This window comes from Capra hircus, chromosome 8, assembly GCF_001704415.2.
Source record: "Capra hircus breed San Clemente chromosome 8, ASM170441v1, whole genome shotgun sequence".
Classification (NCBI taxonomy): domain Eukaryota; kingdom Metazoa; phylum Chordata; class Mammalia; order Artiodactyla; family Bovidae; genus Capra; species Capra hircus.
This window is the reverse complement of record NC_030815.1, coordinates 83,000,258-83,219,298: the sequence shown is the minus strand read 5'-3', so window position 1 is coordinate 83,219,298 and position 219,041 is coordinate 83,000,258. Positions and strand designations below refer to the sequence as shown.

At 40.0% G+C, this 219,041-nt stretch overlaps 2 protein-coding genes and 1 pseudogene across 8 annotated transcripts; all 3 read left to right on the top strand.

Annotated features, from left to right (window-relative positions):
* Positions 16,043 to 31,927, top strand: AAED1 (AhpC/TSA antioxidant enzyme domain containing 1). 2 transcript variants are annotated; one of them, XM_005684152.3, is made up of 6 exons: positions 16,043 to 16,313; positions 16,742 to 16,810; positions 17,701 to 17,754; positions 18,077 to 18,182; positions 23,749 to 23,790; positions 29,855 to 31,927. In XM_005684152.3, exons 1-6 carry the CDS (start codon positions 16,116 to 16,118, stop codon positions 29,980 to 29,982), a joined length of 597 nt encoding a protein of 198 aa, XP_005684209.1. In that variant the 5' UTR covers positions 16,043 to 16,115; the 3' UTR covers positions 29,983 to 31,927. The 2 variants fall into 2 exon arrangements, with proteins under 2 accessions (XP_005684209.1, XP_005684208.1); XM_005684151.3 differs by having other exon boundaries at positions 23,659 to 23,790.
* CDC14B (cell division cycle 14B) lies at positions 89,030 to 216,034 on the top strand. 6 transcript variants are annotated; one of them, XM_018052485.1, is made up of 15 exons: positions 89,030 to 89,642; positions 157,100 to 157,190; positions 157,713 to 157,788; positions 159,715 to 159,807; positions 171,877 to 171,953; positions 177,155 to 177,221; positions 179,994 to 180,056; positions 184,333 to 184,420; positions 184,702 to 184,932; positions 191,364 to 191,502; positions 191,948 to 192,107; positions 192,800 to 192,897; positions 202,330 to 202,446; positions 213,891 to 213,954; positions 214,945 to 216,034. In XM_018052485.1, exons 1-14 carry the CDS (start codon positions 89,483 to 89,485, stop codon positions 213,907 to 213,909), a joined length of 1,479 nt encoding a protein of 492 aa, XP_017907974.1. In that variant the 5' UTR covers positions 89,030 to 89,482; the 3' UTR covers positions 213,910 to 213,954; positions 214,945 to 216,034. The 6 variants fall into 6 exon arrangements, with proteins under 6 accessions (XP_017907974.1, XP_017907973.1, XP_017907975.1 ...); XM_018052484.1 differs by lacking the exons at positions 213,891 to 213,954; positions 214,945 to 216,034 and adding an exon at positions 207,215 to 210,883 and having other exon boundaries at positions 89,031 to 89,642; XM_018052486.1 differs by lacking the exons at positions 202,330 to 202,446; positions 213,891 to 213,954; positions 214,945 to 216,034 and adding exons at positions 197,287 to 197,431; positions 207,215 to 210,883 and having other exon boundaries at positions 89,373 to 89,642.
* On the top strand, positions 186,492 to 188,781 carry LOC108636575 (annotated as a pseudogene).

The following is a 219,041-nucleotide window of genomic DNA, read 5'->3' as shown; positions in this document are numbered from 1 at the left end:
TCCCGGAGTTCACCCAAACCCATGTCCATTGAGTCGATGATGCCATCCAACCATCTCATCCTCTGTCGTCCCCTTCTCCTCCTGCCCTCAATCTTTCCTAGCATCAGGGTCTTTTCAAATGAGTCAGCTCTTCACATCAGGTGGCCAAAGTATTGAGGTTTCAGCTTCAGCATCAGTCCTTCCAATGAGCACCCAGGGCTGATCTCCTTTAGGATGGACTGGTTGGTTCTCCTTGCAGTCCAAGGAACTCTCAAGAGACTTCTCCAACATCATAGTTCAAAAGCATCAATTCTTCTGCACTCAGCTTTCTTTATAATCCAACTCTCACATCCATACATGACCACTGGAAAAACCATAGCCTTGACTAGACAGACCTTTGTTGGCAAAGTAATGTCTCTGCTTTTTAATATGCTGTCTAGGTTGGTCATAACTTTGACTATGCCAAAGCCTTTGACTGTGTGGATCACAATAAATTGTGGGAAATTCTAAAAGAGATGGGAATACCAGACCACCTGACCTGCCTCTTAAGAAACCTATATGCAGGTCAGGAAGCAACAGTTAGAACTGGACATGAAAAAAAAAAAAAAAGAACTGGACATGGAACAACAGACTGGTTCCAAATAGGAAAAGGAGTACATCAAGGCTGTATATTGTCACCCTGCTTATTTAACTTATATGCAGAGTACATCATGAGAAATGCTGGACTGGAGGAAGCACAGGCTGCAATCAAGATTGCTGGAAGAAATATCAATAACCTCAGATATGCAGATAACATCACCCTCACAGCAGAAAGGGAAGAAGAACTAAAGAGCCTCTAGATGAAAGTGAAAGAGGAGAGTGAAAAAGTTGGCTTAAAGCTCAACATTCAGAAAACAAAGATCATGGCATCTGGTCCCACCACTTCATGGCAATTAGATAGGGAAACAGTGGCTGACTTTATTTTTCTGGGCTCCAAAATCACTGCAGATGGTGACTGCAGCTGCTGCTGCTAAGTCACTTCAGTCGTGTCTGACTCTGTGCAACCCCAGAGACGGCAGCCCACCAGGCTCCCCCATCCCTGGGATTCTCCAGGCAAGAACACTGGAGTGGATTGCCATTTCCTTCTCCAGTGCATGAAAATGAAAAGTGAAACTGAAGTCGCTCAGTTGTGTCCGACTCTTAGTGGCCCCATGGACTGCAGGGTGAATGCAGACATGAAATTAAAAGATGCTTACTCCTTGGAAGGAAAGTTATGACCAACCTAGACAGCATATGGAAAAGCAGAGACATTACTTTGTCAACAAGGTCTGTCTAGTCAAGGCTATGGTTTTTCCAGTGGTCATGTACGGATGAGAGAGTTGGACTATGAAGAAAGCTGAGTGCAGAAGAATTGATGCTTTTGAACTGTGGTGTTGGGGAAGACTCGTGAGAGTCCCTTGGACTGCAGGGAGAACCAACCAGTCCATCCTAAAGGAGATCAGTCCTGGGTGTTCACTGGAAGGACTGACTAATGCTGAAGCTGAAACTCCAATACTTTGGCCACCTGATGCGAAGAGCTGACTCATTTGAAAAGACCCTGATGCTGGGAAAGATTGAGGGCAGGAGGAGAAGGGGACAACAGAGGATGAGATGGTTGGATCGCATCACCAACTCAATGGACATGGGTTTGGGTGAACTCCGGGAGTTGGTGATGGACAGGGAGGCCTGGCGTGCTGCCATTCATGGGGTCACAAAGAGTCAGACACGACTGAGCGACTGAACTGAACTGACTAACTGATACCTACTATCACTATATATTAGTATGGAATATTTAACATAATTCTATTTAAGTAACTGAATACCCTGTGGTATCTTGCTAGATTCCTATTAAATTTGTCTGAAACCATCTACTTACTAAAGTATCAAGCATTTTTAGAAAAGAAGTGTTAAATGATTTCTATCTAGACCATGATAAAGTTGAAATCTTGCCATCTGTTAAATTCCCATACAAAGACAAACCACTGTTCACTCAGTTAATATTTCCAGAACATGTGACATTTTAATTTACACTTGTACCTTAGCACTTGAGGACAAAAGTGACAACTAAAATAGCAACATTGAAATGTAAAATCAGAATAAAATCATGCCCTATCACAATATTCTATCAAGGCAAAGCTGTAGTCTGTGGTTCTCTAAGAATAACTCAGACGCGAAATTCCTCCTCCTAATATTCTCCACCACACTCCCCAACCCCCCTAAAACACACCCTCACACATTCTCTTCAGATTCTAACAAAATAAATTTAATTGTGAGCTTATCAATTATAAGGTAGAAGTTTAATTTATCTTACCATTACAGAAACAGCAAAGATTTTTCATTAAAAGCTAGATTTAGAAACTTAATAAAAAGTACCAGATTTATACTTTTAATTCATTTTGTAATACTGTAATACTGGCACAGTAAGATTGTTCTGTAAAATATATGGGAAAATGTTCCAAAGTAACCTCTTTTTCTCCTTATTTTCCCAATTCAATAAGTTAATAAAATATCAAAGGAGGTATGGTTTAACATAACTACATTTATTTTTGAAAATTCAAAAGGAATTTTATGATCTTTCATCTGTATAATTAATTATGATGTTAAAGATTTTAGGCCTTAGGGAAGGCAACTGCACTTTTCCTGATTCTTCCATTACTGTGAATATATAAATACCAGGTTCCAATGTTTAAACAAATGGGAGTCTGCTTTGTTTCTGATATGGATTTAAACATATTATAACATATGCATTTAAAAATATTTTAATTACCTATTTAACTTTATTTTTTAACTACTTGGGAGTGGATAGCAATGTCATCACCTGTTCCAAAGAATGACTTTCATAGCCTTCTCTTTTGGTTTTCTGTACTTTTATCTTCTCAAGACCTGTTTGCACAAGAAACAAACTGTCTTCTGTTGTACTGCAATCCAAACACACCAAGTTTTAGCACTCATTGATCTCTCTTTGACATAGAGAAAATTTGAAAAAGTTTTCTTTAAAGTCTAAATTAACTTTGATTTGATTTTGCAAAAACTGCATTAATTAAATGTCATATAAAATAAGAACGTTATCATCTCTGAGCAATTCCAGGATAAGAAGCTGTAGCTTTTCAACTGCAGACTGAAAAATCCCTATCATTTAACCTGTAAGTTTCTTTGTGTTTGGTTCAAAGCATCAGTGGCTCTTACAGCTAGTTGATGGTCATCTGATACTCCATCCACTACCTTTATCCAGTTAAGTCCCTGTTTCTGCTTAAGTTTTTCCTCCTGTAGTGGACATAAAAGAGCTTTAAAAGAAGAATTGAAAAGACAGAAGGAAGACAAGACCTATGAAGAAATAAGTCAACAAAACTGCCTTCTCAAGCAATTTGGACAGTTCTTCTGAAGAGGGAAAGCTGAGCAGTGCATACCTGGTGGTAAATTCCCACCCTTTTGTCTTTGAGATGGAGGTAAATGGGGAAGATGAAAAAAAAATGAAGTTTTTGTTAGAGCACTCATTAACATAATGAGATTAGTAAAAAGGTTAGTGATTGCCAAAGGTTAGAGAGGCAGGAGGGAAGGATGAATGGGGGAGCACAGAGAAATTTAGGGTAGTGTATGATAATTTAGTATATGATACTATAATAGAGGATACATGTCATTATACATTTGTCAAAACCAATAGAATATACAACATCAAGAGTAGAATGGTAATATAAACTGTGAACTTTGGGTGATAGTGATGTGTTAATGCAGGGTCATCATTTTAACAAATATACATTCTGGTGCAGGATGTCAACACGAGAACTCACATACCTTCTGTTCAATTTTACTGTGAACCTAAAATTTCTCTTTTAAAAAAAGCCTATTTTTTAAGTTGATATTTATTTCCCATTCACAGAAAAGATAATAGAGTTTTGTTGAGCTTATTTTACTATATAATTATATCCCTTTCACTTGACATACAGCTATGTTCACTTTTTTTTTTCAATTTGTAGAATTATTTTTCCTTTGTGTTTTAATTATGAAAATATTTGCATGGTTACAAGTCAAAATTATTCTAAAAAAGAACATTAATAGAAATTTTGCTTTCCTCCTCATCTCTGCAATTCTTTTCCTCCCTCTTTAGACAGTTTTCTTAGTTTTGGTTTCTCCTTTCCTTGTTTCTTTTGAAAATACAAGCAAATGCATTTAAATATGGTCACACCCCCTTCTCTTTCTTACACAAAATTCAAATACTATAAAAGTGTTTTGCATCTTTCACTTTTTTTTACTTAATAATATATGATGGTGATCACTCCATATCTGTGGACAGAGATCTTCCTGCTCATTTTTACAGCTGCACAGTACTCCACCAGATGAATACAACAGGTTTGGGCTTTTCTTAAGTTTCCTGTAATAGAGTTTTGGGTTGTCATAACCTCTCTGTTATTAAAAACAATGCAGTGCTGCAATGAAAAACTTTGAAACATTTGACAGTTTAAAAAAAATCAAAGTTAGTCGTATTAAATGCAATAATAAGCTTATAGGAGAGTTCCAGCACCATGGTAATCATTCCTTGTTAGTAATTAGTAATAACCTACCCCCCACATTGGCTTCTTATTGAATATTGCTTTATTTGCCTAGATGTGAGCCTCCCACTGTCACTCAGATACATGCTAGCTTATCCAAGTGTTTACTGTGGAGTTGCAGTTCTCTTATAAGCCCCACATTCCTTGCCACAATGATAGGCCTATGCTTAGACACCTAATCCAAACTGGGTCCATCAAAGAACCTCAACTGGATGGCCTGGGTTTAGTAATTTGACTGAAACTGTGCCATTCAGAGCTCTACTGTGGCTTCTAAATTAGAGCTCTAGGAGGGGTATTTTCTGATCACCAATTCCAATGTGTGTGTTGTGGTGGAGGAGGGTGAGGGTTCTCTTCACACCTCCAAGCAATGCTCCAGATATCAGCCAAGTGTCCTAATAATTCAACTCAATTCTGACATTATCTACTGAGAGATGGTATCAGATTCCACAGGCTATAGGTTCAGGTCTACAAGACTATCCCCACCTTACTTCAGATGTCAGTCACAACTAGTAGGTTCCCAAGTTTTCCCCAACTTCTGTCCAACTTAGCTAAAAATCAAAGGTTCCCATGAGGACCCTCAGGTTTTTATTAACTTGTTAGTGTGTGCACAGTCACCCAATCATGTCTGACTCTTTGTGATCCTTTGGACTGTAGCCCACCAAGGGATTTTTCAGGCAAGAATACCAGAGTGGGTTGCCATTTCCTCATCCCAGGGATCTTCTCAACCTAGGGATCAAAGCTGTGATTAACTTGATAGAGCAGTTCACAGAACTCAGAGAAACATCTTACTTAGTAGATCACTGGTTTATTACAAAAGAATATAACTCAGAAACAACCAAATGGGTGATGGGGCAACATATGGGGAAAAGGCATGTACCTCTATGCTCTCTCTGAGTATACCACCTGCCACCAAACCTCTGCACATTCACCAGCCTGGAAGCTCTTGGAACCTCCTATTATTGGGATTTTTATGGAGGCTTCATCATGAAGGCACAATCAATCATTAACTCTGTTTTTAGGCCTTCTCTCTTCTCAAGAACATGGTAAGTGGGGCTGAAAATTCCAAGCTTCTAATCATATGGCTCAGCTTTTCTGGTGACCGCCCACCATCGGGGAGCTTTCCAGAGCTACTACATTAGACTAAAAGATGCTCCTATCACCCAGGAAATGACAAAGGGTTAGGAGTACCGTCAGGAACCAGGGTCAAAGACCAATATTAGAACAGAAATGCCTCAAGAGCTCTTATCACTTAGGAAATTACAAGGGTTTCAGGAGCTCTGTGCCAGGAACTGGGGGCGGAACCAATATATATTTTCCATTACCTCACAAGGGGGAATATGTGAGGGGAATGTGTGAGACATGGTTCCGGGAGTAGCCATGTTCTCAGGCATTGTATAATGGGAGAAGCTGAGCAAAGGAACCCGACCATATAGAGATGCAGAACTAGAGAAGAAGGAAGAAGTTCCTGGTGGTGTTATCTTCTGAGACAAGCCATATCTCTGCCTTTCCTGCCATTTTGTTACATGGAACAGGAAATTTCTTTTATTCTAAAAAATAAAAATGAAATTAGGCATTAAGATGTTACATTAACAAAAAGAATTGCCAACAAAAAAGCTCATACTAAAGTCAGAACCTACTTTAATTCTTAACTCTATCGTTTTCTCTCAGTTCATCTAGTTTTTCAAACAGAAAAGTTCACTGCACCTGGGACACAGTAGATGCTTGATAAGTGAATATTGATTGAACAGATGAATGAGTAAACAAAGGATGTGCTATTATTTTTCAGTGATTATTTTCTCAACAGTCTAAACGTATTAATTAATAGATTACAATTCAATCTGAAATTAGAATATGTTTCTTAAATCTAAGAGTTACTGAATTTCAAGTTGGTTCTCACACAACTGATAAAAGCACTGTTTCATCATCTGTTTACTAAAGAAGGATTCAGTGTCCTGGATTGGCAAGTTTTAAAGAAAGATGGAAAATACTCTCTTTGATTGGTATTTTTGTGTGGCTATGGAACATTTAAAATCTACCCATTGCAAATCAATGACTTTTATCTTCATGTTACTAAACAATGGTAGATACCACAAATTTATTTTATGAAACTACATTGTATGTAGAGCAAACTTGTTCCATTCATCAAGGGATGCTTGCTCTTACTCTTATTTACTAAAACTCAAAAAGAGGCATTCTGTTTGCATAGCCTAGATAAGTGACATATCTTGAGATCTTTCATCTCAAATACAAACTTACTGAATTAGGGTCCAATGAAGAGCAATAAGGGCGGCGGCCGAGAAGAGCTACCCTGCATCCTAGGCCAGGGGTGGCGGCCGGGAGGAGCAACCCCGCGTCCAAGGAGCAGTGGCTGCCCGGATGCAGGAGGGCCTAGAGGAGCTATTCCATGTTCAAGGTCAGGAGAGGTGGCAGTGAGGAGATACCCCTCGTCTAAGGTAAGGAGCAGCAGCTATGCTTTGCAGGAGCAGCCGTGAAGAGAAACCCCACTTCCTAAGTAGGAGAAACCAAAGTAAGATGATACGTGTGGCAACAGGGCTTCAGAGGGCAGACACACTGAAACCATAATCACAGAAAACTAGCCAATCTGATCACACTAGGACCACAGCCTTGTCTAACTCAATGAAACTAAGCCATGCCCGTGGGGCCACCCAAGACAGGCGGGTCATGGTGGAGAGGTCTGACAGAATGTGGTCCACTGGAGAAGGGAATGGCAAACCATTCAGTATTCTTGCCTTGAGAACCCCATGAACAGTATGAAAAGGCAAAATGATAGGATACTGAAAGAGAAACTCCCCAGGTCAGTATGTGCCCAAATGCTACTGGAGATCAGTGGAGAAATAACTCCAGAAAGAATGAAGGGATGGAGCCAAAGCAAAAATAATACCCAGCTGTGGATGGGACTGGTGATAAAAGCAAGGTCCGATGCTGTAAAGAGCAATATTGCATAGGAACCTGGAATGTCAGGTCCATGAATCAAGGCAAATTGGAAGTGGAAACAAGAGATGGCAAGAGTGAAAGTTGACATTCTAGGAAGCAGCAAACTAAAATGGACTGGAATGGGTGAATTTAAATCAGATGACCATTTTATTTACTACTGCAGGCAGGAATCCCTCAGAAGAAATGGAGTAGCCATCATGGTCAACAAAAGAGTCCAAATGCAGTATTTGGATGCAATCTCAAAAACGACAGAATGACCTCTCTTCGTTTCCAAGGCAAACCATTCAATATCACAGTAATCCAAGTCTATGCCCCAACAAGTAACACTGAAGAAGCTGAAGTTGAACGATTCTATGAAGACCCACAAGACCTTTGAGAACTAACACCCAAAAAAGATGTCCTTTTCATTATAGGGGACTGGAATGCAAAAGTAGGAAGTCAAGAAATACCTGGAGTAACAGGAAAATTTGGCCTTGAAATATGGAATGAAGCAGGGCAAAGACTAATAGAATTTTGCCAAGAAAATGCACTGGTCATAGCAAACACCCTCTTCCAACAACACAAGAGAAGACTCTACACATGGACATCACCAGATGGTCAACACCGAAACCAGATTGATTATATTCTTTGCATCCAAAGATGGAGAAGCTCTATACAGTCAGCAAAAACAAGACCAGGAGCTAACTGTGGCTCAGATCATGAACTCCTTATTACCAAATTTAGACTCAAATTGAAGAAAGTAGGGGAAACCACTAGACCATTCAGGTCTGACCTAAATCAAATCCCTTTTGATTATAAAGTGGAAGTGAGAAATAGATTTAAGGGACTAGATCTGATAGATAGAGTGCCTGATGAACTATGGACTAAGGTTCGTGACATTGTACAGGAGACAGGGATCAAGACCATCCCCACAGAAAAGAAATACAAAAAAGCAAAATGGCTGTCTGAGGAGGCCTTAAAATAGTTGTGAAAAGAAGAGAAGTGAAAAGCAAAGGAGAAAAGGAAAGATACAAGCATCTGAATGCAGAGTTCCAAAGAATAGCAAGGAGAGATAAGAAAGCCTTCCTCAGCGATCAATGCAAAGAAATTGAGGCAAACAACAGAATGGGAAAGACTAGAGATCTCTTCAAGAAAATTAGTGATACCAAGGGAACATTTCATGCAAAGATGGGCTCGATAAAGGACAGAAATGGTATGGACCTAACAGAAGCAGAAGATATTAAGAAGAGGTGGCAAGAATACACAGAACAACTGTACAAAAAAGATCTTCAAAACCCAGATAATCAGGATGGTGTGATCACTCACCTAGAGCCAGACATCCTGGAATGTGAAGTCAAGTGGGCCTTAGAAAGCATCACTACACACAAAGCTAGTGGAGGTGATGGTATTCCAGTTGAGCTATTTCAAATCCTGGAAGATGATGCTGTGAAAGTGCTGCACTCAATATGCCAGCAAATTTGGAAAACTCAGCAGTGGCCACAGGACTGGAAAAGGTCAGTTTTCATTCCAATCTCAAAGAAAGGCAATGCCAAAGAATGCTCAAACTACTGCACAATTGTACTCATCTCACATGCTAGTAAAGTAATGCTCAAAATTCTCCAAGCCAGGCTTCAGCAATACATGAACCGTGAACATCCAGATGTTCAAGCTGGTTTTAGAAAAGGCAGAGGAACCAGATATCAAATTGCCAACATCCGCTGGTTCATTGAAAAAGCAAGAGAGTTCCAGAAAAACATCTATTTCTGCTTTGTTGACTATGCCAAAGCCTTTGACTGTGTGGATCACAATAAACTGTGGAAAATTCTTCAAGAGATGGGAATACCAGACCACCTGACTTGCCTCTTGAGAAACCTATGTGCAGGTCAGGAAGCAACAGTTAGAACTGGACATGGAACAACAGACTGGTTCCAAATAGGAAAAGGAGTATGTCAAGGCTGTATATTGTCACCCTGCTTATTTAACTTATATGCAGAATACATCATGAGAAACGCTAGGCACAAGCACAAGCGGAATCAAGACTGCTGGGAGAAATATCAATAACCTCAGATATGCCCATGACACCACCCTTATGGCAAAAAGTGGAGAGGAACTAAAAAGCCTCTTGATAAAAGCGAAAGAGGAGAGTGAAAAAGTTGGCTTAAAGCTCAACATTCAGAAAATGAAGATCATGGCATCCGGTCCCATCACTTCATGGGAAATAGATGGGGAAACAGTAGAAACAGTGTCAGACTTTATTTTGGGGGGCTCCAAAATCACTGCAGATGGTGATTGCAGCCATGAAATTAAATGACACTCCTTGGAAGGAAAGTTATGGTCAACCTAGATAGCATATTAAAAAGCAGAGACATTACTTTGCCAGCAAAGGTCCATCTAGTCAAGGCTATGGTTTTTCCTGTGGTCACGTACGGATGTGAGAGTTGGACTGTGAAGAAAGCTGAGCACCGAAGAATTGATGCTTTTGAACTGTGGTGTTGGAGAAGACTTTGAGAGTCCCTTGGACTGCAAGGAGATCCCGCCAGTCCATTCTGAAGGAGATCAGCTCTGGGTGTTCTTTTGAAGGACTGATGCTAAAGCTGAAACTCCAGTACTTTGGCCACCTCATGCAAAGAGTTGACTCATTGGAAAAGACCCTGATGCTGGGAGGGATTTGGGGCAGGAGGAGAAGGGGACAACAGAGGATGAGATGGCTGGATGGCATCACCGTCTCTATGGACATGAGTTTGGGTGAACTCTGGGAGATGGTGATGGACAGGGAGGCCTGGCGTGCTGCAATGAATGGGTCGCAAAGAGTGGGACATGCCTGAGCGGTTGAACTAAACTGAACTGAAGGCCAAGTCAGGAGACAATTGCCATTGAAAAGATAGTTTGTTACTCACAGTTCCCCAGAGGAGAAAGGAGGCCATGCCACATAAGGCCACACAGGATCCATTAGTCAGTCAGGAGGCAGAGGGAGTGAGAGGAAAACATGGGCAACAGTCTTTATTGTGGTCTTCATGGGAAAGAATGGGAGAGGCAGGGTAAATAGGCCTAGGATTAAGCAGCTTAGGTAATTTTAGTGAGCTCCAGTGGGTAGGGGCTGCTCCTGGTTGTCTGATAACTGGCCCTGGAATGATTAGTGTAAAGGAACAGTGGCCTAGTATGAGAGCCCAATAAAAGACTGGTTGAGGGGTATAGACTCTGAATTCTTTAGTGTGCATCTTAAAGCTGTGCCTGCTAGCAAGCCCTTTGCTGTCTCTAGGAACTGGCTACCTGGCAGTCCCTCCAGGGCCAGCAAGGCCCCAGATGACAAACCATCAGAAATACACGGTTATTACCACCCCCTACTGACAAGATGTGTTTACTGCAGAGGAGAAATGCTTTATTACCATAGATCAAGCAATGCTGCTGCTGCTGCTAAGTCACTTCAGTCGTGTCCAACTCTGTGCGACCCCATAGACGGCAGCCCACCAGGCTCCCCTGTCCCTGAGATTCTCCAGGCAAAAACACTGCAGTGGGTTGCCATTTCCTTCTCCAATGCATGAAAGTGAAAAGTGAAACTGAAGTTGCTCAGTCGCATCCGACTCCTAGCAACCTCATGGACTGCAGCCTACCAGGCTCCTTTGTCCATGGGATTTTCCAGGCAAGAGATCAAGCAATGAAGGGGGGATTCATAGCTGAGATGCATTTATTACTAACCAGCAAATCTACTCAGATTATTGATCATCCTGTTTATAGATTTTCAACCAGTTGAGTTCAGCTCTGTTTATTTTTTTATTTCAGTTTTTTGAAATAACCAGTCATAGTCTTTTGCCAGAGATTGGTCCAGAGCAGCGTACGTCTAAGCTGTGTTGACCTGAAACAAATAGGCTGCCAGGCTTTTCTCCAAAAAAGATGGGTTTATTCTGAAGCAACAGGGAATTGCAGTTGTAGGTCTGCAACCATGGTGAGCCACATGCAAGTTCACCCACCACAAGGAAAGATGCACATTTTCATAGAGGGAAAAGGAAGTTGGGAGGCCACAGTGAGCAGAGTCCATAGCTTTTCATTGGCCAAGTCCTTGCCAGGAAAGGAATCTTTCTTAAAACTGTTGAGCTCAGCTATCACTGCAGGGTGTGAGAGCTCCCCCTTCTGGTTTCCCAACTCTATTTAACTCAAGTTTCTGTTTAATAAAATTTTTAATAGCAAATTTAGGTAAGCTAAACTAAAAGGAAAAGTTTGCTAGAGCTTCTGGGGATGAAAATGTTCTACGTCTCTTCATCGCATCTGAACTAGAAAATGCAGCTCTACTGCTACTGGGATCCAGCTTGTGACTACACAGGAGGCCAGCTTAAGGCAATACCAGAACAAAGGAGGGTAGAACTAAGAGAAGAGCTGAGGGAGGAATACCACTCCTAGAACCTACCTGGGGCTTCCCTGATAGCTCAGCTGGTAAAGAATCAACCTGCAATGCAGGAGACCCCATCTGATTCCTGGGTTGGGAAGATCCCCTGGAGGAGGGCATGGCAACCATCTCCAGTATTCTTGCTTGGAGAATTCCATGGACAGAGGAGGCTGACGGGCTGCAGTCCATCAGGTCACAAAGAGTCAGACATGACTGAGCGAGTAAGCACAGCACACAATCTGACTTGTCTCTGAATTTCCTGTTATGGTAGATAATAAATATCCTTATGATGCAAAACCATTTGAGCCAAGGTTTTCTGTCACTTGAAACCAAAAGTACAATAACTGATTCAAGTTCTCACTATATTTTATTCATACTTCTGCTATAGTATTTATTGCTTTTCATCACAACTATTTATTCTGAATTTATCTTCATAACTAGACTATTGTCTCCTTGCCTTGAGCTTGTCTTAGTTAACTTAATCTTTCTAGATAGCAGATAAAAGCTATTATATATAAAATAAACAATAAAATCCTACCGTATAGCACAGGAAACTGTATTCAATATCCTATAATAAAACATAATGAAAAATAATGTGAAAAAGAATATATATACATGGGTGTGTATATATATATATATATATATCTGCATAACTGAATCACTTTGCTGTACATCAGGAACTAGCACCACACTATAAATCAACTATATTTCAATAAAAAAAGAAATGGACAAAAAAATAAATAATCATAACTGTAATACATGCTTTAAAAAAAAAAAGCATGCAGTGTACCAAATAACCAGCAATTAGGAGGTCAGGAAAACCTGATAAGTTGGAATATTTGATGAGCTAGAATATATGATGAACCAAGTGACATAGCCCCAAGTTCAACCAGGAAGTTTGGGGGAGTTTTGACCATCTATTGGAACACCAGTGTGAAGACTGTGGTTGGAGTTAGTTGTTACAGCATCTAAACCCAGGAAATCTGGGCATTCACTACCAGGTAGGGCTCATCTCTGGAATAATCTGAATGAAATAGAGCTGGTTGGGAGTTAGGTTGGTGGGTTTCTGTGGACTGGCACACTTGCAGTCAGATATGGCTGCTGAGCTCTGCCTTGCTTGTATCAAATGGTGGAAAATACCAGTTCTGTAAAGCACTCTGCCTACTTTGCTCCCGTTCATACTGGATCCGTGCTAGCTGCTGAAAACTCTCTAAGGCCACCATTTCTTGCACATTCCGCGCATTGACCAATCAGACAATATTCAGAGAGGCCTACAACGTGCCAGACTTCGTGCCAGTCTGTGAAGATATTACAGTGCTGCAAGAGGCAAGGAGCTTACTGTCTGATTCAAAGATTTCCAAACTTTCTTGGTTCACAGTAGTTTATTTGTTGGTGTCAGTAGTTTATTCACAGCACCCTTAGGCTGAAAGAAATTCCTATCAGTTCCTTTTACTTAGAAGTTAGATCCAAACAACTTCTGTCTGAACAACTTAGTAGCTATTTTAAGATACAACTATAAATTAAGGGGGCTTCCCAGGTGGCTCAGTGGTAAAGAATCTGCCTGCAGTGCAAGAGATGCAGAAGACATGGATTCCATCCCTGGTCTGGAAGATCCCCTGGAGGAGGAAATGGCAACCTACTCCAGTATTCTTGCCTGGAAAAACCCATGGACAGAGGAGCGTGGCGGGCTACAGTCCAAAGGGTTGCAAACAGTCGCAAAGAGTCGGATATGACTAACACACGCACTATAAGAAAAAGTAACATCTTTATTTCACCCAGGGCATGCCTACCTGTTGGACATTGCACAACTTCTCCAATCTTGGAATCAGATTGGACATCTCCAACCTCATTCCCTAAACACAGTGATTTTTGTGAGGTTCTAGTTTTTTATCACAATTGTTAGAAACTCAGCTTGGCAAAGATATGACATTATTTAAAATATAGTGAAAAGAAATGCAGTCTAATGGAAATCATGAACTACCTCCCCTCACAAGAAGGATGTCAAACAGATAACCTCTACTTCCCTCAAGTATTTAAAATATGCTGCAGTGCCCCTGAGAGTACATCTGTGGTACCCCAGCACTGGGAGATATGACCTAGAAATAGGTCTATGATTAGAACTGTCCAAACCCACAGCAGAGTTTCTCAAACTAGGAGCACTTAAATGTGTGTTCAGTAATGGATGTCTTTACACAACCGAAAGCCAGAGGATTCTGGATCAGCCTCTCCTGTACTTTGTGGCAGAGTGAATACTCTGTGCTAGATAAGGGTGATCCTGAAGGTCTTCCACTAAACAAACACCATAAACTTTGTTGTTGTTTAGTCACCAAGTTGTGTCCGACATTTTGTGACACCATAGACTGCAGCACACCAGGCTTCCCTGTCCCTCAGCACCTCCCGGCTGCCCAAATTCATGTCCATTGAATCGGTGATGCCGTCCAACCATCTCATTCTCTGTCATCCTCTACTTCTACCTTCAATTTTCCCCAGCATCAGGGTCTTTTCCAATGATTTGGCTCTTCGCATCAGGTGGCCAAAGTACTGGAGCTTTAGCATCAGTCCTTCCAATGATTATTCAGGGTTGATTTCCTTCAAGATTGACTCGTTTAATCTCCTTTCAGTCCAAAGGACTCTAAAGGATCATATTTTCTGAACCACAAATCCAGAAACAAGGTGGGTGAACTTTTAAAGACAAAGAACCTGAATGTTGTCTTGTTTTGCCCTGGAAGGCTTGGACACATTGTCACCATCTATGAGAAACCCCAGTACAAAACCAAACTCCAACTCCAGGACCAGATGAGTCTCAAAGAGGCTGCAAAAATTCCTAAATTCCCATATGCATGCTTGCCTGCAGCCTGCACCAGAAGAAAGTAAGGTGGGATAGAAACATGCTTAAAAGACTACCTGGTATGCATGTACTGTAGGACATGTACAAAACTGATGCAAAGCCATTTAAATCCATTTTTCTCATCCTTCTCAATCCATCATTTACATACATACATACATACATACATACATACATACATACACACACAGAGTCATCTCACTTAAGGATCCTAGTAAATAGCTTTAGCAAAACAAAAGTTTGAAGAAAGAAAATGGACTCCTGAGACAACCTAGCACATTTATAAATAGGTTTATTATACCAGCTATTAAAAAATATAATTGAGGGAATTTTCTCAAGTGATAGCAATGGTCTATATTTTTATGGAGCTGTGGCTCAGTGGTAAAGAATCTGCCTGCAGTGCAGCAGGAGACACAGGAGACTTGGGTTGGATCCTGGGTTCGGAAGATCCCATGGAGGAGGGAACAGCTACCCATTCCAGTACTCTTGCCTGAAAAATCCTATGGACAGAGGAGCCTGGCGAGTTACCATCCAGGGGGCTGCAAAAGAGGGACCAAGCATGCAACAATAAGTGGATAACGGGTAAATAATCAGACAAAACTCACCTAACTGTGGACAGATGCACTAATTTTAATAGAGTAAAATGTTAACCAACAGTAGAATCTAGGTGGTAGATATGGGAGTGTTCACTGTAAAATTCAACTTTCTGGGCATGTTTTTAAATTTCCATGATAAAATTTTGACAAATGTTTACATTTTAACTAAAAATAAAATTTAAATCCACACTTAAGATTTATACATTACAGTGTATGTTAACGATAGCTCCAAAAAAAAAAAAAAGCATGAGAACTGAGGAGGGAGTGGATTTAAACTCTCCTGAAAAGGTAACTAAAAGAAGCTAACTTCAGCCCAGATGGCTACGGAGGGCAGGGGCTTTCTTCATATATAAGTCCTTTCTCGCCTTTGGTATCTCGCTCTCCTCTTTTCTCTCTTCTCTCTCTTCCCCCCCTTCTCCCCGCTCCACGCCGTCTCTCCGTCTCCGTCTTTCTCCACCCTGTCTCCCTTGTCTCTGTCTCTTTCTCTCTCCGCCCCCGCGCTACCCCCCACCCCGCCTCCGTGTCTCTGTCTCTCTTCCTACCACGAGCGGCTGGGTCAGAAAACTCGAGAGTGGTTCTGTACCTTTCTGCAGCTTCGGAACCATCGGAGCCACGTCAAATGCAGACTCTCGAGGTCTTGCCTGAGAACCGCCGGGGGCACCGGGTGAGGCCCCGGAGCTCCGCGGCGAGCCTGGGCCCCGGCAGCTCCGCCCCGCGGAGAGCCCCGCCCCTTGCGCTCCGCTTGGCCGCGATCCAACCCACCCAGCCTCCCTCCCGCTCGGTCGCTATCCGAGGGCCCTCGGACGTAGGGCGGGATGGCAGACCCCTCCGAGGCCCCGGTCACGCGGCAGGTCAGCGGTCACGCCGCCCCAGCCCCAGTCCCAAGCGGCCCCGCGAGCTGGCAGCCCCTGGCCGCCGCCGTGGCCGAGCTGCCTGTGCTGGACGCCTCCGGGAGGCCTGTGCCGTTTGGTGAGCTGTTCCGAGAGCGCCGGGCTATCGTGGTCTTCGTGCGGGTGAGCACGGGCGACGGGACGATCCGGCGCAGGGACCTCACCTGCAGGCAGGGATGGAGGTTGTTTCTACGGCCTCCCCTGGGGGGAGTTACATCTGGCCTCTGGAAGGGTCCAGGACCGGAGAACGGAACCCGCCGGGCCTCACCCCTCCTCTAGTGGTCGTCCACTAAAAGTTTCTGGAAGGCGGACTCCGCTCTCACTTCCTTGAACGGGAAAGGAAAAGCAGCCCGCCAAGCCAAGGCCATTTTCTCAGCGAGCGAAGAGGCCTAACAGAGACTGCGTGGGGCCCAATTTCAGGGCACATTTGGGCACCCTTGACATCTCTAACAGTCTTGGGTGTAGCATTACGTCACGCATAAGTACTTGGTTATTTCTGACTCCGAGAGTTAGTTGCTAACTTGTCCTTTTTGCCTGTGTTGGGATTTCAGCATTTCCTGTGTTACATCTGCAAGGAATACGTAGAAGATCTGGCCAAAATCCCCAAGAGTTTCTTACAAGTAAGTTTCCCTAGAGTGAGCAGCAGCGTGCCCCGCTTCCGGGCGGCCTGGTGAAACTCACCTGCGGTTTATGAGGAGTGTGATGGCATGAGGTGCAGAATGCGCCGCCTCTCCAGCACAGATGCTCATAAACCCAGATTATCATCATCCCACACATCTCCCCAACACCTCCAAAAAGGGAAGAGACTCATTGGAAGTGTATTTCTGTCCTATTCATTACTGCCTGACTATAAAAGGACTAACCATAATAATGATTTTGATGTTACGTAATAACCTGCCTATTCTCAAATGTTGACTGATAATTATGAAAAACAGAAATGCTAGAAATATTTTCTTTTCTTTAGTTTTATAATACAGACACTCCAAATAGTTGTTCATTACAGGAAGTTACTAGTATAACTTAAAGATGAAAAATTTGTATCCTTAATGGAATTACAGTTCCACATTCTTGTGACAGCCACATACAGGTGTATTTCCTCAAGCATATAAAGGTTTGTCCCCAGGTTAGCTTTTTAGTGAAAGCATTGGTAGCTTCTGTAAAATTAAGATCTGTTTTCAGCAGACCTTGTCAATCAAGATGTGAAAGAATAAAATTGTCTGATTAAATAACCCTACTTTAATAGTGTTTATTCTAGTTTAATGTATGCCTTTTGGGAAAGTGTAGAGAATTACTGACTATTATTTTTAAATTCTTACTTAGCAAAAGAATCATCTGAATTAATTGCATATTTTAGCATAATTGCTTTGACACACAATTTGGCTGTTTATACCATTCTTCTGGAAGCCTATAGGTGGCATTAAAATGGAAGAAAAGAATTGGATTAGGGGAAGTTATAATTAGGGAAACATAATTTCTAATAATATGTACATGTCCTTTTTCTCTCCTAAAGGAAGCAAATGTCACTCTCATAGTGATTGGACAGTCATCCTACCATCATATTGAGGTAAATATATAGCCAATTGGGACCCTAACAGGCTAAATCTGTTTTAGATGTAAAAATTATATAATTACCTAAATCACTTAAGTGTTAGTCACTCAGTCATGTCCAACTCTTTGCAACCCCATGGACTGTAGCCTGCCATACTCCCCTGTCCATGGAATTCTCCAGGCAAGAATACTGGAATGGGAAGCCATTCCCCTCTTCAGGGGATCTTCCTGACCCAGGGATCGAACCTGGGTCTAAATTTGCTAAAATTTAGTCAGATTATCACTATTTTTCTCTCATTTGTCTTGATAAAAATTCCAACTATACTTTTTTTTTTCAGCCTTTCTGTAAACTAACTGGGTATTCTCATGAAATCTATGTTGATCCTGAGAGAGAAATTTATAAAAGATTGGGAATGAAAAGAGGTGAAGAAATTGCCTCCTCAGGTAAGACATGTCTCAAGTAGGAAATCCTGATAGTATATTTCACATTTCACATAAGTATATATATGCATAGGGGAACAAATGGTAAATTCATAAATCAACCTGCTCTTTATGATTCTAATAAGTGGTCCAGATTCATGATACTCTAAAAGATTCATTTCCTGGATGTAATGACATGGAAGGCTGTTGGTGAAGTTCTAAATGAATGAAAAAATGCAAGTTCAAAGCAGTGTTTTCAGTATGATTTCATTTTTGTGAAAATAAAAACTATTTTCATAAACATAAATATCTATATCTGTGATGAAGATTGTTTTAAAAGACATTGCAATGTTTACCCCAAGACATGGGAGTGAGAACAGTGGCTTATATATACATATATATATATATATATATATATATATATATATATATATATTTACAATGAGTATATTTTACTTTTGTATTTAAAAGAAAAATAATATTGCTTAAGTTAATATATTTTCATACCTCAACACCATGGCTTTGAACACTCTTATGTTCTTTAACTGATGAAATCTTAGTTTTCATCTAAAGCCCAACTCAAAGGGGGTCTCAATAGCTCTACCAGCAGAAGCAGTTGCTTCCCTCATTGTTTTTTAATAGCATCTTGTACTTTATTATATACTCTATGATCGAACTTAAGGTGATAAGTAGTATAGTTAGTTGAAAGGTTTGATGTTTTATTCATCTCTATATGGTTCACATTCCCTGCCCTTGCACAATTCTTTATAATTAAAAGTACAATAAGCTTTAGGTGAACTATTGATATGTGTTTTAGATAAAAGGAACTTGGCTTCTGAAATACCAAGCAAGAGAACTCAACTAGAACCCAGATCACTTACTCTGAACAAATGTTGAGAATGACACCCATGGTACCCACTGTGTTGGCTGTTCCCAGGACGACTGTGACAAAAGACGCAGTCCCTGCCCTCCCAATGCTCATAATCTACCCTGGGAGAAAGAAGCAAACAGTTAATTACATTACAGCTTAGGGCTTGTAAAAGAGGAGAGCATGTATTGGCAATACCTATAATACAGAATGGAGAAGGCAATGGCACCCCACTCCAGTACTCTTGCCTGGAAAATCTCATTTCACGGAGGAGCCTGGTAAGCTGCAGTCCATGGAGTCGCTAAGAGTCAGACACGACTGAGCGACTTCACTTTCACTTTTCACTTTCATGCATTGGAGAAGGAAATGGCAACCCACTCCAGTGTTCTTGCCTGGAGACTCCCAGGGACAGGGGACCCTGGTGGGCTGCTGTCTATGGGGTTGCACAGAGTCGGACACGACTGAAGCGACTTAGCAGATAATACAGAAATGCCTGTAATACCAGAAATGCACAGGGAGAGAAGAATCTGGGAGGGCTTCTTAGAAATGGTGTTGTCTAAGCTCACTCTTTAAGGAGTTAGCTGGGTGAAGTGAGGCTGGGAATGCTGCAGCTGACAGAAAGTAGCCCATCAGTATGAAAAATTTTGACTCTTGGAGAACTGCAAGAGTTCTCTATGTCTGGCCAGAGACTAGGAGCCAGTTGGGAATTGTGTGAGCCAAGGGACTGAGTCTGGGAACAAGCCAAGGAGTTTGGATTCGTTCTCAAGGCAGTGGGGGAGTCATAAAAGTGTTTGAGTGGAGAAGTCTTGTTGCCAGGTAAAGGAGCAATTGGAACGTGCCAAACAGGAGGTATCCATTGTAATTGGTGTTCTTGACAAGTTTGTAGTAATAGCCTAGAAAGAAATGACAGGGCATGAAATAGAGACACAGAGGGACAGATCACAGAGCTGCCACTTATGAAGCAGAGTTGACATGATCCCTTCCTTTACTAATGTTTTGAAAGAAAGCAACCTAAACTTTATTAAAACTAACGATGAGGTACCATAGATAGAGAATCTGTTCTTTTTTTCCTCCTCTCTTTTTAGTATAGGAAATTGCAACAGTACAGATTGTGAACCTTAATCTTTGGTAGACTGTTTTCCTGTGCTATATCAGAGCCTCAGCACATGTAAGGTCTGTTTATCATTTAGCTGCTTTTGATATAAACTGTGAGTTTTACTTTAGTAACACCTCATCATTCATTGCCTCAATAGAGAGAGAGAATTGCAAAGAAAACAGATGAATTTAAAGCAAAATACATGCTTATAATGATAAAGAAAGTATATTCAAATCATTTAAACTCCTTTGATCTGTGTCAAACAACTCTCTTTCCAAACAGAAAACACTAGGTTCTCATGAAATGATTTTTTAAAGTTCCCACCTGAAAAAGCACAGGTCTTAGAATCAGTCTCAGAATAATCCTACTTGAAAGCAACATTGAAAATAAAATATAATAATTTAAAATTAATGGGACAGGTTATAAAGACAAAGAATAAGAAAATAAAGCCACTAAATTCAAGGAGGTAATGGGTTTACCTGATATTTCATCTTGCCTTACTTGATAATAAGCCAGTTTATGGCATTGAATCTATAGTGATCGCTATAGACAGCAGGTAAGTGCATGCAGGAAACATGCTTCTTACAATACTTAATCTAACATTTCAAATTCAAATTCTGGTCTTGAGTCCAAGAACCAAAGTAAAGAGGAAAACATTGAAAAAAAAAAAAAACAGGAGTTTTACACATAACTAAATTCATACTGGCAAAATTAGATTGTGCTTTACAGCCAAGATTGTGAAATTCTAGGTTGTAGAATCTTCTTCAAATGAATTTTTTTAATTTCAGAAATATGAAATGACCCTTCTTTGGACATAAGGAGATAGTTTGGATTTATGAACATTTATTTTAGGTATAAAATCCTTGAAAACATAAACTTGAGTCCTTTACCCATGTCTCTAAGCTAGTGAGAATGTATCTGCTTCTTGGTAAGAGGAATGAATGTCCATCCTCTAATAAACACAAAAGAAATAGAAAAGTTGGAGAGATGAAGGAAATAATAGGTATCTGAAATCAGGCAGGTCAAAGGCAGCATAATCATTAAAAGAAAAAGCCCAAAGCACTAGTTGAAGCTGGACCACAGGGCTGAGGGGTTAGCTCTGTGCTGTGACTCCCACAGGAGAAGATAAATGGGACTGGTAACTGTGTACACTGGTTGACATGCACCTGGAGAGGCAGACCGCGGCAGGCAGGAAGACCTGGGCTGCAGTGTCTCACTGCTCGGTCACTCTCTGGCCTTAGAGTCGGTGGAGTCCAGATTTTTTTTTTTTTTAATAAAAGGCAGGGGTAGGAAAAAGATAAGTTATAAAACAAGTAGTTTCTTTACTCAAAGGTAGTGAAAGTATCAGTCACTGTGAGAAAGGAAATAGAAAAACTGACAAGTAAAAATGGAAAGGTAGCTATAGTTACTGTTGTTATAGCTAAACCTCAGAGTCTCAGTGGCATATAAAGAATGAAGTTAGTTCCTATTCATTCACATTTCAAGAAGGATATTTCTACTGGGTGCTTCTCCAGGCAGCAATTGAGGGACACAGTAGGAAAGACTCAGGCCTCTTCCATCATGTGGCTCTGCCATTGTCAATCCAAACTTCAAAGGATGTATTTAGGTTGGTGCAAAAGTAATTGATGTTTTAGACCATGAATTTTAAATTATAACTAGACTCAAATACATCTTTATTAATCAAAATAGGTATCAATACAATCAACACATTTTTGGCAACAAGCAATAAATTGGTTTATTCCTGTAGTGTAAAAATCCATTCTTTGGGATTCAACAAACTCTTGGAAAGCATTTTCTGCCTCCTGCTGGTTGTGGAAGCATTTTCCCCGCAAAAAGTTGTCGAGATGCTTGAAGAAGTGGTAGTCAGTTGGCAAGAGGTCAGGTGAATATGGCGAATGAGGCAAAACTACGTAGCCCAGTTCGTTCAACTTCTGAAGCATTGGTTGTGCTACGTGCGGGCATTATCATGGAGAAGAGCTGGGCCCTTTCTGTTGACCAATGCCAGGAGCAGGCATTTCAGTTTTTGGTGCATCTCATCAATTTGCCGAGCATACTTCTCAGATGTAATGGTTTCACCAGGATTCAGAACGCTGTAGTGATACAGTGACCATGACCTTTTTGTGGTGCAAGTTTGGCTTTGGGAAGTGCTTTGGAGCCTCTTCCCGGTCCAGCTACTGAGCTGGTCATCACCAGTTGTCATTGCGCACCACAATCCGATTGAGAAATGCTTCCTTGTTGTTGCATAGAATAAGAGAAGACAACACTTCAAAATGACATTTTTAAAAATTTCTGGTCAGCTCATGTGGCACCCACTCATTAAGCTTTATCACCTTTCCAGTTTGCTTCAAATGCCCAATGACTGTAGAACAGCCTATGTTGAGTTCTTTGGAAACTTCTCATGTAGTTGTAAGATCAGCTTTGATGATCTCAGTTGATCGTCGTCAGCTTCCGACGGCTGGTCACTATGTTCCTCATCTTCAAGGCTCTTGTCTCCTTTGTAAAACTTCTTGAACCACCACTGCACTGTACATTCATCAACAGTTCCTGGGCCAGTGCATCACTGAGTTGTTTCTACTGCTTTATGATTCATTTTAAACTCAAATGAGAAAATTGCTCAGATTTGGTTGTCTAACATCATTTCCATAGTCCAAAATAAATATGAAATAAATAGCAAGTAATAAGTCATTAGCAAAAAAAACATAAAATGAGAAATGTGCATTAAAATGATATATAACATAACCACATTTATTAAGAATGTATTCCAAAATCAAATGGCAAATTCCAACAATGCAAAAACTGCAGCTATATTTGCACCAACCTGATAGAAAAAACATGAATAAGCACCTCTGGAGAGGTTTTTAGGAGATGCCCGGGAAGTGGCACACATTATTTTACTCATTGGTTTGATTGTGGTCATAGAGCCATATCAAACCCCAGGAAGACTGGGAAATGTTTAGCTGTGGTCCCAGAAAGAGTAAACAAGTTTCGACCAGCATATAACAGTAGTCTGTGCCGCAATGTCTTTTGAAGAGGAATGTAGTTATCTATTACTAGATAAGAGACCAAACCAAATATAAATGGGGGATTAAAAAGGAAAGCGCTGCCAGTTTGAGAATTCTACAGCTGACATTTTTCAGTGGCAGAAAATGATCTGGGTCTGTCATCACTTCCTCTTTTAAAGTAGTAGTTCTCAACTGAGGACAATTTTGACCCCTCTCCCACCCAGGGGATATTTGCCACTGTCTGGAGACATTTTCAGTTGTCACAGCTTGGTAAATGGTGGTTGCTATGGCATGAAGTAAGTTCAGAGAGCATGGATGATGGTAATCACCCTACGTTACTCAGGACAAAGACTTATCTGGTCTAAACATCAGTAGTGAAAGGCTGAGAAACTGTTCTTCGAAGGAAGAGAAAAAGGCAAGTCAAAAGTAAGATAATACATAAGAGAGAGACTGTTTTCTAAAAATACTAACGTTATCTTAATGTCAAGTCAAATATAAAATGATAACATCTAAAGACAATTCCTAATATTTCAGGACAGAGCCCCCATGTAAAATCAAATATACTCTCAGGAAGCATTCGGAGCCTGTGGAGAGCAGTAACTGGCCCTCTTTTTGATTTTCAAGGAGACCCAGCTCAGCAAGGTGGAACACTCATTTTAGGTCCAGGTAAGCATCAAAGCTCAGCTTCAGCAGTGTGCTTTTTATGCTATCTGGAAGTCAAGAGGCCATCCACTTTCTTTATAAAGTAGCCGTCATGTAAAAGTATGCGCGGTAGCAGTCAGGATGCTGTGCTCTCACAGGGGACGTCGTTTGTCTTCAAACACTCCTGTATATTTTTGATGTCTGTTTACTGGATGTACTGTGGCCGCCATTCCATGCCTGAGTGATTCCAGGTATTCGGGATAGGGAAAATCAGTGGCGGTTTGGTGATTTGTATGTGGCTATAACACTCTTTAAAAATTTCAGTGGAGGTGAGCAGACGACCCACAAAATGCAGAACAATTATACCAAAGAAATTCTTGCACTGTTAAGAAAGTTCTAGAACCCACAACAGATTTCCTAACCTGGTGATCTGGCAAAGGGACTGAGAACCCCCAGAGAATTTAACTTTGGAGGCGAGTGGGATTTGATTACAGAAGTTACATAGGACTAGGGAAACAGACTCTTGGAGGGCACAAATAAGACCCTGTGCACACCAGGACCCAGGAGAAAAGAGCAGTGACCCCACAAGAGACTGACCCAGACTTGCCTGTGAGTGTCCAGAAGTCTCCGGTGGAGGCATGGGTTGGTGGTGGCCTGATGCAGGGTCAGGGGCACTGAGTACGGCAGTGCATCCACAGGACCTTTTGAAGGAGGTCGCCTGTATCTTCATTACCTCCACCATAGTTTGGCCTCAGGTCAAACAACAGGGAGGGAACACAGCCCCATCCATCAATATAAAATTGGATTAAAGATTTACTGAGCATGCCCCGCCCCTCAGAACAAGACCCAGTTTCCCCCACAGTCAGCCTCTCCCATCAGGAAGATTCCATAAGCTTCTTATCCTTGTCCTTCATAAGGCAGACAGAATGAAAACTACAATCATAGAAAACCAATCAAACTGATCACATGGACCACAGCCTTGTCTAACTCAATGAAACTATGAGCCATGCTTTGTAGAGCCACCCAAGATGGACGGGTCATGGTGGAGAGTTCTGACAAAATGTGGTCCACTGGCAAAGGGAATGGCAAACCACTTAAGTATTCTTGCCTTGAGAACCCCATGACAGTATGAAAAGGCAAAAAGATAGGACACTGAAAGATGAACTCCCCAGGTCAGTGGGTGCTCAGTATGCTACCGGAGAAGAGTAGAGAAATAACTCCAGAAAGAATGAAGAGACAGAGTAAAAGCTGTGGATGAGCCCGGCTGTGGAAGTGACTGGTGATGGAAATAAAGTCCGATGCTATAAAGAGCAGATGTGACTGGTGATGGAAATAAAGTCCGATGCTGTAAAGAGCAATACTGCTTAGGAACCTGGAATGTTAGGTCCATGAATCAAGGTAAATTAGAAGTGGTCAAGCAGGAGATGGCAAGAGTGAACATCTATATTTTAGGTGAACTAAAATGGACTGGAATGGGCAAATTTAATTCAGATGACCATTATATCTACTACTGTGGGCAAGAATCCCTTAGAGGTATGGATTTTTTCAGCATTATGTTTCCTATGTAAGTTATTACAAAATATTGGGTAGAGTTCCCTGTTCAATACAGTAGGTCCTTGTTGATTACCTATTATATATATAGTAGTGTATATATGTTAATTTCACACTCCTAATTTATTCCTCCCTCCATCTCTCCCCTTTGGCTACCATAAGTTGAAGTCTGTTTCTGTTCTGTAAATAAGTTCATTTGTATCATTTTTTTTTTAGATTCCGCATGTAAGTGATGTCATATGATATTTATCTTTCTTTGACTTAGTTCACATAGTATGATAATCCCTAGGTTCATCAATGTGGCTGCGGGTGGCGTTATTTCATTCCTTTTTATGGCTGAGATTCCATTGTGTATCTGTTTCCCTGTTGATGGACATTGGGTTGCTTCCATGTCCTGGCTATTGTAAATAGTGCTGCAGTGAACATTGGAGTGCATGTATCTTTTTAAATTATGGTTTTCTCCAGATTCATACCCAGGAGTGGGATTGCTGGATCATATGGTAGTTCTTAGGGTTTTTTTTTAAATTTTTTATTTATTTATTTTTGGCTGTGCTGGGTCTTTGTTGCTATGCAGGCTTTTCTCTAGTTGTGGTGAGTGGCAGCTACTCTCTAGTTGTGGTGCACACGCTTCTCATTCCAGGGGCTTTCTTGTTGCCTGCAGAGCACTGGCTCTGGGGCTTCAGTAGTTGTGGCTTTTGGGCTCTGGAGCAGAGGCGCAATAGTTGTGGCATGTGGGCTTAGTTGCTGCTCAGCATGTCGAATCTTCCTGGATCAGGGATTGAACCCATGTCTCCTGCACTGGCTGGCAGATTCTTTACCACTGGGCCACCAGGGAAGCCCTATATTTAGTTTTTTAAGGAACCTCCATACTGTTCTCCATCGGAGAAGGCAATGGCACCCCACTCCAGTACTCTTGCCTGGAAAATCTAATGGATGGAGGAGCCTGGAAGGCTGCAGTCCATGGGGTCGCTGAGGGTCGGACACGACTGAGTGACTTCACTTTCACTTTTCACTTCCATGCATTGGAGAAGGAAGTGGCAACCTACTCCAGTGTTCTTGCCTGGAGAATCCCAGGGACGGGGGAGCCTGGTGGACTGCCGTCTATGGGGTTGCACAGAGTCGGACACGACTGAAGCAACTTAGCAGCTTAGCAGCATACTGTTCTCCGTAGTGGTTGTACCAGTTTACATTCCCACTGACCCTGTAAGAAGGTTCCCTTTTCTCTACACCCTCTCCAGCATTTATTGTTGGTAGACTTTTTTATAATGGCCATTCGAACCAGTGTGAGGAGATACCTTATTATAGTTTTGATTTGCATTTCTCTGATAAGTAACAGTGTTAAACATCTTTTCATGTACTTTTTGGCCATCTGTATGACATCTTTTAGACTGACTAGTTTTCTGTGATTATGGTTTGTGTGTCTGCCCTCTGATGCCTCTTGCAACACCTACTGCCTTACTTGGGTTTCTCTTACCTTGGATGTGGGGTATCTCTCCAGCAAAGCACAGCCGCTGCACCTTACCTTGGATGAGGGGTATCTCCTCAAAGCCATCCTTCCTGACATTGAACGTGGAGTAGCTCCTCTCGGCCCTTCTGCTCCCGGGCAGCCACTGCTCCTTGGACATGGGGTTGCTCCTCCCGGCTACTGCCCCTGACCTCGGGCGTGGGGTAGCTCCTCTCGGCCACGCTTCTGTGTGGTCTGTCGCAGCCTTGTCTAACTCAATGAAACTAAGCTATGCCCGCGGGGCCACCCAAGATGGCCGGGTCATAGTGGAGAGGGCTGACAAAATGTGGTCAACTAGAGAAGGGAATAGTAAACCACTTCAGTATTCTTGCCTTGAGAACCCCATGAACAGTATGAAAAGGGAAAATGACAGGATACTGAAAGAGGAACTCCCCAGGTCAGTAGGTACCCAATATGCTACTGGAGATCAGTGGAGAAATAACTCCAGAAAGAATGAAGGGATGGAGCCAAAGCAAAAACAATACCCAGCTGTGGATGTGACCAGTGATAGAAGCAAGGTCCAATGCTGTAAAGAGCAGTATTGCATAGGAACCTGGAATGTTAGGTCCATGAATCAAGGCAAATTGGAAATAGTCAAACAGGAAATGGCAAGAGTGAACATCAATATTCCAGGAATCAGCGAACTAAAATGGACTGGAATGGGTGAATTTAACTCAGATGACCATTATATCTACTACTGTGGGCAGGAATCCCTTAGAAGAAATGGAGTAGCTATCATGGTCAACAAAAGAGTCCGAAATGCAGTATTTGGATGCAATCTCAAAAACGACAGAATGATCTCTCTTCGTTTCCAAGGCAAACCATTCCATATCATAGTAATCCAACTCTATGCCCCAACCAGTAATGCTGAAGAAGCTGAAGTTGAATGGTTCTATGAACACCTACAAGACCTTTGAGAACTAACACCCAAAAAAGATGTCCTTTTCATTATAGGGGACTGGAATGCAAAAGTAGGAAGTCAAGAAACACCTGGAGTAACTGGCAAATTTGGCATTGGAATATGGAATGAAGCAGGGCAAAGGCTAATAGAGTTTTTCCAAGAGAACGCACTGGTCATAACAAACACCCTCTTCCAACAACACAAGAGAAGACTCTACACATGGACATCGTCAGATGGTCAACACTGAAATCAGATTGATTATATTCTTTGCAGCCAAATATGGAGAAGCTCTATACAGTCAGCAAAAACAAGACTGGGAGCTGACTGTGGCTCAGATCATGAACTCCTTATTGCCAAATTCAGAATGAAATTGAAGAAAGCAGGGAAAACCACTAGACCATTCAGGTATGACCTAAATCAAATTCCTTATGATTATACAGTGGAAGTGAGAAATAGATTTAAGGGCCTAGATCTGATAGAGTGCCTCGTGAACTATGGTGACATTGTACAGGAAACAAGGATCAAGACCATCCCCACGGAAAAGAAATACAAAAAAGCAAAATGGCTGTCTGGGGAGGCCTTACAAATAGCTGTGAAAAGAAGAGAAGCAAAACGCAAAGGAGAAAAGGAAAGATGTACCCATTTGAATGCAGAGTTCCAAAGAATAGCAAGGAAAGATAAAAAAAAGCCTTCTTCAGCCATCAATGCAAAGAAATAGAGGAAATCAATAGAATGGGAATGACTAGAGATCTGAACTGAACTTATTTTATAAAAAGCCAATTTATGATATTAAATCCACAATGGTTAGTGTAGACAGCATATAGGTACAATGCAGAAAACAGGCCTCTTATTTAGTAATCTAATGTTGTTTTATGTTAAAATTCTGGTCTTCATTCCAACAATTAAAGTAAACAGGATCTAGACTATAAATTTCATTGAGTTAGACAAGGCTGTGGTCCTAGTGTGATTAGATTGACTAGATTTCTGTGAGTATGGTTTCAGTGTGTCTGCCCTCTGATGCCCTCTTGCAACACCTACCATCTTACTTGAGTTTCTCTTACCTTGGGTGTGGGGTATCTCTTCACGGCTGCTCCAGCAAAGCACAGCCACTGCTCCTTACCTTGGATGAGGAGTATCTCCTCCTGCTGCCGTTCCTGACCTTCAGGGTGGGATGGCTCCTCTAGGCCCTCCTGTGCCCGCACAGCCACCACTCCTTAGACGTGGGGTTGCCCCTCCCGGCCGCTGCCCCTAGCCTTGGGCGTGGGGTTGCTGCTCCCCGGTTGCTGCCCTGGCCTCTGGCGTGGGGTTGCTCCTTCCTGCTGCCGCCCTTGGCCTCTGACACAGGGTGGCTCCTCTCGGGTGCCACCCCTGGCCTCGGATGCGCGGTGGCTCCTCTTGGCCGTCGCCTCTGACCTCTGACACGGGTGGCTCCTCCTGGCTGCCGCCCCTGGCCTCAGACGCGGGGTAGCTCCTCTTGGCCGTTCCTGTGCCATCGCAGCCTGGCACTCTAGACTGCTGCCCCTGACCTCGGACGCGGGGTAGCTCTCAGCCGCGCTTAGTGCGCCAGCCCGCCGCTGCCGCCTGCGCTTAAATTACTACTATTTCATTTGAGCAGATAGAAGAATTGTATTATATAACTGATTGTCTTAATGCTCTTATTTTTCAGCCTCTTTTAGGCTATGGTTATAATATATGTAGGCTATTAAATTGGTAATTAGGAGTAAATTTTTTAAGGAAGTGATTTATTCTGTTATTACATTTAAGAAACATGATTTTCTGGTTTGATATCTACACTAGTTCCATATTCTTCCTGTCTGTTTGACAAGCTGTTTTATTTAATTACATTTAATGAAACCTAACAGAAGGTTATAATTTAAGTCTTTCCCTTTGCAGCAGGGAAAGTACATAAAGAATTAAGTACTAACCTTATTTAACCATAATTTTTGTCATGCTTTACTACCTTAATTAAAATTTATTGTGTCATTATATGGAGAATGCTATGTACTCCAGGTAAATAACTTTTTCATTTGGACTAATTAGAAGTTAAAATACTGCTCTGATTCTAGAAAGCAGTACATCTAATGAATAACCCTATATGTTAACCTTTACCTTTTATTCTTATTCTCTTCTAGGTAACAACATCCATTTTATACACCATGATAGGAATAGGTTGGATCATAAACCCATCAACTCTGTTTTACAGCTTGTAGGAGTTCAGCATGTGGACTTTACAAGCAGACCTTCAGTTATCCATGTGTGACATTACAGATTCTCTCAATTTCAAATGGACCTTGAGACATGACCTGAAACATGGGGATGTCATATCCTCATGCAGTGCCTATGTTGTTGACCCTCCCCAGCTTTTGAGGAGTTATAGAACCATAAAGAGGCTTTGTACCACTGTTTGAACATCATGCTGAGAGACGTCAGTTGTCCAAAATGTGATATCTGTAATTTTATAGCTTTTAAGGTTTTATTTTATATAGCAATTTTTGTAAAAAAAAAACAAAAAAAAACACCTAAATTTTACTTACACAAAGTAAAACTTTAAAAGCTATAAAATTATAAATACCAGTCTTTATTTTACCGTATGCTATATCTATTCAATGAAGATATTTTTGACCATTAAAATCATACATTTTTATAAAGAACATATAAGGAGAAAGGGAAGCAACCAAGAACATTTGATCCATTGAGAAAAGCAGGAACTCAACCTCTGTAAATAGCATAATCATATTTTTATAGGTATACATTTATATTTTTGTTTGCTTAAAAAGAAAGACAGGAAGTAAACACACCAGAGTATCACCAGTAGGTATCATTAGGTGGTAGGATTACAGGGTTTTTTTTTTCCTGTACTTTTTTATATTTCCCAACTATTCTGTTATGAACATGATTCATTTTTTGGCAAAGAAAAGATCTTGAAAAATTATATGAAGAATATGTTCCCACGTAGCAAGATCCACAAAGGTGCAGTTATACAGGCTGCAGGCCATACGTTTCTAATTCTTTACTCAAAGGAAACACAGCAGACCAAACCTACATATAGCCTACATTCACAGACTTTGGCCACACACCTAGTATCTATTTCACTAGGATTTTGTTTAGGGGGGCAGGGGTTACTAGTAAAAGGTGAAAAATATGTTTGCAATGTTTGATGTGTGTTTAAAATATAATCAGTATGCTTTTTGAAAGGAAATTTTAAGAATTGTTTAAACTGAAAAAATAAGAAATTTTATAATTTAAATGTGCACTATGATTTGGTTGTATATTCTCAAACAGCTTCTATTTCCCACCCCCAAGTTGCTTTTATTTAATGAACAATTGTCATCTTTCATTTTTCTAGAGTCTTAATATCTTTAGTGGGAAGTGTCCTAGGAATTCTGAAAAGTACAGCAAGATTAAAATATTGGTAATTATTAGCAAGTATAATACTGCTTTGAACTTAAAATACTTTTATAACAAGCATATAAAGGTCATACACAAAATATACTTTAAAGTGCCCAAAAATCTGAATCTATTTTCATGTGTATATAGACAGAAATCATGTTTTTAATCAACGGAAATGGGCTAGCTCATAAAAATTAAAATTAAAGTGTTTTGTTCTATTTTATTAAGTAAGGAAACATTGGTGGCCCACATACCTTTACTGACTTTAGACTTAAAACTGCTGAATCATAGCTGACACAAAATTTATATATTTACATTTATATTATAAAAGTGTACATATAAAAATGCCATATTTTTTAAAGATACATAAACGCTTCAGCGAGGAACAGTTACATAAATACAGTGCAAGAGTAAATTGCCTACCCAGACAAACACAGTGTGAGAGAAGCTGATGCTGAATAACAGTTTTTTAAAAAGCAAGCATGGCAGTTTATACTTACTGCCCACCATTAAGCAGACATTAGAAATGTTTGAAGTCTTGAAGAACTGGTCTGTAAGTCAACCTCTGGTGTCCTCACAACAGTGATTTTTTTTTTTCCAATGGGTCCTGTATGTTCTGATTTCTTCTATTTAGAAAGTTGGAAATCTTTAATGAATTTATTCAATGAATGATGTGGCAAAAAAAAAAAAGACTATCAGTTTCGAGGGTTTTAGCAAATTTATGATTGAAAACTAACCTTACATTGAAATTCTAAGACATTGAAGACATTGAAATTGGCCCCTAAGAAGAAAACTAAACAAAATAAATAATGAAAGCTCAAATGGGATAGAGATTTAATTTTAAATTCTATAACTTTGCTTTATAGTTTCCAAACTTATGATATAGCTCCTACTTTTAATTGGGTAAAAGTGAATTCTACATCAGAAAGAAATGAATTTTTGTTGTTATTCTTGTTGTTTAGTCACTAAGTTGTGTCCAACTCTTTTGCAACTCCATGGACTGTAGTCCATCAGGCTCCACTATCTACGGGATCTCCCTGGCGAGAATACTGACTGTTGTTCAGTGTCTAAGTTATGTCTAACTCTCCATGGACTGCAGCATGCCAGGCTTCCCTGTCCTTCACTCTCTCCTAGAGTTTGCTCAAACTCATGTCCATTAAGTCAATAATGCCATCCAACCATCTTATTCTCTGTTGCCCCCTTCTCATCCTGCCCTCAATCTTTCCCAGCATCAAGGTCTTTTCCAGTGAGTCAGCTCTTCCCAACAGGTGGCCAATGTATTAGAGTTTCAGCATCAATCCTTCCAATAAGTATTCAGGGTTGATTTCCTTTAGAGGGCTTCCCTGGTGGCTCAGATGGTAAAACATCTGCCTGCAATGTGGGAGACCTGAGTTAGATCCCTGGGTCGGAAAGATCCCCTGGAGAAGGAAATGGAAACCCACTCCAGTACTCTTGCCTGGAAAATTCCATGGACGGAGGACCATGGGAGGCTACAGTCCATGGGGTCACAAAGAGTCAGACATGACTGAGCAACTTCACTTTCTTTCTTTTCTTTCCTTTAAGATTGACTGGTTTGATCTCCTTTCTATCCAAGGGACTCTCAAGAGTCTTCTCCAGCACCACAGTTCAAAAGCATCAATTCTTTAGCACTCAGTCTTCTTTATGGTCCAACTCACATCTGTACATGACTACCGAAAAAACCATAGCTTTGACTAGACAGACTTTTGCTGGCAAAGTGATATCTCTGCTTTTTAATATGCTGTCTAGGTCTGTCATAGCTTTTCTTCCAAGAAGCATCTTTTAATTTATGGCAGCTGTCACTACAGTGATTTAGAGCCCAAGAAAATAAAATCTGCCACTGTTTCCATTATTTCCTATTCTATTTTCCGTGAAGTAATGGGACCAGATGCCACGATTTTTGTTTTTTGAGTGTTGAAATTTAAGCCAGCTTTTTCTTCTTTTTTTTTAAAATTTAAATTTATTTATTTTAATTGGAGGCTAATTACTTTACAATATTGTATTGGTTTTGCCATACATCAACATGAATCTTCCATGGGTGTATACATGTTCCCCATCCTGAACCCCCCTCCCACCTCCCTCCCCATACCATCCCTCTGGGTCATCCCAGTGCACCAGCCCCAAGCATCCTGTATCCTGCATCGAACCTGGACTGGCAATTAGTTTCTTAGATGATACTATACATGTTTCAATGCCTTTCTCCCAAATCATCCCACCCTCTCCCACAGAGTCCAAAAGACTGTTCTATACATCTGTGTCTCTTTTTAAGCCAGCTTTTTCATTCTCCTTTCTCACCTTCATCAAGAGGCTCTTTAGTGCCTCTTATCTTTCTACCTTAAGAGTGGTATCATCTGCATATTTAAGGTCATTGATATTTCTCCAAGCAATTTTTTTATATGTGTGTAGCATAATTTTATTAAAATATGAAAAGGGACAGAGAAAACTTCTGACACACACATCAGAAGGTGGACGGAGAGTGCCCCCCTCACTAGTGTTAGCAAGGGAGTTATATACTTTTTAATTAGTTATTACAATAAATCAAAAGAATGTCTTGAGGTTGTAAAGATCTTACTAGACCGTCTCCGATAATTTACATTTTAAGATAACAGGATTAGCCAAAAGGTTTTCAGGAAGGAGAAACTGTCCTCAAGCAGGATACATTGTTGTTATATAATCCTTCAGTTCAGTTCACTTGCTCAGTCGTGTCCGACTCTTTCCAACCCCATGAATCACAGCATGCCAGGCCTCCCTGTCCATCACCAACTCCCGGAGTTCACTCAAACTCATGTCCATCGAGTCGGTGATGCCATCCAGTCATCTCATTCTCTGTTGTCCCCTTTTCCTCCCCACAATCCTCCCAGCATCAAGGTCTTTTCCAATGAGTCAACTCTTCACATGAGGTGGCCAAAGTATCGGAGTTGCAGCCTCAGCATCAGTCCTTCCAATGAACACCCGGGACTGATCTCCTTTAGGATGGACTGGTTGGATCTCTTTGCAGTCCAAGGGACTCTCGAGAGTCTTCCCCAACACCACAGTTCAAAAGCATCAATTCTTCAGCGCTCAGCTCTCTTCACTGTCCAACTCTCACATCCATACATGACCACAGGAAAAACCATAGCCTTGACTAGACGGACCTTTGTTGGCAAAGTAATATCAATATATTATCTAGGTTGGTCATAACTTTCCTTCCAAGAAGTAAGCATCTTTTTTTTTTTTTTGTAGAGGATATTATTTTATTTTTTTTAATTTAAATTTATTTATTTTAATTTCATGGCTGCAATCACCATCTGCAGTGATTTTGGAGCCCAAAACAATAAAGTCTGACACTGTTTCCTCATCTATTTCCCATGAAGTGATGGGACCAGATGCCATGATCTAGTACAGAGTTTAAACTGAGTTGTTTGTTGTGTAATCATCAGTTCTGGGCTTAAAGAAAAAAAGTTCTATGTGACTAAGACTAAGGAATGTAGAAGGAAAAAAAGATGTTTGTCCTTTCCTCCTCCTTGAGAATTCCAGACCCCTATCTCTACTTCGAGAGCCTCAGACCCCTTCTCCTCAGGAACCCTGGACTTCTTATCAACCTGCCTAGGAATTGATTCTCTCATTCCCTCTTTTCTTTTAGGAGAATTATGTTGCCAAGGGAAAGGAGTGTCATTTTCATTCCATAACTACTTCCCGCTGTTGAGGGGCATGGTCCCTAAATTGCTGAGGCAACATATTCTCCTAACCCTCATGCTGAGGCTTTCTGATCCAGGGGCCCCAAGTAATCGGAGGAGGTTGTGGCGCTGGTAGGAGCCTGGACAGCCATTTGTAACTTAAAAGCTTTCAAACGGTTAGATACAAACCCAGTTACACAGTTGCAGATGCAGGAAGCAAACAGTAAAAACAGAACAATTAGAATTATGATTATAAGACAGTTTTCCACCATGAGGAGCTAGTTACTGTTTCCCAAGTGAGGTGACTGAGGCTTTAGGAGAATCCATAGCCTGAATCATCTTGTTCATGTGTTTAGTAAAGTGAATAACATTAGTACTCATATCTGGTATATATGTACAACATTTTGTATGAATAATGGCACAAGTTCCTTCTGGTGCAGCCATTAGAATATCTTAAGGCCAATCTGTTTTGTAAAACCACCTTCTAATTTAGTATTTGTTCAGTATTAAGGGCTGAAAGAGAAGGCAATGGCACCCCGCTCCAGTACTCTTGCCTGGAAAATCCCATAGACAGAGGAGCCTGGTAGGCTGCGGTCCATGGGGTCGCTACGAGTTGGACACAACTGAGCGACTTCACTTTCACTTTTTACTTTCATGCATTGGAGAAGGAAACGGTGACCCACTCCAGTGTTCTTGCCTGGAGAATCCCAGGGACGGGGGAGCCTGCTGGGCTGCCGTCTATGGGGTCGCACAGAGTCAGACACGACTGAAACAACTTAGCAGCAGTAGCAGCAGCAAGGGCTGAAAGTTAGAGCATCAACTGGTAGCATAATATATCATCTGTAGTTTCCATAGAGGGAACAAATATTGTAGCCAGATAATCATACCAGTGAAATACAGATCTTACCCAACAAGTTTTAAGGTGTGGCAGATTAGGAGGCTTCTCTGGAAGTTCTGAAAATATGAAGCTATGAGGAAAAGTTAGACCTAGGGTGCACATCTGCCTATCCAGCCAGGGGGAAACCACACCCATAGGTAAGAACCACATATCCAGTAGGTCCCATTTGGAGCAAACCAGCGTGACTGAGGGATCCACTCCCAATCAGTTCCTGGCCAGGCAAAAGGAGGACCTAAACTGGGATTGGAAAACACAGGAATGTATTTTATATGTCATGAGGCAAAAATCCCACTTGTTTCCAATCATAATAAAGTTGTCAGCTAACTACTGGTGATGGCTCTATTTTTTCCCAGCCTATAGGAGCATTAAATAGTAGGCATCCCTTTTTAGGAGTTAGCTGAATGACCTCATCCCATATTTGATAAACATCAGGTAGAAAAACACCAGATCTAGACCCATTTACCTTCTTATATGCAGCAAAGTAGTCATTAAACCATGTTAAAACATAATCAAAATTAAAAGTTACATTATGTCCTTAGTTACACCAGTCCATCTTAGGATCGTCAGATGTCATCAGACCGAGAAGAGGCATCACATATGATTGTTGTTGGTGAAAGTATTCTCAGAGTTGAAGAAAGTCCTTTCCTTGAAGTGGAGAAATCCACCAAGAGAAGTCTTCAGTTGATGCGGAGGGGAATGCTCCGCAGACCCAGCAATTAGACCGATTGTGGAATGGGCAGGAAGGTGCTGCCTTGAGGGTCAAATGGCAGGCTCAGGACTTTTGGAGTCAGCAGAAGCAAGCCCACCCATATTCTCAGGCCCATCTCAGTTCCTGGCTCAAACAGCGGCCTGTTTGACGCAAAGCCTGGGTCAGGGGTTAATCTCCTGGTAATGTCTGTTGAAAAGCTAAAAACGGAGTCACATAGTTAATTTTAAGGCTTCAGGATCTATGACAATTTCTATGCACAGAAACAGTCTGTCATAGAGACAGTCCCTTCTACTTAGGAGCAGTTTGAGCCCTCATTAAAGCTATGGATAAAACTTTAAACCAACTGCCTTGTGTTTCCTGAGTTAGCTTACGCAGATGTTTCTTAATAATGTCATTACCTTTTTTCTACCTTTCCTGAAAGTTGGGGTCTCCAGGAACAGTGTAAGTGATATTCTATTCCTAGAGCTTTCAACACCCCTTGAGTTACAGCAGCTTTAAAGGTGCAGCGTTGTTGCTCTGTCCCAAAGAAAGGCACTGCCAAAGAATGCTCAAACTACTGCACAATTTTACTCATCTCACACGATAGTAAAGTAATGCTAAAAATTCTCCAAGCCTGGCTTCAAAAATGCATGAACTGTGAACTTCCAGAAGTTCAAGCTGGATTTAGAAAAGACAGAGGAACCAGAGATCAAATTGCCAGCATCCGCTGGATCATGGAAAAAGCAAGAGAGTTCCAGAAAAACATATATTTCTGCTTTACTGACTATACCAAAGCCTTTGACTGTGTGGATCACCACAAACTGTGGAAAATTCTTCAAGAGATGGGAATAGCAGACCACCTGACCTGCCTCTTGAGAAATCTGTATGTAGGTCAGGAAACAACAGTTAAAACTGGACATGGAACAACAGACTGGTTCCAAATAGGAAAAGGAGTACATCAAGGCTGTATATTGTCACCCTGCTTATTCAACTTATATGCAGAGTACATCATGAGAAACGCTGGGCTGGAAGAAGCACAAGCTGGAATCAAGATTGCTGGGAGAAATATCAATAATCTCAGATATGCAAATGAAATCACCCTTATGGCAGAAAGTGAGGAATCAAAGAGCCTCTTGATGAAAGTTCAGTTCAGTTCAGTTCAGTCGCTCAGTCGTGTCCAACTCTTTGCAACCCCATGAACCACAGCACACCAGGCCTCCCTGTCCACCACCAACTCCTGGAGCCCACCCAAACCCATGTCCATTGAGTTGGTGTTGCCAACCAACCATCTCATCCTCTGTTGGCCCCCTCTCTTCCTGCCCTCAATCTTTCCTAGCATCAGGGTCTTCTCAAATGAGTCAGCTTTTCACATCAGGTGGCCAAGTATTGGAGTTTCAGCTTCAACATCAGTCCTACCAATGAACACCCAGGATTGATTTCCTTTAGGATGGACTGGTTGGATCTTCTTGCAGTCCAAGGGACTCTCAAGAGTCTTCTCCAACACCACAGTTCAAAAGCATCAATTCTTTGACACTCAGCTTTCTTTATAGTCCAACTCTCACATCCATACATGACCACTGGAAAAACCATAGCCTTGACTAGATGGACCTTTGTTGACAAAGTAATGTCTCTGCTTTTTAATATGCTGTCTATCTTGGTCATAACTTTCCTTCTAAGGAGTAAGCGTCTTTTAATTTCATGGCTGCAAAGTGAAAGAGGAGAGTGAAAAAGTTGGCTTAGAGCCCACCACTCAGAAAACTAAGGTCATGGCATCCAGTCCCGTCACTTCATGGCAAATAGATGGGGAAACAGTGACAGACTTTATTTTTTTGGGCTCCAAAATCACTGCAGGTGGTGATTGCAGACATGAAATTAAAAGATACTTAACTCCTTGGAGTTATGACCAAAAGTTATGACCAATCTAGACAGCATTTTAAAAAGCAGAGACATTCTTTTGCCAACAAAGGTCCATCTAGTCAAGGCTATGGATTTTCCAGAAATCATGTATGGATGTGAGAGTTGGAGTATAAAGAAAGCTGAGCGCCAAAGAATTGATGAGTTTGAACTGTGGTGTTGGAGAAGACTCTTGAGAGTCCCTTGGACTGCAAGGAGATCCAACCAGTCCATCCTAAAGGAAATCAGTCCTGAATATTCATTGGAAGGACTGATGTTGGAGCTGAAACTCCAGTACTTTGGCCACCTGATGCGAAGATCTGACTCATTTGAATTTCAAGACCCTGATGCTGGGAAAGATTGAAGGCAGGAGGAGAAGGGGCCAACAGAGGATGAGATGGTTGCATGGCATCACCAACTCAATGGACATGAATTTGAGTAAACTCCAGGAGTTGGTGATGGACAGGGAGGCCTGGTGTGCTGCAGTCCATGGGGTCGCAGAGAGTCGGACACATCTGAGCGACTGAACTGACTGTTACTCTGAACTTTAGAGTTTAAGATCCCACTTACATCGTGAGAAGTCAGTACAGTAAGATTTTGCCTGTTCATTAACCTCCAGCTTTAGTGAATACCGCTTTTGATGTGAAAATAGGTGAGGGTCATTGAGCTTGATAAAGATAGAAACAGCATTTTGTGTTCAACCCACAGTTTTTCCATCAGTCCACACTCTAGGATTTACAGTTTGTTCCATTAAAAAGAGCTGGTTCCATATTCATGAAAACAGAGGCCTGGACCTTGTTCAGTATATCCATCCCCAGAGGGGTGAGGGAGACTCTGGCATGATTAGAAACTCGTGAGAAAACAGCACAAGAGTCCCAGTTGCCACTTAAAGGATGACTGACATAATAATGTTTGGCTCATCAGACAGTCCCATTACAGTAGTGGATCAGGAGGAAGGAAGGCCAGGGGCTTCAGTGAGCACAGAGAAAGTTGCCCCAGTGTCCAAAAGAAATCGGCTGATTGACCCCCACACACACACAGTTATTAATACCCAGGGTTCCTCGGTGTAATTAGGACGGGAGCTTAAGTGGGGATCCCCCGGCACCTTCAGTCCAGATTGTCTTGAGAGTCCGACCCCTGGGGCCTACACCTTGGAGGGCAGTCTCTTCCCCAGTATGGTCCTTTGCAGACCGGACCTGGAGCCGGGGACAGACAGCTAAAATGCCTGAGGGCAATCCCGCTTGAGACGCCCCTCCTTTCCACAGTAATAACAAGTCCATCCCTTTTCACCTGGGTTCCTCTGGGCATTTTTTCCTCAGGCTGTTTCATAGCAGAGCTAACTGCCATGGTTGGGGCTTCAGTCTGTTGCCTGGTTCTTTTTTGCTTCTTATTTTCCTCTTCATATTCTTTACCATAATATATCATCTGAGCCAGCTGTAACAGTTTTTCTAAAGATTGATTTGGTCCAAATGCCTGTTTTTTTAAAAAAGTTAACGGCAGGTATCTGGAGCTGAGTGAGTGAGAAATCTATCGTTTAAGATCATTCCTCCTTCTGCACTTTCAAGATTGACGTCAGTAAAGTTGTGGAGCGCCTCCCATAGTCTAGACTAGGAGTTTATCAGGAGTTTCCTTCTCTCCCTGTTCTATGTCAGCATAGTTTAAAGTCTTAGCATGTGCTCGCTTGAGTCCTTCATGAATACATCTGACAAAGTGGCTCTGTTATAGGAACTGCTTGACTCCTAGTAGGAAGGAGGGCTATTTCATGTTCCCTCTTTCCCCTTGTCTCACGTTCAAGCCATTCATCTCCAAAAGTAGTCGCTTCCCCCAAAACTAGAGTCAAGAGTCAGCGTCTGTCCCAAGACATACATTACATCTCTCCAAGTAAGCTCATAAAGTAAATTTAGTCCCGTAAAGGCTTCTATGTACTTTTTGGATCCTCTCAATAATCTCGACTGCAATTGGTACTGTTTGAATTTCAATTGAGACAGAGGCAACCCCTCCTGGAAGGGTGCCCTGACTCTCAACCTGTTCAGTTGGGAGTCCTGGATACAGCGGCAAGGTAAGAGAACAGGAGGCAGCTGAAGATTTCACACCCAAATCTGCACCCTTAGGACACAAGTCCGGCATGTCTCACAGAGAGATAAAGAGCAACACATATGGGACTTCTACCCATTTCTCTTGTTTCCTACAGAACCGGTCTAGTTGTAAAACAGTAATAATTGAGATCCTTCAGCAGGTCAGCATTCCCTGTCTTCCAAAGGATACTGTGGCCATTCGGTATCACAGAAGATCAGGCATGTCTCTTTAAATTCTGGGGATCAAACTTGTCCCAGCTTTTTAAAAAAATACATTTTAAAGGAGTGGTTCTGGAATGGCTAGCTCCCATCTGTAAGAGAAAAGAAGCGGCATCCACAGCCATGGCTTTCTTCCACCAGAAGCGTCCTTCCCTGCTCTAGATGGGAGTATATACAAGACTCTCCACTGAAGCTTTCCTTCCCTGGTCAGACTTAGTCTGTCCCATACCAATGCAGGTGTCTTACTTGTCCCTCCTGGTTCTACCACCGAGGTGGGGTGGAGATGATGGCATCCCAGACTCTTAGTTCCACCCCACCAAGACCTTTGTTTGATTTGCCCTTTTCTCTGATGCCACCCAGAGTGTAACAGAGTAGCTTTCCTGGAATGTTTCCCAAGCTAGTACTACTAGGGAAAGCATCCATCTTACATGTGCCCATGCCCATTTCCGAGTACAGTCCTGCCCTCAATAGAAGCAGTGACTCATTGCCACATCGGTATAGCAAAAGAGGTGGTGAAGGATTGGCTAGTGAGGGGAAAGTGATTTTTTTGTCTTCGAGCTACTAGAATCAATCTTTCCAGTTTCCACAGAAGAATACCTAAGGAGTTGAGACAAAAGCCAGCAGAGAGCCTCCTATGGTCCACTAAAAGCTAGTGCTACCAAAGGAAGAAAAGCCCACTGTATTTCCAATCTTAATAGATCCTGCGATTCCCAATCTGTGTCCTCAAAAACCTCATGGTCACCATCAGCGCTTCTATCAATATAGACAGGAGGCACAGCCATGATGGAAGACTCACTTTCAGATCCCTGGCCCCTGGGGCAGGCAGCCAAGCCAGTAACCTCTAGCCTGAGAGACGTTCTAGAGCTAGAGTTCCACCTCGTTCCATACATGCTCCTAGCTCCTTTCTGGCAGGGATTGCCTAGTCTAGCAAGGCTAAGTGCTTCCATCAGTTCAGTTCAGTCGCTCAGTCGTGTCCAACTGTTTGCAACCCCATGGACCGCAGCATGCCAGGCCTCCCTGTCCGCCACCAACTCCCAGAGTTTACTCAAACTCATGTCCATTAAGTCGGTGATGCCATCCAACCATCTCATCCTCTGTTGGCCCCTTCTCCTCCTGCCTTCAATCTTTCCCAGCATCAAGGTCTTTTCAAATGATTCATTTCTTTGCATCAGGTGACCAAAGTATTGGAGTTTCAGCTTCAACATCAGTCCTTCCAGTGAACACCCAGGACTGATTTCCTTCAGGATGAACTGGTTGGATCTTCTTGCAGTCCAAGGGACTCTCAAGAGACTTCTCCAACATTGCAGTTCAAAAGCATCAATTCTTTGGCACTCAGCTTTCTTTGTAGTCCAACTCTAACATCCATACATGATTACTGGAAAAACCATAGTCTTGACTAGATGGACCTTTGTTGGCAAAGTAATGTCTCTGCTTTTGAATATGCTGTCTAGGTTGATCATAACTTTCCTTCCAAGGAGTAAGCATCTTTTAATTTCATGGCTGCAATCACCATCTGCAGTGATTTTGGAGCCCCCCAAAATAAAGTCAGCCATTGTTTCCACTGTTTCCCCATCTATTTGCCATGAAGTGATGGGACTGGATGCCATGATCTTAGTTTTCTGAATGTTGAGCTTTAAGCCAACGGTTTCACCCTCTTCTTTCACTTTCATCAAGAGTTCTTCTTCACTTTCTGCCGTAAGGGTGGTGTCATCTGCGTATCTGAGATTATTGATATTTCTCCTGGCAATATTGATTACAGCTTGTGCTTCATCCAGTCCAGCATTTCTCATGATGTACTCTGCATATAAGTTACATAAGCAGGGTGACAATATGCAGCCTTGATGTACTCCTTTTCCTATTTGGAACCAGTCTGTTGTTCCATGTCCAGTTCTAACTGTTGCTTTCTCACCTGCATACAGATTTCTCAAGAGGCAGGTCAGGTGGTCTGGTATTCCCATCTCTTTAATTTCCCTGTCTCCCATTTCCCTATCTCCTGTGAATTTTCCACAGTTTATTGTGATCCACACAGTCAAAGGCTTTGGCATAGTCAATAAAGCAGAAATAGATGTTTTTCTGGAATTCTCTTGCTTTTTCGATGATTGCCAGGGCCCAGCCCCGGTGGATCCAGGGAATTCGAAGTGAGGACAGCGTTGGCGAGGAAAGACTTATTTATTTATTAATATAAGATTAGATTAGGAAGAAATAGTGTAGTAGGAAAATTAAGTGGAAAAAGAAGGCTGAATAACTTGGTTTACGTGGAAAGCCAATAAAGTTCCAGACAAGGAGCTTGCACCATCTACGTTAGGCCACTGGCATCCTCTTGAATATCGGGGGGTGCCCCACCTTGGGCTCCCCCTCGCGTGGATCTTAAAAGCCGGGACAAGTAAGTATACATGGTGAGCCTCCACGCCCTAGATGGGAATTCAGCCAGAAATTAGAGAGGAGACATGGGGGAAACCAGTCCAGTGACTGGCCCCATCCTCTATTGTTCAGAAGGCCTTTTATACTTTTGATAAAACATGGAGATCAATGGATAACACAAAATTATGCAGCGTTAGCAGCCCAGACTCTTATCAAAAACCAGGCTTTTCTCTCTGCATATCTAATTGTATACACAAGTCTTAGGTGATTTACATCATCTTCTGGCCAAAAAGGGCCAATTAACATTTTACAGCCTTTTTTTCTGATAAGGGTTTGTTAACTAGAGGACTTATTTGTGTTGATCTTCCCAAAGTCTGGTGCCATTCTCAGAAAGCACTAAATAAAGTTACATGCTTACATAGCAAAAATACAGCAATTTATAACAATTAAAAGGAGGACAGTGATTTATAACAAAAGAAAAGTAATTAACTCAAAAGTCTAGTGTTGGTAACATCAAAACTACTGTATATCTTTTTCCATATCCCGTTTACATTGATTAACATCCTCCCAGGTGCCTAAAAGATAAAGAATATAGAGATCTGGCAGAGATCATTCAGTCAACAGTGAAAACCCGTCACCAATATGATTTTTAGCTCTTTAGACAAGGCTCTGTATCTTTAAGATGCTTTTAAGCTTTGTGCCTCTCGCAGTTGAGGGCTGTAAGCAATTCACAAGCTGTAAGAGGTCCAGGGGAACCTGTTAGGCAAGCTAGAGAGCTATCAGAGGGGTTTAACTGAAACATCCCTTTCAAATGCAGAAGACTAAAGCCGTGATTTGACTTTTTCCAGAGAATATCAGGAGAGTGGAAAAGCAGGCCGATTCTTATTTTTTGGGGAGTGGATGCTCAGGAAATTCCAGGGGGAACCCCTGAAGCTTATTCACGTCCTTGCATTTTGTCAGGCTTCCTTCCTCATGACCTTCTCATGGGCAGGATTCCTCATGCTGGCTCCTGGCAGATGATCCAGGAGATGTTGGAGATTTGATCTCTGGTTCCTCTGTCTTTTCTAAAACCAGCTTGAACATCTGGACTTCCACGGTTCACATGCTATTGAAGCCTGGCTTGGAGAATTTTGAGCATTACTTTGCTAGCGTGTGAGATGAGTGCAATTGTGCGGTAGTTTGAGCATTCTTTGGCATTGCCTTACTTTGGGATTGGAATGAAAACTGACTTTTTCCAGTCCTGTGGCCACTGCTGAGTTTTCCAAATTTGCTGGCATATTGAGTGCACTTTCACAGCATCATCTTTTAGGATTTGAAAGAGCTCAACTGGAATTCCATCACCTCCAATAGCTTTGTTTGTAGTGATGCTTCCTAAGTCCCACTTGACTTCACATCCCAGGATGTCTGGCTCTAGCTGAGTGATCACACCATTTTGATTATCTGGGTCGTGAAGATCTTTTTTGGACAGTTCTTCTGTGTATTCTTGCCACCTCTTCTTAATATCTTCTGCTTCTGTTAGGTCCATACCATTTCTGTCCTTTATTGAACACATCTTTGCATGAAATGTTCCCTTGGTATCTCTAATTTTCTTGAAGAGATCTCTAGTCTTTCTCATTCTATTGTTTTCTTCTATTTCTTTGCATTGATCACTGAGGAAGGCTTTCTTATCTCTCCTTGCTATTCTTTGGAACTGTGCATTCAAATGGGTATATCCTCCCTTTTCTCCTTTTCTTTTCACTTCTCTTATTTCACAGCAATTTGAAAGGCCTCCTCAGACAGTCATTTTGCTTTTTTGCATTTCTGTTTCTTGGGGATGCTCTTGATCCCTGTTTCCTGTACAATGTCACAAACCTCCAAACATGGGGTCTAAGTAAACGTACACAATAACAGCCTGGATCACAAGTCCTTTGAAAGTCTATGATCTGACAGATTAGGTTAATAGTTTTTATTCCCCACGCAGTTATGAAGTGGTCAAAGAGACCAGGAAAAGCTGACCAAGAAAGGAAAGTTCAGTCCACATCCTTCGCCCATTTCTGGCTGCTCCCCTTGCAAGGATGTTGGGTGTCTCTTGGCATTGACAGGTTGGTTAAAAACCCAATAAAGCTCCCCTTTTGGAGGCTGCCTTCAGTCGTTATGAGGCTCCATGAAACCGCAGAGCAGGGCTCAGTGCTCACTTTGCACAGGTTGTGTCATTCATTCACACAAGCACACGAAAGAGTTAGTAAAGTAAAGCAGAAAATGTGAGTACTGAGAAAGCAGAGAGGCTAGAGCTCTGAGTGTTCTTACCTTGGCTTGAAGATCGCGGACGAGACCTCAAGATGATAGCTTACCATGAACAGTGTCTGATTCTTCATCTCCGAAGAAGAAGATTTAGCTTCGGGACCAGGGACCAGGCTTGATCACTCAAGAGCTTTTGTGTAGCAGAGTTTTATTAAAGTGAAAAAGGGACAGAGAAAGCTTCTGACATAGACATCAGAAGGGGGACGGAGTGTACCCCTCCAAGCAATTTTGATTCTAGCTTGTGATTCATCCAGCCAGGCATTTCTCATGGTTGTATATAATTTCTCTGCATATAATTAAATAAGCCTTGAAGTACTCCTTTCCCAGTTTTGAACTAGTCTGTTGTTCCATGTCTGGTTCTAACTGTTGCTTCTTGACCTGCAGATAAATTGATCTGGTATCCCCATCTTTTTAAAGAATTTTCCACAGTTTGTTGTGATCCACACAGCCAAGGCTTTAGTAAAATCAATTAGGCAGAAATAGATGTTTTTCTGAAAATCCCTTTTTTTTATGATCCAACTGCCTTTTCTAAATCCAGCTTGTACATCTATAAGTTCTTGGTTCACATACTGCTGAAGCCTAGCTTGAAGGATTTTGAGCATTATCTTGCTAGTATGTGAAATGAGCAAGATTGTATGGTAGTTTGAACATTCTTTGGCATTACTTTTCTTTGGGATTGGAATTAAAACCAATAGTTTCTAGTCCTGTGTCCACTGCTGAGTTTTCCAAATTTGCTGACATATTAACTGCAACACTTTAACAGCATCATCTTTTAGGATTTGAAATATCTCAGCTAGAATTCCATCACTTCCACTAACTTTGTTTGTAACAATGTTTCCTAAGGCCCATTTGACTTCACACTACAGGATGTCTGGCTCTAGATGAGTGATCACACCATCTGCTTGGGTCATTAAGGCCTTTTTTGTACAGTTCTTCTGTGTATTCTTGCTACCTCTTCTTAATATCTTCTGCTTCTGTTAGGTCTATACCATTTCTGTCCTTTTTTGTACCCATCTTTGCACGAAATGTTCCCTTGGTATCTCCAATTTTCTTGAAGAGATTTCTAGTTTTATTTCTTTGCTTTGTTCAGTTAAGAAGGCTTTCTTATCTCTCCTGCTATTCTCTGGAATTCTGCATTCAGTTGGGTATATATTTCTTTTTCTCCTTTGCCTTTCACTTCTCTTCTTTACTGAGCTATATGTAATGCCTCTTCAGACAACTACTTTAAAACTACAATCTCACAACTTCCAGAACAAAAACCACAATCACAGAAAGTTAACCATAATGATCATATTGATCACAGCCTTATCTAACTCAGGGAAGCTACAAGCCATGCCAAGATGGATGGGTCATGATGAAGAGTTCTGACAGAATTTGGCCCGCTGGGGAAGGGAATGGCAAATCACTCCAATATTCTTGCCTTGATAACTCCCTAAACAGGATGAAAAGGTAAAAAGGACACCAGAAAATGAGCGCTCCATGTTGGTAGGTGTCCAATTTGCTACTGGGAAAGAGCAGAGAAATAGTTCCAGAAAGAATGGATCAAAACAGAAATGATGTTCAGTTGTGAATGAGTCTGGTGGTGAAAGTAAAGTCTGATGTTATAAAGAACAATATTGCATAGGAACCTGGAATGTCAGGCCCATGAATCACGGTAAATTGGGCATGGTCAAGCAGGAGATGGCAAGAGTGAACAGTGACATTTTAGGAATCAGTGAAGTATAAAGGATGGGAACGGGTGAATTTAATTCAGATGATCATTGTCTACTACTGTAGGCAAGAATCCCTTAGAAGAAATGGAGTAGCCCTCATAGTCAATAAGAGTCCAAAATGCAGTACCTGAGTGCAATCTCAAAAATGACAGAATGACTTTGTTTCCTTTCCAATGTAAACCATTCAACATCATAGCAATCTCAAGTCTAGGACTCAACCACTAATGCTGAAGAAGCTGGAGTTGAATGGTTCTATGAAGACCTACATCACTCCATGGGAAATAGATGGAGAAACAGTGGAAACAGTGTCAGACTTTATTTTGGGGGGCTCCAAAATCACTGCAGATGGTGATTGCAGCCATACTGCTTGGAAGAAAAGTTATGAGCAACCTAGATAGCATATTCAAAAGCAGAGACATTACTTTGCTGACTAAGGTCCGTCTAGTCAAGGCTATGGTTTTTCCAGTAGTCATGTATGGATGTGAGAGTTGGACTGTGAAGAAAGCTGAGCACCGAAGAATTGATGTTTTTGGACTGTGGTGTCAGAGAAGACTCTTGAGAGTACCTTGGACTGCAAGAAGATCCAACCAGTCCATTCTGAAGGAGATCAACCCTGGGATTTCTTTGGAAGGAATGATGCTAAAGCTGAAACTCCAGTACTTTGGCCACCTCATGCGAAGAGTTGACTCATTGGAGAAGACTTTGATGCTGGGAGGGATTGGGGGCAGGAGGAGAAGGGGACGACCGAGGATGAGATGGCTGGATGGCATCACTGACTCAATGGACGCAACTCTGAGTGAACTCCAGGAGTTGGTGATGGACAGGGAGGCCTGGTGTGCTGGGATTCATGGGGTCGCAAAGAGTCGGACATGACTGAGCGACTGAACTGAACTGAACTGATGAAGACCTACATGATCTTCTAGAACTAACACCAAAAAATGATGTCCTCTTCATTATAGGGGATTGGCATGCAAAAGTAGGAAGTCAAGAGATACCCGGAGTAACAGGCAAGTCTGGCCTTAGAGTACAAAATGAAACAGGGCAAAGGCTCATAGAGTTTTGCCGAGAAAATACACTGGTCATAGCATATACCCTCTTCCAATAACATAAGAGGCATCTCTGTACATGGGCAACACCAGATGGTCAATACTGAAATCAGATTGATTATATTCTTTGTGGCCAAAGATGGAGAAGCTCTTATAGTCAGCAAAAACAAGATCTAGAGCTGACTGTGGCTCAGGTCATGAACTTGTTATTCCACAATTCAAACTTCAATTGAAGAAGTAGGGAAAACCATGAAAATCCCATGGATCGCGGAGCCTGGTGGGCTACCATCCATGGGGTCGGACACAAAGAGTCGGACACATCTGAGCAGCTTCACTTTCATTTTCAGGGAAAACCAATAGGCCCTTCAGGTATGACCCAAATCAGACCCCTTATGATTATACAGTGGAGGTGACGAGTAGATTCAAGGGGTTAGATCTGGTAGACAGAGTGCCTGAAGGACTATAGACAGAGGTTCATAACACTGTATGGAAGCAGTAACCAAAACCATCCCAAAGTGCTATATAGCAGGTCCTTATTAGTTATCTATTTTACATATACATGCATGCCAAGTCACTTCAATGTCACTTCAGTCATGCCCAACTCTTTGCAACCCTATGGACTGTATCCCACCAGGCTTTTCTGTCCATGGGATTCTCCAGGTAAGAATACTAGAGTCGGTTGCCTCTTCTTCCTCCAGGGGATCTTTCTCAGGGATCAAATCTGTGTCTTACATCTCCTGCATTGGCAGGTGGGTTCTTTACACCAGTGCCACTTGGCAAGCCCCATTTTACGTATAGTAGTGTGTATATGTCAATCTCAATCTCCCAATTTATCCCTGTCCCCAAAGTATTTGTTTTTAATATGAAAAAATTAACTTGAAAATACCTTCATTTAGAAAAATTTGTCCTGAGTTTACCAGGTACCTCAGTACCTATAAAGATAGAATATTCTCAGATTGAAATGTGGACTACAGAGAAGAATCAAATGAAGAGGCCTACAATTCTAAGTCATTTCACGATAAAATTCAACTTTAGATAAGGTTTCAAAGAATTTTATGTAAGAATTAAAAATAATAAAACCATATTAAAAATAGTTTTCAGCAATATATCAATGACATGGTATTAGAGACAGATTCAGCTTACAAACAGACTAAAGTATATAAATATGGGCTAAGCATAATTATTCTGCTTATTCCCCCCCTCCTATTTTTATTTGGCCATGTGGCTAGTGAGATCTTAGCCTCCTGAACAGGGATTGAACCCAGGCCCTTGGTAGCAAAAGCACAGCATAGTAATCACTGGACAACCAAGGAATTCCCTTTTTAAAGTTCAAATAGTCAGTATAAAAAGGTTGTAAATGTTTAGAAAAAATTTAATAGTTTTTGAGTGGACTATTATAGGTCCCTTCACGTTGAAACAATTGTCAGTATTTCAAGAAATTATATAATCTTGCCCAGTACTTTGACCACCTCATGCGAAGAGTTGACTCATTGGAAAAGACTCTGATGCTGGGAGGGATTGGGGGCAGGAGGAGAAGGGGATGATAGAGGATGAGGTGGCTGGATGATATCACCGACTCGATGGACATGAGTTTGAATGAAATCCAAGAGTTGGTGATGGACAAGGAGGCCTGGCATGCTGCAATTCATGGGGTCGCAAAGGGTCGGACATGACTGAGTGACTGAACTGAACTGAATTATTTTTGTGGATTTTTTTCCCTCTCAAATGTTTGAGTTTGCACTATAAGTTAGTTACATGGTCACTGTATTGATCATCATTGATGGATGAAGCAATAAAATTAATAAAACAATAAGAATGAAGTATCATTTATTATTATAGCAGTAATGAAGAATAGTTGGCACTTCCCTGGCAACCCAGGGGTTAAGACTCCACAGTTCCAATGGAGGGGGTGAGGATTTAGTCCCTGGTCTGGGAAGTAGGGTCCTACATGCAACACAGTGCAGCCAAAAATTTTTTAAAAAAAGAATGCAGAATAGTTGAACAATAGACATAATAAGCTTGATTTAATTAACAGATAAGAATTTTTAAAAAACACTCATCTAGATGTCCATTGACAGAAGAATGGATAAAGAAATCGTGGAATATTACTCAACCACAGATAGGAAGGAATTTTAGTCAGTTCTACTGAGATGGATGAGCCTAGAGCCTGTTATACAGAGTGACATAAGTCAGAAAGAGAAAAACAAATATTATATAATAACTTGTGTATATGGAATCTAGAAAAATGGTACTGATTAACCTATTTGCAGGGCAGCAATGGATTCATAGACATAGCGAACAAACTTATGGACAGGGGGTAGGTAGGAAGGAGAGGATGGGATGAAAGGAGAGAGTAGCAAGGAAATATATACACTAACATATGTAAAATAGATATCCAGTGGGAATTTGCTGTATGACTCAGGGAAATCAAACTGGATCTCTGTGACAACCTAGAAGTATGGGATGGGGTGGGAGAAAGGCTCAAGAAGAAGGGGACATAAGTATACTTATGGCTGATCCATGTTATTGTATGGCAGAAACCAATACAACATTATAACGTCATTATCCTCCAATCAAAATAACAAAACACCATCATTCTCAAGAACACATAAAACATTGACCATACATTATCCCTTAAAGTAAATCTCAATAAATTTCAAAGACTCAGTTTCGTATAGACCATGTTCTGTTACCACACTGCAACTAAAGTAGAAATCAACGACAACAACAACAAACCCTCCATAGACATTTTTAAGTTTATAAAACACTGATTCATGGGACAAAATAGAAATTGTGAAGGATGTTAAGAGTAATAACAATACTCTGAATAATAACAATATTCTAAATAATAACAATACTCATGGAATTCTTCAAAAATAGTCTATTGTAAATTTATACCCATACTATACTCATAAGAGGAAAGAAAAAAGGGCTGAAAATGAATGGACCAAGGATTCAACTTTAAGTTACAAAAGCGGCAAGTTAGGGAATTCCCTGGTGGTCCAGTGGCTAGGACTACATGCTTTCACAGCCAAGGGTGCAGGTACCGTCCTTGACTGGGCAACTAGGAGCCCATAAGCTGCATGGCGAGGTCAAAACCCAAAAAACAAAACAATCATAAAAAGGCAGCAAACTAAACCTGAATAATAAAAGAAAGGACATAAGGAAAGTTACACTGGCCTTTGATTATGTAAATAGAGACAAAGAAATAATAGGGAGGTACAACAGGCTAAAATCTGGTATTAGGTAGAGAAATCTGTGGCAAAACTGATGAAGAAAAAAAGACTAAGCACAAATATTAGTAGCAAAAGCAGGGTCCTAACTACACACATAGCAGAGATTAAAATATGAGAACACTCTGAATAACTTTATGCCCATACATTGGAAAATTTAAAGGAAAGAAATATATTTTACCTAAAAAGTAACTTTTCAAAAGTCTTAGAAGAAATAGAACACCTGCGTAGCCTTATAACCATTTAAAAATTGAACTAAGAGTTTTGCTCTTACAAGTAAAACCCCAGATGAAGAAGTAAATTCTACCAAATTTTCAAGAAAAAGATACTTCATCTCTTCTTTTTATTGAAGTATAGGTAAATCACAATCTTGTGATGTTGTGTTAATTATTTCTGTACAACAAAGCAACTCAATTACAGGTATTTCCAATCTTATAGAAACTTTTGAGAAAAGAAAAATGAGACTAATTTTACCCTGGCTCCCAGGTGGCACACTGGAAAAGAATCTGCGTGCCAGTGCAGGGGATGCAGGTTCAAACCCTGGGTTACGAAGAGCCTCTGGAGTAAGAAATGGCAGCCCACTCCAGTATTCCTGCCTGGAGAATTCCATGAACAGAGGAGCCTGGCAGGCTACAGTCCATGGGGTGGCAAAGAGTCAGACGAGACTGAGCAGCTGAGTGTGCATGCATTTCAATCAGACGAGGACAATAAAAGATAGGAAAATTATAGTTTGGACTCTCCCATGAACAATTGCAAAATTCCTAAAATGAATATTGGCAAGCAGAATCAAGCAATATATAAAATATTTAATTACCACAATAGAGTTTATTCCAGAAATGCAAATTTGGTTTCACAGTAGCAATTAATAACTCCATCACAGTATCACATTTAAGAAAAACATATATATAGCTATTTTAAAAAAAAAAGCACATGATAAAATTTAGCATCTGTTCATATTAGAAAAGAAAACCTTAAGAAATCTAGGAATAACAGGGAATTTCCTAAATTTTATAAATTCTATTTGTCAAAAACCTATGACAAATATAGCCATAACTCTTCCCCTTAAACAAAGGAATATGACACTGTTCATTTTTATTGCTAACATTTGACATTATACCAAATTTCCAGCTACTTCAAAACCACAACGAAAATAACAAAATGTATAAGAATTAGAAAAGAAGAAAAACTCTCACTTGTCACATGTGCCGTAATTGTCTACATAGAAAACCAGAAAGAACCTAGAGATAAATTCTTAAAAATGGTAAGATACGTTGCTGAATAGATGTCAATGTTCAAAATTTAGATGCATTTCTACTTATCCTTAATAAGAAGAAAACTAATTGTATAATCATTTATGGGAATTCCCGTACAGTCCAGTGGTTGGGACGCTGTGGTTTCACTGCCAAGGGCCTGGGTTCAAATACTGGTCAGAGAACTAAGATCCTGAAAGCTGTGCAGTGCAGCCAAAACAATAAATATATAAATAAACATATAAATAATTTATAAGAGCAATAAAACTTATAAGGGACCCAGAAATAAATCCAACATGTTAAACCTGAGAAAACTATATTACTTTATTAAAGAAATATTTAAAGGACCTGATAAGTATAAAGATACAACATATTCACAAAGAAGAATTCTTATCCTAAAAATGTTAGGTGTTCCCAAATTGATCTACAGATGCCTACCAGGCCTTGCAGAATTTTTCATGGAATTTGATATGCTGGTTCCAAAATTTACGTAGAGAGCAAAAAGAAAAGCTAAGTCATTCCTAAAGAACAATAGGCAAGAACTGTGTTATTCTAGAAGATATAAAAATTCAGAATATAGCCATAACAGTTTAAGATGGTATGGAATTAGCAAGATGTATATACACATATGGAATAGATTAGAAAACTTATATATGTTCACAGACACTTGACACATGACCAAGTCTTGCTGCTAATAACTGGAGAAAAGATAGAGAATTAATAAATAAATGGTACAGGGATATTTGATTCCATAGGACAAGATTAATACATTAGCGCCATATTTGTATGTATGCTTAGTCACCCAGTCATGTCCAGCTCTTTGTGACCCTATGGACTACAGGCTCCTTTGTCGATGGGATTTTCCAGGAAAGAATATTGGAGTGGGTTGCGATTTCCTCCTCCGGGGGATATTCCCGACCCAGGGCTCAAACCTCTGTCTCCTGTGTCTTCTGCATTGCAGGCAGATTCTTTATACGCTGAATTGGGGATCGGTTTGTCAAATCACTATTATTTTCAACCAAATCTAATTCTCTTTAATGGATTCCTCAGTTCAGTTCAGTCACTCAGTTGTGTCCGACTTTTTGTGAAGCCATGAATTGTAGCACGCCAGGCCTCCCTGTCCATCACCATCTCCCGGAGTTCACCCAAACTCATGTCCATCGAGTCGGTGATGCCATCCAGCCATCTCATCCTCTGTCGTCCCCTTCTCCTCCTGCCCCAAATCCCTCCCAGGATCAGAGTCTTTTCCAATGAGTCAACTCTTCGCATGAGGTGGCCAAAGTACTGGAGTTTCAGCTTTAGCATCAGTTCTTCCAAAGAACACCCAGGACTGATCTCCTTTAGAATGGACTGGTTGGATCTCCTTGCAGTCCAAGGGACTCTCAAGAGTCTTCCCCAACACCACAGTTCAAAAGCATCAATTCTTCAGCGCTCAGCTTTCTTCACAGTCCAACTCTCACATCCATACATGACCACTGGAAAAACCATAGCCTTGACTAGATGGACCTTTGTTGGCAAAGTAATGTCTCTGCTTTTGAATATACTATCTAGGTTGCTCATAACTTTCCTTCCAAGGAGTAAGCGTCTTTTCATTTCATGTCTGCAATCACCATCTGCAGTGATTTTGGAGCCCCCCAAAAAATAAAGTCTGACACTCTTTCTACTGTTTCCCCATCTAATTCCCGTGAAGTGATGGGACCAGATGCCATGATCTTCGTTTTCTGAATGTTGAGCTTGAAGCCAACTTTTTCACTCTCCTCTTTCACTTTCATCAAGAGGGTTTTTAGTTCCTCTTCACTTTCTGCTGTAAGGGTGGTGTCATCTGCATATCTGACATTACTGATGTTTCTCCTGGCAATCTTGATTCCAGCTTGTGCTTCTTCCAGCCCAGCGTTTCTCATGATGTATTCTGCATAGAAGTTAAATAAGCAGGGTGACAAAATGGATTCCTAATTCACACCAAACACACAAGCTTCACAGGAAATAAAGACTTAAATGTGAAAACCAAAATGTTTTTATTATTATTTTCTACAGAGGAATGTCTTTTTGAAATTAGAGAAGGAAATTCTTAAATAAGATTTTAAAGAAAACAAAAATCATAAACGAAGATTGAGACATCAATCAAATCAACATCTTCTAGTCAATGAGTAGCAAAAAACGAGAAAATAAATTGGGAAAAGATATACACAACATATGTAGCAACAAAAATGATTAAGAAAATTAGAGATACCAAGGGAAAATTTCATGCAAAGACGGGCTCGATAAAGGACGGAAACGGTATGGACCTAACAGAAGCAGAAGATATTAAGAACAGGTGGCAAGAATACACCGAAGAACTGTCTAAAAAAGATCTTCACGACCCAGATAATCACGATGGTGTGATCACTCATATAGAGCCAGACATCCGGGAATGCGAAGTCAAGTGGGCCTTAGAAAGCATCACTATGAACAAAGCTAGTGGAGGTGATGGAATTCCAGTTGAGCTGTTTCAAATCCTGAAAGATGATGCTGTGAAAGTGCTGCACTCAATATGCCAGCAAATTTGGAAAAGTCAACAGTGGCCACAGGACTGGAAAATGTCCGTTTTCATTCCAATCCCAAAGAAAGGCAATGCCAAAGAATGCTCAAACTACTGCACAATTGCACTCATCTCACATGCTAGTAAAGTAATGCTCAACATTCTCCAAGCCAGGCCTCAGCAATACGTGAACCGTGAACTTCTTGATGTTCAAGCTGGTTTTAGAAAAGGCAGAGGGACCAGAGATCAAATTTCCAACATCCGCTGGATCATGGAAAAAGCAAGAGAGTTCCAGAAAAGCATCTACTTCTGCTTTATTGACTATGCCAAAGCCTTTGACTCTGTGGATCACAATAAACTGTGGAAAATTCTGAGAGAGATGGGAATACCAGACCACCTGACCTGCCTCTTCAGAAACCTGTATGCAGGCCAGGAAGCAACAGTTAGAACTGGACATGGAACAACAGACTGGTTCCAAATAGGAAAAGGAGTGTGTCCAGGCTGTATATTGTCACCCTGCTTATTTAACTTCTAAGCAGAGTACATCATGAGGAACGGTGGACTGGAAGAAACACAAGCTGGAATCAAGATTGCCAGCAGAAATCTCAATAACCTCAGATATGCAGATGACACCACCGTTATGGCAGAATGTGAAGAACTAAAGAACCTCTTGATGAAAGTGAAAAGAGAGGGTGAAAAAGTTGGCTTAAAGCTCAACATTCAGAAAACGAAGATCATGGCATCCGGTCCCATCACTTCATGGGAAATAGATGGGGAAACAGTGGAAACAGTGTCAGACTTTATTTTGGGGGGCTCCAAAATCACTGCAGATGGTGACTGCAGCCATGAAATTAAAAGACGCTTACTCCTTGGAAGAAAAGTGATGAGCACCTAGATAGTATATTCAAAAACAGAGACATTACCTTGCCGACTAAGGTCCATCTAGTCGAGGCTATGGTTTTTCCTGTGGTCATGTATGGATGTGACAGTTGGACTGTGAAGAAGGCTGAGCACCGGAGAATTGATGCTTTTGAACTGTGGTGTTGGAGAAGACTCTTGAGAGTCCCTTGGACTGCAAGGAGATCCAACCAGTCCATTCTGAAGGAGATCAACCCTGGGATTTCTTTGGAAGGAATGATACTAAAGCTGAAACTCCAGTACTTTGGCTACCTCATGCGAAGAGTTGACTCATTGGAAAAGACTCTGATGCTGGGAGGGATTGGGGGGCAGGAGAAGAAGGGGACGACAGAGGATGAGATGGCTGGATGGCATCACTGACTCTATGGACGCAAGTCTGAGTGAATTCCGGGAGTTGGTGATGGACAGGGAAGCCTGGTGTGCTGCGATTCATGGCGTCACAAAGGGTTGGACACGACTGAACGACTGAACCGAACTGAACTGATCAAGAATACATTAAGGGACTTCCCTTCTGGTCCAGTGGCTAAGACTCCACACTCCCAATGCAGGGGGCCCGGATTTAATCCCTGGTCAGGAAACTAGATCCCACATGCCTCAACTGAGAGTACACAGGCTGCAACAGAAAAAGACCTCACATCCAACAACTAAAAAAAGATCCCGTGTGCCACAATTAAGATCTGGTGCAGCCAAATAAAATTAAAAATATATATCCGAACTTCTACAAATCAGTTTTTTTTTAAGTTAAACAATATAATAGGATAAATAGTAATCAATCACTTCAAAGTTAGAAGGCATAGTGCACAAGATTACTCTCCCTTCTGACACCAGCTGCCATTTCAAGGGGGGATCCCAAAACCATATATTCAGGTTCGATAATTTGTTTAAAGGACTCATGTTCCGGGTGGGTGGGGAGAGGCTCAAGAAGGACGGGATATATGTATACATATAGCTGATTCATGTTGCTGTACAGCAGAGAAAACACATTATAAAGCAATTATACTCCAATTAAAGATAAAAAGGACTCACAGAATTCACTGAAAGCTGCTATACTCACAATTACAGTTTATCACAGGGAAAGGAGTAAAATCTTCAGACCTTAAAAATCTTTAAAAGATTTTAATGAGCCAAGGGAAAAAAGGACATAGGGCCAAGTCTAGGAAAGTACCAAGTGCAGAGCTTCTAGTTGCCTTCTCACCATCGGGACTGTTTCTTTCCTGGCATCGATGGTGATCAAAGGCATGGGGTACTGCCAACCAGGGAAACTCATCCAAGCCAGTATCCAGAGTGTTTACTGGAGCTTCATGGTTAACACCCCAGGCAGCTGGCCTCGGTCTCCAGAAGTTAAGCTGATACCACATGACTAAAAACATCTACCATAAATTGTATTTTAAAAATTGAACAAATATTCCTTATCAGATCAGTTCAGTCACTCAGTCATGTCCAACCCTTTGCGATGCCATGAATTGCAGCACGCCAGGCTTCCCTGTCCATCACCAACTCCCGGAGTTCACTCAGACTCACATCCATCAAGTCAGTGATGCCATCCAGCCATCTCATCCTCTGTTGTCCCCTTCTTCTCCTGCCCTCAGTCCCTCCCAGCATCAAAGTCTTTTCCAATGAGTCAACTCTTTGCATGAGGTGGCCAAAGTACTGGAGTTTCAGCTTTAGTATCATTCCTTCCAAAGAAATCCCAGGGTTGATCTCCTTCAGAATGGACTGGTTGGATCTCCTTGCAATGGTCATCTGAGTTAAATTCATCCATTCCAGTCCATTTTAGTTCGCTGATTCCTAGAACGTCGACGTTCACTCTTGCCATCTCCTGTTTGACCACTTCCAATTTGCCTTGATTCATGGACCTGACATTCCAGGTTCCTATGCAATATTGCTCTTTACAGCATTGGACCTTGCTTCTATCACCAGTCACATCCACAGCTGGGTAGTGTTTTTGCTTTGGCTCCATCCCTTCATTCTTTCTGGAGTTATTTCTCCACTGATCTCCATAGCATATTGGGCACCTACTGACCTGGGGAGTTCCTCTTTCAGTATCCTACCATTTTGCCTTTTCATACTGTTTATGGGGTTCTCAAGGCAAGAATACTGAAGTGATTTTCCATTCCCTTCTCCAGTGGACCACATTCTGTCAGACCTCTCCACCATGACCCACCCGTCTTGGGTTGCCCCGTGGGCATGGCTTAGTTTCATTGAGTTAGACAAGGCTGTGGTCCTAGTGTGATTAGAATGACTAGTTTTCTTTGAGTATGGTTTCAGTGTGTCTGCCCTCTGATGCCCTCTTGCAACACCTACCATCTTACTTGGGTTTCTCTTACCTTGGGCGTGGGGTATCTCTTCACAGCTGCTCCAGCAAAGCACAGCCGCTGCTCCTTACCTTGGATGAGGGGTATCTCCTGCTGCCCTTCCTGACCTTCAACGTGGGATGGCTCCTCTAGGCCCTGTAACACTGTATAAATTAGAGCTGTGCAATGTGTTACTTTAATACATATATATAATATGATTGCAGCTGTAACAAAATCTATCACATTCCATTATTACAGTACAACATGTGTGTGCTTAGTTGCTCAGTTGTGTCTGACACTTTGCAACCCCATGGGTTGTAGTCCAGCAGATTTCCCTGTCCATGGGGATTCTCCAGACAAGAATACTGGAGTAGGTTGCCATGCCTTCCTCCAGGGGATCTTCCCAACACAGGAATCAAACCCAGGCAGATTCCTTACTGTTTGAGCCAAGAAGGAAGCCCATGAATACTGGAGTAGGTAGCCTGTCCCTTTCCCAGGGGATCTGCCCAACCTGGAATCAAACTGGAGTCTCCTGCATTGCAGGTGGATTCTTTACCAGCTAAGTTACTGCAACACTGTTACGTTAATATAGGAGAAGGCAATGGCACCCCACTCCAGTACTCTTTCCTGGAAAATCCCATGGATGGAGGAGCCTGGAAGGCTGCAGTCCATGGGGTCGCTGAGGGTCAGACACTACTGAGCGACTTCCCTTTCACTTTTCACTTTCATGCATTGGAGAAGGAAATGGCAACCCACTCCAGTGTTCTTGCCTGGAGAATCCCAGGGACGGGGGAGCCTGGTGGGCTGCCATCTATGGGATCGCACAGAGTTGGACACGACTGAAGTGACTTAGCAGCAGCAGCAGTATGTATTATAATATATGAATTATTTACTATGGCTTATTTACTGCTTGCTGCAAGTTTGTACATTTAAACATGAGTCTTATCCCCTCACCTCTCATGCTGTGGTAACTACCATTTTGCTCTATGTTTGTTTTATAACGAGTTTGACCATTTTCAGTTCAGTGGCTCAGTCATATCTGACTCTGAGACCTCATGGACTGCAGCACACCAGGCCTCCCTGTCCATCATCAACTCCCAGAATTTACTCAAACTCATGTCCATTGAATTGGTGATGCCATCCTAACATCTCGTCCTCTGTCCTCCCTTTCTCCTCCCACCTTTAATCTTTCCCAGCATCAGGGTCTTTTCCAGTGAGTCAGCTCTTCCCATCAGGTGGCCAAAGTATTGGAGTTTCACCTTCAACATCAGTCCTTCCAATGAATATCCAGGACTGATATCCTTTAGGATGGACTAGTTAGATCTCCCTGAAGTCCAAAGGACTCTCAAGAGTCTTCTCCAACACCACAGCTCAAAAGCATGAATTCTTTGGCACTCAGCTTTCTTTATAGTCCGACTCTAACATCCATACATGACTACTGGAAAAAACATAGCCTTGACTAATGGACCTTTGTTGGCAAAGTAATGTCTCTGCTTTTTAATATGCTGTCTAGGTTGGTTATAACTTTTCTCCCAAGGAGTAAATGTCTTTTAATTTCGTGGCTGCAGTCACTATCTGCAGTGACTTTGGAGCCCCCAAAAAAGTAGAGTCTGGCACTGTTTCCACTGTTTCTCCATTTATTTGCCATGAAGTGATGGGACCGGATGCCATGATCTTTGTTTTCTGAATGCTGAGCTTTAAGCCAACTTTTTCACTCTCCACTTTCACTTTCATCAAGAGGCTCTTTAGTTTTTCTTCACTTTCCGCCATAAGGGTGGTGTCATCTGCATGTCTGAGATTATTGATATTTCTCCTGGAAATCTTGATTCCAGCTTGTGCTTCCTCCAGCCCATCGTTTCTCATGATGTATTCTGCATATAAATTAAATAAGCAGGGTGACAATATACAGCCTTGATGTACTCCTTTCCCAATTTGGAACCAGTCCATTGTTCCATGTCCAGTTCTAACTGTTGCTTCCTGACCTGCATACAGATTTCTCAGGAGGCAAGTTGGGTGGTCTGGTATTCCCATCTCTTGAAGAATCTTCCACAGTTTGTTGTGATCCACACAGTCAAAGACTTTGGCATAGTCAATAAGCAGAAATAGATGTTTTTCTGGAACTCTCTTGCTTTTTCCATGATCCAGAGGATGTTGGCAATTTGATTTCTGTTTCCTTTGCCTTTTCTAAACCCAGCTTGGACATCTGGAAGTTCATGGTTCATACTGTTGAAGCCTGGCTTGGAGAATTTTGGGCATTACTTTACTAGCATGTGAGATGAGTGCAATAGTGAGGTAGTTTGAGCATTCTTTGGCATTGCCTTTCTTTGGGATTGGAATGAAAACGGACGTTTTCCAGTCCTGTGGCCACTGCTGACTTTTCCAAATTTGTTGGCATATTGAGTGCAGCACTTTCACAGCATCATCTTTTAGAATTTGAAAGAGCTCAACTGGAATTCCATCACCTCCACTAGCTTTGTTCATAGCGATGCTTCCTAAGGCCCACTTGACTTCACATTCTAGAATGTCTTGCTCTAGGTTAGTGATCACACCATCGTGGTTATCTGGGTTGTGAAGATTTTTTTTTGTACAGTTGTTCTATGTATTCTTGCCACCTCTTAATATCTTCTGCTTCTGTTACGTCCATACCATTGCTGTACGTGTCTGACTCTTTGTGACCCCGTGGACTGTAGCCCACCAGGCTCCTCCATCCATGGGATTCTCCAGGCAAGAATACCAGAGTGGGTTGCCATTTCTTTCTCCAGGGGATCTTCCCAACCCAGGGATCGAACCCGGGTCTTCCACATTGCAGGCAGACGCTTTAACCTCTGAGCCACCAGGAAAGCATCTCTAATTTTCTTAGAGATCTCTAGTCTTTCCCATTCTATTGTTTTCCTCTATTTCTTTGCACTGTTTACTGAGGAAGCCTTTTTTTCTCTCTCCTTGCTATTTTTTGGCACTCTGCATTCAAATGGGTACATCTTACCTTTTCTCCTTTGCTTTTTACTTCTCTTCTTTTCACGGCTATTTGTAAGCCCTCCTCAGACAGCCATTTTGCTTTTTTGCAATTCTTTTTCCTGGGGATGATCTTGATCCCTGTCTCCTGTACAATGTCACGAACTTCTGTCCATAGTTCATCAGGCACTCTGTCTATCAGATCTAGTCCTTTAAATCTATTTCTCACTTCCACTGTATAATCGTTAAGGATTTGATTTAGGTCATACCTGAATGGTCTAGTGGTTTTCCCTACTTTCTTCAATTTAAGCCTGAATTTGGCAACAAGGAGTTCATGATCTGAGCCACAGTCTGCTCCTGGTCTTGTTTTTGATGGCTATATAAAGCTTTTCCATCTTTGGCTGCAAAGAATATAATCAATCTGATTTTGATGTTGACCATCTGGTGATGTCCATGTGTAGAGTCTTCTCTTGTGTTGTTGGAAGAGGGTGTTTGCTATGTCCAGTGCATTTTCTTGGCAAAACTCTATTAGCCTTTGCCCTGCTTCATTCTGTACTCCAAGGCCAAATTTTCCTGTTACTCCAGGTATTTCTTGACTTCCTAGTTTTGCATTCCAGTCCCCTATGATGAAAAGGACAACATTTTGGGGTGTTAGTTATAGAAGATTTTGTGGGTTTTCATAGACCCATTCAACTTCAGCTTCTTCAGCAATACTGGTTGGGGCATAGATGGATTACTGTGATATTGAATGGCTTGCCTTGGAAACAAACAGAGATCATTCTGTCGTTTTTGAGATTGCATCCAAGTACCGCATTTTGGACTCTTTTGCCCCTCAGATCAAGACCCAGTTTCCCCCTCAGTCAATCTATTTTAGATTCCACATATAAGTGATATCATACAGTACTTGTCCTTGTTTGTCTGACTTATGTCACTTAACACAGTGTCCTCAAGGTTCATTAATGTTGTCACAGATGGCAAGATAAGCCCCTGCTTGTAGTTCAATAATATTCCATTGTGTCTATATGTATGTGTGTGTGTATGCCCATGTGTGTATTTCACATTTTTTAATCTATTCATCTGTTGTTGGGCACTTCAGTTGCTTCCTTAGCTTAGCTATTGTGAATAATGCTGCATATATCTGTTCAAAATCCTGATTTCAGCTTCTTTGAGTATACACCCAGAAGTGGAATTTCTGCATTGCATGGTAGATCTAGTCCCAATTTGTTGTTTTCCATAATGATTGGACAATTGTTAATCATATCATTAGTCTATCTGGTATGACCTAAGCCCTGGCAAACAAAAACACTCCTGTCAGATATTCCAAGGGCTTAGAGATTATCTGTAAGAAATGGAGCAAAGGCCAGACCTCTTTTGGGGAAAGACACAAAATCATAGGAGAAAAAAAAATCTCATAAAAGGCTAATAAACATGTGAAAGAATGTTGAACCTCACTAGTAACTAAAGACATGCAGATTAAAAATACAATGATATACTATTTTATACTCTGGAATTTGGTAAAAAATAAAAAGTATGACAATACGGGTGTTGGGAATATAGATTCATGAGTACTCTCATACACTGACAGTAAAAGCATAAGTTGGGGAAACTATTTGTAGGATAACTTGGTAATACCTAGTTATAAAAAATATATATAAATACAGCCCTAGAGTCAGTCTTATATAAACCAGATGAAATGCCCAAGAATGTCTACAGCAGCACTGTTTGTTCACAGCTATAAGCTGGAGCTTCCCTGGTGGCTCAGTCAGTGAAGAATCTGCCTGCAATTTAGGAGAACCAGGTTCAACCCCTAGGTTGGTAAGATCCCCTGGAAAAGGAAACGGCAACCCACGCTAGTACTCTTGCCTGGAAAATCCCATGGATGGAGGAGCCTGGTAGGCTACAGTCCATGGAGTCACAAAGAGTCTGACATAACTGAGTGACTCCACTTTCACAAGCTTGGGACATCCTAATGTCCATCACCAGGAATACAGATGAATTGTATAGGGTTCCCTGGTGGCTCAGATGGTAAAGAATCCGCCTGCAATGCAGAAGACCCAGGTTCAGTCCCTGGGTCAGAAAGACACCCTGGAGAAGGGAATGGCTACCCACTCCACTATTCTTGCCTGGAGAATTCCATGGACAGAGGAGCCTGGTGGGCTACCATCCATGGGGTCACCAAGAGTCGGACACAACTGAGCAACTAACACACACACACAGAGGTTTTAAATAGTATATATTGCCTAAGAATGCCTAAATGTATTGCAGTTTTAAAGAAATGTAAAACAATGATAAATAGAATAATGAAAATATTTTAGGGGATGAAGGTGGAGGTGATTAGAGTGGCTATGGGAGACTATGGCTGAGTTGGAAACATTTCATTCTTAAGTGGTGTAGTAGGCACATGGGTATCTGTAGTGTCATTCTTAATATCTTTTGTATTCTTAAATGGTGTGTAGTACTTTTGAAAATTAAATGTATAGGTGTACACACAGATATATATATATATATATATCATTGTTGTTGTTCAGCTGATAAGTTGGGTCTGACTCTTTTTAGCCCTCATGGACTGCAACACACCAGGCTTCCCTGTCCTTCACAATCTCCAGGAGTTTTCTCAAACTCATGTCTCTTGAGTCAGTTTTGCCATCCAACCATCTCATCCTCTGTTGCCCCATTTTCCTCCTGTCCTCAATCTTTCCCAGCATCCAGGTCTTTTCCAATGAGTTGGCTCTTTGCATCAGGTGGCTAAAATATTGGTGTTTCAGCTTCAGCATCATTCCTTCCAATGAATACTAAGGACTGATTTCCTTTAGGATTGACTGGTATGATCTCCTTGCTATCCAAGGGACTCTCCAGAGTCTTCCCCAGGACCACAATTCAAAAGCATCAGTTCTTTGGTGCTCAGGGGTCTCCTGCATTGCAGGCAGATTCTTTACCATCTGAGCCACCAGGGAAGCCCAGCCTTCTGTGTATATATATATATATATGCATACATATGTATATATGATATATATGCATAAATATATATGATAATATATATTCTCATATATATATATACCATAGTCTATTATGTAGATATATTCATTGCTTTGTGCCTTACATTATTACCCAATAACTGCCTTTACACCGTAAGCATTGAAAGAGAAGTCAGTCATCAATTTTATACTTATATATGGAAAGTGGAAAAATAATTTGTACACCTTTAGAACATATAGCTCTACTTTCAGTTCTTACTTAATAACACAGAGGTGTCTTTCTTATTTGGGATCTATGCTGCATTTCTGCCTTGTCGGTGATGTAGACTGATAATCAAGAAAAAGATGTTTTTGAGTTCTTATTATGTGTTATGTATTATGAAAGACTAAAGGGACAGATAAAGCAGAATTTCTGCCTTTAAGCATTCAGAATATATCTAGGCAGAGCAGGGAGAATATCAGGGTAACAAAAAAAAAATAGGATAATTTGAGGTAGTCATGTCCAACTCTTTGAGACCCCGTGGACTGTAGCCCACCAGGCTCCTATGTCTATGGGATTTCCCAGGCAAGAATATTGGAGTGGGTTGCCATTTTCTTCTCCAGGAATCCTCCTGACCCAAGGATCAAACCCTGGTCTTCAGCATCGCAAGCATATTCTTTACCATCTGAGCTACAAAGGAAGCCAGTAGAGTAGTAAAATAAATAATTACTGTGCAGGGGCAGTAAACCATTTAGTGTTTTGAAGAAGGTCTTGCAGTGGAATGCAGGAGATTAAAGTGCTTGAAGAAGGTTTGCACATGAATTTTTAAAAACAGCTCATAAGGACCGTAAGTGTAATTAGCCTTATTCATCATGAAGCGTTTGATCAAAGCTCTTTTGGAAGTAAAGCTTGTTTCTAGAAAATTATTTCAAATATTATGCCACTCTTCTTATAATGCCATTTTTAAAAATAGGTTGCACTCAGAATATTTTAAAGATTTCTTTAGAAATAATTCCAGCTCTGTTATTTAACTTCACTCTGAGAGCAGCCTGTAATCACTGACATTTCCAGACTTTGACTCCCAAGGACTTAAAATGCCATATGTGAATGTATTTACTGATTTGATGTAAACAAAAAATAGCTTCATATTTCCAAGCAACGTGCCTACATCTCTTATAACATTCATTTTTCTTGCCGCCTAAACCAGTGTGCTTTCCTCTCCATTTTATGAAACTAAAAGCTCAACTTTTGATGTACTGTGTTACTTATTTCTATATTGGCAAGTATAAAGGCCTCCTGTGAATTAATTCTGTCAAACAAGAGGAAAAGGGACTAATAGAAAATACTTTTAAAAATGTAGTAGAGACTTCCCTGGTGGCCCAGTGGTTAAGACTCCATGCTCCCAGGGCAGAAGGGCCCAAGTTTGATCCATGATGGGAGAACTAGATCCTGCATGTTGCAACTAAAAATCCCACATGCTATGGCACAGATCCTGCACCCGACGATGAAGATCCTGCATGCAGCAACTAACACTGGGGCAGCAAAAAAAACAAAAACAAAAATTGGAGGGAATTCCCTGGTGGTCCAGTGGTTAGAACTCTGCACTTTCATTGCTGAGGGCACAGGTTCAATCCCAGGTGGGGGAGGTAGGATCCTGCAAGCTGCATGCATCGGCTAAGAAACCCAAACAAACAACAACAAAAAATGACAAACATGAAAACCTCAGAACAAAACAAAAAAATGTATCAGAGATATTTTTCCAGGAAAACATACAGATAAGCACATCAAAAGATGGTCAACATCATTAATCATCAGGGAACAGCAAAACAAAACTACAATGAAATATCACCTCACACCTGTTAGAATAGCTAATAATAAAAAGACAAGAAAGAACAAATGTTGGTGAGGATATGGAAAAAAGAGAATCCTCGTGCACTGGTGGAGGGAAGGTAAATTGGTATAGCTGCTGTGAACAACACTATACTGATTCCTCAAAAAATTAAAAATAGAACTACCATAAGATCCAGCAAAATGAATGAAGGAATTCAAAAAGTACGAATTCCCAGTTATAAATAAAAAATCACGGGGGTGTAATGTGCAGTGTGGTGACTATAGTTAATAGTAACTGTACTGCATATTGGACATGGTCAAGCAGGAGTAAATTGGAGGTGGTAAGAATAAACATTGACATCTTAGGAAACAGTGAACTAAAATGGGCAGGAATAGGTGGATTTAATCCAGATGACCATCATATCTACTACTGTGGGCAAGAATCCCATACAAGAGTCTGAAATGCAGTACTTGGTTGCAATTTCAAAAACGTGGGAATGATCTCGGTTCATTTCAAAGACAAACCATTCAACATCACAGTTGCCTCTGCCACCAATGCTGAAGAAGCTGAAGCTTATCAGTTCTATGAAGACCTCCTAGAACCAATACCAAAAACAAGGTGTCATCTTCATGATAGGGGATGGGAATGCAAAAGTAGGAAGTCAAGAGATACCTGGAGAAACAAGCAAGTTTGGCCTTGGAGTACAAAATGAAGCAGGGCAAAGGCTAACAGAATTCTGCCAAAAGAATGCACTGGTCATAGCAGACACCCTTTTCAACAACACAAGAGACAACTCTACACGTGGACATCACCAAATGGTCAATACCAAAATCAAATTGATTACATTCTTTGTAGCCAAAGATGGAGAAGCTGTATACAGTCAGCAAAAACAAGACTTGAAGCCGAATGTGGCTCAGATCATCAGCTTCTCATGGCAAAATTCAGACTTAAACTAAAGAAAGTGGGGAAAACCACTAGGTCAGCCAGGCACGATTTGAATCAAATCTCCTTTGAGTATGCAGTGAAGGTGATGAATAGATTCAAGCAATCTAGTGAACAGAGTGCCTGAAGAACTATGGATGGAGGTCCATAATATTATAAGGAGGCAGCGAACAAAACCATCCCAAAGAAAAAGAAAAGGAAGGCGGCAAAGTGCTTATCTGAGGAGGCTTTACAAATAGCTAAGAAAGAAGAGAAGTGAAAAGCAAAGGAGAAAGGGAAAGGTACACCCAGCTAAACACAGAGTTCCAAAGAATAGCAAGGAGAGACAAGAAGAAGGCCTCTCCAATGAACAATGCATAAAAACAGAGGAAAAAAACAGAAGGGGAAAGACTAGAGATCTCTTCAGGAAAACTGAAAATATCAAGGGAACATTTTGCCCCAAAATGGGCACAGTAAAGGACAGAAACAGTAGAGATCTAGTAGAAGCAGAAGAAGTCAAAAAAAGATGGAATGAACACACAGAAGAACTATGCAAAAAAGATCCTAATGAACCAGACAAGCACGATGGTGTGATCAGTCATCGAGAGCCAGACACTCTGGAGTGTGCAGTCAAGTGGACCCGAGGAAACCCTGCTGCCAATAAAGCTAGTGGATATAATGGAATTCCAGTAGAGCTATTCAAAACCCTAAAAGATGATGCTATTAAAGTGCTGCACTCAACGTGTCCACAAATCTGGAAGACCCAGCAGTGGCTACAGAACTGGAAAAGGTCAATCCTCATCCCAATTCCCAAGAAGGGCAATACTAAAGAGTTTTCAAACCATTGAACAATTGCACTCATTTCCCATGCTAGTAAGGTCATGCTTAAAATCTTGCATGCTAGGCTTCAGTATTACACAAACCAAGAGCTTCTAGATGTCCAAGCTGGGTTTAGAAAAGGCAGAGGAACAAGAGATCAAATTGCCAACGTTCGCTGGATCGTAGAAAAAGCAAGGGAATTCCAGAAAAGCATCTACCTCTGTTTCATCAACTATACTAAAGCCTTCCACAGTCAAAGCTCTTAAAAAGATGGGAATACCATACCATCTTACCTATCTCCTGAGAAACCTGTATGTGGGTCAAGAAACAACAGTTAGAACTCTATATGGAATGACTGATTGGTTCAGGATTGAGAAAGGAGACAGGGTTGTCTGTTGTCACCTGGTTATTTAACTTTTATGCTGAGCACATCATGAGAAAGCCTGGACTGGATGAGTTACAAGCTGGAATCAAGATAGGCAGGAGAAACATCAATAACCTCAGAGAGGCAGATGATATCACTGCAATGGCAGAAAGCGAAGAGGAACTAAAGAGCCTTTTGATGAAGGTAAAGGAGGAGAGTGAAAGAGCCGGCTTAAAACTAAATATGAAAAAAACTAAGATCATGGTATATGGTCCTATTACTTCATGGCAAATAGAAAGTGAAAAGATGGAAGCAGTGACAGATTGTCTCTTCTTGGGCTCTACAATCACTATGGATGGTGAGAAGCAAAGATATCACTCTGCCGACAAAGGTCCGTATAGCCAAGGGTATGGTCTTCCCAGTGGTCATGTAAGGTTGTGAGAGTTGGACCGTAAAGAAGGCAGAGAGCCCACAGAATTGATGCCCTCAAACTGTGGTGCTAGAGAAGACTCCTGAGAGTCCCTTGGACAGTAACGAGATCAAACTGGTCAGTCTTAAAGGAAATCAACCCTAGATGCTCATTGGGAAGACTGATGCTGAAGCTGAAGCTCCAGTATTTTGGTCACCTGATATGAATAGCCCACTCACTGGAGAAGTCCCTGATGCTGGGAAAGATTGAAGGCAGAAGGAGAAGAAGATATCAGAGGATGAGATGATTGGATGGCATCACCAATGCAATGGACATGAACTTGGGCAAACTTCGGGAGTCAGTGAGGGACAGGGAGGCCTGGGGTACTGCAGTCCATGGGGTCGAAAAGAGTTGGACACGACCAGGTGACTGAACAACAACAACATTGCATATTTGAATACAGTTTTTCAAATTTGAATCTTGAAAGTTCTCGTCGAAGGAAAAAACTTTGAAACTATGTATTGTTACACAGTTCAGTTCAGTTGCCCAGTTGTGTCTGACTGTTTGCGACGCTATGGACTGCAGCACACCAGGCTTCCCTGTCCATCGCCAACTCCTGGAGCTTGCTCAAACTCGTGTCCATCAAGTCGGTGATGCCATCCAATGATCTCATCCTCTGTTGGCCCCTTCTCCTCCTGCCTTCAATCTTGCCCAGCATCAGGGTCTTTTCAAATGAGTCAGCTCTTCTCATCAGGTGGCCAAAGTATTGGAGTTTCAGCTTCAGCATCAGTCCTTCCAGTGAATATTCAGGACTGATTTCCTTTAGGATGGACTGGTTGGATCTCCTTGCAGTCCAAGGGACTCTCAATAATCTCCAACACCACAGTTCAAAAGCATCATTTCTTCGGCACTCAGCATTCTTTATAGTCCAACTCTCACATCCATACATGACTATTGGAAAAACCATAGCCTTGACTAGATGGACCTTTGTTGACAAAGTAATGTCTCTGCTTTTTAATATACTGTCTAGGTTGGTCATAACTTTTCTTCCAAGGAGCAAGTATCTTTTAATGTCATGTCTGCAGTCACCATCTGTAGTGATTTTGGAACCCAAAAAAATAAAGTCTGTCACTGTTTCCCCATCTATTTGTCATGAAGTGATGGGACCAGATGCCATGATCTTAGTTTTCTGAATGTTGAGTTTTAAGCCAACTTTTCCCCACAAAAGAAGCGCAATGCAGAAGACCCTGGTGTAATTCCTGGGTTAACCCATTGTAGAAAACAAGTGATAGTCCATGATCCATCTACATGCATACATACATATGTTAATACACCCATAAAAGGGAGAGAAAAGAAAACTCTGTTTTCCTATAGAATGCTGTTTTTTTTTAATTTATTGAAGTATAGTTGATTTACAATGTTAATTTCTGCTGTACTCAGTTGTAAACATATATATACATATATATATATTCTTTTTCATATTCTTTTCCATTCTGCTTCATTACAGGATACTGAATATAGTTTCCTGTGGTATATTTGTTGTCATTTAACCATTCTATATATACTAGTTTGCATCTGCTAATCCCAGCTCCCATCCTTCCCTCCTCCCCACCCCCACTTAGAAACCACAAGTCAGTTCTTCGTATCTGTCTTTCTGTTTCATAGATACGTTCATTTGTGTTATATTTTAGATTCCACATATAAATGATATCATACAGAGTTTGTCTTTTTCTTTCTGTCTTACTTCACTTAGTATGATAATCTCTATCCATGTTGCTACAAATGACATATTTCATTCTTTCTTGTGGCTGAGTAGCATTCCATTGTATATGTATACCGTATCTTCTTTATCCATTCATCTGTTGATGGACATTTTGGTGGTTTCCATATCTTGGCTATTGTAAATAATGCTGCAATAAACATTGGGGTGTGGGACTTCCCTGATGGTCCAGTGGTTAAGACGGCACCTCCACTGCAAGGGGCACAAGTGTGATCCCTGGTTGGGGAAATAGGATCCTGTATGCCACGGTATGGCCAGGAAAACCCCAAACAAACAAAAGAAACATTAGGCTACATGTATCTTTTCAAATTATAGTTTTGCCTGGGTATATGCCCATAGGATTGCCGAATCACATGACAACTCAAGTTGTAGTTTTTTGAGGAACCTCCACACTGAGTTCCATAAAATGGATGCACTAATTTACATTCCCACCAAAAGTGTAGGAGGGTTCCCTTTTCTCCACACCCTCTCCAACATTCATTATTTGTAGACATTAAAAAAATTCTTTTGGCCACACTATGTGGCATGTGAGGTCTTAGTTCCCTGGTTAGGGATGAAACCTGTCTTCCCTGTAGTGGAAGCAGGGAGTCTTAACCACTGGACCACTAGGGAAATCCCATATTATTTGTAGACTTTTTAATGATGGCCATTCTGACTGGTGTGGGGTGGTAACCTCACTGTAGCTTTGATTTGCATTTCTCTAATAATTAGCAATGATGAGTATCTTTTCACGTGCCAGTTGGCCATCTGTATGTCTTCTTTGGAGCAACGTCTAGAATTTGGAGAAATTTCTGTAATTTGGAGAAAGGTCTAGAATGTCAATTTATGAATGTAGAAGACAATTAGAAAATCACCAGTCTGCACTGTATAGTATAGTACAGTATAGTAGCAACTCATTTGGAGTCTTCACTGTGTACTAAGTCACTGGGTGGAAGTTTATAAAGTATCTCTTCACAAATCGTTTATTAGATACAAACAGAAAAATTGCATCTTTACAGTGGAAAATCTGACAGACAACTAACTGCTTAATGAATGAAAGTTTTCATGGATTACCTGGAATAGAGAAGGCCTAAGGAAATGGCAACCCATTCCAGTATTCTTGCCTGGAGAATCCCATGGGCAGAGGAGCCCTGGTGGGCTACAGTCCATGGGGTCACAAAGAGTCGGACACGCCTGAGCGACTTAACTTTCCCTGGTCGTGCAGTGGCAAAGAATCCACCTGCCAGTGCAGAAGATACAGGAGACGCGGGTTTGATCCTTGGGTAAGATCCCCTGGAGAAGGAAGTGGCAACCCACTCCAGTATTCTTGCTGGGAAATCCCATGGACAGAGGACCCTGGCAGGCTACAGGCCATGGAGTGGGAAAGAGCTGGAGATGACTGAACAACTGAGCATTCACGGAATGGGGTGGGGGAAACCAACATTCTGGATTTCCTAATCTGATATATCAAGGATGTACCATCACAGCAGAGAACTCCTGCAAAAATGTGCATCATGAAGCTAATCTTTAGGAAAAGGATTTCTTCCTGGGTCAGGGGGGAAAATGCTATAAAAGACAGTATTAGGACAATTGGTGAAGTTTGAAGAAGGACTAAATTTTTTATAATATTTGATATTATGGTTGTGTAAGAAAATGTCCCTGTTCTTGGGAGATACAGTCATTATGTCTGTAACTTATTCTCAGATAGTTCAGATATTATTTTCCCTAAACTAACTTTTCCATAGGTTTAAAACTTTCAAAACAAACAAAAAAAATTTTTAAACCCAAATCCTTATACTGTACACCTTAAACTTATACTGCGCTGTATGTCAATTATATCTTAATAAAACTTGAAGAAAAAAGACAAAAATTAAAGATGACTATTATGGAAGTGTATAGGACGGTTTAGAAAATAAACTCAGGAAGCTTTTCCCTACATTGGGCTAGGAGCTGTTAGAATATTTTAACTGATAGTAAATTATGATTAGATTTGCCATTGTAAAAGTTTACTAGAGGAACAGGGTATAACATAGCCCAGGACATGTCTGATTCCCAAACTCATCACTTGGAATCTATAAATACATTTGAGTGTTATTTGGGCAGTTACATTTCAGTCAGAAGCATTAGTTTAAAATAATTTTTAGTAATACATAAACTGAAAGAATTAATATATTAAATGTGAAAACATAATTGCTTTTTTTTTTCAATAAATATTGTTAAATAAAAATACACCTTAGCAAACAATTCCTAGAAACTGCCTGTATTATGGATCATTTCAGGCTTCTGTTTTTGTCTTTGGCATAGCCCCTACCTTTGGATAAAATGATTCACTACTCACTTGAATATCTTTAAATGGAAAGGAAATTAATGGAGAATCCAACTTAATCTACCCATTTATTTGTGCTCTGGTGTCATTGAAGAAGAAAAAAAATCATAAGTAGTGAAAACCACCATGTAAAGATTTAAAACTATAGATCTGTGCATTTTACTCTTTCTTGCCTTTCCTACTCCTCTAGGAAATAGTACGTGCAAGTGGAGAACCAAGATTGAGCTAGGATTTCCTCATAGATGGGGAATTTTGTAACAAAAAGACAGAAAATCCATTGTATTGGAATTGGTAGCTAGTTTTCTTTGAAAGCTGAAAAAATCTTTGTAGGGAATTTCCTCCTAGCAACAATACGAGATAAAGAATAATTTGCTGTTATCCTCCTACAACTGAAGAAGTGACTTGAAATTGATGCCGTTAATTTACTTCTAACTGTGTGGATAAGGGCAGAGTCAGACAAGGATGCCTTTCTTATCCTGCAACAATTGGAAAGAAAAATATTTGTTGTAAGGTGAAGGAAGCTGTGAAGAGATACCCCACGCCCAAGGTAAGAGAAACCCAGGTAAGATGGTAGGTGTTGCAAGAGGGCATCAGAGGGCAGACACACTGAAACCATACTCAAAGAAAACTAGTCAATCTAATCACACTAGGACCACAGCCTTGTCTAACTCAGTGAAACTAAGCCATGCCCCTGGGGCAACCCAAGACGGGCGGATTATGGTGGAGAGGTCTGACAGAATGTGGTCCACTGGAGAAGGGAATGGCAAACCACTTCAGTATTCTTGCCTTAAGAACCCCATGAACAGTATGAAAAGGCAAAATGATAGGATACTGAAAGAGGAACTCCCCAAGTCAGTAGGTGCCCAATATGCTACTGGAGATCAGTGGAGAAATAACTCCAGAAAGAATGAAGGGATGGAGCCAAAGCAAAAACAATTCCCAGCTGTGGATGTGACTGGTGATAGAAGCAAGGTCCGATGCTGTAAAGAGCAATATTGCATAGGAACCTGGAATGTCAGGTCCATGAATCAAGGCAAATTGGAAATAGTCAAACAAGAGATGGCAAGAGTGAACGTCGACATTCTAGGAATCAGCGAACTCAAACGGATGGGAATGGGTGAATTTAATTCAGATGATCATTGTATCTACTACTGAGGGCAGGAATCCCTCAGAAGAAATGGAGTAGCCATCATGGTCAACAAAAGAGTCCGAAATGCAGTAATTGGATGCAATCTCAAAAATGACAGAATGATCTCTGTTCGTCTTCAAGGCAAACCATTCAATATCACGGTAATCCAAGTCTATGCCCCAACCAGTAATGCTGAAGAAGCTGAAGTTGAATGGTTCTATGAAGACCTACAAGACCTTTGAGAACTAACACCCAAAAAAGATGTCCTTTTCATTATAGGGGACTGGAATGCAAAACTAGGAAGTCAAGAAACACCTGGAGTAACAGGCAAATTTGGCCTAGGAATGCAGAATGAAGCAGGGCAAAGACTAATAGAGTTTTGCCAAGAAATGCACTGGTCATAGCAAACACCCTCTTCCAACAACACAAGAGAAGACTCTACACATGGGCATCACCAGATGGTCAACACCGAAATCAGACTGATTATATTCTTTGCAGCCAAAGATGGAGAAGCTCTACACAGTCAACAAAAACAAGACCAGGAGCTGACTATGGCTCAGATCATGAACTCCTTAATACCAAATTCGGACTTAAATTGAAGAAAGTAGGGAAAACCGCTAGACCATTCAGGTATGACCTAAATCAAATCCCTTATGATTATACAGTGGAAGTGATAAATAGATTTAAGGGCCTAGATCTGATAGACAGAGTGCCTGATGAACTATGGACTGAGGTTCGTGACATTGTACAGGACACAGGGATAAGACCATCCCCATGGAAAAGAAATGCAAAAAAGCAGAATGGCTGTCTGGGGAGACCTTACAAGTAGCTGTGAAAAGAAGGGAAGCCAAAAGCCAAGGAGAAAAGGAAAGATATACCCATTTGAATGAAGAGTTCCAGAGAATAGCAAGAAGAGATAAGAAAGCCTTCCTCAGAGATCAATGGAAAGAAATAGAGGAAAAGAACAGAATGCGAAAGACTACAGATCTCTTCAAGAAAATTAGAGATACCAAGGGAAAATTTCATGCAAAGATGGGCTCGATAAAGGACAGAAGTGGTATGGACCTAACAGAAGGAGAAGATATTAAGAAGAGGTGGCAAGAATACACAGAAGAACTGTACAAAAAAGATCTTCACGACCCAGATAATCACAATTGTGCAATCACTCATCTAGAGCCAGACATCCTGGAATGTGAAGTCAAGTAGACCTTAGAAAGCATCAGTACGAACAAAGCTAGTGGAGGTGATGGAATTTCAGTTGAGCTATTTCAAATCCTGAAAGATGATGCTGTGAAAGTGCTGCACTCAATATGCCAGCAACCTTGGAAAACTCAGCAGTGGCCACAGGACTGGAAAAGGTCAGTTTTCATTCCAATCCCAAAGAAAGTCAATGCCAAAGAATGCTCACACTACAGCACAATTGCACTCATCTCACATGCTAGTAAAGTAATGCTCAAAATTCCCCAAGTCAGGCTTCAGCAATACGTGAACCGTGAACTTCCTGATGTTCAAGCTGGTTTTAGAAAAGGCAGAGGAACCAGAGATCAAATTGCCAACATCTGCTGGATCATGGGAAAAGCAAGAGAGTTCCAGAAAAACATCTATTTCTGCTTTATTGACTATGCCAAAGCTTTGACTGTGTGGATCACAATAAACTGTGGAAAACTCTGAGAGAGATGGGAATATCAGACCACCTGACCTGCCTCTTGAGAAATCTGTATGTAGGTCAGGAAGCAACAGTTAGAACTGGACATGGAACAACAGACTGGTTCCAAATAGGAAAAGGAGTACATCCAGGCTGTATATTGTCACCCTGCTTATTTAACTTCTATGCAGAGTACATCATGAGACAAGCTGGACTGGAAGAAACACAAGCTGGAATCAAGATTGCTGGGAGAAATATCAACCTCGGGTATGCAGATGACAGTACCCTTATGGCAGAAAGTGAAGAGGAACTAAAAAGCCTCTTGATGAAAGTGAAAATGGAAAGTGAAAAAGTTGGCTTAAAGCTCGACATTCAGAAAACGAAGATCATGGCATCTGGTCCCATCACTTCATGGGAAATAGATGGGGAAACAGTGGAAACAGTGTCAGACTTTATTTTTTTGGGCTCCAAAATCACTGCAGATGGTGACTGCAGCCATGAAATTAAAAGATGCTTACTCCTTGGAAGAAAAGTGATGAGCAACCTAGATAGTATATTCAAAAGCAGAGACATTACTTTGCTGATGTAGGCCCGTCTAGTCAAGGCTATGGTTTTTCCTGTAGTCATGTATGGATGTGAGAGTCGGACTGTGAAGAAGGCTGAGCACCGAAGAATTGATGCTTTTGAACTGTGGTGTTGGAGAAAACTCTTGAGAGTCCCTTGGACTGCAAGGAGACCCAACCAGTCCATTCTGAAGGAGATCAACCCTGGGTGTTCTTTGGAAGGAATGATGCTAAATTGAAACTTCAGTATTTTGGCCACCTCATGTGAAGAGCTGACTCATTGGAAAAGACTCTGATGCTGGGAGGGATTGGGGGCAGGGGGAGAAGGGGACGACAGAGGATGAGATGGTTGGATGGCATCACTGGCTCGGTTGATGTGAATCTGAGTGAACTCCGGGAGTTGATGATGGACAGGGAGGCCTGGTGTGCTGGGATTCATGGGGTCGCAAAGAGTCGGACACGACTGAGCGACTGAACTGAACTGAACTGAATTGAAGGAAGCTATCAGCTACTTCAGATTACCTGATTATCTCTCCTGATTACTATCCACACAAGCTCTGTCATACCACCACCAAGCCTCAGCGGGAGGAAGCCTGGTGGTCTTGGCCCAGCAGCTGGGGCCAAAGGCAGGGACAACTTGGGTCTGCAGCAAATTTTGCAGAGTCCAGCAGAGAACAGCCAAGTCCTACAGTGAAGAAAAGGACCAAAACTCCAGGAAGCAGAGACCATCCAGCTCAGTCAGGGTGAGAGAACAGAAGGAAAGTTTCAGAAACTGAGGCATGGTACCAACAGGTGTCAGAGACGATGGAGAGCAGCCAGAAGGGACAATGGAAGAGTGGGGGATGAATTGCAATGGCAAGGGGATGGTCAAGATAAAGGCCTGACACAGGGAACGATGCTCATCTTTGCATGAATGGTATTTTTAAAGGGCCCATGATTCTGTATCTTGTTTTGGGTGATTGTTATGACCTCAGGTGGCTTCAGCCTGCAGTGGCTTGAAGGGGGCTTCTGTTCACGGCCAGAGACTGAGGTCAGGTCATGGCAGTGAGAGCACCAAATCCTAGCCACTAGACCAGTGGTCAATGGCAAGGCCCTGGCTTGTTGGCTTTGCAGAAACAGTATTCCCACAAAGATGGAAAGCAGTAAAACAAGTAAAGGATTTATTAGGAGGAAAAAGAGATACATGTAGTGGATAGACACACAGGTGGGCTCAGAGAGAGTGGCACCCTCATGGTAGTTTGAATTACTTTTATGGGATGTTTCTTCCGGGTTTCCTTTGGCCAATCATTTTGACTTGCCTGGTTCAGAGTCCATATTTGGTATATCACGGGATCCTCCCATGTGTGCATACACATCTCTTAGCCAAGATGAATTCTACCTAAGAGGCATATGGGCAGAGCATCTCTTGACATCACTCTCCTTTGACCTCCAAGTGGCTGCAGTCCATGGGGTTGCAAAGTCGGACATGACTGAGCAATGAAGCACAGCACAGCACAGCACAGTCTTTCTGCATATGTGTGGTCGAGGAGGTCTCCTGACTTCAAGAATGAGAAATACGTGGTCTTATATCTTCTGCCTGGGCAAGGCTCAGCCTCCTCCCTCAGTTGTTCTGGCTATTTTCCTCTTGGAGTATCTACACTGGACGAGGGTGGGGTCAGGTGTACTACCTCCTGCCTCAATTACACAAGTGTATATAGTTTTAAAACTCACTGAACCAATACCTAAATCTTTGCTTTTATTGTATGTTGATGTTAAAGCTCAGAGAAGGCAATGGCACCCCACTCAAGTACTCTTGCCTGGAAAATCCCATGGATGGAGAAGCCTGGTAGGCTGCAGTCCCTGGGGTCGCTAAGAGTCGGGCACGACTGAGCGATTTCACTTTCACTTTTCACTTTCATGCACTGGAGAAGGAAATGGCAACCCACTCCAGTATTCTTGCCTGGAGAATCCCAGGGACAGAGGAGCCTAGTGGGTTGCCGTCTATGGGGTCGCACAGAGTCGGACATGACTGAAGCGACTTAGCAGCAGCAGCAGATGTTGAAGCGGAAACTCCAATACTTTGGCCACCTCATGCGAAGAGTTGACTCATTGGAAAAGACCCTAATGCTGGGAAGGATTGAGAGCAGGAGGAGAAGGGGACGACTGAGGATGGAATGGTTGGATGGCATCACCGACTTGATGAATATGGGTTTGGGTGGACTCCTGGAGTTGGTGATGGACAGGGAGGTCTGGCGTGCTGTGATTCATGGGGTCACAAAGAGACACGACTGAGCGACTGAACTGAACTGAATTATGCCTTGATTTTTTTTTAAGCCTATTGGAAATAAATACAGCAGGAAATTTCTGTAGTTGAAATCAAAATTTTACCGACCATACCCCCAGAGTTTACTCTCAACATAAGATTAATAAATCCTCACAAAGCCTCCTTTACAATTACAAAAATGAGATGATGAGAGACTGCATTGCCCAAAGATGGGGCTAAAATAGTTGCTTGGCCTTGGTATAAACAAGAGTCTCCCAGATGTAGTTGGTTTTCCTTTTTGGTCAGATTGTAATAGTTGTAATTTCTTTTGTACCAGTAGACCTCTGGGCCTTGTGAAAAGCCAGGAGAAGGAACTGAAATTAGTCTGGAAAATAATTTAAAATGCTATCTCCCTGGTGAACAAAAGAAGCTTGAGATGTATATATTTAATGAGAAAAAAGTTTGCATTTCTTACTATAAATAGAGGCTATACCTTTTAGCACCAATCATAGGATAAAAGAACAATGTGCTGTGTGCTAAGTCACTTCGGATGTGTCCAACTCTTTGTGACCCTATGGACTGTAGCTTTCCAGGCTCCTCTGTCCATGGGATTCTCCAGGGAAGCATACTGAAATGGGTTGTCATGCTCTCCTCCAGGGAATCGTCCCAATCCAGGAATCAAAACCTCATCTCATATGTCTTCTGCATTGATAGGTGGGTTCTTTACCATTAGCGCCAGCTGGGAAGCCCACAAGAACAACACATAAAGTCAATAAGTTTCCCTATCCATCAGCAAAGACCAAGCAGAAACTATGTAAGAGTAAAAAGGGCCCTTTCACAATTGCAGCAAAATCATGCAATGCCTCCTAGTAAACCTATGATGGTTTACTTACTGAAGGGCATCAAAAGACATAAGTAAATTGAAAGTTATACCTTTACCATTAATTAAAGAAATTCAATGCTGTGAATATATACATTTTCCTCAAATTAGTTTAGCCATTGAATGTGACCCCAAGAAAAATCAAAGTAAGAATTGAAAAATCTGTAGGAATATAAAGAAAAATTGACTTTGATTATAAAAATTTCAAACACAGGAAAAAGGTGGAAAGACAATGAAAAAACAAGCAACCATTACCTGGATTTGACAATTTTTATTACTTTGCCATGGTTGCTGCATAGATAGAAGGACAGGCAGATAGAAGGTGATATAAGGTACACACTCACAGAATCATTTAAATGGTTACACTCTGACACTTTATCCATAAGTTCTTTAGTATGTATCTTACTGGATATATTAGCTGGCTTGGGCTGCTATAACAAAAATACCACAGTCTGAGTGGTTTATACAACAGACGATTATTTCTATTATTTCAGAACATGAGAAGTCCAAGATCAGGTGAAGCAGGAGATAGATAGACCCCAGGCTGAGCAGCTGGAATCTGTCCCTTGTGGACAGATGCTCAAGGCAAAGATCATGGCAGGAGCAAGGAGGAGCTGAATCCTGCATGGACAAAAGATAAAGAGACCACATATTTCTCAGTCTTGAGGACAAGGAGATCTCCCTGACTACATATATGCAGAAAAACTCCTTGGGGGAGTTTTCAAAAATGGGGACGGTGCCTCCCCATAACAGGTGGCATCAACCTCCCCAAGGCTTCTATACTGGAATCCATGTTGGTAAAAAATGCACGTGCATGTTGGGGAGAACCCTAGGACAGGTCAGATATGAAAAAGAAATAAGATAATTGACCAAAGGTAAACAAAGATCAGGAAGAACTGCCCTGTCTAAGTCACTTGGATCACCTCTCTGGTGTACTCCTCCTCATTAGGGAGGACTCCCACAAACTCTCTTCTCGGGGTGTCTATCTCCACTCCCTTCTGTCTTAAGTGAAGAGTTTCTCTGTGTGCTCCCCACTTACTGTGCTCTGCCTCTCGTAATAAACTTTGTACCTGTTTGTACAGTTTTTGCCTCCTTGATAAATTCAGTTTTCAATGAGGGCAAGAGTGAGGACAACTTATCTTCCAGCCTCTATCCCCTGGTGGGCTAGGGGCTAGGATTCCTGGTTTTCACCCAGGCTACTAAGGTTCTGATGCAAAGAACTGACTCATTGGATGGGATTCACCTGATGCAAAGAACTGACTCATTGGAAAAGAGCCTGATGCTGGGAAAGATTGAAGGCAGGAGGAGAAGGGAACGACAGAGGTGGGATGCCATCACCGACTTGATGGACATGAATTTGAGCAAGCTCCAGGAGTTGGTGATGGGTAGGAAAGCCTAGCATGCTATAGTCCATGAGGTGGCAGAGTCGGACACGACTGAGTGACTGAACTGAACTGAAAGTGAAAGTGAAGTCGCTCAGTCATGTCTGACTCTTTGCGACCCCATGGACACCAGGCTCCTCCGTCCATGGGATTTTCTAGGCAAGAGTACTGGAGTGGATTGCCATTTCCTTCTCCAAGGAACTTCCCAACCCAGGGATTGAACCCAGGTCTCCCACATTGTAGACAGACACTTTACTGTCTGAGCCACCAGGGAAGTCAGGTTCAATTCTTGGGCAGGGAACTAAGATCTTGCTTCAAGCCACAGCTCACTGCTACCTCCTGGAGGTCAAAGGTGCTGCTGGAGTCGATTGCTGGTGATGGCTCTCTTCCTGGTTTGTTGACAACTATCTTCTAGATGTGTCCTCACTCTTTCCCTCTTCTTATAAGAGTGCTAATCACAACATGCAGGCCATACCCTCTTGACTTCATCTAAATCTAATAAGCTACCAAAGGCCTCACCTCCTAATACCATCAAATTGTTCAAAATACTAATTTTGGGGAGCTACAGTTCAGGTGTACCACCAGAATAAGATCATTATCCTATGTAGCCATATTATTATCATATCCCAAACTTATAACAGTATTTCCTTAATATCACATACTTCCCAGTCCATATATAAATGTCTCCAGCTGTCCTAAACATGTCATTTCTTGCTGGAGAGTATGTTGGTGTTGTTGTTCAGTCACTCAGTCATGTCTGCAACCCCATGGACTGCAGCACGCCAGGCTTCCATGTCCTTCACCAACTCCCGTAGCTTGCTCAAACTCGTGTCCATCAAGTTGGTGATGCCATCCAACCATCTCATTCTCTGTGATCCCCTTCTCCCTCTGCCTTCAATCTTTCCCAGCATCAGGGTCTTTTCCAATGAGTCAGGTCTTCGCATCAGGTGGCCAAGGTATTGGAGTTTCTGCTTCAGCATCAGTCCTTCCAATGAATAGTCAGGGTCGATTTCCTTTAGGATTGACTGGTTGGATCTCCTTGCAGTTCAAGGGACCCTCAAGAGTCTTCTCCAACTCCACAGTTCAAAAGCATCAATCCTTTGGCACTCAGCCTTCTTTATGTTCCAACTTTTACATCCATACATGACTACTGGAAAAATCATAGCTTTGACTAGACAGACTTTTATAGGCAATGTCATGTCTCTGCTTTTTAACACACTAAGCTTTTCTTCCAAGGAGCAAGTGGGTTTTAATTTCATGGCTGCAGTCACCATCCGCATTGATTCTGGAGCCCAAGAAAATATAATCTGTCACCGTTTCCATTGTTTCCCCATCGATAGGCCATGAAGTGACCGGACTGGGTGCCATGATCTTCGGTTTTTAAATGTTGAGTTTCAAGCTGGCTTTTTCCCTCTCCTCTTTCACCTTCATCAAGACACTCTTCTGTTCTTTGCTTTCTGCCATAAGGGTGATGTCATTTGCATATCTGAAGTTATTGATATTTCTCCTGGCAATCTTGATTCCAGCTTGTGATTTATCCAGCCCAGTATTTCGCATTATGTACTCTAGATATAAGATAACCAAACAGAGTGACAAAACATGGCTCTGACACACTCCTTTCCCAATTTTGAACTAGTGTGCTGTTCCATGTTCGGCTCTAACTGTTGCTTCTTGACCTGCATACAGGTTTCTCAGGAGGTAGGTAAGGTGGTCTGGTATTCCCATTTCTTTAAGAATTTTCCAGTTTGTTGTGATCCACACAGTCAAAGGCTTTGGCATAGTCAATAAACCAAAAGTAGATTTTTTTTCTGGAATTCTCTTGCTTTTTCGATGATCCAGTGGATGTTGGCAATTTGATCTCTGGTTCCTCTGCCTTTTTCACCACCCTGGCCTCTTTCTTAGCTTCTGAGCAGCAAGCAGCTGGACCCCAGTTTCAGTAACAATCCTGTCCTTATAGATAACCACCTTAACAGTCTGTATATTTAGATATAAATCACATCTACTGAAAGTTTCCTTTACATCAGATTCTGGCAACAGGATTGGGGGAGTAGGGGAGGCACCCGCCTGTCCAAAGGCCAACTCACCCCAATCTCTGACAATCAAGGGGCAAGAGATTTTATAAACAGAGGAAGGGGGCTACATGAAGAAACAGCACAGTCAGCTCTGACACTCAGCTCAGAATTGGTCATTGGTGCTCTGATCATATCATCCTGACTATCTTAGGTACAGTTCATCTTTTACTTCAGGGTTGGTTTGTTCCCCTTTCCTTGAGGTCAGTTCTTGGAATTGTAGCAATGTATGTCATGGTTCTAGTCTGGGCATCATGCAGTTAAATTCTTCCTTCCACCTGGTGGGGATTTCAGTATCTATAGGACAGTTCATAGGATTTGGTTCAGAATATTATCTTGAGAGTCCCTTGGACTGCAAGGAGATCAAACTAATCCATCCTAAAGGAAATCAACCCTGAATACTCATTGGAAGGACTGCTGCTGAAGCTGAAGCTCCAAAACTTTGGCCACCTGATGCAAAGAGCCAACTCATTGGAAAAGACCCTGATGCTGGGAAAGATTGAAGGCAAAAGGAGAAGGGGATGACAGAGGATGAGATGGTTACATAGCATCACCAACTCAATGGATATGAATTTGAGCAAACTCTGGGAGATAGTGAAGGACAGGGAAGCCTAGCATGCTGCCATCTCTGGGGTTGCAAGAGTCAGAAACGACTTAGCGACAGAACAACGACAATCTACATATACATACACACATATATATTTCTGTTTTGCATTTAAATAAAAAAATTATAATCATGTGTTCATGTATTATTTGGTCATATGTGCATGCGTGCTCATTTGATTTGGTCCTGTCCAACTCTTTTGAAAGTCCATGGACTGTAGCCTCCCAGGCTCCTTAGTCCATGGAATTCTCCAGGCAAGAATACTGGAATGAGTTGCCATGCTCTCCTCCAGGGGATCTTTCTGACCCAGGGATGGAACCTGCGTCTCCTTTGTCTCAACACTGCAGGCGTATTCTTTACCTACTGAGCCACCTGGGAAGTTCAGGTCATGTGCAATAAAACAAGAGAAAAAGAATAATCCCTTACTAAAAATTCTTGGAAGTAAAAAGCCACTATCATAAAATAAAACCTAGATTTAAAAAGCTAATAATGAGCATGTACTTTCATTCACCTTTGGTAGAAGCGTTTAGCCAGGGAGCTCATGAATGTACTGATCTTTAATAATTTTCCTTTTTTTTTCAAATTACTAAATTCTACTCTATTGACATATTGAATATCTGAGAGTACGTGAAAGGCATTTAAGCATGTTTTACAAGGTAAAGGTAATGTGAAAGAGTTTGGCATTTCTCACTCAGTTCCTTAAGCACAAGCCTCTTTGGCTTTGGGGTGATCAAGTCATACTTGATCATATGACTCAACCAGAATTCTCTTCATTCTCTATCCCACCTTCACTCCAACATTCCATTATTCCACTATTATTACTATTATTATTATTATTTGGTGGGAAGAAATGAACCCAAGTTACCTTCAAGATTATTGTTTTTAAAATCTATAACACTAGGGTCTGATCTGAGGTCCAAAACATCAATCAAAATTTACATTTACACAACTATAGTGCTTCCCTGGTGGCTCAGATGGTAAAGAATACCCCTGCAATGCGGGAGACCTGGGCTTGATCCCTGGGTTGGGAAGATGCCCTGGAGAAGGGAATGGCAACCCACGCCAGTATTCTTGCCTGGAGAATCCTCATGGAAAGAAAAGCCTGACAGGCTACAGTCTATGGGGTTGCAGAGTTGGACACGACTGAGCAACTCAGCACACACAGAGGTTATTCAATTTCAGAAACCCACCTACAAGGAAAGATTTCTTCAGACTCTGTTCTCAACCTGTGATGAATTGTGCTGGCCCCAAGAAAGAGACATGGATTTTCAAACCAAACTCATTGCAGAATGTGGATGAGGTAACTGCCTTGACCTGTCCAAATGAGGAAGTGCTCATCTAGAAAGCAAGAACCAAAGCATCAAATAGGGCATTTGTGTGAAGCCCTTAGTACTGTGTCCAGCATGTGGTGGTAGCTAAAAAAAACAACTATATATATATATATATATACATGTATATATACACACACACATACACAAATATATATAATTACATATCATTTTCTTCTTTCTTGTAATTCTAAGAGAATTTCAGTCTCAGGAACATGAAGGATTTCAGATTAACATTGAGATTACCAGAAGAAGCAATGAAATAAAACCAGTTCTCCTTAAATATGCTAATGAAGATTTGAACTAGAAGATTTGAGCTAGTGAAGATTTCCTAATGTATTTAGGAAAAATACATTCAAAACTATCTAAACCCTCTCTAAACCCTCTAAGTCTTTATGACAATTTGATCTTAAACAAATTATCTTCATATAGTTAAAGCTGTAGTTCACTGATTCTGAAATTTATATTATCATTTGAAACTTTAGCATTACATACATACCCACTAGTTTTTATTAATTTTAGGGTAATGAGTCACCTAAAATATATAAGAAAATGTTCCATATTCGTTTTCCTTTCAGTGTCAGTTCACCTAGTAGAAAGGACTATTTTAGAGAGCCCCTCCCTTCCCTTTTTAACTTTACACTGTGCTACCCATGATGTTGAGATCACAACCAGAAGCACTTGCGCTTGTTCTCTAAGCTGCCAGTTCAAGGAAAGACAATCGGAACCCTGGAAAATGTCTGGATTCTGGCCCCAAGCGCTGCCACTGCCACTTATGTGGGTCCCTAGGTCCTCACTGTGAAAGGATAGCCTTGCACCAAATATTGTCTAAGGTGCGTTCAGGCTCTAAAATTCTATGATCAATGGTCAATCTGCAAAACAAACTAGCCAACCAAAAAAGCAAGCTAAACTTTATTTCCTGTGGCCAAATTCTCAAGAGCCCAGAGTTCAGCTTATTGAACAGTGGCAAGAGTTAATTTGTTGAAGAGATGTGTTATACTCAAAACAAGTATCAAAGAGTAATAGCACTTTTCTGCAACTGTCTAAATACAACCTAAAAACAAAATATAAACTTTGATGTGTATACTTCACATGCTATGGTGTGCTCAGTTATTGAGTTGTGTCGAACTCTTTGTGACCCTATGGACTGCAGCCCGTCAGGCTCCTCTGTCCATAGGCATTCTCCAGGCAAGAATAGTGGAGTGGGTTCCCATGCCCTCCCCGTCCAGGTGATCTTCCCAACCCAGGGATCAAACCCAGGTCTCCCGCATTACAGGCAGCTTCTTTACGAACTGAGCCACCAGGGAAGCCCAAGAATACTGGAGTGGGTAGCCTATCCTTTCTCCAGAGAATCTTCCTGACCCAGAAATTGAACTGGGTTCTCCAGCATTGTAGGCGGATTCTTTACCAGCTGAGCTATCAGGGAAGCCTATGCTTCATATATGGAATACCTATTCCCCAAAACAGAAGATATTTCTACATAATTTCAAAGTGTCATCATATAATTTCTCTCTTAATGATGTTATACTTAACAAAACCATATAATATTAATGTTTGTAAAATGTGAAAATGCTTAACAGTATAGTTATTGATATTTTTAACTTTTTCTTTTACTGAAATCATATGTATTTTATTAGAGTTTCTAGACTGAACATTGCATTTGAAGGTGAGAGAAAACAAATTGATATAAGTGAACTTCTTGACGTCTTAATCTTAGCCTGACATTTAGATAAGTCACTCTCCAATAAACAGAATGTCAGAGAGTACTTGAATTTCTTTAATCTAAGGAGCCAACTGGACAACTCCCATGTATCCTCTATTCAAAACAAGACCTACTCAATGTTAACCAGATTTACTGTGATATTTGCTCAACTCACTATGTGTACAACTGAAACTAATAACGCATGTAAGAATTAAAGATTTTAAAATTAAAAAAATAAAAAAATAAATTAAAAAAAAAGTTATATGTCAATTATACCTCAATACTGTTGCCAAAATCTTGGCTCTTTGTGCACCAGTGCCAAACGGAAATGTGGAGACAGAGTTACGGAGGAGAAAGAAAGAATGGCTTTATTACTTTGCCAGGCAAAGGGGGAACACAGCAGGCTAGCACAAGGACTGTGCCCTGCTCCCTGGTGAGCAGAGAAAGGTTATATAGTCAGAAGGAGGATTCGATAAAGACCAAGGCAGTAACAGTCTTGTATTCTTTCTTCCGAAAAGTTTCAAGAGGGTGTGGCTGCTGACAAAATTACCATGTGTGCAGGGTCTTAGGTGGTCCAGCTTCCTAATCTTGATACGCCTCAGTTCAGTTCAGTCACTCAGTCGTGTCCGACTCTTTGTGACCCCCATGGACTGCAGCACTCCAGGCCTCCCTGTCCATCAACAACTCCCAGAGTTTACTCAAACTCATGTCCATCGAGTCAGTGATGCCATCCAACCATCTCATCCTCTGTCATCCCCTTCTCTTCCTGCCTTCAATCTTTCCCAGAACAAGGGTCTTTTCCAATGAGTCAGTTCTTTGCATCAGGTGGCCAAAGTATTAGAGTTTCAGCTTCAGCATCTGTCCTTCCAATGGATATTCAGGACTGATTTCCTTTAGGATGGATTGGTTGGATCTTCTTGCAGTCCAAGGGACTCTCAAGAGTCTTCTCCCAACACCACAGCTCAAAAGCATCAATTCTTCGGCACTCAGCTTTCTTTATAGTCCAACTCCCACATCCATACACGACTACTGGAAAAACCATAGCCTTGACTAGATGGACCTTTGTTGGCAAAGTAATGTCTCTGCTCTTTAATATGCTGTCTAGGTTGGTCATAATTTTTCTTCCAAGGAGTAAGCGTCTTTTTAATTTCATGGCTGCAGTCACCATCTGCAGTGATTTTGGAGCCCCCTAAAATAAAGTCTGTCACTGTTTCCACTGTTTCCCCATCGATTTGCCATGAAGTGATAAGCCTCTCTGGTAGTTTAATCTTGCTTCAGCTGGTTTCCTTGCTGGTCCTCTTTTCTTTAGTAACTGTTCTGCCATTTGGAACTGAGAGAAAGTCATGGAGGCTCGAGTCTTGCCTATAAGAAATGGAGGACAAAACGGCCTCCATGCCCAGGAGTCCCACAGGGCTCTGCTCGGCATCAAGACAATAAAACAAAAACCAAGACCTACTCTTGTAAAATGACAGGTAGTCTGAAAAACGGCAGCCTTTCTATCACTGAGCCTCAGTTCAGTGCGAAAGGCCTTCTCTTCTCGGTCAAAACAAAGGAAGTGGGATGGGTAGGTTTCTGCTTGCATAGGCTCTGTTTGCAACGTACTTCACAGCCTCCCAACTCTCTTGCTTCTTTGCTGCCCTTACAGACAACATGTAGACCATTTTAAATTTAAGACCTTCCCTGACTGATTTCCTTATGGGAAAAGGGGAGAATGAACATGATTACTAAGTTTCAGGTCTAAGTGGCAGACCTCTAGTTCCAGGCTGTTCAAAAGCCACAGTCACACAGACACAGCTTTTCCCAAACCCCATTTCTCCTTAATTAGTAGTGCTTTAGGCAAAGGCCTTAACAGTAGAAGTCAATGTCCCTCTGGGAGGTACTTCATGGAAATTTGCATTTCTGAGAGGCTTCCTGGGGAACTGACTCAAAGTCATCTTTTTTCTTCTAGAGGCTGGCAGCAATTGCAGTGTAAAACGTTAAAATACTGGTGAAAAATTAGGAATACCTTTCAAAATGTAGAATTTGGGGATATGAAATCTAAATACTGCCCTCCAGTCTTGTCAGTCTTTTCCATGCCATCATGGAAATTTAAAGGCCTTCCAAAATGACAGTTTTGGTTAAGTTCTAGAAAGACCAGGCATTATTTTAACCCAGTAGAAAAAAAAAGGAATATAATTTTACAGTTTGCCTGATAAAAGGTAAAGGATTAAATTCGTCACTTGCTTCAATACTTCTTTTACTTCAACATTCAACATAGTATTTTACCTAAGGACCTGTTGATACCTTAGGTTAAAAAAACAGTAACAAAACTTAGCACCTGGCATGCATAACTACTGAGTCAATTTGGATGCAGGATTCCGAGATGAAGGACTTCGAGGTGCAAACCATTACGGTAAATCGTTGTTTCCACGGTAGACTTTTTTTTGCCTCTTAATAGACCCTTTGCCTGGTCTATTTGAATTGTGGGCATAGGTCAGAATGAAATAAATAAAAAGAGCGTAGCTGATTTAATAGTTGCTAAGTTCTGAAATCAACTCTACATTAAGTCTATAATAACAGCAGACAGTTTAAGAAGTTCATACTCTTCCAAGCCAGTAGCCATGGCGAGAGCCCCTTTCACTCGGCAAAATTGCAGGGAAAACGAAGAAATACTTAAAATAATATATATGCCAAAGAACTGGAGTTAAGTTGTTCGGCTGGGTAAAGCTTCGGTGACTCTCTAGAGGGAGTTAGGAACGGGGGTCTAGGCACTCCGGTAACACAGAAGCAGCAGAAAAGTAGGGGAGGTTGCCAAGGGTCACGAGCACACTTTTATCTTTGATTGGCGGAACCACTCAGACTTTTCTTTATGGCGTCACCAACTACCTGCCGGTAGAAAAGCCCCGTCTACGTGACGTCACGCCCCGCTGACCAATGAAAGGGCTCAGTCTGCGGGCCCCGAGGAGGTTTGTGGGCCCTTTTTTGTGAATGAAGCTCCACGGAACAGCCCTCCTGGGGTCCCCAGGAGCCGCGGCCCGCTGTGCTCTGGCGCCTCTGCTGCAGCGTCAGTGGCCACGGTGGGCGCGCGCGGTTATCCCGAGCAGCTCCAGCCGCTGGCGGCAGCACCTTCGCCTCGGCCGCGCCAGCGGGCTGCGGGCACCTGGGGGCGGGCTGGGGGGCGCCGGCAGCGGCAGGAGGCGCTGTAGCGAGGGCTGCTGCGCGGGTCCCGCGGCGGCCGCAGGAGGGAGCGGGGCAGGCGCGGTGGGCCAGGCCCCTCCTCCGGCTCTCGCGCGGCCACATCCCGCCCGGCTCCGCCAGCGCCTGCCGTCGCCGCAGCGCCGCTCCGCGCCCGCCGCCCCGAGCGCCCGCGCGCGGGGTTGGCGGGGGCTTCGGCGGGCTAGTGGGCGCGCGAGGCCATGGTCGTGGTCCCCTGACGGGCCGCGGCCGCCTCCATGAAGCGGAAGAGCGACCGGCGGCCGAACTGGGCCGCCGCGCCCCCCTGCTCGCGGCGGTGCTCGTCGTCCTCTCCGGGAGTGAAGAAGAGCCGCAGCTCCACGTCGCAGGAACTGCACCACCTGGACCAGCAGGACGATCTGTACCTGGATATCACCGGTGAGCCGGCAAGCGAGAGCATGGCGGGGCGCCTGGGACACGCGGCGCCGGGCTCGGGGTCGGGGGGGGGGGTCCTAGCCCACCCACCTAGGGCAGCAGAGGCGTCTCCCAAGGCCCTACTGACACGCCTCCACGCCACCCCCTAAAAGCACTAGTCGGCCACACCCCCTTCAGGAGCCTGGCTCTGGGAGCGCCCCCCTACCCCGAGTTTCCATCTGCGTTTGTTGAGAGCTGTAACTTTATCTGTTTTGCATCCTCCTACCCCAGCAGGATGGCCCGAGGGTCACCTTTCTAAATTGCTGGCGTCTGTTCGGCGCCTCGGGATTTTCCTAAATTCGAGTTGATACCGCCTCCTGGGTTGCAAGCTCGGTTAGCCCTTAAGGAATCTGAACCTCCGAATCACTCCAAAGGATTCCCCGAGCGCGCTGAACGCGCCGGCACCGGAGCTGCATCGTTTATTTGGCGTTTGCCAAACCTCCGCTGCTCTGTGGGAAATCCCGTCTGGGGCGGCGTTCCTTGGCCGGGCGCAGAAGCCAGATCCTCGCCCTGGTTCTCATTGCACTCGTCCTCACCCCAGCGCGCGCACTAGCACACCCCAGACCTCGGGATAATTCCCCTGTCTTGCTTCTGGAAGGAATGTCACGTTGATGGCACTTGAACCGTTCAGTGTGATGAATGCCCAGAGTTGTCACTTCTGAGAAATTGCAGGTAGAAAAGCAGCCGTTTGATAGCTGCTTTATTATTAGTGCCTCTTCTACAATTCTTGAAGACTTTATAAATCCAATTTGGGAGCCGTAGGGTTTGCCAGGATTGACCCTGAAGCTTGTGGAAGGCGTGTAATGTGATGATCTATGTGGAAACGCTTTGTAAACACCCCAGCTTAATCTACATTTGAGAGAATTTTCAGTCCGCTTTCTGTGGCGTGGAGTGTGTACACCTCGGTGTGTAGGGTTCTTATTGATGTAAACTGTTTCCCGCTCATAGCCTTTGATAAACCAGGTGAGCTGGAGTGGTCAGAACATTAATTTAGAAAATGTTCAAACACAGAAATTTATTAGAAATGTTTTTAGATTGATGGGCAGTTGGAAACTAAGGTCCATTTCACAGAAAGTAGAGTGTAGAGCGGAAGGTTTCTACATTGAATAAGAGGCCCCTGGGGACTGGAGGAGGAGAGAGGAGGAGGAAGGGGTTGCAGTAAGTCCGTGTCTTCACTGGCACCTGCCCAGCTCCACCTTAGCGCCTGGCGCTGAAGGAGGTGAAGCCCTCTCGCTTAGGCTGTGCCCAGGTCCCACTGGTGTGCACTGCCGAGGAGATGGCCCGGGTGAAGGACACACACAGTCCTTGTGTCTTGTTATGTATACCTCTTCTAAGGACCTTTTTGAGTAGCATTTGGTTTTAGGACAAGTAACATTTACTTGGTACAGAATTCTTAATTCCAAAGGTAAACAGGAGTATTATATATAGAGAAAAGCCGGTCTCAGCAACCGGATGTCGAAACCTGGAGGCAGCTTACACTGCTAGTCCTTTGTGAATCCTTCTAGAAATAGACTGGCACGTTTACATGTATACATTCTCACCGTACCCAAGCACCGCAGCATACAGCACATTGTTTTGCGCATTGTTTTCAGTGTTTCTTAGCAAAAAGATTGTTCTGTATTAGTACGTGTAGAACTGCCTCATTTGGTTTTAATTACTGCTTAGACCAAAATAGATATGAAGTATAATACCATAAAGTAGGATATGTGGATTTAAATGTATACATATATACCTTTAAATGTCTATGTTTTAAAGGAAGTTTCTGTCAGCCAAGTCATTGGAGTAAATTTTCCTTCTTTATGGAGAAAAAAATGCAGTGTGGCTTGCTCTCCTGAGGTAGTGATCAGTGAATTAATGTCAGAAGATATCACCAAGCAGAATATTGAGGCAAGAACTGGTGCACCATATATAATCACAATACTCTTATTTAGATTACAAGCCCAGATAACGGAAGGGTCTAATCTCAACAAGATTAACCCAAGGGCTTAAGGAAATGAACTTCCCCTAGAATTCCTCCATGTATCCCTTAGTGACAGTCTTGTCTTCCTGGGAAAAATGATACTAAATCAGTTTGTTTGGATGTGATAAGTGAAGTAACTTAGGATGCAAAGTGGGGATTTGTTTTTATTGGGTTTGTAGGGAAGGCTTGAGACCTCATCCTCAGCAAATGGCAACCTGGTACCATCCTTCTCAATTTGTTTTTCCCTCAGTTTTCTGAAAATAGTATATGCACGTTTTTAAAGTCAAAACAGATGTATGAATATAATTAGTCTCCCTTTCTACTAATGTCTTCTTTCCCTTCAGTTTTCTACTCATATTTTAAGTTTCTGCAAATTGTGCCATACCAGCAAGAGTGGTTCTCTTTTGTGTGTGTGTGTTCCCCTCTCCTTCCCACAAGAGTGGTCTTTTTAATGATTGCATATTTTTGCATTGTAGGGCTTCCCTGGTGGCTCAGTAGTAAAGAATCCGCCTGCTAATGCAGGAGGAGATTTTAGTTTGACCCTTGGGTTGGAAAGATCTCCTGGAGAAGGAAATGGCAATCCACTCCAGTATTCTTGCTTGGGAAATCCCATGGACAGAGGAGCCTGGTGGGCTACAGTTCACAGGATCATAGAAGAGATGGACATGACTCGGCGGCTAAACAACAAATTGTTGCATTGTATGGCTTAATTGTCATTTATTTAATGCTAATAAATAAATGGTTATTTGGAGGTTTTCCAGTCCTTGCTGCACACAGATAGCATCAGTGTGCTTATCTACCTACATGTGTGACTGTGTCTATAAATGTGAAGTGGCCAAGCCAAATTTATACAGTTTTATCCATTTGTGAGTGAACTTTTAGGGCAATTATGAATAATGCTGCTACGAACATTCACATACAAGTTTCTGTGTGGACATTTGTTTTGAGTTCCTTCGGATATATACCTAGGAGTAGAATTTCTGGATCACATGGTAACTCCATGAACTGCCAGACTTTTTTTCCAAAGCAGCTGTACCACCAGCATTCTCATTAGCAATTATCAATTATTCCACATCTTCACCAATACTTGTTATAGGATTGTGAAGATTCTTTCCCAGTGGGGTTGGTTTGTAAACATTAATATACATTATTCTCCCCACTCTGCCTTTCAATATATTACCTTTTAATTTTTTAAAAACTTTGGTCCCTTGACATTTCTGTTACAATCTATTTTATCTGTAAGTTGAATTCCCATAGATCCCAGGGTATTTCACGTGTGTACATTTAACATGGGATGTTTAATTCCTGTTTTTGCTCCTCTGTCCTTTGTTATGTGGTCACTATTTGTCTGGCCCACCTCCGTGATAAACTGGGCACTACTCTTAGAAGGAGCAGATTGACCCAGGTTTTATTCCTAAGCAGACCCCATCAACCTCTCATTAGCCATTCACTCAGTTCTTGCCGTATGCAGTGGCATGAATTTTACCTGTTTTCCTGCTGCAGTATCAGTGAATCATGTGAAAGAAACTATATACATTAATGCTAAAGAGAAACTGAGTAAAGATAAGATCCTAATGAGTTATCAGTTAGGAAGCAGGAGGAAGAAGGGAAGTGAGAAGGGCTTTTAGTTGAATTTGGAGCTAGGTATCTGGATGAGAGAAATACCCAGGGAAAAAGTGTTGGATACAGTCAGGCTCTATTTTTTTCTTTTTTTTTTTTTGGCCACAAGGCTTGTGGGATCTTAGTTCCCCTACTTGAATTTCCTGGACCACCAGGAAATTCCCCACAGTCAGGTTTTTTATTTTCCTGTGAACCTCCTTGAGGCCAGAAATCTGAATCTTTTTGATTGCTATATATTCTTGTCCCTTAAATAGGACCCTCCATAAATGACATAGCACATTTCCTTTCCTCTTTAATATAGAAACAAAATTTAAAGACTATACATTACTGCATAATCTCTGTGTTTGATAATTTATAGGATTTAATAGTTGGTACACATCTTCAATTTATTTTACTTTAAAAATTTTTTCCAGACTAGTAGAGAAAATTGACGGTAATTACTGCCTTAAAAGATTTTCTTGGTTTGTCTTAAATTGAAGAAAAACTCTTTTTCAGTGTCTGCCATTATATTCTATTGTTTAAAGAGTATATTGTAACAGTAAATAATTTTATTGGAGAAGCTCTAATTGAGGTCAGGGTTGTTATTTAAAAGCATTAATTCATGGTGTATTGGATACTCATCAAATAAAATTGAACAGATACAGCATTGATCTTCCCCCCTTCTTTTTGGGATTTTAAAAATCATGCTAGATATCAGTAGACAGGGAAAATTTATTCATTAGTTCAAGAATTTATTGAATGCTTACTGTGTAAAATAATCATGCATATTCATTGTTTGCAGTGATAGAAGCATAGTTTTCTTAATAGAAAAGGAATGCTGTTAACCTGGGGCACTGATTAAAGAGGAAATAATTTTTCTTCAAGAGTTTCATGTACTAGGTTACTGAGTTTTAGTAACTGAAACTCATCAAAGTCTGTAATGTTCATTTTTCTTTTTATTCATGACATGTGTATACTTACTCTGTGCATAGTGTGAATTTATTTCCTTGATTTGTGTACTTGCTTATTTCTTCAGCATCTTTATTTCTGATGGTATCATGTTAGTCATCTGCTTTGAGTCTAATTCTCAGGCAACAATAAAAAGGCGGACACTTAACACAGTTTCAGTGTTGCTGCCACATAGAGTGTTTGGGCATAAAGATGAAGGGAAAGTAGAGTAACTGGGTTACAGAGATGGTATTAATGCTAGGAGCTGACAGTCGACACAGATTAACTGCTCTGTGCCTTAGAATGAGAATGGATTTCCCCAGATTTCATTAGGGTTGGAGAGAGCTAGAAGGAAACCATTTTGTGGATTTTTAGGATGGAAGGAAGGCACTGGTGCGTACCAGTGACATTTCTTGGATATTTCTGACGTAGTCTCGGGGGAACTCTGAATTGACTGGACTGGTGTTTTCTGGAAGATTTTTAAGAGATTATCTAGAAATTTCACAGTTGTCCATTTTTCCCTCTGAGGGATTCGAGATGTAATTTTAGCAAAATTGATGCAACTTCTTTTTGGGAAAGTCTTGATTACCTGCTTTTTATTTCCGACAGATAAAGCTGCTTCACAGTTATATGTAAATGATTTATTGAACATCTAGTTATTCCTCTGCTACTTTTTAGATGATGCAACATAAATAGTATTTGTAAAGTTGAATTTAGAGAGATGAATAATTATCTAGTAAACTTGGAAAAGTAAGCAAGCTAAGTACACAATTCAGGTCCTTCCAAGCTCATGCTATTAGGTTGGTATGAAAGTAATTGTGATTTTACATTGTTGAACTTTCCTGCTTGATATTGGAATATACTCTTAAAATGTGGTTATGTTATACATATTTTAATGTTATTTCTTGCTTTTTTTTTTTTTGCTAATGACTTCTTACTTGCTGTTTATTTTATACTATGGAAATCAAAAAGCAAATTTAAGTGATTTTCTTATTTGAGTTCAAAATGGATCATAAAGCAGTGGAAACAACTCACAACATGAACAGCGCATTTGGCCCAGGAACTGCTGATGAACGTACAGTGCAGGGGTGGTTCAAGACGTTTTGTCAAGGAGACAAAGCCTTGAAGATGAGAAGCGTGGTGGCTGGCCATTGGAAGTTGACAACGACCTGTTGAGAAGATCACTGGAACTGATCCTCTTACAGCTACAGGAGAAGTTGCTGAAAAACTCAAGCCATTCTATAGTCTTTGGGCATTTGAAGCAAATTGGAAAGGTGATAAAGCTCGATAAGTGGGTGCCTCAGGAGCTGACTGGAAATTTAAAAAAACTGTCATTTTGAAGTGTTGTCTGCTCCTATTCTATGCAACAACAGTAAACCATTTCTTGATTGGCTTGATGTGTGACAAAAAGTGGATTTCATAGACAACTGGCAACAACCAGCTTAGTAGCTGGACTGAGAAGAAGCTCCAAAGCACTTCCCAAAGCCAGGCTTGCACTGAAAAAGGTCATGGACACCGTTTGGTGGTCTGCTGCTGGTCTGATCCACTGTAGCTGTCTGAAACCATTACATCTGAGAAGTGTGCTCAGCAAATTGTTGAGATGCGCTGGCTAAAAACTGCAACACCTGCCGCCGATGTTGGTCACCAGAAAGGGTCCAATTCTCCACGACAGCGCCTGACCGCACACTGTACAACTGGCGCTTCCAAAGTTGAACAAATTGGGCTATGAAGTTTTGCCTCATCTGCCCTTCTCAACCTCTTGCCAATCAACTACCACATCTTCAAGCATTCTGACAACTTTTTGCAGGGAAAATGCTTCCACAACCAGCAGGAGGCAGAAAATGCTTTCCAAGAGTTCGTCAAATCCTGAAGCACAAATTTTTTACGCTACAGGAATGAACCAACTTATTTCTCGTTGGCAAAACCGTATTGATTGTCACGGTTCCTATTTTGTTTAACAAAGATGTGTTTGAGCCTATTTATAGTGATTTGAAATTTTTGGTCTGAAACCACAGTTGCTTTTTCACCAACCTAATACTTTGCAAGTTGGCTGTCATTATAGCCCTAATCTTCCAGATATTTCATTCCTTCAACCTGTAATAAATACCTACTCTGGCAGGCTTCCCCCATCCCTACCTGCACCCCCAACCCCCCCCCCCCACCCCTGCCTTAAGTGCTTAAAATAAGTTACTGCTGGAGATAGTCCCTGCTCTCATGGAGGTGATGTTTTCTGCCTTATTTGAAAAAATTAAACTTGGAGGGTTTGAAGGAGAACTAGCCTGTAGGGGAACCATAGTATGGTTGAAATCTCTGGGGAAGAAAAACTGATGGTAGAGTTTTTAAAGAGCTAATTCTAGTAGTTAGGCTCCGGGACACCAGGGAAAGCTGGTGTCTCTCCACTCAAGGACTGAACACAGCTAGATTGTTAATAACCTTTTGGAGCCTGAATTCTCTCCTCTGTTTAAAAAGTCTGCAGAGTTGTTGGGAGAATGAAATGAAAGGGACGCATGTTAAGTGCCTGGCCTGGTGCCTCCATGACAACCAGGGCTCCTAAAATGGTCTCTGATATATCAAGTGTGCCAGCAGTGGGCAAGGCAGGGGGTACAGCAGGCATGCTGAGACAGTCAGTCATGGTTGGGAGGGTTTCAGGCTCAGAATCAAACATTTCCCTCACATGTGTGCTTGCACAAAAGGTTCGGTGACTCAGAACAGTGAAAATGCAGTGTGTTCCTCGCCCTGCTTCTGAATGTGATCTTCAGGGCAGAAACGCTCCAGATGAGGCTGGCTCAGTATTTGTCAGAGCCGCGGAGGAGGCTTGGCGCCGAGTTGATAATCTTCTCTGCCTTGGGAAAAACGTTAACGGTTTCTCTTCAAAGATTTCTTGTAAGAGGAAGAATAAAACAAAACTCTTCTGAGGCTATTGTTATGTATTTTTATTATACTAAAGAGTTCATATATTGCTTACTATTAAATCGTAACTAAGCTTACGGGGGTGGAGCTGGGGGTGGGGGAGTTCTTCATAAAAAATGCAAAGATCTCATGGGAGAGCCTCAGGTAGAAGGTTATTTAAAGTTAATTATTTACTGATGAAGTACAAATTTTTCAGAGTGGCTAACTTAAATCTTGACTGTGCTCTAGTACCTTCATTTTAAAGAGTATTTCACAGATCCAAAAGCATTGATACTGGTGGTGTTCCTGGCAGACAGGGTGTTTGTTTTGGGTAAAACAAATTACCTTTCAAGAGGCCTCTCTGATGTTTAATGTGTGGCACAGAAACCTAATTTATTTGGAAGGGGTCGGAGTCAGAAAATAATATAAATAAGGTAAGAAATGATAGCTTTAAATCTACTTTTTTTTTTTGCTACACTGGGAAAAAACAATTTTAGTAGCCAGTATTTTGTTTCTCTTCCCATGCTAGCTACAGAATATTTTTGATCTTAGTAAGTCCTTTGAGGCCTTCACATTAAAATTACTTTTATAATTGTCTTTAAATAGAAAGGAAAACTTGGGTAGATTGGTTTATCTCTGTGTCAAAGCTGGTATTCACTTAGGTCAGACACATTTATGAGTGAGGTAAGTAGGTGCAGGGGTTGCTGAGGGTGAAAAGTGGAGAGATTGTATTGAAGACAAAAAGAGTGGTGCAGCAGGAGATAACCAATTTTCAAATACTGTTTCTTTACATTTTTTTATTTTTAGCCTCCAAGGTTGTTTAGTCTAATTTATTTAATTTCTCGAAGTGCTGACTAACATATTAGCCAGGGATTAACTTAGAAAACAATTTCCAAAGTGAAGTTGATTTTAACTTCTGATATACAAGGTTATTTAACTGGAATGTGTACATCTCATCTGGATTCTCAAGTTTATTTGAAAGTTTTAAGCCCTTCTCTCTCTCTCTCTCTCTTTTTTTCTATAGCTTTTCATGGATACTGCTCCAACAAAGGTATTCAGATCATTGACTATACTTTGCAGTTCTTTGATGATTTTAAAACTGTAGATTTAACCTGTTAGTTGTGACTCTTGGTTCTGTCCCTTCCTGTTTGCTTGTTTTAATTTTAGTCTTAGGTAGCAGTTTTAGTTTTTTTTTTTTTAACTGTAAAGTATCTTTCATATGTTTACAACTTAAGTTGAAATCTGTCTTTATATGAAAAGTTCTGTTGGTTTCTGTTACAGATAATGCTGGAAGTAGTTGCTGTGATATTTTGTTGGGTTAATTATGAGTGCTGTATTTTAGATGGTAGATGTTTTTGGTAATACTAAATTTTTATTTAAAATGAATCTTACTTTTGTAGGCATTTGCTGAAAGGATACTTAGAATGAGTTATTGTAACAGCTGTTCTTGATCCCCACTCCGCCCCCCCCCCCACCCCCCCGCAGGTTAGTTATTTCTTGGCATTTCTTTGCTTAGTGGCCAGGCATATATCTTACAGTGTTTGATAAGAGGGAAATCTCATGAAATGCCAACTTGAACTTTGGGAACAGGGGAGTTCTTTTATATCCTATTTTTAAAAAATATTCTGATTCTTTTTGATTTTCAACTACAGTTATTTACCAAAAGAACAAATCTGAATGGCCCATACATTATTTTCAGTTAAACATTTTCTGACTTTATTCTTTTCATCTTTTATTCAGCTCCTTTCTTAGTATCATTCATATTCTAGAGGAGCAGTTCTGTTAGAGTTCTTTATTCACCAGTCAGTTCAAAAATTTGGTCCGATTGTCTTTCAGTCTGAAAAGCTGAACAAGTTAGGCAGGGTGAATTTGTTCTAATTGCATGATATAGCATATTTATTTCATTTCTCAGATAGTTTACTTTTATACCAGTAAAATTTGGTTGACAATGTACTTTGCACAAAAGAAAAACATCTTGTTCCTGATGCTGATGATATTTGTTGTTCCTTCAAGTTCTAATTTGAAAGTAAAATTACTTTCTTGGCACTGCTATGCAATTTATGATATTGATCTTTTTATATCCAATCCATAATGCTGTAATATTACAGATTATGAATTCTGCAAAGTCCTTTATTTTAGGACCGTCTCAGCTGAATCATTCTCTGCATTTTGCTCATTTATCCTCATTTGTATTCGTATAAGCTGTGCTATGGAATTTATTTAACAAATATTTATTGAGCAACTGCTTTGAACAAGGCACTGGGCCAAGTATTACTGACGAAGGGAGGAGGGGATGTGAAGATTTAGTAACAACATGCTTGTTATCACTGAAAGATTGAGAAAGGAATATACTCTTAAGTCATTATCTCAATGAAGACAGGCAATGAAGGAATAAGTCATCATTAAGTAATTTTGCTCTTTAGATTTAAAGCGTTAGTTTTATAGAAACTTGTGATGGAAATGTCACTTGATAATTCCCACACAAAGTGAATTATTTTTTTCAGTATGTGGTGAAAATGATCTGTCTTATGGTGTCTTTCTCGTGCATGTTTTTAACCTTTAAAAGAAACGAGAAAAAGCTTCATTTTGGTATATAACTAGTCATTATATATATATATATAATATGAATATATGCATGTGGTTAACAATATACTGAAAACTATACTAAAACAGCTAAAGTGAAAGGTCTAGATTCTAATTAATTCTGTATCTCTAATTTGAATGTCAAAGTATCACATAGGACATAATTTAAAATGAGATACTTTGTTTTATTTTTAAGAATATCTTATTTATTGGTAAAGGAGGTAATAACAGAGCACCTTTTAAGTTGAATATTGCTTCTTAAGTTAGAGGCACTAAAGATGAAGATGGTTAAATATTTTAAGAACTAGATTTGGTGTGTGTGACTTAAACTGAAAAGCATTCTGATTTTCACGTTCTTTTATAGGTGCTGGGGAAGAATTGCTTTGACTCGAATGTGTAACAGAATTAACATTTTGATTTTACATTTTGAGAGCTGTTCTCAACTACTCTTAGAATTTTATATTGTACTATTGTCATTAGCTTTTTGGAAGCATCAAGTGAAACAAACATCTTAACATGCATTTATTTCCTTTTTGGCAATAAACTCAAAAAAGCTTAGAATTTAGCTAGCAAACACAACTGAGGTTGGGATTTTAACCCCACTATTATATTCTAATTTGAAACTACTGTTTTTTTTCCTCTGTTGTATTTTTCTTATCTTTCTTTTTTATTTTTTAAATTGTGAAAATAAGATAACGCATTTACAGACAACTTGGAAAATACAGAACAAAGTTACATATAGTTCTACTGTACATTATAATTGTTTGTTTTAGTAGATAAATTAAGATTTTTAATTGGAGTTTCAATATCAAACTCTGAGAAATGAATAGAATGAATGTACAAAGAAGTAGAATATAGTAGACCTGAAAAGCATTATGAACTAATTCAACATAATCAAGATTTATACAATTTTCACACAATAGTAGGATGCAAATTCAAGTTCCCATAGACGGTAAGCTTAGAGACACTGGAACATATCCAAAGACATAAAACCAGGTGCAGAAATTTCATCCTGTAAAGGTACTGAAATTATACAGAGAGTGTTTTCTTATTACTGTGGAATTATCTTAGAGATCAGTATTGAAAGATACTTGAAAATGACCCACATATTTTCAAGTGCAGTGTGACATTTACCAGAAGAGATCTATGGCTTAGCCATTGAAAGTCTCAATAAAGTTAGAAGACTGCAGAAACACAGAAAGTGATTGCAGAGAAGAGAGCATTTGAATGAGAAATTAGTATCAAAAATGAAAAGTTAATATCAAAGATATTTTTAAAACTCCTATGTATTTGGAAATTAAATGTCTGCTTTTAAAATGAGGGATATATCTAAGAAGCCATAACAAGGAAAAATTGGAAAATTGGAAAATAGAATAAAAATGAAAAGAGAATTTACCAGAATTTGTTGCATGCAGCTGAAGCTGATCAATGTAATTAAATACAATGTGGAGTCTTGAGTAATGTATGAAAACAAATAATGTACACTGGCATAAAATTTTGTGAGATTTGAGCAAAATCTGTACTTTAGTTAATAATGCTGTATTACATATTAATTTTGTTTTTTTTTTTACAGCATAATGTTTCTTTATATTCTCAGAACTGGATTAGAAGTTTCAAGGGTCATTCAATTTTTTTTTTTAAATCACTAAGACAGAAAACTTTCTACACTTCTAGTAGCAATACTAGATGCCAAAATACATGGAAATATATAAAAATTTTGAGTGAATATAAATTTTAAATATAGCATTCTATTTACACTGAGTCAAATAAGTGGAATCAAAATGTAATAAACTTTTTAGCTAGCAAAAATTCATACATTTAAAAAAATATATACATATTTTATATATTTACATACATAAAGAACATTAAAAAAAGAAACCAACAAATTGGAAAACATAAATTAAATGAAATGGGAGCACTGAATATGAAGTAGAAAAAAATGAAACTAACTAGATAAAAGATCATCATATAGTCTGGGTGTTTTAAAACATGGCTGCATCTTAGAAACACATCTGGAGCTTTGAAGAAAAACAGTACTGGGGCATTTGTATTTTTCAAAAAGTTCCAAGATAAGTCTAATTTGCATCTGGATTTTAAAAAGTAATTACAGGTTTTTCTATTAAATGATAGTTTTTGTGATACAGAATTCTATTATTTTTCTATTGACCAATCATAACAGTTATTTCATTAAGCAAAAATCACAATAGTAGAAGACATTTATCAGTTTTCACAATCAGTAGCTTCACAAAAAATAAAATCATTATAGTTGCAATAATAATGATCTTATTATAATAAGATCATTATAATTGCAAGCCATAATGGAAACATGATTAACCTAGCAGTATAAAATAGTCACATACAGTTTGGGGGATTAAGTAGAATGATGTTGTAAGTGGAAGTGCATACATGATATTTTCATCTGCCCAGCCAGTCTATGTCTTTTGGTTCCTGCATTTAATTCATTTACATTTAAGGTAATTATCAATATGTATAATCCCACTACCATTTTTTAAAATTGTTTTGGACTTATTTTGTGTAGGTCTTTTCCTTGCCTTGTATTTCCTGCATAGAGAAGTTCCTTTAGTATTTGTTGTAAAGCTGGATTTGCAGTGCTGAATTTAGTTAACTTTTGCTTGTCTGTAAAGCTTTTGATTTCTCCATCAGATCTGAACAAGTCTTGCTGAGTAGAATATTCTTGGTTGTAAGTTCTTCTCTTTCATCCCTTTAAATATATCATGCCATTCCCTTCTAGTTTGTAGAGTTTCTGTTGAGGTATCAGTCGATAACCTTATGGGAGTTCCCTTGTATGTTATTCGTCATTTTTCCCTTGTTGTTTTTAATATTTTATCTGCCTTTAATTTTTGTCAGTTTGATTTGTCAGTGTATGTCTTGGGTTGTTCCTCCTTGGGTTTATCCTGCCTGGAACTGTCTGTGCTTCCTGGACTTGATTATTTCCTTTCCCATGTTCGGAAAGTTTTCAGCTGCTATCTCTTCAGTATTTTCTCAGGTCCTTTTTCTTTCTCGTCTCCTTCTTAGGCCCCTGTAATGTGAATGTTGGTGTATTTAATGTTGTCTCAGATGTCTCTTAGGCTGTCTTCATTGTTTTCATTCTGTTTTCTATATTCCGTTCTGCAGCAGTGATTTCGACCATTCTGTCCTCCAGGTCATTTATCTGTGCTTCTGCCTCAATTATTCCGTTGTTGATTTCTTCTAGTGTATTATTCATCTGTTTGTTTGTTCTTTAGTTCTAGGTCTTGCACCTTCTCCGTTGTTTTCCCAAGGTCCTGAATCATCTTCACTATCATTATTCTATGTTCTCTTTCTGGAAGGTTGCCTATCTCCACTACATTTAGTTGTTTTTCTGGGGTTTTATTGTGTCCCTTCATCTGACACGTAACTTTTTGCTTTTTCATCCTGCTTAAGTTTCTGTAATGTGGTTTCTGTTCTAGCTGTGGGATTGTGGTTCTTCTTGCTTCTTCTGTCTGCCATCTGATGGAGGAGGCTAAGAGGGTTGTATCAGCTCCCTGATGGGAGGGACTGGCAGATAGAAAAACTGGGTCTTGCTCTGGTAAAACTTTAATCCAGTTGTCTGCTGATGGGTGGGGTTGTGCTCCCTCTCTGTTAGTTGTTTGGCCTGGGGTAGGGCTCTATGGTAGGGTTAGTGGGGACCTCCAAGAGGACTTATGACAAGGGGCCCCTTCCAGGACTGCTGCTGCCAGTGAGCCTGTGCCCACGGTGAGCCACTGCTCACTGATGCCTCCACAGGAGACCCTCCAGCACTAGCAGGTATGTCTGGTTCAGTCTCCTGTGGGGTCACTGCTCCACTCCCCTGGGTCTTGGTGCATGTAAGATTTTGTTGTGCCTTCCAAGAGTGGAATCTCTGTTTCCCCTAGTCCTGTGGAAGTCCTGTAATCAAATCCTGCTGGCCTTCAAAGTCAGATTCCCTGGGGATCTCCCTTCCCTTTGTTGTCCCCAGGCTGAGAAGCCTGATGTGGGGCTTAGAATGTTCACAGCAGTGAGAGAACTTCTTTGGTATTATTGTTCTCTAGTTTGTGGGTTACCTACCCAGCAGATATGGGATTTTATTTTATCATGATTGTGCCCCTCCTAACTGTCTTGTTGCAGCTTCTAATTTGTCTTTGGATGTGGGGTATCTTTTTTTGGTGAGTTCCAGTGCCCTCCTGTCAATGGTTGTTCAACAGCTAGTTGCAAATTTGGTGCTCTCGCAGCAGGAGATAAGCACACATCTTTCTTTTCTGCCATCTTGAACTGGAAATCTAACTCAAAGTCTAATTTTAAACTATTGTGACTAAAAAGGCTTGAAGTAAAAATCCACTTAGGATATGTTTGAGTGCATTTTATAGTTTCTTCCTTGCAATGGGTCCTGCAAGAGCTGTGATAGAGATTTCATACTTGACCCCGGATCTCTGGGAAGTGACTTCAGTACACAGAACTGGGTGATATCTATATCTATATATGAGTATCTCTCTATATCACCTGTATTGCATGGAGGACTTATCTGTGAATGTCATGGACACTCAAAAGACAGATGCCTCTGAAATATTAGGATACTTGGAAAAGAGGTATGAGCTGTGTTATAAAAGATTCTCTAACATTCCCATGCTGAACCCACAGGAACTGTTCTTGATCATAGTAACACACAGAAGTCTGCTTTCTCCTTCCTCCTAAGAGTACCATTGCGGCTACTATGGTGATATTTGTGTGTATATAGGATGATTGTTGGGACTGGAGATAGTTTCTGTTCCAGCATGGGGGAAATATCCTCTTCCTCCCTCCCCCTTGTGTCCTGCTCTTATTTGCCAATAGTAACAAATGTCAAGACACTGCAGTTAACTTGAATGAAATAACAACTTTGCTCCAAAATGGAAAAATACTTTATTTAATGAAATCTGTCTTACTCAAGAGGGCAGGAAAAGGGAGATAAACCTTAAAGTATTATTTAATAGGACCTACTCAGATTATTTTGAACAAATACATTTTTAGAGGCTAAGTTAATAGATTAAAAAAAAACCATTTCCAGGCTCAGTGCTAAAGGATTTTTTTAAAATGCTTTTGGGAATTTCTAAAATAAAAATGTTAAATATTCCAAAGGCTAAGCGATAAACTTGTATTTTAAAAAAATCCATGCTTTGGATTAAGGATTGTATTTTAAAATGATTTCAAAAAACAAATATTATTCTAATGTTAAGATTTATGAATAGGATTAATAAATTTTGTTGTTTTATGCTACAAGGTGAAAGTGAAAGTCACTCAGTCGTGTCTGACTCTTTGCAACCCCATGGACTCTACAGTCCATGAAATTCTCCAGGCCAGAATACTAGAGTGGGTAGCCTTTCCCTTCTCCAAGGCATCTTCCCAACCTAGGGATCGAACCCAGGTCTCCCTCATTGCAGGTGGATTCTTTACCAGCTGAGCCACAAGGGAAGTCCAAGAATACTGGAGTAGGTAGCCCTATCCCTTCTCCAGTGGATCTTCCTGACCCAGGAATCGAACTGCAGGCGGATTCTTTACCAACTGAGCTATCAGGGAAGCCCTTTTGCCTCAAAAGCAATTTTTAAATAATGCCAGTTTTTGGTGTACCTTTTACATAACCCATTTAACTTAGCCATATGTAGTACTGCTTTGTTGTTGTCATCAAAACATTCTACTAGTTATAAATAGGCATACATAAAACTGCAGTCAGTGTCTTGTTTCTTGTACCTGTACCCTGCAAACAGACTGAGTTAAGGATTCCAAGGCAAGTACTTTCTTTAGGAGATGGTCCCAGGCAGTTGTCAAAGTAGAGTGAATAGGTAAGTGAGAGGGTCAGGAGGTGCTTGTCAAGCAAGTTTCTATTGTGGTAGCTGAAGTTTCAGAGAAGGCAATGGCACCCCACTCCAGCACTCTTGCCTGAAAAATTCCATGGACGTAGGAGCCTGGTGGACCGCAGTCATGGGGTCGCTAAGAGTTGGACACGACTGAGCGACTTACACTTTTCACTTTCATGCATTGGAGAAGGAAATGGCAACCCACTCCAGTGTTCTTGCCTGGAGAATCCCAGGGACGGGGGAGCCTCATGGGCTGCCGTCTACGGGGTTGCACAGAGTTGGACATGACTGAAGCGACTTAGCAGCAGCAGCAGCAGCAGCAGCAGCAGCAGCAGCAGCAGCAGCAGCAGCAGCAGCAGCAGCAGCTGAAGTTTGACTCCACAGGAAATCTGGGAGCCACTATAGAACAAGTGAGGGTGGAGGGAGCTGAGATATTTGTACATTAGTAGAGCCTGGTGGGCTGCCATCTGTGGGGTCGCACGGGGTCACACAGAGCCGAACACGACTGAAGCGACTTAGCAGCAGCAGCAGCTCAGAGGGTGAGTGATCATTTTGAAGTGCTGTGAAAGCAGCCCACATGGGCCCTGCAGGTGGGAGAAGGTCCTGAAACAATGTTGGTATCATTAGATTCTGTGCTGAGAAGGGGAGAATAGGCGGGTGACCCCTGCAATTGGTTATGGTATAGTTAAATCTTTTCTGCGTGCCCTTAGTGCTACTAGTGTATTCTTAGCTACTTAGCCCTCAACCATTATCTGAGTTGAATGTGTTATTGTCCCTGTGCTTTGTCCTGGTGGGGCAATTTTGATTGCAAATGTTGAGAAAAGGCACAGTGTGTTTGTTAGAAAAACCCAATGCTGCTGCTGCTGCTGCTAAGTTGCTTCAGTCGTGTCCAACTCTGTGCGACCCCATAGACAGCAGCCCACCAGGCTCCCCCCATCCCTGGGATTTTCCAGGCAAGAACAGTGGACTGGATTGCCATTTCCTTCTCCAATGCATGAAAGTGAAGTGAAAGTGAAGTCGCTCAGTCATGCCCCCATGGACTTAGCGACCCCATGGACTGCAGCCTATCAGGCTTCTCCGTCCATGGGATTTTCCAGGCAAGAGTACTGGAGTGGGGTGCCATTGCCTTCTCCGGAAAGACCCAATAGGAGAGTACTAAGCTGTAAGATGCGAGCTTAAAGAAGCCTTTGCAAGGAATTGTGTAAGGAGACAAGATGTAAAGATTTGTGTGTAATTAAGGATAGTTGGAAGTTCTTTGATTTAATGAAAAGCTTAATAAAGAGCACCGTACCTTGGAGGTTTAACTCACAGCTGTGTGGTTAGCATCTAGAAACATTAGGACCAGAGACAGTCCTGACTTCAATGAATGTGCAGTGATTGGAAGGAGCTGAGCCATTGTCAGTGTAGAATGCCAGATCTGATCTCCCTGGACACTGCGGACTCTGTGCAAGTGCCATTTCCAGGAACTCGCCATCCTCAGCTAAATGGAGTTTGTGCCTATGAAGTCAGCTACCGTATGTCATTTATTTCTAGTAAAGCCAGGTAGCGAGTGTTAGGTACTCTTGTGAATGGTTCAAGATAAATAAAACGATTGATTTATTAATGATTGCTCAAGAGTTTAAAATCACTGTATAATGTGTGTACAAAGTGTTACACAGATACAAAGTAGGGGAAATTACAGTTTACCTTATGTATTGTAGGTAAGAGTTCTTTTCCTACTTTAGGATGCTTTTCACATATAAATAAAGCTTTGCATAGCTCATTTTCATTTTCTTTGGAAACAGTAATTCAGTCTGTTGAGGGGGGGGTTTGGGGTGGGGTGGGGGATGGGAATCTTGTTAAGAGTTGGAATTTAACAATGCTGAAGCTTTCGCAGAAGATCAAGATTCATTATTAAAAGGCTTAACTTTGGAGACATTAGAGATAGTTTTTCATCATTTTCCTGACTATCAGTGGGCAGCTTTTAGAACCTATTAAAAAAACTAGTGCTGTGGACCTTTCCTGCCCTGTGTAATCATGTTTCTTGTACTTGAGGTGCGTTCCTGATCCTGGGTTCCTGACACGTTTATCGTTGGTCCATGCAAGTCCCTTTGTTAGGCTTTCTGGTTTTGAAATATGGCCCACTAAACAGCACTCAGAATACTCTTCACCTAGAGTTGCCTGTTTTTCCTTTTTTTATTTTTTAGATAATACATGCACATGGTTCAAGTTTAAAAGCTACAAAAGTATAAACAGCAGAGAGTAAGATTCCCCCTCTCATCTGTCACGTAGTGGCTTATTTCCCCTCTTCAGGATCAGTTGACAAAGCTGACCTCCTCTACGACTTACCAGAGATTTTCTATGTATTTACAAATATATGTATGTTTGTGTGTGCAGATGTATGTATGTTTGTGTCCTCGCATGCAAATTATGGTTCATTAGTCCCACTGATTGTACCTTGCCTTTTTTTTTTTTTTTCTTTACTGCTCTTAGGTTGCTCAGTGAGCACAGACAGAATTGGAACAAAGCAAGCTGGAAGATCCTAGTTGATCATGCTTTCAAGCTGCTCTAAATTAAGATGTGATGATAAAAGCCTCTGAGTTGAGTCAGTATCTGCTTCATGCTAAGGCCCATGCTAAAACCTGTGTCTGTCCTCCACCTCCAAATAAAGTCTCTTAAGATACAGGTGCTCGTTTTTAAAAAGACATCACATAAAGAAAAGAAAGAGATCAGTGATTTTACTAGCATGAGTGGTCTCTATCAGTTAGTTTCGGCTTGGTTATACTGTAATAATAAGCTGCTTCTCAATCTCAGCTGTTTAAAGTGACAGTGAAAGTCGCTCAGTCATGTTGGGCTCTTTGTGACCATCGAATTCTCCAGGCCAGAGTACTGGAGTGGGTAGCCGTTCCCTTCTCCAGAGGATCTTCCTAATCCTGGAATTGAACCGAGGTCTCCTGCATTGTAGGCAGAGTCTTTACCAGCTGAGCCACGACCAAAGCCCCTAGTTTAAAAGAAAGATTTAATTCTTGTTTCTGTTTCACAGCCATGGTGGATTGGCAAGGGTTTCTGCTTATTGTAATTGTTTGGGAACCGAGGCTTATAAGCAGAACAGTCTCTAATACAGCTGGTCTCTGTGCCAGAGGGGAAAAGAATGCTGTGGAGTGTCTTGATCAACAATTAAATACCCATTTTCATTATAGTTCATTGGCTAGAATTAGCACGTGGTCCCACCCAACCACAGAGAGACAGGAATGTGCCTTTTAGGTGAACAACATTAATTACTACCACAGTTAGCCTATTAGATTGTTCAGTGTATATTTGTACCTCTGTAAAGAGATATATTTTCATATGAATAAGATAAACATGAAATAATTTTATCATTACTTTTTTCCACTTATGTTACAACAGAATCTTTCATTGTCCTAAAAATAAGTACGTGTCTAAATATGTCTTCCCTGATAGCTCGGTTGGTAAAGAATCCACCTGCAATGCAGGAGATCCCTGTTCAATTCCTGGGTTGGGAAGATCCCCTGGAGAAGGGAAAGGCTACCCACTCCAGTATTCTGGCCTGGAGAATTCCGTGGACTGTATAGCCCATGGGGTTGCAAGAGTCAGACAAGACTGAGTGACTTTTACTTTTGCTTTCAAATATGTCTTAGAGGACGTATATTATTTCAGTATATGGATATATAATTATGTATTTCTTTGTGGCTCCTCTACTGAGGAAAATGTACGTTAATTTTCATAAAATTGGTAGAAATATTTATAGGTTGTAAGCCATGGATTCCTATCATGGTTTCTAGGTTGTAAATATAGGCTCTATTTAAAATAACCCCTCTTCATCCCCTTTGTCCCTTCGTAAAGTACCTTTTCAAGTTTTTAAAACTTGGTTTATTTGTTTTTTTTTTTCGTATTATTTTTGGCCCCACTGCACATCTTGTGGGATCTCAGTTCTCTGACCAGGGATTGAATCTGGACCCATGGCAGGGAAAGCATGGAGTTCTAACCGGTATTGGTTAGGACTTGATATTATGGATAGTTAAATACTGTTGTCCCTCAGTATCCATTGGGGATAGGTTCCAGGAACCCCATGTATATTATTAGGAAATTATTATCTGTGATGACTTTAAAATGTGTTTTCTCTTTATCATTTGCCTTTTGATTATCTTAGAGTTGTGGTTGTGATGTGTCTTGCCTCGCAAAATCTGTAAGTGAACCGGCTAATCATTCCTCTTAATGATTTAAGAGGATTTTAAGTCATAACTTTATCTCAACAAAGTGATTAACGAATTGTTAGGTGTTTAATTCTCCCACCCTGGCCTGTATGCTGTTGTTCTTAAGCATTTTACTTACATGTATATTATAAGCCCCGTGTTGCATTGTTTTCACTTTTGTTAAAGCAATCAGCTTTTAAAGAGCAATTGAGAAGAGTCTTCTGTGTTTACCATGTGGTTACCACTGCTAGTGCTCTTCATTCCTTTGTGTAGAGCCAGAATTCCAAAAGGTATCATTTTCCTTCTGCCTGAAGGTTTTTTTTTCCAAACATTTCTTATAGTTCAGATCTCTTTTATCTTTTGAGTGTTTGAAAATGCCTTTACTTTTGAAAGGTTTTTGCTTAGTATGGGATTCAAGGCTGGCCTTTTTCTTTTTTCTTTATGCACTTTTAAAGACCTTGTTCTGTTGTCTTATCAGTTACATTGGTTCCTACAAGAAATCTGATATCCTTATCTTTGTTTCTCTGATGTAATGCATGCTTTTTCCTCTGGCTGCTTTTAAGATTTTCTCTTTATCATTGGTTTTGAGAATTTGATTATGGCATATTTTTCTTCACTTTGTGCTTAAGCCTCTTTGAATTTCTTGTATCTGTGGGTTTAAAGAGTTTATCAATTCAGGAAACTTTCAACTATTATTTCTTTAAATATTTTTTTCTGCCTGCTTCCCTTCCTTAATATACAATTACTTATATATTAGGCCTTTTAAAAAGTATATATTAGGCCATTTTAAGCTGCCCAAGAGCTCACTAATGGTTCAGTTTTTTTGGATTTTTTTTCCCCCTCTCACTTTCATTTGAATAGGTTTACTTCTGTACCTTAAAATTTACTATTATTTTCCTATTTTTTTATCAGCCATTAATCAAATCCAATGTAATTTTTATCTCATAGATTATAGTTTTCATTTTTAGAAAAGCTCAATTTAGACCTTTTTTTGTAGCCTCTGTCTACTTTTTTTTTTTACTTTATTTAAAAAATAAAAGCCTTTTGAGATATAATTCACGTACCATATAATCCAGTCATTTAAAGTGTACGTTTCAGTGGTTTATTTTTTGTAATACATTTTATGTAGTATTTAAATACTAAATATTTTTAAAATATTATTTTGGGGGATAATTAGTATATTTACAGAGTTGTATGACTATTCTCATAATCTAATTTTAGAACATTTTTGTTATTCAAGAAAGAAACCTTGTACCTAATAGCAATGACTTCCCATTCCTTTCACCTTCTTATTCCAGCCCTGGGTAACCACTAATCTACTTTCCGTCATTGTAGATTTTGGGTATTTCATAGAAACAGGATTATGCTATTAGTGATATGACTAGTTTCTTTTACTTAGCATGATTGTGAGGTTCATCCATCTTGTAGCATGTACCATACTTCATTTCTTTTTATGGCTGAAAAATATTCCACTGTATAACTAGATCACATTAAACGTGTGTGTGTGTGTATAAGCTTAGGTGGACATATATTTTCATCTACTTACTGAACATATAAACGCTGTTATGATAACTTTTAATTTTTTTTCTGCTAATTCTAACTTGTCCCTCAGTTCTAGGTCTATTTTGATTGATTAATTAGTCCCTTCATAGTGGGTCCTATTTTTCTGGTTCCTTGCATGCCTGGCAGTCTTTGATTGGATGCTAGATTTTGCTTTAGTGGCTGCTGGATATTTTTGTATTTTTATAAATCTTACTAAGTTTTGTTCAGGAATGCAGTAAAATTACTAATTTCATACTTTCAGTTCTTGCTTTTATGATTTATTAAGTGGGGCTGGATCAGTGCTCAGTTGAGAACGAATTATTCATTGTTGGGGCAAGACCTTCCTGAGTCTTACCCAGTGGCCTCTGCAACTTAGGAATTTTCACAAAATGACCTGGGAAAACAAGTACTCTCACAGCTTGTGTGAATGCCAGACACTGTTGGCTGTAATCCTTTCAGGTGGACTTCAGCAGTTTCCTAGCATGTGTGTTCTGTACTCTCAAATATTGGAGAGTTTTTACAGATCTCTGAGATTCCCTCAGATTTCCCAGGTAGCTCAGTAGTAAAGCTTGGGTTTGATCCTTAGGTTAGGAAGATCCCTGGAATAGGAAATGGCAACCTGCTCCAGTATTCCTGCTTGGAAAATTCCATGAACAGAGGAGCCTGGTGGGCTGCAGTCCATGGGGTCGCAGAGTCAGACGTGACTGGGCGCACACGCACGGGGTCCCCTCCTTGCAGCTCCCTTCTCTTTGGTACTCTGTGCTGTGAACTTTTGCTCCTTGGTTCCTTGGATTCAGTTTCATCACAGCTCCGTGTCTGTTGCCATAAACTGGGGGTAATTGTACGGTTGATTTTTTTTTTAATTTGCTGTGTCTTGGGGATTGCTGCCTTCTATTGCCTGAAATCCAGAGTCCTGAAAACCATTATTTAATGTATTTTGTCTGATTAAAAATTTTTTAAAGGAGGAATAGTAAATCAGGTCTCCGTTATTCTATCTTGGCTAGCAGTGGAAATCCTGTTTTCTTATATATTTTCTGTTTTTCATTTCATTTAAATATTTTCTCCATTTGAAATTTATTCTGCTCTGAGGTCATGGAATTGCTTCTATTTACTTTTTCAGGTGGCTACCTAATACTGTTTGTTTATTCAACATCCAATTTGATTTATCATCTTTGTCATGTGTTGAGTTCCTGTACGTGGCTGGGTTTATTTTAGAACTTTTGTTCTGTTGTATATATGTCTACTGGGTACTAGGAATAGTCTGTATTAGTAATGGAGTAATATCTGATAGTGCTAACTCTATCTTAGAACTCATTTTTTAAAAAACCAACTTTTTCTCCAGCTGTTCCTATTTGTTCTTGCATATCTTTCCATATGAATTTTAGGATCAACTTGCCTATTCCATAAACAAACAAAAAATCTTGCTGGTTACTTATATGAATTAACTTGGGCAAAAAAAAAATCTTTAGGATGATGGCTCTCCTGTCCACAAACGTGGTATAGCTTATTGTTTGCTCAAGTCTTAAGTAACTCATTAATGTGTTAAAATTTCATACTGTACAATGTCTTACACTTTTAACAAGTTATAACCCTTTTTTTCTTAGGTACTTTAATCTTTGTTGTTACTTTTATAAATGGTATTTTTTCTCTTCTGTTTATTTCACATATTAATAGTTTTCTGAGCAATTAGCTGAACTCTTTAGGAAGAATATTTTAATTTTACTTAGGCTTCACAGTGCCTACCAAAGGGTTTGGAAGGTAGAAATGGCTGGTCAATGTTTAGATGTTAGAATAAAGACTGAAGAGTTACTATAACTACATTAATACAACATTTACAATGTAGATGATTACCTCATGGCTTTGTTTTTAATTATTAAAGTTTAGAGATTTATCATTCTGATCTTGTTGGTATTTTATCTTAATTTAGCTCTTGTAAATAAGACTCTATTAATACCCTTGTTTAGCTACCTTTTTTGAACTATGTAGAGTAAGTTAGTATGGCTAATAGTGATTGTATTCAATGAATAGATTTCTTTATTTGATAGGTGAGTTAGGAATTTGCTTCTGAAGCAGAATGGCCTTTTAAAAACTTAGAGTTGTACATGGCTGTAAGAAATTAAAGCAAAGACACAAATAAATAGAAAGACTTTCCCTGTCTGTGAATTGGAAGACTTAATATTATTAAAATGTCCATACTGCCAAAAGCAATCCCTATCAAAGTGCCAATGGCATATTTGTAGAAATTGAAAAAACATCCTAAAATTCATATAGAAAGACAAAGCTTAGGCTTCACACTTTTGATTTCAAAACATATTGCAAAGCTATAGTAATCAAAATAATATGGTACTCAGCAATAAAAAAGGCAAATATTTTAAAAACTCACTGTACCAAGTGTTGAGGAGGATGCGGAGCATTTAGAACTCTCATATCCTGTCCTGAGGAGTGGGAAATGATGCAGCCATGATGGAAACCAGCTGGTCAGTTGCTTAAAAAGCTAAACATACATGTCCCAGTGATCCCACTGTTAGGTATTTACCAAAGAGAAAAGATAACATCTGTCCACACAAAGACTTCTACATGAATGTTCAAGGCAGCTTTCTTTGCAATAGGTAAAAATTAAAAACCAGTAAGTATCCATTAACAGGCAAATGGATTATCAAGTTGTTAAATATTCATACAATGGAATAATACTATTAAGCAATATAAAGGAAAGAACCATTGATAAGTACAGCAAACCATATGGACCTTGAAGTCACTAGGTGGAGTGAAACAACACTGATAAAAAGAAGCATTAAGATTCCATTTATATAAAATTCTAAAAATTCTCAAATTGTTTTAAGTGACAGAATATAAATAAGTGGTTGCCTAGGGATGGATGTGGAAGGGGGGATGGATTACAGAGGCACAAGAGGAAACTTTAGGTGGTAATGAAAATATCTATCTTGATTCATTGTGTATATGGATATCAAAGTTGATTTTAAATATGTGCAGTTTATTGTGCATAAAGTATATCTAAATAAAGGTATTTTAAACAGTAAAAAATAAAAATAAAAAACAAACAAAAAACAACAAACCAGTATTATACTGGCATAAAGACAGATACAGACCAATGGAACAGAGTAGAGCCCCAGAATAAACCATCATGTTTATGGTCAAATACTTTTAAACAAAGGTGCCAAGGTTGCACAATAGGGAAAGATAGTCTCTTCAACAATGGTGATGGGAAAACTGGGTATTCACATGCAGAAGAATAAAGCTGGACTCTGACCTTACATCATATACAAAAATGAGCTCAGAATTTCGGTAAGACCAAAAACTGTAAAACTCCTAAGAGAAAACATAAGGGACTGAAGTTGGCAGTGATTTCTTGGATATGCGCCAAAGCAGGGAACAAAAGCAAAAACAGGCAAATAGGACTACGTCAAACTTCTGCTTGTTAAAGGACAGAATCAATACAGTGAAAGACAACCTATGGAATGGGAAAAATATTTGCAAACTATGTATCTGGTAAATGAGTTAATATTAGGTGTTAAATATATAAATACTTATATAAATATATATATAGGAATATATAAATACTCCTACAACTCAACAGAAAATAAACAATCCAATTAAAAAATGGGCAAAAGTTGAATAGGCATTTCAAAGAAGATATACAAATAGCCAATAGATTGTACTGGGAAAAGATTTCAGAGTCTTTCCTCCTGTGCAATCTCCTTTACTCCCACACTGAACACTTCACTTCTGACATTTCTGGTTTTCCCCACGCCAAGCAATTCTGTGACACCAGCTGGGTGCTCTACAATTTAATTCTGATGGTATCTATCTGTTGCTAGTGTCAGAGCTCACAGTTTAAGTACTCAGTCCCACAAGACTACGCACCCCCTGCCAATCAAAAATTCATGTTGTTACCTCTGCTTTGACCAATCAGCTATTAATCAGAGGTTCTCACAATCCTGGCTCAGGTTTGATTAATTCAATTATAGAACTTAGGAAATCAGTTTACTTACTGTTTGCCAGTTTATTATAAAAAAGGATATAACATAGGATATAATTAAATATCCAGATGGAAGAGATGCCGAAGGGGCACAGAGCTTTCTCACCCACTCAGGGCCCACCACTCTCCCAGCACCTCTCTGTGTTTATGAACCTAGAAACTCTCAAAACTCATACTATTAGGATTTTTATCTAGGCTTCCTGACTTAGGTGTGATATCAACTTTATTTTCAGCCCCTCTCTCTTATATCGAATTTGGGTCAGGGCTGAAACCTCTCAGTTTGTAATATAGCTTGATCTTTCTGGAGACCATACCCCATCCTGGAGCCCACCAGGGTCACCTCTTTAGAACTAGAGACTCTCTTGATACCCTGGAAATTCTAAGGGATTTGGTATCCTGGTCTCAGGAACGTGGGTCAAAGACCAAATATTAGAATAAAGAACACTCCTAGTGTTCTTATCACTTAGGAAATCACAAGGTTTTAGGAACTCTGTGCCAAAAACTGGGGGCAGATAGGTATATATACATCTGCTGCTAATAATAATAATTTTTTAAAGATGTCACACAGCATATGAGAAAAATGCTCAGCACTATTACTAGGGAAATACAAATCAAAACCACAATAAGGTGTCTCATACATGTTGGGATGGCCACTAACCAAAACCAAAACAATTCCAACACGTGCTCAAAGTAACAAGTGTTGGCAAGGATGTGGAAAAACTGGAACCTTTGTGTATTGTTGATGGAAACGGAAAATGGTGCAGCTGCTATGGAAAAGGGTACAGGGGTTTCTTAAAAAATTAAAAATAGAACTTCTGTATGATTCAGCAGTCCCACTTCTGGGTATTTATCCAAAAGAATTAAAAACAGGCTCTTGAAGAGATAGTTGCACACACATGTTCACTGCAGCATTTTTCACAAAGCCAAGAGGTGGAATTGTCCATTGATAGATGAATATATAAAGAAAATGTCATAAATATGTAGAGCAACATGTATGTCTGTTGATGTATACAACATATATGTATGTATGAATACATATATGTATTCAGTCTAAAAAGAGCAACCCTGTTATATGCTATAATGTGGATGAACCTTGAAGAAATTATGCTAAGCGAAACAAGCCATTCACAAAAGATGAATAATGTATGATTCCAGTTATGTGGAATCTAAAGTAACCTATTGTTTGGAAATAGAAACTAAATGGTAATTGCCATTGTTGGGAGAAGTTGCTGTTCGATGGGTGTAGAGTTTCAGTTTTTCAAGATGAAAAGCTCTACAGATCTACTGCCCAAGGCATATATAGTTAACACTACTGTACACTTAAAAGTGGTTAAGATGGTAAATTTATACTGTTTTATGCTGTGATCAAAAGAGCACAAAAAGCATTTATCATTGTTGAAAACTCAGTTTCGCATCTGTTTCTATTTCATACTAATCTGAGCATAGTTATTTGTGTGGTATTTCTTCCTGGAATTTATTAGGCTCTTTGATACCAAGAATACAGATTTCAGAGAATGTTTTACCTGTATCTTAAGCAAGTAAGTGCATCTGACAATTATAAGGGCTGCTTTTAAGAATGGAACAGAATGTTTAAAATTAGAATTGTTTAGGAAAATTTAAGATGTATGATTAAATGTAAAGAGAATGCTTGCACATATCCACTCAATTTAAACAAAGACAATAAAATATACTTACTAGTTGTAAATTTGATCAGAATACTTAAGATTTTATGGTTGTTTTCAACAGGAAGATTTCACTCTTGTTTTCAGATAGTTGTTTTTCAATTATAACTAAATAATACTATAAAGTATAAAGCTGCTTCATAGTTATTAGGTAAATATCACTTTCTCGATAAAGTAGATTAAATATAATTCAGCATGAACATGGAAATTCCTGGATTTTTAATGAATTCTCCTAAAACTTAAAAAAAAAAACACGTAAAGAAGGCTAACTTGAAATTATTATATCAAACCTAGAAAGAGTTTTTTCCTTCTCAAATCAAGCATAAACAAATTTCTCTTAAAGTCTTTGGGGTTACTGCCTCAAAGAGCTAAATGTTGCTACTGAGAAAATCTGTGATTAAAAGTAGTGTGCTCCTTTGCTGGATAATGCTGTGTGGCTGGGTTAATAGAAGGCTTTCAGTGAACATCCCACTTTCTTTCTTCAGTTCAGTTCAGTTTAGTTCAGTCGCTCAGTCGTGTCCAACTCTTTGCGACCCCATGAACCGCAGCACGGCAGGCCGCCCTGTCCATCACCAACTCCCGGAGTTCACCCAAACTCATGTGCATCGAGTCGGTGATGCCATCCAGCCATCTCATCCTCTGTTGTCCCCTTCTCCTCCTGCCCTCAATCTTTCCCAGCATCAGGGTCTTTTCCAATGAGTGAACTCTTCGCATGAGGTGGCCAAAGTACTGGAGTTTCAGCCTCAGCATCAGTCCTTCCAATGAACACCCAGGACTGGTGTCGTTTAGGATGGACTGGTTGGATCTCCTTGAACTTTCTTTCTTAAGTTTCCACAAAGGTTTGCAGCTTCCAGCTCTCCTCCTGGATCCCTCAGGGTGTTTCTTCTGTGGTGTCATAGCTCCCCAAGGAAGCAAAGTTTTGAAAGGACTTGCGCCTGGAAAACTGCAAGTAAATCATCTTCTTTATATGATGACTTTTTTGGTGTTTTTTTGCCCCTCTTTTCAGGGAAAAAAGCTAAAATACTAATCTCGACAGATATATAAAGTAAGCAGTTTTTGGAAGTCACTTACTTGAACCATTTAATTATTTTTCCATAGGCTTACTTGAGGCCACATTTTTAGGGCAATTATTGTTATGTATGCAATGATTTGGGATACATTTGTTGAAAGTTTTGTTTTACCTTGTTGTCACAAGTAGCCTTGGTAAGTTACTTATTCTTCCTTGACACTGCCTTCAGTCTGTAAAATGAGAGTGATAATACCTTTATCGTAAGACTGTGGTGAAAAGTGAGATAATATGTGTAGTGCCTAGATTAGGTTGTACTCATAAATGAGAATTTCCTTTTCTTTGAACCTTGTCTGTCCTTCCATTTGTTACATTTGTTTGTTAAACAGGCATTTTCTGAGTGCCTGTTGTGTCCTAGGCACTGTGCTAGGTAGGGTGTGTTTCTGACCACAGGTGCTCTCATTCTTTTCAAGCAGCTGAGAAAATCAGAGTTGTGCTGTTAGCCTTGGGGCCAAAGGCCCTAAAAGCAGGAGCAAAGTCATAGCTCCCTTGCTTTTGTGTTGCTGACAGTGGAGTCCTTTGTCTCTTACTATCCACTTGTCAGAAGGTATAGATTAGAAATCAATGGATTTAATTCTGTGGTGTTTATCATAGTGACCATTAACCACATGTTAGCAGATATTGAACATTTCCATCACTGCAGAAAGTTTCATTGGGCTTTGATGTTCTTGGTAGTGTGAGTGAGTTGGATTATTAGTTTTTAGACCAGAGATATAAGAACTCCAGAATATCCTGCTATGCTTATTTTACTTAAAGCAAGTCTTAGTTAGAGGCTTATGACGTGATATTGAGTCATTTTTCTCCTTATTCTCAATCCAGAGTACTTTTTAAATAATCTGGCTGATAGAATATAAGAAATGGCAGATAATCTTTCTATTACAAGAAAGATTACAAGATTATCTCTTGTAATCTTTCTATTACAAGATCTTTAGTTCTATTACAAGATCTTTAGTTCTATTACAAGGCTTTAGTTCTGTGAATTTTCCTTCATGAAGATTTTAGGAACACTTTGTTGCCTGTTTCTTTTTATAAACTGAGGAAGGATAAAAATATTTAATATTTCAAAACTCCTTGCAAGAATAGCTATACTGTTTCTTCTGGTATGTTTTTAGTTTTGGTTTCTTTAAGTTGCAGTATAATTTACTATTCATGCATGGTCTGTAGTATATACTTAATAGATCAACATAGTTCTTAATTATATTCTATACAAAATAATTTATTCTGTAGTGTTTTCATGGATCTGTACCAGTCAAGATTCTCTTTGGCTACCTCAACCCCCGTCTCTTCTGCTTTTAGAAAGCAAAGTTTAGTTCGTTTTTAGTAAAATGCACAGATTTATGTATACAGTTTGAAGTTTTATAAGTTTATGCTCCTGTGAACCACTATTCCTTCTAGGCTCCTTTCCACTCAACTCCCTTTTATCTCAAGTAATCACTGTTCTGATTTCTATCAGGATAGACTACTATTAACTGTTCTTGAATTTTATATATCTGTAATCATACAGCATGACCTCTTGTGTCTGTTCTTTGCTTTGCATAAGCGTCTTAAAGATGCATCCATTTTATTTTGTGTATCAAGACTTCATTTGTTTGTTTTTGCTGAGTAATTTTCCATTGTATGAATGTACCACAGTCTGTTTATCCATTCTCCTGTTGAGTGACGTTCATGTTGTGTCCAGCTTTTGGTTATTATAAAACTGCTACATATATTTGTGTATAAGTCTTTTTGTAGATACATGTTATACTTTTTGTTGGATATGTTCTTAGGAATAGGATGACAGGGTAATAGGGAAAGTGTATGAAACTTCAAAGAAAGTAGGGAAAACCACTAGACCATTCAGGTATGACCTAAATAAAATCCCCCCTATACAGTGAAAGTGATGAATAGATTCAAGGGATTAGATCTGGTAGACAGAGTGCCTGAAGAACTATGGACAGAAGTTCATAACATTGTACAGGAGGCTGTGACCAAAACCATCCCAAAGAAAAAGAAAAGCAAGAAGGCATCGTGGTTGTCTGAAAAGGCTTTACAATAGCTGAGGAAAGAAAAGAAGTGAAAAGCAAGGGAGAAAGGGAAAGATAAGCCCAACTGAATGCAGAGTTCCAGAGAATAGCTAGGAGAGATAAAAAGGCTGTCTTCAATGAATAATACAAAGAAGCAGAGGAAAACAGTAGAAGGGGAAAGACTAGAGACCTAAAGAAAATTGGAGATTTCAAAGGAACATTTCATGCAAGGATGGGCACAATAAAGGACAGAAATGCTAAGAACCTAACAGAAGCAGAAGAGATTAAGAAGAGATTAAAAAGAGATGGCAAAAATACATGGAAGAACTATACAAAAAAGGTCTTAATTACCCAGATAACCATGATGGTGTGGTCACTCACCTAGAGCCAGGCATCCTGGAGTGTGAAGTCAAGTGGGCCTTAGGAAGCATCACAATGAACAAAACTCGTGGAGGTGATGGAATTCCAGCGGAGCTATTTCAAATCCTGAAAGGTGATGCTGTTAAAATGCTGCACTCGATATGTCAGCAAAACTGGAAAACTAGGCAGTAGCCACAGGACTGGAAAAGGTCAGTTTTCATTCCAATCCCAAAGAAGAATAATGCCAAAGAATGTTCAAACTACCGAACAGTTGTGCTCATTTCACATGCTAGTAAGGTTATGCTCAAAATCCTTCAAGCTAGGCTTCAGCAGTTATGTGAACGGAAAACTTCCAGATGTACAAACTGGGTTTAGAAAAGGCAAAAGAACCAGAGATCAAATTGCCAACATTTGTTGGACCTTAGAGAAAGCAAGGGAATTTCAGAAAAACATCTGCTTCTGTTTTATTGACTACCCTAAAGCATTTGACTGTGTGGATCACAACATACTGTGGAAAATTCTTAAAGAGATGGAAATACCAGACCACCTTACCTGTCTCCTGAGGAAAATGTATGCAGGTAAAGAAGCAACAGTTAGAACCTTACATGCACCAACTGACTGGTTCAAAATTGGGTAAGGAGTTCGACACGCCTGTATATTGTCACCCTGTTAATTTAACGTATGCTGAGTGCATCATGCGAAATGCTGGGCTGGAGCATTCACAAGCTGGAATCAAGTTTGCTGGGAAAAATGTCAACAACCTCAGATGTATGGATGATATCGCCCTAATGGCAGAAAGTGAAGAGTAACTAATGGGCCTCTTGATGAGGGTGAAAGAGGAGAGTGAAAAAGCTGGCTTAAAACTCAGCATTCAAAAAACTAAGATCATGGCATCCAGTCCCATCACTTCATGGTGAATAGAAGGGGAAAAAGTCAAAGCAATGACAGATTTTCTTTTCTTTGGCTTCAAAATCATTGCGGCTGGTGACTGCAGCCATGAAATTAAAAGACGCTTGCTCCTTGAAAGGAAAGCTATGACAAACTTAGCATGTTAAAAAGCAAAGCTATCACTTTACCAATAAAGATCCATATAGTCAAAGCTATGGTTTTTCCAGTAGTCATGTGTGGATGTGAAAGTTGGACCGTAAAGAAGGCTGAGCCTCGAAGAACTGACACTTTCAAATTGTGGTGCTGGAGAAAACTCTTGAGAGTCCCTTGGATGGCAAGGAGACCAAACCAGTCAATCCAAAGGAAATCAACCGTGCATATTCAGTGGAAGAACTGATGCTGAAGCTGAAGCTCCAATACTTTGGCCACCTGACATGAAGAATTGACTCATTGAAAGGGACCCTGATGCTGAGAAAAAATTGAGGGCAAGAGGAGAAGGGGGTGACACAGGATGAGATGATTGGATGGCATCACTGACTCAGGGGACATGAGTTTGAACAAATTCTGGTAGATAGTGAAGGACAGGGAAGCCACATGTGCTGCAATCCATGGGTCACAAAGAGTCAGACATGACTTAGGGACTGAAAAACAACAAATGTAACACAATTTTATATTCCCATTAGCAATATTTAAGTTTGAATTGTTCCACATCTTCAAAAATTGGTACTGTCATTCTAACTTTAGCCATTCTAGTGTGGATGAAGTGGTATTTCATTGTTGTTTTAATTTGCATTACCCTGAATGCCTTTTTTCATAAGATTATAGGCTATCCTTTTCCTGGTGGCTCAGATGGTAAAGAATCTGCCTGCAGTGCAGGAGACCTGGTTCAATCTCCGGGTCGGGAAGATCCCCTGGAGAAGGAAATGGCGACCCACTCCATTGTTCTTACCTGGAGAATTCCATGGACAGAGGAGCCTTGAGGGCTACAGTCCTTGGGGTTACAAAGAGTCGGACATGACTGATCGACTAACACTTGGCAGCACTCGTAAGCTGCTCCTGTAACTTCTTTCAAAAGTGTTTTTAAACCTTTTGTCTTGGTTTCTATTTTTAAAAATTTAATATGTACCTTTAGTCCTCTCTACACCATTTCGTTAAAAACTGCAGCAAAATTGGCATGGTAATTTAGAAAAAATCTCCTTGAGGAGTTTCTTTAGAGAGAAAATTACTTATTGATAGGACTGCTGCTGCTGCTGCTGCTGCTAAGTCGCTTCAGTCGTGTCCAACTCTTTGTGACCCCATAGATGGCAGCCCACCAGGCTCCCCCGTCCCTGAGATTCTCCAGGCAAGAACACTGGAGTGGGTTGCCATTTCCTTCTCCAGTGCATGAAAGTGAAAAATGAAAGTGAAGTTGCTCAGTCGTGTCTGACTCTTAACGACCCCATGGACTGTGGCCCATCAGGTTCCTCCATCCATGGGATTTTCCAGGCAAGAGTGCTGGAGTGGGGTTTGGTATGTCCTAAATATTGTTAGAAGGGCCTTGAAATATCACTGGAGATAAGGAATGAATATTGTGATTAAGAATTTGCTCCTGATTAAGGCAATTATATATTAAAATATTCATTAAAGTAATTTTTGATTTTCATTCATTGCCATGAAATTTGTAATGAGACCTACCATTTATTTATCTCTCCTTGCCCCCTTTGAAACGCTTTAAAATGGTAGATCAATTAGAATTTATCTTATCAAACGTCTTGGCTTTGAATCCTAGAAAAACATCTGTCTGCTGAAGTTGACTCCTTTACTTCTATGTGACTTTCTTTCTAGCTCACGTGTCTGATTTCCCTATGATCCAAGTGTTTTAGGACGTGTTCATGATGCCAGATCTCAACTCTTTGTATCATACTGATGGACACTGACCTGACACAGTTTGGTCATTCACAACTCTTAGGACTTTTTGATAGATAATAGTAACCGCAGAAAAACTTGAGATGGATGGGTACCAAGTTGCTACCGAGTTATAATGAGAACTAATCTCAGATAAAAATATTCTTCCATACAGCGAAGTCATTAAATATTCTTACTTAGCAAACAGGCATAAAACATGATGTACCCTGTCTTATAAGCTTGGTTGCTGTGTTTTTAGGTATTCAGATCACTCCTTTTATGAAATGTTCACTTGAAGCAGACAACGATAATATTCTCATTACAGGATTCTGTTAGGCACCAGTTAATCATATCTCACAATCAGTAGCTGGACAGAGAACAGTTTAGGCGTCTAGACTTGAGTCTCATACACTATCCCTGAATAAGAGTATCATTAGATTCTTATAATCTGTGTTTAAGATATTTTAGGCAATCTACATACATGAACAGCCACTAATTTTACCAGTGAGAACCCACTTCTAGCAACCATTGTTCTGATTAACAAGCTATTAGTTTCACCAATGAAAAAACATTTTCGGCATTTGATGTTTTAATTATAAGTTCTCCAGATGTATGAATAACAGAAAATCTGCAGTATCACCCCTGAATACGAGTTTCCGTCTTTAGTAATAGCTGTCCATCTATGGAGTGTGAATTTGTAATTAGAGCAACTGCATCTAGATCAACAGATTGGCCTCATGGGGTAGCTTAAACCAGCTTAAATCATGTGCATTTCAACCTTTTGAAAGTAAAATAGCATGCCATTTGAAAGTAAACTAACAACTCAGTTTTCATTATATAAAACAAGAAGAGAAGAATTCATCTGGTTAATGTACTCTACCTCCTAGTAAATTTAGTTAGTAAATACATTAAAAATCTTAAATAAAAGTAGTTAACTGAGAGTTACATAATAGTGACAAAGGAAACTAAGGTCTGAAATTCTAATTTTTGTTTTTTCGTCACATAACCAGAGGGCATGTGAAACAAAGGGGCTAGAGAGATTATTTTTCCCAGTGATTTAAATTTCAGGGCCTCTTGTTTTTAAAGAGAATGGCCCAAGAGCTGACACAGCCTTCTTACCATTGCCATGCCTCAGTTGTTACTCTTACAGTGAGTACTCAGTGTATTGAGAGTCAAGCACCATTGAATCTGGTAGCTTACCGGATTTGTGGTCTCTGATGGAGAAGGTTTAACTCCGGGACCAAAGACAGTCTCAGTCACTCAGAGCTTTGTGTAGGTTTTATTTAAAGTGAAAGTGACAGAAAAAGCTTCTGACATAGACATCAGAAGGGGGCAGGAGAGTACCCACCTCACTAGTTTAGGGCTTCCCTGGTGGCTGAGAGGTTAAAGCGTCTGCCTGGAATGCAGGCCTTAAATACCTCTCAACTGGCAGCTGAGAATAGATAAAAAAAAATACTTCAAGGCTGTGAGAATTTCACCCAAAACCTTTCCTGTAACATGCATCCTGGGATGACATCAGCACGAGATTAGCTAGGAGGAACAGGTTAACCCAGAGCTCAAGGCTGTGGAAATTTTACCCAGGCCTTTTCCCATAGCATTCATCCAAAGCTCAATAAAATGACATGTCCTTGAACAAGAGATACCGCTGCCTAAGAGGCTTACTATTCTAAGGCAAAAGAATGTGAAAAAGAAAGAATGTTTACCTCCTCCATAAAGGGGCCTTAGGCTTGAACTCCTTAACCACCTACCTAAGTTAACTCTGGCAGAGGAACCAGAGATCAAATTGTCAACATCCCGTGGATCATCAAAAAAGCAAGAGAGTTCAAGAAAAATACCTACTTCTGCTTTATTGACTATGCCAAAGCCTTTGACTGTATGGATCACAACAGACTGTGGGAAATTCTTAAAGAGATGAGAATACCAGACCACCTTACCTGCCTCTTGAGAAATCTGTATGCAGGTCAGGAAGCAACAGTTAGAACTGGACATGGAACAACAGTCTGATTCCAAATCGGGAAAGGAGTACATGAAGGCTGTATATTGTCACCCTGCTTATTTAACTTATATGCAGAGTACATCATGAGAAACGCTGGGCTGGATGAAGCACAAGCTGGAATCAAAATTGCCGGGAGAAATATCAATAACCTCAGATATGCAGATGACACCATCCTTATGGCAGAAAGTGAAGAAGAACTAAAGAACCTCTTGATGAAAGTGAAAAGGGAGAGTGAAAAAGTTGGCTTAAAACTCAGCATTCAGAAAACTAAGATCATGGCATCTGGTCCCATCAGTTAATGGCAAATAGATGGGGAAACAATGGAAACAGTGACAGACTTTATTTTAGGGGGCTCCAAAATCACTGCAGATGGTGACTGCAGCCATGAAATTTAAAAGACGTTTGCCGCTTGGAAGAAAAGCTATGACCAACTTAGGCAGCATGTTAAGAAGCAGAGACATAACTTTGCCAACAAAGATACGTCTAGTCAAGGCTATGGTTTTTCCAGTGGTCATGTATGGACATGAGAGTTGGACCATAAAGAAGACTGAGCGCTGAAGAATTGATGCTTTTGAACTGTGGTGTTGGAGAAGACTCTTGAGAGTCCCTTGGACTGCAAGGAGATCCAGCCAGTCCATCCTAAAGGAAATCAGTCCTGAATATTCATTGGAGGGACTGGTGCTGAAACTGAAGCTCCAATACTTTGGCCACCTGATGTGAAGACCTAACTCATTTGAAAAGACCCTGATGCTGGGAAAGACTGAAGGCAGGAGGAGAAGGAGACGACAGAGCATGAGATGGTTGGCTGGCATCTCCGACATGATAGACATGAGTTTGAATAAACTCTGGGAGTTGGTGATGGACAGGGAAGCTTGAGGTGCTGTGGTCCATGGGGTTGCAAAGAGTCAGACACGACTGAGCAACTGAATGGAATGGAGCTGAAGTTAACTCTCTCATTTCCCCCTTTTTCTTTTAGGAGAATATTGTTGCTCAGGGGAAAGGGGCAGAGAAATCTGTCAGTAACTGCTTCCTGTGGGTGAGGGGCACCCACCTTAAGTTGTTGAAGCAGTATATTCTCCTTACCCTTTTATTCGGGGTTTCTGATCCAAGGGCCCCAAGTCATAGCTAGAGGAGGCAGAAGTTGTAGGAGCGTGAACAATCATTTGTAGCTTAAAAAACCTCAAGCCCCTTAGATACAAAATTTGTTATACAATTACAGATAGAAGGAGCAAACAGCAAGAATAAGATGATTACAATTATTACAGTCAAGATATTTTTCTACCAAGGAGAACTTGTAAACCATGATTGTATCTGTGACCTGGGTGGAACATATAGGGAGTCCATTTTGAAGGGTGACCAAAATCTTTGTATCTCAATTACTTTGTCTTTGAAGTCATGGTATCCTTTAGAAAGAACAAACTAGACAAGTAGTTTAAAAGGCAGAGACCAAAAATCAGTAAAAGAATTATTGTAATCAGTGATCCAAGCAAGAGTAAGAATCAGGTTACATTTGGTAGTAACTTTGGTCCTGGTCTAGACAGAATCAACACTTTGGCTGGCCTGTTTAGTAGAATAGAGCCATGTGGCGTGTTCATATACATCTTGAATATGGGTTTAACAAACCCAGTTAGAAGTAGTTGAAAGACTGACAACCTAAACCTTAATAGACAAAATAAGTCTTACCATTGCTTTTTAGAAGAATGAGGCTGAACCCCTATGTAGACAGTTGTTTTAGGGAGACTTACAGCCAGGTAGCCGCTTGTCTAAGTTTGTCCAAGTAGGCTTTAACCTCTTATTGTGTTAGTTATATATAAGCCAAAGTAGCTGTCATCATTAACAATTTTAGCGTTTTTCTAGGTATTAGAAGATGCAAGAATTTGCGCTCAAGAAAATCTTTACCTGAAAATATCTAACTATCCGAAGGCCTGTTTTGTCCATTTTTTCAGAGCACAGGACGAGTGTCTAATTTCTGATTTTTGCCCTGAACTCCTTTCAGGGATGTTGAAGGTCAGCAGCTATAGTGTCCATGAGTTAATCTTTGTAGAGGCAGACAGCAAGTGCCATGCAGGGCCCCTTTATGGCCATGAGTTTGACCATGATTTGGGGCATTTCGTGACCATCTTGTCGCATGGGCTTCCTTGGTGGCTCAGAGGTTAAAGCGTCTGCCCGCGGTGCGGAAGACCTGGGTCTTGGGAGATCCCCTCTAGAAGGAAATGGCAACCCACTCCAGTACTCTTGCCTGGAGAATCCCATGGACGGAGGAGCCTGGTAGGCTACAGTCCACGGGGTCGCAAAGAGTCGGACACGGCTGAGCAACTTCACTTTCACTTGTCCCATGGTGCTCTGAAGGCTCATTCCCAGGTCTGTTGAAGATTTCACTGATAGGCCACTCAGGGTGCTGTTACTGGACTAGGTAGGCCCTGTGTGCAGCAAGGCTGTGGACCGCACCTGTCTCACTAGTCTCTTGGTCCAGGAAAATATTCCCTTTTGTTGCTTCTTCTCATATACAGTCACACCATTTTAATTATGGATTTTATAAGGAACTGTGTACCCTCATTATATCAGTGGCTCAGTCACACACTTGGTAATGTAAGGGACAACACTTCTTGAAACAGGCAATATAGAAAACAATATAGTTAGCAGTAATAGTAAAATCATAAGAAAGAACTTAAGAACTTCCCTTAGGTATAGCCCAGTGACATCTCCAGGTCATCTGACTTAGCTTGTTAAATGATTATAGCCTGCTGTTAATCTCCTGGTTGTAGACCCTGAAACATCTGATCTTTATTTAAAGACTGATTACTGAGATAAACTTTAGAAACAAACTCAGAGTGTCCTTTTTAATAACTTAATTAAACCTCTTAGCAATGTAACATAACCACAAGGAACTATCTCAGAAGTGAGTCTTAGTAAATACAGACCTTAATTAGCAAAACTGCAACTTAATATTCAGTGAAACATAATAGATGCCACAGGCCTGACATCAGTTGGGTGGGTTTTTCTTTTATAGCTCTCCAGTATACTTTGAGATTTCTGTATATGTCGAGAGACAGTCTTTTTTACCTTGATGAGGCTGTACAGAACCCAAATCTCCAATTTCTGGAGGGATAAGGTAAAGAGAAAAGAAAAATGGTTTTAATTTTACCCACAAGTGTAAATCACTAAATTGTTTTCAGGCATCAGTAACTTGAGGAGAAGAGCTTCTTTATATCTGAAAACAAAGGTTAGAAGCCAGTAATATGTCAGACAAAAAGTTATGAAAATTGTAATCATATTTAGCAGTCTGTTTAATCTCATGCAACTGATCCCTTTGTTCTGCCATCCCTGCCCAACAACTGAGGATGCCAGTGAAAACGATAGTCTCCAAGAAGCTCGTGAAGTTCTTTGCCAATGTCTATAATGATTGTCCAGCAAAGTGGGTGCCCCAATCACTGGAGATTGTAGAACATACGTTTTAACCAATTTTTTTTTTCTCCATTGTGAGATATTAACCCTGAAGCCAGAAAAGTCTTTATCTTATCAAATAAAAGTGAACTTTGTCAGGGAGCCAGGAAAAGCCAAGTTTCTGTCTTGGAACTCCCATAGCTCTGACTGTTTGGTTTACAAGCATTTGTTTATCCATTTTAAATTCCCTGATGAGAGGTTAATTTTTGTAAAAGAAGAATGAGCTTTGTCCATGTGCGCCACAGTCTGCCATCAAAATCCACATTCTAAGAAAACTTTGTTCTTTTAACAGGGAGAGAAAACCAAATTTCATTTACTGGTGCCAGCTTATATTCACTGTGAAACAATAGCTATTCACTTAGTCAAAGTACCAATAAAAGATTTCAAAGGCAGTTTGATGTCTTACGAAACTTGTATCATGCACAAAACTCTTACTTGTCACAAACCTTTTTACACTCATTTGTGCATTTAGAGAACAGCCACCTGTAAGTTTAGACTTACTTTCTTTTCCCTTAGTAGAATGTAATTCCATTTCTTATACCTTTTTGTTGAAAATATACATCCTGCTTTTCTTCAGCAACCATGAACAATACTTTATATAACATTTTGTAGATTGGGGCTTCCCTTGTGGCTCAGCTGGTAAAAAATCCACCTGCATTGTGAGAGTCCTGGGTTCGGAAGAGCCCTTAGAGAAGGGAAAGGCTACCCACTCCAGTATTCTGGCCTGGAGAATTCCATGAACTGTATAGTCCATGGGGTCACAAAGAGTCAGACACAACTGAGCAACTTTCACTTTCAAACATAAATCACCCCAAGCTATGCCACTTGTAAAAGTATCAATAAACAAACATTAATACCAGGTATCAATTCAATAATGAGTATTTCCCAGTTCACACAAGCCTGCAATTCATTTTAGTTTAATTTTCTTGAATTTAGAATTGTTTGATATGTAAGCACTTTTCTTTAAGCCAATTAAATAGAGCTCATTGACCAATTAGCCTTCATCAGTGTTGTCCAAGTATGGAGACACACTGAGACACAAATAAATCTGGACAGACAGAGGCCTTACAGTTTTCCACTTGAAATTTAAAATATCTCTTTGTCCTTTTTTTCCCCTTTGGCTTTAAGTTCTACCAGTTTGCTCATGGCTGGAGTCCCAGACAGAGTGGGCTGTGTATCTCAAGAACATGATAAGAGTTAACTTCAGGTTTTTTCCCAGGCATGTTTCTATTTCTCAGGCAGGGTTGGAGCTCCAAAAAAAGTATTTTAATAAGCCAGCTTTTTTTTTAATTGCACGTGTGAAAGAAAAAACCTAGTTTTACAATTTCAAAAAGATTTCATTTAAAGCATTTTCTCCAAAGTCTGAAGAATTTTGTGGTCATTCAGTGTCAAAAATGTCTTCTATCCTTTTTGTAGTCAGAGTTTAAATGACTGTGACTTTTAAATTTTAACCAAGTTTAAACCAAAGAGTATTCAAATTGCCTCTGATGACAGAGGCAGACTGTCTGATAAGATGTTCTCCCAGTAGGGTTTGTCTCTCCAGGCAGGTGAGGTCTTCTCTTCAAGCAAAGAAAGCCTGTATATAAGGGACTTTTTAGGCTCTGGGGATCAAACTTATCCCAAATTTTCCAAGATACAATTCAAAGGGGGTGGCTCTGGAAATATTAGCTCCCATCTGTAAGAGAGAAAAAAGTGGTGCCCAGTGCCATAGTTTTTTTCTACTGGCGGCGTCCCTCCTTGCTGTAGATGGGGATGGAGACAGGTCTTCCCCCTAAGCTTCCTTCCCTGGCCAAAGTTAACCTGTCTCTTACTGACACGGGTGTCTCCCTGCCATCCCTCCCTGTTCTACCACCGAGGCATGGTGGAGATGCACCAGGGGAGACCTAATGGCATCCCATACTGATGTACAGTTCCTCGCCATTAAAACCTTTGCCTGATTTCTGCTCCTCCTCTGATGCCACCCGAAGTGGTATGTGATAGCAAAAGCGGTGGTGAAGGGCTGGCCAGCAAGGAAAAAGTGATTTTTGTCCTTGAGCTATTAGGGCCAATCTTTCCAGTTCATTTCCACAGATTCTACAGAAAGAATGTCTGAGTTGAAACAAAAGCCGCCAGAGTGCCTCCTCTGGTCTGCTAACAGCCAGCATTACCAAAGGAAGAAAAGCCCACTGCACTTCCAATCTGACCAGATCCTAGGATTCCAGATCTGTGTCCTCAGAAGTTGCATAGCCACCAGCGGTGCTTCCATTCGTATAAACTGGAGGAACAGGTGTGACAGGGACTCACTTTCAGGTTATGGGCCCCAGAGGCAGGCAGCTGAGAGAGCAACCTCTAGCCTGAGAGGTGTTCCTGGAGTCAGAGCTCTTCCCAGCTCCCAAATGTGCTCCTGTCTGCAGTGCATGAAAAGAAAATGCAGGTGTAAATTTTGGCTTCTAGCAAGAATAGGTGTTTTGCGACTGTCAATCCAAATTTGAGGTCTAAGTAATAGTACACAGTAACAGAATGGGTTGCAAGTCCCTTGAAAGTCTGTGATTCAACAGATTAGGTTAGTAGTTTCAGTTCCCCAGGCAGTTACGAAATGGTCAAAGAGACCAGGAAAAGGTGAGCGAGAAAGGAAGTTTGGTCCATATGCTTTTGAGTTAGTAGAGACTCTACAGTAGAAGAGCAAGAGTCCCAACTCTGAGTATTCTTACCTGTCTTGAAGATCCTGGATGACCCCCAAGCTTACAGTGAACAGTGCTGCCAGATTCGTGGTCTCCGAAGGAGAAGATTTAACTCAGGGACCAAAGACAGTCTCAGTCACTCAGAGCTTTGTGTAGATTTTATTTAAAGTGAAAGTGGCAGAAAAAACTTCTGACATAGACATCAGAAGGAGAGTACCCACCTCAAGTGGGGCCTTATAATACTTCTCAACTATCTGCTCAGTTCAGTTCAGTCACTCAGCCATGTCTGACCCTTTTGACTCCAAGGACTGCAGCATCCCAGGCTTCCCTGTCCATCACCATCTCCTGGACCTTGCTCAAACAAATGTCCATCAAGTCGGTGATGCCATCCAACCATCTCATCCTCTGTCCTCCCGTTCTCCTCTTGCCTTCAGTCTTTCCCAGCATCAGGGTCTTTTCCAATGAGTCAGGTCTTCGCATCAGGTGGCCAAAGTATTGGAGCTTTAGAGTCAATCCTTCCAATGAATATTCAGGACTGATTTCCTTTAGGATTGACTGATTTGATTTCCTTGCAGTCCAAGGGACTCTCAAGAATCTTCTAAATACTGCAGTTCAAAAGCATCAATTCTCTGGTGCTCAGCCTTCTTTATGGTCCAACTTTCACATCCATACATGACTACTGGAAAAACCATAGCCTTGACTAGATGGACCTTTGTTGGTAAAATAATGTCTCTGCTTTTTAATATACTGTCTAGGTTGGTCATAGCTTTTCTTCCAAGGAGCAAGCGTCTTTTAATTTCATGGCTGCAATCACCATCTGCAGTGATTTTGGAGCCCAAGAAAATAAAGTGTCAGTGTTTCCACTGTTTCCCCATCTATTTGTCATGAAGTGATGGGACCAGATGCCATGATCTTAGTTTTCTGAATGTTGAGTTTTAAGCCAACTTTTTTACTCTCTTTCACTTTCTTCAAGAGGCTCTTTAGTTCCTCTTCACTTTCTGCCATAGGGTGGTGTGATCTGCGTATCTGAGGTTATTGATATTTCTCCCGGTAATTTTGATTCCAGCATGTGCTTCATCTAGCCCAGCATTTCTCATGATGTACTCTCTATATAAGTTAAATAAGCAAGGTGATCATAAACAGCCTTGGAGTACTCCTTTCCTGATTTGGAACCAGTCTGTTGTTCCATGTCCAATTCTAACTGTTGCTTCTTGACCTGCATACAGGTTTCTCAGGAGGCAGGTAAGGTGGTCTGGTATTTCCATCTGTTGAAGAATTTTCCACAGTTTGTTGTGATCCACATAGTCAAAGGCTTTGGCATAGTCAATAAAGCAGAAATAGGTGTTTTTCTGGAACTCTCTTGCTTTTTCTATGATCTAACCGATGTTGGCAATTTGATCTCTGGTTCTTTTGCCTTTTCTAAATCCAGCTTGAACATCTGGAAGTTCTCAGTTCATGTACTGTTGAAGCCTGACTTGGAGAATTTAAAGCATTACTTTGCTAGCATGTGAGATGAGTGTAATTGCGCAGTAGTTTGAACAGTCTTTGGCATTGCCTTTCTTTGGGATTGGAATCAAAACTGACCTTTTCCAGTCCTGTAGCCACTGCTGAATTTTCCAAATGTTTTGGCATATTGAGTGCAGCACTTTCACAGCATCTTCTTTTAGGATTTGAAATAACTCAACTGGAATTCCCTGATATCTCAGTTGGTAAAGAATCCACCTGCAATGCAGGAGACCCCGAGTCTATCCGTGAATCCAGAACATCTCCCTGGAGAAGGGATAGGCTACATGCTCCAGTATTCTTGGGCTTCCTTTGTGGCTCAGCTGGTAAAGAATCTGCTTGCAATTCAGGAGACCTGGGTTCGATCCCTGGGTTGAGAAGATTGCCTGGAGAAGGGAAGGGCTACCCACTCTAGTATTCTGGCCTGGAAAATTCCATAGATTGTATAGTCCATGGGGTCACAAAGAATTGAACATAAGTGAGCGACCTTCACTTTTCAACTGGAATTCCATCACCTCCACTAGCTTTGTTCATAGCAATGCTTCTTAAGACACTCTTGACTTCCCATTCCAGGATGTCTGGCTCTAGGTTAGTAATCACACCGTTATGGTTATCTGGGTCAGTAAGATCTTTTTTGTATAGTTCTTCTGTGTATTCTTGCCACCTCTTCTTAATATCTTCTGCCTCTGTTAGGTCCATACTGTTTCTGTCCTTTATTGTCGCCATCTTTGCATGAAATGTTCCCTTGGAATCTCTAATTTTCTTGAAGAGATCTCTAGTCTTTTTATCTGGAATAGATACCAAATGCCTCAAGGCTGTGAGAATTTCGCCTAGACCCTTTCCCATAACATCCTGGGATGACATTAGCACAAGATTAGCTAGAAGGAACAGGTTAATCCAGAGCTCAAGGCTGTGGAAGTTTTTACCCAGGCCTTCTTCCATAGCATTCACCCAAAGCTCAAAAGAAGACATGTCGTTGAACAAGAGAAACTGCTGCCTGTGAGGCCTACTAATCTAAGTAAGGCAAAAGAATGTGGAAAAGAAAGAATGTTTACCTACTCCTTCTTGGACACCTTGTCAACCTGCCTAAGTTAACTCTCTCTTGTCCAGGGATAAAGGATAGACCAAGATAAGGAAGCATGGTGAAAGGTAACTGCCTGGGGTTATTAACTCATCTTTCCATTTAAGAGTCAGTTCAGTTCAGTCTCTTTGCGACCCCATGAATTGCAGCACGCCAGGCCTCCCTGTCCATGACCAACTCCCAGAGTTCATTCAAACTCAACATCCATCGAGTCAGTGATGCCATCCAGCCATCTCATCCCTTCTCCTCTTGCCCCCAATTCCTCCCAGCATCAAAGTCTTTTCCAATGAGTCAACTCTTCACATGAAGTGGTCAAAGTATTGGAGCTTCAGCCTCAGCATCAGTCCTTGCAAAGAACACCCAGGACTGATCTCTTTTAGAATGGACTGGTTGGATCTCCTTGCAGTCAAGGGACTCTCAAGAGTCTTCTCCAACACCAGGGTTCAAAAGCATCAATTCTCCGGCGCTCAGCTTCTTCACAGTCCAACTCTCACATCCATACACGACCACTGGAAAAACCATAGCCTTGACTACATGGACCTTAGTCGGCAAAGTAATGTCTCTGCTTTTGAGTATGCTATCTAGGTTGGTCATAACTTTTCTTCCAAGAAGTAAGCGTCTTTTAATTTCATGGCTGCAGTCACCATCTGCAGTGATTTTGGAGCCCAAAAATATATGACACTGTTTCCACTGTTTCCCCACCTATTTCCCATGAAGTGATGGGACCAGATGCCATGATCTTCGTTTTCTGAATGTTGAGCTTTAAGCCAACTTTTTCACTCTCCTCTTTCACTTTCATCAAGAGGCTTTTTAGCTCCTTTTCACTGTCTGCCAGAAGGGTGGTATCATCTGCATATCTGAGGTTATTGATATTTCTCCCGGCAGTCTTGATTCCAGCTTGTGTTTCTTCCAGTCCAGCGTTTCTCATGATGTACTCTGCATACAAGTTAAATAGTCAGGGTGACAATATACAGCCTTGACGCACTCCTTTTCCTATTTGGAACCAGTCTGTTGTTCCATGTCCAGTTCTAACTGTTGCTTCCTGACCTGCATACAGATTTCTCAAGAGGCAGGTCAGGTGGTCTGGTATTCCCATCTCTCTCAGAATTTTCCACAGTTTATTGTGATCCACAGAGTCAAAGGCTTTGGCATAGTCAATAAAGCAGAAATAGATGTTTTTCTGGAACTCTCTTGCTTTTTCCATGATCCAGCGGATATTGGCAATTTGATCTCTGGTTCCTCTGCCTTTCCTAAAACCAGCTTGAACATCTGGAAGTTCATGGTTCACATATTGCTGAAGCCTGGCTTGGAGTATTTTGAGCATTACTTTACTAGCATGTGAGATGAGTGCAATTGTGCAGTAGTTTGAGCATTCTTTGGCATTGCCTTTCTTTGGGATTGGAATGAAAACTGACCTTTTCCAGTCCTGTGGCCACTGCTGAGTTTTTGGAATTTGCTGGCATACTGAGTGCAGCACTTTCACAGCATCATCTTTCAGGATTTGAAATAGCTCAACTGGAATTCCATCACCTCCACTAGCTTTGTTCATAGTGATACTTTCTAAGGCCCAGTTGAATTCACATTCCAGGATGTCTGGCTCTAGATGAGTGATCACACCATCATGATTATCCGGGTCGTGAAGTTCTTTTTTGTACAGTTCTGTGTATTCTTGCCACCTTTTCTTAATATCTTCTGCTTCTGTTAGGTCCATACCATTTCTGTCCTTTATTGAGCCCCTCTTTGCATGAAATGTTCCCTTGGTGTCTAATTTTCTTGAAGAGATCTCTAGTCTTTCCCATTCTGTTGTTTTCCTCTATTTCTTTGCATTGATTGCTGAAGAGGCTTTCTTATCTCTTCCTGCTATACTTTGGAACTCTGCATTCAGATGCTTATATCTTTCCTTTTCTCCTTTGCTTTTTGCTTCTCTTCTTTTCACAGCTATTTTTAAGGCCTCCTCAGACAGCCATTTTGCTTTTTTGCATTTCTTTTCCATGGGGATTGTCTTGATCCCTGTCTCCTAGGTTGTATTAGGTAAATATAATTAGGTTGTAACTAGTTTATGTGTTAGGTTGGTGCAAATGTAATTGCAGTTTTTGTGTTGAAATTTGCCATTTGATATTGAATACATTCTTAAATAAATGTGGTTATGTTATATCATTTTAATGTGCATTTTTTGCTTCATGTTTTTTTGTTAATGACTTAGTACATGCTGTTTATTTTAGACTATGAAAATGATGTTAGACAAAAAGCATATTCAAGCGATTCTCTTCTTTGACTTCAAAATGGGTTGTAAAGGAATGGAGATAGACAACTCGGAACGTTTGGCCCAGGAACTGCTAATGAACACAGTGCAGCAATGGTTCCAGAAGTTTTGCCAAGGAGATGAGAGTTTTAAAGATGAGGAGTACACAGTGTTCATCGCAGCACTGTTTATAGTACCCAGGACATGGAAGCAACCTAGATGTCCATCAGCAGATGAATGGATAAGAAAGCTGTGGTACATATACACAATGGAGTATTACTCAGCCATTAAAAAGAATACATTTGAACCAGTTCTAACGAGGTGGATGAAACTGGAGCCGATTATAGAGTGAAGTAAGCCAGAAAGAAAAACACCAATACAGTATACTAAGGCATATATATGGAATTTAGAAAGATGGTAACAATAACCCTGTATGCGAGACAGGAAAAGAGACACAGATGTATAGAACAGTCTTTTGGACTCTGTGGGAGAGGGTGGGATGATTTGGGAGAAAGGCATTGAAACATGTATGGTATCATCTAAGAAACTAATTGCCAGTTCAGGTTCGATGCATGATACAGGATGCTCGGGGCTGGTGCACTGGGATGACCCAGAGGGATGGTATGGGGAGGGAGGTGGGAGGGGTGTTCAGGATGAGGAACACGTGTACAGCCATGGCAGATTCATGTTGATGTATGGCAAAATCAATACAGTATTGTAAAGTAAAATAAAGTAAAATAAAATAAAGTACAAATCAAAATAAATAAATAAATAAAGATGAGCAGTACAGTGGCCAGCCATTGAAAGTTTACAGTGACCAATTGAGATCCATCATCAAGCTGATCCTCTTAAAACTACACGAGAAGTTTCCAAAGAACTCAACATTGGTAATTCTATGGTCTTTGGGCATTTGTAGCAAATTGGAAAGGTGAAAAGCTTAATAAGTGGGTGCCTCAGAAGCTGACTAGAAATCAAAAAAATGATCGTTTTGAAGTGTTGTCTTCTCTTCTTATCCACACAATGAACCATTTCTCGATTGTGACGTGCGATGAAAAGTGGATTTTATACAACAACTGGTGATGACCAACTCAGTGGATGGACCAACAAGAAGCTCCAAAGCTGTTTTCAAAGCCAAACTTGCACTAAAAAAGGTCTTGGGCACTGTTTGATGGTGTCTCATTCATGACAGCTTTCTGAATCCTGGAGAAACCATTGCATCTGAGAAGTATGCTCAACAAATTGGTGAGGTGCACCAAAAACTGTAACACCTGCAGCTGATATTCGTCAACAGAAAGGGCCTAGTTCTTTTCCACAACAACACCTGACTGCATGTTGTACAACCAATGCTTTACAAGTTGGCCAAATTGGGCTGCAAAGTTTCGTCTCATCCGCAATATTCACTTGCCCTCTCGTCAACCAATTACCACTTCTTCAAGCATCTCAACAATTTTTTGCAGGGAAAATGGTTCCACAACCAGCAGGAGGCAGAAAATGCTTTCCAAGAGCATTTCCAAAATGATTTCCAAGTTGAATCCCAAAGAACAGATTTTTTTTTAATATAAATTGATTTATTTTAATTGGAGGTTAATTACTTTACAATATTGTACTGTTTTGCCATACATCAACATGAGTCTGCCACAGGTATACACGTGTTCCCCATCCTGAACCCTGCTCTCTCCTCCCTCCCCGTACCATCCCTCTGGGTCGTCCCAGTGCACCAGCCCCAAGCATCCAGTATCATGCATCAAACCTGGACTGGCGATTCGTTTCATATATGATATTATACATGTTTCAATGCCTTTCTCCCAAATCATCCCACCCTCTCCCTCGCCCACAGAGTCCAAAAGACTGTTCTATACATCTGTGTCTCTTTTGCGGTCTCACATACAGGGTTGTCGTTACCATCTTTCTAAATTCCATATATATGCCTTGCTACTGCTACTGCTACTGCTAAGTCACTGCAGTTGTGTCCAACTCTGTGTGACCCCATAGACAGAAGCCTACCAGGCTCCCCCCTCCCTGGGATTCTAGTATACTGTATTGGTGTTTTTCTCTCTGGCTTACTTCACTCTGTATAATCGGCTCCAGTTTCATCCACCTCGTTAGAACTGATTCAAATGTATTCTTTTTAATGGCTGAGTAATATTCCATTGTGTATGTATACCACAGCTTTCTTATCCATTCATCTGCTGATGGACATCTAGGTTGCTTCCATGTCCTGGCTATTATAAACAGTGCTACGATGAACATTGGGGTACACGTGTCTCTTTCAATTCTGGTTTTCTCTGTGTGTATGCCCAGCAGTGGGATTGCTGGGTCATATGGCAGTTCTATTTCCAGGGTTTTTTTTAATATAAATTTATTTATTTTAATTGGAGGTTAATTACTTTACAATATTGTATTGGTTTTGCCATACATCAACATGAATCCACCACTGCTATAGGAATAAACCAACTTATTTCTCATTGGCAAAAATGGGTTAATTGTAATGATTCCTGTTTTGATTAATAAAGATATGTTTGAGCTTAGTTGTAATGATTTTAAATTCACCATCTGAAACCACAGTTATTTTTGTACCAACCTAATATATATGGGCAACATCTTCTTTATCCCTTTTTTCTGTTGATGGACATTTAGGTTGCTTCCATGTCTTGGCTATTGTAAATAGTGCTGCAGTGAACCCTGGGGTGCATGTATCTTTTCAAATTATGGGTATATGACTAGGAGTGGAATTGCTGGATCATATGGTAGTTCTATACTTAGTTTTTTAAGGAACCTGTATATTATTCTCCATAGTGGTTGTACCAATTAACATTCCCACCAACACTATAGGAGGGTTTCCTTTCTCTGCACCCTCTCCAGCATTTATTGTTTGTAGACTTTTTAATGATGGCGATTTTGACCAGTGTGAGGTGATACCTCATTGTGGTTTTGATTTGCATTTCTTTACTAATTCGTGATTTTGAGCATCTTTTCATGTGTCTCTTGGTCAGCTGTATGTTGTCTTTGGAAAAATGTCTATTTAGAGTTTCTGCCCACTTTTCTATTAGTTTGTTTGTTTTTATATTGAGCTGCATTTGCTGTTTGTATACTTTGGAGATTAATCCCTTGAAGTTGCTTTGTCTGCAAATATTTTCCTAAATTCTGTGGATTGTCTGTTTGCTTTGGTTTCCTTTGTTAGGCAAGAGCTTTTAAGTTTGATTAGGTCCCATTTGTTGTCTTTATTTTCATTACTCTAAGAGGCGGATTCAAAAAGATACTTGCTGCAATTTATGTCAGAGTCTTCTTTGTATATTTTCCTCCAAAAGTTTTCAGCCTTTTTTTTTCTTTTTTTAGTTTTCAGCCTTAACATTTACATTTTTAATCCATTTTGAGTTCATTTTTGTATATGGTGTTAGAGAATATTCTAATTTCTTTCTTTTACATGTAGTGCTCCCATCTTCCCACACCACTTATTGAAAGAGATGGTCTTTTCTCCATTGTATGTTCTTGCCTCATTTGTCACAGATTAGTTGACTGTAAGTGCATGGGTTTATCTCTGGGCTTTCTATCCTGTTCCAGTGATCTACTTTTTTATTTTGGTGCTGGTATCATACTGTTTTGATGACTGTAGCTTTATAGTATAGTCAAAAGTCAGGGAGCCTGATTCCTCTAGCTCCGTTTTTCTTTCTTAGGATTGCTTTGGTTATTAGGGTTTTTGTGTTTTCATATAAATTTTAAAAAAATTTGTTCCAGTTCTGTGAAAAATACTCTTGGTAATTTGATAGACATTGCATTGAATATATAGATTGCCTTGAGTATTATAGTCATTTGGACAACAGTGATTCCTCCAATCCAAGAGCATGGTATATCTTTCCATTTGTTTGTGTAGTCTTCTGTTTCTTTCATCACGGTCTTATAATTTTTCAGAGTACACATTTTTGCCTCCTTAGGTAGGTTTATTCTTAAGTATTTTAGTCTCTTTGATAGGATGGCAAAAGGGATTGTTTCCTTAATATTTCTTTCTGATCTTTCATTGTTAGCATTTAGAAATGCAAGAGATTATGTATTAATTTTATATCCTTTAATCTTATCCAGTTCATTGATAAAGTCTAGTAGCTTTCTGGTAGCATCTTCAGGATTTTTTTTTGTTAATTTGTATAATGTCATGTCATCTGCAAATAGTGGCAGTTTTACTTCTTTTCCAGTTTGAATTCTTTTACAGTAAATTCCCTACATATGAACTACAACAGCATGTTTATAAGTCCAGTTTGTTGGTAAGCCCAACGAAGTTAGCCTACATACCCAACTAATACAACTGGCTATATAGTACTGTACTGTAATAGGTTTATAATACTTTTCACACAGATAATATATAAAAAACAAAAAATAAAGAAAACATTTTTATTCTCACAGTAAAAAACCTTGAAAAGCACAGTAGTACAGTATAACAGTTAGCATACAGGGGCTGGCATTGAGTGAACAGGCAAGAAGAGTTACTGAGTGCAGGGGGGATGGAGAGTGGGAGATGGCAGAACTGAAGAATCAGCAGCAACAGGAGATACAGTTTCACTCACACTTGACATTAGTGGCACAGGTTCTGGTTCCTTGTTGGATTCAATTCTGTCTACCCTCTTGAAAAAAACGAATCCAATGATGTCTGTCTTTTCTCATCACAGATGACACGGTCGCACTGGATTGTATTTTGAATGGCTGCTGCGTCTTTCATGTACCATTCTGTGTTTATGTCCTGAGCCTCAAAAACTGACAGTACCTCCTCAAATAGAGAAAATCCCCTTGCATCATGAATCTCTTTGGTTCTTCAGTTACTACTTCTTCCTCTTGTCTCTCCATCCTTTCTCTGGGTTTCCAGTTCCACCATCAGTAAGCTCCTTGTGTTGTACAGAAAGGAGTTCCGTGTTACAAGAACAAGCAGTGTCTGCCATCTTTTCACCTTGCTCCACTCTCTCAATTATTTTCACTTTTGTTTCCATCATTATTGCTTGGCACTTCTCACAGTACCAATTACAAGCTGCTTTTATGCTTACTCCCAGATATCCTGGGCTTGAAGTAAAGATGCTGTGCTGCTGTGCTGTATACAGTACTGTACAGTATAAAGTACACAAAAGCACATCCACTTGTAGAGAATGCGTGCCAGTGACAATGCACGCCAGACGTGAACAAACTTACATGATTTGCATCTTTGAAAGCTCACAACTTTGAAGGTTTGTATGTAGCAGACTTAATGTATTTTTTCCCCCTCTGATGGCCATGGCTGGTAGTTCTAGAACTATATTGAGTAATGTGGCAAGAGTGGACATCCTTGTCTGTTCCTGCTCTTAGAGGAAATGCATTCAGATTTTCACCATTGAGTATGATGTTAGCTGTGGGTTTGTTGTATATGGCCTTATTATCATTGAGGTAGGTCCCTCTATGCTCACTTTATGGAGAGTTTTTCTCATAAATTAGGGTGTTGAATTTTTAGTAGAAGCTTTTTCTGTATCTGTTGAGATGATCATACAGTTTTTATACTTCAAGTTGTTAACATGGTGTATTGCACTGACTGATTTGCAGATATTGAAAAATCCTTGCATCCCTGGGATAAATCCCATTGGATCATGGTATATAAACCATTTATTCTATTGTTTGATCTGGTTTGTTAGTGTTTTGTTGAGAATTTTTGCACTTGTGTACAGCAGTGATATTGGGCTGTAATTTTCTCTGTTTTGTGTGGTGTCTTTGACTTGTTTTGGTCTCAGGGTAATGGTTTCAGGCCTCCTAAAATAAGTTTTGGAGTGTTCCTTCTTCAGCAATTTTGAAAAGTTTCAGAAGGATAGGTGTTAACTCTTCTCTAAATGTTTGATAAAATTTGCTTGTGGAGCCTTCTGGTCCTGGACTTTTGTTTGTTATAAGTTTTTTAACCAGTTTCAATTTCAGCACTTGTGATTGATCTGTTAGTATTTTCTATTTCTTTCTGGTTCAGTCTTGGAAGATTGTACCTAACTAAGAATGTGTCAATTTCCTTCTAGGTCAAATAATGTTTAGATTTATAGAAACATTACAAAGACAGTACAGGGTATTCCTGTATACTCTTCACCCAGTTTTAGTTTCCTTGAATATTATCATTGGAATTAATTTGCTCAGGTTGCCATAATAAGAAATATGCACTCATTGGCTTAAACAACAGAAAATTATTTTCTCACAGATCTAGAGGTTGGAATTCCAAGAGCAAGGTGCCAGCAAGATTCATTTCTGGTGCCTTCTTGCTGTGACCTCATGTGGCCTTATCTCCGTGCTGTACATTCCCGGTGTCTTTTCCTCTTCTTATAAGGGCACCAGTCCTATTGAATTAGGGCCCCACCCTTACAATCTCGTTTAACCTTAATTACCTCTTAAAGTCTTCCCTGGTGGCTCAGAGGTTAAAGTCTGCCTGCAATGCGGGAGACCTGGGTTCAATCCCTGGGTTGGGAAGATCCCCTGGAGAAGGAAATGGCAACCCACTCCAGTATTCTTGCCTGGAGAATCCCATGGACGGAGGAGCCTGGTGGGCTACAGTCCATGGGTCGCAAAGAGTCGGACACGCCTGAGCGACTTCACTTTCACTTTCACCTCTTTAAAAGGGCTTTCCCGGTGGCTCAGATGGTAAAGAATCTGAATGCAGTGCCAGTGACCTGGGTTTGATCCCAAGGTTGGGACGATTCCCTGGAGAAGGGAATGGCAACCCACTCCAGTATTCTTGCCTAGAGAATGCCATGGACAGTGGAGCCCACTGGGCTCCCCTCCATGGGGTTGCAAAGAGTCAGACAGGATTGAGTGACTAACCCCTCTTAAAAAGCCCTGTCTCTAAAGACAGGCATATTGAGGACTAGGACCTCAACACATGAATTTGAGGCAGGGAACACAATTTAGTCCATAACATCATGCTGTATTACTGTGGGGCATTAAGAAACCAATACTGGTTGATATGTTATTGATATACTATTACATATCTAAATTCAAAATTCTCCAAGCCAGGCTTCAGCAATATGTGAACCATGAACTTCCAGATGTTCAAGCTGGTTTTAGGAAAGGCAGAGGAACCAGAGATCAAATTGCCAACATCTGCTGGATCATCAAAAAAGCAAGACAGTTCCAGAAAAACATCTATTTATGCTTTATTGACTATGCCAAAGCAACTGACTCTGTGGATCACAATAACCTGTGGAAAATTCTGAGAGAGATGGGAATACCAGACCACCTGACCTGCCTTTTGAGAAACCAATATGCAGGTCAGGAAGCAACAGTTAGAACTGGACATGGAACAACAGACTGGTTCCAAAGAGGAAAAGGAGTACGTCAAGGCTGTATATTGTCACCCTGCTTATTTATCTTATATGCAGAGTACATCATGAGAAATGCTGGACTGGAAGAAACACAAGCTGGAATCAAGATTGCCGGGAGAAATATCAATAACCTCAGGTATGCAGATGACACCACCCTTATGGGAGAAAGTGAAGAGGAACTAAAAAGCCTCTTGATGAAAGTGAAATAGGGGAGTGAAAAAGTTGGCTTAAAGCTCAACATTCAGAAAACGAAGATCATGGCATCTGGTCCCATCACTTCATGGGAAATAGATGGGGAAACAGTGGAAACAGTGTCAGACTTTATTTTTGGGGCTCCAAAATCACTGCAGATGGTGACTGCAGCCATGAAATGAACAGACACTTACTCCTTGGAAGGAAAGTTATGACAAACCTAGATAGTATATTCAAAAGCAGAGACATTACTTTGCTGACTAAGGTCCGTCTAGTCAAGGCTATGGCTTTTCCAGTGGTCACGTATGGATCTGAGAGTTGGACTGTGAAGAAGCTGAGCACCGAAGAATTGATGCTTTTGAACTGTGGTGTTGGAGAAGACTCTTGAGAGTCTCTTGGACTACAAGGAGATCCAACCAGTCCATTCTGAAAGAGATCAGCCCTGGGATTTCTTTGGAAGGACTGATGCTAAAGCTGAAACTCCGGTACTTTGGCCACCTCACGTGAAGAGTTGACTCATTGGAAAAGACTCTGATGCTGGGAGGGATTGGGGGCAGGGGGAGAAGGGGACGACAGAGGATGAGATGGCTGGATGGCATCACCGACTTTCTGGACGTTTAGTTTGTGTTCAGTTTTTGGCTGTTACAAATAATGATTCTGTGAACCACCGTTTGTCCCTTTCTTGGTGAACATGTGTATACATGTGTGTATATATCCTTAGAAGTGGAATTTTGCCCCCCCCCGCCCCAAGTCAGAAGATGTGTGATGTTCACTCCTTATAAATACCAGTTTTCTAAAATGGTTGTATTCTGGGATTATCTTGATAGCTGCTGGTCAGAGGAGAGGTCTATAGAGGTTTTTGTACCATCAATTAAGTGAACTGACCCAGAAGTGATGTATTTCACCTCTGCTCATTTAATCTCAAAGGAGTAAAGACAAGCCTACCATGGCCTGGAATACAGGGAACCAGAACTATTATGTTCAGCTTTTTAATCCAGGTAGATGTGTGTGTGTGTGTGTGAATGTTTTAACAGAGGGAGACTTTTTTTAGGCACATGATTTTCTTCACATTTTTATTTAAGCAAATACCACAGATTTTAATATGAATTCTTATTGAGATTGTTACATAATTTGTGTTGAATTGTCTTTTAATTTCCTTTTGTTGCAAGTTATTTAGAAACAGGTTTTAAATATTTTCAGGTTGATAGATTTTTGCTTGTTTTATTATATTTTCATCAATAAACTTCAAATTTTCTTGAACTACAGTAATTGTATGATCTGTAAGTATGATCTTTGCTTTCCTGAATTTGTTTTGTTGTGATTTCCTTGTAACCTAGTAAGTGATGACTTCAGTGAATACCCTATTTTTTGTAAATTTTGTGCTCCCTGTTGAAAGTGATTCTCTTTATTTACTAGATCAAGCTTCTAATTCCTTATTTTATGTTTTGGAGGTGTGTTAGCCTATTATTATGACTTTACTAATTTTTCCTGTTTTCACTAGTTTTGTGTTATAGATTTAAAATGTTTAAGATGTGTGATGGTTGTAATCTCTTGGTAGATTATGTAATCATGAAGCATCTTTGTCTTTATTGCTTTTTGCTGTAAATTCTATGTCATCTGTTGTTGATATTGCTCTGCCTGCTCTTTTTCCTAGCAACTGTGTAATGTATCATTTTCTATCCTTAAAACACTTTCTGTATGGTTTTGTTTTAATTGTCTCTGTTAATATATAGGCTGAATTTGTATTTGTTTATGTATTTAGCTGAGTCAGGTATTAGTTGTGGCATGCAAGATCTTCACTGTGTCATGCGGGATCTTTTGTTGCAGCACATAGGTTCTCTAGTTGTGGTACAGGCCCAGTAGTTGCATTGCCGAGTGCTTTTACTTGCTGTGTGGCATGTAGGATCTTAGTTCTGCAACCAGGGATCCAACTTTTGTCCCCTGCATTGCAAGGTGGATTCTTAACCACTGGACCACCAGGGAAGTCTCTATGTTGAATTTTAAAAATTCAATTTGAAAAAATTTTAATAGGTGAATTTAAATATTTTGCATGTTGTATTCTTACTGATATGTTTGGAATTGTTTTGTTTTCCGATTGCCATGTTTCTTCTTGGTGTTTGATGCCTTGATCATGTTTTCTTAGTTTTATTCTTTCACTTGCTCCAGTGATTTGAAAGGTATGAAAACTTTGTAATTCTTCTGTTGGCTCCCTTTTTAAAAATTTATTTATAAAATATTTTAGAAATACAGGTGAATATGGAGACTTACATATTGTTGGGGGAGGATGTCTGGAGCATCTTTAGACAAGATTACTCTTCCCCATTTTGTTCTGGAGGAGTTGACTGAGGAACATAGGAGTTAAACAGAAAAAAAATTAAATGTAAACTTTATTACTGATAACATTATGGAGCTTGGTTTATACCTATGTACATTTATATCTGTAAGCTAGTGGAATTACTTACACAAATAGTCACTGGCATATTGGGCAGCCCCAGGGATAAATTCCAGATGATACATCTGCAAATTGGTGGAGCCTCCATCATCTTGAATCCTTGGGTTACTGTGCAGAATAGAGCCTCCTCCACTGCAGCATCTGGGCTGGTCATGCAGCACCAGCAAGAAATAACCTCTTTTGTAAATTAAATCATAAAGATGTAAGAGTTGTTTGTTGCCATACATTATTCTGACTAATAAAGTCAACTTATAAGGCATAGAGCAGACCAAAAACATACTCACTGTAGGTAGGTAAGAAAAAGAGGAGCAAGGTAGGATAATGAGGTTTCTTCTTTTGTGAATTTCTTAGTCCCAACCTCTGCCCATTTGTTTGATGGGAGTGTTAGCTTTTTGTCTTTGATTTATAGTTCTTTGTAAATTCTGAATACTAATCTTTTGTTGCTTTCGTGCACTGTACCTGTCTTCTTGGACTGTGAGTTACCTTTTTAAATTTTGTTTTTAGGGTCTTAAAAGCAGAAGCATTAAATCTTCATGTAATCAAATTTCTCAATCTTTTGCTTTATAGACTTTTTTTTTTGTTTTTATTTTTTTAAATCCATCTCTACCCCACTGTTTGAGTTACTTTTCTATATTTTCTTCTAGGACTTAAAAACTTTTCTTCTTATAGTTAGGCTTTTACAAAAAATTTTTACTTAGTATTTCTTTGGCTGCTCTGGGTCATAGCTGTGGTATGAGAACTCTTACTTGTGGCATGTGGAATATAGTTCCCAGACCAGGGATCTAACCTGAGCCCTCTGCATTGGGAGCACAGAGTCTTAGCCACTGGACCACCAGGGAAGTCCCTAGCCAGGCTTTTTTTTTTTTTCTTCTTCTTCTTCTTCTTCTTCTTTGGTGTGTGGTGGCCTGTCATGTGATAAAGATAGAATTTCCTCCCTCCTTCCACCCTAGACAATGTTACTCTTGTTGTTCAGTCTCTAGTCCAGTCAGTCTCTTGCAACCCCATGGACTGCAGCACGCCAGGCTACCCTGTCCTTCACTATATCCTGGAGTTTGCTCAAACTCATGTCCATTGAATCAATAATGCCATCCAACCATCTCATCCTCTGTTGGCCCCTTCTTCTCCTGCCCTCAATCTTTCCCGAGATCAGGGTCTTTTCCAATGAGTCAGCTCTTCTCATCAGGTGGCCAAAGTATTGGAACTTTGGCTTCAGCATTAGTCCTTCCAGTGAATTTTCAGGGTTGATCCTTTAGGATTGGCTGGTTTGATCTTCTTGCAGTCCAAGGGACTCTCAAAAGTCGTCTCAAGTTCTTTGATACTCAGCTTTCTTTATGATTCAACTCTCACATCTGTACATGACAACTGGAAAAAATCATAGTTTTGACTGTGGACCTTTGTCAGTAAAGTAGTATCCCTGCTTTTTAATATGCTGTCTAGGTTTGTCATAGCTTTTCTTCCAAGGCACAAGCATCTTTTAATTTTGTGGCTGCAGTCACAGTCTGCAGTGATTTTGAAGCCCAAGAAAATAAAACCTGTCATAGTTCCATTTTTTTCCCCATCTGTTTGCCATGATGTGATGGGACCGGAGGCCATGATCTGCATTTTTTGAATGTTGAGTTTAAAGCCAGCTTTTTCACTCTCCTCTTTCACTTTCATCAAGAGGCTCTTTAGTTCCTCTTCACTTTCTGGCCTTAGGATGTTATCATCTGCATATGTAAGGTTATTGATATTTCTCCTAGCATCCTGATTCCGGCTTGTGATTCATCTAGCATGATGTACTCTGCATTTTGTTGTTGTTGTTAAGTCGCTCAGTCGTGTCCAACACTTTGTGACCCAATGAACTGCAGCACACCTGGCTTCCCTGTCCTTCAGTATCTCTCAGAGTTGGCTCAAACTCATGTCCATCGAGTTGGTGATGCCATCCAACCATCTCATCCTCTGTTGCCCACTTCTCCTCCTCCCCTCAGTCTTTCTCAGCATCAGGGTCTTTTCCAATGAGTCAGGTCTTCGAATCAGGTGGCCAAAGTTTAGGAGCTTCAGCACCAATCCTTCCAATGAATATTCAGGGCTGAATTCCTTTAGATTGACTGATTTGATCTCCTTGCAGTCCAAGGGACTCTCAAGAGTTTTCTCCGGCACCACAATTCAAAACCATCAGTTCTTCAGCCATCAGCCTTCATTATGGTCCAACTTTTACATCCATACATGACTACTGGAAAAACCATAGCTTTGACTATACAGACCTTTGTCAGCAAAGTGATGTCTTTGGTTTTTAATACGTTGTTTAGGTTTGTCATAGCTATTCCAAGGAGCAAGCATCTTTTAATTTCATGGCTGTAGACATCTTCTGCATTGATTTTGGAGCCCAAGAAAATGAAATCTGACACTGTTTCCACATTTTCCTCATCTTTTCCAAGAAGTGTTAGGACTGGATGCCATGACATTAGTGTTTTGAATGTTGAGTTTTAAGCCAGCTTTTTCCACTCTCTTCTTTCATTTTCAAGAGGCTTTTCAGTTCCTCTTCACTTTCTGTCATTAAAGTGGTATCTGCATTTCTGAGGTTGTTGATATTTCTTCCAGTAATTTTGATTCCAGCTTTTGATTCATCCAGCCTGGCATTTTGCATGATGTTCTCTGCATATAAGTTAAATAAGCAGGGTGACAATATACAGCCTTGACATACTCCTTTCCCAATTTGGAACCAGTCCATTGTTCCATGTCCAGTTCTAACTGTTGCTTCTTGTCCTGCATACAGGTTTCTCAGGAGGCAGGTAAGGTGGTCTGGTATTCCCATCTCATTAAGAATATTCCACAGTTTGTTGTGATTCACACAGTCAAAGGCTTTAGCATAGTCAATAAAGCAGATATTTCTTTGGAACTCTCTTGCTTTTTCAGTGATCCAATGGATGTTGCCTGTTTGATCTCTGGTTCCTCTGCCTTTTCTAAATGCAGCTTGTACATATGGATGTTCTCGGTTCATGTACTGCTGAAGCCTAGCTTGCAGGATTTTGAGCATAATCTTGATGGCATGCGTGCAATTGTATGGTAATTTGAACATTCTTTGGTATTGCTTTTCTTTGGGATTGGAGTGAAAACTGACCTTTTCCAGTCCCCCTTTATGTTTGGCCACTGCTGAGTTTTCCAAATTTGCTGGCATAATGGATGCAACACTTTAACAGCATCATCTTTTAGGATTTGAAATATCTCAGCTAGAATTCCATCACCTTCAATAGCTTTGTTCATAGCAATGCTTCCTAAGGCCCACTTGACTTCACACTCCAGGATATCTTGCTTTAGGTGAGTGACCACACCATTGTGGTTATCTGGGTCATAAAGAGCTTTTTTGTAGAGTTCTGTGTATTCTGGCCACCTTTTCATAATCTCTTCTGCTTCTATGAGGAGATTGCCATTTTTGTCCTTTATTGTGCCTGTCTTTGCATGAACTGTTGGTATCTCCAGTTTCCTTGAGATCTCTAGTCTTTCCCATCCTATTGTTTTCCTCTATTTCTTTGTATTGTTCACCTAAAAAGGCTTTCTTATCTCTCCTTGCTATTCTCTGGAACTCTGCATTCAGTTGAGAATATCTTTCCCTTTCTCCTTTGCCTTTTGCTTCTCTTCTTTTCTCAGCTATTTGTAAGCCCTCCTCAGACAACCACTTTGCCTTTTTGTATTTCTTTTTCTTGGGAATAGTTTTGGTCACTACCCCCTGTACAGTGTTACGAACCTCCATCCATAGTTCTTCAGGCACTCTGTCTACCAGATCTAATCCCTTGAATCTGTTACATCACCTCCACTGTATAATCTTAAGGGATTTTATTTAGGTCATACCTAAATGGCCTAGTGGTTTTCCTTTCTTCAATTTGAGCCTGAATTTTGCTGATGATCTGAGGCATAGTCAGCTCCAGGTATTGTTTTTGCTGACTGTATAAAGCTTCTCCATCTTGAGCTGCAAAGACTGTATAATCTATCTGATTTCGGTACTGACTATCTGGTGATGTCCATAAGTAGAGTCTTTGCTGGTGTTATTGGAAGAGAGTGTTTGCTATGACCAGTGTGTTCTGTTGGCAAAACTGTTAGAATTTGCTCTGCTTTATTCTGTACTTCAAGATGAAACTTGCCTATTATTCCAGGTATCTCTTGACTTCCTAGTTTTGCATTCCAGTACCCTATGATGAAAAGGACATCTTTTCTTAGTGTTAGTTCTATGAGGTCTCCTAGGTCTTCATAGAGTTGTTCAGCTTCAGTTTCTTCAGCATTAGTGGTTGGGGCATAAACTCAGATTACTGTGATGTTGAATGGTTTGCATTGGAAATGAAATGAGATCATTCTGTCATTTTTGAGATTGCAAACAAGTACTGCATTTTGGACTTTTTTTTATTGACTATGAGGGCTACTTCATTTCTTCTAAGGGATTATTGCCCAGAGTAGTACATATAATGGTCATCTGAATTAAATTTGCCCATCGTCATCCATTTTAGTTCACTGATTCCTAAAATCTCAATGTTCACTCTTGCCATCTCCTGTATGACCACATTCAGTTTACCTTGATTCATGAATCTAACAGTATGTACAACCAATTGTGACTACAGCACGTGTTGAGCATTCTTACTTTTACCGTGGCTTCTCAGGTGGTACAGTGCTAAAGAATCTGCCTGCCAATGCAAGATACTTGGGTTTGATCCCTGGGTTGGGAAGATCCGCTGGAGTAGGAAATGGCAACCCACTCTAGTATTCTTGCCTGGAAAATTCCATGGACAGAGGAGACGGGCCACAGTCCATGGGGTCATAAAGAGTCAGACATGACTCAGTGACTGAGTGTACACACACTGTTACTATTGATCTTCAGTGCTACCTGTGTCATAAGTGAAGTTTCTATGTATATGGGGTCTGTTACTGAGCTCTGGAGAAGGCAATGGCACCCCACTCCAGTACTCTTGCCTGGAAAATCCTATGGATGGAGGAGCCTGGTAGGCTGCAGTCCATGCGGTTGCTGAGAGTTGGACACGACTGAGCGACTTCCCTTTCACTTTCACTGAATGAACTCTTATATATAATAGATAGAGATCTAGTATATGTGTCAATTCCACATGCCTAAATTATTGCAAGTTTTAATATTTGGTAGGGCGAAGGCCCCTTAGTGTTTGTTTTCTAATTGGTCTCAGTTCTTCTTGGCGCTATGGTCTTGTAGATTAATTTTAGGGTCAGCTTGTTAAATTTTGTGAAAAGTTCTTTGAGATTTTGATAAGAATGCATTTAGTTTGAATGAAATTACCATCTTTGTGACAGTGAATCTTCCCAATAAAAACCTGCTTTTATCTTTCCTATATTCATAAATGACTATGCACTTATATTTTTTATTAGTTATTACAAGTAGTACACAGAAAAACTTTTTCTAAAAACTCCTAATCATGTAAATCCAGAAAGTTTACAAACATTTATTTATTTATTCTAATAGTTTGTCTACAGATTCTTTTGTATCTTCTAGGCAGACAGTCCTGTATAAATAAGTACAGTTTTGTTTCTAAGTCTTCCCTCATTTCTTTTATCTTGGCATCAGTGAGCACTTCCAGTTATTACATTATTAAATAGGAGTCATGGCAGTAGAAATTTTCATATTGGTTTTCATTTTAGGGAGATAGAAGTTAAGGCATGAACTGCGGTATTTCCCCAAGGTATCTGGAAGATAATCTTGATCAGTTTAAAAATATTCTCTTTTAGTCCCATTGTATAAAGTATTAATTTGGAATGAGTTGATTTTAATTACTTCTTCTGTGAGTTTCTTCCCTAGTCTATTCATGATGTTGGACTTTTTAATGTTGAGCCACTGGTAAGATTAAATTTAATAGGCTATTGGCTATTTGTATTTCTTTTCTTGTTTGTAGCCTTTATAGAATTTTATTTTCTATTGGGTTTTTATATTGTTTTACAGATTTTATCATTGTGATGATTATTATATATTTTCTGCAAGTTTCTGGGGTTTTTTTTTTCTTTATACCTTGAGTTTTGTGTCATGCTTAAAAGTCCCATTTAAATTATAAAATTCGTTGGTATAATTTTTGTAGTTATCTGACAGCTTTTAAAAATTTACTTCATTTGATCTTTGTTTTATATAACATGTCAGATTGGTAACTTGTTTTCTTTTCATACTTATAGACATTTGTCCATTACTGAGTAAGGCCTTCTTTGTGACTGATTTTTCTCATATACTAGGTTTTCATGTTTCTATGTTGCTGTGCTAAAATCTTACTGTTTTAATTATTCTTGCTTTATGTTTAAGGCAAGTCTCTGAGGCAGGAGTTTAAAACTTTCAGGCTTCAGGCAAAAAGCCTGTGTTAAGATCCTGATTCTGCTACTTTACAAGTTTGTGACTTTGCTCAGGTTCGTTATTTTGCTTCTTTAGGTTAGGTTTCCTTTCCTGAAAAATACTGATAGTAGTCGTAGCATTTGCTTTATATTAATGAGCTTATTAATGTAATACCTGGCACTAAACTCTCAATAATTGTTAGTTGCCATTGTTTTATGAACATTTCTTCCTGTGCTCCTCTTGGTTACTCCTCATCTCAAGGAACAAGGGACTAACGATAGATGAGAGTGATGGCTAGTAGCCTTCTCTGAAGGACAGTCGCTGTTCAGGTGGAGCCTGTTCTTTGGCCTATTCTTTCTTATTCCCAGGAGATGTGAATTTTCCCTTCTGCTTGTCTGACAATGAGCTCACTGAGGGCAGACTTCACTACCCCATAGGGAAGACTTGCACTTCTCCAGTTCCTCTGCCAGGACTTGTGAAGTCAGTCTGGTTCCAGAGGGAAAACAGAATGAGTGGGAAGCTTATTGTGTTTAGAGTTCTTTTCATCATTTCTACTAAAAAGTAGATACTGTGTTATCATTGCCACCAGACTACTACATACATTTCTCAATTGGTTTAGAATATAACTCTCTCTGTTTTATGATTAACTGGGCTTCTCTGGTAGCTCAGACAGTAAAGGATCTGCCTGCAATGCAGGAGACCTGGGTTTGATCCCTGGATTGGGAGGATCTCCTGAATGAGGGCATGGCTACCCAGTCCAGTATTCTTGCCTGGAGAATTCCATGGACTGAGGAGCCTGGTGGGCTACGGTCCAAGGGGTCGCAAAGAATCAGACATGACTGAGCGACTGACACTTTTCATCCCAATAGCTAGTTGTTATGTAGGAAATTGTTGTTAATGTAACAAATACTTATTAAAAGAAGAGGTAGTAAACTAGAGACCCATAAGCTATATCAGAACTGTAGACAAATTTGGCACAAGGATGGATTTTGAATGTTCTTGTCAATATTTAAAAACCATGAGATTTAACATACTTCTACTGTATCTTTTCTGTCAAAGAAGCAGGAGTGGTAACTGTGTGACAGAGTGTAGGGCAAGAAAGTTTACCACTTCAGTACTTCAGTTTTGTTTTTGACTGCAAACACATTAAAGGGAGGACACATGGGTTTACAATAGGATAGTAAGTTTAATCATGAACTTTTAATCAAAATGTTTTAAAGAGACCTATTTTCCAGCTCCAGTTTTCTAATAAATAGCTCTCATCCCAGCACTCTGGCCTCTGTTGTAGTTTATCACAATATGACTCTAGGATAACGATTTGAGAATATCTTGTGCACAGGTAATTGGACATGAGAAAATCAGTGATTCTTCCTCACCCTTTAATATATAAAATATTTCCTTTGGGAACTGAATTTCAGGTTTGGACTTGGAGGGGAAAATCTCTCCCCGTTTCTGTGTAGCTCCTTCCAATTTTATTTGGGTTTGTTAAAAGAAACTGGATTTCAAGAGATGGTAGCACTAACCAGTTCTGTTGTTTAGAAGTGTGCAAAGGACATTTTCTAGATTGTCTTATACTGTGTTTACTAAATGCTTTGTGTCTTAATGAAGTCAGCTTTGGAAGAACACTTTTAGCCAGCAACTTTACTTTTCAAAAGCTTTATAATTTCGAATAGGTAATATGTGCTACAAAATTCAAAAGTTACAAAAATGAATAAATCTTTCTTACCATAACTTCCCTAATTACAGATAGTTTCCCCCTATAAAGACAAACACCAGGTTTTTTGTGTGTGTCCTTCCAGAGATATGTAAGATTTCATATATAATCATATATATGTGTTTTAAATATGTACCTATAAATCATTCAGCCTGTAAACACCTGTAAAGATGTCCATCTTGGCAATCTTGCCAGTGTTCAATTTTCATCCTTGGAAATTTCTGCCAAATTGCCTTTTGTTGCCCTTCAGGGAGGTTGTCACAGTTTGCATTCTTACCCACAGACTGTGAGAGTGCCGGTTTCCCCACCTCACCAACACAGTGCTTATCAAACTCCTTCCATTTTTGCCAGTCTGAAGGAAAAGTAGTACCATTATAGTTTAAGTTTTATTTTTATTATTTCTCCCTAAGATAAAATTGAAGTTGGGTGTGTTTTTGAAAATATTTTCTAGTTTATGTCGTGAATTTGTATTTATTGCCATGAAGACTATTTTTTAAATGTTTACCAGTTTAACAGATTCTCATAGCTTATAGATATTTTCATTTAGAAAGATATTCTTCATTAAAAAATAATTCAGTGTTTTGTTTTTTACACTTAAAAACATCTGGTCTGTCTGGAAGTTTAGAATAAGGTTAGGAGATAATGCAGGTTTACTTTTGAGGCAAAAAAATGTATATTTTGTGATATATAACGTGTATATTCTATTGAGATGACAAATAAAAGTGTAATTCTTGGGAAAGAGTAGTTACTGTATTGCTTGTTCGTCTTAAGGGAGAGTCATTGCAAACATTTTTCACGGATTATTAAAGTAACTCTTTTCTGTAGGAATCCTAGAATACAGAAGGAAGTAAAAATCCCCCATAATCCCACTGCCATATTATATATAACAAAATTAGGACCGTATTCATACTGCAACTTACTTTTGTTTTCACTGGAGACTAACATAGGTTTAGAAAATTCTTAAATTGTCGTTTAGCATCGCGTCAGAATTCCTGTTTTTCAACCATCCAAATACTTTTCTGAGGAGAAATCTAAGGCCTTTAAAGGAATGAATGACCCCTGCTTTAGGCGTACCTTTAAATTTTGAACCTTTAAAAGGCCCCTTTAAAAGGAGACACCAGCACTCAGGCGAGCCACTCAGCGAGTCTCCACCCCAGAGCTGAGGGAGCTCCAAGCCCGCGGGGTTTGTCGAGGCTCCAATGTCTCCGTGCGGCCTGGCTGTAGCGTCCCCTGGTGGCGGCAGCGAGGACGGCTGAGCACAAGGTTGGGGGTCAGATCGACTGCCAAGCCCTTCTCTTCCGAGAAATCCTTTTAATCGGTTTGGGAGCCGCTTTCTTAACCAGGCCCGCGTTTGCCTCTGTGACCTTCTGCTGCACCTCCGGACTTTGAGTAGAGACTTGCGGCGCTGGAGGGGTCTGCTCTGCAGATGACCGACCGCCGAGTGGCCCCGAGGCGGGGCGAAACTCAGCCCGGGCGGCTGGGGCTGATTTCCGCACCCGTCCCTCACCACCCCGTCTGGGGCGTTTGTGAAGTTTTGAACTTCCGGGGTTGGTTCTCTTGAGCTTTTGGTGGGGTGGCCGGCCGAGGGGCGTCGCTGTGCCGAGTGTTTGGGCGCGGCCCTTTAAACTTTTTTGCTGTTTAAACTTCGGGGGTGTGGTCGCGGCCCTCCTCTCCCCGGCCGCCCAGTACTTCCCTCTGCCCCGCCTTCCAGATGCTGTGGAGTCATGAGCCGGGAGGGTGCAGGGACCCCTTTGGTGGCCGAGGTGATCAGAGGTGAGTGCGGAGGGTGCGCCTCTGGGACACCCCCTATTTAGAGGGCATCGGGCAGTGCCCAGGGGTTGAGGAGCCCCCATTGCTGCTCAAGACGCGCCTTTAAACTTTGGAACCAGGGCCGAGGCTGTCTCATGGGCGTGGGTGGCCTCCCGGGACTCCTAGTGCTCAGACGTGGTCCTGCTTTGGGGGTGAATCCGCATTGACGTGTGCACTTGGGACCCTTGTGTCCTTACACCATGGCTCGTAGGCTCTCCACCTCGGAGCAAAATCCCTGGTCGCTGTGCATGGGGATCAAGGGTCATTTGTGGTTGAAAAGGAGTAAGCTCCGTCATCTGTTTGAGTGTTTGTGGTTGCTAGAAGTTTTAGTTGACGCATTCACAAGAAAAATATAGCAATTGGGTGCACTGAATTGTAGGCAAAAATTGCTTAAATTACTGTTTGGGAAAGGGATGCCAGCTGGCGTCTGTTCTTTCTTACTATTTTAAGAGTTGTACTTGATTTTGCCATAATTTGAATGTAAGTAGTCTGCTAGCACTACTGTTAGTATTACTACTACTAGTTTTTGCGGCATACTGCTTCCCCAAGGATTTTGGGGCAACTGTTTTTGGGGTGGGGTGGGAAAGGAAGGGTGGAGCCTCCTAGCATTACTCTGTTAACATTCTTGCTAAACCTCATAGCAGCCTAACTTCATTTATGCAATGCAGGTTCATCTCTTACTTATCATACAGAAAACTTTCATTGCCTCTGTTATAATGGTAATTTGTCTGATTGTAAAAATCACTGCAGATGTAGTGGTTTCGGATAAAAAAAAAGTGACCCCCAAGAACACTGGATAACCAGGATTTGTTTTGTGTTCTGTAGCCGTAAAGATTAATTTTGAAGCAATTTTGAGAGCGTTGTCTTTCTGCTTAAAACATAGCTTCTTATTGAAATAACTTTTTAGGATGTCTTGAAAATATAGCGAAACATAGGGAGAATCATCAAGGCTGGTGGTCTAGCCATGAAATGCCTGCTGCCTTGCTGAAATTTTTAAATCTAGAATAGCTAATGTTTTGCAATGAGAGGTTCATCCAAAAATTGAGTTGTATCACTATGTGAAAAGTCGCTTACAGCTCTTGAAACTAATATTTGAAGGCAACTTCTCCTTTTTAAAAATTGCTTATTTATTATTACCCACCAAAATAGAACATTTTGAAGTTACCCACTGATACCCTTACCACAGGTAAAACATGCATGGAAAAGAAATTTTTTTACTTCATCTGAAAAGAGTTGCATCATGATATATGAAATGTTTTGAATAATGTGAAGGAAGGAACATTACAATTTTTCCATTTCAGATCGCCTTTGTTTTGCCATTCTCTTCAGCAGACCAAAGAGTTCATCAAATGTACATTATTTCAGCATAGATAATGAACTTGAATATGAAAAGTAAGTATTGCTTTTTAAAAGATTGTTAGTAACTTTTGTTTATTTTGAAAAATCTGAAGGTATGTTTATAAAACTGGAACATTGCAAATCTGTTGATTGTTAGTTGCAGCATGATGATTTTAATCCTTGGTAATAAAATAGATCCTTAGGAGGGGAAAAATCAAAAAGTGAAAGAATTCTCCTAAGTTTAACAATTTACATTTGAAATTATAATAGTTTACAGTATAATGAGATATAAACTAGTATAAAAAATGTGTGGAAAAATAGCCTTTTTTATTCAGAAAGTATTTTTATGTATTATTTGAGGTTAAATTGAAAGGTGGTGTAGCGCTTTTCGTGGTTTTTAATAGTCATCTTTTGCCAAGAGTATTTCTTCTGTTAGTCAATAACGTTTACGTTATATGACCTATAATAATTTGGTGTATACTTTCTTGCTTTGTTTTGGTCTCGTAGCTACAAAAAGGCAGTTATATTCAGAGCATCTGGAACATGCATACACATTTTCGTGTTTCATTTTTGCAGCTTCTACGCAGATTTTGGGCCACTCAATCTAGCAATGGTTTACAGATACTGCTGCAAGATAAATAAGAAATTAAAGGTAAAGTACTTTTTACTGAGGTTTCATTTAAGTAATCATTATTAGCCTGATCTTGTAGGGAGGAGGGGGAATCTATTTTTAAAAAGGCAATGCCATGTTTTTCACTACAGTGGTGTTTGGGACATACATGTGGTTTATTGTTTTATGAAGTCATAGTGTGTCTATTTGTTTTTCTAGAGTTTTGATGGAATGGTTTAAGTTTGGGTCATTTGATTCTGATTTGGATTGGTGATGTTTAGGTACTTGAAAAGCCAAAGTGGAAGTTGTTAATAAAGTGCATCTCTTATTGTCTGAGCTAATAGAACTGAAACTTAACAAGAGAAGCTTTCCTTCCTTTGGTCTTTGTTCTGTCTCCCTTCACTGTGATAGGGAATGTTAGGGGACTAAGAGAAATCAGGTCATCTGTTATTATACCTTGAAATCAGTTGTTATACCTTGAATCTCTCATGGTATTTTACTACTTGTGACTCTTTACTTGACCCTTCACACATATGATTAAGGAGTAGGGAAACAGGAGCAAACAGCATATATTTAAGATTCTATCACTAAATTATAAGAGCATGTTACTGTTGGTTTGAACTTAGACCTTATTCATTTATTTTTTTAAAAACTTTGAATTATTAGTTTTATAAAATAAAAAGTTTATATACTGCTATCAATTCCAAGAGTCACTGTAAATTCTCAAGTAGAGATACTGGATTTAGGGTTGGGTACCCTTTAAAAACAAGTTTATTCAGTTGATTATTTATTAGACTACTACACAGAAATAAAACTCATTGTCAACTAAAAATTATATTACATGAAAATTAATTAGTGAGTAAGGCAGGTGTTTTCTCCCTTGAACATCAGACTTAAAATTACACATCAGAAATACTTGGCCATCTAAGGACTTTTATACTTTGGGTCAGTGAAGATTATATTCATCCTTTTTTCAAAATTAAAAAATCATTAATATTTACTAGAACAACTTGTAGAGTATTGACCATCTAACCTGATTGAAACTTTGAATCCTGTGCAATTAATAGTGATAAAAATGTGTTGAGAATTTATAGTAAGAGTGTCTTATGCTTAGATTGCTTGAGGGCTGGTTGGGTTGTTGTTTTTTTTAAATCAACTTGGATCTCTTACTCTGTGTAAACAACTAAAGGAAAATTCATCATGTACACATTCATCATTGAAATACTCAAACACTGGCTCACAGAAGTGAAGGAATACTGTGCTTATTCAGCTGGATATGTCCTATTTCTTACCCTTAATTGAAACATTTCAACTCAAGTTAGTGAAGTACATGTAAGGAAGTATTAACAAATCATGTTGTTCCTTTGATTTTACTTTCTATATCGTTTTTATTTTAACTTAATCAAGAACAGAACATCCTAGCAACACCCCAGGAACAGCCCGTTTACGCTCTCCTGGTTATCTCTGTACCACCCTCCTCACTCCACTCTTCCTACCCCATTCACTATCCTGATTTCTAACAGAATTGAATTATTTTACCTATTTTTGTACCCTTTTCTTTTAATTTAAAGGTTTCAGGAATAGATTTTTGAAAAAAATCAGACAATAGGGAAAGGAAAGACGATCTCTTTCGCTGCCTTTTCCAGCTTTTATGTGTTCTTTCAGAGATAGTCTATACTTACAAAGTGCATCTGTTTGTATCTCCTCCTTTTAAAAAGATTGAAGTGTGGTTGATTTATGATATATTAGTTTCAGGTGTTTCCTCCCCCACTCTTTAATTGTATATTTGTTCTATTCCAAGAGCATGTCTTTTATGGGAATGTACATGGTATTTTTGAGTATCAATTTAAAAAGTCTTTCTGAATGCTTCAACATTGTGAGATCCCGAATTTATTTTAATCACAAAATAAAGTTTTTGAAAACTTGAAATTAGAAAGGAAATACTAGCAACTGTTTATCTTTATGCAGTCCATTACAATGATGAGGAAGAAAATTATACATTTTACTGGCCCTGATCAGAGAAAACAAGCAAATGCTGCTTTCCTTGTTGGATGTTATATGGTAAGTATTTAACTACTTTTCTAATATATTAGTGAAATCATGTACAACAGTGGTACTTGTAGTTGGCGTTTTGATATTACTTTTTTCTAAGACATCTTGATTTCTTGCCAGAAAGAACATCTTTGGCTTTATAAAAATTGACCAAGTGGGAAAGAAAGTCTATGGAGAGGGTAAGGGGTATATGGGAGATATCCATAACTTCTACTCAGTTTTGCTGTTCTGAACCTGAAACTGCCTTTTAAAAAGTCTATTTTAAAAAAAAGATCAACTACTGTGAATACCTTTTTAAGTGTTATGGCACTTAAGTTTAGAAAATAATGACCCAAAGCTATGTTTCTATTAAGTCATGATACATGTAGTAAAGTTATGAAAATAGAGTCAGGATTTCGATTGATTTATAAAAACAAAACCAAAATACAGAAAAAGTGTATCACATGTGGTTAGACTTCTTTATAATCTGAGCACAGGCAGTATTTCCCCCACTGAGGTATGATTCTGAACATCTCAAAGCATATAGCAGAAGGACATGGCATGTCAATATTCTAGGAGAATGGGTAACATACTGTGTAGATGATACACAGCATTGAGTGGGTGGGCTGTTTAGGTCCTTGGAAGACTATTTTGGAATAGCCAGTATTTCATAACTTATGAGTTTCATTTATTTGTAAATATCATGGAAAGTATTTGGTTATTTAGAGTCAGGTTTTGTTTAGTGCTTTCATTCATCTCTAGGAGTACCTAAGTGACAGATTTTCCTAAATAAGCCAAGAGGTCCTTCTGGAGTGGTGGTCTTCATGTTTTTGGCGGTGTGGAACCTAGCTGCTCTACTAAATGGGGAAAAATATCAAGTACTTACTCTAGATTAAAAAAAAGGGTTGGTGCTGGAGTTCTTGAGGTAAGTTGTTTCTTCCCCCAGGATGCTTCTGTCATGCTTTCACTTAAAACTATTTTTCTGACGTGTAGCTTGAAAATTTGGAATTTACAGTAATTAGACTGAAAAGTTCACGGTACTTGTTGAAATTGCACCTCAAAATAGTTGGATAGTTTTCTTTTCTATGTTTATGGTATATCATTAACAACAATGACTAAGGCCTTTTTGGGGTTTGTGTTTATTTATGTTCACAAAAGTAATCAAGAGAAGCGATTCTGAGATAACTAAGTTTTATTATCATCTCTGAATGTATGAAACACAGGTTGTAGATTATGTTTCTTAAAATTTGTTTTTTTTTTTTAAGCTTACCCAGATAAGGACTTATACTTTTTGGCTTTTGTCATCTTTCCTGATGTTTATTGTACTTAGCAGCAAAACTCCTGAGGGGTCAGTGCTGGTAGGGGGCTATGCAGGATCCCAAGAGAAAGAGAATGAAGAAGGTAGCTGTTTTAAGTGGGGTATTTGGTCCCATTACTTGGCTAATCACTGGGGAGAGGAACACCACAGATTAAATTGTGATAACTTTCCAGGAAAAAGAACACAGCCAGAATTCTTGGTGTTCATAAAGTATTAAAGGGAACCCTGAAGAAATGGCTTTTGGTGTAACAGTAAAAGTCTTTCTTGCCCAGGAAAAAAGTCTGGAATGGCTGAAGTTGTTTCATTTAAGAGAATGTTCTCCTGAGCAGAACACACAGCACTCTTCAGGGCTACTTCGGGGTCAGCCAGTCATCTCTCTCTGGTCAGATGAGATGATCTCTAAAATGGTGGGATCTTGAGTAGCCAGATATGGTGACTTCATCCCTTAGAGGGTAGCTGTGGGTATGTGGGAACCAAGGGTTGTCTTGGCAATAAAACACTTCATAATTGTATAAATAAGAAATCTTTTTAGATTTTTTGCTGCTTTTTTTTTTTTTTTTTTTTTAGCTAGTGAAAAAACTAGCTATGGATCAATACCCATTGGCCTATTGATTGAAAATGTGTTGGCATACTGGTTCCCAGTTTGGTGTTAGCCTTTTGACTTTGTTTATGGTTGTATTTTGGCATGTAGAAGTTTATTTTTCTACAGCTAATATGTTTTAGATTTAGAAATCCATCCAGGGTTTTACACTCCCAGGTTAGCACTGATTTAACTGGTTGGGAAAATGCCAGGTAAACAATTACACTTGAGTTCATTCCTCTGTTCAGTTAGAAGCCAGCTTGGCAGGAGGTTTATGGCTCTTGGCTGTAGCAAATGGCTTTGTAGCCATGACTGGCTGGCTCAAGTAGGAGATTGGGGCTATAATGATGCTAGGTGGGAAAACAGGAGAAAAACTTCTAAGAAAAGGAGATTTATTAATAGTAGCAAAGGAGTGTCAAGACATAAGTGTGGATACCCCAAGTAAATAAGTAAGTAAGTGGTATAGGTTTGATCTGATTGAAGACTATGGAGTTTTCCGATTAAAGATTTATAGAGATGAGTGAGAATTCCTTAAAAATTGCCTTCAGGTCTGATGACCTTTTCTGAAGTTGTTTGACGAATTTTGGAGATAATAAGGCTTTTTAATGACTGACTTAGAGGGTGGTGTAGTAATATTAACACAAAAGCAAAAAGTCTGGAGGAAGTATAGTCAGGAAGAAGTATTCTAAATGGACTGATTCTGTTTAAAAGGACTGACTGTCTTTTTATTAAACTGTGGGCCTCTGAAAGGAACCATTCTCCTTTCATCCTATGCAAAAGGACCTAATGGGGGGGGGGGGAGAGAGTGAAAGGATAAAGTTAGTAATTCTGTTTATTTTTTTTACCCTAACAACAGAAGCAGTTAGGCTTTACAAATACTTAAAATACTCAAATACTTAAAATAGGATTGACATGTCTGTACTTATATTTAGTCCTTTTGTCAGATGGTCGGGCACCATGTGTGGTGTAAGAAATAAGAGCGGCTTGACTTTTCACTGTGTTTCTAACTATTAAGTTTATGTGGCCTGGTAAATGGATTTGCCAGTTATCTGAAATATTAGAGTCTTGGATAACAAATTAGGGTAAAACTAAAAATCTTTCTGTATCAGTCACAATAAAAGAGTTGAGGGACATAAAAGATAGCTGAGTTTTGTGTGTTTTTTTTTTTTTTTTGAGAAAAGGATAATTTAATAATCATAGCATTTTACAAAATGATAAGTTTGCTGCCCTGTTGTGATAAGTCCGTGGCTGTTTCCTAGCCCGATTTTGGAGTGGTGGTACTTTAACATGTCATTTCAAGTAAGGATGAAATTCTAAGTGGAAAAGTAAATGCTTTTCAAAACAAATTCACTTTTGTGAGAGCATTTCGAAAATAAAAGTTTGAAACTTTGTCATTTTGTTATAAAAAATGTGTATAAATCCCATGTTCAGACCCTTGAGAAACTTAGAAAAATTTCTTTTAAAAGATACTTTTATCTTTATAAAAGCAGTGTATGTTCACCAGTATAATTTTATCACATGACTTTTTTTAGTCAGTGATCTGTTCTTTCATTTCAGTACATGTTGCATCATCTGTACACCCAGATTATATTTGTATTTCTCAATTAATCCAAAATGTCTATACCAATATCTAATTCAGGACCGTATATTGCATATGGTTGTTGTGTACTTAAATCTCTCTCACACATGGTCCTTTTTAACTAACATTGATTTTTTTTTTTTTTTAAAGAAACCAGACCTAGTTTCTTGTAGAAAGTTCCACCTTTTGAATTTCTCTGGTTTCTTCTTCGTGTTTTTTTTTTGTTGTTGTTGTTCTTTTTGTTTTATTTGTGGTATTTTTTAAACTTGTTTCTCCATTATTTGTATTTCTTGTGAACTGAAAGTTGTATCAATAGGTTTGCATTAGTGGTATATGTTATATCAATCAGAAACATAGAATACCTACATTACCATTAGTGATGCTGTGGCCACTGGATTAAATGCTAACCATCAAATCTCTTCAATATATTGTTTTGTCCTTATGATTTAAACATTCTGTGTGGGTTGATTTTGGAACTGTTTGTATATTCAGTTTCCTATCAACCATGCGTCTTGGTGTTTTAAACAATCAAATATGCTTGATTGAATCAATCATTTTACTAGGGTATCAATATAACATTTTTCTTTTATTTTTATTTATTTATTTATTTTTACTTTATTTTACTTTACAATACTGTATTGGTTTTGCCATACATTGACATGAATCCACCACAGGTGTACATGCGTTCCCAAACATGAAAGTATAACATTTTTCTAATTATTCATTCTTCTTTCGCTTATTAGCTGGCCTACTTTTATGGGAATTAAGCTTTCCCTCATTCAGTTGGGACTCTTTGGTTACCCTGAAACCAATTTTCTTACCAAGAAGGCAGAATGAATAGCCAGATCCCTTTAATAACCAGTTTTTGAAGTAAAGTATTACACTAATAGCCACAAAACAAAATTTTAAAACCAGCTTTAACAATATTTCAATAGATTTTTAACTCATTTGCTAAATATTTGAAAAATGTGCAGCACTATTCTAGCATCTGTTGATTGGCATTTAGGAAATTGGAAATTTACTAACCGAATGTACATCATTGCTGAGCAGGATTAAAAAACTAGTGTAATCAATCCTGCACTTGCATTTACACATCATGGTAAATGATATATAATATATTAAAGGAATTTGATTGTTGTTGTTCAGTCACTAAATTGTGTCCAACTCTGTCACCCCATCCATGGACTACGGCACTACAGGCTTCCCTGTTCTTCACCAACTCTGAGTCTGCTCAAACTCATGTCTGTTGAGTTGGTGATGCCATCTAACTCACCCTCTGTCTCCCCTTCTCCTGCCCTCAATCTTTCCCAGCATCAGAGTCTTTTCCAGTGAGTCAGCTCTTCGCATCAGGTGGCCAAAGGATTGGAGCTTCAGCTTCAATACGAGTCCTCCAATGAATATTCAGGGTTGATTTCCTTTAGGATTGACTGGCTTGATCTCCTTGCTGTCCAAGGGACTCTCAGGAGTCTTCTCCAGCACAGCAGTTCGAAAACATCAATTCTTTAGTGTTTGGCCTTCTTATGGTCCAACTGTCACACCTGTCTGTAGGTAACTACTTAAAAAAACCATAGGTTTGACTATACGGACGTTTGTCGGCAAAGTGATTCTCTGCTTTTTAATACGCTGTTTGTCATAGCTTTTCTTCCAAGGAGCAAGTGTCTTTTAATATCATGGCTGCAGTCAGCATCTGCAGTGATTTTGGAACCCAGGAAAACAAAGTTTGTCACTGTTTCCATTTTTTCCCCCATTTTGGATGCCATGATCTTACTTTTTTGAATGTTGAATTTTAAGCCAGCTATTTCATTCTCCTCTTTCACCTACATCAAGAGGCTCTTTAGGGATTTGACGATTAGCACCTAATCCAGTGGCCATTTTTTGCACCAGTAGTGATAATTTAGGCAGTCTCTTTTCTGATGTGATACAACATATACTAATGCACAAGCCTATTGATACAACTTTCAGTTCACAAGAAATACAAAGAATGGAGAAACAAATTTTAAAGACTATCTTTTTCAGTTACCATAGCCATTAATATCAAGAATTGAAATAGCTGAACTTGCACCTAGGCTTTTAAACCAAGATTTTAAAAAATTGAAGTGTATCAATCACATTAAAATTTATTAATATTTTAGTGAACACAGTTTTTAACATAATTACAATATAGAATGATTCATTTTAGAAATGTCACCTTTTCTATTTAGTTTCTTATGTGTATACTTTATAATAATAGTGGTATATTATTACACTGGAAGGAATAAACATTAATTTCTAGTTGCAAACAGCTGTTTGGAAGAGGCCATTGTAAAGGGTTTAGGGATTTCATTTCAGAAGTTGAAGGATTTAGGTTCAAATTGAGCTAGCTTTTAATTTCAGTCTGATAGACTATCTGGCACAAATTAAGCATGTCCTAAATGTAATTTTTTGTCTTTTTTTGGTTCTACCTACCATTATTACACCTTAAATCTGCTTTTTATATTAAAAAACAAAAATGATACCATTGTATTTTACTGGTTATCAGCTTTGGTTATATCTTACTGTCTCAACATTTATATTTTTATGCACATATACACTACTTAGCTCTTCCATAGGCTCAATGTACTTTTGAGAACTTGCCTGGGAAATGAACCATTGTTTCTAACATTTTCTGTGGTTAAAGCATCCTGAGTGTAAAATAAATGACACAAGCAAACTGTTGGTACATAATTTGCAAGTTTGCCCTTTTGTAATGTTTAATAGAGCTAATTATGATAACATACAGATTCCCTGTTCAAAATGTCACTGTCTCTTATTATATTTTTGTTTTAAGCAATTTTTAAGCCTTCAGAATGGTTTACTTGTAAACATTTATACCAAAAATTGTGATACTGATGAAATTCTAGGAATGTATTAATTCAGCCATCTGTGAGTAGAATCCTAAATTTCATTGAATTTGAGATTAACACTTGTAATAAGAGCTCCAGGGCTTAATTTGTTATTTAATGATGATCTTTTGAACCTGTCATCCATTTTTTCTTAATGATTTAATTATTTTGGACTCAGAAACTCAATGCTGGGTTAAGGTGGCTGCAAGGTGCAGGGATTAAATGAGAATTTAAAATAAGGCGAGCTGAGGGGAAAGTCTCTGAAAGCAGTGTGTGTGAATTCAGCTCAACAAACAGCAGTCTAGACAGGGTAACAGAGACTGGAAGACAGAACCAGATGGGTCTGCCGAAGTGTTCGTAAACACCTATCTCTGGGCAAGCACCCTTCCTGGGTATCTGTGAAAGGCAGGGCAAACAGCAGCCAGGCAGAGGGGGTGTGTGGTGCACCAGAGCCACAGAAGGGGGCCAGCGTGGCCCTGTGGCGGAGGAAGCTGGCTGTTGTCACCATCGCTCATCACAGCTTTACTTCCCTTTTCACCTTGCTGAGCCTAACTGATATTTCCGCTCTCTGTGAGACTTGCTAGGGGCTAGCATTTATGGTGTTTGCAAATCTGTGAGGCTTCTGTGCAAGTTTGGACCCCATTCTTGTTTTAGTACTTGTTTTACACAGTTTCTTATCTATAAATAAGGATTAAGAGTATGATCCAGGGTGAGCAGTTAACACCAGGGGTTAAAAAGTAATAGCTTGCCAGCTTTAGGTAACCCACAGAGTATTTATAATGCGTAGTTTGTTTTTGCTGATGTTTAAAATTTAGGTGTTTTTATTTTAAAAATTTGGGATTTTTGCTTTGTCTCAAAAAAAGTCCCTGCTACTCACATAGAATATATCCATTTACCCTTATAGCCAAGGCAAATTCCTACATATTTGTTAGTTGTCTGGCCATGGTAGAGATGTGTTTGCTATGCCAAAGTTCCAGTTTCCTTTTATCTAAATTGAACATCATTATACCAACCTACTGTACATACAAATTAAAGTAATTTGAGAGGTTAAAACTATATTGAAATGTAAGGCCATCCCATTTTTTCTTTTTAGAGTGATTTGGGATTTTCTTTTTTTAACTAGTATTTGTTAACTAGCAGGAACTGTGACAGTTATTTACTTTTTTAAATCACATAAATTGCTTGTTGCAGATAATCTTTTCCTTGTTCAACTTTTTTTAGTCAGCAGTTGAATCTTTAAACCTGTTTCCAGTTTGCATTGATTTATGAAAATTGTATGTTAATCCGGATAGTGATTTTTTTAAAAAAGATCATCAAGTTCTTGGCATTGGAATGACTGTGTCATCTGGCTGATGTGGAAATAATTAAATACAAGAAACGTTGTGACATTTCTCAGTGAGAAATAATTGAAAATAGTTTACTGGTTTATTGGGCTGCTACATTTATTGTTGGAATTTAAATACCCTTTGTTATGATTAACTCAGATGACTTGGTTTTTTAAACTCTGCCAAAGGCTTCTCTAAGTATATATATATAAGGCTTTTCTAAACTTAAAAATGTTCTGTGGGAAAATAGAAATGAGAAGTACCTGTCTAAACAACTGTGCTTTATTACTTGAGACCTGAACTGTCAGAATTAAAACTATAAATGATCTTTTTCTTTCAGTCCACTAATTTGTCCATTGCTACTTGAGCCTCTCCCAGTATTTGAAACGTAGATCAGCAATCCAAAATCAGAAGTTTTCAGAGAGGCTGGTTTAGGTAGATGGTAATTTTTTAAATGCGGGCAGTGAAAGTCATAGAAATGGCTACAGTATTGTTCAGCAAAAAATAAAACAAACCAAAAAACCCCCACAGTATACAAAACCATGCTTTTCGTGTATCATGAAAAGCACTACTGACTTCCTAAGTATTTTCTACCCCAATATTTTATTTTTCTGGTGAGATTGCCTTTTGCTCCTTTAGAGACATTGCTTACCCTGGAGAGAGAGAACAGGTTTTTTTTTACTTACGTTTCCTAAGCCGTGGGGCTTCTTTACCATTACATTTCTTTACTTGCCACATTAAAAAAAAAATTTAGCCACTTTCAACAAACTGAAATGATCAGCTGGTAATAGTTTATTGCTTTACTTACTGTATTATCTCTTGGGTACTGTACGACTATGCCAACACTTAGTGGCTTAAAATAACAGCTGATCTCTCTAACGGTTCCTGTGGGGAATGTATTTAAAAGTGGCTGTCTTGGGTGTGTCTGCTTCTGGATTCAGCTGGGCTGTAGTCATCTGAAGGCATGACTGGAGTTAGAGAGGATCCACTGCTTAGATGACCCGGTTTACATGACCAGCAACTAGCACTGGTTATTGCCAAAGGTCCTCAGATCCTTGCCGTGTGGGCTGCCCTCACAAATAACAGCTTGATTTGCTTCGAATGAGGAGTCCTAAAGAAAGCACGGTAAAAGCCACATTCTTATGGTCTAGCCTCAGAAGTCACATTCTACCGTTAAATCCATCTGAGCCCCCAGGGAAGCCAGCCACTGTTTACAGAGTGGTGACCTGTTCATTAAGGATGAAAACATCAGGAGGTGAATATTGTTGGGGCTGTCTTGGAAGTTAGCTATTACAGTTGTTTAATATATTGATATTTTCTATTTTGGGATAGCAACGTTCAGTTAGGGTGATCATTCTATGTATATAGCTTTTCATGAAAATACACCAAAAGAATTTGATAAGCGTATAGCTTCCAAATTGCTGGGAATACAGTGATGCATCGTAAAATTGGATTGATTTAGAGTTTACTAATTTGAGAATTTAGGTTAATATAGGAGCCATTTTAAGGATTCTTCTCAAGAACAAATTAATGATAATTTTATTTGGGAAGGGCTTTTGACTAGGGAAGTGGGTATAGAATTAAGAATTATAGATTGTTAGAAAACATTTCTTTGATTGTTACATGTTTAGTCCTATGGAGCGGCTATAACAAAATACCAGAGACTGGGGAGGCTTATAAATAACAGAAGTTTCTTTCTTACAGTTTTGGAGGCTGAGAGTCCAAGATCTGGCTGACAGCATAGTCCAATGAGTGCTCTTACATGGTGGAAAGGCCTAGGGGTCTCTCTGAAGTCCCTTTTATAAGACATTAATCCCATTCTTGAGGGCTTCACTCGACCATCTCAAAGCCCACATCTAATACTACTATCACTTTTGGGAAGTTAGGTTTTAAACATGAATTTTAGATAGGACACAAACATTCAGATGATAGCATTATGTAACAAACTTACTCTGAATCTGTAAATTTCCTTCAGCTGATCTCGTTGTACCTAAAGTCTGTGTTTAAAAATTTCATCACTAGCAGTTTACGTTTTTTATTTCCATAGGAAAAAATGTTACATTGTTTTTGGGTTCCTTGAACTGAATTTGTATTCACAATTATTTAATGTATTAGAGGCTGTTTTTGTTTTGAAAGTTAGAAGGAAATAATACCATTGCAATTTTAGTAACCAAAGAAACCAAGGAACTACTGTTTTGAGTTGGAGGAATTATCTTTAACCAGTGCTTAAGGAAAATTTTATATGATTTGAGAGAAGGTTGTATTAGAAATGTATATATATGCAAATACATAAGTGAATCAAATCTTATTCTTACCCTCACTGACCCCCCAAAAAAGATTTAAAAGACTTTTTTTCTTAAAGTAATATATTAGATAAATATAAAATGTTGAATGTGATTATAGATGATTTTGATTAATTAATTCGTGGTAGTTTTCAACCTTCTATGAGTCAGTATTGCTGTTCTTGAAGATTTGTCTGAAACTTGATAAGAAAGCATTCCTTTGTTTTTGGGATTGATTGTTCTTTGTGGGTTTACATGCTGCTATAGATAAATACGTGTTAGAAGATTCTGTGTAGTTGATCATAGTTCTGTATTATTTTTAGAGTAAATGGGGTAAAATCATTTTTAGAAACAGGATAGACATTTCCATTTATAAGTCTTAAAACAAAATTGATAAAATGCCATCTGGAACCTGACTAGTTTAAGATACATCCTTCTCTAAGTTTCAGAGATTCTTGCTGGATTTTTTATTTTTATAATTATTCTTAATCCAGTGATGTTTTTATATTTATACCAATGTGTTTTATCAATTATTTTAAAGTTTCCTAACTATTATAAGTGAATTTAAGTTCAGCAAATTAAGCATCAAATCAGAGTCCATACATGATTTATGCATGTGGAGTTACAATGTAACGTAAGACTTGGATTCTCACTTAAGAACATTCACAATTTGGTAGAAGAAACAGCTCATTTATATAAATCTAAGTAATGGAGATTTAAAAAATTTGTAGTTAGATCCTTTTGTGATTTATTTTTACTAGTCAAAATTCAAAGTGTATTTTACCCCAGAGTAGGCTTTAGAATTGAATTGAACTTGGGTGATAAAATGTATGCCACATCTGATGCTTGTGGCCTCTCTCACCCCTTGTCTCTATATATGGGTGGAAAATGCCCTGCTGGAAGATTCTGAGTTGGAAAAAGACGTGCCTTTGGATAGAATGAGGGTCAGAAGTCCTAGGCAAGTTTACCTGGGGCTGTGGTGTGTCTTATTTAAAGGGATACCAGTGGAGCAGGTGAGGAAGAGGAGGAGAGAATGAAGCTAGTAAAATACTTCTGTAGTACTGGAAATGAGGAAAGGCATGGAGCAACAGCTATAAACTGAGAGAAAAGGACTGCAGACCTGAAATCATATATATGGTCCATAAACGTCAGGGCAGAAAACCAGATACTTTAGAAATGCAAAGAGGTCCATCGACTGTGGCCCTCAAATGCTAAAAAATCTACTTGAAGTATTCTACCAGTTGAAAACGGAAGCATGATGTAGCTCTGAAGATAAAAGAAGCAAATGACGACAATAGTAAACAAATGAAGTTTCATAGGAAACCTGTACAATATCGTAAGTCGTTAAATCTAAATGGACGGAGTTAATCAGCATCTTTGTTCCTCTCATCCGCCTCGCAGTCCCAGTCCCAATCCATCCTCTACTGCCATCGCCCACATTCTTCTTTAATATCGTTTGAGTATTTTAGAAGGGAGGTGAGGTAAAAGCGTGTGCTTAGTCTAACATTTTGATTTATAAAATCTGTTCTTAAAATGCTACTTCTGGGCTTCCCTGATGGCTCAGTGGTGAAGAATCCACTTGCCCATGCAGGAGACATGGGTTCAACCCGTGATCCAGGAAGATCCCAGATGCCACGGAGCCAGTAAACCTGTGTGCCACAACTATTGAGCCTGTGTGCTCGGGCCCGGGAGCCACAAATACTGAGTCTACATGCTGCAAATAGTGAAGCCCACGCACCCTGGAGCCCGTGCCCCACAACAAGAGAGGTCACCGCAATAAGAAGCCCACACAATGCAACTAGAGAGTAGCTCCCAGTCTTCAGAACTAGAAAAAAGCCTGAGCGCAGCAGTGAAGACCCAGCACAGCCAAAAAATTTAAAAAAATTTTTTAATGCTACACTTCTCAACACAAAAGGTTGTAAAAAGTTGTTGGTTAGGGCTCTTATTGCAAGCAACAGAAACCAGCTATGCCAGCAGATCTGAACAAAAGAGAAATTCACTGAGAGGATACTGAGTGACTCGTAGGATCCTTGGGAAAGCTAGGGAACCAGGCTCAGTTGATTGGCTAAAAATTGTACAAAACTTAGTTCTCAGTGACAGTACTATATCTTTATTTAGAAGTAAATTGCCTTTTTCTTCTCTCTTCAAATGTAGGTTATATATTTGGGGAAAACTCCAGAAGACGCATATAGAATATTAATGTTTGGAGATGCAGCCTATATTCCTTTCAGGTAAATATAAGAACATTATGGTAGATTCATTTAATCAGGCCCTTGCCAGAAATACTGTGGTATGGTTGTTTCTGAAGAAAGAAAACCTGATAATCATTTTGGGGTGGGTGCAAATAACAGCATAGGTCTAGGCTGAGTAACAGTGACACTACTGATGTTTTGATGGGGTCGGGGGGATTGTTGTATGTACTGTAGGATGTTTAACAGCATCACTGTTAAACCACTAGATGTCAGCAGTGCCTTCACCCCAGGAAGTTAATTATGAAAACCAAAAATGTCTCCAGGCATTGTCAGATGTCTGTGGTGGTGGTGGTAAATCGCTTCTACATGAGAAATCAGAACCACTCCCACTGTTGAAAATTTGTGCTTTGTAATCAGATGAGAATCTTGGAGGTACAGTCTTCAAAACTACCATTTTCCAGTACTGAGACGTGTTGGCCTTGAGGAGTTAAGAAATAAGTTTTCCCAATAATTAGAAGTTACTTCTGGGGCAGAAGTGAACCCCCTTTTTCTTGGGACACAGCAAGCAGAAATAGGGTGAGGTTGCTAATATAGTACCGCTACTTAAAAAAACCAAAACACCTGTGTCATAAAGGTAAGAGATAAGTAACATTTTTATGTAAGTTAATGACATATCCTCATCCTTATCTCAAACTTACCAGATGGTTGTGTTGAAGATATTTTGAGGAAATAAGAGAAAAAAAACCTGTGTTTTTCCCTTTAAATCAAAGGAAGTTCCAAAAGTTTTTCTACTTGTTTATCAAAATGCTTGACTTAGCTCTATAATTAAATACTTGTGCTTAATATATAATAAATGTGTGAAATAATTTTATTCTTTGTGTACTGTATTGAGAATTTCAAATTTTGCATCATTCTTCCACCTGCAAATTAGTTAATATTTTCAGGATTGCTGCATATACCTCAAATGCCTAATTTCGCCTTTAAAGGGTAAGATTATGAACCTGACTTAATTGTGGACAAGTTTGGGAGTGAGTGTCCCAAACCTTAGGCAGACTCTGTCTCCTTAAATAACTCTGTAGGACTATCCATGGATTTATTCCATGAATTAGAGATTTTTGTTAGGATAGTCTGCAGAGTTCAGTTGTGTATTGCTCTAAAGGCTATATGTATGTTAGTGATTTAGCCAATAGAAGAATCGCTTTGGACCCAGTATCACTGCCTTTCTTCTTAGCTTGTACGTCATCTTGAGTATTCTTTGAGATGAGTAGGAAGAGATGAAAGTTATTTTCTAAACTGAAGAGTGCTCATATTTTTCTCAACTTTATAACAGCAACCATGTACCTCCTTCAGAAGAAGTGATTATGGTTCCTGAACCATAGATACATTGATACAGTGATAATTTTGTTGTACAGAATTTTTCTTTATATATAATAATAATCCTTTATTGTGCCATTCTTAAAGTTTATGACAAGATCCTAAAACAGGAATAAGCTTATACATTTCACATAATTTAAGTAAGGATCCATGAAACATTATTGATGGAAGGGAAGTTTTACATTAATTTAAACACAGGGGTCAAAATAGAATAAATGCTGGTTACTGCTGTACCTGTATTTGAAATTATTAAAGTTTGGCATTAAGAAATGTAGTTAGTTGCTTCTGGTTCCAGGAACAAAGATCAGTAATTCTCTAAAAAACAGGACTTCACCAAAATCAGTTCAGGTTTGTGAAATTTTAATCTCTTCATTCATAGATATCATACATTGGATTTATCTAAAGCATTGTTTCTCCAGATGTGGACTGTGAACTTTTTGTTACCAGCTTGTGATGAGTACAGGGATAGAGAGTAGGATTTTACAGACTTTTTAATGATTTAACAGAGTATGTCTGTGTCTGTGGAATCTAATAATAGGATAATTTAGACTTGTATTTATGTGGTTTTTTCCTTTCATTTTTCTAATAATTCAGTTTTATTTACAAAAATAAAATTATTGCATAATCATTGGTATGTAATACCAACATTGGTATGTACTACTGTATTTCACAAAAGCATCAGCCTTTGACAGATTTTAAAAATTATATATATATATAATCTCTTAATGAGTTATATTAGATATCAGACATTTTTCTGCTTGTCTAAATTTAAAAAACAGTATAAAATATAGTTCAACGTTTTTTTTAAAACCTTTGATCATAGTTATGAAGAGTATGTGCATCTCCTCTTTGGTATTACCTATAATACTCCTTGCTTCTTAATTGACTTTTTTTTTTTGTCTCTGTTCTTTATTTTCTTGAGAGGTAATACTGCAGAGCTGCTAATAGCTTGGCTATTGAGCTCAGACAGATGAGAGTTTGACTCTAAGTTCTGCAACTAGTATCTCTGTGGTTCTTTACAAATACAAGGCTTGGTTTCTTAGTCTATAAATGGGAATGACAGTAATGTCATCCTAGTGAAGTATGAGGGTTAAGTAACATCCTGCATATGAAACACTTGGTGCCTGAGCCCTAGCTAACATTTGTTAAACATTCATGTTTTCTCCTTTTTAAATCCATGTATAACTTAGACACAATTAAAAATTCCATGACTCTTATATGTACAGCACAGTAAACTTCTACATTTGTGTATGTAGGTACCATCCTTTCAAGATACAGAACATTGTCAGTCCCCGCAAAGATTCCCTTTTATCCCCTTTCTAAAAGTGTTTCTTATTTTTGAACTTTGTGTAAAGGAAATCATAGAGTATACATTTTTGGAGAACTGGGATCTAGTTTTTAAGATATATATTGTCTGTGAGGTTTATCCTTGTTGTGGCAGATGTTAGTGGTTTGTCCTATTTTTACAGCTTTTGTAGCCTTCCGTTCTATGAATAGACCACATTTTATCTGTCCATTTTCCTTTTGACAGATACTTCGATTATTTGCAGTTTTGGGGTATTAGGAGTATAATCTGCTATGAAAATTGTTATTTTTTTAAACTAGTATTTGACATTGTTTTGCTGTTTCTAAGCAGTATTCCTTTATTGATTCTCATCTGCTTTTCCAAGTTTGTTAAATTAATCTTTGACAACCTTTCACCCCACAAAGGCTTATATCCAGATTGATAGCTGCTATTATGCCATTTTGAAGAAGTCTGATTGCTTGGGTGGGAGGAAGGAGATGTGGGTGTGTTTAAAGTTGAAAGTGTTAATGAAATAAACATGAGTGACTAAAGAAAGAGCCTTGTCTATTCCCATAATATGGCAGAACTTTATCCAAGGTCAGATCAAAGCTCGATTACAGCAGGACTTGGCCCACAGAAGGTTATTCACAATTATGCGTTGAATAAATGCTCAAATTGTCACAAAAATTGAATCAACATGCCTTTAACTTGATTGGAAAAGAATTATCAGTAGCTTAGCAATCATAGCTAACTGAGAAAAAATGACGAAAAACATTGGAATGTGATTTGAGAGTTCATTGTTTTTCTACTGATAATTTTGATTTTGATTTAGACTAAACTTCACTTTCCTACCTTAGCTTCTCGATCTTAAAAACATTCCTTATTCCATAAAACAGTTATTTGTACAGAACATTATGTGTGATCATGTAAATCAGTGGTTCTTAAACTCCTGGAGGACCAGCCTCACCCCTAGAACTCTGACTCACAGATTGAGAATTAAATTTCTAACAAGTGAGGTTGATGTTGCTGCTGCTTGCCCAGGGAGCATGCTCTGAGAACTAAAGCTGCAGGTCATTCTGTTTTTCTCCTTCCTGCATATTACCGGTAAGCTATTGGTGAAGATAATTTTCTTGGTCACACTGAAACCTTTTCTAGCTTCTGGAAGATCATCTTTTAAAATCAGAAGCTTATAGAACACAAATAGCATATTGTGAGGCCTTGTGTCCAGTCCTCAAGAAGGCTAATGTATACTGCAATAATTCTAATGAATTCAGACAGTAATGTCTAAAGCTGTCTTAGCTAAAAAGGACACCCTTTTCTTTAATGTTAGTATGTGTGTGTGTGAAGTCGCTCAGTCGTGTCCAACTCTTTGCGACCCTGTGGACTATAGCCCGCCAGGCTTCTCTGTCCATAGAATTCTCCAGGCAAGAATACTGGAGTGGGTTGCCATTTCCTTCTCCAGGGGATCTTCCCAACCCAGAGATCGAACCCAGGTCTCCTGCTTTGCAGGCAGACGCTTTATCCTCTAAGTCTGTACATTTTAAATGTTCAGTTTGATTTTTCAGGTAAGTAAATTACTGTGTGAAAACCCAACCAAGGCAGGCAATTAATTATAGCTCCAGTAGCAACCTGGTTCCAATAAGGACCAAATAAGTACCATTCTGATTAAGCATAATTGTTTGGCATGCCTAGAATGATCATAATTAATTTTTATCTTATTTAATTCTTAAAATTTTCACTTTGTAATGAAATGACTCAAGGGAGACAAAAGGGAGAAGCAGGTGGGAATGGAGGAGTACCTTATTTTTCTGGACAAAGTCTTAACTGATACTGAGACTTGTGTCACTGATCTTGTAGTAAGATTACTGATAGGTATTGATATAGTATTGAGTGGGGCTATCTACCTAACCGTTTAAGCACTTTTCCCAAGTGTAGAGTGACTCTAGTAACAGTAGTTGACTGATTAGTTTCTGTGGTTTTATTGGTACTCTTGTCCTTGGAACCAGAAAATAATTATCCAGTTAAATTGTTAAAAGTCATAAAAGCATAATGAGAGAAGCAAAATACTCTGTAGCTTGCACCTGTTATTTCAAATACTATCTTGATCTCCAAATTTTTTTGCTACGTGGGTATAGATACACACACACACAACATGTATGTACAGAATCAAAAAGCAGTCTTTCCTGCTAACAATTTGACATGGTATTTGAAGAACAAATTCAAATGTCTTATCTTTTTGAGAGGAGGAGTACATGCTATTGAGAAGTTTAACTCAAAAAGGAACTTTTGAAGCTAAACTATTAAAGCCAAGAACAGTCTAGAGAGATCATTTGAAATTTAGAATGTGGTCATTATTGATCCACATCTATAAAACAGTATTTACTGGAATAGGTAGAAGGTACAATGAAATGTATAACAGTGACTTATCCTTTAATTAAAAACCAAAAGGTAAGAATTCTTTTTTTTTTTTCTTTTGAGACTGAATATGTGTTTGATTTTCAGTCAACTTTGTCTTGAGATAAGTGTACAGCAGAAAATTAAGTTAACTGAGCTATGAACTTCAATACTTTTGGAATTTCAGAGACGCTGCCTATGGAAGTTGCAATTTCTTCATTACACTTCTTGACTGTTTTTATGCAGTAAAGAAGGTAAGTGACTCATAGGATGAGCCTAGTGTTGTGCTGGAGAACTTAAGTACAGTGCAAGGAAGACAGGCCTTCTCCAAAGACCTTCTAAGATGTATATGATGTCAGAGGTGTCCCATTTCCCTGCCAACATTAGAATGACACTCAACTAGAAAACAGATTATTCTTTATCTGAGTGCTTCTCTGTGTGAGTTGGGTGAAAAGCCACTTGAACAGAGGGGACATTAAGAAACAGTTTTGTAATTAGGTTCTAAATTCAGAATTGGTTTTGAATGCATTGTGATGTCAAAGAAAAACAAAAAGTAAATTACTGGCTTCTGAATTCTCTTTGATTTATGTATTTTATGAATCTGATTGCTACCAGTTCTGTTTACAACAGATATTTCTGTAACACATAGTTAAACACTTTGTTTTTGTATCTTCAAGAATTCAATTTCTAGTTCAACAGAAGTATTTGAATAGCCCATTAGTTTGTTACTAGCTTTTATATAAAAAACTAAGTAGGTCATTACTGCTTTCTCAAAGCTATTTAAAAATGACTCCTGTGTTTTATGACAAGGGCTGCTTGCTGTCTTTGACTTCAGGGGATAGCTTCCTATCACATTCTAAATGAACAGGGTCTCCTGGAATCAGGTGATACAGCAGACCCTGGTTATAACACTCACTCCCTCCAGTGTCGTTTTTGAATATCAGGACAGTGCAGGAAACTAGAATTGTTAATCAGTAGCCCTTGGATCAAATAGGCTTTCAACAACATTTAAAGTTTTGTGTGACTTGTATTTTCAGAGGGAGAAGGAACCCAAGTTTACTGTCTTGTATGATAAAACATGGTGGCTTTCTGAGAATTTTGACAGAAATTTTATGGGTTAAGCTGAGAGACCTAGGTAGTATACAGATTCAGAGTTTAATTAGTATACCTTTTGTCCTGTAATAAGGCAGTGAGGATGGACCTTAATTTTGGGGATTTGAGTCCAGCGACTCTGTGGTATAAGGAGCTGATGGAGGTTGCCGCATACTCTGAGATAGTTCCATGAGGCCTCAATTTAGGCACTTAATGGGCAGAGGATGCCATCAGGAGATGGACGGACAGTAGGTATAAATGAACCCTCCCGGTTACAGTCCTTTCCATTTGGACCCTAGGAAATTGCTAATGCAGGGAGGCATACTTGTCCTTGATCCTAGGATATTAGGACTCCCTTCTCTCCAGTCCCACAACCTTAGATATTTGAAAAAAAAAAAGAAGAAACACTTATGAAGGCTTTGGCGATGATCTACTATAACATTGACTTCGTGTTTTTTTAATCAGATGTTATATACAAAGTTTAATCAGCTATAACTATAGATCAAAGGTTGCTTTTTTTCATATTGCATTTTAATTTTTTTTGAGACAACAGCTTCTGATTTTTCCATTTAAAGATTTTTATTTGTGACTGACTTTGAATATTATTGTTTGAAATATTTATAAATATAATTATATCTTGATTTTAGTGCTACTTTTTAAAAATACTACTCTAATAAGATCTTCTTATGAGATTCAAAGACTAGAAACCCCCTGCAGACTGATAACTTTTTATTGTATTAGGAACAACTCTAGTCCAAATATGATAGATATTGTTTCGTATTCAAAAGAAAATTCATCTTAGATTTGGTCTTAGAATTAGGATTTAAACAACTATATTTTTGTTGTTGTTTGGTATTGTAGCCTTATTTCTCATTTATATTTCAATAGTTTATATTTTGCAGACTGGTTTTGCAAAATCACCCCTTTTCAACCAAGAATAACTTCTTGAGCAAGAATTTTTACTTACATACAGTCTGTCTTAGTAAGCAGGGAGAAAGATTGTCAGAAGCCACCAGATTGTCCTTGTCTCAGAAAATAGTTACTTTGCTTTCTTTGCTTAGCGTACTCTTCTTACTGTAACTCAGAGTGAGGCTACAGAAAGGAAAATTCATATATTTTTTCCTTATTGAAGAAAATTTTTTCCCTCAAAAAAATTGAATTTTAGTGTTTGTCTCAGGGCTGTCTTTAGTATAGGAAATACTAATCTTTTAATTCAAGACTGTTCAGAAGAATTGGAAAGTGAAGATATGTATAAAGTGTGAGATTTGTTTGATATAAACTAACCCATGGTTTCTTCCCATTGTTATTATTTGTTTAGCAACCATTGGGTTATGCACTATGTTTGAAGCCTGAATGGTGTTCATCTAATGAACTAGTGTTGCTGTTGTTGCTAAGTCACTTCAGTCGTGTCCGACTCTGTGTGAGCCCATAGACGGCAGCCCACCAAGCTCCCCCGTCCCTAGGACTCTCCAGGCAAGAATACTGGAGTGGGCTGCCATTTCCTTCTCCAATGCATGGAAGTGAAAAGTGAAAGGGAAGTCGCTCAGTTGTGTCTGACTCTTAGCGACCCCATGGACTGCAGCCTACCAGGCTCCTCTGTCCATGGGATTTTCCAGGCAAGAGTACTGGAGTGGGATGCCATCGCCTTGATTACTTTGAAGGCTTGATAATTTAGACCTTGCATGGATAGGATGATTAATGAAGGAAAATGAAAAAGAAAATCTCATTAAAATATATATTGTTGTAACTGATGTTTCTGATGCTAGAAGCATTTAAAAGACATAGTCCACCTCCTTTGAAAGCTATTCCATGGAACATAATCTAAATACAATGCTTTTCAAGGGTGCCTTCTGATACTCACTATTAAGAATTTGTATTGAAAATTGTTTCCTTATTTGCATCTTTATTCTTAAAAGCTTTCCTTTGGATTTTAGGCAATGCAGTATGGCTTCTTTAATTTCAACTCATTTAACCTGGATGAATATGAATACTATGAAGTAAGTTTTCAAGGATATTGTTTTTAACTCTTTTTTATATATGTTTTACTTCCAGAAGTCATATTCTTATTTTTTTTAATTGAACAGTTTAGATGTATATAGAGTTAAAGTCATCTTTCTCTTACTCCTGTTTCTGCAGTCCTAGTTCTTTTTTTTTTTTTTTTAATTTTAAAATCTTTAATTCTTACATGCGTTCCCAAACATGAACCCCCCTCCCACCTCCCTCTCCATAACATCTCTCTGGGTCATCCCCATGCACCAGCTCCAAGCATGCTGTATCCTGCATCAGACATAGACTGGCGATTCAATTCTTCCATGATAGTATACATGTTAGAATGTCATTCTCCCAAATCATCCCACCCTCTCCCTCTCCCTCTGAGTCCAAAAGTCCATTATACACATCTGTGTCTCTTTCCCTGTCTTGCATACAGGGTCGTCATTGCCATCTTCCTAAATTCCATATGTATGTGTTAGTATACTGTATTGGTGTTTTTCTTTCTTGCTTACTTCACTCTGTATAATCGGCTCCAGTTTCATCCATCTCATCAGAACTGATTCAAATGAATTCTTTTTAACGGCTGAGTAATACTCCATTGTGTATATGTACCACAGCTTTCTTATCCATTCATCTGCTGATGGACATCTAGGTTGTTTCCATGTCCTAGCTATTATAAACAGTGCTGCGATGAACATTGGGGTACATGTGTCTCTTTCAATTCTGGTTTCCTCGGTGTGTATGCCCAGCAGTGGGATTGCTGGGTCATAAGGTAGTTCTATTTGCAATTTTTTAAGGAATCTCCACACTGTTCTCCATAGTGGCTGTACTAGTTTGCATTCCCACCAACAGTGTAGGAGGGTTCCCTTTTCTCCACACCCTCTCCAGCATTTATTGCTTGCAGATGTTTGGATCGCAGCCATTCTGACTGGTGTGAAGTGGTACCTCATTGTGGTTTTGATTTGCATTTCTCTAATAATGAGTGATGTTGAGCATCTTTTCATGTGTTTGTTAGCCATCCGTATGTCTTCTTTGGAGAAATGTCTGTTTAGTTCTTTGGCCCATTTTTTGATTGGGTTGTTTATTTTATAGTTCTTATTGATTTTTTGCACTTGTTACATCCTTTTGGAGTGACTGAGTGTGCTCCTAGGCATTTTTCTTTAATTTTTAGTTAAAAGTTTTTTGTAAGTATTGATGACTTTTATAGAGTGAATTAAATGAGAGAATGTTTACGAAATCCTTAGCATAGGATCTGATGAAATGAATAGCCAGTATACATCTAATTACCTCTGTAAAACATGTATTTTTGTCAGAACCTTTTGTTTATATGAAGTAAAGACATTTTTGGATGCAGGTTACAAAAAGTAAACACAAATGGCTTAAATAAAATGGAGATATTTATTGGTTTACATAAAAATGTCCAGGAGCAAGGGTAACTTCATGCATACCAGATTCAGGTATTCAAACACTTACAGAAATAGAGCTGAAACCAGTTTTGTTCCAAGGCCAGTTCTCCCCAGTTCTTATTTATAAGAAGCAACTATATAAGACTTTTCCTGGGTAAAATAACTGAATTACTTAGGTATAGTTTGAATAGCAGCAGCAGTCAGCTCCATTTTCCAAAGGCTGACTATTGTAGCCCACCTCCCCCCGACACTTACACACAAAAATCTATTAAATGAAAGTTATTAGGACCAAAAGTTAACTAACTATAATGTCCGTTGGATAAAGATGGCTGCCAACAGCTTGATTTACCCTTTTGATTTACTTAGCTTACGGGAAAAGAATGTCGTTCATAGCTCCAGTGGAAGACTCACCAGTTCCTCTCATTGGCTTGGCTTACATCATGTCTCTGCCCCTGAACCAAGCTGTGATTTTGGTGAGGGTAGCAGATGAGTGGGTGCAGAATACTTTGGTCATCCCAGGAGCTGAAATTGGGTCAGCCCTATCAAATCATACAGACCAAAAAGAAGGGTGGTTACACAGAGAGAAGAGAAACAGGCAAAACCACAGATGTCCTTTATGTTTTTTTAAGGTAGTGTATTATTTTTTTAAGAAAGAGTAATTTGATTCTCCCATTCTACCCTCCAAGTAGATAATGAGTAAGATGTTATGATAAATGTCTTTTTCAGCCAAGAATACTTGTGGAATCTTGGTTTTTTGATTTTTTCTTTTCTATCCTGCTATAGTTATCTTGAGCAGACAATCTCACTAATAATGGAGTGATTCCACAGACAACACTCTATTCAGCAGCACCTTAAATCCTCAGATAACTATTCTTTCACAGTTTCTAAAGTAGCTATTATTTTAAACCCCTAGGTATAATTGAACTATTTTCTTCATGAATTGGGTTAATAGGTACTGCTGATCATTATTGTGATGTACCAAATATGTAAAAGCATATTGTGTGATTCATTAGGCCAACTCTGCCTTTACTTCTCTGTAATAGCTATATGTTTATAAAGTACAATGTACATTTTCCACCTTAATTACTGAATATAGTTGAATTATTAACACCATTTTTTTTACTTCCCCTTATGAAAATTGAGTGGCTTTCACTTTATCAGAATTAAACATTTAAAATAAAATATACTTTCTCTTTTTAGATAAGCAAAACTAATAAAAACACCGGTTAGTGTTCCCTCAGTGTTACTTGTTTTTTACTAAGGAGTAATTATAAGTGCTAATTAGCTTCTTTCTCACCAGTGCAGAAATTGCAGCATTGCTGTGGAGTAGTGTGGTCACCAACAAATGTCATTTACTTAGAAATTACATTGAGACAACGGGGAACTGTTAAGTAGCTACAGACCATTATGATAGCTATGTTTAGTTTCTATGAAAGTGAAAGTCGCTCAGTCATGTCTGACTCTGTGAGTCCATGGAGTTCTCCAGGCCACTGGAGTCGGGTAGCCATTCCCTTCTTCAGGGGATCGTCCCAACCCAGGGATCGAACCCAGGTCCCCTGCATTGCAGGCTGATTCTTTACCAGCTGAGCCACGAGGGAAGCCCTTAGTCTCTATATTTAGAAATTTTGGATTGGTGGTTTTCATTGATTCCATGATGCCCATTTTTTTCCTGTTTTAACTTTTCTGAATTCAGGATGCATCTTACAGTATATGATACCTGTGATTCAATGAAATCTAATCACACATTTCTCATTTTAAGACTCTGATTTTACTTCTAAGTCAGAACATCTGGCAATGCTTGTCCTCATTTTTACTTACATCTTTTAGCCTGAAATGAACATGGGCTCATCAGTTCCCTTGACTTATAACTAAGTCAGGTAAATCAGTTTTGGGTTACTTGCCTGACGAATAGACCTTAAAACAACTCTTGATGTTTTTTCTTGCCTATTCTTAGGAAGACGAAAACATACTCCAGTTGTAAAGCTGATGTGTTTATATTCTCTCCTTCCCCACTATCACCTGTCTCCTTTCTGCTTAAGTCTTTTTGTACCATCTCTATTGTTATTAAATTTGAACTTTATCTTAGAATAATTGTGTAATTCAATCCAAAAGACTTAGTAACAGGAAGTAAAATGTTTTAAATTTCAGTTTAGATGTGATCTCCGTATTCTTGTGATTTTAAGTTTTCTGGGGAATTTTAGTAAAAAATTTTCATTGATTTCTCTAATTAAGTAGGCAGCAAAATGATGGAAAGGTGCCTCTGTAGAAATAAAAAGTAAATATTGAGAAACAAGGACCTTAAATTGACTTTTTTTTTCTTCTTTATTTAAGAAGTCACGATTGCTCACATCGGAAGCCAATTAGTAATTCAGGAAAACAGGGAAGTTTCCATATCCCTCATGATAGAAAACTTGGTTTTCTTACTAATTAGCAGCAACTTGGATAAAATAAAGTATTTAGGCGTAGTCTGGATAACAGCAGCAGTCAGCTGTATTTTCCAGAGGCTGATTATTGTAGGAAAAAAAAATGCTATTAAGTGAAAGTTATTAGGACCAGAAGTTTGGCTAATTATAGTTGTCTCTTGGTATCCGGGGGGATTGGTCTCAGGACCCACTGCTGGTATCAGAATCCACAGATGTTCAAGTCTCATAGTCAGCCTTCCAAATCCACAGATGCAAAACCCACAGATATTGAGGGCTGACTATTCCCTGGGAGTATTCATAACAGGATAAATTTTAGTTTCCTGTCTCATAGTCATTTGTAAACAGCTTTTGTGCTAAAGGAAATGGATTTGAAGTCCTTAAGATACTCACTATTGAAAGGGACATGGAGAGGAGATTAAATATAAAAATGAATTCTGATCTTCCCTTTGCAGAAAGCAGAAAATGGAGATTTAAATTGGATAATACCAGACCGATTTCTTGCCTTCTGTGGACCTCATTCAAGAACCAGACTTGAAAGTGGTATGCAAAAATATGAGACTAGTATAGTTTTGTTATTAAAAGTATCCATTCGGTATTTTCTTTTAAAAGAGGCCAAAGCTCTGCTCTCTTAATTAAGTGTACTCTTGAACATTTTATCTCATCATTCTGCCTGGATTTTAATTTTTTATTTTTTTCATAGTTATAATCAAATTGGTATTCAATCCCCAGTCCAGATACTGTTTCCATGCAGTTACAAGTGATACTGTTATCCATTGTTTTCTTTCTGCATTTTACAACATCTGGTGAATTTCTTCATGTAGGTTACCATCAGCATTCTCCTGAGGCTTATATTCCATATTTTAAGAATCACAACGTTACTACAGTTATTCGTCTGAATAAAAGGATGTATGATGCCAAACGCTTTACAAATGCTGGTTTCGATCACTATGATCTTTTCTTTGCGGATGGCAGCACCCCTACTGATGCCATCGTTAAAGAATTTCTGGATATTTGTGAAAATGCAGAGGGTGCCATTGCAGTACACTGTAAAGGTATGTTTCTAGTGTTGGTTAACGAGTGGTGGACATGAATATGTGTGTATAGAAACACACCATACTCATTTAGATTATATACAAGGACACATGAAGATGCCTTTGTTTTAAAGAGTGCTTTTTTTTCCTTTTGTGGTTTGCTTTTTTTCTTAAAACTACTTTATTGAGGTATTGGCATAAAAAAGCTGTACATATAAAGGCCGCCTTTATTTATTTATTTTGGCTGCTCTGGGTCTTTGTTGCAGTGTGCAGGCTTCTCTCTAGTTGTGGCGTGTGGGTTCTCTAGTTGTGTGTGGGTTCTCTAGTTGTGTTGTGCAGGCTATGGAGCTCACAGGCCCAGTAGTTGTGGCTTGTGGACTTAGTTACCCTGTGACATGTGGGATCTTAGTTCTTCAACCAGGGATCAAACCCACATACCCTGCATTGGAAAGTGGATTCTTAACTACTGGATGACCAGGGAAGTCCCAAAGAATGCTTTTAAATCGCTAATTTCATATGGAAAGCATAATAATTAAGTTGTATTCATAGGTAACCCTACAAAGACTTATCACATTCATTTATTCATTAAATTTCTATTCAGTGCCTACTTTGGTAGGTGCTGGCATATGTCAGTGAGCAGAGCAAACTCCAAGAACTTATCTTTTGGACTTTGTTTTCTAACAAGTTGCTAGATTTTCAGTAACTAGAACAGTGCCTGGTACTTAATAAGTATTTATTGAATGAGTATGTGGATATACCAGGATTTATTAAACTTTCCTTTTTTGGTTATTCAACTAAGAAGACAAGGAATATATTTTTGTTAAGAAAAATCCAACATTGGGGAAAAGAAAAACTAAACAGCAAACCCTGGAGCATATAAGAAATCTAATCACTGGAGTTCCCACATTATCAGATTCAAATTTTCAGTTTTCACTGAAAATTCAGTTTTCACCAAAAAATCTCAAGGACTGCCAAGAAACATGAAAGGATAGCTCATTCAAAGGAAAAAAATGAATCAACGGAAACTGTCCCAAAGAAAGGCCAGAGGGTGAACTTATTAGACAAAGGTGTTAAAACAACTGTATTTTTTTGTTGTTGCCACATGGCATGGGAGTATCCCAGATCAGGGATTGAACCTGTGCCCCCCGCAGTGGAAGCATGGGGTCTTAACCAGCGGACGGCCAGAGAACTCCTCGAACAGCTGTCTTAAAGGTGCTCAAAGAGGTAAAAGAAAATGTACACAAAGTCAAGAAAACAATGCATGAATCACATCAGAATAGCACCAGGAGAGACTAAGCATTAAAAGGAAAAAGGAAATTCTGGAACTGAAATGAAAAATTTACTGATGAGATTCACAAGCAGGCAGAAGCAGGCAGAAGGAAGATTCAGCAAACTTAAAGACAGAATAATTGAAATGATCAGGTCTGAGGAAAGTGAAAGTGAAGTTTCCCAGTCATGTCCGACTCTTTGTGACCCCATGGACTGTAGCCTATCAGGGTCCTGTCCATGGGATTCTCCAGGCAAGAGTACTGGAGTGGGTTGCCATTTCCTTCTCCAGGGAATATTCCCAATCCAGGGATTGAACCCGGGTCTCCTGCATTGCAGGCGGATGCTTTACCATCTGAGCCACCAAGGAAGCCCCTAGGTCTGAGGAACAAAAAAAAAAAAAAGACTGAAATGGGACCCAAGCCTAAGGGAACTCTGAGACACCATGAAGTAAGCCAGTGTATGGATTTTGGGAATCCCAAAGGGGCAAGAGAGAAGCAGGGAGATTATTTGAAGAATTAATGGCTGCTGCTGCTGCTGCTAAGTCACTTGAGTCGTGTCTGACTCTGTGCAGCCGCCATAGATGGCAGCCCACCAGGCTCCACCATCCCAGGGATTCTCCAGGCAAGAACACTGGAGTGGGTTGCCATTTCATTCAACAAACCATCTATATTTGTTTCTTTCAACAAACCATCTATATCTAACAGACTTATATAGAACTCTTTGCCCACCAACCAATAGAATATAATTTGTCTCAAGTATACTTGGGACATAGTAGTAGTGATTGCACAGCAATGTTAATTTGTTAATGATGCTGTCTCTGCATTTTAAAATGGTTACAATGTTCAACAGAAACTGACCCCAAAGAGACGTAGATCTTTGAATTAAAAAATTTAAAATGACTGTCTTAAAAATGCTCCATGAGCTCTTTCGCTTAGGTCTGTGGCACCAGCGGGATGGACAAGTGTTGCAGTCTTCATACTGCTGGGAAGCTCCATAGCCATCACAAGTGGCATGATAGACAGTCCAAGAAAGCCTATTAGGACCGAAGTCCAGTCCTTTTGGAGGCACTTCTCAAGCAAAGGGAATTGTGGCAGAAGAAGTAGGATTTGAAGCCAGGCAGCCAGATTCTGCCATCAGGAAGTGTATCAGGTTTAGCGAATCAAGAAAGACAAAATACTCACAGCCTTTGTCGTTTGAATGTTTCCAAGAAAATGATGACGTTCTGGTTGCTGGATTTGGTTGCAAAGGTCATGCTGTTGGTGATATTCCTGGAATCTGCTTTAAGGTTGTCAAGGTAGCCAATGTCTCTCTTTTGGTGTTATACAAAAGGGTAAAAGGAAAGACCAAGATCATAAGTTTTGATGGTGAAATCATGATAGTAAATTTTCATATCACCTACCCCAAAAGAAACCTCAGTGAGCTAATCATAGAGAAGTAATTGAAATCAGGGAAATGATTCATAAACAAAAATCTGTTCACATGATAAAGTTTATATTAGGCATATTTTGCCAGAATCTAAAAAATAAAACTAAATCCAACTTTGGTTATTTCATTTTTTCCCAATTATAATAAGCAGTTGAGGTGATTTTCAGGTGAAATGCACAGGATAGCCACCACAATAAAGAATTCTCTCACTCCAAATGTAAATAGTGCTGAGGTTGGGAAACTCTGAAGTTCACTGCTGACCAGTTAAATATCTGAAGAGGATTTGATATGATAAGATCTTTGGTAAAGAAAAGTGATGATGGTGTGAATGAAGGTTGGCTTATCAAGGGAAAAGTAAGATTCATTGGGCAGTGTATGCTCTAAGTACTATAACAGAATACTCAACAACAAAAAAGTTATTTTCTTATAATTTGAGAGTTGCCTGACTAGGTCAGTCAGTAGAGCATGAGAGTCACTTTCTCACAGTTTAGAGGCTAGAAGTTGAAGATGAAAGTGCTGATTTCTGGTGAGGCCCTTCTTCCTGGCTTATAGCCAGCTGCCTTTTCTTTGTCCTCTTTATATACTCAGTCCTGGTATCTCTTCCTCTCTTATAAGACAGGACACAAGTCTTGTTGGATTAGGTGCCCCTCTCACTCCATGACCTTATTTAACTTTAATTTCCTCTGCAAAGGCCCTTTTTCCAGAAACAGTCTTATTGGGAGTTAAGGATTTCAACATCTGGATTTGGGGAGGCACAGTTTAGTCCATAACTTTCTGTTCTCTAGGCACCCAGTATTCATTTGAGGTAAAATGCATTCACTCTTTCCCAACAGTCTCCAAAGTCTTAACCCATTACAGTATTAATTCCACATGTAAAGTCTCATCTAAATATCTCCTGAATCATAGTTGACACTTCAGGTATGATTTATCCTGAGGCAAATTCCTCTCTGTGAACCTCTAAAACCAGACAAGTTATGTACTTATAAAGTAAAATAATGTAACGGGCATAGGATAGATATTCCTATTCCAAATGAGAGAAATCAGAAAGTAGTGACAGGTCCCAGGCAAGTTCAATTAGTTCAGTCAGTTCCGTCGCTCAGTCGTGTCCAACTGTTTGCGACCCCATGAATCGCAGCACGCCAGGCCTCCCTGTCCATCACCAACTCCTGGAGTTCACTCAGACTCATGTCCATCGAGTCAGTGATGCCATCCAACCATCTCATCCTTTGTCATCCCCTTCTCTTCCTGCCCCCAATCCCTCCCAGCATTAGAATCTTTCCCAGTGAGTCAACTCTTTGCATGAGGTGGCCAAAGTACTGGAGTTTCAGCTTTAGCATCATTCCCTCCAAAGAAATCCCAGGGCTGATCTCCTTCAGAATGGACTGGTTGGATCTCCTTGCAGTCCAAGGGACTCTCAAGAGTCTTCTCCAACACCACAGTTCAAAAGCATCGATTCTTTGGCACTCACCTTTCTTCATAGTCCAACTCTCACATCCATACATGACCACTGGAAAAACCATAGCCTTGACTAGCAAAGCAAATGCCATTGGATCTTTAGGCTCTTTAGCTCCCTTGGGCTCAAGGTGGCAGCCCTGCCCCTGTGGCTATGGGCAGGGGCAGCCTAGCTTGCTGAAACTATACAGGAGGCCCTGCCCTATAAAACCTAGGAGTAGACAGCCTTGACCTCTGGGCCTGTGGTTGTATTGGCAGCCAGGCTGACCTCTGCATCACCCTTAGAGTCATACTAACCTTCTCTTGAAGGATGGGCCTTATTTGTAACCAGATCCGTTGTCCAGTCCTGTGGAATCCCTGAAACCTAAAAAAAAAAGCCTTCCTTTGTTTCACCCTATTTAGCCCTTTTTCATCTTCCTCGTTAGTCCAAACTGTTAGTGTGTCTTCTACTGTAATCTTGTCATTGTTTTTGGCTTCTGCTGAGATGGCTTTCAATTACCCATGATTAAATCCATGGGTAATATCGTTACGGAATTTATTTTTTAATCTTATGCTTGGTATCCAGAATATACTTTCTCTCTTTTTTCAGATTGACTAGGCCTAGAATTTTCTAAATGTTTAGTTTGTCATTCCTTTTTGCTTAACTATTCGTCAGTTCATCGCTCTCTCCTCATGTCAGTCAGGAGAAACCAGGCTGGACCTTCAGCACTTTGCTTATGAATTTAAATCTTCTGTGTTAAATGTCCAAGGGCCTCCCTCAGAAGTTCTGTCTCCCACAAAGCACTAGAACACAATTCAGCCAGGTGGTTTCTGGGGGGATTTTGCCACTTTCTAATAAGAATTGCTTTTCTTTCAGTTTCCACGTGAGTCTGCACTGAAATCTCCATTAATGTCCATATTCCTCCTACCAATAGTCTCTTCAAGGCAGTCTAGGTTTTTTCTGTTATGTGCCTTAAAACTCTCCTGGTCTTTATAGTCCCAGTGCTAAAGTCACTTCCACATTTTTGCATAGTGTTTGAGTAGTATGCCACTTTCCAGTACCAAAATCTGTGTTAGTTTGAGTTTCCCAGAGAAATAGAACTAGTAGGATATGTACATATAGAGAAGGAGATTTATTATAAGGAACTGCCTTATGGGAATATATAGGCTGGTGAGTATAAAAGCTGCATTGTGGACTGGCAGACTGGAGACCCAGGAGAGCCAGTGGTGCAGTTGAAGTCCAAAGCCTGTCTGGTAGAAAATTCCCTCTAACTTTGTTGTTTGGTTGCTCAGTCATGTTCAACTCTTTGCAACCCCATGGACTACAGCACGCCAGGCCTCCCTGTCCTTCACCATCTCCCGGAGCTTGCTCCAACTCATGTCCATTGAATCAGTGTTGTCCCCTTCTTCTCCTGCCTTCAATCTTTCCCAGCATCAGGGTCTTTGCTAATGAATCGGCCCTTCACATCAAGTGGCCAAAGTATTGCGCTTCAGCTTCAGCATCAGTCCTTCCAATGAATACTAAGGGTTGATTTCCTTTAAGATTGACTGGTTTGATCTCCTTGCAGGCCAAGGGACTCTCAAGAGTCTTCTCCAACACTACAGTTCAAAAGCATCAATTCTTTGGCACTCAGCCTTTTTTACAGTCCAACTCTCACATCCATACATGACTACTGGAAAAACCACAGCCTTGACTAGATGGACCTTTGTTGGCAATGTCTCTGCTTTGGGAGGTGGATATTTTGTTCTTTTCAGACTTTCAATTGATTGGATGAGGCCTACCCACAGTGTGGAGGGCACTCCGCTTACTCAGAGTCTACCAATCTCATCCAACTGCACCTGCCAGATTGACACTTAGATTTAATCATCACAGGAGGTAATGATACTAGTCTAGATGAGAGTAAAGAAGGACAACAGGAGTAGAGTGGGGGGAAAGTCCATGTGCAAATATGTATAAAAGTAGAGTAGAAAAAAATGTTGGGTGAGGGAGAAAGTACAAGATTTTAAGCTTATATTTTTAGGAAGATGATGGTATTATTAACTGAAAACCCAGAGTATAAAACACTGTTACTGAGAATTATCTCTTAGAAAGTGGATTTCAGTCTTGGTTAAACATAGAATCACGTGGGAGATTTTAGGTATCTCTGTTTCTAGGCTGCATCACATACCAATTAAAGCTCTCTAGTTGGTTGTACTGTACATCAAAACATAAGAAGCATTGATGAGGGGAGCAGAATCCTGGGAAGCTTTTAAAAAAAAATTCTACCTGCCCATCAAAATTTTGGAGCAGATGAGACCAGGTCTCATTGGTTTGTTTCTTTTCTAAGCTGGCCTTGGACGAACAGGCACTTTGATAGCCTGCTACATCATGAAGCATTACAGGATGACAGCAACCGAGACCATTGCTTGGGTCAGAATCTGCAGGCCTGGCTCAGTGATTGGACCACAGCAGCAATTTTTGATGATGTAAGTGGATGGAAGTGAAAGTGAAAGTCACTCAACTGTGTCCGACTCTTTGTGACCACATGGACTATACAGTCCATGGAATTCTCCAGGCCAGAATACTGGAGTGGGTAGCCTTTCCATTTTCCAGGGGATCTTCCCAACCCAGGGATCAAATTCAGCTCTTCCGCATTGCAGGCGGATTCTTTACCAGCTGAGCCACAAGGGAAGCCCATGAATTCTAGAGTGGGTAGCCTGTCCCATTTCCAGTGGATCTTCCCAACCCAGGAATCGAACTGGGGTCTCCTGCATTGCAGACGAATTCTTTATGAACTGCGCTATCAGTAATTCTTCAGGAATTCATGAGTCTGGAAGGTGATGGGAATTAGAATTTTTCTTAGTCCCTGGTAAAGTTGTTATGTTTCTTTCTGGAAGGCTGTATTTTGATATTGTTACTTAAATGCTGTAGGAAACAGGCAAGCCTCTGGATAGAAGGTGACTATTTTCGTCAAAAGTTGAGGGGTCAGGAGAATGGAAAACACAGAGCAGCTGTCTCAAAACTCCTTTTGGCTGTGGATGACATTTCAATCAATGGGGTCGAGAACCAAGACAAGCAAGAACCTGAACTGGTAATCGAACCACCCCCGTCATGCTGTTGTCATTGCTTTAAGTGCTGTTGAGACGTTTTTAGGGCGTGGAGAAAACTGTAGATAAATAAAGCACATTCTGAGGGGTTATCGTCACATATTTTTTATACTCATTGCCCTGTCTAGGAACTTTTTAGTCAAAATAGTTAAAGTTATGTGTCCATAAAACTAAAGTTTATGTTTTGTTTACTCACAAGGCACTGGGATAAAAAGAGGTATGTAAAGTAAACTCTTTATATCAACCTAGTGATACCCCTTCTCCCTATTTTTTCCCATTTCATGATAGCTGATTTAGGAGACCACTTGTTCGCAAATGGGGAACCTTAAAGAACCAAGAGTTTAGGGGGTAGCAATACTAGATATGTTTTGTAGTGGTAAGTAGATTGCAAAATTTAAAGGAAGTGTTTTCAATATTGAAACCCATTATGCCTTTTCACTGTCAAAATATTTTGTAATAAGAGTGCTATTGGGTTCTTTGTGAAGGTGTCCTGAAATGTGTCCTATAGCTTTATTTTGACAGCAGCAAGATATTTTAGAGTTCATCAGAAAGTTAAAGTATGAATATATTTGTATGTGTCTGTGTGTGATCTGTATGGATAGATATAGCTGCTGTGCTTCACTGCATTAATAAGTACAGCTTAAGTCATTAGCTCAGTGTTTCTCTACTTACACAGTACAGTGATGACGACGAAATCAATGGAGTGACACAAGGTGATAGACTTCGGGCCCTGAAAAGCAGAAGACAGTCAAAAACAAATGCTATTCCTCTCACGTGAGTCTGATTTCCTTCGTGTGGTTGTTGTTATTTAATTTGTGTATAAGGTCCTTTTTTCTGTACATTTTCTCCATGGTTGCATGACCATTATGCCACCTTGAAATGAGTATCTACTTCATTTACAATCTAAGGGTGTTGCCTAAGAAACTTAGGTATCTTTTATTTATCTCTGGCTTCTGTTGTAACCTCTCTAGCTTGTATAGATAGAAAAGCGAAATACAGAAAACTATTTCTCTGTGGATAGGAAGTGTTGACTAAAAATTTTTAGGACTTAGAAACCTAGGAGGCAGCATTTCAAGTAACCCTGAGAGAACTGCTCTGAGGAGGTGATGGGGGTGTGGAGGGAGGCACCATGATATACAGGAGTTTGCAGCAAAGGGCAGATAGTCTAAATGTCGAAAGATCACCATTAATAAAAGAAAGCTAGATATCTCAAGTGAAGGAATTTATGGGAAGATGTGTGGGAAGATGCAGGAGTCTGGGCTCACTGAAATCATTCCTTTGATCAGCACCTCAGCTGTTTGGGTCCAATATTCAGTGTTTTCATATCCCAGTCTCCTCAAGGCTCACCGTGGGGAGTGGCTGCAGTCTGACGGCTGCTAGATGGCAGGTGTTCTTCTCCTTTCTGAGTTCCTTCAGAGCATACCAGCTCACCTTTGGCTGGTGGCTGCAGTAGCTGATTTCTTTGTTGACTAATATGGTATGCAGTATTCATTTCTCATAACCATTTTACATCCTCAAGAGAGTGACAGCGGATGTAAACTATAGAATGACTGTAGATTTGTCTGTAGTTGTTAAAATTGCAGACTTATTTAAATTTACTACCATATTGCACATAATTTGATATGGTGGAATTTAATTAGTGGTGACATGGTGGCTTAATGTCATGTTATTTTAAGTCAACAATGAATTGATTAAACTATATTTTTATGTGAACTTTTTGTTGGAGGAATTCTTTTCAAGTCACAGAAGGAGATTTAAAGTGGAGATCGCAAGTTTTATAGTTATTAGGTTGTCTGTGTGTGTCCTCTTGCAGTTCCTCGTGTGTTAGTTGAGATTCAATCTCTAGGAACATCCAGGATTGTTAGAAAGATGGTAAAGTGAAAAACTTGGCCATTGTACTTTTTTCCCAAGATATTCTTTAGCAGATGCTCCCACCTGTGCCATTGGATTCCTTCCTTCTAGTACCTTTCATTGTGGGGTGGGTACCAAATTCTGCAGCACCCCCTGCCCTGCCTTTCTGGTGATGGAGACAGGTTATCTTATTATTCAATAAGCATCTTGTAAAATGGTAAGAAACTATGACACAGGAGTAGGAGTAGTGTTAGTTGCTCAGTCGTGTCCAACTCTTTGTGACCCCACGGACTGTAGCCCGCCAGGCTCCCCTGTCCATAGGATTCTCCAGACAAGAATTTTGGAGTGGATTGCCATTCCCTTCTCCAGAGGATCTTCCTGACCCAGGGATTGAACCAGGTCTCCTGCATTGCAGGCAGATTCTTTACTGTCTGAGCTAGAGGGGAAGAAAATTTATTTCGAATTGGAGGATAATTGCTTTACAGTGTTGTGTTGGTTTCTGCCATATAACATGAATCAGCCGTAAGTATACATATATCCTTTCCCTCTTCTCCCACCAGCTGCCCCCTCCATCCTACCCTTCTAGGTCATCACAGAGCACCAGGTTGAGCTCCCTGTGTTATACAGCAAATTTCCATTAGCCATCTATTTTACACAGGGTAATGTATATGTTTCAATGTACTCTTCTCAGTTTTTCCCACTCTCTCCTCCTTTCACTGTGTCCCTAAGTCTGAAGAACAGGCCTCTTTAATTAAAAGTGGTCCTTCACTAGTTTCTTCTCATAATCTTAAATTCCAAAGTTCAGTTCCGCTTAAAGGATGTATCATCATGGGCCACTGCCTTGGGAGATTCTTAAAAGACCCAAAGGGAAGGAATGAGTTTTCCATAATAAAGTGCCATGTGAGTGGCATCAGTATTGATTATAGGCAGTAATTAAGCATTCTCTTTGCTGTTATGCGTGCAGTCAACTAGAATGCTGTAAGAATGGTGCATTATAAATAATTTTTTTAAATTTCAAATGCCATTTTGTTTTTAATTTCAAGTCTTCATTTAAAAATAGTATAGTCCCTCCAAATAATCATTCTGAAGGCAGTTTTATACAGGAGGAAATAGCTAGTGCCCTAGAGCAGTGCTGTTCAAACCTCAGTGTGCGTTTGAGTCTCCTGGGCAGCTTGTTAAAATGCAGATAATGGTCACTGGGTCTGGGATGCCATCTGATTCTGCATTTCTTTTCTGGCAAGCTCCTAGGTGTCAAAGATGCTGCTGGTCCAGGGGCCACACTTGGAATCACAAGCCCTATAAAATGGATGATTTTGTGGGACTGCTTTTAGTTATGTCCAGGTTTTTTGTTCTGTTTTAAAAAATCTGCAGCATCAGAAGTCAAGTTGCAAGTCAGGGAATGGGAATTCTGCTTAGTCAAAGGTTCTTGAGTTTGCTAATGCTTAAAGGAAATTTCCTTTAGTAACTCTGTCTGCTACCTTGTGAATATGTTTTATAAGAGTACAAATCATTTGATGCTCCTTTCTAAAAAAATGAAACTACGAAAGTCTCTTCCATAGATCAAAGGTTTGTGGTAACATAAAAGAAAGCAACGAATGTAGACTAAAATTAGAAATATTGTTGGAAACCAGAAGATGACACGAGATGCTGTGATATTTATCTTGGTATGTGCAGTTCCCTGAGACGGAACTTGATGGATGGCTGAATGATAGTAACTAGCAACAACCCATGGAGAAAATTCCAGCCTCTATGCTATCCATTTCTTTAGTTACACCCCACCTTATCCCAAAAGGTGTAAAAGGCACTGGCCCCTTGTGAAGCACTCTTGGCATATGTTGAAAAATCTTTTTTTTTTTTTGGCCATGCTTCATGGCTTGTGGGATCTTAATTCCCTGACCAGTGATGGAACCCCAGCCCTCAGCTTTCACTGCTGACTCCCTTTAATTGTATTTGTAATCCCCAAAACAATAGAATAGTCCCAAACTGTCCTCTCCCCATGCACACAATTAATAAACTTTTAAGTCACACTTTTAAAGGAAAAAGCAAAATGCTGAAATTCTAAGCTCTTAATTATGTGTAAAGGCCCTGGAGAATTTAAGATTAGTCGCAGTAGATGACTAATCTTAGATTAGTAGATTTTCCATCCTTCCTCTTTATTCCCTCTGCTTTTTCCGACCCTCTTGGCTGTTACGATCTCTTCTTTGCTCTTCTTTGTAGTTCCTTTGGCCCCGGAAAAGGTCAACTGGAGATTTCTTTTCCTTCCAAAGTCTTTGTGGTGTTTTGTAAGTTAAAAGTCCCCTTTTAGAAGTAAAAATCTGAGCAGAAGCTTGGGTTAAAAATCTGAAATGTTTCTACCATGTGTCAATGTGGACATGTTATTTTGCTCAAATGTTGGTACTTAGCGAAATGAAAATACTTGTAAGAGGGAAAGTGAGTGAAAAGAGTACTGATGATTCTTAGAAGGAAGTTATATCGTACATCCAGTCATTAATTTCTGTTTCACAAACAGTCAATATTTGGGGAGAATTAAAGTATTAGAAATTATGAAACTAGTGATTTTGTCAGAGAACTTCTCTGATCCTGACTACCATGAAGACAGGCAGTGATGTAGCATGATGATCTTCGAGTGATACCCAACGTAATGGCAAGTCTGTTATTGTCTCTGCCAAAATGGATTCGGTAGATTTTATAACTTCATCCATGGAAGTGCATCCTATGGGAGCAGGTAAAGATACAGATATAGTTATCCTTGAATAATCCCTTAGAACCCCCTTAACAGTGTAAGTAGGTATGCTTCATTATTGGAAAATAATTCTCTTGCCATGAGCTTTACTAGAGGAACAAATGAAAATCTATAATGCAGACACATGCTGTGTTGTGTTCACTTGTAATTAATTTGTGCCTCCTATGAGATTGTTGTTAATTATCAGTTCAGGGGTTTGGTTTTTTGGTTTTTTTTTTTTTTGGTTGGTTTTGCCTCATTTTTGTTTGTGATTTGGTTTTCTGTGTGGTTATTGTGCTTTTTAAAGAATTTCAGTCACATAGCTGTGACTCTAATTTCTGTATCATACAAATTAAATTAACATGGGGTAGTTATCCAACTAGAGATTGGGTCTAATCTTTTGTTACCAAATAGCAAATTTGTTTAAAACTGAAGACAGCTTTTTTCCCCCAGCATAACACAGCAAAGTTTGGTCCCTGTTTCCTGCCCCTTTGCGTCGCAGGGTAACGGAAATTCACACGTGGCTTTATTTATTTATTTATTGGCCTCTCAGTTTGAACATCTGTTCTTTCCCCTTTGCCCCTTTCCAGATGTTCCCTAGCTGTGCTGACCTCTGCACTGTGTAGTATTGTCATCTGGTGGATTGTTTGTGACTACATTCTCCCCATCCTGCTATTCTGTCTCGATGGTTTAAGAACACAGTAGCCATCAGGACCTTTGACAGATAGCTGCTGTGTAAGTGTCCCATTCCATTTCTCTACTAGTGCTCACCTCTGGTGTCCAGTGTTTTTCTCATGATGCATGTTTTTCTCACTATCAGCTCTTCTAGCTTTGTTTGATTTGCCTTTTTTTCCAAGGTTCTTATTCTGAATCTTTGCACTTCCTGGGTTGGTGGTAGGGAAGGAAGTCTTCACTGTTAGTTTCGTACAAGGGACGTTAAAAATAACACACTTTTTAGAATGCACTTACCCTTAACAGATTTTTTTTTTGAAATAGCAATTTATGATGACAATGAAGTAGTTTCTTTTCCCTGTCAAAAATACATAGTTAGTTTGGGATCATTGGGATGGTTTTTCTTTCAGTCAGTCGTCTGTACAACTTTCCTCTGGTTTTCTTGAGTAGATATCTTCAATGTAGTCTTTCCAATCTAGCAAAAAGAATTTTCCCACTGGTTTGCTGCTGTTAGGAAAGGTGTGATTTTGTAGCCGTGAGGTCTCATGAGCATTGCATCCTTTTTCACCTCTGATTCTGCCATTGTTCACAGTGCTCTCTCAGCAGGCCCAGTCTTCTACCTTAAGTAAGCAAGTTTTCTCCTCTGCCTTGTTTCACTTCCTCCTCTTTAGGGCATACAGTTAAGTATGGTTTTCAGCACTTGGTGCTGAGTGAAAGTAGGAAAGCAGAGAAGACTGGAGTCTCTTGTCTCTGTGTTTCCATGTGACAATTACTGTGTTCCTTGTGCTCCCACTTTCCTCCGTTCCCACAAGTAATCAGAATGTTTTTATTAGACTAGTCGAGGCACAGTCAATTTTCTCCTGATACCCTTTGTCATTAAATGAATACCTTAACAGTGGAGAGACTCCTTTTCTGCAGAAGAATGTGGCAAGAAGCTTACTGGAGAACATCATGTAGTTAAGAGCAAGAGCCCAGAAAAGGAGGATGTATCTTGTGAAACTGTGGTTCCCTGCTACCCTCTTGCATCCAGGCTGCATTCTTTTTTCTCCGAATTTTTTCTGTAGTTCAAATTTTAAGAACTTCTTGTCCTGTTCTGACTTGGACTTTGGAGTTATAAAGGAATACAAAAGTGCCTTCTAGGATCTCCTCCAAAGTAGAATTCCATTGCAACCAGCTCCAGTTGTTTGTGCTTTCATTAAATGTCTTCAAATGGCTAGAAAAGATGAAAAAAATCTAGCAGATGCTTTTCTTTTCAAATTTAAGGAAAATCTGCTTAACATGTTCCTATTTATGATATTTTTAAAATATCTTATCGGTATGGACTTATTATTTGCTTGCTTGCTTGCTTGCTATGTCTTTCCAGTTGTATCTGACTCTTTGTGACCCTGTGGACTATAGCCTGCCAGGCTCCTCTGTCCATGGGACTTGGGGTTGCCACTTCCTCCTCCAGGGGATTTTCCCAACCCAGGGATTGAACCCATTTCTCTTACGTCTCCTGCATTGGCAGGCAGGTTCTTTACCACTAGCACCACCTGGGAAGCCCAAGCTTATTATTACATATGCAGTATTTCTGATAAGAATTATCCCTTTACAATGTTTTGTTCCTTTACTTCTCTTATTGATCTTAGATTTCACACATTCTGACTCGGGAACATCATGCACTGCATAGATTTATTCTTCTCAAACTATTCTGAGTGGCCATTAGAACAGATGGACTCATTGCTAATAATATTTAGGCATTTCATGCTTATATTATTTTTTGCAAGATATGTTTAAAAATAGTCTCTATCAGGCTCTTTTTGGTATTCTGTGCCAGGACATAACTTTTTTTTTTTTTTTTTTAACTGATATTTGCCACTGTGTTTCTAGACCCAAATCACAGTATTTGCCTGCTCTGATTAATTTTCAATTTATGGAAACCAAAAGGTTTCAACAGTAACAGTGATGTAAACAGGTATAATCCTTGTAATTATCTTTTGAGGTAACTACTCCAGGGCACTGCTGTCGACGTTCGCCTCTATTGGCTGATGATGTAGCATTGCCTGATAGGTTGTTGCCTGGCATGCCTGGAGAGCTAGCCTATAATGGCACTTTACGTGCTGCGAAGGACCTCGTAGACAGTGGGAAGGGGACCAATGCATGTTGCAGGGCCTCAGGCCCATCATTTTGAAGGCTCTTTTTGTATCACTGGTGGACAGCCAGTGTAGTGCATGGTTGCATGATGGAGCCTCTTCTTGGAATGAACATTTGTTTCAGAGCACTTTATGACTTGATTGATTAGAGACCTGGCTTTTCAGGTTTTTTTTTTGCTTTGCCTCAAGTTGAAGATATTTTTGTATCCAAAATCTGAAAATCCTGGCCCTCAAAAGATATTGCAGAGAAGAAAAGGAATTCTAGTATTGGCAAGAGATAGAAAGTAGGACTGAGGGTTCTGTGAGGAAAAGATGGAAAGGAGAAATGACATGTGCTGAATGTTGTTCTGCAAAAGCTATGCGGTTGGCTTGGTGTGCAAGGCAGGAGGTACTGAGTTCCCGCATCCCCATGGCAGAGTAAATACTTCACCCTTGTCGGCTAGCCTAACCCACCTTAGGGTGTGATTTGTAATATAAGTAATATCTAAGTTTAGTTGCTGTGTTTTCTTCCCACTTTATTGATATATAACCTATAGATGAAATAACTAGTCTGTTTTTAATGCAAATAACTGATGACCTGAATCTTATTGATGAGATTAATGCATTCCAAATTTCTGTCATGCTCTTATTTTCAAAATTGTACATAAATTATCAGCTACTAATATTACTTCACATGAATTGTTCTCACTAATTTTATAGAGAAGTAAATAATTTTAAAAAGATGTTTCCTATCAGCTTAAAATACGAATTAGCAGTAATTTCTTGTTTGAATAATATTTAAGCATAATAGTTAATTTAAGAAATCAGGAGGTAAATTTCCTCAGCAGGTAGTGTATTGGCTCTTGTGGTTTTTTTTTTTTCTGATTTTACAGTGTAATAGTTGATACTTGACTTCACTTTCACTTTTCACTTTCATACATTGGAGAAGGACATGGCAACCCACTCCAGTGCTCTTGCCTGGAGAATCCCAGGGACGGGGGAGCCTGGTGGGCTGCCGTCTATGGGGTCGCACAGAGTCGGACACGACTGAAGCGACTTAGCAGCAGCAGCAGCAGCAGCCTCAAATTATTTCAAAAGTAGATGTAGTATTTCAGAAAAGCCAACAAGAGTCTCATTTTCTCCATTTATAAAAAATAGAGATAAAAACCATGAGCCCTGTTAAGTGGGCTAGAGGCTTCAGGACAGCAGTGGCAGCCTGAAGCACTGGGCCTGGGCTTCAGTAATAGCAATGGAATCGTTGTTTTGTTTTTCTCTATGAAAAATTCTAGATTCACAACTAAATATCTTCTCCTCACTTTATAAAATGAGAAAGAATTTAAAAATAACTCCTTGTTTTCAATGATAAAATTTATATGTCAGAGCGGTTGGTGCCCTTTTTGATCATGTAACTATGTCAGCATATACATCTTCTGTTTTGTTAAAACAGTCAACATATAGGATGATAAAACTCTTTTAGAAATCCTGAATCAAGCATTTACTCGCTTACCCAGGATCAGTTTCCCTCAGTGATATTGAAGGCTTCATTCATAAAGCTTTCAGGAATGCTTCTCATTTAAAGAGAAACAGCCTGGCTAGCAGTCCCCCACCCTCAGCTCTACCTTCCTCTCCCCCAAATGGCTTGAAAACCAATGACCTCCAGACTTCTGCTCTGGTGCAATGCAACCCTGTTGTTTCTTCAATGATGAGAAGTTAGCGTTTTACTAAATGCTAATTATTCTACGGTTTGAGTAATACTAAAATTATAAAAATTTACTACATTTTAAGGACCTGGCTTTGGTTATTAACTAATGTGGTGTTAACACAGGCATAGGAGGTAGGACCGACTGCTAGTTAGTTGTAAAGGTTTCTTCTTACACAGGAGCTGGGTTCTCAGAAGTTGTTGTTGGCTGTCTCACCTATATGTTTGGATATATGAGGATAAAACTTTTTATAGTGTTTTCTGTCACAGATAACTATAAGTTGACTATGTATAAATGTGTATGTATTAAGTTCAGTGTTTTAGTCATTATCTCTTGAAGAAAACAATTGCTTATAAAATTTTTTGGTGTTTTCTGCTGTTGTCCCTATGACAGTTCAATGGGGAAATTTAAAACACCCTGTACTTCTGAGCAGGTATTCTGTGTGGGCTTTATCTGAGGGGTTCTTTCTGATTTGCCTCCTGAGCAGTCTACTCCCATAGGTATCAGTTCCTTGAGATGTCTAGAGTCTAATTAAATAAAGTTTCACAAAATTAAAACAATTTCATTTTAATGGTAGTTGATGACTTAGTAGGTAGTTATAATCCAGATTTTAAAAACTTGCTTTGAACATCTTTTTAAAATTTGAAATGTTATAAAAAACATGAATTAGACTTCAGTTTGATTCAAGCTGACTTGAGTACTATTGCTTGTTCTTCCATCTTTGAAGAGTGAATACTGTGTATATGTTTATATTCATAGTCTTTAGAATTAGGGTTTTAAAATGATTTCTTGTTTCATGACTAGAATTCTGAGAATCTGATTTTACTTTGGGGCACAGAAATTTGTCTTTCTGATTGATTTCTTTGGTGTGGGAATTGCTTGACATGCCAGATGATTAATTTTCGAAAACAAAGTTTTCTGGTTATCTTTGTGTAAACCTTCATAGGGAAATGAGATACTTTATTTCAAAAGAACTTGATGTAAGAGTGTGTTTCAGGTTTTTCTTTTTTTTTTGACAAATTTGTTTATGGAAAATTCTATCAGTTCTCAAGAAAGTAATTTGCACTAAAGTGCAAAAATGCCCTCCTCTGTCAAGTATTTGCAAATTGTTTCAGTGAATATAATGTTCTTTTTTTCCAACTGTTTTCAGAGTAATTCTTCAGTCCAGTGTTCAGAGCTGTAAAACATCTGAACCTAACATTTCTGGCAGTGCAGGCATTACTAAAAGAACCACCAGATCTGCTTCAAGAAAAAGCAGTTTTAAAAGGTGAGAAAAGAACCCTACTCTTCTGAAGTGTTTCAGATATTGGCTTTCCAGTTTAATCTTCTGGAAATAGAAATGAAGACAGGAGAAAGCAAAGTCCCAGTGATGGGAAATTAATCAAAAATGTTTGACTTGTTCATCATCTGAGAAAATCTGAACCATTTTAATTTACGGTTATGTTTTGTTTTTCAGAGGTCATTCTTAACATTGGAAATGTGGTCTCTGGGTCATAATACGGGAAAGTTGAGAATGTTGTGTCCTTCTGAGTTCTTAAATTGAGAACTTCCAAAGCTCTCTGTCAGGACTTAGAGGAAATCTTTCTGTCTATATATCGGACTCATCATAATTGTTGGAGAATTAGTTGCACATAAGTGGTGGAGAAATGAGAACTCTTGAGAGTTTGGGAACCTTCTCTACCTAGTAACTGTCCTCTTGGTCACAGTCTACCCCCAGAGGGGTGGCTCTTTCCCTTTCCGGCCTAGCATCTTGCACTTCCTTCATTAGTATACACTCTGACAAGAAAATGGACATGTTCTGTGACCAAATCCATCACTCACCGTTGTCTTTGGATGTTTATCATGATCCGAGACATTTCAGCATATTCCAAAATCAGATTCCCTTTTAGGAGAGACCAGATTGCCCACTTCCCATCATCTCAGGATGGATAGGGAGGCACCTTTTTTGTGTTTATGTATCTTTGCCTAGAGCTGGCAACCCATGAGGCACAACAGTGTTGTCTTACAGAGATCACAAGCGGCCTAAGATAATCCGCACCAGGCTTTGGAATGTTCTCCACAGTTTTCCTTGCTACTTTTTAACTTCTCTGCTCTCAGACCTTTGAGGCTTTGGGCCTGCCGTGGCCTTCAGCGCTGAGGTGGTTTCTGGTGCAGCCCCCCGGCAGCCTATGTCCTGAGGGACTTACTGACAATCTGAGTGCCCTGTGTGTTTTGCTGTTTTAAGAAATTGTTCAGTTCTGCCACTGTTTCTCTTTGCGGAATCTTTTGTACAGTTTTTACTACAAACTTTTATTTAGCTAACAATGTGATAGTGCCTCCAAACAAGTGTTTGAGAATTGGGCATTGATTCATGATTTTAGGGTTTAAAACTTTTCATTAGGGAAGGTATCAAATACTCTTTAATTCCATTGAGAAGAATATTAGAGAAATGCTGACAAAAAAGTCAAGAGTTTAGGTACATTATAACATAATACCAGAATTTTTTTTATAATAGTAAGAAATAAGAAATGATTGATGAATTCTGCCAAATGAATTGAGAGTCATGTTTTCAAAGAAAAGTTAATGACCTGGGTTAACTGCTTATGGAGCAATAAGTGAAAAGGGCTACACATAAAACTTACAAAATATTGCTTTAATTTTATAAATGTAAAATGTGTTTTATATATGTATAAAGGTATATACATATTTATAAACCTAAATATTTGTGTGTGTGTGTGTGTTAGTCATTCAGTTGTGTCCGACTCTTTGGGACCTCATAGACTATAGCCCGCCAGGTTCCTTTATCCATGGAATTCTCCAGACAGGAATACTGGAGTGGGTAGCTATTTTCTTCTCCAAGATAAAAGGAAAATATGCTTATAATACGAGTTCTTCTGGTTGGTAGAACAGTTGGGGAGTTTTTTTTCTTATCATTTTCTTTTTTTCTAACTTTTCTATAATAAATGAGGGGAAATGGGAGTTTTTTAACTTTGACACTTTTATGTAAATTATTAAAAATTTAAGTAAGAGGCCTGCTGCTGCTGATAGTTAGACATATTTGGAACGGACATATTCTTTTCAGACTTCCATCACAGCCAGGTGTGTTTTGCACATTTAATTCTGCTTTCTGCTTTCCCGGATGGTGCTCTCCAGGTTTCAGATGAGATGACTAGAGTCCCGAAGCCGGGGCTGTACATGCCGGGCCTCACCACACTCCTCTTAGGGTGTGGCCGGATGGCAGTTTTTCCATCTAGGTCTTGTCTAGTGATCTAAACTTGTGCTTTTCAGCAGAGGTGGTTCCTGACTGCAGTGAGCATCTGCCTGAGGTCCCTCGACTTGTTGCTTTGAGGACTTTAAAGTAGAGCTCAGACTGAGTAATTTGAGTATTTAAACAGCCCAAAGCAGTTTTCAGGCAATTGGGATAGTGCTGAAAACCAAAGGCTTCTTTTAAATTCTGAAATGGACTTTCAGAGATTTGGAGGGGCATAGAAGGAAAACAACAGGAGTCAGCTGGGTTTCATAGTGCTTTTAACCACGCCCTCCCTCCATGCCAGATCTCCTTTGCCTCTTGCCTGGCTTTGGCCTGTTTTGACATCACCTTAACTGCGACCACGTGCAGCTCAGAAGAGAAAGGCAAATGCATTATGTACAGTCCCACTCCTGCTTCTAGGAAATAATGGGTGTCAGGCACCCAAGCTGTAGCCTGTACTTTTATCCTATAGGATAGTACTCGTTTTTGGTTGGAGGATAACTGATTCAGGACAAAATAATATGAGCTAAGATGGTTAACTAATTTTAAAGTATTGAATAGAAATCTTTTCTTGGAACAGCAGTACACACATATATACACATATAAAATAGTACCCCATTTCCGTGTACATTAATAAACACTTTCAAGGCACCAGGGCTGACCGTCTGCTGTTACTCCCATTTGCGAGGTCCTCTCTCTTGCAGGTTGAGATGTTGTCTGTGTGTTATCATCTCTATTGTGCCACAGAACTTGACCTTTCATTTCTGTGTTCTGTTCTACTCTTAGAGGCTTCCAGGATGAACACCTCACCCAAAGTCATTTTCTGTTGATTTGGCTCTTTTGACTTTTGACAGTTTATTGAGAGGCTGTACCTCTTTGAAGAACTTCTGCACAAACACGCTAAAAAAGTAGTCATTTGGAGACTGAAAAATCCTTATGAATGTTGTCATAAATATTTGTTGTTGGGAAGAATTGCCACCATGTGTCTCTCATGGCAGGTGATTATTCTCCCATGTATCCGCTGAACACTGGCCACATCTAAACGTAAATCATGAGTGTTAAGCTCTGCTCTGGCACAACCATGACAGTTCAGGCATGGAAACACTGGCGTGTCTGGCGGCAGATGGAGTGCTAAGGGGAGTCTGTGTGGCACCTTCCTCATCCCCTTTCTTAAATCCAGAGAAGTAAATTAATGGACTTCTATACCCCCCACTTCCTGTTAGAGCTAGAAACCAATTTTAATATCTCTCTTTTAATAATTGCTAAATCCACTGAAGAACCAGCTAAATAGAATTGACCTGTTTTTCAGTGTTCTCGTATGGACTGTCTGAAAAGTTCTTTTAGAATGGATCTCAAACATTTCATCATCAAGCCTCTGATTGAGAACTTTTAGCCAGCTCATTTGATGTCATTCGGTTTGGTTCATGTCTTCACACAGCTCACCCATTGAGTGCATGTTTCTGTAAGCATATGTTGTTTCTTTGGGTCTGTCTTTAGTTCATTTCCTTTTCAAAAGAAATCATAACTTCATTTGTTTTCTAAGATAATTGTCATGTACAAGTGCCTTTTTTGTTCTAAGTTACATCATTGGGAACCATCACTTTCTGCTTATTTTTTGTGCCTATTTATATTTTGGAGGAAGATAAATACTCAGACTCTTTCCTCAGCCTCTGAAGCCATGAGTCTCCTCACAGGCCTTTCAGTTGGGAGTAGCTGCATTTCAGACTTTGGCTTTTTAAGTCTTCTCGTTTGTGAAGTTTGCCATCATCATGCCTTTCAATGCTTCTTGTCCTTAGAGTCTCAGATCTCGGTGTCTATTCCATCACCTCTGGGCTTTAATTTTTGTTACTGCCATTGTCTTTAAAAACTGTGTCACTGTAGGAGCCCCAGAATGTTGTATCTAAATATTCTTTCCTGCTGGTTACCTCTGTTCTTTTAAATTATTAATCTTCCTTTGAAATTTCAGATATCTTCCCACTTGGCTTCCCAAACTGACCTGGACCTTTATACTCAGTACTCTCTTGGGGTCTCGGAAAACTAAGTGATTGATTCAGATGAGCTGCTCTGATAGAACCTCATCACCATCTAAGTGAGGGTCACCTCCAGACGGGAATCGGTTTCTCTCTTTCCTTTTGCTTCAGTCGTCCTCTGAAAGTCGCTGTTTAGTTGAAAGTTACAGTGATCTCTTGGGGATGGAAAGAAGGGAGGTAGGGTGAAGATCAACGTAGATCAGTTGACCCACATACAGAAAAGGGTTGGCGGCTGTCCCCTTGCAGCTGTGCGGCGGTGTGGAGCAAGGCGGGAGCAGGTGCCGGGTGCCGGCTGCACTCTGCTAAACTGGAAACGGCTTGCAGTGCCCTGGCTTTTTCTGTAACCAGATTCTGCCTTTGGAAATAATCAAGTAACACTTCTTTATCTTTTCGTTCTTTCCCACTTTCCCCACAGCCTGATTCCTCAGAGAGAAGGAAGGAAAAGGAATGCTTTGCAACAAATGCCCTTGATGGCATTCTGGTACTCTCATTGCTCGGCTGCTTTTGCCCTCCCTTCTTTTTTTATTGTTGTTTATTGTTTTTTAATTTTTTGCAGAACTGAAACTTTTCTGCTCTGCCTTTTCTCTCCTGTTTGTCTTTACTTTATGGTTGATATTGTACTGTCTTTTCCAAAGTATCTGTCATTAAAGAATTATACAAGTGTATCCTTTTTAGCATGTCAATATTTTTATTATGTTGCCTTCCTTGTCTTTGATAACTACGTATGGGACACTTAAAAGCCTTCATGGTAAAATCCTTTTTTTTTTCCCCTGTAGTCCCTCCATTTCAAGGACTAAAACAGTCTTGCGTTAAGTAAAAACCTGTGACCAGAACTGAAAGAAGACTCTAGGAACAGAAAACTACAACAGGACTTTAGCACAATTTATTTGGGAAAAAAAAAAAAAATTGCAAAAGCCTTAGCTGCTTTCCACCTAACAAGTTTATTCAATGAAGAAAATGTCCACTGGAATTTAAATAACTACATGAGCTTGGGTGCAAGTGAATGACTTGAAGAGGGCCCAACTCTCCTATAGAAATGTCTTGAACACAAAAAGCTGTTGTAAATTAGTCTCAGGTGTAAATATCAAAGCCTTCTGTTATCAGGAGAGCTGACTAGTCTGTGTGGTGCACGTATGTCCCTGTGATGGCAATCATTTTAGCTGCTGGCCTTCAGAAGAATTGAAGATCTGATGGAGGTTTTTTACTTATTTATTTGCTGTTCACCCTGTGTCAAAATTTATAAAGATAAAACAAGCATTACTGAAATGGTACTTTCTGTGATTTGATACTATTTGGTTTAATCATCTTCACTTTAATATTTGTAATACTGTTGTAATGTTAACTCTGTTAAGTACCCAAGCTGCTTGTCTTCCACCAAAGAGTGCTTTATTAACAAGAATCTGTGAAAACCACATTTAAAGACTGTTGCATGTTGTAATACAAATTGGTACTTTGGTAACCTAAACCTATTAAGAGAATGTTAGTAGTAGCTTTAGAAGACTCAGGAAGAGAGACTAGCTTCAGAGTTGGAAAATTGTTGTAAGTTATTCTTATTTGTGTCACTTTGAGTCTGAAGAATGTCAAGGCTGCCCACTATTTGGTTACCCAGTCATACAAATTAAAGTCATACTTCCACACAGGAAAAAACCCCACACTGTTGGTGTTTCCCCTGGAAACAGTGATCCCAAACAATGACGACTTTTTAAAAAGGTTATTTTGTTAGGGTCTTTCTCTGTAGCATTGTGAATTTTTGTTGTTGTTATGTTAATGGCCTCAGGCCTTTTGGTTTCACTCATGGTTATTTGCATCTAGATTTCTTTATTTGTAAATAAGAAACTCACTGTTGCCTTCGGTTAGGGAATACAACTAATAACTCTTTGCAGAGTGCCTTCTCCCCTCAATCCCACAGAAACACAACAGTCTGTAATGTAAAGCAATCACAAAACAATTTATTTGCTGCTAAAAAGAAACAGGGCCCCAAAATAAAAGAATATTTATAATCACCTTGGTTACTTCCATAAGTGAATGATTTAGTTATTGTTACCCAGTGTTTGGCTATCCTAGTTTCGAGAATGAGGAGATATATTGAAAGGCAAAATGCCTTCACATTCTTTACAAGATGAATGCATCAGGTCAGTAGGCAATTCCATTTTTGAAAAGCTGCCTTCTTAATATAGTTACAAAGAATAATGAGTGGTTGGAATAAGCAGATTAAAGTCTGTTCAATGTAAAAAGTAATTAGAAGACTGTGGGTCTCTTATGGTATCTACTGTCTTGGAGTAAATTATAAGTTTGCCTAGTTTTGAGGGGAGATGGAAGATGCCATCGTTTTGATCAAACAAGCAGCTCCTCCTCATTGGGCACCATGCGGTAGGGCCATGCCAGGTTCTAAACATCAGGACCAGACCTCAGAAAAATGGTGGTTTTCTGTCCCTGAAAGTTCGTAAATACAAAGACCCGCTTACCTGAGGGAAGACAGCTCTTGATGAAGCTTTGAGTGGGAAAAGAAACTTTGTGTTTGCTGTGTTGTTCTGGGAGATACTAAATATTCAAGCTGTGCCCAGGTATAAAACACTGAATTCTCAGGGCAACTCTTCTTCCCTTTATACCTTTAAAGGCCATTTCCTACATAACTGATCCCAGCAGTTATGAAAATCAAACTTCCATCTGAACCATTCTTGCTGATCAGAACAAGTAAATGCTGTCTCCCTCACAGTGAATAAGCCGTCTTTATGTTTTGGCCAAGAGTGAAAAATTTGGGCTTCAATGTACTTTTTGTTTTACAAATTGACTTTTTGTGTGGCTGCTCAAGTTTTCCAGCTAGAGTTGCTATCACTGTGGTTCTTTCTAAAAATCCTTGTTTTTGACAGGCTCACTGAAAGTAGTCATAGCAAACTAGTGATTTGTTAAGAAACATTCCTTGGAACACACAACTTGGGATAGTGCTTCAGATGGATTGTATAGCACGTTGTTAAGGGGATATTGAGAATCTAGGAAGTCTCTGGGTCTGACTGATGGAAAGTTCTTCCTGCTATGAATAAAAGACTCTTCCTCCTGTCCCCAGCTGAAACTTCAGCACACCCAAGAATCTTCTCAGAATCTCATTTTTAATTTCTTGTATACGATCTTGGTATGGAATATGAAATAGGGCATGTCAGATATGGAGAGATTTCTTTAACCTGAGAGCCTTAAACAGCTTTGAAAATACACCAAGAGAGTTTCCATTGGGATAAAAATTAGAAATGAATATTTTTAGGTGCCCTTGAAGCTTTCTGGGGGCTCAGATCATCAACAGTCAGGGACTGTCCAAAAGAATATCTGCCAAACTGGGTACCTAGATGTGTGAACAGACTTCCATTTTGTAATCCTAAAGAAAAACTAGAAATCCCTCTAACCTGCGAATGGAGAGGGATGGATCCTGAGCAGTGCCTCAATAAATCAAGTAGCCTTACTTGTCAAAATGTAGCTGCATCTAAGTGGCACACTGCTCTTCTGGTCTCCAGAATTTTTCTGTTCTAAACTTGATTCTCTTAGCCTGTCCCCTACCCACTTGCTTCCCTACCCTCTTCCACCTCTCACAGGGGTGATTTCTACCTCTTGGGCCCAGACAAAATCTAAAAGAGTTCCCAAGTGTTCTCATGAGGCGATGTGTCTGCCCTTGGGAGTGTGAGATGCTTCGGTGAGCTGTTCGGACCATCAGGCATTCTGGGCCGCGTTATGCAAAGAGCTCTGGGAGCCTTTCCTTTGCTTGACAAATGAGCATTGCGCTCCTTTGATGTTTGTCAGAAAGTAGCATAGCTGCTTCTCTTCATACATTTTTTAAGCTAGTAATTGCATTTTGGAAAGCAAAAAGCAACTTTAAAAGTCTGTTTTAATTCTGTAACAGTTTTCTCCCCTCGAAACTGTCCTGTGAGTCTAGCTGCTGCTCTCCCTTTTCGCTTAAATCTGGGTATTCTCCATGTCCCTACACGGAAATACTACAGATGTGTTTAATCGACTGGACAGTTCACCTATACTGTGTAGGAAATTACCTCCTTAATTGCCCAGTAGAATTAACTGTCAGCAAATATGTTCATCTGATTATATTACTGCAGTTTTATATCAATGATTTGCAGACTTTTATCTAACCTGCACTCATGTATAGATTATTAAAGGTTTTAAAATGTAACTGATTAATCAATATTTGATCAATCATTGTCTTGATTTTTTTAAGTAAAATGTATATTTCTAATCATATTTTATAAAGCTGAGAGAACTGGCTGAATGAATGTTTATTTTCCTGAAGGTATTTTTAAGATAAAGCTTCATAATGGCCTGTAAACTTGGCATATCTATGTAGTTTGATACATATTGTCACATTTGTGTATTGTAAACTGGTTTTATACAAAATGTTGAATAATGGAAGTTGTATAATTATAATCATATCATTAAAAGTATTAACCAAAGAGCCTTTTGAATTTTTTGCTCACTTATCATTCTGAATCATGGTAAGCTGTGGTTAAAGTGTAAAGTGGATCGAACCCTCTGCAGTATTAGTTTGTTAGGATGTGGTCTGGGCGGCTTAACAGAAATTTACTTTGTTACAGTTATAGAGGTTAGAAATCCCAGGGTCAGGGTGTTAGCTGGGTGGTTTCTCTTCCTCTCTTCTGATGCCTCTCTCTGAGCCCTCCAATCCCTGGTGCCCCTCTGCCTGTCCCCCATTTCTTATCGTATGAATCAGGTTGGATTAGGGTCTATCTTAATGGCCTCATTTTAACTTCATTACCTCTTTAAAGTCACTGTCCCCAGATACGGTTCCATTCTGAGGTATTGGGTGGAAGGACTTCAACTTAATAATTTGGGGGCATACTGTTTAGTCTCTAATATCTTCCTCAGGATAGGACAGTAAGCAAGTGAGGGGGCTCCTGATATGAACTCACTCTACAGATGCCCACTAACCAGCTCAGTCATGTAAAGGTTTGACCCTTCTGAAAACTTCTAAGGAAAAGACACATGTAAGTCAGACCCTTGGAGCCTCGTGGGTCACACACTGTAGCCCCTTCATTTTACCTGCCAAGGTCTGGATTAAAGTGCTAAGTAAAGGCAGGACCAGTGCTGGAGCACTTGATATCCCAGTGTATAACCAACGACACCATCCACAGCTAATTACCTGCCTTCCCTCTTGGTCTCTTGCAGGGCAGAATCCTAAAAAGCCTAATTGCCCACATCATCATGCAGAGGTTACGTGTAGGATGTAGGAACCTGTCCTGTTAAGGGGTGCTGTCCAGTTCCCCAAGAACTTAGTTTTGATTTGTGCTAGGGTATGAGTTTTCAAAGTACAAAGTCAAGGGACTGGTCTTCTCATCCAAACTCCTGCATACCACTGCCCTCAAAGAGCAGTTTGTAGGCTTTGCCACGTCTGCCTGCTCCTCCATGGTTTACCCTGAGTTGTGTGCCCTCCTGCTGACCCACTGGAACTCAGGTGACATTGGCCAAGCAGCTCAAGATATGTGAGCGTGAAGGGGGCAGGCTTGGCAGTCAGGCTCTGAGGCTTGGCTCTGGATGGAACTAGAGGACGTGCCTGTTTCTCGTGGGAGCAGCCGTGTCTTCCAGGGCTGTGCAGTGTGAGCACCCAGCCTCTGAGACCCTAGCCCTGTAGATTCTTGCTTTCTTTCTCTGTTGTTGACCACTGTCCAGTTTTCATTTACCACATGGACAATTCACTAAACACCTCTACTTAAAACGGGAATAAGAGAATTTTCACCTTAACAATTATAATGAGAATTGAGTTGGATAATGCATGGGACGTGCTCCAAGTGGCATTCGGCACCTAGTTTTCAATAATTTAATTTTTATTGTTGGGAGTCAACTCTTCACATCAGGTGGCCAAAGTCTTGGAACTTCAGCTTCAGCATCAGTCCTTCCAATGAGTATTCAGGATTGCTTTCCTTTAGGATTCAATAAATTAATTTTTATGCACTTAAGATAATTTTCTCTTAATTGGGTAAAGACCAGTTTTTGATAGCAGATGATCATCTTTCAGTCTCTGCCATTTTTGGACCCTAGAGCATAATTCCATACAAGTATAATGGTGAATTTTTAAAGAGGCCAGACCATTTGGCTTCCGAAGGGAGAAATTCACACACTGAGATTCTCTTGAGAGTGATCAAGGCAGAGTGCTGAAATGATTTAGTTGAGAAGGCCCCTTCATATTGAAATAGCAGGTTGGTATGGAAAGGGCAGTCAGCAATGTGCGTTCTGAAATGAGCTCTACCATTTATTCTGTGGATCCTTTATCTGCCTCCTGGCTCTCACTTTGTTCATCCATAAAACTGGACTAGTAAGTGCGTGGTGTTTGGATTAAAAGAGACCAAAGTACGTGATTGTGCCTTAGTATGGGGCCTGGTGCCAGTGTGGAGCATAATATCCACCATTGCTTTCTTTTCCTCCACTTTTGGGTCTTAAGTGCAGCTGGGAGTACATTGAGAGGCAGTGAGTGGGAGGAATTCTCCAAAAACTTCTCTGTAGAATGCCCTGACTTAAGTAACCCTTGGTGTGTAGGTAGTTCTGGTTTACCACTGCATGAATATTCTCATATGTAAATTCTTCCTGGGTGGTGCTGCTTATTTCCTTAGGTTAAATTCTTTTAAAAGGCATTTCTAGGTCAGGGACATGCAAAATCTTAAAGCTTTTGATGTACATTGCATCAAAAAGGAGCTTGGTTAATAATAGTCTAGAGCATGGATGCTGGACCCAGACGGGGTGTAAACCTTTGCTCTGCCGCTTATTAGCTGTGTGATTTGGGCCAGAATGACAATATCTAACACGGTTGTTTGAGGATTTAATATTTGTTCATTGCTTAGAACAAGCACCTGGTACATACTAAGAGCCATATATATTATGTTTAATTAAAAAATTAAAATATATGGTTGTATGAGGATTTAACATTTGTTAATTACTTAGAACAAGCACCTGGTACATACTAAGAGCCATATATATTATGTTTAATTAAAAAATTAGAATATTGCCTTAATGCTTTTGAAAAGAACTGTCACACACACAGTCCTCTGTACTCCCTCTGCACCACATCGGCAGCTGCTGTTGTGACACTGCTGAGCGGGTGAACTAACTGGACAGCACTGACCCCGGTCAGTGCCATGGGTTCAGTCACCATCCCTCCCTGCTATGCATAGTCCAGTCTTTGAGCTGCCCCATTATTCAGATTTGGGGCATTTTGTCTTCTAAGTGGTTAGCATAATGTACTCCTTTATCATATATAGTCTCACCATCTTCTTGCTTACTGGAGGAGCATATGGGCTCTGGGAAACTCTTTCAGATTCCTCTCAACAGATCACCCCATCTCCCTCAATGGGGAACCTGGCCCCATCCACGTGGAACGGAAATCCCTCCACCCTGCCCCTGAAGCACATCTGGTCTCTGCCTTGTCTCAACTGTGTCTCATTTCTTTGCTAGCAAGTCTGCATGGCTTTGACATGCTTCTGGATGACGGGTGCTCTATCCACACTGAGATGCCCAGGTAAGGAGGCCTCCTGCAGGGTGGGACCCTGGCTATGGCCCCTCTGATTCTTATATCATCAGTTTAAATGAGAAGAGACTTTGGGTGGGAATAGGAAGAAAGGGGAAGGCAGTAGGGTTTGTGCATTTTTTCACTTTGAGACAGACAGTGGTTCTCATGGTGGGTTTGCTTCTCCATGTAAAACAAAATGACTTTTCAGGCAGACAATTCTTCCTTGTGTAGAACTCCAGAGAATGTAGCCAGTCTGGCATTCCTTGCAAACCTCCCCCACCTGCTCCTCCTACTAAATGCCAGTAGTGTTCCCACCCATTGGGTAACCCAGCCCACCCACCCACCCCCTGCCGCTCCCAATACACATTTTCAGCCACTTTCAGGAGGCAGTGCCGCCCCGGTTGCGAACTGCTGATTAGGTTCAAACACAGCTTCACTGGGCAATGTCACGGAAACAGCAGTAGACTGAGAAGTGAGTATTGTGCTCTCACCTTGTTTTACTCTGGTCCAAGCCCCAGCTGGCAGAGGAAGGGCACGAAGGAAAGGTTTCATTAATATAGGAGGCAGCGGGGGCTAACCCTGAGAACAAGGCTTATCCTTATGAAAGTGGGGGACTCGGACTTCAGGCCAGCCTTCCTGCCTGGCCCTGGCTTATCCGTGTAGCAGCCACAGGGAGTTTGCCCATCCTGTGTTCTCCATCCCTAAGCCTAGGCAGACCAGTGATTGGCACATCCTCAAGTAGCAGCTGAGTATTCATTCAGCTTTGGCAGACAGGAGTGGGGACCGGAACATGATGACTAGCGGCCACCCTAGCTCACTCCTGCCTTTCAGAGTGTTTCTGTCTGGCCAACCCCATATTTGTCCACTTTTAAACAGCATGAAACTTGGGGTCTTTTCTCCAGCCAGCAAATTAAACTAGGCCCTGTAGTATCCAGTAACCCCCTAACACAGGTTCTGGTGTTGTAAATACAACTCCGTCTGTCTCCCCCCCTTTTCTAGTGATGGTTGGATGTCCCGGGCTCTGACCTTTCTAGACCGACTTTTAATCTGGCTCGGGATCCGCAGGGACTAGATCTCCAGAGGTCGCCCCTGGACAGCACAGCGCTTACCATCGGAAATTTTCTCAAGATGCAATTTAAACCTGTTTCCTCAGGCCCACGCCTCAGCCTCGTAGCATAGGAGTTTTTGCCTCATTCTTCCCGTGGGTATTGAGATCTCAGCCCAAAGTCAGAGCTGGGACTTCCTGTAGGCTACCTGGATGACTGGGTTGGGAGAAGGACCAAGCTGGCACCCCCTCTGTGGCAGTGGTGCAATTCCAAGTGGCTAGCATTCTTTACGCTTTCTTACATTAGACACCTTGTGACTATCTGACGGGAGCAGATTCCTCTGTCTCCCTGAAACAAGATTTTGAAGACTTTGTAGACAAGCCCTCCCTGGCTGAGCGTCCAGGGGTGCCGGTCACACAGATGCACTGGAGGGTGCCCCCTAGACGTGTGCTCTGAAGAAGCCTGTTCTCCAGTCATTCCAGGCCCTGTTCTGGGCCTTCGGGATCCTCAGTGAAAATCCCTGAAGGAGGTCTTTCCACGCTAGTCATAGGACCCTAGGTCTCCACTTTCTTTGCTGGGCCACCTGGCTTCTGCATTTCTCCGGCTTCCTTTCTCCCAAGCATGCCACTCCGCTCACTGAACGTCTCTTTGGCTCCCCCGCTCACTTTCACTCTAACTTTCCCTTCTCACCAGAACACTCTCCTTCTGATCATTTTGCACTGCCAAGAATATAGGACTTACCTCAGGCATGTTGTTTTCCTCTCTGACGCTCTAGTGCTGCTCTCCTATCTGAGCGGGTAGGTGAAGCGCCGACCAGAGCCACCGACACAGCTATGCAGGTGGTTCATCCAGGTGAGTGAGGTCCCCTGGGGCTGGGTTGTGTACACCCCGACTGGAGGTATCCTTGGTGCCTCTGGCAGGGTGGCTATTCTGGAGAAAATACTCCTCTTTTTTGAGAACTCTCAGAAACCCCTGAGGGACTTATGTGTAAGTTCAGTTCAGTTCAGTTCAGTTCAGTTCAGTCGCTCAGTCATGTCTGACTCTTTGTGACCCCATGGACAGCAGCATGCCAGGCCTCCCTGTCCTTCACCATCTCCGGGAGCCTGCTCAAACTCGTGTCCATCAAGTCGGTGATGCCATCCAACCATCTCATCCTCTGTCATCCCATTCTCCTTTTGCCTTCTATCTTTCCCACCATCAGGGTCTTTTCCAATGAGTTAGTTCTTCATATCAGGTGGCCAAAGTATTGGAACTTCAGCTTCAGCACCAGTCCCTCCAATGAATATTCAAGACGGATTTCCTTTAGGATGGACTGGTTTGATCTCCTTGCAGTCCAAGGGATTCTCAAGAGTCTTCTCCAACACCATAGTTCAAAAGCATCAATTCTTTGACATTCAGCCTTCTTTATGGTCCATCTCTCATATCCATACATAACTTCTGGAAAAAACCATAGCTTTGACTATATGGAGCTTTGTTGGCAAAGTAATGTCTCTGCTTTTTAATATGCTGTCTAAGTTTGTCATAGCTTTTCTTCCAAGGAGTCTTTTATTTTCGTGGCTGCGGTCACCATCTGCAGTGACTTTGGAGCCCAAGAAAATAAAGTCTGTCACTGTGTCCATTGTTTTCCCACCTATTTGCCGTGAAGTGATGGGACCAGATGCCGTGATCTTAGTTTTTTGAATGTTGAGTTTTAAGCTAGCTTTCTCACTCTCTTTCACTTTCATCAAGAGGCTCTTTAGTTCTTCTGCACTTTCTGCCATAAGGGTGCTGTCATCTGCATATCTGAGGTTACTGATGTTTCTCCCTGCAATCTTAATTCCAGCTTGTGCTTCATCCAGCCCAGCATTTCTCATGATGTACTCTGCATAGAAGTTAAATAAGCAGGGTGACAATATACAGCCTTGACATACTCCTTTTCCTATTTGGAACCAGTCTGTTGTTCCATGTCCAGTTCTAGCTATTGCTTCTTGACCTGCGTACAGGTTTCTCAGGAGGCAGGTCAGGTGGTCTGGTATTCCCATCTCTAAGAATTTTCCACAGTTTATTGTGATCCGCACAGTCAAAGGCTTTAGTGTCTTCAATGAAGCAGGTGTTCTTCTGGAACTGTCTTGCTTTTCCTATGATCCAGTGGATGTTGGCAGTTTGATCTCTGGTTTCCCTGCCTTCTCTAAATTCAGCTTTCATGTACTGCTGAAGCCTGGCTTAGAGAATCTTGAGCATTACTTTGCTAGCATGTGAGATGAGTGCAATTGTGCGGTAGTTCCCTGGTGGCTCAGATGGTAAAGCATCTGCCTACAATGTGGGAGACCGGGGTTCAATCCCTGGGTCAGGAAGATCCCCTGGAGAAGGAAATGGCAACTCACTCCAGTACTCTTGCCTGGAAAATCCCGTGGACGGAGGAGCATGGTAGGCTACAGTCCATGGGGTCACACACAGAGTTGGACACGACTGAGTGACTTAACTTTCACTTTGAACATTCTTTGGCATTGCCTTTCTTTGGGACTGGAATGAACGCTGACCTTTTCCTATGAATAAGTTGATGCCACTCTATTCTCATGACAGGTGTTCCCCAACGATGCTCCCAAGTCAGCCTTCTGAAATGGGGCCACATTTTTGCAAAGAAACAAGGCAGTTGGTGCTTTCCCCACACTGTGGGGCCAGTTTCACCCGTGGTGAAGCTGTGATAGTTTAGAGAGCGTTTGTGGTTTGGTTGGGGAAAGCCCTACTGCCTTGGGTCCTGGGAAACCTATGGCCAAGGAAAAGGCTCTTCCAGAGCAACAGGAGATGGGCAGAGGTAGCCTGGGCCAGCAGAGGCTCCTGGAGCACTTCAGACTTTAGGCATCATGAGGCCCCTAGGAGAGCCAAGCTTCTGCCCCTGTCTCCACCAGCACCTTGCCAGCAGCCCTGAACCTAGCCTCGTGCCCTCCCAAGACTCGCCATCACCACCTGTGCAGGAGACCTATTAAAGCTTTCTACATGCGTGCTAAGTCGCTTCAGTCATGTCCAACCCTTTGCGACCCTAAGGACTGTAGCCCACCAGGCTCTTCTGCCCATGGGATTCTCCAGGCAAGAATACTGGAGTGGGTTGCCATGCCCTCCTCCAGGGGATCTTCCCGACTCAGGGGTCGAACCCATGTCTCTTATGTCTCCTGCACTGGCAGACGGGTTCTTTACCCCTAGCACCACCTGGGAAGCCCCAAAGCTTTCTAAGAGTACTTCAAATGTTTTAGGAGAATGTGTCACAGTGTGGCATTGCCATGGGCACCACCTCACCCCAGGGAGTAGCTAAACACAGAGCACACCCCATGTGGTCCTTTGGCTCCAACAGGGCACATGTATCTTCTGGCCTTTCCTGACCTTCTCTTCGCAGCTTTGCCCAAGGGACTAGTAACATTAACTGGAAATTTCAGGGGTGTATAGAAAGAACACAGCTTGGGGACCGAATCTTCTTTCTCCTTCATCTTTTCATCCCATTCCGCCCAAATATTTTCATCCCATCCCATCCCAAATACTAGCTAGGGAGCATGGAAGATGGATGTCTCTTCCTGTTCCCTGACAAGTGATGAGACAATTATAAGACAGCACATAGCAGTTACTCAAGAAATGCTCATTTCCTCAAGTTACCCAGGTTCTGCAACAAAGGTAGAGGGGGACCCTTCAGACTTAAAGGACATTCAGGTAAAGGGCAGAGCCTTATCACTAAGGTTTGCCTCCTTGGGCAGTGCTTCCTCTAAGTAAGGATAGTACTCCTTAGTAGAGGGAGTACTCCTTAGAAGGAGGGCAGGCTGTGATTGGCAGGATCACATGGACAGCCTCCTGGGGAAATAGGTTCCTTGACTTAGGTGGCGGTTACAATAAAGTTTTGCACTTTTGTGTTGTATTTAACAATAAAGATTTCTTTTCAATAACTTGCTTTCTTCCTTTCCCACTCGCTTTACTACACAAATCCTAAGAGCCTCCACACCTGGGACATGTGGGCAGTGTCGCTGGCCGTCCAAGCACCTCACTTCAGGCTGGAGTCAGGAGGATGTGGAGGGGAGGCAGCAGGGC

Excerpts from the sequence above, each read along its gene's own strand:
- AAED1 (XM_005684151.3), top strand. The coding sequence starts at position 16,116 with ATGGCAGACCCCTCCGAGGCCCCGGTCACGCGGCAGGTCAGCGGTCAC. Across the intron at positions 16,314-16,741 it reads CTATCGTGGTCTTCGTGCGG|CATTTCCTGTGTTACATCTG; the intron begins GTGAGCACGGGC and ends TTGGGATTTCAG. Across the intron at positions 18,183-23,658 it reads TGAAGAAATTGCCTCCTCAG|GACAGAGCCCCCATGTAAAA; the intron begins GTAAGACATGTC and ends CTAATATTTCAG.
- CDC14B (XM_018052484.1), top strand. The coding sequence starts at position 89,483 with ATGAAGCGGAAGAGCGACCGGCGGCCGAACTGGGCCGCCGCGCCCCCC. Across the intron at positions 191,503-191,947 it reads CAGCAGCAATTTTTGATGAT|GAAACAGGCAAGCCTCTGGA; the intron begins GTAAGTGGATGG and ends TAAATGCTGTAG. Across the intron at positions 192,108-192,799 it reads ACAAGCAAGAACCTGAACTG|TACAGTGATGACGACGAAAT; the intron begins GTAATCGAACCA and ends CTACTTACACAG.